Here is a 278,508-nt window from a genome sequence, read left to right as displayed (position 1 = left end):
AACAAAAAGACATCAGCGAAACTATTTCGCAAAACCTTTAAGATGAACAGAGTAAACCTGTGCAGTGATTCTTGTTTTGTACGTAACCTTCACTTATTTACACACATGCCTCATGAGCAAAACTTCAGAAAAATCAAGATAGATGTTGAACTGTACAGACTATTGAGTTCTAGCATCACTAGGATACAGCAAAATTTTTTTTTCAAGGCAGTGTTACCTAAAGGTGAACTACAGTAAAAAAACAAAAGGCAAATACAATAATAATATTTTAATTTATGTAGACTTCAGACAAGACATTTGATGTTGCCTCTGAGAATCTGAGATTTTTGACTTGCTTCCTCTCCTTCTTACCTCACTGATGGCTCAAATGCTCTCCAAGTTTGGAACAGTGAGACACAACTGGCTGAAAATACAGCTTCCACCATGAAATATCCGATGTGTTCCAGGATGTCACAAAGGAGAAGAACAGTGATGTCTAGTACCAATAATAAAAGATGCATTAGAGCAGTAGCTATGTGATAAGACTGGGAAACTAATTTACCGTCTTTCAAATTAACAAAAATATAGGCTTGTTTGTAGTTATTTTGGTTTGACCTGGATAAATGCCAGGTGCCCACAAAAACTGCTCTCTCACTCCCCCTCCTCCTGGACATGGGAGAGGAAATATGATGAAAGGCTCGAAGGTCAAGATAAGGACAGGGAGAGATCACTCACCAGTTACTGTCACGGACAAAATAGACTGAACTTGGTGAGAAAAGGAAGTTTAATTCATCGCCAATCAAATCAGAGTAGGGTAGTGAGAAATAAATCCAGATCTTAAAACACCTTCCCCCCACCTCTCCCTTCTTCCTGGGCTCAGCTTCACTCCCATTTCTCTACCTCCTCCCCCTGAGTGGCGCAGGGGGACAGGGAATGGGGGTTATGGTCAGTTCATCACACATTGTCGCTCCTTGTCCCTCAGGGGGAAGACTCTTCACGCTCTTCCCCTGCTCCAAAGTGAGGTCCCTCTCACGGGAAACAGTTCTCCACAAACTTCTCCAATGTAAGTCATTCCCACAGGCTGCAGCTCTTCACGAACTGCCCCAGCATGAGTCCCTCCCATGGGGTGCAGTCCTTCAGAAACAGGCTGCTGCAGCATGGGTCCACATGGCGTCGCAAGCCCTGCCAACAAACCTGCTGCAGTGTGGGCTCCTCTCTCCACGGGTCCACAGGTCCTGGCAGAAGCCTGCTCCAGCATGGGCTCCCCACGGTGTCACAGCTTTCTTCAGGCATCCACCTGCTCCAGCCTGGGGTCCCTTCCATGGGCTATACAGGTGCACATCTGCTCCACCGTGGACCTCCATGGATCGCAGGAGGACAACCTGCCTCACCTTGGTCTTCAGCACAAGTTGCAAGGGAAGACTCTCTGCTCTGGTATCTCGAGCACCTCCTCCCCCCTCCTTCATCACTGACCTTCGTGTCTACAGAGTTGTTTCTTTCACATTCTCTCACTCCTCTCTCCTCACTGCCGTTTTACCGCAGGTTTGTTTTCTTCCCCTTCTTAAATATGTTATCACAGAGGCGCTACCACTGTCACTGATTGGCTTGGCCTTGGGCAGCGGCAGGTCCATCTTAGAGCCGGCTGGCACTGGCTTGATCAGACATGGGGGAAGCTTCTTGCAGCTTCTCACAGAAGCCACCGCTACAGCTCCCCTGCTAACAAAACCTTGCCATGCAAACCCATAACAGTAGTTGAGGTGAAAAGTAAGAAATTCTGAGGAACATGAAATAATCATGCAGATCTATTAATATTGGCAGCCCTTGTTAGGCAACTTCTGACTTACAATGTTTCTTAGAACAGATATTTGTTTTAGGAAAAAGATATCAGATTCTGAAACATATTACTGCTTTCTGCTGTTACATAGAAACTATCCATCTGTTGTCAAGTTTGCCAGTAGTTTGAAATCTTGCTGTAATACTACCACAATGCACATAGTGGGTACAGCATATAGGAGCAGTTAGCATGACACTGGACATAAATTTTAGTGAGAGATACATAAGCCACCATGACCCCTTCACAAAAAGGCTAATACTAGTAAATACAGTCTACTTAAAGACTCCCTGAATGTAAGATGCATCATGCAATGCATTCCTTCTGCAATGCATTGTAGAATATTTCCAAAGCTTCTAGAGCTTTAAAGAGAGCTTTGGTTTATACTAAGATGATGATTAAGAGATTTAATGAAATGTTGTCCGGCGAAGACACTTACAAATGCCAGGCAGATAACAAGCAATGGGTCCTCAAGAGAAGTAAGAAGGAAATGTAAGAGAGTGTCAGAACTGTGCTATCATAGCTGAATCAATCAAAACCCTAAAGCTTCCTCTGGGAGTAAACTGCTGTGAGCTGACAGTAAAAGGTGAAATCAGAAAACTTTTTCTCCCAAAAAAAGCCCCAAACAAAAAAAAAAAACCCACAAGCTGGTATAACTACCAATCCACTCAAATCTTCAAATTATAAAGACTTCACATGAATGGTCAAATTAGTTTCTTTAAAAAGTCAACATACAATTCTAACAAAAGTTCTTCATGCGTCCTTTGATGTGTCATTTGAAGTTTCACATCAAATTGTGAAGAGAAAAAAACAAAGAGCTGCCTTTCTGTTGGTCAGACATTTGCACTTGCCTCTGAAATGAAAATGTGTGATATTATACACAGTTAAAATAAGGTTGAGCTTGGAAAGTGATTCTTCTGTCAACTAATAAAACAATGAAAGACACTGAGAACATTTCAGAGGGCTGTAAATACTGGTTTCTTGGCCCATGGGAACAAAATCCTAAGACTATTCTGAAGATTTCTGAATTCACATTGTAAATTTTCTTGAATATATTGATCTACTTATCCTATAACCAGAGCAGAAAACATATTCTTTTTACAGGGAAACTGGATCTGCCATTCTTTAATGAGCTAGTAATTCCTAAATCGTAAGGACCCTTTAGCTTCTTAGGACTTTGTTTATCTATTTTCTTGTTAATTTTGGTATCTAAGTCAATGGAGAAGACAGAACACAGGAAAACTCTCTGAAAGAAAATGAAGGGAAACTACTGTACATTTCAATATCAGTCACTACCTTACCTATAGATAACTCTTTGCCAGAAAAAAAGTAAGACAGAAATTCACAGATTTTGTTTGTGCGAGCGATATTTGGAACAAGGCCTCTAAAATTCCTCTTCAAGGACATATGATTGTAAGTGTCCTGTTCTTCACAACAGTTGCAATGGCTGTTGAGGGGCAAGATATTTAACCAAATATTTAACCAAATTAGATAACAGACTACAATTTGGTGCCTAACTTTGTAATTAAGCATCTGAACATTGCCGAAGGCTGAATTTCACAGACATTCAACTGTCATGACCATGTAATGTATTATTTCACAAGTTGATATAGAAGTAAATGGCAGTTTAAACTTGATAGTTCAATGGTTAGGCCAAAAATTGTCATCATTCTTTGGAAAAATATGCTTGAAAGTGGTTAAGACAGTCATGCTGATAAAGATCACATATTACACAGCAAGAGCACTGCGTACTGTGGGTTCCTTCACTTGCTGCTCCACGAAATACTTATCAATAATCTTTAAATATTTAGGTGGTGGCTAGGTCAATGCTGAGGACCACCCTGACCTTGCCTCTACTGCTCTTGTCCTGTCAGTGCCTTAGAGATTTCCTGGCTTTTGTCATGGATCCCTGTAATCCCTACTCAGAGATTTGGAAATAAATTTGCCATTGCTCTGCTTCTGCCTTTCTTCCAGTGCTGGGAGATCCTCTATTACAAGTATTATGGGATTGCCTCATCAGAGCTGGATTTCTAAATGGGATCCTGCATAGAAAGCACATCAAGAGTCTTGGCTGATATGACCTTCCACCCTCCCTAAAGGGTCCCATGTCAGTGTCCATTCCATGTGCGTGCTGCCAGGTCATCAGAAGGGCAGGAGAGGATCGCTTGGTGGAAGCTGTGAGTCCAGTCATCTCCAAAATGGCACCTCCAACATGCCAGGACAATGATCCGGATCTTGAAGGTACTGCTGGGGCATATTTACAGGACAGAATGAGCACACTAAGTGACATTCAGTGTTTAAACAGAGGTGCTTAGTGCTACTCAAGATGAAATACAGCACGATGTTACCTAGTGTATGTACACACAGCATGTAGGATGCCTGGCCTTGTCTTCAGTGCCAGAAGGATATGGGTCCCCAATAAAGCCAGGGTTACATCTTCTAGTCTTCTGTGGGTATCCCAGCCGCATATGGTACTGGATGCCAACCAGCAGTTAAAGGACTCTGACCTGCTGTTTCTAAAACACAGTTACTGGACCGGGACACAAGGGTAAACATGTAGCAAAAGTGGCAAGCAAGGGGAAAGCAGTGCTTTCACCAGGAAACAGAAGAAGTGAACAAGTCAACCTCCTGATTCCTACCGTGTCATATCTTATTTACTACTTACTTCTAGATACTCATCTCATTGTGCAGCAACGGCTTAAACTCTCATCACCAGTCTAATGAGGAGTGTGCAACTTAATGGAAAGCAGATTATGTGAAAGAGATTTGATATCTTTCTCTGACAAGTTTACAAATACGAATGACAACAGACACTGTACTGCTGATATAAAATAATTAGACTTTTGTAAGACTTCTGGCTTTATGCCTCTAACAATCAGATAAAAAAGTAAAACCAAGAGCACCAGGGAAAATGAGTGGCACATACTGAACTGAATTTTTCAAGTTGATAGTTTCACTGCAGTTACTATGGGTACATCAAATAATTGCAATTAGACTAGTAATATCCTATAAAGACTCACTCCTGTGCTTTTGTATAGCTATAATCTTCCTCTGCAAGGATTTCGAGATCTAATGATAGCACAAACAAACATTTATTCTTGGAAAGTTTTCAGATTATATTAATATTGGGATGTTAATAAACAAGAAAGCCAATGAGTAGTTCACAGAGCTGTGGAATGCTTGATGTGGCACACCTAGGCACTCTTTAATACACTAAAACACAATGTCATTCCTGCAGGAACAAAGAATCATATGCAGAGACTGGTCTCTGGACAGTGCTCCAGAAGCCACTGGCTCTGGACAGGCTGAAAATTTCTATAAGCAATTCCTTGAACACCACTGGGAAGGCTAACACAACATGTGGATTACTAGAGAACACTGAATAGAAATACAGCATTTCTTTGAGAGAAAGCATTGTAACACAACCTACATGTGTGCACTTCAAAACTGTTGGTAGTTCATATATGACTAGTCTAGAGAACAGGGCACAGAGACTGGAAGAACTCCAGTCTCCAACTAACCATATGAAGTTATAGGTGGTGTGATCAGACTCTGCTGAACTGATACCTATTAGATGGCTCTTTAACCTGTCAAGGACATCTGACATGTCCCTGTTACGATCCAGAAGTTTAAAGAAAGGAAAACAGGGAATAAAGTACAATTTCTAACATCAAGAGGATGTGGCCAAGGCATATGCTGTTTTACCTCTCATTTGATATCTTCAAGACAATAGGTATGGTCTTTCTAAAGATAGTTTGTAATTGTCACAAGTCAGTGGTCTTCTTGCAGGGAGCAGTGCATACAAACACATGGTGTATGCCATGCACAGAGCAGATTAGATGATCACAAAATTCATCTTGCATCTGTGAAATATATCCATTGGTATCTAACATGCTCCAGGTCATATATCATGTATTCTGTATTCAGCCTCTCCACACTTGATTCCCTAATAGCATGTAACTACTAGCTTTCCAAATCATCTAATCTTTTGATTAACACTCTGATTCCCCAGAAATTACATTTTTAAACAATATAATGAAACTAATTCAGCTTTTACTCTGCTTTATGCCCCTAGTAGAGATAAAGAGAACTAGAGATGTTCACAGAAGTTAATGAAATAACAAGGATGAAACAAAGTTCAAACTCCATACCTCTGGAAACAAACACACGTCTCTTTCCTTCTCGTCAAGATATCTGTGAGCATCAGATGTTGCTTCCTGTGAGTCTGTTTCCCACAGGATTCTTACAAAAGGCAGACTGATCTCTGTGCTATCCCTCAGGGACTACATACATATGTATTAAGTAGAATAAGTTGCTGTGGGGTTTTTTTTGTTTGTTTTGTCATTTTGAAAATACTGTTTTTCAATTCCAATTATCTTCTGAAGAGCAGATATCCTGCTGATCTCCTGGTTATATTTACTTTTTTTTTTCCTTTGAGAGCTGCAGAGCCAGGTCTGCTCTGTCTGTTTGGTATCACAAACGTTAGCTGAAGTGTTAATGAAGATCCATCTGCAGGGCCAGATGCTGGCCTTAGTAACAGCTGTACCCAGCTACTTCACTCTCTGCCATTGTATATACTGAAATTATGATTTTTCTGAAGATAAAACATTCATGTGATGTGTTATATATTATCTTTCCTATTGCACCTATCCACCAGCCACTGTAAACAGTCAGACTTTAACCAGAAATGGTGCTTTCTGGCAATAGAAAACACACTACTTTTTGCTTATATTAGGAACATGTGTGATCTGTTTTCAGTCAGACAGCAAACATGAGGTTCTTAAATCCTGCACTTACACCATTGGTTTTTAAAGTAAAATATGAGTTTAATCTGTCTTACTTGGAATAGGAAACCTTTTGACATGTCATTTGTCATTACACCACTTGCCCCACTGAGCAGTGGGCTCCTATTTTCCTTACCCTTCTTTTTGTGTCAGTCCACTTCTAGAAGCTTTGCAGTTGCTGTGATAACAGTCACTGGTTCCCACTGCAGCTCAGCTTCAGCTACACTACCTTGACCTCAGCACAGTCAAGTCAGGTCTCTATATTCTTTTCGAGCAGTCTATCACCACTTCCACTGTGTAACTCCTTTTTGCTTTTGAGCTTAGTCAAGAAATTGGTGCTTATTCATGTTGTTTTCTGCCATGCCTGTTTGACTTCCCGTGCTTTGGAATGGCACCTTCTTGTGTTTTAAGGAAGCTGTCCTTGAAAACCGATGGTCTGCCCTGGGTCTTTTGCCCTTCACTGCAGTAGTAAGTTGGGCAGAAGTTTCTAGGGAATGTGATTAGGATGTGGGTAAAACCAGCTGGGATATGGAGTGGTAATGAAACAGGTTAATGGTTGCTCCTTTGAAAGGCTGTACAATCACAAATACATAAATACTACCAACAGGAAACAGGAGGGATTTAGTATTTTACCCATGCAAGCTGAAATTTTTAATTACCTGGGTTTCCTCAAGGTCAGCATTTACTACTAACTCTTACAAACTAACCAGAAAGGATTATTCTACTTATAACGCCACTATCTGTATTCTTGTTTTATTCCTTTTCTGTGATTTAAAGCACAAAGGTCCATTTAGAAGCAAATAGGACATCTTCAGTCACCAGCTATTATGCGTTGTGTCCTTTGCTAATGACTGTATTAACTTCTTTCCCCAAAAGATCATAGCATTTTTTGTTTCTGACACTGTTACTTCTCATGTGTTGGTACATGACTCTCACATGTTCTATCTTCTGTCTTAATGACAGCCAAGTTTAAGGAAAGTTCTGAAAGATATTTCATAGCAAAATACCAGGATGCAAATGAAATTGATGGAAAAGGATAAGTAACGTCTACAAAAAAAAAAAAAACACCAAAAAAACCCAACACCTTCTGCAGACACAACTCTCCAAGCCGAAACTCTTTGGCTATAATAAGTTACTAATAAATATACTATGACAAATTACTAACAAAAAACTATTTTGACAATTCATATCTGCTGGTTACTTACCAGCTGGGTGCTTTGTTCGTTTAAGTTGCCAGAAGAACTATGACTTACCAGCCTCTGGCCTTCTCTTTCTTTCCCTTACTCAGTCTCCAGTTTATCAGAAGACCAGGTACCCCAGCTGTTAGCTCTGGCATTTATTTCAATGTAGCTCTGTAGGGGTGATTAACCTGAACAACATACATCTTTATGTTACGTACAGAAATATCTGAAGGAGCAAATGAAGTGAAACAAGGTAAAGGCAGAAAACCTCTGTACACCACCAGTCCCATGAGAAAATAGAAAAAGGAGCTCTTGCTGGTTGATGATACTGTTACGTCTCCATTAGGATCAGCTATGACAGGAACAGAGGAAAAACCCGCCCATAGTTCGGATCGATCAAAGTGAGGATGCTTCAAATGCTCCAATAAGTTTGTGGCATTCTACAACTTGCTCTGGTGCATTAAACATTTCCTTGTTATTTGATTGTGTGTCTTTTCATGCCTGCTATATAAAAAAAACCCCCACTTTAATCAGCAGAATCTAGCAAATGCATGCCGCTTTAAAGGAAGAGAGGCTAGCAGGGGAGATCAGCTTACATAAACGGGGAAAATTCAAACATGAAAAAAACACCACAGAAGTTTTTTTATATTAATTTCTGTTTACTTGTGTGTTAGTCTTTAGCCCTTTACTCTTCCAGTGTTCTTCATATTTCCTTTGTTTTCTTTGCTTACGTCCATTTTTTCCATCTATTCTCCTTTTCTAACACTCCTTCCTATATGGGACACCAGCTCACTATGAATTATTCTGATCACACCATCGCATTCAGAATAACGAAGTGCATATGAAGTTAAGCAACATAAGCTTGCCAGTCCCTTCCAAGTACAAGATAAATCTGCAGCGGGAAGCTGAAAGCATTAGATATTATCTTGTGATGCCTTGTGTGTCTGCATAAAACTGAATCCTTGGTACATCTTTTGCAATAACAAATCTATTCCAATGGCAAAGAACTTGACACCAACTTTAATAAATACCAGTTGTAGTTCTGGTTTACTCTCTGCTCCTCAGAGTTCAAGATTCACTCACTACTCCTTGGAGAAGACTGCATTTGTAAGTGAAGTAGTGGCCCATCCCATCCTAATGGAAGAATGTGTTGAAGAACGATTGTAGATAAGGTGGAAGAAGCAATTTGTATGAGATAGTGATTCTCTGCAAGGTACAGAATAAAGTCCCAGGGACAGCCCAGCGCATTTTGAGAAATTCAGATGGAAACTTCAGAGGAATGAAGAAACCTAAAAGCAGTGAGAAAAAACATGCCACCAAGACAATTTTGAGGGACAAGCCTGATGACTAGGCTGTGTACATTCCCTGGTGTACCTGCAATGTAGTGATAAAGCACAGGGATGTAATAACTCATTTCCTTTCTCAGCACTGAGAAGACCAAGTTCACTTTCTAGGACAAATCAGAAAATTTTCAAAAAACTTCTGTTTTATGCCTTCTGGTAGAAGTTTTTAAGGGATCTGAGTATGAGTTTGGGATTGGCAGAATACAGCAGTGTCCTACTCTTAGTATTCCCTACTAGCAGTAACTGGAAACAAATCTGCCTTGTACTTTGCAGAGATTTCCCCATGGCAGTGGTTCCTCTTTGCTCACCACAGGTTAGTAAAGCAGGCACTTTCCCAGTGTCTCCTTCAAACTCTGAAGGAGTCTCATACTAGAATCTTTCACTTGTCAAATGATCTTCACTTGTTGATGATGATCTGACCACTGACAAAGAAAGAATTTTCTTAGGGTTTTTTCACATGTATCAACTGCCACTGATACCACTGACCACAGGATAATATTCAACTGTTTGGACACGTGGGCAGGAGAGGCGGAGCTCCATTTTTCACTTGAGGAGAAGCTGAGCAACAACAGTCTATGAATACTTGTTTGTTTTTATGACAAACAAAGGGATCTCCACAGAGGTTTTCTGCCTCTATTATGTAATTTTTTCCCCTTCTAGCAATGCTTGGTCTGTTCCCTCAGGAGGAACCTACTGTCTTCAGATATTAGACACTCATCAAGTATGTTCATATCAAACCAAAACACGGCTATGCACTCCAAAAGCTTTCCAGGGTCCCTTACTCATTACGTTCTCCTCCAAGCCAGAACAGGATTGTAGCTGATGTGTACTGTACTGGATGGCAGTGGGGAGAGTGTTATGAACTTCACAGGGTTACTCTGTGCTTAATAGACTTCTACATTCTCTCTCTCCTCATGCAAGAATATGGAAGGTCCCCGAGGAGGGTTTCTGGACACACCGTGAGATTCACCAGCAACTGATAAAAGGAGTAGACAGGATCTGTAAGAAGACAGCTCTTTGCCCAAATCTGATTTCCTAGTGAGCTTTGATCTAATGGGACCTTTCATACTCCAAGATATCATGCATAGCTTTCTTACACCAGGAGGTATCATATACCAGTCCCAGGTGTCGTGAGTGACACTTGGCAAACTAGAAGAATACCTCTCCACAGCAGCCATCTTCCTAATCCTAAACTGTGCAAGTTCCTCTGTTTCTAAAAATTAGAGTTCAACACAGTGACTATATCACTTCCGGCATGACCTGATAGAAAGTAACAAGGTACATTCATTGTATTTGAAGATGAAAAGTTCCAGAAGTAGTGAAAGAACACACAATGTAAGTAGCAGACCTTTGGACATGCACCTACAAAAGAGAATGTTTCAGGCAGAAATCCTGTCTGAGAAATCCACAGTGTGGTTCACAAGGCAGATGAGAGGCAAAACAAGCATCCTTCAGGAGATGCTTCCCTGCCACAAGTTTTTGAAGCCACGTTCGTTGTGCTAAAAGGCTCTTTGAAATGTGATAACAACACAAACTGGGGGGAAACATATCACTGAAGTCAGTCATATTTCTAATGTTGTTAGTTACTACTTGGAATTTCTGCTGTTTGGCCAAATGGTGGTATTTTGTTTGTACCTACCTAGGTCTATACGGCATTAGCCCCAGAACAGGCTTTCTGGGTAAATTCTTCTACTATAACATAGCTACCACAGGTAATAATTACTGGTTTTGTCCAGTACAAAGGAAATGCAAATTTTTAAACCATTTTTCATTGTAATATAAAATTCATATAACAGTTACTTCTAGTTTAGACAGCTTTCTTATCTTGCCAGCTCCCTAAATGTTGATTGTGTGAAGCACTTCTGAAATATTCTGAAAAGCAGCATAATGTCTGGGCTGTTACCTTGATTTTAGATGGTGTGATCTAAGGTAAAAGGCAATGTACCCTGTAAGTCAGCTGTGTATTTTGGCCATTTCCTGCATCATTGTTTGCTGTTTTGTTCATATATTTCTTTATATCTTCCACTGTAAATTAATAAAACAAGAAGTTCAAATACACCTCAACATCTCTGTACTGTGTTCAGTACAATGAACTTCCATTAGGTTTTCCTAATTTCTAAACAGAAGACATGAAATTTTTGTAATATTTTTAATTACCTGCAGTTCCTTGGTCCATGTGTACTTCTGACTGATTTATATTCTCTCTGTTTCTGTAATATCCGTTTTATAACAAGCAGATGGTCATATCACACAGGATATCTCAAATGCAACATGTTCATAAACTTAGCAAATCCAAAGAAATATTATCAACTGATAAAAGGCTTGAAGGAAATTAAATGTGAGGAAAGAGAGTTAAAAATGTATAGCTTAGGGAGAAATAGATGAGGTGGTGAGATATAAGTCTACAAAAATCAAAAATGTGTCAACAACGAAGCAAGAAATAACAGAGGCACAGGGGTACAAAACTAAGCATGTGCACAGAATGACGTAAGGGAAGATGTAACCCAAATGCTAAGGAACTGTTGGGGTTTATTTACATATAGATCCCTGCAAATCCAAACATAATCTCCTTATAAAAGCACATTCTAAAATTGGTTATAGCAGGTTTTTTTAATGAATATTCTGGAGCAAAACTGAGAAACAGAGACCATGAAAGAGAACAATTGGTATTCTCGACCTTCTTGATCATTTGCCTGCTAATATCTTTTCTCTAACTGCAAATTATATTAGAAAAATATTAACAGGGAAGCACGTCAAATTTAAGAGGATGTGCTGTAGTTACTGAAATTAAAGAGCATTCCTAGTATCAAAATTCCAGGTTTAACCTCAACTTTGAATTTATCCAGCTGTACAAAGAAGGAAAGGTAGGAGTAAAGATTATGAAGTTTTACCTCTGCCTTAAAGTTACACCTTGTGTTGTAAGTATCACTTGTTAAATGGTTATCGTAATGCAAAGGAAGTTTGTTGTACCATCATATTTTTATCACCAGCAAGTATAGAATGTTTTTGAACAAGTTTGGTGTTGACCTCTCTGCATATGTTTTTGAACAAGAGCCCATGGCCTGACTGTTTAGCAGTAACCATGATATCAGCATAACTGACAACAGTATTTCAGTCGCATGAGAAACAATAACAGCCATAGGAACCACTAAAAAACACATTAAAGCAAGCCGCTTTTCCCAGGGACAGATGTTATTATTTTAGAAAACAAAACCTGCTGAAGGAAAATGGATTTTTGCCAGATTTGGTACTTAAAAAGAAAGCAAAAAAGAGAATAAAAGAAAAAATTAGAGCATTTGAAGATTAAGCAACTGTGCAAAATGAGAAAGCCTCCATTGCAGAATACTGAGGCAAGTGCCAAAAGAACTGGGCCAATATTAGCATATGTACTCAGTACGCTTCCGGAAGCAAGGAAATGTTTATAAAGATTCAAGTGTAACACCCGTCTTTCATACTAATGTAAATACAACAAAAAAAAATACAGGAAGGGTAACAGAGGACACTGTTAAGCCAAGATAGAACAGGCCAGCTGGACTGTTCTGATTTAATTAAGGAGAGTTTGACTCAGTGGAATTCTCACATGGCAGATTATTCTTATCAAAACTGACAGAATTTTTCACAGTGGTAACAAATATCACAGAGGGAGCTGTGGACATAATAGTGATTTGACACTGTACTGCGTATTGATAAATTAGGAAGTTAATGATTAGGGTATATACAGCATGAAAAACTTGCAAAAAGGAAAAAGATGGCTTTGAAATTAAATATATGATATCAAAAGATAAAGTTTTAATTTACTCAGTTTCAAATTTTATTTTACTCAGCTTCATCAAATTAAATGTATCTGCCTACTCCTAATATCTTTTTGTCAACTAATTGTAGAGGCATAATTTACCACTTTCAGCAAAACGTGAATTCCTATGTTTTGTGACCTCAAAATTGAATTTGTACCTAAAATGGAATAAATTGTACACTATCTAAATATAACCAATCCTTTCTTTGATTCTGGTCTTGTCTTTTCTTCCTGGGAGCCCACTGTCAAGCTGCTTTATCAGGAACCAGTTCTCCCATCATGAACAGAGCCACAGAACAGTTGGAGTTAGAAGGTACCGTTTGGAGATCATCTAGTTCAACATCCTCCCAAAGCTGGGTAGGTTAAGGCAGGTTTCTCAAGCTCTTGGCTGGTTGGCTTTTGGACACCTCTAGGAATGGAGACTCCATGACCGCTCAAGGTGATCTGTTCCAGAGGTCAACTATTCTTACAGTAAGAAAGATCTTTCTTAAGTTTAGAACAGTATGTATGTATGTATTTCCGTTCCTGCCCATTGTCTACTGTCCTGTCTGACAGTTTATCTCTGTCTGCTTTACTCCCTCCGATCAGGGATTTGATTGATAAAAATCCCCCCAATACTTCCCTAGGGTTAGCTCTACCAGTGTTCTGAGCATCTCCTCATAATGCTGACAGGTCTCCAGCTAAACTTCCTCTCTCTAGTCACAATCCTTTGAGCCTGGCAGTTTAGCCAGTTTTCAATCCACTGCAGTGTCCACTTGTCTAGGCCATACTTTATCAGCTTGTCAGTATGAATATTACCAGAAATAGCATTGAAAGCCTTATTAACATCAAGGTAAGCACCATCCACTGCTCTTCCCTCATCCAGTGATCTAGTCATTTCATTGTAGAAAGATTTCAGGTTGATCAAACGTGATTTCCCCTTCACAAATCCTTACTTACTACTCTCTATCACCTTCTTGTCCTTAATAATTTCAAAACGGTTTCCAGGCTTCTTTGCTCACCATCTTCCCAGAGACTGAGGTGAATCTGGTAGACTGTAGTTCTGTAGATCCTCCCTCTTGCCAGTCTTGAAGATACTAGTGATATTTACCTGCTTCCAGTTCTCGGGAACCTCCCTCAAACACTATGACTGTTCAAAGATTGAGTGGCCTTGCAGTGACATCAGCCAGCTCTCTCTGCACTTGTGGGTGCTTTCCGTCAGATGTCATGGACTTAAGTATATCCAGTTTGCTTAAATGTTCTCTAGCCAAATCCTTCTCCTCTAAGGGTAAGTCTTTATTGCTCCAGACTTTCCAAATGCCGTCAGAGACCAGGGATTCCTGAAGGCAAATCTTACTCATAAAGACCAAGGCAAAGAAGTCATCAAGTGCCTGCTTGTTCTTTGTCTTCTCCCTCGAGTCATTCAGCAGTGGGCCCACATTTTACTAGTGTTCCTTCTGCTGCTGATATACCTGTAAAAGCTTATTGCCTTTCCCACCCCTCTTCTTATTAAACTCTGAACGGGCTTTGGCTATCCTATGCCATTCTTGCATGCCTCTTGGACAGCATCTTTATATTCCTGTGGGGTCACTTGTGTATTCTTTCATCTTTTGTAAGCTTCCTTTTCATGTTTGAGTTGTGCCAGGGGCTCCTTGATCATCTATGCAGGCTTTCTGCCACCTTCATTGAATTTTCTACACATTGGAGTGGATCATCCTGGAGCTTGAAGAAGGTAAAACTTTGAAATCTCCTGAACTCTTCTCTCCAGGACCATAATCCATGGGATTCTTACAAGCAGGTCCCTGAACAGACCTAAGCCTACTCTACTGAAACCTAGGGTTGAGAGGCTGCTGTCTGCCCAGTTGCCTCCTCCTAGAATCCTTAACTCCACCATCGTGTTGTCCCTAAAACTAAGGCTTCCCCAGCCTTCACACCCCAGACAAATTCTTCCTTGTTAATAAGTATCAGGTCCAGAAAAGAACTTTCTCTGCTTGACTCCTCAGTCATCTGTATCAGGGAGCTATTATTAATGCACTCCAGAAACCTCCTGGCTTGCTTGTGTCCCACTCTGTTGCCCTTTCAGCAAATATCAGAGGGGATAGATACTCCGAAGAATCTGTGAGAACTTTGTGGCCATTGTTCCTTATGCTGCAGGCAAGTGCAGTAACTGTCCCAGCTAGGGACAAAGGATACACAACGATGCATAACTACACTGAGAATACACTGGTAGTTAATCAAGTGAGAACTATTTCTTCATTCAATCCCCAGCTAATGAAAAGCCTTTCTACTGCTTTATCTTTACAGTGCTGCTGTGTGTCATGAAGAGAAAATTGGTCAGCAGTTTCCATTTATTTTTTAATATGGTAAATATGTCAGAGCTTAACAGGAGGGAGCACACCCTATGTTCATCTGAATGCAAGGACATAATTATAACCTAAAAGACTCAGAACATTCTTATACAACCCTCTGGTTGAGGCTGTTGTACCACCCAGAAAGTAGTTCTAGAGGAACTCCAAGTCATTTCTTGTTGAAAAACATCCTTTGTGAATGCTCATCAGCTCTAAAACTTGTCTCCCTACTTGGCCTGAGAGAAAAATTTTAGTGACTTTGGCTCCAGAATTGTACTTTAGTTAAGACTGAAGTTATTTTTGCAAGTCCAACATGTTTCTAGCTAAAAACTCGTTAAGGTTGAAGGCAGTCACCCTAGATAATATCAATCAAATAACAAAAAATGTTAAAAGAATTACTCATTTATTTTACCAACAGTAGTGTTTACAGCAGCATAATCTGTTATGAAGATCATTTCAAAATAGGCTAATATTTGGAAGGAAATTAAATGCAGGCTTTGACAGATATCTGTTCTGAAGATCAGAGCTGGGCCACACATATTGATTCTCTGTAATAACATTCTGACTTCAGTTTGCAGACTCTCAGACCTCTCAGTTTGGCAGCAAGAAAGCAACACATTTATCTCTGTCGGGCTGATATTGTGGTCATTTCATAGACAGAAAGGAAGATAGTGGGCTCCTTACTAAGAAAATGTAATATGTACATAAGTTAAGTAGTGCTTGGAAAGTTTAGTTCTGTAGTTTCATATACGCTGTAATACTTTTTAAAACCCACTTTCTAGTGTGGCATTTAATTATATGCTTTATAGGGTACATATGTGAAAGCTGCATTGCATCACATAGCTGCATCATACAACCCCATGTCAGCATTTTCCTCCAGGAAGAAGATGCATAAATCCCGTTTTCCGGAGTGATCTATGGATGGAAGAAGCCAGAGGAGGAATGCTTCCACACCACGGTGCTGTGGTGCACTTCTATATCACAAATGCATCCAGCTGATGATTAGTCCTTTACTGTTGATGTGTATGAAAGTATGAGCTACTGCTCAACTGACCTGAAGGGGAGATTGTGGAGTACTGAGAAAAGGTCAAAAAGCAAATCCCACAACTGACTGGGGCTGAAGAGACCAAACTGGATATGCTTTCCTTTATAGCTACTAGTGACCACATAATCCAACCCACCTGTGGAACCTGTCAGTCTCAGCTGTATAGTTGCACTGGCTCACCAAACTTGAGACCTGGGCTCTGAAAGGAACTGTGGTTGGGGGAAGGGGTGTATTGGACATAGTATAACAGAAGAGGCAACTAGGTTGCCCACCTCAGGCCTAATCCCTAAAGAAAGCTTCATTTTGTGTCTGGGTACTGTAGTAGCTCTCAGTTCTGTTGGTATATCAGCATCTCTGAGCACTGTAAATGCTGTGCAAATCTGCCCCACTCAGTATCTTACTGTAAGCGCATGTTTTCTCAGAACTTCCTGGAGCATGGACTCAGACCGGTTAGCACTGGAATAGATTTCCAAGCCAGGCCAGAATTCCACTGGAGACCCAACTCAGGCTTCTCTTCAGGCGTATCAAATGAGTCAGCACTGGCCCATCCTAAAGTTGCACCATTTGATCTCTACTCGGAAGTACACAGCTCCTCAGAACTTCACTTTTTCTGGGTTCTCCCCTTTACTGCTCTTCATAACATTTGCATTGTGGCATATGTCATGGAGCCAAAACGCAGGTGTGAAAAAACATGTTTTGGTCTCTGACCACATCATTTCTCCTTGAACAGCCCCTCTTTTTCCTCAGATCTCATCTATTTGATACCCCTCCTAATGATATCTACCACAGCCTGTGCCCAGAAGAACAGCAGGAAAAAGCTTTCCACTTGTCTGATATGTCTTGATGCTGCAGTTGGACACCTAGAACATTTATAAAGCCATGTCCTTACTTTACTTAAAGAAGCTTGTGTGCTTTTGTGTATGTGACTAAAAAGCATGGACCTTTCTTACAGCTAGTCACTTATACACAGAGACTGAGTTTGTGCTAACTGGTGCCCCATAAAGCGGATAAGCACAACTTAAAGGTAGACCTCTGCGAGATGAAATTAAGATTCAGTTCTTTCAGCTTTTAAACACAATACACTACAGTGAAGCTTAAAAAGGAAGGAAGATGTAGGTTTCTTTAAATAAGAAGAAAATGCCCTTCAGCAACAGATCGATGCAGAGTGAAGGAAGCATCAGCAGAACAGAATGATTCACGCATGAGAGACATTGTGAACTGTCCAGTAAAAGCTGGTTATTGTGCACAGGGACATCCAATTGCGTTGGTATCAGTGGGCTTGGCTTACTCCACAGTGCTGTCCTCCTTGATCACTGGGAAGTTAAGTGACAGCATATGTACAGGCAAATCCCAAATTGCTCTGACACAGAAAGATGGCACATAAAGGAGGGACTTGTGTCATGAAATGTGGTTACCCAATAAGTATTCTGTCCTTTGTATAGAAATACAATTCCCAATATATCTTCTGCTGGCAATGATCCTATTTGGGCTTTTCACATTGACAGTTAGTAGAAAAAATGTGAAATCTAATACAGTGTCTTCAAGGGTTAAACTCCTTAAAATCTGCTTTAGCAAGCCAACTTTGAAAATGTCCATGCAAGTTTATGTTTGCAGTGTGCATAACCCATCTCAATTCTCATGATTGTTATGGTGAACAGCAGCTTTTTTGGAAAAGATAAACACGGATCTATCATCTCGTACTGCTCTTTCCCTTCATCTGGTTGTTCATCTGTCTTCCATGCTTTCAAATTCCTATTACAAATCCATTTGCATAGCACTGAGGTTTCTGGCCTGTTTTCTCTCTTCTTCTTGGGTGTTTTGCCCTGTCATCCAAACGGGAATTCTATCCATAAGCAAGAGTTGGAGTCTATTTCCCAAACACACTTTTGCTGCTTTTGCTCATAGCGTTTAGCAATTCTCCAAGAAGTCTTCTGGTAACATGATCATTTTACTTCCCACATTCATTGTCCTTTAAATCTGGTCCTTTCCTGACTAAAGAAAACTGCATCTCTTTTCATATTTACTTCCCAACCTATTCTGTCTGTGCTAACTCTCTGATAATATTTTTCCATTTCTCTTCCTCCAGGAAGTCTTTATGCATCTTTGTGTCTGGCCTTATGTTCTCTTTGTCCAGCCTGGTTTCTTTTCCTGATGCAATGTAGATCAGCTGCCACCTTTTAAAGACCTGTTACTCCATATCTGACCTCCTTCTTCTCCCCTCCTCAGCATTCAACTTGACACTAACTGTGTTTACTGTCAATCTGTGATGACATTTCATGTATACTCCTACAGGAATGTGTCTTGCATCCAAATCTACAAAACTGTTTTCTCGCACCTTGTATGCTACTGTAATGCACACAAAATCTTAGCTGATACCAAAATGGGACAAAGAAAAAGGGAAGGATTTTGGAATTCAGAAGAACCTTACAATTTGGGAGGGACGGTCTGAAACAAGACAAAATTTCACAATGACACATTCATAAAGGTACGGTCAGGAAGGTTAGAGCAAATACAACAGAGCAAAATGGGGAAATAAAGGAGTGAGCAGTACTGCAGAAAATATCTGGGGTTACAGCAGTTCACAGACTATGAGATCCCACTTTCAAAAAAATGGAAAATCTCATACTAGGGTATATTAGCGGAAGTGTTGTATGCAAGACAAGGGAGGTAATTATTCTGCTCTAGTTGTCACTAGTGAGAGCTTGGTTCCTGCTTAGGGCACAGCATTTAAAGAAGCATGGACACAGAGAACACCCAACAGAGAGTGAGAAAACTAAGGTTTTACAAAAAACACAATCTTTAAAGAAGAATTGTTTAGATGATAGAAAAGGAGGTTGAGGAAAAGGGAGAAGTGTCTTCCAGATTACCAAACATTATTACAAGAAAGACAGTGATCAATTGCTCTCAGTGTCCTCTGGAGGAGGGTAGGAAGTAATCTGCTTAATTTGCAGCAAAGAGGATTTAGGTTACACACTAGAAAAAACTTGCTACTATAAGGATAGTTAAGCTCTGGATCAAGCTATCTGGAGAGGTAGTATGATCCCTTCAAGAAGTTTTAAAAACAATTTTGGCTGATGTGTCAGGGATAGGAGCTGCATGTATTTAATGCTTCAAGTGAGGTAGAAGAACATTTGATTATCTCTTGTGTATTTGATATCTTACCATATTCTACATGTGCTGATACTGGATCAGACTGCGCAACTGACCTCACACTGATAAAAGTCTTGATTACAGAGTTAGCAGGAATTCTTGTGAAAGGTTTGCTGAATTGATTGGTAAATTATATCATTGAGTATATTCCAGCCATCTTTGATATAATTGGCTATTTACACACATGCTGACAAGGATCATTAGCAGCACTATTTCAGGGCAGTGTTTCATTATGAACCAGAAAAGAGTATGAAAGTAAACTATTACAGGGTAGATACTGCTAGAGCAGTCTATGACTTTGTCAACAGGTTGCTACAATATTTTTGACATCACAGTTCTCTAATTTCCAATTTTCTTGCGTGTGAAATAATACCCACAGAGAGTACATCATACTCACATTATGAAGTGCAAAGTCTTCACATTTGTGAATATCAACCTATTGATTTTTATCTATAAAGCTCAGTTGTTTGTGTCTTCTTTACCTTAGAAATCCTCTTTGTTCCCACGTGACACTAATTACATTCTTAGTTACTGAGCTGCTTTGACACATAACAACCTTTTCAAATGGGAGGAAACTGTTAGGCTGATATTTTCTTTTGGTGACCTCTATGTTGCATTCACCTCCTTCCTAGATATGACAAGAAGCAATGTTAGTCTCTCAACACATAATGTGGTTAGTGGGTTTTATTACACCGAGCTTACGAGGTTTTGACTCTACAAAGGAATAAAGAATTTTGTAGATTTGTAAGGATACTGTTTGCTGTATTTTCATGTGCCAAAAAAAACTATAAAAAAGTGCCTAGTGGTCCAGTCAAATGCTTTGAGGAAATTAAATTTACATAAACAGATAATTTGGTTATACTGAACTGTCATAATGACTTTGTCATCTTTAATTTTCTAATCTTCCACTTGACCCTTTGCAGGACTTTTATTATGTGATGCCAGTAGCAAGAAGAGTTGTTAGAATTTTAAAAATATATTACACATCTTCTTGCCCAAGAATTAATAACTCCTTCAAAACCCCAGTTCTCACTCTTGTGCATTATGGGTTCCTTATTTTAACAAGGAACCAGTGATGCACACAGCAAGGTGAGAGAAATGTACTTCCAACTAACACATGATCTTGAAATCACAAGACAAAAGTCAGGAGATAGTGGGCAACAAATAATGTCTGCTAAATATTATTACAATGGGATAGAGATGCAAGAGAAGACTGTCCACGCAGACTTTGTTAGATAGCTACTTATGATAAGACAGATATGTCATCTCCCCTCTGCCCCGGAACTACAAAGCAAAGCAACCTGAACAGCAAGTGTACAAGACATCCCAGAAGAACAGGCTGGCCTAAACAAAGGCCAACTCTATTGCTGCAGTAATTAATGACTGAGAAGCTGAGAAGTTTATATATTGAACTCTATTGTTTTAAGCTAGTGAAAAGAAGTCTATCCCATCAGGCGCTCTCAAAGACCTCTGATACCTAGTAGGAGCAAACTAAATCAAAGTGCTTTTTCCCTACAACTGTAATAAAAAAAACCCTGATAACACAAAGACCACCAGCAAATACAAGCTGGTTTTAATCAGTTTTGGGACTGTCTGTGCTTTGCTCTGGGTCTAAATAAGAAAGAATTCCTTTAAAATGCTAGACTAGTCAGTTAATCTACTGCCTATCCATTTATTACATCAAGGTACAACCACTTTGTACCAGTCCAAAAGTTTTCAGCTTTTGCTTAGTATTTGAAATTATCCATTCAGATAAAAACTGGCAGCAGCTCAGGAATAATAATGGGACAGGTTGGGGTGTGTGCTCTTTACTCTTTTCCATAAAAATTGGACAGAATTCCATTGCATTTGTACAGTGATAGGATCAGAAGTACACATTAAGGTCTGCAGAGGCCAGAAGGGCTCTATCTCATGAGTCTTGGGAAGGGCAGGCTGGTACACCAAACTTAGGTGCTAGAATTATTCAAAGAACCTGAAGGCACACTACTAGCCTGGTGACAGAGAGAGAAAGAAAAGTGGGCAGAAAATGTTCTCACAGTATTTGCAATCTTTCATTAGCTGTATGTTCATGCAATGTGTACCATAATTTTGATTTTAAGCCAAAGAGGACATATTGAATCATGTTCTCAAGTTGTAAAGCTGGCTGGGGAGTCAGTGATGGAGCTGGAATATATGCAAAAGGAGTGTAACATTTTTTCACTGTCAGCGGTGCACAGCTGGTGTAAACCCCCTGTGTTTACTCCACGCCTTTAATCTGTCTGCAGTCTGTAGAAGAATACTTCCCTAGAGTGTTTCCCAGTCCTTGAATTCTAGCAGCTGTCACTTTAGATTTTTTTCTTCCCTTGTCTGGAAGCTATTTTAGTGCAAATGCAAGCACTTGTGCTCTGAGCAAGGCTCCTAAGAGCAGCCAGCATGACAGATACACTCCTACTTATGTGTATTATCTTCTTTCAACAGGCAAGAAGCTGGTGGCAAATATTTTTTTCCTGTTAATTTATTTTTCATTAATCCATGGCCCGTTCCAGTGTTCCTTTTCCTCACTGGTTCCCAAATCATCCCCTATGGCATAAAGTGTTGGCCACAGCAGCTTAGTAGAGTTTGAGGTGGTACTCTGCTTACAGCAGTCAAAAGAACCTGGGGAAGGAGTTGCACAAGAACCTATGCTAGGGATCAGACCTATTACAGGTCTCCTCCACTGCAGTCTTTCATGTCTGTATCTCTTGAGCTTCAGCCTGTTCGGTCAGCAATGACTTTTCAGTCATGAGAAGAGGAAGTCTTAGGCTCTGGAGTCACACTGCCTCATTCGTGGCTTTCTCATTGCTCCCTGAATGCATTGTAGTTTCCTGCTTACCCTTATGGTGTGGAAAATTACCCCCACAACCACTTCTCCAGCACTGTTTCTTTCTGTACTTATTTGTCCTATCTTATGAGCTAATGACCCCAAGAAGAGCCTGAATTTAATTCTATTAGTCATTCTCTCCCTTTAACCAGTATAAATTGCATTGCCATCATACCTTGCTGCCCAGAATAACCTGTTAATCTTTTCATCAACATAGAAACCTGCATTCCTCCTACACTCAAACAATACTTTGATGGGATACAGAGTAGGGGAAGCTTCAAGGAGGAGGGAGGCTGAGAACACCAATTTAAGCAGGAAGGAAAGAATTTTGTGTAATACATTTACTGTGAACTTGCTCATGACTAATCAACATCCACATGACTCCAAAAAAAAGGTTGCTTGCAGAAGATTAGGAATAGCAAATGAGTCCTCTTAGTGGGATTTCTTACTCTGTCTAAAACAAGATTTCAGTAGCTTGCCCTGTGAAAAGACAGAAAAGGGAACTTCTGGTTAGACAAACTTCCAGGATCAGACATCTCTAATAGCCAAAGGGTGAGATTCCCTGTCAAAATGGAGATATTCGTGGTAAGACTGTCACCTGGGAGCTCATCGTCTGGGCTCTCTTTATAAAGAGACAGAAATAGGCCTTTCAAGGGTCACCTCATCACTCTTGAAGATAGGCCAAATGACTAGGATTTCAGAAGAGTTTATTTCCCTCCACTGAGTATGAAGAGACTCAAAGATTAGATCAGATGCAGATATCTATGTTGCAGACTTCACAGCTTAGGTGAGAGGAGTCCCACTAGCTTTTCTAAATCTTGCCCACACATTTCCCATTCTTCCTATGTAACATGAAATACATAAATATTATAGTATTAGCTATTAGATATTTGATTATTTCACTACTGAGAATAAAATTCCTTAGTATAACCCTTACCATGTTACAACTGAGTACTACTGTACTAATTAAGGAAGTAGAGACTGCTGTGATCAGAATATTTACAAGACATAAACAAGGGCAGCTTTAAACTCTAAAATCAACCTCACTTGTCTGATATTAACAATACACATAGACAATGTTGGTTGGTAATTATTATTCATAACCATCACCACATATTCAAATAAGTTATTTTAACAATGTTATTCTAAATTAGCTGTAAGTGTACAATACTGTGGAGATGGTGTTATGACCGAGTTAGGGCCAAGGCCTCCTACGCTTCATCTCAGTCCACATAGTGAAGGTGATTGGTTTTGAGAAAGGGGAAGCTGGAATCAAAGGGGAAAATTATTTCTTTATAAGCCCTAAATTCAATGTTTTCTCATTTTAGAATACATTTCTGTTTCTAGACAGTTCTTAGCCATTCACCGGTGCACTGCAGTATGCTGGAGGGTGTTTCTTCTCCCAGGCTGCTATAGGTGTCTTGGTCTCCGGCTTGCTTTGTATTTTGTGCTGGGGATTTTTTTAATTTTTCTTTTTTAATCTCCCAATGAGCTGCTGCTGTTGCTGGCACCCCCTCTTACAGCAAAGTAGTCTTTTCCCAGCTCTTCAGGATGTGCCTGTTTAATCACCAGTGGTCAACTCACTGCTGACTCATAGTTCCGGAGGCTCTGTTTCAACATATGCGCATATTTTCAAGGCCTTCACTGCTATCCTATGCTCAAATTGTGTATATAGCTAAAGACATTGGTTTAAACTTAAGTTCACACATGAAGTTCTTGTAACAAGCTATTAACAAACCTTAACAGGTAGGGCCTGGAGTGTGACAATTAATATAAAGCCTGAGACATGTTCCTAGCAAGGACAATACTACTTTTACTAGGACACCAGGTACAAAAATGTTTATACACTCCTTGGTAGTTGCACAATAATACTGTGCTTATGTTTGAATTCAAAACAAGCTGATATTGTTTATATCCTTCTTATTAAGCTCCGACTTCCAGGGGTGAGACAGGCCTCCGATTTCACTACTGCCATCTTCAAGCTCCAGGATTTTTGAAAGCTTTGTCTTCTCTAGAAAGAGCTATCAGTCTGAAGTGCCTTGTCCAAAAACACAAGCATTCATTACACTAACAAATAAACAGTAGCCTTATTTAAAATTTACTTCCTCTTTTAACCTGCTCTGTTTGAATTGGTGGTTTACTCTGTGTTTCAGTGAGACTGCTAAGTTTTCTTTTTTTACTGACATAAAAAGTAAGGGGTGATTTAAAAAAATATTACAGAATAGGAGAAAGAGACTAACCTGGAAAGTCTGAGAACAGCTAACTGTGGATATAGCAGTCTTCAAGACTGTAGTTTCATACCTATGATTTAGAGTAAAATTATTTAGAAGGATTTGCAACACTGGGGATTAAGTAAGTGGGCATATTTCACATGTTTATGAACAAGGAATTTTCATTTAGAATGCATATTCAGAAATAGAGAAGATTTCTTACCTGGTGCTGGTCAGAAAAAGAGCTCAAAAGGCAGCATTCAGACTCAAAACCAATGTCCAGCTGCTTGAGGTCCCATCTTGGAAAGGCCCTCCTGAAATTTTTCACAGTGAGGGAGATAAACTGATTTCTTGAATGAAATAACTTCTGCATAACGAGGACCATAACCAACACCAGATACTACTTGAAATGTTTTCATGCAGTACAGAGACGGTGTTCTGTTAGTATTAATTTCCTAGTTCTAATGCAACACAGAATTATCTACTTCATCTTGTGGCTTCACATAATTTCACAGCACTTCTCTGATTAGGTCTTCTAAAATGTATTTTCTTACATTCAGAACTTATTATCACTGTCTTGGAAGCAAGTGCCATTTTTTAAAACATCAAAAGCTATACAGAAAAGCCTTGTCCTGTGTCTCTCTTCCCTTTTTGGTATCTTCAGTAAATTTGTCAAAGCATCGGTGATCAGCACAACCTTATTTTAAACCGACAAATCTCATTCAGAATTTTAGCAGTTTCTTGAGACATTTATTGCATGACTTTAGCCAGTCAAGTAGTTGGTTGCTTGAGCTGAAGTAATCCTGCACACACAGGAAAGGGAAAAGAAAGAGGACTTTGATCCTTTAAAACAGAATAATGAGCATCTGCAAGTGATAATTCACTTCCAAAAGCTTAGAAGAGTTGCCCTCCAGGAATGCTGTTCTTTGTTAACTGTAGAAGCAGACCAGTCAAGTGGCTCTGAATAAACTTGTGGCAGTGAATAAACAAGAAGCAGTTTTGAATAAGTACTCCACATTAAGATGTCTACAATTGGAAAGAAGAAATCCAGGCTTTCACAAAGTCATACTTCTATAATTATTTTTAACTATAGGAACTACCAGAATGTTTTTAACTCCTTACCATACCTACCTAATATCTAGTCTCTTTTTGAGGCAGAAGTACTACCAGATATTGAGGCAACAATCAGTTTGAAGTTATACAGAAACACAAATCTCCCCTCTTTCTTTTTAAAGTTCACCTGTGGAAATTACAGACAGCTTGGCAGCTTCATTATTTTTAAAACCGAAGTTTCTCTTATTTCCACTTTCACCTCAGGCTCCTTGATACTATTTCGGGAAGGGAACAAGCAATTCTGTATCTTCTATTGGCTGAATCAAACCGGATGTTTCTTAGCCTAAAACTGAAACATTTTAACTAATTGGTATCTATTCAAAGCACATGTTGCTCAGCTGTTAATGCCGCTGTCTTTGTAGTTACCCTCCCAGTCCACGTGCTTTTTGATGTGAAGTGTTTTCTCTGCAATATTGCTATCAGACTTACGGGCAATAAGTAAAATCAGATGATTAATTTTCTTTAAATCTAAGATTCTCTAAGTTTAAGTGAGAGCACTTTCTTCTTTTTAATTCTGTCTTTTTTCCTGCTAGACAAAATACAGATTTCAAATGCAAAAATACCTCCTCCTTGTTGCCATCAAGAGCTGCTACTTGCCAAAAAGCAGAAGGAAAGATGGAGATAAACCTCCAGATCACTCATTGTCTCACAGTATGAAATACACAGACTTTTTAGGACCGAGGTCTGGTGACCTCATTTAGGACTGAGGTCCGGTGACAACAAGGTAAGGTCTAAGAGTGGCTGATGCTCTAGACACTGGCTCAGTCCGAACCTTTCCTGAAACCACTTCCTTCTCTGACACTGCCAGTCTGGAATGATAACTAGGGAATTGAATATTATGGGAAAAAATTTATTCTCTTCCTTCTCTCTCTTCCAAAGAGTGATTTTGGAACCTGAATGATTTCAAGCTCTTGTGTCTTATAAGAGGAGCAATCAAATTGCTGTGACTCATTTTTTTTACCGGAAAAATGGGAGAAGAGGAAGGAAGATATTTAAACATGTTCCTAATATTTAATACTACAGCACACACACCCCATCCCAACACTTAACAGTAAATTAGGCATTTAGCTTGTAGCACAACAAATAAAGAGGCAGGCTTACATGCACACAGGTTTAGTGAAAGGATCCACATCTGACAGCACTCATCAGCTCTAACAGAAAAAGTAATCACTGGGCAAAAGCGAACTAAAAAAAGGCAGAAAGAAAAAGAAAGTTCTCCTACAAGTGAAAGAGCATCGCCTCCAGTGCAACAATCAAACTCTAACTATTTTTCCAACTGTAACAATATGGATTCATCAGGCGCCATTCAGTCTTGTCATTTTCAGGCTAATAGTGTTGATTAGAGCAGGCTTTGATGAGGTGCAGATATTGCAGCCGTAATTACCCATTAGGCTTTGTGCTGCCCATCCCTGGGTAATGTTGATTAGTTGTTTAAATGACCGCTGACTCCTATTGTTATCTACTGAGCAATGCGGTCCCTAGACGCTTTAGACTAAAGCCACAAAGCAGGAGGTGGAAAACGAAAGCCAATTAACGCATCAGTGTCCCACCACAAATCCAACATATCAGACCTAACATATTTACAATGCACTAGTGCAAGGGCCTGAGGGTTAGAGGAGTTTGGGCGCAGAGGTGAAAGCCCTGTCCCAAGAGCCTGGCGGAGACTATAGGGCTGAAAGACAGACTGCAGCGATATAAAGGAAAGGCTTCAGAACTGCATATATCAGGAAGTTCACATTACAGAGGTGATCTCACTGTGAGAAAATCTTTGCTATCCTTGTCTATTGTGGAGGATATTGACATTTGAAGTTCAGCCTCTCACTAGTAGAACAACAAATAAGTATTTTGTGGCCCAAGACAGCCTTTCTCATTAGAGGATGTCTTATCTATTCACTCATCTTTCAATTTTTAAATGTTAGAACTAGATCTTCACAAGCCTGAAAAAATCATTCTCCCAGGATTCAAAATTCTAAAACGGGAGCTACAAACTCATAACCAAAAATATTGCTGTCCTACACAGAAATAACGAAATTTGAGCTATTAGGTAAATAAGTGGAACCTCCAAACAGTATTCAGTAAGAGTTTTCCTCTCTCTTTTTTGTGGCCAAATTATTCTTTTACATTTCTGTTAAAAGCATTTTTTCCACTTCCTCCATCCTCAGGATTTTAACATGGAGTAACCTTCTTTCCTAGTCTGAAATATATATTAAGCTGTGCATTAAAAGACATTCAGCTGCCCATTAAATGCCAAAATCTTCTGCAAAATAACGCATTATCTTTTCAAAAGAAGAAAAGTGCATTAGAGTTAAAGGATCAAATTTTAAAGTCACAAAATGAAGAAGCTATGTTAGTAAAATACAGATTTCTAATGGGAATCAAAATAATAAGCTCAGCTGAGCAATTCTTTTTCTCCCAATGGTATTCAATTGACAGATCAGCTGGTTTGGACAAAAAAAAAATAAAAAAAAAATTATAACATTAATTGTGTTTCATTGTTCAGGATGGGATCTTCCACACAATACACCCTGGCAATGTATGCTCAGTGGGACTACCAGGTATGTTCCAACCGTGCTGGATTTCTTAATCAGGTAACTACCTAAAATTTCCAGCACTGGACCATTTGTCTAACAGCAGTATGTCCATGCAGTTGTTCATGCACTCATTTCTTTGTAGGATCTGGTGTGGTCATTGCCCACAGCAGAAATGCGCAAAGAACAGGCACTTTGTTATTAACATTGCTCAGGTGGAAAAGAAAAAGTGCCTGTTAATACCTCGAGTCTACATGTACCTTTTCTTAGCCATATTCATAGCGAGTCACAATGTTCTTATATTAGCAGGAAAAAAAGCAGTGATACGATCACAGTGACCTTGCTAGACATGTTTGAGGAAGAAGACAATCCATGCAACAGTAGTAGAAAATGTCTTCTGCTAACTGAGAAAAGCAATGTATGTAATAATGCACTGTTTTCAAAACATACCAGTGAAGGTAAACCTGCCTGCAACTTTTATCATCACATGTTGCATTTCATTACTGTTAAAAGTTAGAGGCTGATGAAAGACCTTGTGCCATTTGGCCACTGCATGATTGAAATTTCTATTGTGTTTCTGTTATTTCATGCTTGTTCTTGTCATATAAAAGACAATCTTGACAGCATGTCTACATTTTGAAGGGGTTGTCTTAAGTTACCAGCCACCCAGAGAAATCCGAACTGCCATATCTCAAAGAGCTGAAAATGGTGACATTGAACATTCATAGTTCAAAAATTGATATCTTTAACTCTTTCAGTTCTCTTCATAGTTGCAGAAAAGCTTCTTTCCTACAACTCCCTCCCCCATCTTTTCATGTGTCCAAAGCTCTACTTCTTCTCTAACAATTTTTGACACTTTCTATGAGACTATTTTCCGAGAATAGGAAAATCAAGGCTCTTGAGAAATAAGGAAAAGTGAGCCATGTATGTGCTTTCATATTAAAGCAAACGGTTCAGAAGAACTGTACTGATTATGTGAGCAATTGAAACTGAAACTGCTCCAAAATTTCTTGTCTTTTGCACCAGGGACTGGGGAATGAGATACTTGAAAGTAGGATTTAGGACTTAGTTTGCAGCTGCATATACATGCCCTTGGCAATTAGATTTGTGACATTTACCTGCCTCCACTAAACTGCATTTGGCAGAGGCATTATACTGAATATCATACTTCAAAGTGGTCCAAGTAAAACATTTAATTAAATCCTAGCTTCCGTACACCCCACTGTCAATATAAGGGTAGCTTTTTATGAGGTAAGAAACAAGCCCTGAGAAGCTGTGAGAGCTTCATTTTACAGAGACTTGAAGGGGATGAGAACTGCTAGATAAGTATCTGCCAAAAATGACTAAGAAACGAGAATGTTTCTAGGCAGGCTTCTAATATGCATGGATTTTCACTAGCTGTTTTATTTTATTAAAGTATTAGCCCAGAAGCTTCACCTGAAATTGTTGTTCTGCTATGTTAAGTACAAAACAAAGCTCTGCTGTGATGACAGTCAAAACAGATAAAATACTATAAGGCGCAACAAACGAGCATCTGTTTACATGCGTTTACTTTCTTGCATGTGTAAGTGAACCTGTAGCTGATGGCAGGTGAGATGATAGAGATCTTCACTGAAGAACAATACAAGAATTGGCTCAGGTCGCCTCAGTGATGGATTATTTTAACATGTCTTGGAACTGCGGAGAGAGACCAGTGAAAGAGTTCACATGGGAAGAAGTAAAGATGTATATGGCAAAGGGCGTGAAATTTGTACCAGGAAAGATTAAGGAAAGACTGGTATGGTATACAAACAGCAAAGAATAAAACTATGGTTTTACGAAAAACTAGTGTTCTCAAATAAATGGAATCCAATTTTTAATGGATCATTAACCTGTTTTATAGAGAAAGCTGTGCTAACGAAAGAAATGATTGTGTGCAATTATGATTAGTTTTATACACCAGTGATCATACACAATCAAGCTGTAAACCAGCTACTGAATGTCTCACAACAGAATGCAGCAAGTAAGTGTAAATCTTTCTCTGGGATCTACCTGTGCACCTCCAGGAGATATCTTCTTCACCAAATGCTGCTAAATTAATAGTGTAGAAGAAAATACAAAACTATTTAAAGAAAAACATGCAGATGGCACATACTATTAGAACAGAAAAACGAGACACCTATGTCAGTTATACAGACTAATCTAAACTGGTTTGGAAGGTGAAGAGCAACTGAGACATATATACTTTACCACATCCAAAGGCATTATCTTATATGATCAAGAACTTTGGTCATGTTTGAGTAGAGGAATCATATCTGCAACAGCCACATATTGAAAAGGTTTTTGACTTGTCAGCAAACCAGTTCCACTGGGAGCTTATGCTCAATATGACAGCTAGGATTGTCCTTGGGTATATCAGTTCTGGCCGCGCATGCCACGGAAGGATTGGGACACTGATCAGCAGAGGCTGTGTACGTTTGCCTGCTTGGTCTCTGTCAGCCCTTGGCTATTCATCTTTACAAATATCTAAAATCCTGTGAGCCATCAGTTGGCAGGAAGGAAGGTACATGACTTTTCAAAACATCTAAAACAGTTTTCTGGAAACAGAGCTTTGGGTAGGTGAGTGGGAGAGCAGAAGCAAAGTCAACATGGTAGGCTTAGACAAGAAGCGTTTGGACAATCTCTTCATTTTGAAGGTGTGTCTGAATATGGGCATAAAAGCAGTCTTGCCAAACTTGCCCAGTTCTGCATTTTAAAACAAGTTTTCAGAGGAGGCTCAGGGAGCTGGACTAGGGCAGGAGGAGGTAGTGCATGGTTTTCACCACCAAATTCTTCTATTTGTTTTGACAGTGTACAGAAAATGCAGAAAGTTGTAGTCTCTCTCAAGCATTTAAGAGACGACATAGGACTTGTGGTTGAGCTAACATCAGAGGAGAGGAATGACAGCCCTGACCTCACCCAGCTGCACAGACATGAAGAGACCTTGGAGGGCTTCAGGATGGGCTCAAGCAAATTGCTATTTGCCATGTAGGTAGGTGAGCATAAGGGCATCTGTCCTGTTTGCCACCATAATCCCATCATTGATTGGCAACATGTATGGATTTTTTCGCCAGCCTTTGCACAGAGCAGGTACCATCAGCCCAGTGCCCACTGGCACTTACAGTCAACAAAATAGATATGTGTGGTGGAGCATACACATGTCCTTGCAGAGTGAGGAAGCACAAAGAGCCTCTGAGGTTAAAAGTTTTTGGTACAAACCTCTGTGTTGGGAAGAGACAAAACTTAGCATAAAATAGAAGTTTTCCATACTCTATCCCATGGGGTGTGCAGCTGTCCTATGTGTTTGTTGCACAGCATACCATATGGGCTGCACACGCTTACACCTGCACTGTACCTGTGACCTATTTATTATTTTATAGAGCCGCACGATTCTGGCAGGCACTGTGGCAGTGAGCTCTTCACCACAAAACTCGCTTGCTTTAGGGGTTTCACTTTGTAAGTTAGTCAATGCAGAACTAACTGCACCATCAACATTGATCAGGTTCTGAAGGTTTTGGCATTATAGCACTGCAATATCCTGTTACTTCCAGCTTGCTTTGCATTAGCATGTGTGCAGATTAAGGAATGTCAGCACCTACATGGTTTGGCTTGGCAGGTTCACAGGAGGAGCCTAGCAGTGCACAGTAAGGGCCTAAGCACAGATACTTAATAGGAATTTTAATTTTTCCGTAGGCACAAACAACGAGCAATATAACTCACAGGTCAGCAGTTCCTGCCATCAGCCAAACAGCACGTTTGACAGCTTTGCAGATGATATGACCTGTCCATTTGTGAGAGCTTGCTTGACCCAGGGGGCCATTAGCAAGATCACTGTGGCGGAATAGTCCCTCCCTCTGACTGAAAGCAAGTGCATTTAGTGCCCTGGGTTGACCTGTCACACTTTGAATCTCTGGTATCTTCTAATGTGGAAGAATTCACCTACGTAACAATCCCATCACTTTCTGGCTCATAAGTCTCCTTGCTTGTGCTGTAGCCAGAATTTTACCCTATGTGGCCAGCTGAGACCTCTTGTTGTGTGTGTGAAGGGTGCCCAAGGATAAAACAAAACTGCTTTCATCTTTTTGTGCCATTTAGACCCTGAGAACAGAGGGAGGTACTTGCACCTGTCAGTTCTCAGTGCAGTCACCTTTCAGGGTAAGACGCTTATCTTCAGGATTGCATTTATATTGCAGCTGCACTGAAATAGATTAACAGGAGACTTGGGTCACTCAGTTGTCTTGGGTGGCTGTGATTGATGTCTTGTAATAACTGTTATGTCTTGTCAGGCTTCTTGTGTGGTGCCATTCCCGTAATTAATGGGCAAGGACTTTCCAGTTCTCCTCAGTGCTGCTCAAGGGGAGCCAAGACACTTGAACCTTCTATAAAATATTACTGAAGGAGCTGGAAGAGGGCTGCCAGGGCCAGCTCGAAAGATTCCCCATCTCTTTGCTGAAGCCTGAAGTCAGGTGTAATGCCCCAGCACTGATGCAATACCCACTGCTGCATCCATAGGGCAGCCTTTCAGAGTCTCACATTTCGTAGGAGATCCAGGTATTACCCCTGCTGGAATGGTGCATTTGTAACATGGGTTTTCACCCTTTAGCTAACGCAAAGCCCTGTTGGTGTGCCCAACATCTGATCTATGTACCTTATTGCAATGGTATGCCTGTAGTGTAACATTTCCCACTCGACAACATATATGGGGTGACCTCTTCATGACATGCCCTACTCCCTGCCCTGCCCCCCACCTTCCCCATGGAGCCCATTATGTTGAACAACAAGTGAGTTGGGTGGCTGGAGAGACAGCAGACATATATTTGCTCTACTTTGTATGAAGGCCAGCTTAATACCTCCAACTCTGTGTCAGGGTCCTGCTTTTGAAATCTGGTTTTCAAGCCTAATATGTCTGTTTTGTAATGTGCTCCAGACATCAGTTCTTCAATGTGGATGAGTTACTTCCTGTCTTTATTCAAACAACAGTTACATAGCTTTGGGTGCCACTGGCAGGCAAACATTTTTAATATTTGCCAAGCTGTGTGGCTTCTGAGAGACTTTTACTTCACTGTATCTCTGTCATCTTTTGATGTTAAGACCTGTGTTGGAGTGATTGCATGGAGGCAGTCCTGGAATATGAAAGGGAATCCACAATGCACTGTAAGATATGCTCTTCTCACTGTGTAGTGGAAGCAGTTCTGTAGTACTTAATGCTGAAGCGTTCATTTCACTAGTTCTCTAAGCCAGCCAAAGGCACCTGAACACCATATATTCAGAAGTAGGTGCACAATGTCACCTTAATAGCATCACCTTAAAAAATCAGATGGATTTGCATAACAGGCTTTACCCAAACAGAACGACCACTAACAGTACATGTTGCACATACATATATATATATGCTTGCATATATATAGATATATTTACACACACCCCTATCTGCAAATGTAGAGCAGCATCGCTGGATCCTCTAGTAAGGGATGGAGGCCATAGAGAGGATAAAGAACTCAGGAGAGTAGGGAGTACAGTCTCCATACCAAGATCTTATGGAAAAAAAACTTATAAGCTAGCAATATTGATTTTCTAGTATGCTGGTTTAAGCTGCACAAGGCCATTAAAATGTCATAAAGCATTCATTTTGTTACAGCTATTCTATGCCCTCTTGGTGCGTCCAATTGTGTAAGTACCATGCAAAGTCAGCCAATCAGGGATGTGTGAGCATCATGCAGAACCTAATATACACCAGCCACCATATCAAGCCCTTTATATACACAATTTATTATTGCATTTCTTGTACTTCTTAGCCTGTTCTATACTTTCCAGGACATACATTTTCTTCATGCAGATTAAACTATGTGTGGTGATATCAAAACATTGCTCAGCTGTTCACTGATTTCTTCTTCAGACACATGAAGGAAGAAACCAAAGGACTTACTAAAGCCAAACTTTCGATCAAAGTGATACTTCTGCATATTTATAGGAGCATTAACAGGACCTGGGACTCCTGGCACTGTTTTAGAAAAGTGTCTGTGTTAAGGAACAGACACTAGTTTCCAAACAATTAAATAACAGCAAAACTGAGGAAACTACTTCTTCTTCAGGACTCAAATAAGCGTAATTCCTTCCTTAATACTTGTCTTACACAAGATCAGCAAAACTGCTGCTATGGGAGAACAGGATAAAGAAGAAAGATTGTACGTGGTTTATTTTACCCAGTTGTTGACATAAATATGGCTACAACCTGGATTATAGAGAGACCTATTGTGTAAAAGAAAGGCAGTAATTGACTTTACATTTGAAGAATGTAATTACCATTTGAGAACAGGTACTTTTAGAAACACAGAAGGCTCTAACTAAAGCGTTTGGTGGCATGAGGCAGGAAGAATCATGGATTCATTTTGTACCTAAACATGTCACCTGTAGTTCAGGGAGCTAACAAAATGAAGTTTCCCAGATGAAATATTATTTATTGTAACCTTGAGACTGTTAAGCTAGAATGGGTGGGTCTAAGTTTTTGACCAGCCAACATGAATGATGTATCTTACAGAAATTGTAGTCACTGTATCATATACTAATAAACACTGTTGTATGACAGTAGCTTACTCACGTTTCTCCTGGGGAGAAAGTCAAACAGTTTTTTCCAAAAATGGAAGTGGTTATTGAAACACATCAAATTAATGAAGAAGGGGAAATTAAAGTTGATCCTAAAAGATGTCAAAGCTGGATGCAATTAATTCCATAATAGATTTTCATATATGAAACTTGATAAATGCATTTTGGGTTCTATGTTCTTCCCCTTATGTAAGATCATCAGGAAACTTTAATTGGACCCCCACTTCTGTGATGTGCAATGACCCAAATACTGAGCAGAAAGAAACTCCACAAGACTAAGTCTTAGAAGCCTAAAGTAAAATGAGATATATTTTTAATGACAGGATGTAATTAATAGACAACATAACTCAGACTTCATTGTTACAGAAGTCCAATAGTTATGGCCACTGATTTTGTACAAGTAAAAAACAGAACTCCAAAGACAATATGGTCCCAGAAAATATATGGATTCTGAGAGAAATAAATTGTTCAGGTGGTAAAAAGCCCCCAAATTGTAATTTTTTCATTAGCAAATTCTGCAGTGTATTTTGTCTTGCTCATTTCATTGTCAGCAAGAGGACAAAAGAAGCTTTTGTTTCTTGATTCTTGTTGGTCTTGGCCACCTCTGAATCTCAATTCCCATTGTTGTGTGGTATTTACACAGTAACCCCCAAAACTGTGGCAGAAAGTGCAAATTCTGCCCCCGCCCTGGTCCTCCCAAAGTACTTCATGCCAAGGGTTTCTCCTCCTCCTGGATGCCCAAAATCAAGCATGTCAATGGTATAATTTGTGTACTAGTTTTGAAATAGCCAAATTTCACTGAAGACATATCAGCATTCCAGTTGTGCTAGGGGTTCAAATATGGAGAAGTCTTATAAAAATCTGGTGACATGCCTAATTCAGTCTTCTGAAAACACAGTGGATCTGAGTAATGTATATTCTACTACTGCAGTCCAGCCTCTTTTTAAAGTTACAGCAAGATCATCTTCTCTCCTCTGAGAGTTTTTTCTCTGTTCTGTTAGATCTCCATACTAAAATGCTTATCTTCAAATATTCTGCTTTTGCCTACCAAGTCTTGCAAGCACACAGTCCTCCTGCAGTAAGCCCCTGCAACAAAGCCAGCATTGGGAAATGTAATTTCATGTTAAAACAGGCAAATCAGAGACATACTGGAGCTCTTGGTTCATTATGATAGAAGCAAGCCTTGCAAAACCAGTTTGTATGGCCACTGATGAAAAATGAATGAATCAGATTGGCCTGTATAGAAGAAAATGCAAGCACTTGAAAGAAAAAAACAATAAATTTATATCTAAAACTAATCTGATGTTAAAAATTCCTGTAAGAATTTAATCTTTGTGCTGGATTTTTGCCAGAGACATTGAGAACTACTTTACGATGGGTACAAAACAACTGTATCCAACTGTGTGTTTAAGTTCCCACTGTAACTCCAGTTTACACACATTTTGGGAACTGTTGGATTAGTTACCAAATAAAACAATAAATCTAAATGTACTTGCATAGCACACTTGCATAAAAGAACAGCTCCCTCCCCAAATCTTAAGGTTTTTTCCTCTTGGCTAGCCTTTAAAACTGAGTTAAGGATTCTCTTTCTCTAGTAGCAACTTTTTCATTGCCAGTAAAACAAGACTGGTAGCAAAATAAAACTCTGAATAGACCACGAGGCTATTGGTAGTTCACGCTTTGAGATGTGAATTCTTTTATTAGACTTCTACCTTCTGTGATGTTTTAAGACTTGCTGCAGGTTCTTAAAAATAAATAGGAATTATCTTCTTTCGAACTGTCAGCAGTTTGGAAACTGAAAACATCCAGGACATGTCTCAAGAAATCCATTTTTTGTCTTTGATCCTAGATAACAGGGCCTGTCAGAAATTTTAGAGCTATGTAGTTTCTTACACAGTTCCAATTAATATGACACTTGAGCTTTATTCTGTGAATGTACAACAATGTAGAAAACTCATTAGAATTCCCTCATCAGCCATATTTCATTTAAAAATACATGTATTAGTTTTTTGTCAACATCCTCAACCATATTCAGTACTCCATTTATACCCTCAGGTTTAGTAATTCGCAGAGCTTTAGCTTCACAGATTGTTACCAATAAATCCAAAAATGCATGCATGGCTTGATTTAAGAAAGATATTTTACTTGTGTTTCATACACAAAAAACTGATAATCAACAGTGCCTTAAAAAATTAACACTACTCCACTTTTTCACAAGTGTACAAAAAAGAAATAATGAATTTACATTCAACGGTAAAGCTTGAAGTCCACTCTAATAATAGTTGCATTGACATTCACATACACAAGCACAGAATAAATATTTCAGGATTCTTATAAGAGCATACAGCATACATACAGTACTTGAATTTTACATAATGTGTGTTAGTAGGGTCAGAAATTCATAATCTCATAGAAAAGTAAAACTAAAATCAGAAAACGTTGTGTGGGAGGTAACACCAAGGTACTGCACAGAGCTAGCAGGTTAGTAAATCCATTTGTGTGAGGAATTTGCTTCTGCTTCTTCATATCAGGACAGTTTGTTTGCAAAGGTGTGTTCAAAGTGCAGATTAATGCAAAAAAAAAAAAAAAAAAGATAAGATATTCTTGTATTTCTTAATACATGCAAGAGGCAGCCCCCAAGTCACCCGACAGAATAAAGCTGTTATTGGCAAGTGGCCGATATAATATAGATGTTTCAGGCAATTTTTCTAAAGCACTTTAATAGCAGCAATTGTAATTTATAATGGCTCTAGGTTGACTTCTGTTTGGGTTAAAGGGCATCATATTTCTTTAACATTTACAGCTAAATTTCTTTATAAATAAATATCTCAAATAACAAATAGCATAGTTAACATTTCTTTTTTTGCTCTTTTGCATAAGTGTCGTGGAAAAACTCTGACCTTTTCAGAGACATAATGTGCAAAATAATGTTAGAGTGAAAACAGGGACACAGAGCATCACAGTCAGTTACATTCCTGGGATGTCAGCCCAGCCCTTCTTACACTCTGAGGGCTAGCCTTGCCAGGGTAATGCAGGGCTTTAAGGGACAATTTTCCCAATGGCTTCCTTGATAAGAGATAAAATTTATGGTATCTTAAAGAGCTGTAAATGTCAGGTTTTATTTGCAGGAGTGTGTACAATACGTCATGTATAGGACTCAGTATTTCCACACAGTGACTTCTCAAGATTTGAAAAGTCTGGTCATCTCCTTTCAGACATTTCCTCCCCAGCCTGAGCATCTTTGAACATTTGTATTCATTAGGTGTTTCCTCTGTTCCATATTTACCAGCTCTTCTTGCATTTTACAATCTGATCTCATATCACCTAGCTGACATCTGCACACAAATACTCCCAATCAGATAGAGGGCGCACAACATTAAAACTTTTAAACCTGTCCTGTAAGTGTCATCAAGACAGGAGCACAGGAACCACAGTGCAGAGTCCAACCTCTCACTGGCTGTACTGTGAAGATTCTCCCTTTCGGCGTAGGAGAAAGGAAACTTGTGTCTGCTTTTTAGATTCTGAAAACAAGCCAGAGTGGAGAAAAAGAGTTAACACCAGACTTAATAAAGCTTTTAAGACAAAACCTGTTAAGCAATATAGACAGACACTGTGAACTTCCTGCTGATTTTCTCAAGTCTGTACATACAGGAAATTTGTTAACAGTAGGAAGAAGCTGGGAGTTGCTACATAGGAGATATCTGCCATTATTACAAAAACTGGCTAAGTGGTTTCTTTCAGTATAAACCCCTCACTGGTCACTGTTCTCAGTGGTGCTGTTGCCCTTTTCTTTTTTATCCTGAGTCTTGTTTCCCTTCTTCTTTTTCTTCTTTTTCTTGGTCTCTTCCTTCTTGCCAAAGGTTATGAAGTCACTTTTGTCAATTTGGCTGTTTGGTGGCTCCTGCCGGATGGAGATGATTGCGGGAGATCCTGGGATAATGAATTTGTCTGGCAACTCACCAGGACCACCTTGTTTGGGATTGCCCGGTCCAAATTTAAAGGTCCAGCTGTTGCTGTTCACGCCAGCTCCTACTGGGGGGGACACCTCTCCTGCCTCTGGTTCTGAAAAAGTCAAAACAGCAAGAAAAGCTTAAAGCATCATTAAACACAAGCACTTAGTGAGTATCAGCTTCCTATTTGAAAGCTATGGCTGTAGCCTGGCTCTACATTGACTCTTCATTGCCAGGCTGCTCATTTGGTTGTTATTGACTGGTTCTTGTCAAGGCTGCTCAGTGCTAATATGCACTGACTCATTTCACATACTGCTGGGCCCGACGTGCTCTGGATCCCATGTTCTGCCTTGAAATACAATTGTTCTCTTTTTTCCTTTTGAATTTGAAGAACATAGAATAAGAGACCACTGTCATGCAGCCCACTGTAGTGTTTTATAATATGAAACACAAGCATGTGTTGCACAGCACAAGGGTAGGTTTGAGGGTGTCAGGTCTTTTGGGATAGGGTCAGGGGAATGTCCAGGGCAGAGGGAGTCAGCCTTGGCAGTATGCACATCCATGCTGATATCTGAGTACATAATCCTGTCAGCTGTGTCCAGGATTCCTCATGGAGGGAATGAGTTGGTGCATCCTAGAGAGGAACCTGAGAGCCCACTAGCATGTATGTATGTATGCAATGTGGCTGATCAGCAGACACAGCCCTAGAGCAAAAACAGGAGTAAATTGCCTGGGTAGAGATACCACTGGACTCCTTCAATCAGGGTGCAGAATCTGGTCATAGAAATATTCACAGTCTCCTTCAAGGCAAGGCTCTAGCAACCTGTTCCCTTTATCCAGGAAATGGGGTGACTCTTGTAAGAGAGTTGTAAAGTTCTTCTAAACTATGAACTTACAAGCAAAACAGGAAATCGGAAAGGGCTGGCGTCAAATTTGTAGTAAGCTGTCAAGAATGGTTCAGAAATAAGTAATACTGCAGTGAGTTCTCAAACCGGGAAAGTCCTCACTATTATGTCTCTTTTTTCTTATTGTAATATCACAACATAAAGGCTGAAAAACACCAGATTAGAAACTACCTCTTGGTTCTTTGAAATCAATAGGGTAGAATTGTAGATCACAATATTTTATACAGGCAATATAAAGTGAAGTTCTGTCCCCAGCTTTAGGCTTGCAGTATGAAGCAAGTTTTATTTCCATGCTTTTGACAAGATTCAGCTAATCAGATTGAAACGTTCATGTACGTTGCCATGACAAGGACAATTTTCTAGCATAATGAGATGCAACAAGAATTAATTTCTCCAATGAGAGAAAGTCTTAAAGCCTGTCTGTTTTATTTTTTCTCAAACTTTGAAAATCCTTTGTAATTTACATAACTCTCAGTTCTGAATGGGAAGAATATATCTATTTTGGTGTATCATTTTAAGTGTTTAAGGGATTGTGTTCAGGGGAAAGCTCAATGCTTATGCATTGATGCTAAAACCCTTAAATCTGATGAAAACGTTCTTACCTACACTCTGAAAGCGCAGCATCACAAACACAGGACCTGTCACACTTGTCATACTCCTAGTCACACAAAAATTCTTGCAGTACCACACAAACAATGCCAAATACCACTGATCTGATTAAGTCTCCACATCATGTATTCTGCATCAGAGCTGTCCAGTTGAATAGGTAAAGATGTTCGGGGTAAAGAAGGAGGTGGGATCTGCACTGCTACAAAGAAGGGTTGGAAAACCAGCAGAAAGAAACTCCATATCCCTTGGAAGAGGAGGCAAGAGCACAGAAAGGAAGATAAGAAACAGAGAAGTTCTAGGCGTCCTGCTGGTGAAACAGCACAGGAAGAGAAAATAAACTAGGCAATCTAGACTGAGATCTCCAATATCTTGCCAGACCAGAAGATACTATTCAGTAAACCTCAGCTATTGACTGCTCTGTACCCCTGCAGTAGTAATGAAGAATACTGCATTTCCTCAGACATCTCATGAAATGAACAGCATCTCCTGTACTTCTTACTCTTTTATAATTCTTCATCTTCAGTTATCTTTTATTCTATTTTGTGAAATAGGATGTATGAAATGCATGCAGATATAAGGCTTTCCTGGTTCAAAATCTAAAGAACACTTTCCGCTCCTTGACAATCTTTCTCCTATCTGGCAGCAAAATAACCACCACTGGAAAGCATCATTCCTTTTAAGCTTTTCCATACTTACACAGTACTTGCATGTTACAGAGCCAAAGAAATGGGTATACATGACACATCAGAACTGTCTCTGAGACCACCTGTGTAATAGGTTTCGCACATGGAATCTGTGTAAAGAAGATGATAGGACTGCTTTTACAATGTGATGTGTAATCCAGAATTAGAAGAGCCTGTACAATTCTTTTTCCCCTAAGACTGTATTTAATGATGAAGAAGACTTGACGTCGAGTTTATGTTCTTTCCAGGAACTGCTGAAGCTGTTAAGTGACCCTAACCTCCCTAGTCTCAAATATCTTTTTTGAAGTTATTAATGTGAAAGTTCCTCTATTTTATCAGTTATAGCTTTTCTGTAGATTTCCTATGGTCTTCACTATCAGCTTCAGCTTTTTGACATGTCTATTGTTGATAATAGCAATGTCCTACCAAGCCTTTTCATATTAAATGCATTCATATGAACCAGCTTTTATTTCTGCTAATAAAGTATTTTGGTCAGGTACCTTTTATATCGCTTTTGTTTCTTTGAGATGATAAATTATAAAGGTGAATGTTGTGTGTCTTGGCCTTTTTCCAAAATTATTAGTTGTCTTTCTCCAGCAATACAAAAATACGAGCTTTCATATTGTTCATAATAAATTAAGCCCTATTTGACAAATAAATCCTTTGTCCTTCCCAACAAGCGCATGCAACATTCATTCCAAATAACATCGTCCCAGCCTCAATGCTCTTTTTCTGTTCCTGGCAGGAAAAATACAGCTAAAGGTGACCTCAAATTATTTTGGAACCTTCCTTGCTGTGGCTGGGGAGAGCCCTGTAGCAGTGAATAATCCAAAATGTGCTTTGAAGTGTACAGGGTTACAACACTCTATGGCTCGCAGTGCCACCACAGCACAGCTGAAATAACACTGTGTGTGGTCACGCCATTTTGATGTGAGCATATTGGGCTGAAGACAGGACATGAGACAATGGCAGTGACTTTATTAGTCACTTTACCACACAAATACAGTAACGTGCAAGATGAGAGGGCATCCTTAAGGTACAGTAACTCTTTTTCCTTGCATGAAATCTCTTGCCAGTCTAAGGGGGTGTAGATTCACGTCTGCATTATTGAAATCTAATTCAGAACAGGATACTGAGCCTTTAATCTGGTTCTGCCTAGACAAATCCACTCACTAGATGAAGTCAGTAACATTTATCACAAAGCCATCTGACATAATATACCCAAACACAAGAAACCCATCATATCTACCCTGGAATCAGGATTCTGTGAAGCTAAAGACTAAGGGGGTTTGCTTGCATTTCTGTGTGCTTTTTTCCCAGTCCCTGAATATGTTTGTTGTCTGTACAAACTAAGCACTTTAATACTCCTTAATACTCACTAAGCCAAAGAAAACTAATTATCCTAACAGCTGTGTGGAAAGCTCATATACAAAAAGACAGACAGAACTTAATGAGTTAATAGACATAATTTCCTATGAGTGGGGCTTCAACTGCATCCTCAGGAAATTTCCCTTTGGCGTGATTTACCTGATAACGTGTGTTTATCTGTGTTGGCAGGCTGGAAGGTCACAGTTCAGCTGTACTAACAGTGTTGTATGTTTAGGCATTTCAGATCAAGGATAAATATCACTTACCACATAGTTTCCAAAGCTCCTTTAAACATCTCTTCTGTTTCTTATCATAAAGAATTAAACAACAAAAACTTCCCACTTAGATGCTATTTCACATTTAACAGGATTAGTTGTACTTCTTTTGCATTCAGATGCTTCAGAGTTGTTTATTAAACTTAGAGGAAAACCTAAATAAACCAAATCTGCCAGCTATATTTATACCATTTAATTTAAAGCATTATGATTCTCTTCTTCCTACAGCTACATAGGGGGCTTTGCCAGAGTTTCTACATAATAGTGCAGAGTCTGGCCATTTCCTGGTGTAACTCAAATTATTACTTTGAAGACTGCCCCTCCACCTTATTCTCAAGGAATACGGCAGCCTTCATATTCAATGACCAAAAGATCTATTTTTAATGAATGCATGCTGCAGAACCCAAAATCTAGGCTGCGCCTGCAGCTCCTGAAGCTTCTTCCCCTGTGTGTCTGCATGCTAAAATGGGAGATGAACTTTTCACCCCTTCCATTTGCTCCTACTCTCACCAAAATACAAGTGTCTCTGTAGACTTTAAATGGAACCTAGAGCAACAGAGACTCTGCAGGCAAGTAGATCATATATTTAGTTGGGAGGAAAGGACTTCTAGGCTGTCTCTCAAAATACTTCTTTTTCTATCAAATGACTATTGTCTGAAACTCACAGGCAGACTTGCATACAAAACCCCTCCACATCCTAAAATCACCTATTTGAAAGCTTGAAGCAGTAGGGTATGGTGCCTAGCTACTTTTTTTCTTCCACAGACATTTATGGGTCATATGCTGTAGCCCTCCACCTCTCACAGGACTTGAAAAACATACAACTCTCAGTCAATAGGCACTTCTTCATCAAGTCCTAATTGCTCTGAAAACACCTGATTTCCTACACACTGTCAGATAGAAAATGTCATGTGGATGTCAAAGGTTCCAAGATCCTAGAAAGGGAGCAGATTGCAGGTGAGCTGTGTCACCTTGCTGAGCACAGAGCTTCTCACTCGCATGCTCCAAGCAGTCCTGAGCTCAGCACACAGGTTTTTCAGAGGTACCTAACTCTCCCTGTGCTCTGTGTAGGGAGCCCAGGCACCTACTAGAAGGAACGTGGTCCCTAAAATTTAGCTTGTACAAGCTGTAGGCACCTAAATTTTTTTCCTTGGATGTCATCCACAGAGTGAGGTATTTCTTTTCTACAGTTAGCCACCAAAAAAGTAGGCATCCAGTCTAAACTGCCTAATTTAGTTCTTGCCACAGTCTATAAAGAGAGACAGGCACCCTCAGAAGGCAGTTCAACCCACCTAGCTTAAATGCCTGTTTTTAGATGCACTGAATTTTCTTTGCCCTTCTCCTCTCTCTGCTGGAGCTGTATTACCTTTTCTTCTTTAGCTACAGATAAAACCCGGACAGACAATTTAAATCAGACGGCTAGCTTTTGGGTGGCTAGTGCAAAAGGAGCTGAATTCCACCCTCAGGAGCAAGATAAGCAGCATCACGGCTTGAGGAATGTTTTACTACTGACCATGTCAGAGTATTTAAAAAATAAAAGAAGTGGCAGTGCAGTTCAGGTCTTGAGTGATGCCCTGCTGCAAGACTCCAACGTACAAGTCTGTCACTGAGATTTACAGTGCTGTCTTTTCAGATGCAGCATTTGCGAATTAGCTCAATTGAAGGGCTGGCTTTCATCAGTTTGTAAAACCATCTCAAGCTGATATGTAAGTGGAACAAAGCAGAAAGGCTGAGTGATGGGTACAAACAGTCCGAAATTGAGCTGTCTTCTAAATATGGGATAAAATGTCTGCTCACAGAACATGTCATGACTCTACCCACAAATGAATACCCGTCAGGTCTGGGCTAAGATTGCAGTTTCTATCTCAGTGACATTTTTCTCTCTTTTTGGGTGGCCACGTGTTTTTTTCCTGTCCTTATATAGCCCCACAGCTCCAATCTGGTGTTTACTAGGAACAGGTGGTGCTCACTTTCCATAATGTGAGCTGGCCATATATTCTGAGTGTCATGTACATCGTCTCTACCTCCTATGCCTCTGCTGCTTTTTTAAAGAACCTTTGTCAGAAGGTGGCTAACTCATGTTAGAACAGATGTGTCTCTGCTCAAGGGGGAGAAGAGGAAAGCATTTCTGTGCAGCTCTGTCTCCCTGCAGAGACATTTTCGACTGTGTGACATGCTCAGCCAAGACAGCAGCTTGCTTTCACTCTTTTCCACCCCTCCCCACTCACCGCTTCATCCCTGTCTTTAAAAATTTGGTGCCTCATGGACTCAGGAGATCATTTTGTTAGATAAAAGCTTTCAATCAAACCATCTATTATTATTAAGTTTAAAGGAAATCTTTTTTGATTTTTTTTCTAGACATCAGAACATGTGGACTAAAGCCACCTTGAGACTAGGAATACCTCATCATTAGTCACAGACCCTTCTGTCTGCAGGTCAGAGTAGCAAAACACATTAATTAAATGAATTTATTTAAAACTGAGATCAGGCAATAAGCAGGAAGCAAATCGCAGAGAAAGCTAGTCATTAACCTGATTTCTCTCTTCCCTGCCTCCTCCACTGATGCTGTACTGACTGCAGCTTCTGCCTCTGGCAGGCTTAATGAATATTCACTGTTATAAAGAGTTTGACATTCTGCACTGATTCAGAAACAGCACATTAAATGCAAACAGAGTGCACTGAAAAACCCTCTCTGTGTCGTTTGGAAGATCTCTGCGGGCATTCTGCCTTTACTGATCATCGCTAAGCCTTTTTGGGATTAAAATGCCCATTTAATCTTTTTTTTAAAAAAAAAACCCAAACCAAACAAAAAAAACCCAAAAGAAAACCACAACCAGTAGCACAACAAAGAAAATAAAGAAAAATCCATCATCAGCATGATAAAATGACAGATACTGAACTGGAAGACAGAGAAATGATTCAGTCATAACAAAGTTGAACCATTTTAACTATCAGTTTGCCGAACAATCCCAATCTTCTCTAAGGACTATGTTGATTTGGAGTCTTCAACAAAAAAAAAAATAAAAAAAATTCTTACTCTCTGCCCTTCCACCTGTTTGACCTCTTCTGCACCAATGATTCAGAGACGGGGGGAATGAAAAAAATGAAAACTTCTTCCCCCCAAGGAGTCTGTAGCTTTAATCCACTGCTTGGATTTAGAGTCAGTAACATTAAATGGGGTAATTATAGCACATATGTTGTGGGAGATCCGTAAGCCCCCACTACTCCAACATCCAGAAACAAAGCAGGGGGCGAGCACAGAGGTCACTTCCAGCTCAGTCTTGGGTTATCGTCCATGCTGACACTGAAATTGAATTTAAATAAAGATTATCTACCTTGTTATATGAAAACAATCTTACATGGCTGTGTATTAAAGCAATTGTCTCAGCTACCAAATAGCTCTGCCAGCATATTCTGAGGTATGTGAAAGCAAAAATTCATTTGCTTGCTACCACAGCCTGAGTGGCCAGAGAACAACATAGGCTAAATGGCTTCTTGAAGCTGAAGAAGCAAACAGAGCCTAGTGTCTGCAGCCCCAAGCTCCTCTCAGCCTCTTTTCACTAAAAGAGGCTCTTCCTCCCACAAAAACATCAACCTTCTCAGGTAACATCATTCTAGTTCTGTACTTGTGCCCAGTCCTGCTCCCACCCGTAGAATTTGTCTTGGGTAGCACTTGTTAGTGCTTGCTCAGCACAAGCTTGACTTTTTCCTCACCAATCTGAAGACTGCTCTGCTGCATGATGAAGACAGTATGTGCATGCATCCAGGATGCTCCATATGATCTTTCCAGCTCTAACCAGATGCTGGACTCTGGGGGATGCAGCGTACAGTGTGTTGCATGCAGAGGTTGTTAGGGAGAGACTACTCCTGCAATCTAAGGTAGATGGGTTTTTATTTGGGCATTTCAACATGTCTGCAAGCACACGGCAACCATTTTTATAGTCCATAGCTGAAAACAGACAAAAAAACCCAAACAACCCACTCAGATAATTTTCATCTTATAAATTCATTGTAAATGAAGTGTGGGCATCTAGAGCATCAGTCGTTCTGCCCTTGCGGTAATGCAAACAGTAAGATAACGGGCAGTGAACAGTGCAGGACAATTGGACTTCGTGTTGGGGGGACTGCTGTGGCCCTCAGTAACTGGGAAGGGAGAGGTGGTGTGGGCAGCAGCTGGGGACAATGTTCCGCTGAGGACCTGCAGTGCGTTGGCCTCGCTGTCACCCACCCCACCTCCCTCGAGGAAAGGTTTTTCTTTGCCTTCATGTCAAACCAGGTGCTATATAGTCTCCTTAAATGCCCTAAACTGAACGAATTGGGGTGGCAAACCACTACCCAGGCCTCTGCTGAGGGCTGATTTCAGGATTGCTAGGTGACACATGCCAAAATTGTGGACTTTGAGACAAATCTTTAAAAACCAAGATGTCTGATTAATGGCTCAAATCTCCCTCTGGATGTGACTGGGGAGAGGTGGCATTCTAACTGCTTTCAGCTGACTGGTGTTGTGTGTGGGTGCTGCCTCTATTGTATAGAAATATGACATACTGCAAAGAGAGCAAAAGTCACTGCGGAAGACAAAGCTCTGAATGTCAGGAGGGCGGGAACCGATCTGTACACTGCTTAGTCTCTATTATGGAAAGCCAATTCTCATTACTGTGTTCTGCCAAACTTAAATAAAAAATGATTTCATTCTTACATACAAGCTTACTTTTGTATGAAAGATAACAGGCTCGCAGGCCATCTTAAATCCTGCTGTGAAGGTGAAAAGGAGGAAGCATTTCCTGGCTGCTGCTGCAGCCTGTAGCAGCATTCTGCAGCCAGCCAGCCCCTCTCTGTGCTCTCTGCTAGATGAGCTATTGAACTCAGGCCAAGAGCACAGACGCGCTGTCTAGTCACCTCCTGCCACTGGAGGCCACTCTGCTACTATGGGGTGATCACAAGATCAGCAGCTTGGACTCCTGTCTACAGCAACCTTCTGGCTAAGCCTCCATCTTGACGGCTGGCTGTGACTGATTCCCCAAAGAATAAAAAATTCAGGTCGGGGATTTCAGGCTACCTGAAGGGAAGAGAGAAAGCAGGATTAGATGTTCTCCTAGTTTTGGATCTCCTGGACAGGACTAGCTTGTTTTAATGTGTTCACCTTGGAGAGTGAAGACTCCTAAGAGAAATCAGTTGAATTCAGTCCCTTCGACTTGCCCTCAACAAAACTGTTTATAAAGCACCACTTCTCTACAGCTGTGAAAACCTTCTGCAGGTAAACTTACCTCAGCAGTCCATATTACTGCTGGTGCATAAAGAGGAAAGACCCCAGCATTGCTGCCAAAGCCCTGCGCTGGTAGGCAAAAGAGAATTGCCACTTTTTAACTGAGCACAATTAATAGAAAGTAACTATGGCAACTCGAAGCATCAATTTTAGTCTTTCGAAGCAGAACTTAATTTTAAACAACTAACTGGAAGCTTGAAGTGGTAGTGAAAGAAAAAGGGACATATTTATTTCAGTGCTTTTAGAGGCATCTATTTTAAACATAAATGAATGCGTGAGCTTCACCACTTAGAAGGGATAGCATAGTAATAGATCATGGACATCTGAGAAATCGTCTTAAAAGATAACTTTTTTTTTCTTTCTTCATCATGTATGTCTAGCTTGCAGGCTTCAACCATTCCTCCCATATATGGCTCCTACCCAAGCAGCCCAAACCATTATATTCTCCAGGCCAGGTGACTACAGTGTGAAGCTTTCTGCTTGGATCTTCCTTTCAGAAAACAAACAAAGCTTCAGAGCGTGGAAAACACAGCACTTTGTCTTTCCGGGGTTGAAGGTGGCTCTGTGCTCTGAACTTCAGAGCCAGAACCTCTTCCCTGGCTGCTTAGGGCTCTGATCACAAATAAAGGGACTATTTTACTGGAATTTTATGGATGACAGCTGACATTGGCCTTTTTTCAGTCTGGATCATGAAGGGGAAGAAAGGGTACTACTCCTGTTTAGTTTGCTTTTGTTATCCTCAAGAGATATCTTAATTTTAAAAGTAAACTATACCATTCAGGTATATAAAGTCAATTTAGACCTCAAAAATCCTTTAGCTGACCTACTCTGACTAATTTATCACTGAACCTCTGCAAACTTCTCCTCCTCCAATAGCCAATTAACTAAATACTAACCACTGTTTATTTTGACTCTCACTGATACAGCTGTTAGCCAGCAACCTACCCTACAAGAGGTATGTTACTTTTAATACCTTCCACAGGAAGGGAATGTAAAACTGAAGACATTGCAGGCCTCAGACCAGACTCTGGCAGTCATAGCCCTCTTTCCCTTCCACAACATGTATGTCACGTTAGCAGCTTTCTGTCATCTCCTGTTAGGATCACATCCCATTATTATTCCTTTTTACTGACATGGGATGAATGGAGCTAATAATATTTCACATCAGCTAAAAAGGAATCTTAATTAAATGTGATAAGTAACCGCTAATACAATATGATAAGCCCTCTGGATAAGCACGCTACACAATTTCTCTATTTTTCAGAACCCTTTAAACATTCTCCAAGGAAAAAATGGAGATGACCTTGCGAAGATTCCCCACATCCATTCTCCTTCTGCAAATATAGCTTTGCTCTCTCAAGTGGTTGTGAGGTCCGCACTTGGAGGACTTTTGCTTAGGTTGTATGTAAATCCAGATATTATGATCACTTAGTGTCATCTGGGTCTTTAACCTTTTAAAGTAGATTATTCTGGTATTGATGAGATGAACCAGACTGACTGCCCTGGAAGTCTGGACCTACTGTATCACCGCTCCAAGCCTTCTACCTGTTTGTCCTTCCCTGCAGCTAAAGGTGTCCTCTCTTCATTCAGAGGACAGTACCTGCTTGAACCATATGATGAAAAATTTGCATTAGGTTTTCAACAGATGTTTATCTGTGTATTTTTGCTGAATTTAATAGATCTACATGAAGTTCTGCTCTGGCTGGCTGTCAAAAGCCAAGTTAAATGTGTTTGTGAACGTCCTAACTTGTTCAGTGCTTTATTCTACACGGTCACGTCAACTGAAATCACGAACTGCTAGGTGGTGTGCTGTAAACGTCATATACAGCTTAAAGAAAATAAATTTAACACAGAGATACTTGAGGTGGAATAATACACAGTTATGGAATATTAAGGTATGGTTACCTAAGTAAAGATGAGATCAAAGTTGGCAGTTGCTTGAAATGGATGGCACCACATTGCAACAGCGATTTTAACAAAGTTGCAGATGCCTTTTGTGTCTTGTCTTTAGGACTATACTTCCTTAAAGAATCATCAGATGGTAAGTATTACGTCTTGGAGGCTTAACACTTACTCAAAAAAGTGGGTAGAGCCATCTCTTAATTTTGGTCACTGTAACCTTTTCAGAATAGAGCCCTCAGTTTAAGAGTTAGTAATTGACCAACTTTATATTTCAATTATTTTTATTTTAGTTTTACAGCCCCAGTTATGCTTTAAGCCAAGAACTATTCCCTCAATGGAACAATTGGAGAAATGGATCAGGATTGTCCTTCCACGTAAAATGATCCTTTACATTATACTCAGGAACTGCTCATTTGCTAATGAACTCTCTTTCAAGAAAGGCATTGCTCAGACAGTTGTAGTAACAGATATCAGAAAGTTATTTGTATAATATGCCTGCCATTTCACTTCTCCGAAGGAAATACTAAAAATGGAAGAACTGGCTTGAAATGAACAGGAAGATCAAATCTGGGAAATTAATTACTACACATAAAGTGTAATGGATGTAAAATGGATGTCTGAGAGCAAAGTAAGGAACATTAACTTCATTTCTACTTTACTGCTTAATGAAGGCTGACTTTGGAAAAAATCCTATCCTAATTAAATTTTAGAAAATTCACGTTTCTTACAGCTGTGATTCCTTTAAATGAAAAGGCAGTGAGAAAATCAAGGACAGCCTGTATCTGGATTGATAGCATAGTTATTTTCCTTCCAGGAAATACGTCATATGCCCAGGTAACTAGGACAAGCAGTCAAAGAATAGAGACACTTAAAAGATCTTAGTGTTCATACAGGCTAAAAGGTGATGTTACTGCTTCTTGAATCCTCCACTTCAAAAGGAATTTTAAACTACCGTCTGGTGGGATTTACATGTAGAATATTTTAAAAATATTTTAAAGCCGAATTAAACTTAAAATTTTTCCCATTGTAACTGTGTGTATATACATACATGTTAATATACAATTGGTTCATTTGTTTTGAATTTCTGTGATTGCTGAGGAGGTGACTGGCTTCTTAATTATTACATATATGCTTTACATGTAAGTGCACTCAGAACGATGCAGAGAGCAACTCCTGAAAGCAACAGGGACCACTGAGTGTCAGCCTCATGTACACCAATCCATAATATGGACACTTCTCCGAACTGCAGCAGATGGGGGGCTGTGCAAAGCACTTCTTTAGCAGAAAGGAAACTGGTGATGGAGATGTGTGCATTGATATATTCTTTGCATAAATTGTGGCCTGCTAATACCCACAGTAGTCCTTGCACAGAGGTATGCATACATAATATAAAGACAATGTTTCTTCTAGAAACTGTAGGCCACATCAGATGCTTACACCTCCGTAACACTTTAAAGATTGATTTGAGTTGGAAATGTGAGGTGGAACCACACTATTTGCAATTCCATCAAAGCCATATGCAACCAGGACCTCATGAACCAGTCTTTGTGCTTCCCATTGCAGGCCAAGCCCTCTTCCACCTCAAAGAACACCCCGTTTCAGATTCAACTTTCCCAGCATCTTTCCTCAGTCACACCACAAGAAGGTCAGGTCATGGAAGAAAGAGCTTTTTACACTATCGACTGGAACAGTAGCTTAAAGGGCTTCATGTCCTCGTCCATTTTAATCCATACAGACCACTCAAGTTCACAGAATCACAGAATCACAGAATAGTAGGGGTTGGAAGGGACCTCTGTGGGTCATCTAGTCCAACCCTCCTGCCGAAGCAGGGTCACCTACAGCAAGCTGCACAGGACCTTGTCCAGGCGGGTCTTGAGTATCTCCAGAGAAGGAGACTCCACAACCTCCCTGGGCAGCCTGTTCCAGTGCTCCATCACCCTCAGAGGGAAGAAGTTCTTCCTCGTGTTCAGACGGAACTTCCTGTGCCTCAGTTTGTGCCCATTGCCCCTTGTCCTGTCACTGGGCACCACTGAAAAGAGCTTGGCCCCATCCTCCTGACACCCACCCTTCAGATATTTGTAAGCATTTATTAAAGCCCTCTCAATGAGCCCTGCCAGCTCGTGGCCAAGAATTCTTTTTCCCCTTTGAGATAGCTGAGTTCCACTTGTTGCCAGCAGGCCCGGTGCTGTGTACACCTCCCCGTGATCAAAGAAGCCAAAATTTGACCGATGGCACCAGTCCCTGAGCCACCTGTTAACCAGGTGAGTTTTCCTGCCCCTTTCAGTGCTGTTCCCTGCCACTGATGGGATGGAGAAAAACACCACCTGCGCCCCTGATCCCTCAACCAATCGCCCCAGTGCCCTGAAGTCCCTTTTGATGGCCTTGGGACTTCTTTCTGCGATCTCGTCCCCGCCAACCTGCATTACCAAGAGGGGGTAGTAATCAGAAGGCCGCACCAGACCAGGGAGTTTCTTCGCAACATCCCTAACCCGGGCCCCAGGGACGCAGCAGACTTCCCTGTGGGATGGGTCCGGTCGGCAGATCGGGCCCTCTGTTCCCCTCAGAAGGGAATCACCTATGACAATGACCCTCCTTTTTTTCTTAGTTGAGGCAGTTGTAATACGTGTGGCTGTCTGACTCGTTCTAAGCAACTCCCTGGATGGAGCCTCACCTTCACCCACATCCTCTGTGGCCAGTCCCTCACATTCCAGAGCCCCGTATCTGTTGCTTAAGGGCAACTGGGCCGGTGAGGGAGGCCGGGGGGAGATTCGCTTGCCCCCCCGAGCAGGGACCCGTTTCCATTCCCCCCCATCTTTTAGGCCCCCTCTTTCTGCTCGGTGGCAAGAGGGTAGGGGGTTCTCTGCTTTCTGTGGAGCTGCTTCCTGCTGCCTCGGCCTCAGGGAGGGCAGGGTGCGGCTCCACCAGTCGATCTCCCTCTCACACTCCCGGATGCTCCTCAGCCTCTCCACTTCCTCCTTCACCTCTGCCACCAGGCTGAGCAGGTCATTCACCTGCTCGCACCGAACACAGCCGTTGTCTCTGCTGTCCTCCGGTACGAGCGCCAGGCTCAGGCACTCCCTGCAGCCAGAGACCCGGACACCCGCGTTCTTGCGTGGGGCCTCCGTCTGGGTCCCCACACTCCTTCGAGCAACAGCTTTACCACGGGTGGTAACCATGGCTAGAATATCTCCTGGAAGAGCGATGCCCACTACTTGAGTTGCCAGAAGGGGCGGCTGTACCCTGCCAGTCGCCTTCCCCGCTCGCCCTGCCTGCGCGAACTGCCGCGAGAACTGCTGCGCCGCTCCCGGGCTGCTGCGCCGCCTCTGTTTGCCGGCTCTGTTCTCTCACGCTCCCTGGGGGCTGCTCTTATCCGTGAGGGGGTTTGGCCGCTGTCACACTCGACTCCGCCCCCGCTGAGTCAGAGCTGCCGCTCGTTGGCACTTCCCGCTTTCCCGCTCGCGGGGGAGGGCTGGGGTCTCCTCTCTCTCTCTCGGCGCTTTTTGCCGCCTCACCGCTGCGGTTTTGCCACCGGAGAAAGGGTCCCTCGGCGCGAGCCTCTGCTCCAGAACCCTTCACCTTCAGTAGCTTCCAGTTCAGAGATTCCAGATGTGTGGTGCAGCCCACATACTTCAGATCATATAATGATAAATGCATATTGCTTCTATACCAGGGAGTACTGTAAACCCCACTCAGGGATCCCCTGTGCCAGGCAAACCAACCCACTCACCAGCTCTCCAGATCCCTCAGCTGACTGCATTTGGTGTATGAGTTGACAGCTGTACCAATTCTTTGTTGCAAAGGTGTGAGACCAGCATGTGTCAGCAGGGGAGCACAAAGCCAAAAGAGCTTCATCCTCAGACAGTGAAACCTGACAGTTCCATAAAGGGGGATTTTTAGCAGCTATTTCAATATATTCCCTCACTGAAAATGGAAAAAAAAAAAAGGCAACTTCTGCAGGAAAAGGCCAGTTGCCTGGACAGCAGCAAGAGCAGTCATTCATTAACCTTGATACGTTTTGTGCCATTGAGCACCAGGTATAAATGGCTGCCATCCTGCTTCACAGCCTCCCTATGTCCACAACTGCAGCACTGAACCTCACTTAAACATATTCCCTTTACCCCAGACTTAAAGAAGAAATGGCTCGGGGTAGTCAGCAGAAATACAGATCATGACAACAAGGAGAAAAAAAAGCTCTATTTTTATCTCTTCCTGCTGACACGTGCAATAGCACACACTTCATTCAAGCATACACGCAGCTGTTCAGTGGCTGGAATTTCTGCAGTGGCTTAGAGACTGGAGGAAGAGCAGTCAAAGCACATATACTGTGTACCGAGGAGAACAGACAGCAAAAGGATGCTTTAAAATGCTGTGCTTGATCTAGTTCATTCTACTTACCCGAGGCACATAATTCTGAATCTTATATTCAAAAACATGCATGCATATTTACTGTAACTAGCACTAATGTTTAATACCACCCCTGTAAAAACAGTACAATCATGCATGCAGTTCTTCGACAAGGAGCTATTGACAATTTTTTCATCAGCAATTATCCAATTTGCTTCTCTAATGAAACAACTCAGTGAACAGGGAAACAGATTTTTATCTTTGTGGACAAGCAAATCTTAAGGTTGCTTAGAGCTGATGTGTCAGTCTTCAGGAGGGGACAATACCCAGATAGAGGACAAGTATTTAAGCTCAACAGCAAATACTGACATGTGCTATATAGCCTTGCCTATAATATCTGAGAGAAACAAAGAGCAGAAATGAATTATGATGGCTTTATTCTTCTTTTGCAGTGGCTAGAGTGTTCTCTTTGGCACATAAGTAATTTTTTAGTGATACAGACACAATTTTTAAAAAAATATGAGAGAGGGAAGCCAACAAAATGCTGATTGAACTACTGTTTTTAAACACTGAAAATAATCTGTGAATTGCCCAGCTGCTCTCTTTAGGGCCTCAGTCGTTCATCAAAGTATACCAAATGGTGCCAAGTGGGATGATTTTCCCCACATTGAAGAAGCTGAGATAAACTCCTTGATTCAAGGCCACACTGGGACACAAAGTCACTTGTTTGGACAACTATGTCTGCAACTGCATCCAAACCTGCAGAGCTTTCTTAAGGCAAAACCCACTATTTTCACCCTCTATAAATAACTTAGGAATCAGTTCATACTTCTCCCAAATATCTTTCCCTCTCCTGCCTCCAGCTTTGTTTTAGTGCTTGTCTTCAGAAGCCAAAGTACATCACCCATTTCCTCCCTCCTAACCCTATTTGCAGATTTTCTGCGGCTCTCCCAGGTAATTCTGCTTTGGGCTTAAAACAAAAGTCACATTAAAAAAAGAAAAATGCTGAGCAGGTGGCACTGCCATAGTCTAACACACATAGAATGGAATGAAGCTTGTTCTCGTGTGGCTGTTGTATTTTAACTACAATTAAATAATGAAAGAGCATAAACTGCAGCCTGAATTTTCTCATGTAGCTTTTTCTACCCATATGGGACTTTTGTGTCTTTAGTCTTTGCACTGTGGGATCATGTCATGCCTATTCATCCTGCCAGTTCTCAGAATATTTGTCACTTTACTTAAATATCAGTAGTTTTGTGCTTGTGTGAGAATGTCAGGTTTCCCAGGCAAAAAAAAAAAACAAAAACAACCTACTTTTGCATGCTAATGCACCAGAAAGCAAATAAAAGGAACTCATTCTTTGTCTTGGAAAAAAAAGTCATTATTTTTTAAAAAATATCTATTTGAGGATTAAGTTTTGAGTGTTTGCGATTGGCAGCATAGGACTGACCCAATGCAATTTCATGGTCTATTTATCCATCCTATTCTTTACACCATCATGCATTTAATAACAGGTGCTTTCCCTTACCCAGACATCTGTGACAAACAGAACACACCATGAATGCGTTACTGCTGCAGAGAAAGCAACCGCCTTCATAAATCTAATTCCAGTCAATAAAGAGCTGTGTCTGAGAGTCACAGACCTGAGTAATCAATAGTCATGGTCTGCAAGACAGAAAAACATCTTCCCATGGCTTCCTTCAAAGCTGTGCACTGTTTTCTGTATTCTTTTTTGGCATTCCATTATTATGCTGTTTCCCTAAAGGCTGTGTGGACCAATACTGTTCTCCTGCGTAACTGTATCTGGCACTTGACCTGAATATGTTTCTCCCGATTAGGCAGTGACATTCTCATCTGGAAACTCTGTTTGCACATTGAAACTGTTGTCTCAGCATAAAGGTATACCCGAGTTATTCTGAAAACCCAGCTGAATGTTTGCTAGGATGTACTGTCTGTATCTCAAAAAACTTCAGTGATTAGTATGATTTGGAAGCTTTCAATTCCAGATTCCAGAATCTGCTGTAACTTACACCTCCCAGCCTATGTGTTATGAAGTGATGGGTCTCTCTCGTCTGGTGGGAGGGAAAAACCTTCACATAGCAAATAACAATTACAACATCTTTTTCCCTAACTGCCAACTTCAGCAGAGAAATAAAAGAATGGTTAACACATAAAGAAAAAATAGCCAGTGGCTACTAGCCTTTATTCTTCCAGGTCAAAGATGAAACACAAGCAGATCTGCAAAGGAAGTAGAAATTTCTACCCAGCATCTCTCCCCCAGAATAAACTGAGACCTCACTGCCAGGTGCATCAATTTTCCCCCCTTCACAAATACTAAATTTATCTCAGCAACAAAACGTTCCCCTTACCTTAACCCATGTTACACTTATTTCATATTTACTACCAGAATTCCACTGTCTCAGACCACATGTTCTGCATGAAAAAAACCTGTAACTATTGCCTTTTTTTGGACAGAATAAAGGCCACTCAAAACCCAAACAATCCTCTCTTGTCTCCTCAGTTCCTCTGTGAAAGGAGAAGGAATCTGTACATAGCCCAGAAGGCCACAGACTTAGTATCTGGCAGAGCAGAAAGCAAGCTCTGCTCTGCAGGAATACCTATTCACCAGTTTCCAAAGTAACACTCTCAGCGTCTGAGCTGACCTTAACTAATAACCCAACAAATGAAGTGAGCAGTTGTGCATCCATAAATCAGCATCAAGCACATCTAAAACTTCACAGTTCATCAGCAGCATTGTATGTTGAACATTGGCTTGACTAGCATGCCAAAACTGTTGTAGAAAACTGTACTTATACGTTCACAAAAACTAATTCCATGGAATTAATACAGTTTCACTTTTTAGCAGTAGCTGCTCTGAAGTGCAAGGTGGCCATTTCTCTCACTTTGCACATGATACATGATGGCTGCTAGACTTTTTGAAGGCTTAAATGCTGCTCCAGCACTATATAATCTCAGAATGTAACAAAATCAAATCTATAATCCCTAAGGCTTTAGGAAAAGATGGGGGGGGGGGGGGGGAGGAGGAGGAAAAAAATGGATCATAACTCTGATGATGTAGAAAACACAAACAAGAAGTTTACATTTTTAAAATCAGATGATCGTTGGATGTTTGACTACTGAGCTCTGTGCATGGCACTGGTAATAATCAGCTTTCAAGTAACTTCTCAAATGTATATTCTGCACAGCTCAAAGGAGATGTTATTGCTGTGAAGCTGAACTGGTAGAGCAAATATTTAATTACTATTTTCTCCAATTCATAGCTTGTACCTCAAAAGTAGATGTACGACCAGTACGGTGCAATCTTGTCCACCTTCACCAGAATCCGTCAGCATATTACCCAAATCCCAGGCAGTAGTATCAAAGACTGTTGAATGTGGAACATTTCAAATGTTTGTAAAAAAAAATAGTTTGGCCTTCCAGGCGCTGTGTCATTAAGGGAAGACATCTACTAGACTGGGAAATCTATGTTCCATACATGTGCTAAATAAAATTTTAAAAGATACAGGTAATTAGAACCACAGAATCATAGAATCATTAAGGTTGGAAAAGACCTCTAAGATCATCAAGTCCAACCGTTAACCCAACACCACCATGCCTGCTAAACCATGTCCTGAACTGATATATCTACACTTTTTTTGAACACCTCCAGGGATGGTGATTCCACCACTTCCCTGGGCAGCCTGTTCCAATGTCTGACCACTCTTTCAGTAAAGAAATTTTTCCTAACATCAAAGCTAAACCTCCCCTGATGCAGCTTGAGGCCATTTCCTTTTGTCCTATCACTAGTTACTTAGGAGAAAAGACCAACACCTGCCTCACTACAACCTCCTTTCAGGCAGTTACAGACAGCAGTAAGGTCTTGCCTCAGCCTTCTCTTCCCCAGGCTGAACAACCCCAGTTCCCTCAGCCGCTCCTCATAGGACTTGCTCTACAGACCCTTCACCAGCCTCATTGCTCTTCTCTGGACATGCTCCAGCAACTCAATCTCCTTCTTGTAGCGAGGGGCCCAAAACTGAACACAGTGCTTGAGGTGCGGCCTCACCAGTACTGAGTATGGTGGCACGATCACTTCCTTACTCTTTCTGGCCACACTATTCCTGATACCAGCCAGGATGCCGTTGGCCTTCTTGGCCACCTGGGCACACTGTTGTCTCATGTTCAGCCGGCTGTCGAGCAGCACCCCCAAGTCCTTTCCAGCCACTCTTCGCCAAGCCTGTAGCTTTGCATGGGGTTGTTGTGACCGAAGTGCAGGACTTGGCACTTAGCCTTGTTGAACCTCATACAACTGACCTCTGCCCATAGATTCAGCCTGTGCAGATCCCTCTGCAAGACAACCCTCACCACAACCTCAGCATTTACTTCTTCAATAGGAACAGGTACAGGTAAGAAGATGACTCGTCAGCCCATGTAAGGAAAGAACAGCCACTTGCATGAGTAGTACAGAGCCTCACTTTCCAAAGAAAGCATGGGCCAAACACGCATGTAAGATTTTCACTCATTGCCAGGATTCAGAAGAAAACATGGGGCTTGTCCACAGCAAGAACTGGATAACCTGTTCGTTTCAGTAGAAACAGAAAACAATGAGATTTCACAGAAGTCCAGGTCTCACTGGTCTTGGTCTAGGACTACTGCTAGAGCATGAGATGCAGTGATAGTCTATGCGTTTCATGAATCTCAATGGTTCAAAGATACCATTCGGAAGGGCATGCCAATGGAAGGCTGAGATTCCTAGCCATGACTATAGCTATTCGTCTTTCCAGGGGAAACAAAGTCTCTGTCCTTGGAAAGGAATCCCCTAGGGCAACAAGAAGGCAACTACAGCTTGGGGAGGACAAGGAGCACAAGCTTTCTTTCAAAGACAACAAAATATCAATATCATGTTTCCTGCTCTCCACTCAGATCTTCTGTCCTCTCGTTCAAGCGAATGGTAAGGATGCTAAAAGAATAGCTCAGTGCACAAAAATAATCCTGATTACCTTAAAGAGAAATACAAATGCAAGAAAATAGCAGTGTCACTTCAACAGGATGGAGGAAAAAAAGAGAAAATTAGAGCAAGGTACCACACATATGTGGATCACAGAAAAAAATTACGGCCATGTAGATGGAGAATTCACTAGAAGTGAAGGTCAATGCACAAGGATCTCCTCTACACAGAGAAATCATCAGAAAACCTGTAGCTAAAAGGGTTAATAGTGTAGGAAGTAGACTGGATGCAGGCAGGAACTCTGAATGATGACTTCTTTTTACTCTTTCAAGAATCTGGTCTTGTTGCATTATTGCAAGTCAACAATCTGAAGGGCTTCTGGAATACTGTCAGAAAAGCACAGAATCTGGAAAGGAAATTGGTGACACTATAAACTGCTTACTCCCTTCCTGTCCTTTGGTCTGGGCTTGTCCATTCAGGCTCTCTGTCTCCTGTGGGCTACTGGAGTGTTCAGAAGCTAGCATTATTCAGATTTCTTCTGCCTTATTCATTTTCAGCATGTCTGCCTGGCCAAATTTTCCTGTCTTGGGGTAGGTTTCATCTCGCTTAGATACACTGTAAAGCTGAATCTGCAATTAAAGGGAGAGAGCTGGCTATATCCTTTCTACACTCAGTAGAAATAGGCATTTCTAGGGTATGATTTGGGGATTTTTCTCCAAGCTTCCTTTCTTTTCCACTAAAATGATGATTTAGTGCCAGTTCTCTAAATGGGTGCCATTCAGATGTCTTAAGAGTTCCTCTATTGTCTGCATATATCAATAGTAAAAATCTTTGAAGCCCTAATGCCCTTAAGCACACACTCCCAGAAATGTCTATCAAAAGCCAAGGCAAAGACAGTCAGCTAGTCTGATGAGTCCTCTCATTCTGTCTGGCAGAACATAGTCCTTGCACCACAGTCAGGAAAGACTGCCTTGGGCAGATCAGTTTGCCCTCAGATGGTGGAAATAGCTGATTTTTTTCCCCAATGAGTTGTTAATGTTGATTTTCAGTTTACCTGTAATTTTTAAAATAATTATTTGGCTGTGGATCCATTTTTCTGATTTTAGTGGACATAACAATTTCTTTTCTTCATGGACTCTGTTCTTTCTGCAGTGGTATTACTTCATCTGATAGTCACCTGCATTTCAGTAGTTCCATGGACTTCACAGTGGATTCTGTTTTAACTTCAGCTTCCTCTAAGAAATATCTCCTTGGAGGGCATAGGCAGGGCAGGAAGAACCCATGATGAGTTCTCCCTCTTCTCTTCTGGTGAATATGCTCATGCAACCCTTACAGCCATGTGCAAGGCTTACTCTACCTGCTACAATGAATTCCAAGCAATAGTGTCTCATGGATAGTGGCTTTCTTCTCAACAGACTGCAGCTGCCCACTAGCCATTAAATAGTTCTGTTAATACAAGCAAAGCATTGGTCATGTTCTCCAATCCATTATTGACACTTATCAGTACTGCTGATTATATTGCAGCTAGGAGCACAATCCATCTGAAATGAAATTGGTCATTGATCAAATAGAATGGCTGCACATATGGCAGCTGAATGCCTGGCAGCTCTTTGACTAATGTATCTACTGAGAATGTCTGGATCTGCTAAAATCATACCACAAGTCTCATCTTCATTGTAAGTTTCCACATCACCAGGCGCATGCTTGTACCTAGTTTTTATTAGGCTGGATGCCTACTGTATCCAGACTTCAGTAAATCTGTTTCCATACACAGTGTCACTGCTTGCCTTTCCCAGCACAGAGCAAAAGTCATAGCCTTAACCAAGAACACAGAAGTCACGTCTCTGTATTTTGGCATCCATCTACAACACAGATGTCAGCATTTCTGGTGGTCATGATAGGCTACACAAACAATAGTGAAAAAGGAACTTGGTGAACGTCATTCTGCTGATGTGTTTTAGCTACCTGTTCTAGGAAGTAACAAACTAAATGTAACACGTTGTTTCTCTCCACCTGAATTTGCTTGAACTCACAAGTTTGTGTAACCAACTGGGATGCTACTGTTTATACCACAGGCACGAAAGTTAAACCAAAAACCCACCTTCTGTTTCTTTCCTCATTCTTAGTTTTTTACATGTTGACCTGGTACACTTGTCTTGTGCTCACAGCAGTCAAATGTTGATCCATCTCCTAAAGACCTGAGTATTTCTCTGATGTTGTATCCAGGTTTTTCCTGCTTTTTTTTTTTTGTTTTTGTGGTTTTTTTGAGTGGCCCCAAAGCCAGATTCATTGACTGTTGCAGTGCTCATCCACACCTGAAACTCTGCATAAGCAAACCAGGGATCACAACTGGGAGAAACGTTCAGTATTTTTCCAAGTTCACTGCAGTATGGAAGAGCCATGCATGCTGAGCATAGCCTAACTTGCTGTTACAGCGTAGCTGTAACCCATCTCCAGCTCATCTCTAATTTCAGTCATCAGCATCTCCAGTGCTGGAGTTCTGTGTTCTTCATGCAGATATCTATTCAATATTCTACTTCATAAATACACTTCAAAAGTAACACACTTCAGAAGAATTAATTCTGTCAGGGGACTACTAAACTTCTCAAACCCCTTATCAAATGCTTCATTATTCTTGGACATAGTATTTCTTTCATTGTTTGTGTTCTTCTTATTCAGATAATGAAAGTTTTTATCTTCCTTTTCTCTTCATTTTCTGTTACAATCAGCTCTACAACAAGATCAGATCTTGTTTCCTCTTTCTGCCACCATGTTTTCACAAGGTTGATTCTCTTACAAGCACAGCAGTCCTTTGTTCTGAAGATGCAGTTCTACACTTTCAGTCTGTGGTTCCCCTACCCCTTTTTGTGCCAGTATTAATTCTCAGCAGCAGCTAATTGAGTTGAAAACTAAGTCTACACAAGCCTTTTCAGGCAGGTCAGCTCCCCGAACCAGCTAACTCTATTGTCAGAGAAGAAATGATGTTGATTTGAGAGAAGACTGGAATGCATGCAAAAACTAAAAGAAAAAGCAAAACCAAAAATACCAGACTCAGACTGGTGTAAGCTGATATGGAACTACATAAAGCCGATCTATTTAGTCCACGTAGCCTCCCTGAAATACAGGCAAGATCTTCCCTGCTACAAGCCTCGCTATCTTCCCTACCAGCTGCCTCCATGTTTCTTGGAATACAAGCTGGGTAAGAGCAGGGAAGTATCCCTGAATTTGACAACTAACTTTTTTTTTTTAAACTAAAATTATTTGCAGTAAGCCTGCAACACGGGCAGGGCTACAGACATTGGGACAGGTATCAGCTTCCTAGCGCTTCCTCCAGACTCTGCTTTGTGCAGCCTCTGTACTTCCTCCATCCTCCACAGCCTTGTTAAACAATCACCAAAAAAAACAACAAAACAAAGAATAGCAGGAAAAAATCCATCGTGCTTATTATATTGCTGTGCTTACAAAGTAGAGAGTTTTATTTTGGTGTCCTAGCAACTCTGCAGGCCAGCTTGGCAGTGATTTTGTAGTGACCACTAGTAAACACAGGGTTCTGGCAGCTCTTCTTAAAGAGATACTTTAGACTCTTTAACTGCCTCTTTCTCTCCTGTAATGCACAAGTGGAGAGCACTCTAAGGCTGCCTGGAAGATTAGTATGAAGCAGGAAGAAACACTTACATTTTACTTTCACCTACATTCCATCCTCTGATGATTTTTTTACTCCACAGGAGCTAACTGCGAAGAGCTCTTAAACTAGTACTTAATTCAAATTAACCAGGGGAAATGAACAAATGGAAAGGAGAATCTGCGGATTAAAGTGAAGTTATCATCAGAGATCTCCAGCCAGGGCTGACCTCACATCATAGTTATGAAGGACCTAGATGCAGTTTCTACAATGTCAGTTACAAACACTTGCCATCTGGGAATGGTAAAATGAGAAATACCAGGCAAGAATAAGAAGGTTAACTGTAAACCTTGATGAGGATCAAGGTTTTAAAATTATATTTGACATATGATTTGAAGAGTCATAAAAATGTATAAGAAATAAAGAATCATAACATCAGTATTCACAGCTGGGAATATATTTTCCAGTGAGAACGGTTGCAAAGTTGGCAGAAATGCTCCGAGCTTCCCACCATGCTGTCCAACCAACATGCCTCAGAAAAGATCAGAAGATGACCTGCATGAATCCCTGCTAGGGCGGCCAATTAGTTTCATTTGTGATAGTGTTTTCTCCAATGTGGCAAACTGCCTGTGGGAAACTGGGTTAAGATCACCAAATCATTTTGTCCAGAAGTAAATAGTTCTCTTTCCCATTAACAAGTCTCGTAGATAGGTTTAGCTGCAGTTTGAAAGTCTGTACACTGAGATGGATACACTGATTTACAGTGTGGAACAACAGAAATGTGCTTTGTTCTGTCTCCAGACTTCACTGATGAAAATAGTTTCACTATATACCTGCACCTGCACTCTCACAGGGGTAAAGACAAGGATCCAGAGTGGACCACAGAATGCGTGGTCCTTGTGAAACTCCACAAACTTTTCTTACCCCACAGGAAATACGTTCAATTAAAAGCAAAAGGCGATGTTGATCACTGTGCTTTGTTTCTTCCAACCGCAATGAAGTCTGGGAATAACGGAGGCAGACAAATGAATAACATTACTGTCAGATTACTTTAATTTTTCTGTTTCCAGCTACACATTGTGGGAGACTCTGCTACCCACTTAGTATAAATTTGCAGTAAGATAATCATCTTCCAAAAACAGATAATTTTTGCCATGAAGAGATGACACTATGCGTGATAGCTAGAGAGGACAAATCCCTTGGAAACCTAATGAGTAGTGTGGTGCTAGTACACTCCTGCTCTTACCACACTCCTGCTGATGGTCTACACATGCTGCAGTTGCAGGTTAATTCTTTGGGCCAGCTTATACTGACTGAATACATTTGACTCCAGGCATTTGGAAAGGACACCACTTACTATTACAGTCCGTCTGATTATACTGTCTGAGATGACAACAGGAGAAGTTTTAAATGGCATGGTGATCACTGAAGACAAAGTATTCAGTTACTGTAGTTATTAATTATGACCACTTAAACACCACTACAGGCATGCAAGTTGATTTACCTCTAAAACGACAGCCTCTTGCTCCTGGGAGCACACAGGATCAAGGAAAAGAAATACAGTATAAGATAGTGAAAAACTGAGAGCAGGAGGGAGGACAATGTAATTTGCAACTGCAAATCCTGAGATGTGTTTAATGTGGAACATTCCTTGGTAATGAAATATCCATTTTGGATTTTGTATCTTAAAAGCAGTGTCATAAGGTCTGCAGGCAGTGTTTGAAGGAAACCTGGGAGAACAATTGTTTCTTTGTACTTTTGCAGTATTATGATAATATTTTTAATACAGGTTTTGCCATTTTTCACTCACTGCCTTTGTTAAAACCCCTCTGATTTTATTCTAAGTCTTACAACGCTCTGTTCTTCCTTTAAGCTCAGCTATGATATTCAAGTGATTATGTGCAACAAAAATATCAGAAAATTGAATCAAGAGAACTAGAAGAAGTTCAGGACTTTGCTGATTGTTTTTTAGCTCAGTCCATGGTTTCTCGATTTCCAAGTGTGTGCAAATGTATTAAAAATCTGAATGTGAAAAACCTACTGAAATTACTTGAAGACCAGAGCTTACCTCTTGGAAATAACTAGGTATTTCTTTTTCAAGGTTTGAATAACCTAGCTAGAATAAGCAATCCATGCAACCAGCCACTAGGCCAAGGAGGTGTGATTACAGGATAAGCAGGTATAACCTGAAGCAAAATCCCTTGGCCAGCTCCAGTAACCCGAGGGACAAATGCAGAGAGGGAAGGGCAGAGGCCCTCTTTTGCCATTAATTGTTTAAGTGAACCTAAGCAGATTAGCTGCACAATTAGTTATTTAATCAGTGCCACTCCCAGCCCGGGCAGTAGCCTCTCTTGTGTGTGCTTCAGTATTCTATGTCTGAGATCTGACCATTACATAAAGACTGAATTCGCTTTGTAGGCCCTCAAACCCCACCCCACTCTATGCAACAGTATAGCGCACACCCTCCAAGAGAGCCTGTGAATCCATCAACACAGGATTTGCTTGTCAGTCATCAAATTTTACTTGCTTTTTCAACAGCTCCTTTTCTTAACAGTCAAAACACAAGTCATGGGAGGCAGGCACAAGACAGAACTGGACACTAACAAATGCAAATGAAGCACTTGCTCTTTTCCTAATAACAAACTCGATCAAAATATAAGCAATTTAATTTCGTCATGTTCAAACCACTACTGATGAATTCTGTTCTAGCTCCAGCCTCCTTGATAGCGTTTGTTGTGGGATGAACTGCTGTTGTTAACCATTTTGCTCTGGTTACTTCTTGGTACCTGATCCTGGCACTGCATGCTGAGCGGGAGGGTGAAAGGTTGCACCGAAGGCTGCACCAAGTCTCCCCTGCCTTCTCTGACTCTGTCCTCTCTACCTGTGCAAGTAGCAGCAGCACACTATTTTTCTTAGCATAAATACAGAGAAACAACTTCCACAAGACCATAAAGGGTTTGTGGGGTTTTTTTTCTTCTTAATCAACCCATTTATTTTGCTAGCTGTGTGTGCATGATAAGAGGGAATGCATTTAGGGATGGGTGACTGTAATTATACAAGACAAGAGCAGAGAAGCTGCACTCAAATTCATTCCCTCCAAAGCCAGAGCCTTGATTTTCTGAGAATTAAATCCCTGTAATGAAGGAGATGCCTTTGCATGCTGCTATTACTTTTTACATCTCTCGTTGCAGCCTCTGAGTGTACACAAGAAATAACCGAATGAGTTCAGGGTTTAGCTCTCGAAGTAAATTCAGCATCTCTAAGTCAACATTACATAAATAGTCAGAATATGTACTGGAAAAATATGCACTGTATTGCAGTATTGCTTTCTCTGCCTTGTGCAGCCCAGCTCTATTCTGGGAAAAGCAAAGATATGGCGAAGAGATCAGGGAGGTGCAAAAGAGAAACATAACGGCCAAGAGGAATGTGAAGCAGCCTCTGCCTGCCTCTTTAAAGCAGGGCTTGTGAGTTGCTAAAGGTCTGACGTTGCAGGAAAATGTCCTGTAAACACGGCAGTGAAACATGAAGTCTGAAACAATAACCACAGAGTGTTCAGGAGGCCCTGACCTAAGGGGCTCTCTATGGCTCAGCAGGCTGGAGAGGAGCAGGGAAGGATGCCCCGAAACATGCTCACAGCTCTCTTATTCTTTGTGCACCTCTGCTGCAGTGAAAGTATTCTGGGCTAGGTGGATGCTGATCCAGTCCTCAGCATTGCCACAGAGCACTCTGTGATAAGAATAATTTTACTTTTTTCTGCACCTTCTTTTTTTCTTTTAAAACAGGATAAGGTCACGTCCTTTCCCTTGTGTTCGCAGACATTGTCTGCCCTGCTCATGTAAGTGGTAAGTTCCTTAAGGCAAGGCTCATCTTTTGCTATTTTTATGGGCTCTGTGTAGTGCCTTCTGAACTGAGAGGCACTGCCACACTACAACATTAATAACAGACACTGAAGCAATGCCTGGTTACAAAAATAAACACATGAAAAATACATTCATGACCCTCACGTACACAGCAAAGTGCTGCACACAGGCAGACATCCATTAAGGGAATATGTAATATCACAGAGTGGTCTGTACTCCTTCACCATCTTTTCTTCTTCCATCACTTGCAATATGAATACATTCCAGATCAAAAATTTCTTAGGATTGCTTAGAACCTTCCTTATTTTATCCACCTATTTTCTATCAGGTAGTGAATTGTATATTTCAAGAGATAACGGGGTTGAAATTCCTCTGGGATCATGAGTATGATAGGTTGTTTTAACATACACTTACGTGTATTTTCTTTTAAGCAAATCTAAAAAGAATAAAATGAAGCCCACAGCAACAAAGAAATAGGAAAAAAGAAAACAAAACACACACACAAAAGGGAAGCACAACAGGGAGAAAATAAAGCAGCTGTAAGCTCATGTGGAAACAATTTGATTACCATCAATTCCCTGAAGTACTGACCAGATAAACCCTTGTTTAACTTATAAGTTCTGACAAGATCATAACCCAAGGTAGTACAGCTGCAAGTGAGCGATTTTTCTATTTGTTTATTGAAACCTCTGAAAAAATAACAGAAATGGGAATAAAAATCCATGTCTTCTGTACAGCTACAGAATATTACCAGTAGGCATGCAAGACAAACTCACTGGTATTGCTACCAAGCTCACAAAGAAGCACACGCCTACAGCAATGAACAAGTGAAAAAGTTCATTAGATTTGAAAATTGGACTTTATTTTATTTACAAAATAATTTTTTACCAGATGTCTGGGAACTAATCACATCATCTGGCAAACCTATTTTTTTGTAAGAAGTGTTCTCTGCGTGTGTGCCCCCTTTGCTGAGTTACAGCACCATTTGGGGTATGACTAACTTCTAGATAGCAGGTTAACCAGGGTGGCAAACCTGATAAATTAGCTTTAGTTTTTGGTGTTTGATTCAAAAGAGTTAACAAACTATTTGCCATTACAGACAATACAAATTTAACCATAATCAAAATCATGTACTTTTCAAGAGATTTTACTTTGTTCTTAAAACAAAGAGTGGAGTTGGTAACAGCTATCAAACGGGAAACATTTTTTAGGTGCAACTGTAACTTCCATTTTGAGGAAGCAAAGAGATTATTATAGGAAAAGATGAATTAAGTAGACAAGGAGCTTCGTCATTAAATTTCCTCCTAGCACCTATAGACATTATAGCCAGCTAGCCATCTAAACTGCTTGAGTAAAATCTCTTACTTCGTCACTACTTAAAATGACAAAGTTTTGAGCTGCAGCATCTTTAGTCCACAGTTTCGGAACACCTGCTTCATATTCTTCAGACACAGAAAACCACTAGCCTTTTGTTCTTGTTACTCTTATTTATTATTCCAGTTTTTAGAAATTTTGCAGGTTTCTTGTGTTATCAGTATCTCAGCTGGAGCTATCAGTCTTACACGAACCTTCAAAAAATCTGCATTGGAACAATCACCCCATGTGGAGATCAGAAGCTGGATGTGGTCATCTCCACTTTGGCAAATTGAACAACAGGCTTCAGTCAGGGACAAATGTGGCCCTAATCTCCACAGCAGTGTGGCGCATGGACAGAGACTTGACTAAATGACAATATGCAAAAATGCATTCTGCTTTGCCTGGGACTACCGAGTATGGCTAATTCCTCTCATAAATCTTTGCAGCAGGTGGAATCAAGAATTCTCCACAGCATATAAAGACAAACTCTTTGAAGACCATTCTCCTTCATAGTCAAAACAAAAACAAAGTCTTAGTCAAATATATCAAGACAAACAAACCATATAACTTTGAAATTTCCAGCATTCGCCTTTTTCAAATTCTGTCGAGCCCTTTTTTTCCTTACACTAAGTGTTCAAGGACTAAGGTAACATACACTATTAAATCTCTCATCCATGTCATCTAACTTACTTGGTACATTCCACTGAAACATAAAGGACCCTGTGATAAAGATCACAAATGCTATTTCAGGTCAGTCATGGGGTTTTTGGAGCTAAGAGAAAAAGAACAGAAAGTAAATTTAACAGTAGCTAAATCATGACTGCAGTGTGTATACATATATATATGTTATATATTCTATCTTCCCCGCCTTTCTTTGCCCATTCTGCTGAACAGAAATCTAAACTAGCCTATGCATTTACCTAGCCCTGGCTGCAAATACTGAAAGCTCAAACTGCTAGTTCAACTATAGTTTGCATGTGGTGAAGCATATGAGCTCCTGGTCAGAACAGTCATGAGCTTTTAAAAAATAATAATCAGTATGTCAAGCTGCATCTGCCATAAAAATATTTACATTTTTTGACATGTTATTTTGAAAAATATTTCTGATTTCAAAGTGCTTTTCTTCAGCCCAAGCAGCATCTAAAATTCTCAGCCCTCTCCATCTTCCATCAGGCTGTCAGAAATGCGAAGCATTTATCACAGAAAATTTTTAGTTCAGTGTGAAATATTGAAAAGGTGATGTGTGGCCAAGTCAGTGATGTACATTTCAGCATTCCTGGAATAACAATACAGAGGGGAGACACAGTGGACAGATGAGCAGGAAGAGACCAGAGTCGTCAGATGAAAGGAATAAACAAGTTTTGAAGAGAAACAGGGGAGAGGTACATACTTGGCAAACCAGATAAGTAACAGGAAAGAGGTGAAAATGGAAGAAACTGAAGTTCAAAGCCATAGAGCAGGAAGTATACAGGGAGTATCCTGGGAATAAAGCGTACTGGGAGTAGGGGCAAAACTGAAGACTATGCATCATGTTGCAGGTCTCAACGACTAGGTGGAATTAACGTGAGAATTCAATGACCAAGGTCAAAACATGAGATAAAAGAAAGGGATTTAGCCTTATATGGTCCTAGCAGATTATTTCTGTTTCAGTGTAGTGTCATTGCTCTGCATATAGATGAGAAAGCTGGCATGATTTCCTTCTCTGGACTCTACTGAGCTGGTAGAGATATTGCAGCTCTAAATAAAGATTTTAGTGTGCTTTAGGGTGAAGATTTTTTCCATGATTACAAGAGTCTGTGAACCAAGTCTTTATGATATTTGATTATGTAGGCTTAGGAACTAGTTAAACAGCTTATGACCTTCATTTTGGAGATATATTATATCACTGATTTGAAGACTAATTTTCACGACAAACATGAATTATTTGGCTGTTCTGTATTTTCCCTGTTTGCTCCTTTAAAAATATTACACATATTATCACAGTGGTTCTTAGACCACTTCGCTATGGTTCCTGGAGCTGGTGTTTTGATATGTAGGTATTTCTGGTTTTGCAAGTTGGAATTCTGAAATTTCATAGAAAACTGGCTATTAATTAAAATAAGTTTAGACAATACAGATGTGCACAGCTGCATTTTCTAGCACCTTTCATTTTAAACAGCTGCAACATTCTGCAACAAACCAAGATCCCAGTTTTGTAGTCTGGGTTGCTAAATATTTATTATCTTCTACAGCTTTAATCAATGAACTGCTAAAGCTAAACCAGACCAATATTCTGTACCATTATTTGTAAATTAACCTTTAACAGTCTCAAAGCAGCAGCACTTTCAGCCCCTGCACATTCTTCACAGCAACTGCTGGAGGAGACTTAATTAGCCTCTTTTTCTCTAGATAAGGAAGGTCATTTGAAGAAGGTGAATAGAAAGTCACCAACACTTAGGAAGAAATTGTTCTCCATTCACAACCACAGTGTAAAGCTGTATCATATGAAATGCATTATACCTCAGATCTTGTAACTCTCAGAGTTATTTTCTTAGGCTTTCTCTTTAAACTGAATTTTTAGTACAGTACTTCAGAGGCCAAGGGCCTTGTGATAGCACTGTGGCCCCCTGTGAACTTTTATTTGAGTGTTATGCCTGCTGAATTTCAAGAACTGTGTCTGTTCCAACAGAGAAAGAGTCAAACTTTTTAAAAATTTAATTAATCCCCTTCTGTGCTGATGTTAAATGGACTCAAAGATGCAGAGACAGCAAGTGACAATTCCATGAAAATAACAACTTCAGTGTGGCCCTCTGTTCCCCTTCATCACAGGCTATTACCCGGTCTTGGTGTGCCAATCTTCTTTCCAGTGACCTATGCTCAGTAGTCACTTCAGAGTCTACGCTGTGTCATTCCCAATGCTACCTGCCTCCTGTAGACCTCTTAGCATCCTTTTCCAATCATTTCCCTGTACCAGATCCTCTGTGCTCACCTTCCTGTTCCAAGACTTTTACTGGTGTTCCCCCTCATGTGCCTAGATTTCTCTGCTCAGATCTCTCCTATTTACACTAATGCCCCTCCTCTCATCCTGGCCCTTCTCACACAGTTCCGTTGGAATAAAGTGTCTCTTTCTGACAGAATGTTCTTATTCAAGTAGGATTTACTTGCCTGGCATACAGATTAGCTTGTGAAACACAGAAATGTGTAAACCAGAACTTACACCCGATAATTACAGCAATTTCTTCTCTTATCAAGGCATTCTTGGGCATTTTTATTAAAAACCACGCAAGCATCCCCTTTCCCTTTCTTCATAGCTTTCCGACAGTCATTCTGTTCACAACACTACCCCAAACCAGCAGTACAAAACTTACTAGGAAGACTGACTTTGCCTTTCAGATAATTTTGCTTATTTGCCATATTTATAGTTGCTCCTCATTTAATTTTCAGTATTCATTGCTTATTCTACAGCTCATGCGCTATCGATAGATCTCTTCTGCATTACAGCTGATCAGAGCAGGAACCATACTCCAAGAGCAACTAGTTCCCAGCATAAAACCTAAGAGTCTCTATAGTCTTTCAGGACAGTCTGAGAGTACATGGGCATGGAATATCCCTAGCTAGCACGGCATGTGTAAAACAATCAGGCAGGAGGAAAGGGACGGCAGGAAAAAATGAGTAAGAGAGGAAAGCTGTGATAGATACAAACTTCAGAGGACAAATGTTGAAAGAATCAGGCTTGCGGTGGTGGGACATAAAGAGCTATATGCATCTTTGTATAAAGATTGTATATATACACATACATTTATAATAGATGTACTTATATACTTCATACAGTCCTCTTCAGAACTAGAGTTGATCGCTGTGTTTCTTGGTTATAATATTCCCCTGCCTTTTCAAGTAGCTATGAAACCCACAGCTAGCCTGTCTCTCCTGTTTATTTTTCTCTTAAGGAATAGCAGCCAATATTACTACTGCTGTTTACTTGGCCAGTGCAAGAGATAAACATATGCACCATGAACGTCAAGCATGGACAACTGCCCATGTTGAAGTCAATTATATTCTCACAGAATATAATTGCTTTTTTCACAAGAGTGCTTTAAAAAACGAGGCTACCACCTTTCTTCCCCAGCTAATCACCTGGAAAAAGAAAACAAAATGACAGATATACTTAGAAGAATGTTACCACTGCAAAATCAGAAGCATAAAATTAGCGTATTTTAGGACTGCTTTTGCCTATGCAACCTTAAATAAGTCCCTTGTGCATATTCATAAAGCTAGACACATAAATTCTAGCTTGCTTGAAGTCAGTGGGCTGTTTGCCATGGACTCCAGCAATGTCAGTATTTCATCCATGGTCTTCACCTACATGCTTCCAAATTTCAGATGCAGATTTTTTCACGATGTCTTTTCTTCCTTTGTTTACAGCAATGTCTAAATGGAAGTATTTTTTTTCCCTCTGTACAGGTGGTGTGTGGCCCAGTGCCTTATTTACTGCACACATATAAAGCTTACATTGAACAGAAGATTTAAAATCCTCACGGCTGTTTTTCATCACAAAACCTTATCGTTCTCCTGAGTCTTCTATGTGCTATGAACACGTCTTTAGACTGTTTTGTGAAACATTTGCATTACCAGTTCCCAGTTCTGTTTTGTAGACTGAAACCAGGAGCACAGAGAAATACACAGAGATTTATCTAATGTCCACCAATTCTAAGCTTTGAATTATGCATAGTTCTGACTTATTCAGAAATCTTCAGTGTTATATGCTTAAAGCAAAGTTTCTGTTCATCTTAGTGTCTGTTACAAGCTCCCACCATTTCTGCAAATCAAGCTCAATTATTCCGAGTTAGGCATCCAGAAAATAAAGTTCACTCAGATTAGTGGTAATCTATAGAAAGTCTGATATAATCGCCAAATCAGTCAAAGGACACAGATCAGAAACCAGAAATCTATCTGCATTTCCTGGACTCACTATATAGTATGTGGGGGACAAATGAGATGCCCCAGAGAGCTAAACCCAATGCTGTCCTCTACCCAGAGGGAGTTTGAGCCTTCTTGGAAACATCCACACTACAAACCTACAGGCTATTGGACTGGTGCATGAGAAAATGCAAAGGCAATTAAAAATGCCGGATTAAGATTTACCGTCCCCTGCACGAGTGAAATACATGATAAAGTCAACAGGAGTGATGAGTTACACGAGGACCAGGTTTTCCTTGGGCAACATGTATTTGCTGAAACATCACATGATGTTTGAGTACAGCTATGCACTAGGAATTAAGGATTTACTGATTTAACACTTGACTTGTTCATCCTTCTTACAGTGTTCCTATGACATCATCTTTGAATGCTCTCATTGATTAACTCTCTGAATCTGTCTCTGTAAGGCATCTTATCCATGGCTTTTGTGGATTGTTAAATTTAAGAACTGATTTAGTGACAAACAGATTGGGATTAATCAATTGACTAAAACAAACTGCTTGGAGAATGTGTGCACAGAACAGGCTTGGAAGTGCTTTCCAGTAATCAGAAGTGGAGATCTGCAGCTGCCACTGTATGCTGATGGTAACACAGATAACAAATAGCTTATCTAGGAGTTTATCTGGACACAGGTGCACTCCATTCATATGGAAATGATATGTCAGGAGCAAATGCATTTGTTGACTCAATCGACTGCAATTGACCATAATGACTTGAGTTTCTCCTGAAAAGCATCAGTTGCGTATGTTAACCTGACGGAAAATATTACAGGTGTTGAATCTAAGCCAGAAAAAAGAAAGAAGCATTGGAATAGAGATTTGTGGGACACTGCAGATAGAAGTTTAAACCACTGTTAGTAAATTACTGAAAATGTGATGCATGATGATGTACTCAAACTATGAGAATTAACACAATAATTAATCCTGACTGAGATTTCTCTATGAATCGCCTGCTTGCTACTAAGGACCAGGGATTTCTGTAGCTTTTGCTTACAAAGAATGGAGAAGGATATTACATGAAACCCACTAACAAAAGGGCGAATTAATGTTATGTCAGGGTCAGTAATACCTTGGGAGTCAACAAGGACAAAACAAATGAGTCTTCATTGTGCAGGAAAAAATATTCATTTACAAGGAACCTGATTCACAAAAATCAGATTTAAAAGCAACTGTAACTGGCATAGATATTCTGTAATGCAATTTTAATTAGTCTGATTTTCCTGTATGGCAGAAAATTTTCCTGTTGCTGAAGGTATTTCTTACAACCTGTTTGAACATGTTATCGAGAGATAAAAACCGTAGAGAAACTATGATCAACAATGCTCAGTCCAAAGGCCAGAGTAAACAGGTTTGGCACTTGGACTGTCACCTCTCCAGCTGCCCAGCTCGATGGGGCCTCCTGCCAGTTTCTCCTCTCACTATACCTTGTAGTTTTCTCCACCCTTCATAGCCAACAACATACTAAGCAGTGTGTGACAGGGATGTATTTGTTGCAGAAGTGCCTCATTGCACAGTCATAGCGAGAAAAAGCAATAAGAGCCAAGGGTTACTGCTGCTCCCCAAATAAAGACATGTTCAGGTTTCTGAAGCGAGTCTAAAATGATGACTCAAAAAGAACAGTAGGGAGGAGTCCAGATAGTGTAACAGAGCTCTGGAACCCAAATACCAACGGACCTTCTCAGAAGACAGGACCATCCTACCTTTGCATTTACATTCAGGTACTTAGATATCTGCATGACCAGCAAACAAACATCTGGGTGAATATTTGCATCCATACTGAACTTGGTGTAAGTTAATACACTAAGCACTCAGTCAAGGATGATTAGTGCGGCTGAAAGCCTGAGGGAAAACCTTGTAAAGGTTAGAGTGTACTTGTGACATTTTCAAATGCAAACTCAACACTTACACACCCTTCACAACATGCACAAGCTGTGTCTTCCTGCAAAGCCTGCAACAGCAGGAAGAGCATACGAAAACCAGGTAGTTATAGTCTAGGGGCCCACTATGTATTATATTAATTTCCAAAAGTGTTTCTGCAGACAACCTTTCTGCAACACCAATGCAGGTTTTACTGGGCACCATTATTTCATGGATGTATTGTAACTGTAATTGAAAACCCTGAAGTTGTTCCTTAGTCCTTTATCCAGGTAAAATTCCCATTTAAACCAAGGGAAAGTTTTGCACCAAAAAAGGATAATTTAAAGCATCTCTTGCATCTTTTCTGCTGGAGACCCCACTTCTTGGCCTTTGACCTGCCTTTGTGATATGAGTGTCACTTGTCATTTGAGTTTCTGGAGGACTCGTAATGCTCATAGAGCTGTCACACAAGGCTCACAGACCTGCACAGGGCATCCACTAAGTTGACAGCTTAGTTTGGACATGACTGAAACCATTCATCATATCAGTGACTGGCTGCTCCACTACCTCTCTGTATTACAGCTGCTTCAACATAAAAAGTGATAATATATTTCTTGCCTGCACTGCAGAAGATTCAGGTGATTTTCTTTTCTTAACTCAATGAGGACCTTTTGCCTGTTCTTACTGACTGCTGTGAAGTCATCAATCAGTGACTGAGTAAATGAATCTACATTCTAAAGTGTATTTTAGGTCATTTATTTTAACAAGCAAATAACAGCTTAGTTTCCATCATTGTGTACTAGTGAATGAAAATAGCTAGCAAAAAAAAAAGTCTGATTTCACCACAGAAAATGAGAATAGACATTCAAAGACACTTACTGGGTTTGTAAAAATAACAAAGGGAGAACTGATAAAATTCTGTCCCACTTTTACTGTTCTTTGGAAATGGAGGGCAAATCAGCTCTAGACCCAAACATTTTGAACCTAAATACACACATCAGAACTGAAGCTCTTTCATTACATAAACCAATAACCTCTAAAGGCAGGGTGAAAGCTAGGATTAATGGCTCTTTGTCAAGTACTCATCTGACACTGAGTAAAGAATGAGGTGTATTCTATGCTTTATTATTCCACTCTAAATTCCACAGACTAATTTACAAGAACTTTACTCACAGAATCACAGAATATTCGGGGCTAGAAGAGACCTCTGTGGGTCATCTAGTCCTACTACCCTGCCAAAGCAGGGTCACCTACAGCAGGCTGCACAGGACCTTGTCCAGGCAGGTCTTCAATCCAGAGAAGGAGAATCCACAACCTCTCTGCGCAACCTGTTCCAGTGCTCCATCACCCTCAGAGTGATGAAGTTCTTCCTCATATTCAGCTGGAACTTCCTATGCTTCAGTTTGTGTCCATTGCCCCTTGTCCTGTTGCTGGGCACCACTGAAAAGAGTCTGGCCCTATCCTCTTGACACCCACCCTTCAGATATTTATAGGCATTTATAAGGTCCCCTCTCAGCCTTCTCTTCTTCAGGCTAAACAAGCCCAGCTCCCTCAGCCTTTCCTCACAGGAGACATGCTCCAGTCCCCTAATCATTCTCGAAGCCCTCCTCTGGACTCTCTCCAGTAGCTCCTCATCTTACTTGAACTGGGGAGCCCAGAACTGGATACAGGACTCCAGATGGGGCCTCCCTAGGGCAGAGTAGACGGGGAGGAGAACCTCCCTCGACCTGCTGGCCACACTCTTCTTAATACACCCCAGGAGATCATCGGCCTTTTTGGTAACCAGGGCACACTGCTGGCTCATGGTTAACTTGTCATCCACCAGCACATCTAGGTCCCTCTCCGCAGAGCTGCTGTCCAGCAGGTCCGGCCCCAGCCTGTACGGGTGCATGGGGTTGTTCCTCCCCAGATGCAGGACCCTGCACTTGCCCTTGTTGAATTTCATCAGCTTCCTCTTTGCTCAACTCTCCAGCCTGTCCAGGTCTCGCTGAATGGCAGCACAGCCTTCCAGTGTATCCACCACTCCTCCCAGTTTGGTGTCATCAGCAAACTTGCTGAGGGTACACTCTAACTCTTCATCCAGGTCATTGATTAATAAGTTGAATAAGACTGGGCCAAGTACTGACGCCTGAGGGACACCACTAGTTAGAGGCCTCCAACTAGACTCAGTGCCGCTGATGACACTCATTGACAGAAACAGAAGAAAAACTAAGACAGAAGCATTAGGAAGTCTACTTTAGTTAACATTAGTTTCTCACATATATTCTGGATTGTCACACCCTTACCTGGAGTAGCACTGGAGACTGTTGGCCACTGCTGATCAGGCCCTCCTGGTCCTCCACGTAGGATTCCTGCCTCCTCCATATGCACAGCACTGAACAAGGATATATTATAGTTAGATTATACAGTTCCCCTCTGCCTTGGGTTTTATAGCATTCTACTTTCTTGCTACTCTTCAAGAGCATAACTGTTTGTCACTGGGCAACTACTACTATAGTATTGCATGACGCAAACAAATTCTGCTGGAGCATCGGAGAACTAGCTATTTTGACTTGCAAAAGTCATCTGCGTTTATTTACTGAAACACACTTGTGGCACAACTTATAAAACAAGCATACCTGCGAGACACTTTGCTTTCATTAACTGGAAGTTGCTAACACGGAAGTTACACAGCTTCTTTGCCGTTATGATGTACTAACACTAAAGTAAATAATACAAAGTTGGTGGAGTTAGTTCTGAGCTTCTGTCATTATGCTGCTTTAGTAGATCCCACCTTCCTGGGTTACTGCATGCTTCTCATGAGCAATTCAGAAAAAGAAATACATTTTCTCAAATGCAGAAACTAATACAGTGAATTTTACAGTGTCAATTCTTGAGCACTTGCCCTTGAAAGCACCAATTTTGCTATTAGCCAGCACCTCAAATTGAAGGAAAAGAAAAAATCTGCTACTTTCAATCAAAACTAAGCATGTATTTGTGTGCAATTGCTTAGAGAAACATAATTCTGTGACTATGTCCCTGCTCTCTGCTCATCTGCTTCTCAGCTCCCTTCCACGCTCCCAGCTGAAATTAATGGGCAATTTCAACCAAATGTGACAGATGTCAAGGGTCCTATGGATACCAGTTATCTACCAGTTTTATTAAAAATTAGCATTTTATTAAAGTCATCAGGTGGTCAGGTTAAGGATGGGGGCTGCCAATGTAAGAGAACAGAGAAACTCATACAATTTCCCAGTAAGGCTACATTAGTTCCCCTGCTTGCGGGGTGAATTGCTTTAAACAACCTCTGACTTTTCATTAATTGTTCAAGTAATTTCAGGCAAGATCTTGAACTCCATATAGAAAGGGATGTGGATCCACAGGATCACTTTGGGAATACACATGAGCATGCCTGACTGAGGACTGGTAGATAAGATGCTCAGGTAGGCAGCAGAATTCCTGCTTCAGGATCCTGCTCCCCAGACTATACATTTTGCAGTAAGCAGTCAGGGATTAAGGAAAAGAAAGAACAGCAGGAACATAAAAGAAATAAACCAGTTTTCACAACAGGCCACAGAACCAAGCTTGCTCTTTCTTTCTTTCCTTATGGTCCCTGACGTTTAGGTTCCTTTTTACCCAGCAGCCCAAAGTCAGCTTGGAGAGGTACACTGTGCCCTCACCCACTTGAAGCACAGCCTCAGGGATGGGCAGTCTGAATCTGAGTTTTGGGGTTTAGCCTTATAAATACTCTTTAGTCCTGTGGATAATGGATAAAAGGTGATGACTAGAGTCCCATTGCAACAAAAAGTTTGGAAAAGCATACTGCATACTGCAAAGTGTCCTGCACTTTGTAGTGCCACTAGGAACGACTGCAGCCTTATAATGGCATCTGAACCTGTAAGCTAGACTTATTAATCATGTCAGATTACACCTGAATATAAAACCAGTTTTCTAATCTGCTCAGGAAGGGAGAGAAAAGATATTATTTTATTTAGGTGCCACAAAACCAACTTTATTATAATTCTTTTTTTCCAGGTGCAATGAGTAGCCAATTATAGCAGAGACAGCTTGCGATGTTAAGCAGAGGACTTTCAAAGATCTCTAAAAAGACTTGGACACAGCCTCACTTTTTCTTCTTTGAAAATCCATCTGCTATCTTCAAAATGTCCTTTAAACTGTGGTAATGGTCTTGATTGCACCACGTGGCTAATAAACCGACTGCAGGAGCAGAATACTTTTATGGGAAGGAGAGACAGGATGGAAAATCAATGCTGCAGACAGTCTGTTGAAATGTATCAGCACAGATGATTACAGGGCGCTTTAAAGTAAACACAAAGTGTATAATCACAGTTAAATAATTCAGTAATTGTAGCAATTATGCCTTGACAGTCAATGTATAAAAAGACAGCAGGTAAACACAAAAAAAGCACAGATCTATGGTAGTATAATAATTGCAAAAGGTGCAGTCAGACTGAATCTGTAACACTTGGAGATTGGAAGTGGCAGCAGCAGAAGTCAGGTGTTTTCCATCTCAGCATACAGAAATCATCATTCTAGGGCACCAGAGAAGCCATACAGCTTTGTTCTTTTCACAGAGAACAAAGACAGAATTCCCCTTCATGTGGGGAAACACCATACATACCTTTGCATTCCTGCCCTTAGGGATGCAGAGTAGCGCCAGTCAGGATTGGGGTGTTTTGGCTGTAGAAACAAAAATCCATGATAATATTATTAACATATGTTAGTAATGTAAACATGCTGAAGAACATGTGCATCTGGCTAATTTTGTCAGCAGAGTCTTCACGGAGCTACTTAATTTTGGGAACATTCAGAACTGCCAAATCCTTCTACACATCGAAAGAAACTTTCAAATGGACACACAGAGATTGTCTCTGTAACAATCTAGCCTTTGGCTAGAGATGCTCTCTGTGGAGCAACATTTAATGCTGGAAAAGAGTAGACAGTCATTTTGTACGTTCATCAACAACCTGGGCACAGGAAAACACCCCATCATAAATCCATAATGCCCACTGTTTACTTACCTGATAAGCCGAGGAAACTTGAGCTCCTGAATAGCATCTGCCTGAGGATGTATAGAATACAGCCCCCTGTGAAGGGCACATACCGGGTAGTCTGTTTGCTGTGAGGTTTCTGTTGGCACTCAGTGTACTGCAGAGGACTGCACTAGATTGTATCAGATTTGCAGACTGCAGCAAGTCTTTTATCAAAGGCAGAGGTGCTCTTTCACAATATCAAGAACTACTATATTCTCCATATTCATGAGAGGGCATAAGAAGTGGAAGGGGAAAATAGCCAGCAATACCCTGCAACCAACAAACCTCAGCATATGCTGACCTGCTGCAGCATGGCTTGCTAAATAAAGAGATAATTAAGAAATCCTCTGTTGATCAAAAATTACTCGAGACAATCTCTTTTGCATTGTCAGGGGACCATCATAATAATTTTCAACTACAGCAACAAATGCAAGCTCAGGTCCTTTAAAATTAGGCCCTAAGCACATAATAAGGTTATTTCTCAGGATTCTCAACACATTATTCTATAGCTGATATCACAGCCAATGCTGAAGTTCAGGCACTTGAATTCAAGAAGACAACTTCTGTCCAGAAACATAATGGACTACATTCATTCCTGGTGTATATTGTACAGTGCCAAACACACAAATAATATATGACAGTAATGGTTTAATTCTCTTCAAGCTATTGGAGGCAGATCAGAAATGAGTTTGGTCACATTACTTGAAAGAGAAAAATAAAGTGTTGAATATTCTGAATTATTTAAAGCCAACTCTTTCCTCTTGAGGTTGGGGTATGCTTTTCCCTGGATCAATAGGTTTTATTCAAACAAAAATGGAGCAATTACAACTTACACAAGCGTTCTATCACCATACTTCCCAGGTCAAGCATCAGTCAGGAGTGAGATGCTCTTGGATGATGCACATCCTAGTATTCTTTATGGCTTGAGTTGCACAAAAGGGAGGAGGCTGCTATTTGCAACCACACATTAAACATCTTTGCTAGTAATTTCCTTCCCATTTAGCCCCCAGTTCTCTGGCATACTCAGGTTCTGCTGAGTTTAGCAGAAACTGGCTTGACAAGGAGCCCATTATTCATGGTTCCAGAATTCTCTGATTCATTCCATTTTGGCCCAGTCCCAGTGATGTCAAAGCAACTCTGCAGTCAACCATGTAGTAACAGTCAATGAAATAGGATACAAAACAATACACACTGATCAGACCCTCTCCTCAGTTTGCCTTTCTTGATGTATGAAGGGTGATGACACTACAAGGTTTGGCTTTTCCTTTGCTAGGGATTTTCTTATAGCAGGGGAACTGCCATGTTGGGGGTGGGTGGGAAAGCCCCTTTGCTCTTTTTTGCAGTTGGAGGGGTGCAGGTTACTAATTTGTACAGGCTTACAGGAATTGTGAGGAGGAGGAATCTTACTTCAGTCCCAGGCAAACACAGATGGATTGAGATTACATCAAAGAGCTGGAAAAGTCTGACACAAGTTGGGGAGGAGTGAGGAAAGAGAAAAACAGCCATTCACTTACAGTATATAGATTTTTGCTTTTCAGCTGAGAGCTTTTCAGCTCTTGGCTAGAAGACAAAAATCTATGTTCTATTGCAGTGGGAACTTTCATACACCAGATCATAAATGGGTGATGATGGCAAGAGAAACTTGTCAGTTAGAAATTCATCATTCATTCACTCCACATGCGTGGACCAACATTCACCATGTCAATATAATAGGAACAGCAGCAATTAGGAGACTGTGGTATTTTCAAAGGTTACTATCCAGAACCTGTGGAATCTTCTAGTTACTCCCAAACAGTTCTCAATTTACTATTAATCTTTAGGCAGGTCTGTAGTGCTGCTCCCAGAGGGGCAGAAGAAGGAAGGAGGGGAGTGGATCAGGAAAATCGTCTGGAGACGAAAAGATCTATTGCCACAATTGACTTTCAGACATTTTCAGGTGCTGGTTTTTTGTTTTTAACTGTGAAAAACTCAATGTCTGGGACTTCTCTATTTTTTGAAGTCTTCACAGGAAGAACAGCAGGAGCACACAGTGTGGCCTTGTCCAGACTTATTCTCACACAGTTTTATGGCGTGCACGCTGCTTGACTGGGAACTTTCACACCTCAGCAAGCATGTTTGTCGCATACTTGTATTATCACAGCTCAACGTCCTGCAATCGGCAAAACTGGCAAAATTCCAACTTTGTCAGTATAACTGGCTTATCCTTTTGTCCTTAAGACTGAAATACTTAAAGATCATAAGAGAAAAGACGTTCCAATACACCTTTAAATGAGATTGGAAAATAGGAGCAAGAAAAGCAAGAAAACATGACTGATAACAGAAGTGACAGCATAGTAGAAGAAGCAAACCTGTTCGATAATATCTTTGCCCAGTCCAGATGCAGCAATGCTTCTTCTTATAGATCCATCAGGCATTCACACTCTGCTTGCTTGGGTTGGCTTATATCTCTGGCTAGGAACAGTACACCTTTACCAGACTAGCCACTGAAACCTGCCACTTTGACATGTGCTGTCACTGCATCATGACACGATATGGCCCATCTCAAAGTACAGCAGTGTCTTCAGCACAGTCCCAGGGGACAGAAGTCTGCACAGGAGCTGTCAGACTGCTCCTCTGCAAAGACCTGCCACAGACTTTGCAGTAAGAAGTGTAGCCGTGTCAGAAATCAGCACCACCAAAGACAAGGTACAGCTGGCCAAGAAGCATGAGTACAGAGAGGAAGCACAAAGAGGAACAGAGATTCTAAAATTGTCCAGATGCTTTCCAGTTGTATATCCCCACACTCTTATTATGTTATACAATGCTGATGAAGATATTATTGTTCCTTTCACCTTCTCAGCTCCCAACTCATTACAAGTCCCTGTTTATCACATGCCAGCCCATTCTACTAACCTAAAAGTAATCCTAGCTTGACATTTCCCTTGGAGATTTTTGGAGGTCATGTATCAAGTCCAGTGGTCCTGTCCTTACTATTCATTAGTGGAGGTGAGGGAAATCACACAATCCAGCACAGAAGTAATCAACCATTCCCTGTTTCTCCCACCACCTGCTTTTTCTGATTTACTAACAGCACACATTATCATAGTTGTGAGATGAGTCAAAATCTTTCCAGGTGCCTATAGGAGTGGTTGTCACTGCACTAGGTGAACACCTCATGCCAACAGTTTGCTCCTGCTGGTTTTTCCAGGCACCGGGGTTACATTCTGCCCACCACATAACCACAAGCATTAATGTGAAGTCATAAACAACAAACCCAATTTGAAAGTCTGGTAAACAAAGTAAATGTATAATATAAAATAGAGCCACTTTAGTAGCAAAAAAGCTTATGCAAAATTTCACACATTTGTTTTCAAATTGCACAGCACGGGTTAATTTATGAATCATTTGTTGGTTCATGGAGAATAAATTTAGTTGAAAATACTTTGTTACATTTTGCTCAGTTCTCCTTTTTAGCGAATACTTCAACACAGTAAGGATTTGTCCCTGGGACAGAAGGAATTTCTAAATTTTTTTAACGTTGTCCTGATCCTGTATTCACAAAAATCAAGGCAAATGCTACCATTCACTTCAGTGGGTGTTGGAACAGGGCCTACTTGAGGTAGAGAAGTGCGAATCAAACATTTACGAACAGTCACCCGATGATGAGTCTGCTAAAAACATCCCACTCCTTTTCTGTTTCCACATAAATGTACAACAGAATGACATAAGGTATATTTATCAAATAGATCTGCTTTGAAGCAATAACAAAAAGGCCTTTTAGAACCCTTGACCGCATACAGCTCTGCTAATTTTCCAGTGAGACAATGTTGACAGATGTGGGGAAACAGAGGCTTCTATTCCTCATTTCCTTCTGTAAATGTTTGGAATTAATTTGATGTGAAGAACAAACTATTTATAGACTGAACATGTGTTTATCATACAAGAAATCAGAATGCAAACTGGAAAAGGGTGTAATTCAGAAGCCCAACAATTTTCTTCCTGGCAGTGTTCATTTGCACTCCTAGCTCTGAGAAAACTAAGGTGAAGGGAACAGGCAAGTTCATCTGTAAAGTATATTTAACGAGTTCTAAGTGAAGGAGAACTCCACTGCTTAATACTGGATGCAAATTTCTGCTGGCACAGCAGTAAGCATCAAACCAAGAGTCTGACTGCCCTGAAACACAGAGCACTGTCCCTGCTTAGCAGAACAGGTTTGGATACTGCCACTAAACAAAAGAACAAACATTTATAGTTAACCTTTACAATGTCAGTGGGGCTGGAGAATTTCTTAAAGGCTTAAGTTCTTGAACTGAGATTGTAAGATATTCCACCATTAATACCTTTAAAGCCTCTGTGAGAAATCTCTTGGAAAGACTGCTCCAGACAATGCTGTGGGTTTAATAGATTTAGACACTTCAAAACATGCCTGCGTTTTACAGCAGTATCAAGATGTGTTCAACACAAGTGTTGTTTTGTTTTTTCCATGTGTTTAGCAAGCTGGATTTGAAGTGCAAAATACAGAGGAAGAGCCAGAAGCATACAAAGGTAAAAGTCCAATGAACCCCTGGGTCTTACCATCACTAACGTGCAGCTTCTGTTCTTTCTGAAAAAACACAAAAAAGGGTACTAGGAAATGTGTAATCAGAACAGCTAATATATATTTCTATCTAATATCTAGACTACCCATTCATCATTAGGAATGTGCCAGGCTTCCTTCTGGGTTAGAAAACTTCAGTTAAAATGTATGTTGGTTTGATTGTTATTCTCTACATTGAAGAGAAAAGGTTGTCATGAGACGCAAGCCGTAATCAATGAGCTTAACCACACAGAATGTTAAGAACAAGCGGGGAGAGATGAAAAGACAAACCAAGGACCAGACACTACCCAGACATCACTCAGCATCTTCACAAGCATATGAGGAAAGGGATTCCAGATTAAAGTACTGAAACCTTTCCTTAAAATGACAGATCATCACTGCAGCAGTGCCTGGTAGCAAAATCACATATTCACGCACTCCCTTCATAGCTGTGTGCACATCCCTTTCGAAAGGCAGGGATCCAGCCTGCCCAGAACCTCACACAGTGCCAGCAATTAAGCCATATTATTTTGCTGTCTCTATATTTTCCTACGCTGCCTGTCTGGTCACCCTGCAGTAGTTATTTAGCTGATGAGAGAGCGATAGCCATTAACCCCATGTTCTGATCCTTATCACCAGACCCCTACCAGCAATAACTTTCTAACATTTTCAGTGCAGCTGTGTTAGTACATTTCTTCTTTTACAAAACACACTTGGTGTGAGATCTTATAAATCTACAAAGCACCATATGGGCAAGCAGGGTGAATGCAGAACCATAGTCTGTCTTACAGAAATTAGCTCCCATTTCATCATCACAGCACTAGCAGTACAAGTCAGAATAGTCACACAGGAATCAGCACCTCAAGAGATACAAAGAATTCCCTACCTAACCTTAATACACTGCGGCTTCCCTTCTAAAGACCCAATGAACTCTGTCACAACTTAGTGTAAAGTAATTATTAACATCTTGGACCTTATTAGTAAATACCAAAAGGACTAAGATCTTCTTGCGTAGAGTGTTACTGAGATTAATCGCAAATAACTGAAATATTTTTCCTCTCACTGTATAAACAACATTTGTGAAATATTAGCCTTTGTGAAACTCTATGTACAGTATGTGTGCATAGAAAGCCTGTTCAGCTGGTCCCATTGTCATCACTGAACAACTAATAGATCTATTTCCAAAAACGGTAAAAAAAAAAAGGACTTGTTCACATTATCCAAAAGTAACACACACATCAGAGATCAACTTTGTAAATCAACGCAAGGACAATGATGCCTGTTGCTATGCTACACAGATGAAAGCATGGGATTTTAAAGACTGAAAAAAAATTCATTTTAACTAAAAAGAGAAACACAGTTCTCTGAAGATCTAGTAATACAAAGAACATTATCCTTAAAAAGTAGAATTCAGTGTTGCTAAGCAATGGATGGAATTTTCAGTGCATACGCTGAGCTTGAAACAAGGGAAAGACAAGATTTTACAGCATGCAATTAGCTAGCAACTAGTAATTAGTGAATGCCATTACATTCACCCATTTTCTCATGCACACCTGGCATTTATACATCTTATTAGTATATACTACCACAGGACAGTTTAAGAAGCAGAGACCTAAGAAAAAAACTTGTGACAAGTAGAACTTGCCAGAATTTCATCTCTGTTTAATTCATACAGAACTATTTGAGTAACTGATTCCTCATTTGGATCATAACTCCACACAGGCATTAGTTTTTTCCATACATCTCCCTATTTTTGTACTCCAAGTTTGGGCTGGCTTTGCTGACCATGCCTGATCTGCACCGGTGTTCAAAACTTGCTAATTCATTGCACTGAGTAATTCCCTAACATGTGACAGGAATCTGACTGTTAAACTAATTTCCTGCTGGTCTTGCATCCAAAGTAAATCCATTTTCAATTATTATTGCTCATTTTTTCTCCAAAATAATCAAATTTAAGGTGTATATTTCACACTCTGATTCTGCAGCATGCATGATTGTAGAGTATGTCTCATGTTTCCTCCTGTATCAAACAGATTCCAGGCATTTTGTTATACAAAAACAGCATACAAAAAAAAAAACTTGTCCCATACCCTGTCACTGTGATTTATTGAAAAACACTGCATTAATTTTAAATGGATTAGTTTTGAATGGATGATCGTTACTCTCTAAAAGGATTTTTATGAAAGACTTGCTAGTGCTTAAGATTTGTGCATCTTTGTGTAACCAAACAACGGTTGCAAAAGATGCTAATATCTTCATATGTGAATAAGGATAAAAAAATAAATTATATTTCTGTGGCAAGAACACACAAGTCAGGCCCCTTTCTATCCCACCTCAGTTACTCCCCTAGCTTTCCCACGTCTGGTGGTATAGCACACATTAATGCATGAACTGATCTTATGTCTGCCACAACTGTAGGAAATAGACAACACACAGTAATTGCAAAATTTTCCTTTTGTGAACCAGAATTAGACTCTCCTGTGAGTGCTTCTCAGTTTAGTTCCACTATGTGTAGGAAGGAAACCGTACAGAGCATACAAACTGCACACTACCTGCAGACTTCCTGTATGCTAGCATAAACCAACCATTAATTCTTCACTGTGGGAAAATACTGAACAGATTAATACACAGCTGGTCAAATCACAGGTACTAAACAATTTTCAGTAGCAACCCAGCAAGTTTGAAGTTGTCACACTGTAAAATAACGATGGTAACTTGCTGTAATTCTCTACAGAGATGTCACTGGATTGACACCATCCAGAAAGCATGAAATGCAGCATTGGCTAGAATAAACATTATCAAAGGAGGGACTGCAGTTTTCAGACAACTAAAATATGCACACATTAATAAGCAAAGCATATTATTGCAACGATCTAAATTTGACAGCTTTGCCTAGGGATGAAATCAATGAAATAGCAAACATCTATAACGGCTGTAAAGTAATGTATTGATATCCAGGCTAACAGCTTTTTTTGTTTTTTCCTCCAACATTATTTTTAACATTAAAACTTTCAGACCACACGTGTCATTCCCTAGCACTCTGTGGCAGCAGGTAATTTTAGATCTATAAGAGAAAAGGGAAGGAGGCAATGCTCTACACAGCATAGACTGCAATAACCAAGTGAATGCCAAACAAGACACATATACTGAACTTACCAAATGTACCCTGAAAGTCCCAATATTTATCTAGAAACAAAATGCATTGCACAGATTACATTCATTAGAACTATGTTTCATAGCCGTGTGTCAGTGAGCCCCAAAGAGAATACGTTGAATCTGGTTTTCCAGTTTGAACCTCTGCTTAAGTACAGATTTGCTCAGAGCACTGTGCTGACCATTTATCAATGTAGCCTCACCTCATTAGGAGTAATGGAGTCATTTTTAAGTATGATCAGGTTTTGTGCACTCTGCCCACTCTGTCCTGTCAGATGCCTCTCAGTCATCACTGCAGAGGGACCCGTAGTTCCTGCTGGGCCACAGGTATTGTAAAACATAAAAGTGTCACTTCCTGATCCTGCAGTTAGACAGGCCTTATAGCAGTAGGTCTTAGTGAGAGACCCATTGCCCCTTACTTCAATGAAATGGGGTTGTACTTTTAAACCATGGGGCAACCTAGCATCGATGTTGTTGTTGGCCTGCTTGTACAATTCAGCAGGGCACCGTTCTCTGACCCCACAGAACCCTGCACAGCAGGAGTCCCCATACAGACTGGATCTGTAGCACTTGATAACAGTAAGCCCAATGATTGTGAAAAGGAAAACGAAGGAGATGGCACTCAAAGCGATAATGAGATAAAGAGTGATCTCTGAGTAATTGCTTGGACTTTTAATGTGCCTTCTTGTATCAGGGATGATTTTGGAAACTCTGTCCACCACAGCAACAGTGATGGCTACTGTTGAGGACATCGGTGGCTCTCCATTGTCTCTCACCTCCACCGTCAGGTTGAAAGTAGGTGTGCTGTCCTCCCCCAGTTTGCGAGTAGTCCTAATCTCCCCAGTATGGAGCTCTACCCTGAACAAACCTGGATCTGAGGTTTGCACCAGGTGAAAGAACAGCCAGGCATTTTGTCCTGAGTCCCCATCAATGGCTATAATTTTCGTTACCAAATATCCAGCATATGCTGAGCGTGGGATCATCTCCAGGGCTGCTGAAGTGTTGGTTGAGGTAGGATACAGAATCTGTGGAGCATGGTCATTCTCATCCACCACATAGATGTAGACAGAGACAGTGCTGCTCAGTGGTGGGATCCCGGCATCATGAGCCTGGACAGCCACCTGGAACTCCCTTAGCGTCTCATAGTCAAAGGACCTAACAGCATACATGTTGCCGCTGTCGGATTTAATGGAGACATAGGAGGCAACAGGTAGCCCTTCAATCTCCCCATCTAGCAGAGAATAGGATACATAGGCATTTTCAGCAACATCTGGGTCAGTGGCTTTGATAGTGCACAGCAAGGCTCCAAGGGGGTTGTTCTCAGGTATGTAAACTGAGTACACAGGTTCCTCGAAGCGTGGAGGATTGTCATTGATGTCAGAGATGTCCACATGGATCACCTTCTGGGAGGAGAGAGGGGGGCTCCCAGAGTCGGTAGCTGTAACTGTTATATTGTAGGCTGCTGCTTTCTCGTGGTCCAGTTTGCCTTGGGTAATCAAGGTGTAGGAGTTCTTGAAAGAGTTGAGTGTGAAGGGGAGGCCAGGGGGAATACGCAGACTCACCTGCTTGTTCAGCCCTGAGTCCTGGTCAGTGACACTCATTAGGGCCACCACTGTTCCTACTTTTGCATCCTCTGGCACTGGACTGTACAGGGAGGTCAGGACCACTTCAGGAACATTATCGTTGGCATCCACAATGTTGACGAGCACCTTGCAGTGCCCAGCCATAGAGACAGGGCCCTGATCAGTGGCTTGCACATAGATCTCATAGGAGGACGCCTCTTCATAGTCCAAGGTACCATTAACCCGCACCTCCCCTGAGTGTGGGTCCACACTAAAGAGCTGCCTCACCTTCTGTGGGGTGTAGCTGCCAAAGGAGTAGATCACATCCCCATTGGAGCCCTCATCAGGGTCTGAGGCATTGAGTTTGACCACCAGCGTGCCAGGCAGGGCATTCTCCAGAAGGCTCACGGTGTAGGTGGAGCGGTCAAATGCAGGTGGGTTGTCATTGGTATCCACAACATGCACAGAGATCTGGGCCGTACCGGACCTGGGGGGGTCCCCACCGTCCACAGCAGTGAGCACCAGCTGCTGCAGGGCACTCTGCTCCCGGTCCAGCGGCTGCTGCAGCACCAGCTCCAGGAGCTTGCTGCCACTCTGGAAGCCTTTAAGGTCCAGGGCAAAGTGGCGGCTGGGGCTGAGCTGGTAGCTCTGCACAGAGTTGGTGCCCACATCAGGGTCCTGGGCACTCTCGATGTGGAAGCGGGCCCCGGGCACGGCGGACTCACTGATCTCCAGCCGGTAATCCTGGCGGGGGAAGCACGGTGCGTTGTCATTGATGTCCAGCACCTCCACCTCCACGTTGTGCACCTCGATGGGCTGCTCGATGACCAGCTCAAGGCTGAGGAAGCAGGCGGGGCTCAGCTCGCAGAGCACCTCGCGGTCCATGCGCTCCCGCACCAGCAGCGCCCCGCGGCCCAGCTCCAGCTCCAGGTACTGCCGGCCGCTGCCCGAGGTAAGCCGCGCTCCTCTCGCCGCCAGTCGCCGCGGATCCACGCCCAGGTCGCTCGCCACGCTGCCCACGAAGGCGCCGTGCGGCAGCTCCTCCCGCACCGAGTAGCGGAGCTGCCCGCCCGCCGCCCGCCCGGCGCACAGCCCCAGCAGCAGCAGCAGGCCCAGCACTACCTCCCCGCCGCGGCTCCGCCGAGGAGCCGCCGCCATGGCCGGCGGGGGTGGGTGGGGAGCTGCCGGAGCCCGGAGCCGCCTCGCCCGGCCCTGGCCCGGCCTCACTCCCCGCCGCCGCCGCACGGGCGCCTCATGCAAGCGGCGAGCAGCCGCCGGCCGCCTCCGGCCCCGCCACCGCCCGGCCCATGCTCGCCGGCTTCCCGAGACGGCGGCTCCGACCTCTCTCTCTCCGGCGGCTCTGGGGAGGAGGAGGAGGAGGAGGAAGAGAAGGAGGAGGAGGAAGGAGGAGGGACCGGGACTCGCCGGATCCGCTTTCTCCTGCTCCAGCTGCTGCGCGGGAGGAGGCGGGGGAGGACGCTTAAGCCGCGGCTGGCTCCGGTTCAGCACCTGGGCAGGGAACAGCGACACGGCTGCCGGCGGGAGCCGCCCCCGCGCCCGCTGCCTGCGGGACCTGCGCTGCCTGCGGGACCCGCGCTGCCGCCCCGCCGCCCCGTCCTCACCCACGTGTTGCGGCCCCGGGGTGAGCCGGGCCCCTCGCTCCCGGTGGCCGCGGGCTCTCGCCGCCGAGCCGGGAGGGGTGCGGCTCCCGCGCCGCCACCGCCCCTCGTCTCCGCCCCGGCTTCGCTGCTGAAGCTTCGGGGGCGCGGGGGGAAGGGCCGCAAACCGCCTGCACTTCTGGACTTGCTGCTGCAGTGCTAAAGTACATCCGCTTGAGAGGGTTAAATCAGCGCAGGGCTCCGAAAAAAAATGGGCCTCCAGCCAGGTCTGGTGCCTTCTGTGTGTCGCTGCAGTAGGTTTGACGACCGCTTTCTTGGAGACCTGCCCCGCTGCTCCCTTTGAGATTCATCCTTGCTGCAGCACCGTCCCTCTGCCCAGCCCCTGCGGGCCCCCTTGCCCCGCTTCCACCCTCTCCTGCTCAGCTCCCTCTCACCCTTGCTGCAGCCACCGTGCCCTGACAGCAGTTCGGATGGTAGAATTCTGCAAGTCACACCCACGAGTTACGAGCATTTAAGGTGGGCTTCAGTTTCTCATCCAATGCAACAGACAGGCTCAAGCTGATTAAGTGAAGATGGAGAAATGCAACACAATCTGTTTCCCAATTACAGTTTTTTCCTCCTCTACCCTTGTGATGGAGGGCTGATAAAAAACAGGGACACGAAACTGAACAAACACAGCAGTGGGGGTGAGGGTGCTGCAGCTACAGTGAGTTTTACCCCAATGCTACAAATTTCAACAAAGACAGTAAACCTAAGCATTCATTCATGCAATACCTAAGTCACTGACATTTAACTAGACAAACCACAGGACACAGTCCTCCAGGGGTGGAACTATATTGTACCTACTACCCAGTGTAGAAACTGCTTGTCTGCTGGGATTTCTCTTGCGGTTGTTTTTTTCCTTGCTTACCCCACAAAGTCTTTTGGAATGACCAATGAATCCTTTCTGGATTGGGCTGGTCTAGCAAGGGGAGGGAGTGACCTCAACATTCTGCTAAAACCTCTTTCATTGCCCTTTGTGGGCCTAGACGCTCTTCACCATGTGGGATGACTTGTGAGAGCACAACCTTACACTATAAATCCCAAAAGTTTTTACTATAATGTACCTGATGCACAAACCCCAGAGAACAATTGCACAAATTCTCACTGATCACTGCTAAGAATGATTACCAGTCTATCAGCTTTCATCAGTGGCCACCATTAGTAGAAAAGACAAAATTAAGAGAAGGATTACCCTATTTATCTTTTGGCTGATGGGTTCATTTACATCTTAGCCCATTCTGTGGCCCAAATAATTGCCCTCATACTTATTCTAATGTGCCCAGTACCCCATTGTCTGAAAATACTGCTGTGGACCACACAACCCTGCTTACCTTTTCAAGTAGGGCAAATGTAGGTCTGTGCATACCAAGAAGGGCAGATAGAGATGCCAAGTGCCTAGAACATGTGGAAACGTGCCCATTGCATCCAGTTGTCTAACCATGAGCCAAACACTTTTAAAAAAAATCAGCTTCAAATTTTTGGCTAGCTACCCACCTTCCAGATCACAATACTTGCAGATTCAGAACAAAATGCCCTGACAGACTCACAAAAAAAACCAACCCAAAACAAAAAAAAAAAAGCCAAACCAAAAAACATCCTGTTAAAAGCTATTTAAAAAGCTATAGCAGCACTAATAGGCATGGATTATGTGGCTGTGTGTCGAAACAACTTGCAGTCATCATATAAAACAGAAGCCTGAAGGGACATGCCCTCAGTTTTCCAGACAAATAGTGGTTTCATCCAGACAGTCCACAGATCACCTCTGCCCCACACCTTGCATGTGTACAGCCACAAAGTTCCCTAACAAACATACAGCACACCTATAACAGGCCAATAGCCACAGCAACATTGGCAACATCTAAGGTCCTGCCTTAGGGAACATGTTGGTACAGACTTCCTGGAAACGGACAACACCCATGCTAAGATGTGGTGGGAAAACAAAACACATCTCTGTAGGCAACGATTTTCTAGCCACAAGTTGATTTTACTTATAGTGTATGAATGAAACACACCAATCACACATGCAGGGTTTTTTAATACCAGCAAGAAATCTTTCACACTCTTCCTAGACCCCAATGAGTTACTTCTGATAGACATTCAGGCTCTGCTCTAGTGCATTCCAGCTGGGTCCTCCAGCAAGGAAGGGCTGATGAACGCTCAAATCCCAGCCCACCTCACTATTTACATATTATATTTACATGCTAGGTTCTTCTTTCCTCATGTCCTGTCTCTCTGTGGACAACTAAGTCTGCACACATCCAAAGTTTTGCAAGACACCACAGAACGTAAAACTGAGCTGAGATAACACACACACACAATTAACTGACACATTCTAGAACATATTCCATAACATCTTCATTCCCATCAAATATGTTTCTAAACCTCAGGTTCTTAGAAAATTTTTCTCCTAATTTCAGAATCGTAAGTCCTAGGATTGTCTGGCTTCTTGCCTTTTTGTAAGTTTTACAGCACCAATAAAAACACATACTCTGATTTTCATTTTACAAATTAATACTGTAGCTTGGCTTATATACAGTAGCATTGTACAAATGTAACAGTCTTTCTCAAAATGTTAGCTTTATACAGTTTATGCTGACTACACAGTTTATAAGACATTTACCGAAACATGTTTTGTTCTGATTAAAAGTTCCCCAAGTCCCTTTAAATCTATATAAAATTCATCGATGATCACAATAATTTTAGTTATTTCAATCAGCTTCAGTGGTGTTGCTGATTCAGACCAGCAGGCCTCAATTTTTAATTCCGGAAAAACTTCCATTGAGAAAATACTTCGGGATATGCTCTGTAGTAATATTGATTTTTCTAGTGAAAGGCAAAAATTGAAACACCGAAAATCATAATTTCAGTTTCAACTGCACTGAGGCTTAGGGGCTTTCTAATTTTCTTTTCCTCACAGTTTTGTTTACCAGTAATTTCTTGAAATCCCATTTAAGCACCAAATTTTGAAACAATTTCAAATCTCACTAAATAAACATGTATGCAGTGGGTTCAGATCAATCCACATGAGCAAGAGCATCAGAATCCATCCCTGCAGCAAAAAAAGTTCGATCAAAATATCCAGGCCCAGGTACCAGGACCAAATATCCGTTTACTGATAAACGTGATAACCCCTGAAGTGATTGGATAGTGACTGCATGCAGTATCTATATACACAGGCCCATTGGGCTTTGCTGACACAAAAATTCCACCACTTTAATTAGCTTGGTTAAATTAAATAGTACGAGTCCCTTAACGTGAGTGCAGACATATGGGTGTAGCAAAGAATACGGGGATTTTATCAAGTCCTGCAGAAGAAAATTAAGTATATACTGGGATAGTAATACATTGGCATATATCTGTGCTAGAGGTTGAAATAACACGACTATTATAGTGTGAAAGCTCCTCACATTCCTACGCAAGCCTTCCTTGAAACAGTTCTACATATAGATATGCCTGAATTAGTATCTGTGTAATGCAGCACCACAGAAATATTTCTGTGCAGATATTTCTCTTGGGAGTGTTACAATTATACATAGATATAGTTCTAGGTATTTAGGGCCTTGAAAAGGTCATCCATTTCAATTCACACCTGTACAAGGAATGTTTTTATATAACATTGTAACTAGAATCACCTAAATTTGTTTCAGCAGCAATATATCTGTTCTATTTGTTTCATTGCAGTACACCATGCAGAGTCCTTCCTCTGGCTATTTCTGAGTCTCACACAGCAAAAGGAGAGAGAAAAACATATTAGAAAAGATGAAGATGTGAAAGTACAACATGTTAACTGAAGAACTCCAAGGTATTTCAACATCTGAAAACACATTTTTCTTCTTTGTAAATAATTTCACCTTCAGTAAATCACATCCTGTAAACACGATACCCAAAAGCCCAATATCATGATGTAGCTCATTTCTGAACTGGTGGGAAGCCACCAGCTCCAAGGATCGGGCTCTAGATTTTTGCATGTAGTCTTGTCAGCATGTAGGTTTTTAGCAAGAATGAAATTACTTGCATACCATATAAACGCACACACAATTTCTGCCCTCTGATAAAAGTGTGCAAAAAAATATGGAGACAAATCTAGAGAATCCATATAGTTTAGCCATTAACAAGCAGCTAAGCTGTGTCATTCTCCAGAAAAAAAACTAGATTTTCTCTATGTGCCTGCTTGCATGTGGTGCCTACAATTTATCTGCCTTAGAATTAAATCAAGTCCAGAGGAAAGGAATATCCATCAGTCAATGGCCAGATTACATCAACCACAGTGGAAAACAATACCCACAAACTGCAAGAGAATGACTCAAATGTATGAAGTTTCCCATATACTTTTTTTTCCAGTGAGATGGTGGATTGTAGCACCATATTCTAGCCCACAGGTACTCATGAGATCTATGGAAAAAAACATCTTGATAATTTCAGGGGGTGCTCACACTACTTCTTCAGTCCAACCTCATCTTTCAATTCACGCTCTTGGGATTTCTGCATTCTTCTGTAACCTACTTGCTTCAGTCATGCCCACTTCTCCACTCTTATCTGAAGGAGAATATGTGTAGGATTGTTTCTGGTGACTTCCCATGTCTCAAGTACTATCTGATCAGGAAGATACTGCCTAGAGATGATAAGGCAATGTAAAGGCAGGATTGAAAGTGACTCATACCCTACAGTGGCTCTCTGACTGATAGGCCTCCATCAGTCTCCATTTAGCAATCTGAGCTCAGAGATCCCAAAATACAAGAGAGTAGGTTCTACAGGCAGAATGGAGCCACTGAACAACCCCTTAAACTGAGCCCTGCAGTTGAACCAGATCTCTTTCAGAATATGGTCTGCATATATCCCTGTGTGGGATTTTCTGTGGACATGGGATTCTCCTTATTCCTAAAAATACTGCAAAATGCCTCCCTGAGGTAAACTTGTTTCCGTGCCCAACTTCTTTGCTTCTACATTCAAGTCATCTTCCACATTTGAATTACTTGTTGACAAGTCATCTTTTCACATGCAACTTGCTTCTCCCTTGTTTGAAATATAGGTGTGGTGCCAAATTGCTCGCTTGGGTTGGCTCTGTTCTTTTGTATCTTTCCCTATAACAATTTTTCACACTAGCATGAATCTAACTTGTGAGAATTTTACTTTGTATCACAAACATCTGAAGCTAGACTATTTAAAACATTGCTGTTATGAGAACCAAGGCTGCTAAACAGCCAGAAAAAATCCTGTTTGTATTTAGGTCACAATTTCTTTGCAGTACTGTACTTGCTGTTACTACAGAAAATAGCATGCAAGCAAAAAAAGGTGGTGGGTTGGGGTATGGAGAGGGATCTGTGCTGTAAACCTGAATTCAGACAAACCACTTATAACAAAGATACATAGAAAATACCTTTATTTGCTTCTCCTGGTTGACAGCATACATTCAATTATTTCTCACATCTAGTCTAAATTTGAAGGATGGCTATCTCACTGACTCATTGTTTGTCTTCTGCTATATTGTTCTGATGACTTCAAAATCCTTTTAGTAATTTATTGACCATAATGTCACATACTGTACCATTCTAAATGGAAGGACATTAACAACCTGGACATTGACAAAATAACTTTGACCTTTCTAAAGTCACCACAAAGCTTGTAAGTGCTACTTCCATTGCCAAATATTTTCTTGGAGCTTTTGGTTGGGGTGATTTCTTTTATTACCATTGCCTCTCTGCAGAGCCAGAGTCTTTGTCCCTCTTCTATGCAGGCTGTGATTCTTCAGCTCAAGCTGTCACCACTAAATTTCAGCTCAGTGAACTGGTTGTGAGACACATTTTAGTCAAACGAACCTCTTCCAGATGATTTGTTTCCCTAGCTCTGGCTCCTGTCTCACCCTATGCTTCTCTTTACATGTGTTGCACGCCCCTCTACAGTTTGAGAATTGGGATAAAGTTACAAGGTAGCTGTCCCCCTCTTCAAGCTGTATATGAATGTGTTAGAGCAGTTGCCCAGAAACTGAAGACTCAGTTTCATTTTCTGCTTTAAGGAGTTCAAACTTCTTTCCTCATCTCCCTAGAAAGTGCCTCCATCACAAGCCACAGGATGTCCTATAACCCCTTATTGAAAGAAGGTGAAAATATATGCCATTCTAGGTCAAAGAGAACAGCAATATAAGAAGTATCATCCTGCATCCTAATACCTGAGGTACTCACTTGGAAAGGAGGGGGAGACGGTAGAAACTTGTTTATACTCCAAGAGGTTTTATTAACTTTATAGTAAACCAACTTGAAATATCATTCACAGTAGAACTAGTTCCAATATTTTATAGCTTTCGTGTTACTTCTTATACACACATCTGTGTTTGCTAGTGATGACAAACTATTTTCACAGCATGAGTCCTCCCATTTCACGCTCATTGTAACAGAAACCCGATGACACTGCCATAGTGCATAACCAGTATCATTACACGTGCAATGGTACCTTTTGTTCTTTGCTATGTTTTTGATCTTTTTTTTTTTAATACATAAATGTTGAGCTCTATGGCTGTAATTTAATTCAACTTACGTCACCTTTTTCCTACTCTATCCACAAAATTTTACTATTAGTCAAATAGCCCTTGACCTGTTTTTCAGGCAGCCCCATTCATACCTGCAGATGAAGAATTTCATACATATTACTCTCATATTCAGGCATATTAGTATTTTGTTAGCTTCCTATGAGAAGATCTCAAATCTGAAGTGTGTAGTTCTCCTGGAAGATTTTCCGATTTGCTCATTGGCACGCATATATCTGCCAGTAAATCATGTTTCTGAGGAATAGGTATCTTGTGGCACAAAGTTACTTCAAGGACTGCTTTATTTATCCTATTAAACAAGATCTTCTGCTAGACTTCGATGGTTCTATCAGTTCAGGTCTCTACTGATGACTCCTGAGCTCTCCTAAATGGACATCCAAGTTGGACTGGCAGCTCTAAATCTGCCAGTGTTGTCTTCTTACTCACAGTCTGACTATTAAAGCCATCCTTTTCTTCTTTTACTGTTTATCTATCCTCCTTCCTAAAAATTTGTTCCATATGTGGGTTTTTTCTATTACTAGGCATAGCTTAACTTCAGCTTTCCATTTTTTTATTAATACTATCCTCCGCCTTTTTTTATTTTGGTTTTTATACTTCTCTTTGTCTTGTCTCTTTCCACTGAATATTCTCCTCTTTCCTTTCCATCTTCTACCTCTAGTCCATTCAGTTATTTTCTACCCCACTTTCAGTTAGTTCTCCTCTCATTTTCACTTTTTCCTGGGTCATCCACTCACTTTCTTTATGTTGATTTTCCAGATTTCTTCCCCCTCAATGTCCTAGGACTTTTGCATTTGTCCTTCTGGATATACAAGACATTTACTGTGTTCCAAAATGATGCTGATAAGGGATGCTGATGTCTCCTTTTCCCTTCATTTTTGTCTACACAATTCAGATACAGGAGGAAGCTAAGCACCAAACAGTGGCATGGAACCAATGGAAAGAGAGACTTAGGTATAAAGATAGATAGTGAGAATCAAAAGTACAGATGAGGAGTAATATGAGGAGCAGTCACCTTCACTGATGAGAAAGACTGACAGCATTTTCTTTAGAGCCTGTCAAGTGCCTCTTTAATAGGCAAAAGAGGTCAGGTTTGCATTGTAAAAGACTATACAAATACTCAAGTTACATTTATTAACTGGGTTTCTACTCCCTGAGTACTCCTAAGTGTCTCTTAGAAGTTAACCACCTAAATCTGAAACTGCCTATTTTGGATCTGAAAAAGAACTGGCAATCATATAAGTTTGTCACTACACTGTTTTAATGATGGCCTAAGTTTGCCTTTGAGCATGCTAGAAGTATTGACTGTCAAGGCCCTAACTATAACATGTATACCTTGTGCTCGATTAGATTTTGCCTTTTGGAAGGTAGGTACTTTGTCCCTCTTCATTTGTACTTTTCTTTCTTGCTCTGTTGCTCACCTAATCACTTTTCCAGGTTTGCTGCATTTCCTAATAGCATCTCCATGAATTCTCTTAATCCGTGAAAGTACACTGGGTTAGAAAATGTTCAAATTATAAAAGCACATCTTAAGCTTTAATTTCAATATTTATTTTTTTTGAGCTCTGTATCGGGGCAATCATATTCAATTCAGAATCACAAAACTGCACAGAAGGACATTGTGAAGATCTCCTTTCCTCAGCAGAGTTACCCTGCTAAGGTACCAACGGGATTACCACTTGTACTGAATGGTTAACTCACATATTTGTTATTCAAAGATTCTTTTACTGCTACTTTATTTTACAAGTCTACCTAATCCATCCTTAACACATATTCAGGTTACCTAAAATGTTGCATATCTTCTGTTGACTAAATAAAAAAAAAATAAAAAAGAAAAAAAGAAAAAGCAGAGTCATTTTGCTCACACTCACTGCCACTCTGCATCCTGATATTTTCAAAAAAATGCACACCACCAGCTGAAGCATGCATTAACCTATCACACTGGGTTGCTAATACCAAGTGCATTTTCTCAGCAAAGCAGACCTACGTTTAACTTCAGTCCCATTTGACATCCCCAATGTGACTTAAGTGTTTTGTGTTTATTCCCTACACAGGAATGCATTCCAATATACATTCAGCACACCACCTGCAGCCACTCCAGACAGCCCAGACACAAGCAGAAGTCTAAGATACACAATGTGAAGATGGATAGATCATCCAACGGTTACAACTAAGCAGTCTTCAGGTTGCTCTAAATTTTTTCCAGCAGCTAAGAGTCACGGTTCTGTCCTTTCTTCCTGCCTGGCACATCTCCACTCCAAAGCTATTTGTGAGGTTAGCACTGAGCTACAAGTGTCTGTTCTAAACCACCATGATATTCTTACACAGCAGCAAGCTACAACCTGGTCCTGAAGCTATATATGTAAAGCAGCACAGAAACAACGGACAGATTTTCTCAATCTGATATCAGACCCAAAATGCTACTGTACTGAATTGAGCTGCCCTAAATTTCAGCAATTTCTCAAATTAATAGAAAAAATTATACTTGATCAGAGTTCAAAGTGTAGAGATGACTTTCCTTTTCAAGCTTACATTTTAGGATTAACTCCTTTATTGCTGTTTGTTTGATGTTGGAAAAAGTCAATGTCCAATTTGCCAAGAAACTCAATCATTACAGCTATGATTTTCATAACATAGAAGTGAGGCAAATCATCTCTTCTGCCTCTGGCTGTAGTACTGAGACACAATTCCCATGATTTTGGCAGCCAGAGGCTCAGCCACTACCATGGTCTTTTCCAGCCAGAGTAGTCAGAACTGTCTAGATATCGTGGATGTTCCTTGCTGCAGAATGGATGAGCAACCAAAGGAACAATGAAGATGTTGCTCTGGGCTTCCAGAGTTCACTACAAAAAACACAGGTTGGGTGCAGGTTGTCTTCATCATACCTGCCATAACAGAAGACCCAGATATGGTGTGGAGTGAACTATTTTAAAGAGCAGTTGAGAGCCATAAAAGAGGCAGCAGTAGATTAGAGCACAGGCCCCATAAAACATACTGAGTCTGTAAAGGTTTTTTTATGAGACCAGTATGCTGCTCCACAGCTTTCTATATTTCATGTGTCTGCACAGGAAGGGTTGAGCAGGGAAAGTAGGGCAGGAAAAATATTTTGGTTTGCCTGCTAATTCTCAGCAGGCATTTCTGAGCTTAGAAGATTTTAACCTCAAATCCTATTTAAAAAAATCCATCTGCCCAAACTGTGCTGTGCTTGGACTACTTTTCAATCTATAACCACATATATGATAGGCAAAATGTTAATACTGCAGATTCTGCTGGTAGTATCTGACCTAAGGACAAGTCCCACTGATTTTCTTACTCAGCAGAACTTGGAACAGCATTTGACCCTGACTTATACTCTCTGTCATTGATTTTGTTTTATATTTGCTTTTTTCCTTGGGATACTAGAGCACAGTGGGATCCCACACCCTCCTTGCCCCCCAACTCTCTCCTGAATAGACATGCAGAAACTTGTTCTTTTTTTCTCTCTTCACTTGCAATCTATGTTCCAGCCATTTTATGCCTTTTACTGTACTTCTGCAATCTGTCGTCTTTTCCCTTTAATAAGATTATCACAGCAGCACAGAGAATTGGATTCTAGCTGTGTACTTACCAATAGTACCTGATAATGTGCCAAAAGACTGCCTACCAATAACTCTATGCAAAAAAACAGCAACAATTATGCTCTCTCACTTCTTGTGAATACTGTATCAATAGTTTGAGTTCATTACCCATAACTAATCTGAGTTTTTTCCTTTCTGTAATCCACGGTATTTTACCTGCACCCATTATCTTTCCTTTTACAGTGTGGGCACATGTTAAAACACACAAAGAAAATACAGAATAAAGACAAACAGAAAAAGTAGGCTTTAATTGCTATAGAGCACCCTATATGGAGATTTAATCCAAATGAACAAAGAGAAAAATAATTACCTGAAATAAAGTGTCAGGAAGATGGAGAAGTGGAGCCTTAAAATACACAGATGAGGAAAACCAAAGACCTGTGAAAGTAAAGAATTTTACCTAAGACCTATAAGGTGAGACAAAATAATGATGCAAAAGATCCCAAAGAGCATCTATCCCTAAAGGGAATTAATGGCAAGTCCCAGATCAGTCTATTATCACCAATGACTGAGAACCTACAAGCTACAAGATAGCCAGTGCCCCTCATCTTCTGCACTGCGCATGCAGAAGGGATCCTGGTCACCAGTGACCACCAGGCACATGAGCTGATGCTTCTGAGTATGTGGGTGTGAAAGTGCGAGTGAGTAAAATCTATAAGAAAAAGAGCAAGAGTGGGAAACCTTACAGATTTTGCAGAAGAAAATCCATTTTCCCTTCCACAAGATCTTGCATTCAGTTCTGTTATACTAATTTCACACATAACAGTTCCAGATTCTTCTCTGTGAGACACCGTTTATACACCAAGTCAGATCCTGGGAGGGTAAGACTTCAGTCAGACAGGATAAGACATAGCAATAGCCTGAAGATACTGCGAGGAACCAAGAAAAAACAAAAGAAAACAACACTGTGTGGAAGGGCCCAGAGAAGGACACACAACAATAACTTTTGCAGCCCCGAGAGACTTTAAGAAAGGGTCAAGGGCACAGCTGTATTAACTTTCTGCTCCAGGTCCACTTCCCCACCTACATAAAGACAGCATCTGCTCCTGCAAACTCCTTCACAGTTCCTCACAGCCTCTAGCACTCACTGCTGCTTTGCTGCTGGAGAACAGGACTAGCTCCAGGTAGCTGGAGGGGTTGCAAGGAGCAGAGCAGAAGGGAGATGAGATGGGAGCAGTCAGCAGCATCTCTAAATTCACTGCCTGGATAGGAACAGCAACAGAGAATGAGGCAGTGGTGAACAGATCTCGAAAAAATACAAGAACTGTAATGCTGCACACAGTATTAAAAAAGGGTTTGGCAGCACGGCATGAAAAAAACATTCTGTATGGTACAGGCTGACAGACAGACCTCTGGGTGAAACAGTGGTCAAGTTATTAAGAAGATGACAGAGAGCCACTGACCACAGCTACCCAGTTCAGGGCCTGTATGCCCAGCCTCAGTACCAGTGATATAGCTCTGTTCAGATTCACCAGTGCAACAAGTTCACTTCTGATTCACAGCACGTAACAGCATTGAGACAGAGTACTTAGAAGAGGAAGCAAAGAAAACGAGAGATGCCACGTATGTGGTGGGGCAGATTATGACTGGAAGCCCAGAGGAAGGACTGAGACTCAATGGCTGTCATGTAGTAACAAGAAAGGCAAAAAATTTCACTCCATCTAAGTTGGTGCTTTTGAAAATGGGACAAGATGAAAGCAAGATGGTGACAGACACAGCTGATCATGCCATAAAAGCAGGAATTGAGGAGAACTGGATTCTGTTCACTGCCAAATCAAGGTCTTCATGACATTTGGCAAGTATCTTAATTGGTTCCTAAGATGTCAGTAATATCTGGGCTCAAGTGGCCACTGCAAGGTTAAAGCACTACTGTAAAGGATACTTGGATATTCTCAAGCAAGAAGGTAGATATACATATGTATAATTTATTATTTGTAATGGGTGTTGAAGGGAGAGAACTGCTTGGCTTTTTTTTTAAGTATACATTGAGCAAATCTGTTTTCAAACTTTCTTCAGGATTCTTAAACCTCTGCAACACAAAATGTTTATGTTTTGAGTTTAGTAAGAGTTCAATATTTCTTTCCTTGAGCACAAGAGTTCTTACTGAACAGGTCAGAGTGGTTGACCTAATACAATATTCTTTTAAAAGCTAGACTATATCCGGTTTTTAGCACTAGCTAGTACTCTAGTATTAATGCAGATTTACCTTGTGCATTTTGCATGGTTCATACACATGGCAAACTTCTTCAGTACTGAGAGAAACCCACACTGTATGTACCTGTTCCTGCAACAGCAAGCAATGGTTCTAAGATGCAGAGAGCAAGATATCCTGCTTGGTCCTCAGCAGCTCTTCCAGAAGGGCATATATCTCCCACAGGTCATATCTGCCAGCCTTACAGGGATACATCTTTTAGCCCTGGTATACCTCAAGTGACGCCAGACATCTAGCTTTTAAAGAGCTCAGCTGAGCTTAGTGTATTTCTCCCATCCTTGAACAGAGAAAATATAGCAGGACATGTGAGACTGAGTGATAAGCAGTGATGATGATATCAGATGTACCCACTGAAAAGAATTCCCCCTCCTTGTGCTAATCAAAACATTGGCCTCCACAACCAGATACACCTGCAATGTCTCAGTGTGATTCTTCTCATTTAATATTTTTTTTTAAACTGTCCGGTTTGGAGACAAATTTCAGGATTGAGCATTTGCAATACAAATTATTACTGGCCATATGGTTAGGAAAAAACTAAAATGATGTCCAGCAGCAGTGTTCCTCCTGGGTTTCTTTATCACACTGAACAGTGGTTGAAGACACAGCTTTTATTGGCTTTCAAGTCCTGTCCACTGAGGAGGCCATATCACCTCAAACCATTACCACACTGGTCAGGGGAGGCATTTCTGTGGAAACAGAGACGGTCTCCAGCCAACAAAGTCAAAATTTGCAAGATCAAAAAAGGTCCTGGAAAGGACACAGTAGGAACAGGAGACTGAGTCTGGTCCCTGTCTCATGGGTTTATCTATTTTAAATCAGAGTACCATCTGAAAATGTTTCTGGGAGTAGGAACTATATCTCAGGAGAAGGTGAGGAGAGGGGGACAAGCACTGGGGAGGACAAAATGAAAGCAGAAAGAGCCATAAAGAGGTTTGGAAAGACAGGGAGGCACAACCCAATCAGTATTCCTATCCTTTGAGTAGTTAGTCCTGCAGCCATGAACACCGTAGTTATCTTCCTGCTGTATGTACACTGGGAAAAATCTTGACATTGTATTTTCACCAAAGACTCCCAGTTCTTTCTTAGTCCTTTGTTCAAGAATTCTGGCATATAAAACCACCCACAATGGGAACTCTCCCAAATCTTAATACCGCCAAGTTATTTTCTGGGTTTTTTTTATACTGCTGCAATACAAAAGCCTTTACACTTTTCAGTCTTGCTAAAATTCTCTCTGAAACAAAGTATGCTCACTCCAGGTAGGAGTATTAAAAGAAAGAAGCTATTAGATTTCTGAGCTATCAAAAATTTTATCTATTATCTTCCATTGTGATACTTCTGTTGAATTACTATACTGTTGCACCACGCAATGACTTAGTTATGCTCTGTTTATTTATTCTCATCTTTGATAATTCTGATTTGTTCACTTCTCTATTCTTAGTTTCTTATACTCCTTTAATGTGTTTTTAGCAATACTGTGAAACTAGTCCCCCACATGAAGTTTCATACAGCCTATTTGTTCAAGAAGTAATGTCACATTTTTTATTGATGTATCTCCACTATGTGGTAACTGACCCTCAAGACTTACAAACCTCTAAAGTTTTGAGCCAAGATTCCTCCTAAGACAGAAAAAAAAAAAAAAAAGTCCTTGTCCAGCCAAAACACATATCCAATAGAGGACAATGGTGTACACCCATTGGAAAACTGCCAGTGGCAAACGCCCATTTCTACACCTTCTGCACTGAAATTAGGGACCCTCCCCTTCCCTGCACCCTAGTCCTGGACTGTGCATTACTTTTTCTTTGCTTCCAGTCTTCCTCTTCTCAGCTCCAGCCGCAACCGCAACTTTGGTCTGGGTCACAATCATACAACTGCAATTATAGGAAGGTCCCGCCAGCTCTTGGCTGAAGCAGGGCTCTGTGCTGGCAGGACTTGGAGGTAACTGAGCTTTCCAGCTCTTGCAAGTATCTGTCAAGTACAGTGAACAAGAATTTCTCAAAAGCCTGTAACTTAGCCAACCTCAGCAAATCTTAATGGCTATCAAACACGACACAAAGCCACTTTATAACAAATATCAAGTCCTTTTGCCAAAATACACTTCAGCAAGACTTTTAAAGGAAAGATCAAATACGTTTTTATTGTCAGCACAAAGAATATTTTTCACAGTCCTCAGTCTGATGAATGACCAAAATGTTCAGCTGAACTTCTCTAACAAGCAATCTCCAGTTCACATATATCACTACCGTAAGAGACTACAGGGTTTTTATAATTAATAGCATCAGACCAATTTTATAGTAAGCAGTGGTATGAAAACAGGCTGAAACACTGAAAGTTTTAAATTCATTCAATAATGGACAGAGCTGGAAATACAGAAGTCCATAGCGCCAAGATAACCAATTGCAATTGTACTCATTAAACAAAAAAGACTAATTTGGAAGTTGGTCACACTGTTGAATTTCATTCCATCTGTTACTGAGGTGGCACATTAGCCTATCCTTTGGTTTAAGCAAAACATCCCCCATAGAAACAATATAGGTTTGCTACTAGAGGCAAATTCAAGTTGAACACAAGATGCTACTAGATACAGTAATTATTACAGTCCAGTTTCTCTCCGTGAAAGTATTTTGAAAAACATTCCTTTTGGAAGAATTAATATTACATGAAAAATGCAGTATATTAAGTGACTCAAGACTACTTATAATAGTAAACAAAAACTGCGTTTCAGGCAGAACACTTTTTATATATAAAATTGTCCCAGCTTTACTGGAAGCAAACCAGGCTTGAGCACTAGCAGCAGCCAAATATATGCTTGGAACAGTCTACTTCTCAAGCAAAGTGGCTGATAAAAAGAGCAAATCTGCTACCTCTCTGGAGGTGGCTGGAAGCGGTATATTTGTTTGTGATTTTTTAATATGTTTTAAATAGACACAAGTTATGGAGATTTTCCAGAGTGCACAAGAAAAATGCTTATGCCAAGACTATGATTTATTTAGAGCCAATGCATTTTTTTTTGAAAAAGTGAGAAAAAATATGGCAACATTTTCAGGGGGGAAAAAAAAAAACAACCAAAAAACACAACAAAACCATAGCTATTGCAACTCCATTCTTCTGCTATTTCTGTTCTAACACATGACTTCTGTTCTACAGAACAGAATTAGGAGGGAATAGGGACATCTGAAGGTATCTTTGGCTTTTTCATTTTTTTGACTGCCATGAGATGGAATCCAAGACTCCCCAAAGTCCTCCAAGTCCAGAAGTAAATGCTGTCTCACCAAATAAAATACCATCTGCCTTCTCTAATGGGAGAATTGCATACATGCTAGTCCTGAAATTCTGCAAGCTGTCTAATCTTGAACACTAGATCCCCTGTAAAAGTTAAACTCCTGTGAGTCTTACAATAGTGTAATCTCAGATAAGAATCCCCTGTGAGGGGGAGAATAATAAGGCTGTAAAGTGAGGCGAAATATGGTTGCAGGTGCTCATATATTTTTTTCTTTCCCTCACATATACTTTGTACTACTGACCACAAGTTTGTTAAAGCACAATGAATGAATAAATGCTGGTAATATTAATTAGAATCTTGATTGCAAGTAGATAAGTAAGCCCTCAGCAGGTCACTATCAAGAAAATTTATGGATGGCATTATCATTTCATATTTTAAAGCACAGATTTACAAATTATTCCAAAAACCTTCTTGCTATCTGGTAGAAGGGAAAAGGAATTTAAAATTCCTTACAGGACTTGAGTTTGGAAGGATCCATGCAGTTGCTACTGTCACAGATAGCTAGCTCTCAGCTAGTATCAGTGATACCGTGCAGGCACAGGTCTAGGTAGGCACAGGTTCATTCTGCAGTATTAACAATGATTTCCAGTAAACTGAATTTTACATTACATCAGCATGATACTTAACGTAAATGCACAGGGAAAAAAAACCCCACACTTCTCTCTCGTTCTTTTATCTTACTGGTATTTCTAATCTGGCAGGTATCTTTACCCCATTAATTTGTCTACCTCTTTAGCGCTGCTTTCAACAGTTCACAAAATGTCATGCAGAAGAAACAAAAAATATTAGCACTATGTACCGTTACAAATCAAGCCGTATGTAGAAGAATAAATTATTCAGTATGTGTCATGTATAAAACCTGACATTTCCTTTAATCAGCTTCCTGATGACATTCATCATTACTTTCAAACAGTGAACCAGACTATGCTTGTGTATAATCCCTTTCCATTAACCTTCCTCGGGTGCTAGAGTTAGCAACAGGTTCAAGACAGAGTAACAGATCCTGTGAATTTCACAGCAGAAAAAGTAGAATCTCCTTGCAAAAGGTAATGTACGAGCTACAGATTCTTATATAATACACCACAGACTCATAGCTGCAGTAAAGCCATTTTCACAGCTTGTCACTGAATCAGGATACTACACCACAGAGTATCTCTCTTCTTCCCTGTTTACAGTTATCCTTGAACCCTGAGTGCACATGACCAACAGCTGTTTCCACTCTGTCACCAGACTCATTATTTATGTAGTGCTGTTTTACCTAAACAAATCTCATTTATTAAGGGGAGAGAGAGATAAGAAAACTAAAATATCAGTTATATGTAGCTGAGGATTATTAGCATAAATGCTTTCCAGAAAAGGAAAATAGATATTCTATTACAGCACAATATTCTTCCAGAAGAGAACTGAAGACTACAATTAAAAGTACAAAGCTGACTTCAGATACCAAGACTTCCCCCAAAGCTAGGTATTTGTGGTTTCAATCTCATGCTTGTGCAGCAAAGCAGAGTTTCCTAAACTTGCGTTACTCAGGTATGAGCATCACCGTAGTTGCAGCTGGAGACAGCTGGGTACAACCCAGCATTAGGATCCATGACAGGGGATGCCATCAGCTGTGCATCTGACAGTGAAGGAATTAATATGTTTTGGTATGATTTGCATATCCTTCATAGTGGAATTTGAGCATCCGTTAGGAAATATACAGTAGTTTCAGAACCGCTGTAAACACCTCACTACAGATTTTGAAAATGGAATACAGTATTAATTTTGGAAAGGCTATAACAACTTTTAAATATTCACATTTTAAGTTGCAAAGGACCTCAAGAAGTGTCTACTTCAACCTCCTACTCAAATGGAGGATGGTCAACTTGACAGGTAGATTAGGTTGCTCAAGACCTTTGTCCAGTCAAGCTTTGACTATTTCCAAGGATGGAGGTCCCAACACCTCTTCGGGTCCTGTCCCTGGGTTGTAACAACCTCACAAGAAACAATTTCTTCTTCATGTCAAGCAAGTAATTCCCTTGTTGCAATCTGTAACCATTTCCTCTCTTTCTGTCACTGCAATACCTGTTAGGTAGTGGAAAACTACCGTTAATTCCCTCCTCATGGCTTTTTGGTTTTTATTTTGGGGTTTGTCATCAGCAGCGCTGAGTCTAGTTGGAGGCCTCTAACTAGTGGTGTCCCCCAGGGGTCAGTACTCGGCCCAGTCTTATTCAACTTCTTCATCAATGACCTGGATGAAGAGTTTGAATGTACCCTCAGCAAGTTTGCTGATGACACAAAATTGGAAGGAGTGGTGGATACACCGGAAGGCTGTGCTGCCATGCAGCGAGACCTGGACAGGCTGGAGAGTTGAGCACAGAGGAACCTGATGAAATTCAACAAGGGCAAGTGCAGGGTCCTGCATCTGGGGAGGAACAACCCCATGCACCAGTACAGGCTTGGGGCAGGTCCTGTGCAGCCTGCTCTAGTTCACCCTGCTTCGGTAGAGGAGCTTGGACTAGATGACCTACAGAGGTCCCTCCCAACCCCGAACATTCTGTCATTCTGTGATTCTGTTTTTCTTTAGGTGGGGTTTTTTTTTTGGTGGCGGAAGGTTGTTTTTTGTTTGTTTTCAAATCAAGTTTTCCTCCAACATTGGCTGTTTTCCAAGTTTTCCAAGAACCTAAATTACCTACATTAAAGAACACTGGCCCCACATCCTAGATGATGACACAAATAATACAGAAGAGAACCACTTGGTGACGAACTCTTAATTCATACAATGGTGACTTAGAGCTCGAGGGCTCAATGGTTCAACTCAGGTTTTGTCCATAAACATCTGGGTCCTCTTTGAGCAGCCTGAGTGAAGAAAAGCTTTTTCATGAAATATAACATTGCAATAGTAAAGGGCCTGATCAGGTTGAGCGCTCCAAAATGATAATACTCTTCAGTGCAGATTTGTATTCTACAGCTACATTCTGACCATGATAAAATTGGCATCTTTCCATGTTCGGCATTAGCTCAGGTTAATGTTTCTTGTAGTTTTTCAAATAAGGTGAGATGCATTAAAGAGATTGAATGCCTTGTAGAGAAGCATGACATTGTAAAAGAGAAGACAGGAACTCGCTAATTCTAATCCCTAGACAAATACATAATAAGATTAAAACAAATATGAAAGTGCCAATAGCGGTCCTAAACCAACAACCAAAAACCCTTTAAAGGTATTCCAGCTGGCAACTCAGATTAGACAAGTAATTTGCTACGGTGATTTTACTTCACCAGCCCAACAACTGTGAGACAAGGTGGCAGCTATGTATCTCTTGTGACTGGAAGGAAGAAATCGCTTTCTTTTTCCACTAGATTTCCTTCCTACCAATATTATATTGAAAACTGAACTCTAAAGCTATTTGTCATCTTTTGGGCAATCATGATTGCCCAACCAAAAAAAAGAAAAAAGAACCAAAAACCCACCAAACTAAAAAACCCAAAATGAAAAATCCCACAACAACAAACCCAAACAAATGAAGGATTCACTTAGAGGAATATTTATAGACAATAGAACTGATATAGGCCATGCTCCATCACACTAGGATTATACAAAGAAGAAAACTGAGTCAGAAGGAAACTTGTTTACAACATCACATATTAATGATTCATGAGATACTACAGATTTTCTCATGCTGTAAATCTATTGGAGACAAATAGCAGGTTGACCTATAGAGCAGAATTAAGAATGTATTTGAATAAATTTGGCTAGAATTTCTTGTTCCTTTTTTAGGGTCTGGGGATGTGAGGGGTAAAGAAAAAATGGGTAATGCAAGCAAATGGGATTCTGGCTACAAATCTGAAAACCTTAAAAAAACCAACAGACAAAAAAACCCCCACCTCAGCCTGCATTGTTGCAAGGGTCTTTGAGTTTATAATACAAAAATATTGTCAGTCCTGTTTCAGAACCTTTAGCTTTCTTGTGCTCTTTGCAAGATCCATGCCCTTTCACAAGATTTAGTCACTGAATATTCAACTCCTCAATTACAGAATCACAGAATTACAGAATGTTCGGGGTTGGAAGGGACCTCTGTGGGTCATCTAGTCCTACTACCCTGCCAGAGCAGGGTCACATACAGCAGGCTGCACAGGACCGTGTCCAGGTGGGTCTTGAATATCTCCAGAGAAGGAGAATCCACAACCTCCCTGGGCAGACTGTTCCAGTGCTCTGTCACCCTCAGAGGGAAGAAATTCTTCCTCATGTTCAGACGGAACTTCCTGTGCTTCAGTTTGTGTCCATTGCCCCTTGTCCTGTCTCTGGGCACCACTGAAAAGAGTCTGGCCCCATCCTCCTGACATCCACCCTTGAGATATTTATAGGCATTTATTAGGTCCCCTCTCAGCCTTCTCTTCTTCAGGCTGAACAAGCCCAGCTCCCTCAGCTTTTCCTCATAGGACAGATGCTCCAGTCCCCTCACCATCCTTGTAGCCCTCCTCTGGACTCTCTCCTGTAGTTCCTCATCTTTCTTGAACTGGGGAGCTCAGAACTGGACACAATACTCCAGATGGGGCCTCCCTAGGGCAGAGTAGAGGGGAAGGAGAACCTCCCCCAACCTACTGGCCACACTCCTCCTAATGCACCCCAGGATCCCATTGGCCTTCTTGGCAACCAGGGCACACTGCTGGCTCATGGTCAACCTGTCGTCCACCAGGACTCCCAGGTCCCTCTTCACAGGGCTGCACTCCAGCAGGTCCTCCCCAGCCTTTACTGGTGCGTGGGGTTGTTCCTCCCCAGGTGCACGACCCTGCACTTGCCCTTGTTGAACCTCATCAGGTTCCTCTGTGCTCAGCTCTCCAGCATGTCCAGGTCTCGCTGCATGGCAGCACAGCCTTCCGGTGTATCCACCACTCCTCCCAATTTTGTGTCATCAGCAAACTTGCTGAGGGTACATTCTAACTCTTCATCCAGGTCACTGATGAAGAAGTTAACCTGAGTAGTACTTTTATTGGTGTTTATCAGTATTCCTAAATTTCCTAAATTTCCCATAATTTTCCCATAAACAAACCTCCTCACATTCTGCAGTTCTTTTAGGCTTAACTAAATGCCACATGTTTTAAGGTCCTGGTTTCTTTGGTGTCTTAAGAAAAGTGAAAATTAAAATCACAGAAAAGGTCTCCTTGAACAAACATGTAATTGAGAGTTTGGGTTTGTTTTTTTTTTTCTTTTCTGTCAAGAAAAAAAAGTTCCCCACTCTCACTGAAGTCTATGGAGTGTGATGTTTCAGATGGAAATTCCTCGGCACCACAGATCCTATGCATAGCTCATCCTCCCACAAAGTACCTAGGTGGTAAAAAAATTCTTTTACACCAAGCCCTTCTCCCCCCACCCCCAATCTCCACTGCACTAATTTTGACTGAGCAGTAAATTTCCAGGAACATTGCTTTTTATAGACCAGCACATCTGGTCCATGTTGTAGGCACAAACACAAAACCCAAGAGTTTTGCTAAATCTCATAACTTTAAAATGGCTTAATTTAGTTATCATCTCAATTACGATAAACCAAAGGCTTAAACTTGTTAAATCTAAAACAAGAGTCTGCAATCTCTCTACAGTCCTCAAGTGTTTACCCACACTTTAGCAACATCTATCTCACATTTGTAGCCCAGCACCACCCTCTCCCCTAGGAGCTGCCCAACAGTATTTTATCTAATGGAAACTTACTAAAGCATATACTTAGGATCCCAGAAGTTGCACCTTTTCTCCATCGTTATCACACAGCTCTGTAAGGCAGGGTACACCCAGCACTCTCCTCCATTAAGGACAACACAGAATCGCAGACTGATTGAGGTTGGAAGGTATCTCTGAAGATCATCTTGTCCAACCCCACTGCTCACGCAGGGCCAACTAAAGCAGGTTGTCTGGGACCATGTCCAGACGGCTTTTGAATATGTCCAAGGATGGAGACTCCACAACCTCCCTGGTCATTCTGTGCCAGTATTCAGCATCCTAACAGTAAAAATAAATAAATAATTGTTTCCTTATGCTTAGACAGAACTTCCTTTTTTCCTCTCACTGGGCACCACTGAAAAGTGCCTGTCTCAGTTCTTTACACCTTCTCTTCAGATATATACATATATTAATGAGATTTCCCCCTCCGACCCCTGTTCTGAGCCTTCATTTCTCTAGGCCAAACAGTCCTATCTCTCTCAGCCTTTCCTCATATGAGAGATGCTCCAGTACTTTAGTTATCTTAGTGGCCCTTTGCTGGACTGCCTCCAGCAGCTCCATATCTCTCTTGTACTGGGATTCGTAGAATCTCACGAAGTATAGAAGACTGAAACCATGCTTATATTGAAATGTCTTTATGTCTTAATACTATAGGTCTCATCAGAACCCTGTGAATTTAATACCATGCAATGAAAACTGCTTTAACCATAAGGATATTGCACCAATCTCCATACTGGCTAGAAAGCAGAACCTAATAGCTATCTAAAATACATGTAGGAAACAGCTATGTAGTTCAAGAGATGAAGAGCCCACTCAGCTGTAAGACTTCCTTGCTCAGCTTCTGCCCCCTACAGAGGAACTGGAAAAGGTTGAGGAACAACAGCACAGAACTTTCTGGAACCAATAGCCTCCGGTTTCGTGAACGAACATCATAAACTTTGATTTTGCAGACCAATCATGCAAAGATGTTTGACTTTGAGAAGGCAGATTTTGCAGAGTAAGAAAGAAATTCAAAGCCGCTAAATGAGGTGTCAGGACCTATCAGGCTTGGACAAGCCCATAGGGAGATCAAAGAAATAACAGATCAAAACATAAAAAACTCATTCCTTTAGAGAAGAAAAAATCCAAAGAACAAAAATATGTTCGTTATCCTTGGAGAGACTGCTCAAAGACTAGAGAGTACAACCCTTCTCTTTATTTCTTAATGTACTCTCTTTCTCTGATACTTATTTCCCACTTGCCACATTTGTCAAATTTGCTTTTATTCTCCAAATGCCTCTGATAGCATCATATCTTTGAGCTGTTGCCCTGCCCTTTTCTTTGCCTTTTACACGTATCAACAGAATACCTTAATTCCCATGTGTCAGCTTGCCTCCCTTTTCAGTTCTAGTGTTGGATTTTGTTGCTATTCTTTTGATTATTAGTCCTCAGCAAGTCACACTCTTAGCAGAATTCATCACATTGAAACAAGCTAACTGTATTCCTGAAACTACATAGCACGAGTACAGTTATATCGGGCCACACTAAAAGCCCATCAGCCTCTCTCCAACAAGATACAGAGGATACACAGGCCAACAGTACAAAAACATGATGCACATGGACCAGTCATCCCCTTGAGACACCATACCACCTTATGACAATAAATCTATATATTCCTCTATTTACAATATCTTGAGTGTGATGTTGACTATGAGACAAATTACTCTGAGGAAATGGGAACTGCTATCATCAAGGTAGAATTAAAATGCTGGAAGTTCAGCATCCTCAACGCCCCACTAACTCATTTCCATCACAGATTTCTAGATGAACTGACAAATAAAAGCATAGGATTGAGGAGGGTTTAATTTGGTTTTTTGTTTGTTTATTTGTTTTAAGATAGATCTGTCAAGTCTGGAGTAGAATAATGGGATTGGTAAAAAGCAGTTGCAGTACCACTTATTTAGAATGGTAAAATCCAGCCTATGTGATCACAAGCCCAGCACTCTGCCTGTTTGGATAAAAAATTTGAGGAAGAAATAAATGAGAAATTAAGGTACACTGAAAAGGAAGGAAAATTCTCACAGATGTATGAAAGGCAACTATTTGCTAGACTGGTCTCCAATTCTTGTCAATGAAAACACAAACTGACATTCATCTCATCTATTCTGATTTCTGTAAAACATTCAACATTGTCCTACATCAAAAAGTTTAACAGTGGCACAAGAAGTTGGGTTATTCTAACAACCGTTGTTGAAGAAAACCATATGGCATCATTCACTGCAGGAACAACTCAATATCCATCACAGAAATGGATGACATCTAATAACACAAAGTGCAGTCTCCCATAAGGTAATACTTATACCAACTAGTTTCAGTCATTTAGAAGTTGTGCATCTAGTCTCCGTGCTATATGTCTACACTGCCTAAACTCATGTTTAAGACAAACAGCTGCTCTCAGCTGGTGGCTACAATCTTTTAACATCTAAAGTTAGAACATCAAGCATTTAGATGGATGAAGTTAGACAGAAGAACCACCATCGTGGGAATCAACCTTCCCCCACCCACCTCTACTCCAAAGAAGTTCTGCAACAATACTTGTGTGACTGATCAATCAACATATTACAACTAAGAAGAAAGTAACTGCCATCCCAAGAAATATGAAGTGATGTATTCCCTGTCCTGTGGACCAGGAAATATTCCTATCACTGTGTAGTAAGCCCTTTGTCTGAAATATTATATATAATTCTAGTCACATTTTTTGCAAAAAATATATATCCACTAAGGAAGAACAGATGCAAAGAAGGGTATTAGCATGATCAGACAAGTGCAGAGGTGGCTGTAGAAAAAAGACTAGAAGAGACTGACTTGTTTAGCTTAGTCAAACAAAGCCTAAGAAAACACGTGGCTGCTTTTGAAGAAAGGAAGCCCCAAAGAGGGAAAAGAATTACTTCTACTAACAGGACATTACCGGCACAAGAACAAATGTCTACAGATTCACAGCAAATAAATGTTGACAAGGTGTCAAAAAAGGGTTTCAAAGACTTAGAGGAATAACTTCCCTATAGGAATAATGGACATAACTTAATGAATTTTTCAATTAAAATTTGTATTTTTAATACTAAAATTTAAATATTTTAATTTGAAGATTTAACATTAAATCGTGGCTGATATAAGAAAGGACTAGACTTGATCCAAATTGTTTTTCTTGTTCTGTGCTTTTGTACAAGTATTACTACTCACTTCAGCCCTCCCTAAGCCCAGGTCACCATCCAATCTCATCCTTCCCCGCTCATCATTGCCTTTGTCTTACGCATCTCCAAATACAGACACATTACTGTCTACATCCCTTCAAGCCCTTTGTCTCAAGCTACTCCTTCTGTTACTCTCCCTTCAACCACCTCTAAAAACAATACTCCAAGGCAAACATCAGACAAGCAAAGTTTCATCCCAGGCATTTGTAGCTTTTCCTGGACACATTGTTCTTTTGCTGACCATTGGAGCTGCACACTTCTTTGCAAAATGTAGTTGGAGTGGTCACGAAGAGGAAAATCTATAGCAGTTTCCCTCGCTGAATTTTCTTTGATCATTGCTCTTTCTAGGATTTTCTTGGCCTGACCCCAAGAGTAACTTCTGCAGCCAAGAAATCTGCCTGCACAACTGAATTCTTACATTGTGGGCATAAGACTGCTGGTTCTAGCAGGTTGCTGTCACCTCAGACAGAAAAAAAAAATTGGAAGGTGCTTCACCCTCATATTTGGCTATGTTTTGGGGCATGCTTCCATCAGTACGAGATGCAGGGAGGGCTTATTCATATTGCTGGTCTTTACCTGAGTGAGCAAGCCACTGATGCTTAGCCTGCAGCAGTTCAGCCTAGACTGCATGCCACCATCTCAATGTAAGTGCATCCATTTTTGTCACTGGAAATGCATGCCACGTTGCACAAAATTATTCCAGTTTAGTAAGAAATATTCTCCATTGCTAGGTTTGTGTCTATTTTTGGAAGTAACCTAAATATTATATGTCAAATCACAGAGAGGTCACTAGACTCTGAATGTAGAAATATCTCACAGGCCTTTTGCGTAGCACAATGGACAACACAAGTAAACAAAAGAACCGTACCAATCCATGGCCACATCACAATCCCAGAAATACTCAGTGAACTACCACTTACTTCAGCCATACCACTAGTGCCTTTGTGTCTAATACAGCACAGTAGCCTAGCAGTATAACATGCTTTTCACTTGGCTGTCACTTCTGCTACATTGCAGAAAGACACAGCAAAATAGTGAAAGAGATACAATTACAGTTTATGATACTGCTATTATGGCCATACGTAGTTCTGTTCTTAGCTCTAACCTAAATAGATGTAAAAGCACAAAAGCATCTCATGTGTCTGCATACGTAAAGATCATTCAAGCCTATCGTTTAATTCAGTAGCAAAAGACAACCAAGAACAAAGAAGCTAACCTAACTTTGAAAATACATTTAATTTAAGGAATTTTAATTAACTTCTGTAGACTTTTTTTTTCATCTTCCATGTACTAAAAACTGTAATTACCTCCCCTCAATTTAAAAAAAAACAAAACAAAAAACCAAAAAAAAAAACCAAACAGGGATATCTAAGTTCTGCTAAAATTGCCGTTTTGCAGTCATTTCCAGTGCCTGGAATTATAAGTATGGAGTTGTTCTCAGTGCCTTTCAAATATTTGATACTTTCTTTTCATTACATCTAAATTCTTAGGGAGCAATACAATGATCCCTCCTCAGAAGTTCAAAGGGTCACGTACATTTATATTTCTAACTCCAAATGAGTCAGCCTGGAAGCACTTCAAGACAAAACGTAATCAACACCTGAACTTCAGGGGTTTTTTTACTGAAGATTCTACTGGTAAACACTGAAAAATTATAATCGTCGCATTTTAACATAAAATCAGTAAAAACATTCCTCACTAACAAAGTGACTGTGATGTTTCTGCATTGAAATCATATTTAAGTGCACAGGGATTTGGACTAAGGACTAGTTTTCAAGAATTAATGAAGTTCTCTTTCCCACCTCAGATGACTGGAAATTATTTTCCGAGCATGTCTTTAGCATATTTATACTTCATTTTAAATATTGGTGAATCTAAAGCATGTACAGAAATTAAGGCACAGGAACTGCAGCTTCTGCCCTCTCCTGATTATTTGAATATGAATGTCTTTTTAATAACTTGCAAATTTTACAAGAAATATGTAAAATGTATATATACATGTGTGTGTATATATATATGTAGTAGATTCTCCAGTATACTAGCCACTTCAGCACCAAATTAATAATGACTGACATCCTTTCATTTCTAAGGGTAGGCAAGTTTTCAGAGTCTCTGCCTCTGCTCCCCTACTCTTCTGCTCAGTTCAGTTAGTGCATAGCCTTTGGACTTTCCATGTAGGTCACATCTATGGTTACCCATCTCTGTACATTAGGAGCTAAGAAAATAAAATTGCCAAAGGTGACACCTGGGATTTATTTGGGCCACTATAAACACGAAACAACTCTTTAGGAGCTTTTAGAATTTAAAAAATTCACCTGAATGGCTGAAATATTGACATGTAATGAGACACATTTTGGTTGTTCTCATTACAGAGATCAGAGACACTTTTATGTTTCTCTTTATTATTCAGTTTATTAATGTGTTGGCAACCAGAGTTTCGGGAACACAGGAATTAGTTGTGCCAGGGTTTGTGGATTTTTTTGATTTTTTTTTTAATATCATGTTTGTTACAGAAGTTTTGCAATTATGAACTACTGTCCAGCCAAGGATACACCCCCAAGACACTAGCAGGGTTCCTGCAGACACCTTCTGAGTTAAAAACCTTTTTGACAACCTCTTAACCCCGTTACAAGGGTTCTAAATCAGCCTTTTTTTCAGATCCTCAGAACAATCTATGATATTCCCAAAGTACACCAATGCATTAGGTACAAATTCTTCTTTACATACTGCCAACTGCTGTTTTCCTGGACTCTACAATTTCTTACTGAAAGACATTGACATTTCTGCTTTTGCAAGATTTATTCCACTGTACCTTTGCACAGTGAGAGACCCGTGACATGTGCAACCCTCTGCTACCACAGACAACAGAACCTGAAACTGATTATGACTGATCAGACACTAGGTAGACCATAATAGTAAATTAAACAACAAATTTTTGAGAAAATCTCATTCCCTGTCAGTAGGATTTATGTGGAAACAGTGTTCAGAAAACAGTGAGAAAGAAAAATAACAAAACCCAAACCAACCCACAAACCTACTTCACTTTGGCAACAGATAAATAAGAGAAGGCGTGAAAAATTAATTGCATAGTTAAAAGAAAATCGTGAATCTTTTCTAAAACAAAGGAAAACTTACTAAAAGTCACTGTTTGGAAATTCCAGAGTTATAAAAGGAAGTGCTTTTTCAGATGCTATATAGCTGAACATCTATTTGATTATCCAAAGAAGCTGCCGGAAGTTCCTGTTTGAACTTAATATCAAGGTTCAAAAAGGGGCTGGTCATTTACATGCATTTTAAGGTACAATAATTGTTTAAAAAATGAAAATAAACATCATAGTTACAGACTTTGGACAACCTCTAATAGTTGTAAATTAAAATAAAAACAACTACTAGAAGCAGATTATACCAAGTCTGTTTAACATGGGTTCTTACGTTTGCCTTAGAAACAGCTGGAACACGTCCTGCCACAGAATATTGGCCTGGATAGAGCAAACACTGGTTAGTTACTATTGCGCACACTAAGTAAATCTGTCAGCCTGCAGGCAAAACATCTCAAAACTTCACAGAAATATAAAGGTGGCTCACAACGACCTATCAAAAATAGAACGAGTGTTATTTTGTGTAAAAGGAAACTGAATCTTGGACACGTGACGCAGCAACACCCAGGAGATCAGACCTGCAGACGTCTCCCATCTTGTAGCCCTAAACTGTGATCACAGAAAGATGTTTACTCCTGCAAAGCCACCCCTCACACTACTGAGAAACAATCAGCTTGATCAGAGTCTCAGAAGATAACTGTTTTAGATTCACAAAACCTATGGATTTCTTTGAAAGAGAGATGAGCACTGCAAATTACATTTCCTAAAGAGATGTTGGATATTAAACTCCTGGTACTCATAGGCATTGTAAACCAACATCTTGGCTCAGCAGACTACTCACCCCTCAATTAAACGTCTCAGGAATTGGAGAGGGATAAATAATTTTAAAAACAGAAGTAATCACAGGCTGTATACAGTGTAGATTAGAACCACCTGTGGATTAGAAGTTTGCACGGACTCTTATCATGCCCCTGCTTAGCTATCTGAAGAAAATGGCTCAGCTTGCAAAGTACTTAGTTTCCACTTACATCTTCTTCACCTTTAGTTATGTCTGAAGGTCCTAAATGTTTGCGGGGGAGAGAGGGAATCTCTTTTGTCATCCCATGACCATGTTTCACCCAAAGAGATCTTGGCTTTAGGAAAGATAAAAAGGGACTGAAGTTTCCTCCAGGTGCCATGAAACAATGCCTGCTCTTCTTGCAAATACCCTCAGTACCTTCTTCCGCACTGACAGCAACCCAGCGTAAACACACGGCCATGTGCATGAGAGAAAAAAAGTGAAAGGCGGTACTTACCATGAGGACAGCACTCAGCTGATCACTTTGGACCTGCTGCGCTTGGATGCAAGGTCCTGGCATTTGTACCCTTGAGCCGCTGGGAATGTTCCCAGCATCACCATTTGGGATGGTGCAGTTACTAGGCCCAAGACCTACAGATGCCCTGTACAAGTAGGTATGGGTCAGTTTACCCACACCAGTGACTTCCAACATGTCCGGTGGGAGATGGGAGCTGGGAAGCATGTGTACACTATAGCAATACTTTTCATACTCATCAGCTGAGGAGCAGCAGCTGCTGCAGCAGCAAGTGCGGCAGTGGCACAGCTGCACAATGGCAAGAAAGAGGAGGAATGCCGCAAAGATGCAGGATACACAGGCCAGTGAAACGATCAAATAGATATTTGTAGCATTGAGCAGTGGTGGTGGTTCCCCACTGTCATCAAAATCCGGCAGTGCCTGGGGCAGGGTGTCAGCCAGCAGGATGCCCACTGTTACAGTGGAGGAGAGTGGTGGATCCCCATGGTCCCGCACCACCACAACAACCTTGTGCTTGAGGAAGTCAGTGGACCGCATGGAACGCGTGGTGCGCAGCTCACCAGAGTGTGGTGCCAAGCGGAACAGGGTGGAGTCAGACGAATGGGCGAGGTGATAAGAGAGCCAGGCATTCTGTGCATTGTCCTCATCATCTGCCACCACTTTGGTCACCAGGTAGTCCTCATCAGCCAGGCGGGGCACAACTTCCACAGCTATTGAGCCATTCTGGCTGGTGGGGTACAGGATGGCTGGGGCATTGTCATTCTGGTCTGAGATGTAAACATTCACAGTTATGGCAGCACTCAAGGCTGGTGACCCATTGTCCTTGGCTTCCACTTGGAAATAGAAGCTCTGAAGCTGCTCAAAGTCAAAGGCACATGTTGCATAGATACTCCCATTGGCCAAGCTCACAGATAAAAAGCTGGCTAGAGCACTGCCTGCAACTGTGGAATTCCTGAGCATGTAAGAGACCCGTCCATTCTCCCCCACATCAGGGTCAGATGCAGAGACCTGGTAGAGAAAAGCACCAAGTGGATTGTTCTCCTCCACAAACACATCAAATGTCTCAGCACTGAAGACAGGGGGGTTATCGTTCACATCAGAAATCTGCACCCAAAGGGTCTTCTGAGTGGTGATGGGTGGAGACCCCAAGTCTGTGGCAGTAATGGTGATGTTGTACCCACTGATCAGCTCTCGGTCCAGAAGCCCACTGGTGACCAGACTGTAGTAGTTTTTGAGGGAAGGCTTTAACTGGAAGGGAAGATTATCAGGGATCTGACAAGTTACTTTCCCATTCTCCCCAGGGTCCTTGTCCATAATACTCAGCAGAGCTATCGCTGTGCCAGGAACAGCATCCTCAGGAACGGGACTGGAAAGGGATGTAATTGTTATCTCTGGGCCATGATTGTTCACATCAGTGATTTCCACCAGCAGCTTAGCTGTGCTGGACATGCCAAATGCCCCATTATCCCTTGCCTCAATGAGCATCTCGAGGAGAGGTCTCTGAACAGCTAAAACGCCATTGACTGTCACCTCCCCTTTGTGCGGGTGAATTAAGAACATTCGCTGTAGATCAGCAGAAGTAGTATTGCTAAATGAGTACCTGATCTCTCCATTTGGACCTTCATCCAAGTCCGTGGCATGCACTTGCACTACTAAAGTGCCACTGGGGGAGTTTTCCAAGATACTTGCCCTGTAGACCGAGTGCTCAAATTCTGGTGCGTTATCATTGGTATCCAGCACAGTCACAATGACTGGGATATCACCAGACTTTGGAGGATCCCCACCATCTTTGGCTGTAAGGACAAGTCTGTGAGTAGCTTGCTGCTCCCTGTCTAAGGCTTTCTTCAGCACCAATTCAGGATATTTACTCCCATCTCCTCGTGTCTGCATTTCCAAATGGAAATGTTCCTCAGGGCTCAGAGTATAATTCTGGACACTGTTGGTACCTTCATCAAGATCTTGGGCATTGGTGAGTGTAAAGCGTGCTCCGGGTGACAGGAATTCAGGCACATTTATATGATATTCACTTAAGGGAAAGCTGGGGGAGTTGTCATTTATGTCCAAGACTTTAAATTCTATCCTATAAAGCTCTAGAGGGTTTTCTAACACGAGTTCATAATTCAGAAGACAGGTAGACTTTAATTCACAAAGCTCCTCTCTGTCTATGGGCTCATTAACAGACAAAGCCCCCGTACTTGCATTTATATTAAAATACTGCTTACTTGCACCGGTGATCATGCGCAATTTCCGAGCTGAAAGTGTAGCTGCATCTATTCCTAAATCCTTCGCAATGTTCCCAAAGGACACTCCACGCTCTGTTTCCTCGGCGATGGAATACACTACTTGCCCATTCGCGGTGCAGCAAATTAAGCAGAAGACCATTAAATAGACCCGCATTCTTCCTCCCCTGGCTCAGCTCCCCGCAGACCGGCTCCGCATGAACATAATCCAGAATTCCAGCAAACCCCCACGAAGTTCCCGGCGCGAAGCGAACGGGCACTGGGGCGCACCGGCGGCAATGCGAGCAGTCCGCTGCAGGCGTCCTGGCGGCTCCCCCGCCCCCGCGCCGCCGGCTGCCGTGCGGGGAAAGGAGGCAGCTCCGCCGCGCTGCGCCCGCCGCTCGCTGTGACCGGCGCGGCGGGACCCCGCACGCCTCTTACACGCGCGGCGGAGGCGGCGGTGGCGCCACCCAGAGGCCGCGGCGACACCTGCGCCGCAGGGGGAGGGTGCTGCGCTCCCCCGCCGCTGCCGCCCCGTCGGCATCTCCCCCCTTCCCCCCGCCTTTTTGGTTTTTTTTAACGACCCGACGGGGATCCGCGGGGGCTCCGGGTCCCCGACTCCGCGGCACGGATGTGGGTCCGTGGAGGAAAGATGCAGCGCAGAGCCCGCTCCCTCTGCTCCTTGGAGGAGGCGGGGAGAGAGCGCGCTGCCGCACGCTGTCAGAGTACCGCGGTGGAAGAGAAACGCGTATGAGAAGTGACAAGCATCGGCTAAACACGGGTCAGCAGCACAGTCCAGGAACGCTCCGGCAGAGCACATCATTTCTCAGAGGGGTTTTAAGAGCATGATTGAAGGAGGCCGTCGACTCTACCCCTGTCAAACTTTTTTTTTTTTTTTTTTTTTTTTAAGAGAAGGTAGAGAGAGGTAAGAAGAAAAAAGAAAAAGTCTCTTTCCTGCTTCGCCTTCTAGACAAGGTACATTAACCAGATTATGGGAGAGAAGAAGGATCTCTCCCCTCTGACAGTCCCCAGTCGGATCACCTGCAGCCACAGACCAGCTCCCATCCAGCCCGCCAAAGCAGGGTGGGGATGGCTCAGGTGGGCAGGGGAAAGTAGGAGGCTGCAACAGTCGAATTGCTTGTAGAGAAGTAAATATCGGTACCAGAGAGATCTTGCATTTAGGATATGCCCAGGAACTGTCTGGAGAGACGAACTGACATCACACACAGACAGCAGATTACGACTGAAACAACAAAAAAAGTTTTTTTTTAAATCAAAGCACTCTGCTCCCTTGACTTCCTGCACCGAAGGCACAGTTAGCAACTACCCTCTAGCGGGTGGGAGAAGACAGAAAGCAATTCAAAATACCTTCCTGGAATGACCTTCAGCAGCAATATACACAGATGGGCCTCAAGATGTGACAGCCCCTCCAGTCTCCTCTGTTTCCAGCTTCCTTCTGTGAAAGCTTATTATCACGAGATCCCAATCGATCAAAAGCAAGAGGCTATAAATGTGCAACAAGGACAAAGCTTAACCTTTCCTGTGTTCACTGTGTTTCTTTGCGCAACTGAGAATTTCCAGGCAAGTGAAAAAGAACATTTCAATTATACATAATATGAGGGCCTTTCAAAATAGGAGAAAATCGGGAGCACAGCCAAAAGTTGTACATTAAATTAAAAAATCGATACATCTGTTTGCATCCTCATAACTCGGCAAAACCTCCCACTCAGATTCCTACCCTGCCCACACTGGAGGAACCCTTGGTCAGCCCCAGCACAAATATCTGTGGATATTATTTCTTTTAACTCCAGGTGCCCCTGGCAGTACCTGAATGTTGCATTTTACTTCTACTGAATTGAGCTGCAGCACCCCTTTAGAGCTGGGGAGCGGGGGGTGGAGGGGGGGTGTTGAGTGCAGGAGCTGCAGAGCTGATGTGCATCCGCATTAATTCACAAACTATGCAAATTTATTCAATGGACTATTGCACACAGTCTACAATGCAAGTATTCACAATACACTGTTTACCTTGGTTTTTTTAGTGTTTTTTTCTTGATTGCTAACTGTAGAAATCCCCATTTCCCACCTAGTCACCATAAAATTGTCACCCAGACCTCCCCCACCCCAAACTTGCCCTAGACTCCTCTTCTGCCAAGTTATGATGTCATCTATAACACATGAAACAGTTTTTACTATGCTGTAATGATGCACAGTCATTCTAAACACCCTGAACCAATGCAAAAATACCTATTAAAGTCACGGGAAAGACTCCTAAATTTCCCTTAACATTGGCCTGCAGGAAAGATAAATCCATCTGTGCTGAAAGGCTAGGGCAGATGGGTGTTGGTGTCCCAGGTGCACACACACGTAAAACACATAGACGCTACTCACCTGGCTGTGACTGGGTTTGCAATGAAGAAACCAAAGAATTTCAGGCCCACGATCCTCCTGCTGAACAGACAAACCCATTCAAAGGCAGATTTTCTTTAAATCTTAATATTGGAATAGCAAGCTCTGGTTATGCATACCAGTGCCTGAAATACCAGCAGTGCTAGAAGAAAATGATTAATGAACAATGGCCCGAATCAGTCAAAGTATTTGTACATTTGCTTCTTCCCAAGATGTACTCACCTTTTGAGAAATATCTGGCAGCCTACACTAATTTTATCTTTAATTCACTCATTTACCACCAAAAGAACTTGTTCAGCTTTCTGCTACATCTCTTTAATTTTGCAGCATTGCCTAATAGTTTGTAATACCATTTACAGTGGTCTAAGGGAACCTGCCTTCAATTCTCCTCTTTTTTAACAACATTTTTAAAGCTTAAAACCCTGCTTTAGTATTTTGGCATCCCTTGCCCTATTGCCTTTTCCACACTTTGCTATAGATGGTGACGTCCCCAGCAGTCAGGCAGCTTCACTCATCGCAACATGCGTGTTGCCAGCACCACCTCAACACCCAGCTTCTACTGCACTGCCTTCCCAGTCCAGCCTGGATGAGTGCCTAATCCACCACTTAGGTAGACAGCTCTGGGCCATGGCCAAAATCCAGTGCCTCATAATATTAAATATCCAAGACCAGATACACCACAGCCACTCCTGTCATGAAGGGAGTAACACCATTGTGGCGTGGGGGCAGAATCCATTCTTGCCCTTTGTGCGAAGCCACTGCTCTGCTCATCAGAGTTCCATACCCGTTCCTCCCTCCCTGTTTGTGCTCTGTCTCCCACATCCAGCTGCCCCGGGAGTCTCAAGGGTGCCTTTGCACTCAGTTTGCCCACTCAGAGTCTTGTTTGACTACCCCTTCCGCACAATCCCTCTTTTCAGGGTCTCCAACCTCAATGATCTCTCCACCTCAAGTCACTTACCCTAATCACGTTATTTGCACATCAGTCGTATTAAACACCTTTAATGTAGACACTTCATTTGGTATCAGAGCGGGTAATGTAACCATTGTTTAAAACTCCTCGTCTTTGATCTGATGCTTGCCTTCAATTTGCCATCTCCGAACAGTTCCCTGTTCCCTTCCTTCAGCTTGACCCATTCTTAAAGTCGGTTTGACCCGACTTGCGGAGGAATTCATTTTTTTGCGATCCCAAGGGCACTGTCCGGGACCTCTGAGGTCTCACTTACTGCTACACAACCCCCCTCATCACGTCCCGCTCCTCGACGTTGCTCAAAGAGCGCTTCCTCCACGTCCCTCCGCCCGACAGCCGGTTGCTGTGCTGCATTTACACCGCCTCAGAGCCCCGAGAATCCCTTAAGTACTCTTTTTCCCCTCCCATCTTCTACTTTCAACCAGTCATCCCCTTTTCCAGCAATGAGACGTCATCAATGTATGTTGTGCTCGGAACAACGGTAGCGGCCAGAAGAAACCGTTAAGTGAGCAAAGGCAAAAAAAATAAAGGCAAATAGTAAAATCGGGTTATCTCGGAACTGTGGAGCACATGGCTGCTCCACACTCGTGTTTGAACATCATCATCTACGTCAGCGACGATTTTAAGGCGCCATTTCCGCGGGCAATGCATCAGAAGCAGCGCAGACGCGGAGCGGTGCCTTCGGCGGAGTTTGCAGAACACGTCCCGCTCGGTACTGAGGCTCGGGGATATCCCAGGGGTGCCCAACAGAACCGAGGGGCCTCGCTAGTGCTAAATTAGGACACGGCGCTTCAGCAGGAGACAGCAGAAGGGGCTGAATCCGTTCGGGGGAGCAGACGGAGCGAGAGCCCTACCGGTTCTCTTCCGAGGGGAATCGGTGAGCTCTCCGCGGCGGCAGCTGTCCCCGGACCGACCGACAGCCCCAGCCCTCATCTCCACCCGGGAAGAACCACGTGAAAAGCTCGTACGCTGACGGGAGCCCGACAGTAAATAGGATCTGGCTACTGGCTGAGGAAAACCGGACCCAGAAGCAGCGGCTCCTCCTCGGACCGAGCCCAAATCTCGAGCGCGGAGCCGCCAGCGGAGGTGCAGGGACCCCGCTGTCGCCTTTCGTGTGTGAGCTCCTCGAGACAGAGACGAACCAAGGACTGTGATACCCCCAGCGACTCGAAACACCAGCCCTCCCCCCCCGCCCCCGCTCGGGACCCGACGTGGTAGGTAGCCCGCGCTGTCCCCCGGTGGGAGCCCCCCCGCCCCGCGGGCTCGCTCTCAGCCGCGCCTTTCCCCGGCGAAAGGAGAGGGCAGAGCAGCTCTGCTCTTGGCCGCAGCACTGGGCTGATCCACGGTTGTTCCCGCAGCTTCCACCCCCGCACTCTCCGCGGGGGACAGCGGGCAGCCACGCCAGGATGCCCTTCAAAAAGCCACAAGAGTTCGCAGCTGCTACGTGGGGACAGAGGGAGCGGAGATGACTAGAAGAAGCCCGGGAGAACAGTCTCGAAGGCAGAGGATTTCTAGATTTCAGCGAACCCCACGAAAATCCTCGTTCCCCACATCAAGCCGCAGAAATACGGACTCACGACACGCAGTTCGCTGTATGCCCGGCAAGAACTCGCCTCTTGAACGCGAGGGCAGAGATTGGTTTATTCACCCCCAGTCAGAGACCACCGGGCTCAGCGAAAGATGCCGGGGGGACACCAGCGACAGCGGGTACGGGGAACCGGTCCCGCTCGTGCGACAGAGCAGCTCCGAACCGAGCACCCGGCGCCTCTCGCAGCTCCTCCGGCAGCCGTGCCGGGCATTTCCCCGCCTGGAAATCCCCCAGTTCTGAGGCTGCAAAACAGCCTCCGGCCAGCAGGGCGCTGCAGCCGCCGCTCCCGCCGCCCCCCGCCCCTTCCGCTCGCTGAGCCGCCCGCCCCGCCTCCGCGGCGGCTGCGCGCCCGATACCATCGCTGGTAATCAGCAACATTCTCCAAAACAGTACGAGGCGGGAGTGAGAGCCTGGGCTTGCAGCGATTGAAAGCCTTGCACCGAATTGTTCCCTTTTATTCTAGACACTGACCGGATATTGTAGTGCCTTCGCATAACGACTCCTACCCAGACTATGCTGCGAACTGAACGCATCCACGAGCTCTGTTTCCGAAGTTAAGACTGTTTTATGCTTCCAAAAGAAATACCGAAACATTTCCTGCTAATGTACGCCCATAATAAATCCCGTTCAGATCTTCACTTCATTACTGCATTCAGATAAACTAAGAGAAACCGTACAGAAGCCAAAGCCTCCCCTGCCCCAAACGATCGGCATTAAGAGACTCCACCATCGCCCTTAATCATATACCAAATTATGACAAAATTTACCAATTTTGACACAGGTGGACGGGCCACCTTTACTTAACTCGGAAAAGGAACATGTATAAATTATATATGTTCGATAAATAGCCCAAGGAAACGAGTTGCTCCCCACACCTGTGCGCTGGTTTTCCATTCTCTTCTACAGAATTAAACCTAATCTTACGGAGATCACGGTTTGCTGTTCCTGCCTGCTGTCACATCCATGTGAATTAAGAAAGTGACAGCTGTACAGCTGCCTTGTTACTCACAAGTGAAGGTAGTTCGCGCATAATTAAGAGGTGATGACCCACTCCCTTTAAGTACATCAGCTATCGGACGTGATCAAAGGAGACTAGAAACACGATCCCCAACAAATACACAAAGAACTGAAACGTTAAAGCCCTTACTGAGTAATATAAATAGATGAAGAAAGGAAACAGAAATTCGCAGGAGACGCTTACTTTTTTCTACAGATCAGCGGCAGATAACCCCCCCTTTTTTTTTTCAAGACCGACGTGACGTTTTCAACTTTCTTTACCGGATTTCGGTACCCCGTAAGCAACATTCTTGTCAATTTGGAACCAACAATCTGAGATTAATTTTTTTTTAGTCCACGTCCTTCGTGTAAAACACTTCTAGTACAAAACTCCACGAAATGTACGTTCTCAAAGGAAATACACCACGCTACAGTTACCGCTTTACCACAAAACTATAGTAAACATCCAAACGCGTGTCTTCGGTGAATTGAACGTGTAACGCGAAAAAGAACAACATAAAAGTACTGCTTGGTCTTGCCACCCCGACAACCTAGCAGACTTCGTTTTTACGCTATGACGAAAATTAAATGAGATATAAACCATCTTCACTTATCCCTGTAGGAGTCGTACCCAAGTGTTTAATGTCGAAAAAGGAACACTAAACATGACCCTAGCTTCTCATGCCAAGGAGTGCTTTGGAGGTGGTCTCGATGACAGAAGAGTGGATTCAGTGCCATCAATGCATGACCAGGATCAACTGCTTCGATAACGGTGTTAAATACAACCCAGTAATTAAGTAATCACTCTCCACACAGGGAAATCAACGCGCAAACCAGTATCGAAAAGTTCTTTCTAGCTGAACTTGTGTTTCCCTGCTGCTTCTGCTATACTGCTGGGAGAACCAAAAGTTTTCAACCTGCCATCCCTCGAATATTCAATACCGCATATAGACGCTTTCCCTTATACTTTTCCCTTAGCCAGTCTTCCTCCCTCTCTCGACTCCCACCAACTTTCGGCTCTACTGTCCAGTTTCTGGGGTGGATCAGGTAGAACAGACACCATAACTCTACGAAGAGAGTGGGATCAGATGGTGGGGAGAGGCGCACGGAGACCGGGTAGCACCCCCTCCCTCAAAGAATTCTCCACTTTTCCATGAAGCGTCCTGTATCTCACTCCACTTTCTTCCACATTTTCACCAGACTTCCAGAGACAGAACAGTATCCGCGATCCCCACCAAAATTTCTTCCCCCCACTGCACTCCATAGCTGTCCCTCCAGGTATTTCACCTCCTTAAATTTGGCAAAACTCACCAACCAGCGAGCTTCTGAATCAATAAAAACATGAGTGAGCCTTGTCACACGTGAACACAATATTCATCAAATCTAACCACACCTGCTTTCGAAGATAACTAGTACGCTAATTACAACCATTCCTGAGGGAGCCACCAAATCCCAGGGCACCTCCCGGGTGTTTTCACACGCTGAAAGACGCTAAAAAAAAACCGGGGGGAAAAAACTCTGCTAACACCTGCTACTACTATTTGAGGCCAAATAGCGTGTGTGTGAGGGAATCTGAGAAGGCCAAGAATGCGCTTAACCATAACGTCCTGCGCCAGGAAGAGGGGAAAAAAAAAAAAAAAAGAAAAAGAGACATTGAAATTTTGCGAGGCATTCAAACAACGAAATTTTAAAAAGTGAGCATGCATGTCTAACGCGGATCACAGTATATTAGTAATATAAGGCTAGGACTCGAAATGTAAAATTATCACCATATAAAAGGTGTTTTAATACACAACCGATTCATAAAATTTGACAGGGAAACAGAAGTAGACAACAGAAAACAGTATTTGCGAACACACTTACCACCCCCGAAGCAAACGGGGAGAGAGACGGCCCCTTCCCAGCAGAACCGTTATCTGCTGCGGCGCCGGGCGGCGGCGGGAAGTTGGGGCTGAACACCATCAGGTCGCTCTTGCCCGCGCCGTCCGCCACGCACAGGCTCCGGCTCTGGCGCTGCGAGTACGACCAGCTCCCCACTTCGCTGGCGCACACCAGCGTCGCCGGACCGGGACCCGACAGCACGGCCGCCCGCGGCGCCCACCGCGACGCCCCGTACAGCACCACCGCCAGCACGAACAGGCTCGACACCGCGCAGATGGCCACCACCAGCCACACGTTCGTCGCCGATGCCGCCGACGCCGAGCCGCCCTCCGAGCCCGCAGACGGACGCAGCCCCGACCCCGACGACGACGACGCGGACGAGCCCGCGGCCGCCAGCGCCGCCTCGGCGCCCTCCACCAGCGACACGCTCAGCGTCGCCGTGGCCGAGCGCGCCGGCTCCCCGTGGTCCCGCACCACGATCACCAGCCTCTGCCGCGGGCCGTCCGCCTCCTCCAGCGCCCGCGCCGTGCTCACCTCGCCGCTGTACAGCCCCACGCGGAACGCGCCCTTCCCCCGCGGCTCCAACAGCTCGTAGCGCAGCCACGCGTTGTAGCCCGAGTCCGCGTCCACCGCGCGGATCTTCGCCACCACCTGCCCCGCCGGCGCACCCCACGCCGCCCACGCCCACAGCGCCTCCGAACCCGACGACCCCGCACCCGACGACCCCACGACCGGCCCGCCGCCCACGCCCGACAGCAGCGATGGCGCGTTGTCGTTCTCGTCCACCACGAACAGCTGCACCGTGGCGTTGCCGCATAGCGGCGGCTCCCCCGCGTCCACTGCCCGCACCTCGAACTGCAGCACCTGCACCTCCTCGTAGTCCAGCGGCTGCAGCGCCCACAGCCGACCGCTCTCCGCGTCCACCGACACGTAGCTCGACGCCGACCGCCACCCCCCGCCCACAGACGCCACCCCGACGCCGCCCTCCCCCAACGAGTAGCTCACGCGCCCGTTGCCCGCCTCATCCGGGTCCCGCGCCCACAGACGCGCCAGCTCCGCGCCCGCCGCGTTGTTCTCCCGCGCCAGCACCGTGTACACGGCCTGCGCGAACGCCGGCGCGTTGTCGTTCACGTCCGACACCGGCACACGCAACCCGCGGCTGGCGCGCAGCGGCGGCGCCCCGCCGTCCTCCGCACGCACCTCCACCGCGTACTCCGACACGCGCTCCCGGTCCAGCGCCTCCCGCAGCACCAGCGAGTACGAGCCCGCGAACCTCGCCACCAGCCCGAACGGCGACGACGGCCACACCGCGCACCGCACCCGCCCGTTCGCCCCCGAGTCCCGGTCCGACACGCTCAGCAGCGCCACCACCGTCCCCACCGCCGCGTCCTCCGGCACCGGCACCGACAGCGACGTCACCCACACCTCCGGCGCGTTGTCGTTCACGTCCAGCACCTCCACCACCACCTTGCAGTGACCCGCTAACGCAGGGGTGCCTTTGTCTCTCGCTTCTATTGTAATCTCGTAACTGTCCATGTCTTCGTAGTCTAAATTGCCTTGAAGTCTGAGTTCTCCTTTGTTTTCGTCGAGAGTGAACATTTCTTTTACTTGAGCAGCGACACGCCTACTAAATAAATACATAACATCACCATTGATCCCTTCGTCCAAATCCGTGGCACTGAACTTGATCAACAGAGTCCCGCGCTCTGAACCCTCTAAGGCTTTCACTTTATACACCGACTGGTTGAACTGGGGCCCGTTGTCGTTGGCGTCCAGCACCGAGATCAACAGCTCCAGCGTGCCCGTCAGCGGCGGCCGGCCCCCGTCGCTCGCTGTCAGCAATAACCGGTGCACAGCCAGCGTCTCGCGGTCCAGCGCTTTCGTTAGAACAAGAGCTAAAGAAGCGCTCTGGTCATCATTCCCCTGATGATCGAGCCCGAAATGCTCGCTGGGGCTGAGGGTGTACGAGAGCTGCGCGTTGGCTCCGATATCTGCATCCGACGCGCCCTCCAGCGGGAAACGAGACCCCGGCAGCGACGACTCCGCGATTGTAAAGGCTTCTTCCTTCACGGGGAAGAGCGGGGCGTTGTCGTTGATGTCCGTGACCTCCAGCTCCACGTGGAAGACGCGCAGCGGCCGCTCCACCAGCACCTCCAGGCGCACGGCGCACGGCGCGCTCTTCCCGCACAGCTCCTCCCGGTCCAGCCGCGAACTCACCACCAGCGCCCCGCTCGCCCCGCTCACCTCCACGCTCGCCCGACGGCCCTGCGCCACCAGCCGCAGACGCCGCGCCTCCGCATCGCCCGCCTCCAGGCCCAGGTCCTGCCACAGACGGCCCACCACCGTCCCGGCCTTCGCTTCCTCCGGCACCGAGTACCGCACCTGCCCGCCGCCCAGCGCCCAGGACGCCTGCAGCACCAGCACCCGCAACACGGCTCCCCACCACGCGCACATCGCCGCCGCCGCTGCCACCCGCACGGGCCCCGCACGGCTCCCGGCCGCCGCCGCCGCTCGTCCCAGCCCGCCGCGTCCTGCCTGCCGCTGACGGCGGTCGTGACAGCGGCTCGGGGAGGAGGTGCCGCCCTCCGGAGGGCTCACGGCTCCTTCGCGGCCAACAGCGCCACCTGGCGTGCAACAGCGGCTCCTTCTGCGAGCAGTAGCCTCCTCACCTTCCTCTCGCGGCCTGCGGCGGCTTTCTGCTCGGGCAAGGACGCTCCGTTGCTGTTCGCTCGGCCGAAAGCTCCGCGGTTTCCCTTCGGAACGTTTCCCTTCATTTAACACGATAACAGGTCTCCTCTTCTCTTTTCTCTTCTCTTCTCTTCTCTTCTCTTCTCTTCTCTTCTCTTCTCTTCTCTTCTCTTCTCTTCTCTTCTCTTCTCTTCTCTTCTCTTCTCTTCTCTTCTCTTCTCTTCTCTTCTCTTCTCTTCTCTTCTCTTCTCTTCTCTTCTCTTCTCTTCTCCTTCTCCTTCTCCTTCTCCTTCTCCTTCTCCTTCTCTTCCCTTCCAGCACTTGAATTGATAAATACTTGCCAAAATATTCCCTTAAACACCTACATTAACCCAGGAATCACACCTGGTAAGGTGTTCACTGAAAAGAACCTATCCCACTTCTGATCTCCTGACATTGGCTTCTCTGCACGTTGTTGAGGAGGCATAACTCAGTTTCCTCATTTAGTTCTTTCTTTGCGAAGATAGTTCAGTTGTTTACAGAAGAAGACTGTGTCCTGATCTACCATCTATGGAAAGTACTTAGGTCTCCAGAAGACATAGATTCACATGGAATTTATTTGTGTCTAGTGCAGCAATGCTAAAAACAAGCAGAAATTTCTCACTTTTTAATAACTTTGTGATGGTGATGTAGCTGAGCAACCCCACACATTCTACTTGGTTTTGATACAGTAAACAATAGAGTGAGGACATCTTATTACAAAAATGTGTGTGTGTGTCTGTAACAGAATAGTTTTGCCTTTTGAAGTATAAGTCCAAGCTAAGAAGCCAGCAATGAGTGCAAATTCCAAAGACTTTCAACTCCATCAGTGACTCCCTTACTCTGTGTGTCAGTCTAAACATAACCCACAGCACAAATCCTATTGGAAGGGTGAAATAGCTCAGGGAACCTGAGCTCTCTAGTAGTATTTACATGTGTCAGTAAAGTATTTCCTGTCAGTTGTATTCCTCACTTGTAGTCGCACAATTAATCTCAAGTTCTTTACTCTCTTTTAAGGAAGGTGGGCACTCACAGTACAGAGAAACAATGTACCCATTACTGAACGAGATGAGCCGCTGCAGGATGTGGTACTCTCATCCACCCACCACATAACTTTGTTGAAGACAACACAAAAAGGTTGTGCCACTGCTTTGGCAAGGTACAGTTTGTCTTAGAACATGTTGCCAGGCTTCCACCTCATCCACTGACGTAACACACCGGGGCCCTTATCTGCACAACTACAGACACTTGTTGCTGTCCTGCCACGCAGGCCAGGCAGAATGAAACACATGATTTCACATGGTAGTGATTTGCTTGTTCTGCCGCAGAAGCATCAATGGTGCAACAGGAGATCAAACCAAAATGGATATACCAAATGCTGAAAAAAATCCAGGTAGGTCTATTGATAAATCATTTTTCACTACATCTGTTGCTCTTCTAACCGTTATCTTGACTTATTTCCAGGTCTCCATTGTCAGGGCCAAGTTCTAGGATCATTGTTCATCATTTCAATGAAACAGGGCTGGAAAAGCAATCAGGTTTTGTCCAGCCTCTCAAATCCCTGCTGTACTGTCAGTGTTTCTGTGCCCACTTCTATGAAGGCGGAAAGAGAAATCAAACTAGAAGTCTCATGGCATTCTCTCGAGGTAAACATCACCTTAAGAGACTACATGACAGTGAACACAGTGATGGTAAGAAGCACTAATTCTTAAATCGAACAGCCAGCACTGTTTAGCAGCATGCCTCTCACTCACAATTACTGACGAATCTCCTGAGCAAGGGAAGCTAAGCCACACTGTCTATCAGGAAAGCAGGAGTTTCAAGTGCTGTCCCAGTTCATACTCACATGATCATTATAAGGCATGCACACGAGACAAAATAACAGTTTATTTTAGAAAGTATTCTCAGAAAGTAGGAGGGGAAAAAAAAAAGCCTATCACACCAGAGTGCATGCACCTAGCAGAGTCAGGAACCATAGGTGAGCTGTATCTACAGATACATTTGCCCACCAAAAAAAAAGTCCTCTAGCAATACACGTTGCATAATGTAGCACTACTAGCTGCATGTTTTTCACACCTGCCTTGGTTTGTGCTCTTCTGCCACTAAGTAATTTGTATTAAAAAGCACTTATACATCATATTTGAAAAGGAGCAATGTAAATGCTTCTACTATCTTTTCCATGTCCATAGTAATTCTCTAGTATTTCACAAACTAAGATATGCCACACAGGTGAACAGAGAAGAACCTGGAGTATGAACTGTGGTCACCTCGCATGATCCGTGTTTCACAGGAGAACTAAAACGGAGATCAGATTTCTGATTAAGAAAAGACTGGAAACCAGCAATTGGCAGTAGCCAAAAGCAAGAAGTTATTTAAAACTGCCCTACCTGCAAGACAGAAAAACGTACACAAATTAAGACACTCCATAAAGAATGAAAGGCTGAAAGAGGCACTTAGAGCTGTGGTTAACTGCGCAGACAGCAGGAAAACCAAAACTGGTCACTTGAGCAAGATAATAAGGTCAACACTGAGGTCAGGCAGAGACCTTTGCCGGGATCTGTGCCATTTAATAGCTCATCAAGGGATCTCAAAAAGTCACGGAAAGCAAATTAGCAAAGATTACACAAGGTATTACCATACAGAGCAGAGTTAAAACACTGGTCTGCTGAGGAGAACTGCAGAAAGAGTTCAGGACCCTGGACACCTACATGAGAAAACAGCAAAAGATTTTCCATGCAGGACATCAAAAAACTGAGCAGAAGAGGAAAAAAAAAAAAGAGAGACTGTAACTGACTCTAAAACAGCTATGTAAGGTTATGAAATTACATCTTTGGCACAGCAGACAGTGATGTGGATATATCACCTCTGTTCTCAGTGCCAGTAAAAAAGGTAAGACTGAAGAGACCACAAAAAATCCCAAGAAATTTCATCCAGCTTTATGGAAAATTAAGGTTCACAAACAATTTGAGTAATTTATGGAAGTCCTGCCCTTCTTTATACTGTAAGAATAGAGGAGACCAGGAAGGGTTTCAGAGGCAGCAAGCAGGAAGACTAAAGATTTGGAGCAGCCTCTGATCGAGGAACATTTCCGCGTGTTCAAAAATAAAAGACTGAAAGGGAATACAAGAGAGGTCTTCAAAGCAGCAGGACCATGAAGAAGGACAGGGAGTAAAGACATGAAAAACTAGATTAGACAACACAGCAAGAAAACATGTCCAACTTCCAGATATCCACCTTTTAGGGCAGGTTTCAACAGGACATTTCCACACATACTTTCAATCCCGACTTTTGCTCTCGTTCTCCACATTCACGTCAGGCATATCCACCAAAAGACACGGGTTGCTACAGAAAACACCAGCCTTCCTTAATCACACCTCTAACAGAAAGAAAGGAGTAAACAATTACGAGAAGACACTAGCATTAAGGTCGTGACGCTATGGAAAATGACGGCAGAACAGCTCCAAGCAATTTCGATAAAAAAGAAGAGGAGACAGCGGGATTAAAAACCAAGCACCTATGTAACAGTGTAAAGAGAAAGAAGACACGAGGCATACTGCAGTCAGAGAGTAAGCACCCGCCAAGTACCCACCGCCACCAGGACACGGGGGCTCAGCCCGGCTACCAACGGTGCCTGACCACGGCTGGGACACAACGGCCACAAGCACCAAGGGGCGTCGGGGGAAGGGGCCAGAGGCCAGAAAGGGACGGCCACTCACCGTGTCCAGGACAGCGGGCGCCTCCGGCTGCGTCTCCTTCGCCGCGGCGCCGGGCGGCGGCGGGAAGTTGGGGCTGAACACCATCAGGTCGCTCTTGCCCGCGCCGTCCGCCACGCACAGGCTCCGGCTCTGGCGCTGCGAGTACGACCAGCTCCCCACTTCGCTGGCGCACACCAGCGTCGCCGGACCGGGACCCGACAGCACGGCCGCCCGCGGCGCCCACCGCGACGCCCCGTACAGCACCACCGCCAGCACGAACAGGCTCGACACCGCGCAGATGGCCACCACCAGCCACACGTTCGTCGCCGATGCCGCCGACGCCGAGCCGCCCTCCGCGCCCGCCGACGGACGCAGCCCCGACCCCGACGACGACGACGCGGACGAGCCCGCGGCCGCCAGCGCCGCCTCGGCGCCCTCCACCAGCGACACGCTCAGCGTCGCCGTGGCCGAGCGCGCCGGCTCCCCGTGGTCCCGCACCACGATCACCAGCCTCTGCCGCGGGCCGTCCGCCTCCTCCAGCGCCCGCGCCGTGCTCAACTCGCCGCTGTACAGCCCCACGCGGAACGCGCCCTTCCCCCGCGGCTCCAACAGCTCGTAGCGCAGCCACGCGTTGTAGCCCGAGTCCGCGTCCACCGCGCGGATCTTCGCCACCACCTGCCCCGCCGGCGCACCCCACGCCGCCCACGCCCACAGCGCCTCCGAACCCGACGACCCCGCACCCGACGACCCCACGACCGGCCCGCCGCCCACGCCCGACAGCAGCGACGGCGCGTTGTCGTTCTCGTCCACCACGAACAGCTGCACCGTGGCGTTGCCGCATAGCGGCGGCTCCCCCGCGTCCACTGCCCGCACCTCGAACTGCAGCACCTGCACCTCCTCGTAGTCCAGCGGCTGCAGCGCCCACAGCCGACCGCTCTCCGCGTCCACCGACACGTAGCTCGACGCCGACCGCCACCCCCCGCCCACAGACGCCACCCCGACGCCGCCCTCCCCCAACGAGTAGCTCACGCGCCCGTTGCCCGCCTCATCCGGGTCCCGCGCCCACAGACGCGCCAGCTCCGCGCCCGCCGCGTTGTTCTCCCGCGCCAGCACCGTGTACACGGCCTGCGCGAACGCCGGCGCGTTGTCGTTCACGTCCGACACCGGCACACGCAAGCCGCGGCTGGCGCGCAGCGGCGGCGCCCCGCCGTCCTCCGCACGCACCTCCACCGCGTACTCCGACACGCGCTCCCGGTCCAGCGCCTCCCGCAGCACCAGCGAGTACGAGCCCGCGAACCTCGCCACCAGCCCGAACGGCGACGACGGCCACACCGCGCACCGCACCCGCCCGTTCGCCCCCGAGTCCCGGTCCGACACGCTCAGCAGCGCCACCACCGTCCCCACCGCCGCGTCCTCCGGCACCGGCACCGACAGCGACGTCACCCACACCTCCGGCGCGTTGTCGTTCACGTCCAACACCTCCAGTTCTACGCTGCAGTGACCCGACAGCGGGGGCGTCCCCTTGTCTCTCGCTTCGATCTGCAGCTCGTGTAAACGGACATCTTCAAAGTCCAGGGAGCCCGTCAGTCTGATCACGCCCGTCTTCGGATCGATTGTAAACAGGTCACTGTTACCAGCAGGAACCGAACTGACGATGCTGTAAGAAAACTCCTGATTAAGACCCTCGTCCGGATCCGTGGCGTTCACCCTCAGCACCAGCGTCCCCTTCGCAGAGCTCTCCGGCAGCTGCACTTTATACACCGACTGGTTGAACTGGGGCGCGTTGTCGTTGGCGTCCAGCACCGAGATCAACAGCTCCAGCGTGCCCGTCAGCGGCGGCCGGCCACCGTCGCTCGCCGTCAGCAACAACCGGTGCACAGCCAGCGTCTCGCGGTCCAGAGATTTATCGAGTACCAGGAACAGAGATTTCCTGTTTTCATCAGAGGATTTCACATCGAGACTAAAGTGGTCGCTGGGGCTGAGGGTGTACGAGAGCTGCGCGTTGGCTCCGATATCTGCATCCGACGCGCCCTCCAGAGGGAAACGAGACCCCGGCAGCGACGACTCCGCGATGCTGAGGTTTCTCCGGGCGGCGGGGAAGAGCGGGACGTTGTCGTTGATGTCCGTGACCTCCAGCTCCACGTGGAAGACGCGCAGCGGCCGCTCCACCAGCACCTCCAGGCGCACGGCGCACGGCGCGCTCTTCCCGCACAGCTCCTCCCGGTCCAGCCGCGAGCTCACCACCAGCGCCCCGCTCGCCCCGCTCACCTCCACGCTCGCCCGACGGCCCTGCGCCACCAGCCGCAGACGCCGCGCCTCCGCATCGCCCGCCTCCAGGCCCAGGTCCTGCCACAGACGGCCCACCACCGTCCCGACCTTCGCTTCCTCCGGCACCGAGTACCGCACCTGCCCGCCGCCCAGCGCCCAGGACGCCTGCAGCACCAGCACCCGCAACACGGCTCTCCACCACGGGCACATCGTCGCCGCCGCCGACACCCACACGGGCCCCGCACGGCTCCCCGCCGCCGCCGCCGCCGCCCGGACGCACCGGCTCTCCTGCCCGCCCCGCGCCGCCCCCCCGCGCTCACAGCCGGGCTCTCCGCCGCACCGGGGCGGGGCCGCCTCGCCACTCCGCCGCCGTTTCTGAGCCTGCAGCGACACCGTGTGCTGCTCCGACGCCTCTCACGCTCCCCGCGCTCGCCCGCGACCCGGCCCCGCGCTCCTCGCTCGCCCCTGCCTTCCCTTCTCTTTATTTTTCTGCTCTGTTTCTCCTTAGCGCTTGCTCTTTGCTTGCACACATTCCTTCGTCCTCTTTCTTCTTCTCACGTCCTTCTTTAGTCTTTCTTCCTTCAGTTCTGTTTTGCATCTTTTCCTTTCTCTTTCTACCCTTTTTTTCTGCTCTTTTTCCTTTCGTCTTTTTCCTCCTTTTTTTTTTGCTCTTTAAACTTCTTCTCTTCCTTGTCCGTTTTGTTCTTTCGCTGCAGTGCCCTATCTGTTAAGCCCCTTTCCCTTTTCTTTCGATCCTACTCTTTACTCCCGCTGGCAGCTCCCCAATCGCCTCCAGCGCCGCGGCGGCGACCATCAAAGTCGGATCCATCAGCGCTAATGACGGGCAATTAGCGCGGTCCTCTGACCACGGGGAAGGCTGTGAGGGATCAAATTCTTTTAGCGTCTAGAAATAACGTTGTTGCTTTCCGGTAATCCCTTCCTTCCTTCCTTCCTTTCTTCCATCCTTCCTTTCTTCCTTTTCTTGTCTTTCTATCATTCTTCATCAGCTGCTTTTTCCTTCCATATAGTCTTTAATTTCTGTCTGCCTTTCTCTTTCATTTCTTCTGCTTTTTATTCCCGTCTTCCTTTCTCGTTTTTTCTCCTCCTTTTTCTTTCTTTCGTCTCTTCCTTTCTCTTTCATTTTTTTTCTTTCCTCCTTCTTTTCCTTCTCCTCCTTTTTTTTTTTGCCCTGCCCTGCCTTCTCCTTGCCTTCACTTTCTCTTCTGCTTCCATCCTTGTCCCTTTCTCTTCTTTATGCCCTTAACCAAAGTGTTTCCTACACGTCTACACCACGCTTGACATGAAGCACGGACAGGCCCTTTTGCAAGAGCTCTCATTCATCTTCCCTTCTGCCTTCCATCCGTCTAGACAGGGCATAGCCTTCCGCTTCCCTCTGGTCAGTGCAAGACAGAGAGACTGCCCCCTCACCTCCTCTTCCATTCTTGAAGAAGACCACACTCTTCAGCCTCCACTCCTCTCAAGGACCCTCCAAATAAGACAGCAAGGCAATCATACGAGTACTCGGATGTCCAATAAAACATGCTCCAAAGAGGCCAAACAAGGCAGAGGTGTCTTTCCTTCAGCAACTCCAACCCATCACAGCTGAGAATGTCAATGCTCTAAGAAGGCTGAAATACCATGGGGCAACCACAGATCCCAGGCACCCTATATGTACTTGGATGAAGAGCTGTTCTTCTGGCTTCATTTTCATCTCCACATTTGTCATAGTTTAACCCAGCACCTGTCAACTAAGCACTAGACAGCCGCTCGCTCACCCCTTTCATTATCCCCGCAGCGGAGTGGGGAGGAGAAAAGGACAAAAGATAAAACTTTTCCATTCAGATAAAGAGAGTTTAATGAGACAAGAAAGGGAATTACAGATACTACTAGTAATCATACTACTAATACTGAAAATAAAAAAGATAATAAGTAATATGTATGGGGAGGAGAAATATGCATTAAGTAAAACACCTGGGTTGACATAAAGACAGTTTAACAAGCTAAGCAGGGTTGGGCCCAGTTCGCACTTAGACGGAAGACCGCCTGGGAATACCCGGTGCTGTAGCCTTTCCCTCCCCCCTCCCCAACAACCCCATTCATAAACTTAACATGATGTCTACAGTATGGAATATGTCCATTGGCCAGCTTGGGCTATCTGTCTGGCTATGCTCCCTCTCAGCTCCTGCACACTGGATCATGAGAAACAGCAAAAACTCCCTGATTTCACAGCAGCAGCTCAAACCATCAGTGTTACCAACATTCTTCTCATACTACATCCAAAACACAGCAGCTACCGGGAGGAAAATTAATTCTTCCAAAACACAGCCACACAACATCCACAAGAGTAGCACTATGTCATTTTCACTGACAACATCCCCTTGATTCCCAGCAGATCCACTCCTCAAAACACACTGTGGTTCCTCCTTCAACCATTCCCGCTGCACCAAATCACGCTGTGCCTGGAAGTAGCAGGAAAGGAACGGGAGCAGGCAGTGGTGCTTTGCTGCTCCAAATCGACAGGCATTACAATCCAGGCAACATTTGCTCCATCCAACATGAAGATACCATGACTAAACAGGAACGAAGTACATCTGTCTGAACATATCTTCTTCAGGTATGAGCAACTTACTTGTAGCATCACTGGTTGCGTCTTCAGAAAAGAAACATTTTCAGGAGAGGAGATGTGGTTTTAAAGGACATTTTCACTCAGTGTTCTCAGAGATTTCTGGGGTTGCTGCACAGAAAATTACTCACTTTCTTCCAGAATTTTGAAGCTATTCTACAGCATGCTCCTTGAGCTCTGACAGGCTTTGTGCCATGACCACTTCCCTGGGGAGTCTATTCCAGTGATCGACCACCCTCCCAGTGAAGAACTTCTTACAAATGTCCAGCCTGAACTTCCCCTGATGCAGCTTCAGTCCAGTGCCATGTGTCCTGTCACTGGTCACCAACGAGAGGAGAGCACCACCTCCATCTCCGGTGCCCCTCTTGAGGCAGTTGTAGCCTGAGATCAGGTCTCCCCTCAGCCCTCTCCAAGCTGAGCAAACCAAGTGCCCTCAGCCACTTCTCAAAAGTCTTGCTCTCAAGATCTTTCACCATCTTGGTCACCCTGCTCTGGACACACTCTAATAGTCTGATGACCTTCTTGTATTGAGAAACCCAAAACTGCACACAGCCCTCGAGGTTGGGCCGCACCAGTGCGACACAGAGTGGGACAATAACTTCCCTTGACCGCATCAACTCAAAACCCCAGATCTCATTCCATGGCACTGCTCTCCAGCCTCTCGTTCCCAAATTTGTGTGTATAAAAAGCATTACCCTGTCTCAGGTGCAGAATCCTGTATTTGATCGTGTTAAATTTCATGTGGCTGGGGATCGCCCAGCTTTCTAGTCTATCCAGGTCTTTTAGTAAGGCCTCTCTACCTTCAAGGGAATCCACAGCTCCTCCAAATTTAGTATCATTGGCAAACTTACTTAATGGACATTCAACTCCTACCTCCAGATCATTTATAAAAATATTAAAAAGCACTGGCCCTAAAACCGAGCCCTGCAGAACCCCACCAGTCAGTGGCTGACAACCTGACATAACCCCATATACCACAACTCTTTGAGCTCAACCTTTCAGCCACTTGCTCGTGCAATATGTTACGGACTTGTCTAGCTGTGTGCTGGACATTTTATCCAGAAGGATACTGTGAGAGACAGTATCAAAAGCCTCGCTAAAATGCAAAAAAACCCCACATCAACTGGCTTCCCTTGCTCAGCTAGATGGGTGACCTTGTCATAAAAGGAAATTAAGTTAGTCAAGCAGGACTTTCCCCTCATCAATCCGTGCTGGCTATCACCAATGACTGCAGTGCCTCTGAGGTGTTTTGCAATAACTCCCAGAATGAACTTCCCCGCTATCTTACCAGGCACTGAAGTGAGACTGACAGGCCTATAATTAACAGCGTCTTCCTGCTTACCCTTCTTGAAAATGGAGACAACATTTGCCAGCTTCCAGTTGACTGGCACCTCTCCAGACTCCCAAGATCATAAAAAAGTAATGGTGAGAACAACCACAATAATATCAGCCGTCTCTTTGAGAACACTGAGATGACGCCCATTGGAGCAAGTCTCAAACAAGATCAGAGTTGACTGGGAGTTTATCATTCCCTCAGACACACTCTTCCAGCGCAGGGCTCCGGGGGTTCCAGGGCCAGTCCTCAGTGTTAAAGACAGAAGTGAAGAAGGCAGTAAACATCTCTGCTTTGTCTATTACCCTACTTGTGAGGTGGCTGAACTCATCAAGTAACAGACCGATGTTCTCTCTGATGCTACTTTTGCTGTTGACATATATTAAAAAGCTGGTTTTGTTGTCCTGCACAGGGCTGGCCAGCTTGAACTCTAATCAAGTTTTGGCTGCAAGAATTTTCTCTCTGTGGTCTTTCTGTGTCACCTATCCTTGCTTCCAACGTCTCTATGCTTTCCTTTTCCGACTACATTCTAGATGATCCCTGCTTAGCCAAGCCGGCCTCTACCCCGCTTCCTTGACTTCCGACACTTTGGAATTGCCTGCTTCTGCACTCTTCAGAAATGGCTCTTAAAAAGCGACCAGCATTCACAGACCCCTGCTCCTTCAGCAGCCCAAAGTCTGCTCTCCCCACACCCACGGTCAAAGTGTGCTGGGAGTGTTTCTCCTACTGACAACGGTCTGAAACTTGATTACTTCATGGTCACAGCTCTGGGATGGGGTCAAAGCTTCTAGCTCCTCTTTTTTATTCCTCATACTCCATGCATTAGTGGAGAGAGATATCCAACATTTTCCAGTGTATTCAGCATGTCATGGAGCAGACTGAGGGACTTCACTAGCACACCATCCCTCAAAAATTGGCGTGTCTCAAGACGAGCACATCATCTCCCATTCCTGCCTTCTTACGACATAGCCCATGGTCTTCCCAAGCATTTTTGCTTACCTCAGACAAGTCATCCCACTGCTCAAGTTCACCTCTCGTATCAGGAAACGGCCAAGCCCTACTCAGTGACACTGACACATTCATCTTCAACAACATGCCACGCTTTCCTTTGTCACCTCACGGCTCAACACAGCTTTTGCAGTCCCTTCCCAGCAAAGACAGCACCATAAGAAAACACACAGACGGTATGTATGTACATATGCACAGTGTCCAGCACAGTCTCTGCAGCTCAGCCTTCCCATCTGCCAATGCTTCAGCTGTCTCAGATGGAAATGTTACACCCTGGGGAGCAATAGTCTTTCTAAAGGTGATGTCAGGACAGCTCTAATGGCAATGGCATTGATTTCATTTTATGAGATAACAACCCACATTTTGATGAGTACAGCACTCTACTAGATGATACCTACAATGCTGGACAACTTGATATGGGTTTGGGGTGTTATTTGTTTGTTTTTTAATTAAACTGAAGATTTCTGACTCTTCTGTACAGTTGTGCCTGCTGATGCAAACATTGAAAGAACTCAAAAACACACCAGTGTACATCACGCTACTTCTCTGGCTAGGAGTACAAGCCTTTTTTGTCTCCTTTACCAACATTTTTTATAAATTACTACATCACACTCGACGTCAAGCATGGACATGCCCTTTGCCAAGAGTTCTCATTCCTCTTCTCTGACGCATTCCATCCCTCCAGGTGAGTAACAACCTTACAGCTTTCCTCCAGTCTATGAAAGACAGAGAGACTGCTCCTGCAGCTTCCCATCTCTTCCGCAAGAAGACCACACTCTTCAGCCTCCACTCCTCTCCAGGACCCACCAAATAACAGACCAAGGCAATCAAATGGCAAAGAACATCTCTGCTACATTGGAACAGAATCCACCACCCTTGGAAACACACGCCCAAGCCCCAGGTACTTTGACATCTGTGCAAACAGGCTCCAAACAGTCCAAACGCACCACAGCCAAGCATGACAATACCACAGCCCCCACGGAATACTTCTCCTTCATTACCATTACCCACGCACCACACAGCCAAACAAAAGCCACCAATGAAACACAACAACATTTTCACTGACAACATCTCCTCAATCCCCAACACATCCACTCAATAAAAGGCATTGGGGTCCCTCCCGCATCCATCCTTGCTGCCGCATGCTCGTGCTGTGCCTGGAAGCAGCAGGAAAGGAATGAGAGCAGGCAGTGATGCTTTGCTGCTCCAAGCCTACAGGCATTACAACCCTGGCAACATTTGGTTGATTCAACATGAAGATGCCACAACTGAAGAGGAACAAAAGCATCTCTGGCTCTCAGAACATACCTTCTTCAGGAATGAGGGACTTAACTGTAGAATCAATGGTTGCTTCTTCAGAATAAGAAATATTTTCAGCACAGGAGATATGGTTTTCAAGGATATTTTCCATTGACATTTTGGACTTGATGATCTTAGAGGTCTTTTCCAACCCTCATGATTCTATGATTCTATAACATTATCAGCATTCTGAAGAAGCTGGACAGGAAAAAAATGACACATGTTCTGCAAAACCTGGACCGTGCACGGTGCACCTTACACTTCTCTCACAAGGGGAAGCAGGAAGGAGGCCGGAAAGCTGAAGACATTCTCTCAATGTGAAACCTAGCTCAGGAGACCGGAAAAGACAGCTCTCCCCCCACTGATGCAAAATTGCCCAAACATCTGCCACCTGACAGCTGACAAAATTCAGCACTCTGCGTCTCATCCACTGTTACCAACACATTGCCAATGGGACAGAAAAAAACAAACAAGAGGGTGGGAGATTTTCCTCAGAGAAGAAAACCAAAGGATCCTATTCCGCTCTATTGAAATGCAAGTTTTCTCAAAATCTTGAACAGGGAGACCACTTCTTCCCCTCCATGGCAAGACTAAGAGCAGAGAGGTAACCAAGGAGAGCTTCAGAGAGGGCTGGCCATATCTCATCCAAATTTGGAAAGCTTCTCTTTCAGCAACAACATTCCACATAAAAAAACAAGAGGTTCAAGGTATACGTGCCAGATGTCATCACAAGCAGTAATACCACAAAGAACATCAGCGCCCTAAGATATACAGAACTTCTGGAGGTCATGCAAGGATCCCAGGCAAGCAGCACTGTGCACGAGGACACTTCTCAAGGTGTTCTACTGGAATCCTCTATCTTGAGACCTGGGAAAAGGGATCTCCACAGCTAAACAGACATGCTCCAGTTCTTCACCAAAGACACAAGCCGTGTTCTACCCAGCATCTCCATTTCCATCAGGCATGACTGTCCTCCACTCAGGGTCACCCTCCCTGTGACACAGGGCCCTACTCGGTGTCACCTGCAGGAACGCTGCCACAACACTCAGACACCACTCCACCACAACAACATGCTCCAGCTCTAAACCCCGCTCTGAGCACGATCCAGGCACATCCTCACCTTCGCTCATGATCGGCACAAAGACCATACGGAGGGATGCAAAGCCACACAGTGTCTGGCAGACACTTCCCAGGTGCATGAACTCCAGCCTCAACCCTTTCACCTTTTCAGCAATATCAGATAGAAACATCACAAAGCTCCATGTTAGACTTCTTCAAGATTCTGTGATCAGACCCGTGACAGCTCTGATCCCAGTCCACATGGAATTTCTCCTTTCAGAAAGCCACACCAAATGCTGAAGGGCAAGTACACACACGATATCAAATGGGTGGGAGAATTTCTACCATAGAAAAAAAAAGAGATGTGCTGCTGTGCAGGGTTTGGCATGCAGGTCCACATGTCTGTAGAAGTTCATAATGACAAGACACACCATTTCTACTGCAGCCACATGCACTAGATTACACCCACCCCCTCAAGTGTCCTTACAAATCTGATCAGGTTTTCCATCAGGGCAACACCAATGGCTGTGGAAGCTGCTATACATGCCCACCACTACACAAGGACAGCACATTGAAGTGCTACCCTCCAACAACATCTTTCCAAAACCAGCAGCAGACATGTTCATCAGAAAGTATGCAGCAGTCTGCATCTCACGCACTCTTACCAACACATTTCCAACACCAGTCAGGCAGCAGCACAAAGGACTGTCTCTGGTGGGAGATCTTCACAACCTCAAAAGATATTGCGGGCATCTCTATACCATGTGACTGTTTCAAGATCAGGAAGGCCTCCAACTCCAGACTCTTGGGAACATGGGAAAGGGTCCTGAGGACAAACACTCCGTGCCCATACGGCCTTATCCTTTCCTCTAGGCATCCTTCACTCCCCACCTGGGGATATGCGTTCTCAAGACAAATACATCATCTCCCATTCTTGTCTTAAGACATGGGCCATGGACTTCCCTAGGATTTCAAGTTCCCTCACAAGAGTCTTCCCACTGCCCAGTGCCACCCTTCACATCAGGAAATCATCAGGCCATACTCAGTGCCCCACTGCCACTGAGACATTCACCTCACAGTCTCCTGGAGATTCAGCAATCTCAGCTGTTGCACACCTGGGAGGAATGCTATTTATAGAGGTGCTGTCAGGACAACTCTAAAGGCAGCAGGCACTGAATTCATGCTGTGAGAGAACAACACAAATGTGATCGAACCAAACACTGTCACCAATGATATCTATTGCGTAGAAGAATTTGGTACTGGGTTCCTCGGGTCTTTGGGGGTTTGGGGCTTTTTCTTCCAGTAAGAGGATTTCCAGGGGTTTTGTAAGGGTGTGGCTGCTGATGAAAATATTCAAAGAACGTCACAACAGGCCAGCATAACTCACACCAATTCTCTGGCCAGGAATGCAAGTCCACAGCCTGGGAGACAGGGGGAGAAAGAACACAAAAAATCCCATTTCCTGCACCTACCTTGTGTAACACTCCTCTCCGTGAATACTTTATACCAGTCAGTACAGTTACAACATACTCAGGGAAAATAAAAAAAAAAAAAGGTGGCCGTACAGCTTTGCCTGCTTTCATGGCTCTCGTGAGCAAATAAAAATGGCAAAAATACAAAACGGGGAGAGAAAACTCTGAAGTTCCAACTGTGACCATGCATCATGTCTCTTACAGACGAGGATCAAAGAAGACGAGGATAGGACTTATAACAAGAAACCAAATCTGACAACAGCATGGTCAGCAAAGCTTAGAAAGGCAGTGCGTACTGCCAGGGGGACTGTCTTTCAGTTTCAGAGAACAGTTTTTCTCTTACTGACAACAACTTGAAACTTCATTACTTCATGGTCACAGTGACCAAAACAGACATCACGACTTTGCCCATATTTCCCTCTCTGTTTACAATCAACAAATCCAGGAGGGCACCTTTCCTAGTCAGCTCCCTTAGTAACTACACCAAGAAGTTCTCTTCAACGTGCTCCAGGAATTTCCTGGACCTGTTTCTGTCTGCTGTATGATATTCCCAGCTGACATCTGGGAAGTTGTAACCACCTGTAAGTAAAAGGACAGCTGATCTAGAGGCATTCCTTGATTCTTTGTAGAATAACTCATCAGTGTGATCATCCTGGCTGGGTGGTTGATAGTTGACTCCCACAGCAACATCTGCTTTATTTGCTTTTCCCTTAATCCTTACCCAGAGGGTCACAACTGTACTGTTGCCAGCTGAGTGCCACACAATCCAACCCCACCCTCATATACAGCACCACCCACCTGCCTCCTCTGCCCAGCCTATCCCTCAACAACAGCCTACAACTGTCCATCACAGCACACTTGTCACTGGACTCCTCTCACCAGATTACGCTTATGCCAATGGTGTTGTAGCTCTGGGACTGGGTCAAAGCTTCTAGCTCCTCTTGTTTATTCCTGAGAGGTGATGACAGCTGACGACAGGTCAGGAGAGGGGTTGCGGCACCTCTTATCGCTACTATGCATGCCCACCACTACATGAGGACAGCACATTGAAGTGCTATCCTCCCACTTCACCCTTCCCAACACAGCAGGGAAAAGGTTCATCAGACAGTACTCAGCAGTCTGCATCTCACCCCTTCTTTTCCAGCACATTCCCTACATGAGGCAGGCAGCAGCAGAACCTACTGACCCTGCTCGGAGAGTCTCAGAAACTCAGAAAACACTGTGGGCATATCAGTGTCATGGCACTATCAAGAAGGCCTCCAACCCCACCACTCAGTAGCCTGGGAATGAATCTTCGGAAGGAGCACACTGTTCCCATCCTGCCTAGCGTTTTCATACAAGGGGATGCTCAAGCCCTACTCGGTGCTACTGCAACATTCACTTCTGCAACATGTCATAGCTTGCTTTCTCATCTTAAGGCTCAGTCTCACTTTTCCTCACCCTGCCCTTCAATGAGAGCACCATAAAAAACACACAGAGGTATCATATACAGGCTGTCTGGATGCTGACCTTCCACGTTTGGCTATGCTTCAACTATTTCACATGGACATGTGGCAGACCTGGGAGCAATACTCTTTCTGCAGCTGATGTCACGACAGCTCTAAACAGCAATGGCATTGATGTCATGCTCTGATAGAAAAGCACAAAATGTTGAGGAGCATACCACAGCAACATATGATATCAAATGTGTAGGAGAATTTGATGTCTAGTTTTCTTGGCGAGGGGCAGTTCTTTATTGTCTGGGGTCTTCTTTGGTTGGTTGGTTGGTTTTTCTTCCGAGAAAAGAAGATTTCTAGGGCTCTAAAATGATGTGGCTGCTGATACAAATGCTAAAATTTCCTGTCAAAACAGGCCAGTGTATTTCATACTACTTCTCTGGCCAGGAACACAAGTCTTGCACTCCTTCAGCAAGCTCGGATGGAAATGCTACACACCAGCAAGCTGGAGCATCTCAAAAGCTGACGTCGGGGCATCTCTCATCACAATCAGCAGTGATTTTATTGAACGGGAGAACAACTCACGCCCAGAACAGCAACCCTCAGCTGCAAACGGAACAGCTGCAGGGTGCAGCACTACCTTTACTTTTCCCTCAAAGCAGGAACCACAGTCCTCGGGCAAGGACGTCAAGCAAGGTGCAAAGGGCCCATGAACATCCTGAAGCACCCGCCAAGACACCGCGACCAGGACAAGTGCGCTCAGCCCGCCTACCAACGGGGCCTGACGACGGCCGGGACACAACGGCCACAAGCACCAACGGGCGTCGGGGGAAGGGGCCAGAGGCCAGAGAGGGACGGCCACTCACCGTGTCCAGGACAGCGGGCGCCTCTGGCTGCGTTTCCTTCGCCGCGGCGCCGGGCGGCGGCGGGAAGTTGGGGCTGAACACCATCAGGTCGCTCTTGCCCGCGCCGTCCGCCACGCACAGGCTCCGGCTCTGGCGCTGCGAGTACGACCAGCTCCCCACTTCGCTGGCGCACACCAGCGTCGCCGGACCGGGACCCGACAGCACGGCCGCCCGCGGCGCCCACCGCGACGCCCCGTACAGCACCACCGCCAGCACGAACAGGCTCGACACCGCGCAGATGGCCACCACCAGCCACACGTTCGTCGCCGATGCCGCCGAGCCGCCCTCCGCGCCCGCCGACGGACGCAGCCCCGACCCCGATCCCGCCCCCGACGACGACGACGACGATGCGGACGAGCTCGCGGCCGCCAGCGCCGCCTCGGCACCCTCCACCAGAGACACGCTCAGCGTCGCCGTGGCCGAGCGCGCCGGCTCCCCGTGGTCCCGCACCACGATCACCAGCCTCTGCCGAGGGCCGTCCGCCTCCTCCAGCGCCCGCGCCGTGCTCACCTCGCCGCTGTACAGCCCCACGCGGAACGCGCCCTTCCCCCGCGGCTCCAACAGCTCGTAGCGCAGCCACGCATTGTAGCCCGAGTCCGCGTCCACCGCGCGGATCTTCGCCACCACCTGCCCCGCCGGCGCACCCCACGCCGCCCACGCCCACAGTGCCTCCGAGCGCGTACCAGACGACCCCGAACCCGACGACTGCGCACCCGACGACCCCACGACCGGCCCGCCGCCCACGCCCGACAGCAGCGACGGTGCGTTGTCATTCTCGTCCACCACGAACAGATGCACCGTGGCGTTGCCGCACAGCGGCGGCTCCCCCCCGTCCACTGCCCGCACCTCGAACTGCAGCACCTGCACCTCCTCGTAGTCCAGCGGCTGCAGCGCCCACAGCCGACCGCTCTCCGCGTCCACCGACACGTAGCTCGACGCCGACCGCCACCCCCCGCCCACAGACGCCACCCCGACGCCGCCCTCCCCCAACGAGTAGCTCACGCTCCCGTTGCCCGCCTCGTCCGGGTCCCGCGCCCACAGACGCGCCAGCTCCGCGCCCGCCGCGTTGTTCTCCCGCGCCAGCACCGTGTACACGGCCTGCGCGAACGCCGGCGCGTTGTCGTTCACGTCCGACACCGGCACACGCAACCCGCGGCTGGCGCGCAGCGGCGGCGCCCCGCCGTCCTCCGCACGCACCTCCACCGCGTACTCCGACACGCGCTCCCGGTCCAGCGCCTCCCGCAGCACCAGCGAGTACGAGCCCGCGAACCTCGCCACCAGCCCGAACGGCGACGACGGCCACACCGCGCACCGCACCCGCCCGTTCGCCCCCGAGTCCCGGTCCGACACGCTCAGCAGCGCCACCACCGTCCCCACCGCCGCGTCCTCCGGCACCGGCACCGACAGCGACGTCACCCACACCTCCGGCGCGTTGTCATTCACATCCAGCACCGCCAACACCATCTTGCAATGACCCGATAATGGAGGGGTGCCTTTGTCTCTCCCTTCAATTTGCAGTTCATGTAAACGGACGTCTTCAAAGTCCAGGGAGCCCGTCAGTCTGATCTCGCCCGTCTTCGGATCGATTGTAAACAGGTCACTGTTACCAGCAGGAACCGAACTGACGATGCTGTAAGAAAACTCCTGATTAAGACCCTCGTCCGGATCCGTGGCGTTCACCCTCAGCACAAGCGTCCCCTTCGCAGCGCTCTCCGGCAGCTGCACTTTATACACCGACTGGTTGAACTGGGGCGCGTTGTCGTTGGCGTCCAGCACCGAGATCAACAGCTCCAGCGTGCCCGTCAGCGGCGGCCGGCCACCGTCGCTCGCCGTCAGCAACAACCGGTGCACAGCCAGCGTCTCGCGGTCCAGCGCTTTCGTTAATACGAGGAACAGCGATTCCCGATATTCTTCGCCGCGCTGTACATCCAAAGCGAAATGCTCGCTAGGGCTGAGGGTGTACGAGAGCTGCGCGTTGGCTCCGATATCTGCATCCGACGCGCCCTCCAGCGGGAAACGAGACCCAGGAGGCGAGTTCTCCGATAGACTGAGGTTTCTCCGGGCGGCGGGGAAGAGAGGGACGTTGTCGTTGATGTCCGTGACCTCCAGCTCCACGTGGAAGACGCGCAGCGGCCGCTCCACCAGCACCTCCAGGCGCACGGCGCACGGCGCGCTCTTCCCGCACAGCTCCTCCCGGTCCAGCCGCGAGCTCACCACCAGCGCCCCGCTCGCCCCGCTCACCTCCACGCTCGCCCGACGGCCCTGCGCCACCAGCCGCAGACGCCGCGCCTCCGCATCGCCCGCCTCCAGGCCCAGGTCCTGCCACAGACGGCCCACCACCGTCCCGGCCTTCGCTTCCTCCGGCACCGAGTACCGCACCTGCCCGCCGCCCAGCGCCCAGGACGCCTGCAGCACCAGCACCCGCAACACGGCTCCCCACCACCCGCCCATCGCCGCTGCCGCCGCTGCCACCCGCACGGGCCCCGTACGGCTCCCCGCCGCCGCCCGGACGCACCGGCTCTCCTGCCCGCCCCGCGCCGCCCCCCCGCGCTCACAGCCGGGCTCTCCGCCGCACCGGGGCGGGGCCGCCTCGCCGCTCCGCCGCCGTTTCTGAGCCTGCAGCGACACCGTGTGCTGCTCCGACGCCTCTCACGCTCCCCGCGCTCGCCCGCGACTGCGGCCCCGCGTTCCTCGCCTCCTCGCTCGCCTCTGCCTTCCTCTCCCTTCTTTTTTATCCTTCTTTTTTCTTCTTCCTCTTTCTTCTTCTTCTTCCATCTCTTTCCTTCATTTCTTTTTCGTGCTTAATTTTCCTTATTACCACTGATTCCTTTCTTTCCTTCTTCCTCCTTCTTTTTCCTTTTCTGTTTCTTCCTTACTCCCATATCTTTCTTCGTTTCTCTCCTTCTCACGTTTCCCCCCCCCCCTTTCTAGTTTCTTCTCTTCCTTTTCTTTCGTGCCCTGCTGTGCCCTATCATTTAGTCCTCTTTCCCTTTTCATTCCATCCTCCTCTCTTCTTTATTCCTGCTGGCAGCTCCCCAGTCGCCTCCGGCGCTGCGGCGGACACCATCAAAGTCGCAGCCATCAGCGCTAATGACGGGGCATCAGCGCCGGAGCGCGGTGCTCTGATCAAGGGGGAGGCTGTTAGGGATCAACTCCGTTCAGCGACTACAGGTGAGGTTGCTGTGTGCTCGTAATCGCCTTCGCACTTTTTTTCTTTCTTTCTGTCTCCTATTTGTCGCCTTCCTTCCTTCTTTAATTACTTCCTTGCTTCATTCCTTCCTACAATCTCTCTTTCGATTTTCTTGCTCTTCTTTTTCTATTTCTTTCCTCGCATAAGAGTGCCAGTGCATGCTATTAAACTCGTTTATTGTTTCCTCCTTTTTCTCCCTTCTTTCTTTGTATTGCTTCCTTCGGTGTTCTTTGCTTCTCTTCCTCTGCGTTGCTCTTTCCTTCCTTCTCTTCTTCCCCCTTCTTCTCCTCATCTTCCATTCCCTGTCCTGTCTCCCCTCCCCTTCTTCTTCTGTCTTTGCCTTCGCTTTGTCTCCTTGAACAAACTGTTTTCTATACAATTTCATCAACTTCGTCATGGAGTACAAATGGGCCCTTTGGCAAGAACTCTCATTCCTTTTCCCTGCTGCCTTCCATCTCTCCAGATGACGAACAACTTCCCTGCCTTCCTACAGTCTACACAAGACACACAGACTCCCCCTGCACCTCCTCTTCCGTCCCCTTCCCGAGAAAGACCACACTGTTCAGCCCCTCTCCTCTCAAGGAAGAGAAGCTACCTCCCTAGGAAACACAAGCCCAAACCCCAGGTGCTTGGACATCTATGCAAAAAGGCTACAATGAGTCCAAACAGCCCAGGGGAATCTTTCATTCCAGAACTCAAATCCATCAGAGCCCAGCACCACAGTCCTCCAAGAAGGCAAAAAAAGCATGGGGCAACTGCAGCTTCCGACCACTCCTCATGTATCTCAATTCACAGCTGTTCCTCTGGACTCACTTCCACCTGCCAAGCTCTTGCTTCTCCTTTCAGGCAGGCACGCTCTGCCAGAACAACACAGCAAGAATCTTGGTACCCACAGGTAGCAGTCCCAACAGAACACTTCACATTCATGTAGCGTGAGCCACCCATCAAAAGCAACAAAGGCAACACCCAGTCACTGCCACTGAGAACATCCCCTCAACTCCCAACACACCCATTCCAAGAAAGGCATTAGTCCCTACTCCATTCAAGCTTGCTCTCACTTGCTCACACTGAGCCTGGAAGCAGCAAGAAAGGAATGAGAGCAGCCAGTGGTGCTGGTCCTATCATAGAATCGTCGAATATCTCCAGTTGGCTGGGACTCATAAGGATCATCGAGTCCTACTCCCAACCCAGTCAATGCTCAATCCAAGACCGAACAGGAGCAAAAGTACATCTGTCTCTCAAACACATCTCCTTTAGCTAGGAGTGACTTACCTGTACAATCACCGGGTGCTTCTCCATTAAACACAAACAAACAAACGAACGAAACTTTTTCAGGTGAGGTGAAATGGTTCTAAGGGACATTTTCCGTTAACATAATCAGAGATTTCTGGGGAAGATGGACAGAAAAAATGACGCACCTTCTGCAAAAGTCTTGAAATCACCAGACAGCGTGCAGTGCTCCCTTATGCACTTCTATCACAGCGGAAGCAGGAGGGACACCTGAAAGCTAAGGGCATTCTCTCAACAACAACCTTAGCTGAGGAGACTGGAAAAGCCATCCCCCACACTGATGGCCAACTGCCTGAACTCTGCCACCTGAAAGATGCCAAAATTCAGCAGTCTGCGTTTCATCCACTGTTACCAACATATTGCCAAGGTGAGAGAAGAAAAAAAGCTTCTTGAATACATACAGCACTCCCTAGAAAGACTAATAGCAGAAAGATAACCAAGGAGAGGTTCAGAGAGGGCTGGCCAAACTTGACTGAGATTTGGAAAAGCTTCCGTTTCACCAACACCGTTCCCCGTCAAAAACAAGTGATCAAAGCTGAGTATGGTAGATCTCTTCACATCTGGCTGGAACAGCACATGCAACACCAAGGCATGAGGATATGCAGGACTTCTGGAGCTCCTGACAGGATCCCAGGCAAGCATCCTGTGCACCCGGCATCTGCCCAAGGTTTTCTACTGGAATCCTCTATCCCAAGCCCTGGGAAATGAGACATTTCCTAAGCAGACTTTCTCCAGTTCTTTGCCAATGACACAGTGCATGTTCTATACAGCATCTCCTTTTTCAGACAGGAGATTCCTCCCCACTCGAAGTTGCCCTGCCTGTGATGGATACCCCAAACCATACTCCATGCTGCTCAGAGGATCGCTGCCACAACACCCAGACACTGCTCCACCACAACAGCATGCCTCAGCAATGAAACCCATTCTCGGTCCACACAGATTTTATTCTTTGAGAGGACCACTCGAAACGCTGAAGTGCAAGCGCACTCACAATATCACCTGGGTGGGAGAATTTCTACCATAGAAAAACAGAGCTGGCGTGCTGTGAAGGATTTGGCATGTATGTGCACATATCTCAGTTAACCATGATGAGGGGACTCAGCATCTCAGCTGAGGCTGACTGTGCAAGTGCACAATTACAGCAAGTCAAGCACACACAGATTACATCCTCCTCCTCATCACATCCACTCACAAATCCCACCCGAGGAGGAGCAAGTAACCATCATGGCAACATCAATGGCTGTGGAAACTCCTGGTAGATGCCCACCACTACACAAGGACAGCAGAATGAAGCACTACCCTCCCACAACACCCTTCTCAAAACAGGCAGGAAATGGTTTATCAGACAGTATTTCACAGTCTGCATCTCATCCCCTCTCACCAACACAGTTTCTACATCAATCAGGCAGCAGCACAAGTGAAGGTCTCTGGTGGGAGATTTGCATAACCTCAGAGGACATGGTGGACATTTCAATACCATGTAACTACCTCAAGATTCAGAAGGCTTCCAGCTCCGGACCCTTGGTGCCTGGGAAAAGAACCTGGGCAGGAGCACTCCATGCCCTTCCTGCCTCATGCGTGCCCCGAGGCATCCTCCACTCCCCACTCACTGGGAAATGCACTCTCAAGACAAGCAGATCACCTCCCATTCTTGGCTGAAGACATGGTCCATGGTTTTCCTAAGGATTTACAGCTCCCTCAGACAAATCTTCTCATTGCTCAAGGTCACCTTCACATCAGGACATGCCCAGCCCTACACAGTGCCACTGCCACATTCACCTCCATGAATATACCACAGTTTCTTTTCACCCCAGCTTTTGCAGACCCTTACATCAATGAGACCACCATGGAAAAACATACATATCCTATCGCCTGCCTGGTGTCCAGCAGACCCACTGCAGCTGACACTTCATGTTTGGCAATGCTTCAGCAATCTCAGATCAAAATGCTACACACTTGGGAGCAATACTATTTCCAAAGATGGTCATAAAATCATAGAAATATTTACGTTGGAAAAGACCCTCGAGACCATCGAGTCCAACCTTTCACTTCACACTGCCAAGTCCACCACTAAATCAATGTCCCTAAGCACTACATCTTTTAAATACCTCCAGGGATGTTGACTCAACCACTTCCCTGGGCAGCCTGTTCCAATGCTTGACAACCCTTCCCGTGAAGAAATGTTTCCTAATACGCAATCTAAAACTCCCCTGGAACAACTCCAGGCCATTTCCTCTCATCCGGTCACTTGCTGCTGTGGAAAAAAGACCAACACCCACCTCGTTCCAACCTCCTTTCACTTAATTTTAGAGAACTCCCTTCACCCTCCTTTTCTCCAGACAAAACAACCCTAGTTCCCTTAGCAGCTCCTCATAGGACTTGCACTCCAGACCCTTCACCAGCTTCGTCACCCTTCTTTCCTCATGCTCCAGCGCCTCCATGTCTTTCTTGCAGTGAGGGGCCCAAAACTGAACACAGTACTCGAGGTGCGGCCTCACCAGTGCTGAGTACAAAGGGGTGATCGCTCCCCTAGTTCTGCTGGCCACACTATTTCTGACACAAGCCAGCATGCTATTGGCCACTTTGGCCACCTGGGCACACTGCTGGCTCATATTCAACTGGCTGTCGACCAGCACCCCCAACTCCTTTTCCGATGGCCAGCTTTCCGGCCACTCTTCCCAAAGTCTGTAGCATTGCATGGGACTTTGTGACCCACACGCAGGACCCAGCACTTAGCCTTGTTGAATCTCATGCTGTCGGCCTCGGCCCGTCTATCCCACCTGTCCACACCCCTCAGAAGAGACTCTCTACCCTCAGACAGATCAATGCGCACTCGATCTCCTCATCCTCACCACTGATAAAGGCAGTAAACAGAAATGGCCCCGATCCTGAGCCCTGAATAGCACCATTGTGACTGGCCGCCAACTGGATTTAACTCCATTCACCACCACTCTGGGACCAGCCATCCAGCCAGAATTTCACCCTGCAAACAGTACACCTGTCCAAGTCAAGAGCAGCCAGTTTCTCCAGAAGAATGCTGTGGGAAAGGGTGACAAAAGCTTTACTGACACCCAGGTAAACAACATCCACAGCCTTTCCCTCATCCACTAAGCGGGTCATCTTCTCATAGAAGGAGACCAGCTTAGTCAAGCAGGACCTGCCCTTCATAAACCCATGGCGTCGGGACAGCTCTAGTGGCAATGGCCACTGATTTCATGCTGTGAGAGCGTAACCCAAATGCTGACGAGCACAGCACTGTAATGGATGATATCTAATTTGTAGGACAAATTCAGGAATTTGTTGTTGTTGTTGAAAAGAAGGTCAACAAGGATTCTTTAAGGTTGTCGCTGCTGATGGAAATAATGAAAGAACATCAGAACAGGCCAGTGTATCACATGGCACTTCACTGACAAGGAATGCAGTCCACAGCCTGGGGAAAAGGGGAAGTAAGAAAAGGAAATGACCATTTCTAACATGTACCTTGGGTCACACTCCACTGCCTCAACACTGTCTACTGTGAGCTACAGTTACAACATACTTGGAAAAAGAACATAGGAAAAGTCCATATTGCCATCCCTACTTTCATAGCGACTCTGGTGGGCCAACCACAACAGAGAAACTACATCACATGTAGAGAAATCCCTGAAGTCCCAATGGTACCTTTGCATCATGTCTCTTCTGGAGGAGAATCAAAGAGGACGAGGACAGAGTTTTAGACAAGAAATGCTCTGGACGCAAGAGTATCTCAAAAGCTCAGATCGTGGCACCTCTCCTCACAACTGGCATTAATTTTAGTCTCACAGAGATGTAGAATGCTTTGGGTTGGAAGGGACCTTTAGAGGTCATCTAGCCCAAACTCCCTGCAGTGAGCAGAGACATCTTTAACCAGAAGAGTTTACTCAGAGCTCCATCCAACCGCGCCTTGAATGCTTCCAGGGATGGGGACTGCACTACCTCTCTGGGCAACCCATTCCAGTGTTTCAATTCCCTTGCTGTAAAGCATTTTCTTATATCCAGTCTAAATCTACCCTCCCTGAGTTTAAAATCATTATTGCTCATCCTGTCACAACAGGCCTTGATAAATAGATTATCCCCATCTTTCCTGTAGGCTTCCTTTAAGTACTGAAAAGGTACAATAATGTCTCCCTGTAGCCTTCTCTTCTCCAGGCTGAACAATTCAAACTCTCTCAGTCTTTCCTCATAGAAGAGGAGCTCCTTCCCTGTGATCATTTTTGTGGCCCTCATCTATCCCGCTCCAACAGTACCACGTCCCTCTTGTGATGAGGGCTCCAGAGCTGGCAGCAGGACTCCAGGTGAGGTCTCACCAGAGCACAATAGAGCCTCAGAATCACCTCCCTCGACCTGCTGGCCATGCTACTTTTGATGCAGCCCAGAGTATGGTTGGCCTTCTGGGCTGCGAGAGCACGTTGTCAGCTCATGTCCAGCTTTTCATCCATCAGTACCCACAAGTCCCTCTCGGTAGGGCTGCGCTCCGTCCCTTCATCCCCCAGCCTGTATGATATTGGGAGTTTCCCCAAACAAGGTGCAGGACCCTGCATTTGGCCTTGTTGAACATCACAAGGTTCACACAGGTCCACCTCTCCAGCTTCTCCAGGTCCCTCTGCATGGCATCCCATCCTTCTGGTGTGTCAGCTGCATTGCTCAGTTTGATACAAGTTGCAAAGTTCTTGAGGGTGCACTCAATCCCACTCCCTGTGTCATTAATGAAGATATTTAACAGCTCCGCTGCCAGCACATACCCCTGGTGGACACCACTTGTCACTCGTGTTCATTTGGACAGCAAGATGTTGACCACTACCCTCTGGCTATGACCATCCAACCAATTCCTTATCCATTAAATAGTCTACCCACCAAATCCGTATCTCCCCAATTTAAAGAGAAGGATGTTGTGGGGGACCGTATTGAAGGCTTTACAGAAGTCCAGACAGATGACATCCACTGCTTTTCCCCTTCCTCCAATACAGTCACTCCATCATAGAAGGCCACTAGGTTGGTCAGACAGGACTTGCCCTTGGTGAAGCCATGCTGGTTCTATGGTGGAACAGCTCACAGCTGGAACAGCACACCTCAGCTGGGAAAACGGAGTACTGCCCGCTGTAGGGGAAGATCAGGTTGGAGCCCATCTAAGGAACTTGAATGTGCACAAGTCCATGGGACCTCATGAGAGCATCTGACAGACCTGTGGGAACCAGTAGATGAAGTTGCTAAGCCACTATCCATCATGTTTGACAAGTCGTGGCAGACTGCTCAAGTTCCCACTGACTGGAAAGGGGGAAAACTAACCTTCATTTCTAAAAGGGGACAAAAGGAACACCCACAGAACTACAGGCAAGTCAGTCTCACCTCTATGCCCAGCAAGATCATGGAGCAGATCCTCCTGGAAACTATCCTAAGGTACATGGAAAACAGCGACGTGACTGCTGACAGCCAACATGGCTTCACTAGCAGCAAATTGTGCCTGACAAATTTGGTGGCCTTCTATGACAGGATTACCACATTGGTGGATAAGGGAAGATGATTAACATCATGTAACTAGACTTCTGCAAAGCATTTGATAGTCTCGCACAACATCCTTGTCTCTAAAACAGAGAGGCATAGATTTGAGGGGTGCACCATTGGGTGGAAAAGGCATTGGCTGGATGGTTGCACTCAAAGAGTTGTGGTCAGTGGCTCGATGTCCAGGTGGAGATCAGTGATGAGTGCTGTCCCTCAGCGGTCTCACTGGGACCAGCACTATTTAACAACTTTGTCGGGACATGGGGCAATTGAGTGTACCTTCAGCAAGTTTGCAGATGATACCAAGCTCAGTGGTGCAGTTGATAGTCTAGAGGGAAGGGATGTCATTCACAGGGACCATGACAGGCTACAGAGGTGGGGCTGTGCAAACCTCATGAAGGTCAACAAGGCCAAGTGCAAGGATCTACACCTGAGTCAGGGCAATTCCAAACATGGATACAGGCTGGGCAATGAGTGGATAGAGAGTAGCCCTGTGGAGAAGGTATTTGGGGGTATTGGTGGATGAAACCTGAATATGAACAGGCAATGTCTGCTCACAGCCCAGAAAGCCAATCATCCTGGACTGCATCAAAAGAAGTGTGGCCAGCAGCTCGAGGGAGGGCCTTCTTCCCCTCTACTCTGCTCTTGTGACACCTCACCTGCAGCACTGTGTTCAGCTTTGGGGCACACAGAATAAGAAAGACATGGGCTTTCTTATGCGCATCCAGAGGAAAGCCACAAAGATGATCAGGGTGCTGGAGCACTTCCCCTATGAGGACAGCCTGAGAGAGCTTGGGTTCTTCAGTCTACAGAAGAGACGGCTCCGGAGAGAACCTTAGAGCAGCCTTCCACTACTTAAAGGGGGCCTACAGGAAAGATGAGCAGAGACTCTTTGTCAGGGAGTGTAGTGATAGGACGAGGGGTAACGATTTTAAATGAAAGAGGACAGTTTCGGTTTAGAAATAAGGAAGAAATTCTTTACTGTGATGGGGATGAGACACTAGGACAAGTTGCGCAGGGAAGTTCTGGATGCCCCATCCCTGGAAGTGTGAAAGGGCAGGCTGGATGGGGCTTTGAGAAACCTGATCTAGTGGAAGATGTCGCAGCTCATTGGAGGGGGGTTAGAACTAGAAGGTTTTAGTATCCCTTCCAACCCAAACCATTCTATGACTCTATGATCATGCCAGCATCAACAGCTGTGGAAGCTGCTAGAGAGGTCCACCACTACACAAGCACAGCACATTGCAGCACTGCTCTCCCACAATACCTTTCCCAACACAGGAGCAAAAAAGTTCATCAGACAGTATTCAGCAGTCTACATCTCACCCCCTCTTTACCAGCACATTCCCTACAGCAGGCAAGCAGCAGCACGAGCCATCTCTGGTGGGAGGTCTTCATAACCTCAAAAGACATTGTGGGCATTTCAACACTATCTCAACCTTGGGATGGTCTCCAAATCCAGACACCTTAGAGCCTGGGAGTGGACCCAGCAACAAAAAATCTGTGCTTATCCTGCCTCATGCTTTCCCCTAGGATTCCTCCATTCCAAACTCTGGGACATGCGTTCTCAAGACAAGCAGATCATCTCCTGTTTTTGTCTTATGACATCACCCATGGCCTTCCCAAGGATATCCGGCTCCCTCAGACAAGTCAAGGTCAAGCTCACCCTTCACATCAGGACATGTCTGGGCCCTACTCAGTGCCATTGCCACATTCACCTCTAACAGCTTGCCACACTTTCCTTTCCCACCTCAGGGCTCAACACAGATTTTGCAGACCCTTCCCAGCAATGACAGCACCATAAGGAAACACACAGGCTGTATGTATATACAGATACTCAGTGCCCAGCAGAGTCTCTGCAGCTGACACTTCATGTTTGGCAATCATTCATCTACCTCAGAAAAAAAACATGGCAGACCTGGGAGCGATACTCTTTCTAAAGATGACGTCAGGATAGCTCTAAAAGTTAATGCTATTCACTTCATACTCTGGGAGGGAAACCAAACTGTTGATGTGCACAGTACCCTCACGGATGATATTGACTGTGTAGAATTTGATGTGGGTTTTGTTGAGGAGGGGAGGTTCTTTATTTCCCGGGGTTTCTTTTGTTTGCTTCTCTGTCTTTTCCTTTCAGAAAAGAAGATTTATGCTGTCATCACCACAGCCTGCATGTCTTACACTATTTCAGGAAGTTTGGATGGAAATGCATTCTGCAGGAGAAAAACTCGCACTCAGAACAGCAACCCTCAGCTGCACACGGTAACTGATGATTTTCCTTTATTTTTTCCCCACAGAGCAAGAACCATGGTACTCTGGCAAGGATGCCAAGGCCGATGCAAAGGGCCCATGAACATCCTCAAGCACCCGCCAAGACACCCTCACCCCCACCAGGACACGGTGGCTCAGCCCGGCTACCAACAGTGCCTGACCATGGCCGGGACACAACGGCCACAAGCACCAAGGGTCGAGAGGACAGAAAGGGAAGGCCACTCACCTTGTCCAGGAGAGCAGGTGGCTCCAGCTGCGTCTCCTTCACCACAGCACCGGGTGGTGGCGGGACTTTGGGGCTGAACACCATCAGGTCGCTCTTGCCCGCACCATCTGCCACGCGCAGAGTCCGGCTCTGGCGCAGCAAGTAGGACCCGCTCTTTTCCAAAATATTCCCCACATCAGGCAGGCAGCAGCAGAACCTACTGACCCTGCTTGGAGATTCTCAGAAGCTCAAAAGACACTGTGGGTGTTTCAGTATCATGTAACTACCTCAAGATCACAAAGGCCTCCAACTCCAGACCCTGGGAGTGCACCTTGGGAAGGAACATATTGTTCCTATCTTGCATCATGTTTTCATATCAAGAGATGCCCAGGCCCTAGTCTGTGCCACTGCCACGCTCACCTCTGCAACACGCCACAGTTTCCTTTCCCATCTTAAGGCTCGGTCTCACTTTTCCTTACAAAACACACAGAGGTATCACATACATGGTCTCTGCCAGACTCTCTGCTGCTGACTCTCCATGTCTGGCAATGCTTCAGCTATCTCACACGGAAATGTAGCAGAACTGGGAGCAATACTCTTTCTGCTGCAGCTGATGTCAGGACAGATCGAAATGGCAATGGCATTGATTTCATGCTCTGAGAGAAAAAACAAAATGTTGATGAGCACAGCACCCTAACAGATGATACCAACTGTCTAGGAGAAGTGGATTTGGGTTTTGCTGGGGAGGGACAGCACTTTGTTTTCAAGGGGGTTTTTTTGTTGTTGTTTGCTTCTTTGTCTTTTCCTCTCAGAAAAAATTTCTAGGGCTTTGAAACAATGTGGCTGCTGATGCAAATTCTGAAAGAACATCTAAACAGGCCACTATGTTTCACGCTACTTCTGTGGACAAGAATGCAAATCCACATCCTGACAGACACAGGAGGCAGAAAAACAACAAGACAATTCCCATGTCTAAGACTTACCTTGGGTCACACTCCTCTCCTTGAACACTTTCTGCTAATAAGCACAGGAAAAAACATACATGAAAAAAGAACATATTGCAAGTCCACAATGTCTGCTCTGCTTTCTTAACGAGTCTGGCAGTACAAGCAGAGAAATTATCTCTCTATGGGGAGATAAAATCTTGAACACTCACTTGGCACTGGGCATCATATCGTTTGCAGAGAAGATTCAAGGACGAGGAGGACAGTTATTGATCAGAAAATACACCTAATACCAGAACGATCAGCAGCGAGCAAAAGTAATAAGGCGGGAAAGGGCACCTAGAGGACAGTCACTGCCACAGCTTGCATGCTTTGCACCCTTTCAGCAAGCTCGGATAGAAATACATTCTGCAGGAGAAAAACTCCCACACCCAGAACAGCAGCCCTCAGCTGTGGAAGGTAACTATTGCTTTTCCTTTATTTTTCCCTCAAAGCAAGAGCCGCGGTGCTCCGGCAAGGACGTCAAGCAAGGTGAAAAGGACCCATGAACAACCTGAAACACCCGCCAAGACACGCCCACACCGCGACCAGGACACGGGGGCTCAGCCCGGCTACCAACAGCGCCTGACCACGGCCGGGACACAACGGCCACAAGCACCAACGGGCGTCGGGGGAAGGGGCCAGAGGCCAGAGAGGGACGGCCACTCACCGTGTCCAGGACAGCGGGCGCCTCCGGCTGCGTCTCCTTCGCCGCGGCGCCGGGCGGCGGCGGGAGGTTGGGGCTGAACACCATCAGGTCGCTCTTGCCCGCGCCGTCCGCCACGCACAGGCTCCGGCTCTGGCGCTGCGAGTACGACCAGCTCCCCACTTCGCTGGCGCACACCAGCGTCGCCGGACCGGGACCCGACAGCACGGCCGCCCGCGGCGCCCACCGCGACGCCCCGTACAGCACCACCGCCAGCACGAACAGGCTCGACACCGCGCAGATGGCCACCACCAGCCACACGTTCGTCGCCGATGCCGCCGAGCCGCCCTCCGCGCCCGCCGCCGGACGCAGCCCCGACCCCGATCCCGCCACCGACGACGACGACGACGACGCGGACGAGCCCGCGGCCGCCAGCGCCGCCTCGGCGCCCTCCACCAGCGACACGCTCAGCGTCGCCGTGGCCGAGCGCGCCGGCTCCCCGTGGTCCCGCACCACGATCACCAGCCTCTGCCGAGGGCCGTCCGCCTCCTCCAGCGCCCGCGCCGTGCTCACCTCGCCGCTGTACAGCCCCACGCGGAACGCGCCCTTCCCCCGCGGCTCCAACAGCTCGTAGCGCAGCCACGCGTTGTAGCCCGAGTCCGCGTCCACCGCGCGGATCTTCGCCACCACCTGCCCCGCCGGCGCACCCCACGCCGCCCACGCCCACAGTGCCCCCGAACCCGACGAATCCGTACCCGAAGACCCCACGACCGGCCCGCCGCCCACGCCCGACAGCAGCAACGGCTCGTTGTCGTTCTCGTCCACCACGAACAGCTGCACCGTGGCGTTGCCGCATAGCGGCGGCTCCCCCGCGTCCACTGCCCGCACCTCGAACTGCAGCACCTGCACCTCCTCGTAGTCCAGCGGCTGCAGCGCCCACAGCCGACCGCTCTCCGCGTCCACCGACACGTAGCTCGACGCCGACCGCCACCCCCCGCCCACAGACGCCACCCCGACGCCGCCCTCCCCCAACGAGTAGCTCACGCGCCCGTTGCCCGCCTCGTCCGGGTCCCGCGCCCACAGACGCGCCAGCTCCGCGCCCGCCGCGTTGTTCTCCCGCGCCAGCACCGTGTACACGGCCTGCGCGAACGCCGGCGCGTTGTCGTTCACGTCCGACACCGGCACACGCAACCCGCGGCTGGCGCGCAGCGGCGGCGCCCCGCCGTCCTCCGCACGCACCTCCACCGCGTACTCCGACACGCGCTCCCGGTCCAGCGCCTCCCGCAGCACCAGCGAGTACGAGCCCGCGAACCTCGCCACCAGCCCGAACGGCGACGACGGCCACACCGCGCACTGCACCCGCCCGTTCGCCCCCGAGTCCCGGTCCGACACGCTCAGCAGCGCCACCACCGTCCCCACCGCCGCGTCCTCCGGCACCGGCACCGACAGCGACGTCACCCACACCTCCGGCGCGTTGTCATTCACGTCCAGCACCTCCATCTCCACGCTGCAGTGCCCCGACAGCGGGGGCGTCCCTCTGTCTTTCGCTGCGATCTCTAGGTCATACGACTGAACATCCTCGAAATCCAGTTCACCCGCAGTCCGTATTTCCCCGGAGTTTCTGTCGATAATGAAAAGGTCCTGAATACCGGTAGAAATCGTGTCGCTGAACGAATAATATATCTCCCGATTACTTCCCTCATCATTGTCTGTCGCACTTAACTTGAGAAAGACCGTTCCGGCGGCTGCACTCTCCGGCAGCTGCACTTTATACACCGACTGGTTAAACTGGGGCGCGTTGTCGTTGGCGTCCAGCACCGAGATCAACAGCTCCAGCGTGCCGGTCAGCGGCGGCCGACCACCGTCGCTCGCCGTCAGCAACAACCGGTGCACAGCCAGCGTCTCGCGGTCCAGTGCTTTCGTTAATACGAGGATCAGTGACATTTTATTGTCGTCTTTGGATTTCACTTCCAAAGCGAAATGCTCGCTAGGGCTGAGGGTGTACGAGAGCTGCGCGTTGGCTCCGATATCTGCATCCGACGCGCCCTCCAGCGGGAAACGAGACCCGGGAGGCGAGTTCTCCGATAGACTGAGGTTTCTCCGGGCGGCGGGGAAGAGAGGGACGTTGTCGTTGATGTCCGTGACCTCCAGCTCCACGTGGAAGACGCGCAGCGGCCGCTCCACCAGCACCTCCAGGCGCACGGCGCACGGCGCGCTCTTCCCGCACAGCTCCTCCCGGTCCAGCCGCGAGCTCACCACCAGCGCCCCGCTCGCCCCGCTCACCTCCACGCTCGCCCGACGGCCCTGCGCCACCAGCCGCAGACGCCGCGCCTCCGCATCGCCCGCCTCCAGGCCCAGGTCCTGCCACAGACGGCCCACCACCGTCCCGACCTTCGCTTCCTCCGGCACCGAGTACCGCACCTGCCCGCCGCCCAGCGCCCAGGACGCCTGCAGCACCAGCACCCGCAACACGGCTCCCCACCACGCGCACATCGCCGCTGCCGCCGCTGCCACCCGCACGGGCCCCGCACGGCTCCCCGCCGCCGCCGCCGACCGGACGCACCGGCTCTCCTGCCCGCCCCGCGCCGCCCCCCCCGCGCTCACAGCCGGGCTCTCCGCCGCACCGGGGCGGGGCCGCCTCGCCGCTCCGCCGCCGTTTCTGAGCCTGCAGCGACACCGTGTGCTGCTCCGACGCCTCTCACGCTCCCCGCGCTCGCCCGCGACCCGGCCCCGTGCTGCTCTCCGCCTTCCCTTCTCCTCTTTCTTTTTCTTCTTTATTCTGCCTTGGTGCTTGCTCTTTGCTTGCACACATTCCTTCGTCCTCTTTCTTCTTCTCACTTTCTTCTTTAGTCTTTCTTCCTTCAGTTCTGTTTTGCGTATTTTTCTTTTCCTTTCTCTTTCTAGCCTTTTTCTTCTCTTTCTCCTGTCTTCTTTTTCCTCCTCTTTTTGCTGTTTCATCTTCTTCTTGTCTTCCTTGTCCTTTTGGTTCTTTCGCTGCAGTGCCCTATCTGTTACGCCCCTTTCCCTTTTCTTTCGATCCTCCTCTTTACTCCCGCTGGCAGCTCCCCAGTCGCCTCCAGGGCCGCAGCGGCGACCATCAAAGTCGGATCCATCAGCGCTAATGACGGGCAATTAGCGCGGTCCTCTGACCACGGGAGAGCGTGTGAGGGATCAAATTCGTTTAGCGTCAAAAAATAACGTTGTTGCTTTCTGGTAATATCTTCCACCTTCCATCCTTCCTTCCTCTCTTTCTTTCTTCCTCGATTGCTTTTTCCTTCCATATAGTCTTTATTTCCTGTCTGCCTTTTTCTTTCATTCCTTCTGCTTTTTATTCCCGTCTTCCTTTCTCATTTTTTCTCTGTGTTCTTACTTTCATCTCTTCCTTTCTCTTTCTTTCATCTTTTGTCCTCTTTCCTTCTTCTTTTTCTTCTCTTCTTTTTCTTTGGCCCTGCCCTGCCTTCTCCTTGCCTTCACTTTCTCTTCTGCATCCATCCTTGTCCCTTTCTCTTCTTTTTGCCCTTTACCAAAGTGTTTCCTACACGTCTACACCACGCTTGACATGAAGCATGGACAGGCCCTTGTGCAAGAGCTCTCATTCATCTTCCCTTCTGCCTTCTATCCCTCTAGACAGGGAATAGCCTTCCTGCTTTCCTCTGGTCTGTGCAAGACAGAGAGAGTGATTCTTCACCTCCTCTTCCATTCTTGAAACAGACCACACTCTTCAGCCTCCACTCCTCTCAAGGACCCACCAGATAACAGACCAAGGCAATCATACAGCAAAGAACGTCTCTGCTACATTGAAACACAATCTGCCACCCTCTGAAACACAAGTCCAAGACCCAGGTACTCGGATGTCCAATAAAACAGGCTCCAAAGAGTCCAAACCAAGTAGAGGTGTCTTTCCTTCAGCAACTCCAACCCACCATAGCTGACAATGTCAGTCCTCTAAGAAGGCTGAAACAGCATGGGGCAACCACAGATCCCAAGCATCCTTTATGTACTTGGATGAAGAGTTCTTCTTCTGGCTTCATTTTCATCTCCACATTTTTCATAGTTTAACCCGGCAGCTGGCAACTAAGCACTAGAGAGCTGCTCGCTCACCCTTTCCATTCTCCCCGCAGCGGAGTGGGGAGGAGAAAAGGACAAAAGGTAAAACTTCTCCATTCAGATAAAGAGAGTTTAATGAGATAACAAAGGAAATTACAGATACTACTAGTAATCACACTACTAATATTGATAACAAAAAAGATAATATGTAATATGTATGGGGAGGAGAAATATGCATTAAGTAAAACTCCTGGGTTGACATAAAGACAGTTTAACAAGCTAAGCAGGGTTGGGCCCAGTTCGTACTTAGACGGAAGACCGCCTAGGAATACCCGGTGCTGTAGCCTTTCCCTCCCCCCTTCCAAACAACCCCATTCATAAACTTAACATGATGTCTACTGTATGGAATATTTCCATTGGCCAGCTTGGGCTATCTGTCTGGCTATGCTCCCTCTCAGCTCCTGCACACCGGATCATGAGAAACTGCAAAAACTCCCTGATTTCACAGCAGCAGCTCAAACCATCAGTGTTACCAACATTCTTCTCATACTAAATCCAAAACACAGCAGCTACTGGAAGGAAAAATAATTCTTCCATAACACAGCCACACAACATCCACGAGAGTAGCACTACGTCATTTTCACTGACAACATCCCCTTGATTCCCAGCAGATCCAGTCCCCAAAACACACTGTGGTTACTCCTTCAACCATTCCTGCTGCCACCCAATCACGTTGTGCCTGGAAGCAGCAGGAAAGGAATGAGAGCAGGCAGTGGTGCTTTGCTGCTCCAAATCGACAGGCATTACAATCCAGGCAACATTTGCTCCATCCAACATGAAGATACCATGACAAAACAGGAACGAAGTACATCTGTCTCAACGTATCTTCTTCAGGTATGAGCAACTTACTTGTAGCATCACTGGTTGCATCTTCAGAAAAGAAACATTTTCAGGAGAGGAGATGTGGTTTTAAAGGACATTTTCACTCAGTGTTCTCAGAGATTTCTGGGGTTGCTGCACAGAAAATTACTCACTTTCTTCCAGAATTTTGAAGCTATTCTACAGCATGCTCCTTGAGCTCTGGCAGGCTTTGTGCCATGACCACTTCCCTGGGGAGTCTATTCCAGTGATCGACCACCCTCCCAGTAAAGAACTTCTTACTAACATCCAGCCTGAACTTCCCCTGAGGCAGCTTCAGTCCATTGCCATGTGTCCTGTCACTGGTCACCAACGAGAGGAGAGCACCACCTCCATCTCCGCTGCCCCTCTTGAGGCAGTTGTAGCCTGAGATCAGGTCTCCCCTCAGCCCTCTCCAAGCTGAGCAAATCAAGTGCCCTCAGCCACTTCTCAAAAGTCTTGCTCTCAAGATCTTTCACCATCTTGGTCACCCTGCTCTGGACACACTCTAATAGTCTGATGACCTTCTTGTATTGAGACACCCAAAACTGCACACAGTCCTCGAGGTAGGGCTGCACCAGTGCCGTGTAGAGTGGGACAATCACTTCCCTTGACTGGCTAGCAATGCTGTGCTTGATGCACCCCAGAACATGGTTGGCCTTTTGGCTGCCATGGCACACTGTTGACTCCTCATGTCAACCCAAAACACCAGATCTCATTCCATGGCACTGCTCTCCAGCCTCTCGTTCCCAAATTTGTGTGTATAAAAAGCATTACCCTGTCTCAGGTGCAGAATCCAGTATTTGATCTTGTTAAATTTCATATGGCTGGGGATCGCCCAGCTTTCTAGTCTATCCAGGTCTTTTAGTAAGGCCTCTCTACCTTCAAGAGAATCCACAGCTCCTCCAAATTTAGTATCATTGGCAAACTTACTTAATGGACATTCAACTCCTACCTCCAGATCATTTATAGAAACATTAAAAAGCACTGGCCCTAAAACCGAGCCCTGCAGAACCCCACTAGTCAGTGGCTGACAACCTGACGTAACCCCATATACCACAACTCTTTGAGCTCAACCTTTCAGCCACTTGCTTGTGCAATATGTTACGGACTTGTCTAGCTGTGTGCTGGACATTTTATCCAGAAGGATACTGTGAGAGACAGTATCAAAAGCCTCGCTAAAATGCAAAAAAACCCCACATCAACTGGCTTCCCTTGCTCAGCTAGATGGGTGACCTTGTCATAAAAGGAAATTAAGTTAGTCAAGCAGGACTTTCCCCTCATCAATCCGTGCTGGCTATCACCAATGACTGCAGTGCCTCTGAGGTGTTTTGCAATAACTCCCAGAATGAACTTCCCCGCTGTCTTACCAGGCACTGAAGTGAGACTGACAGGCCTATAATTAACGGCGTCTTCCTGCTTACCCTTCTTGAAAATGGAGACAACATTTGCCAGCTTCCAGTTGACTAGGACCACTCCAGACTCCCAAGATCATCAAAAAGTAATGGTGAGAAGAACCACAATAATATCAGCCGGCTCTTTGAGAACACTGCGATGAATCTCATTGGGGCTCCATACACTGCTGTGCCTCCAGCTGGAGCAGCAAGTCTCAAACAAGATCAGAGTTGACTGGGAGATTATCATTCCCCCAGACACACTCTTCCAGCACAGGGCTCCGGGGGTTCCAGGGCCAGTCCTCAGTGTTAAAGACAGAGGTGAAGAAGGCATTAAACATCTCTGCTTTGTCAATTTCTCTACTTGTGAGGTGGCTGAACTCATCAAGTAACAGACCGATGTTCTCTCTGATGCTACTTTTGCTGTTGACATATATTAAAAAGCTGGTTTTGTTGTCCTGCACAGGGCTGGCCAGCTTGAACTCTAATCAAGCTTTGGCTGCATGAATTTTCTCCCTGCAGTGGCAAACAGCATCTCTGTGGTCTTTCTGTGTCACCTATCCTTGCTTCCAACGTCTCTATGCTTTCCTTTTCCGACTACATTCTAGACGATCCCTGCTCAGCCAAGCCGGCCTCTGCCCTGCTTCCTTGACTTCCGACACTTTGGAATTGCCTGCTTCTGCACTCTTCAGAAATGGCTCTTAAAAAGTGACCGGCATTCATGGACCCCTGCTCCTTCAGCAGCCCAAAGTCTGCTCTCCCCACACCCACGGTCAAAGTGTTGCTGGGAGTGTTTCTCCTACTGACAACGGTCTGAAACTTGATTACTTCATGGTCACAGCTCTGGGACGGGATCAAAGCTTCTAGCTCTTCTTGTTTATTCCTCATACTCCATGCATTAGTGGAGAGAGATATCCAACATTTTCCAGTGTATTCAGCATGTCATGGAGCAGACTGAGGGACTTCACTAGCAGACCGTCCCTCAAAAATTGGCGTGTCTCAAGACGAGCACATCATCTCCCATTCCTGCCTTCTTATGACATAGCCCATGGTCTTCCCAAGGATTTTTGCTTACCTCAGACAAGTCATCCCACTGCTCAAGTTCACCTCTCATATCAGGAAACGGCCAAGCCCTACTCAGTGACACTGACACATTCATCTCCAACAACATGCCATGCTTTCCTTTGTCACCTCACAGATCAACCCAGCTTTTGTAGTCCCTTCCCAGCAAAGACAGCACCATAAGAAAACACACAGACGGTACGTATGTAAATACGCACAGTGTCCAGCACAGTCTCTGCAGCTCAGCTTTCACATCTGCCAATGCTTCAGCTCTCTCAGATGGAAATGTTACACCCTGGGGAGCAATAGTCTTTCTAAAGGTGATGTCAGGACAGCTCTAATGGCAATGGCATTGATTTCATTTTATGAGATAACAACCCACATTTTGATGAGCACAGCACTCTACTAGATGATACCTACAATGCTAGACAACTTGATATGGGTTTGGGGTGTTATTTGTTTGTTTTTTAATTAAACTGAAGATTTCTGACTCTTCTGTACAGTTGTGCCTGCTGATGCAAACACTGAAAGAACACAAAAACAGGACAGTGTACATCACGCTACTTCTCTGGCTAGGAGTACAAGCCTTTTTTGTCTCCTTTACCAACATTTTTTATAAATTACTACATCACACTCGACGTCAAGCATGGACATGCCCTTTGCTAAGAGTTCTCATTCCTCTTCTCTGACACATTCCATCCCTCCAGGAGAGTAACAACCTTACAGCTTTCCTCCAGTCTATGAAAGACAGAGAGACTGCTCCTGCAGCTTCCCATCTCTTCCGCAAGAAGACCACACTCTTCAGCCTCCACTCCTCTCCAGGACCCACCAAATAACAGACCAAGGCAATCAAATGGCAAAGAACATCTCTGCTACATTGGAACAGAATCCACCACCCTTGGAAACACACGCCCAAGCCCCAGGTGCTTTGACATCTGTGCAAACAGGCTCCAAACAGTCCAAACGCACCACAGCCAAGCATGACAATACCACAACCCCATGGAATACCTCTCCTTCATTACCATTACCCATGCACCACACAGCCAAACAAAAGCCACCAATGAAACACAACAACATTTTCACTGACAACATCTCCTCAATGCCCAACACATCCACTCAATAAAAGGCATTGGGGTCCCTCCCGCATCCATCCTTGCTGCCGCCTGCTCATGCTGTGCCTGGAAGAAGCAGGAAAGGAACAAGGGGAGGCAGTGATGCTTTGCTGCTCCAAGCCTACAGGCATTACAACCCTGGCAACATTTGGTTGATTCAACATGAAGATGTCACAACCGAAGAGGAACAAAAGCATCTCTGGCTCTCAGAACATACCTTCTTCAGGAATGAGCGACTTAACTGTAGAATCAATGGTTGCTTCTTCAGAATAAGAAATATTTTCAGCACAGGAGATGTGGTTTTCAAGGATATTTTCCCTTGACATTTTGGATTTTATGATCTTAGAGGTCTTTTCCAACCCACATGATTCTATGATTCTATAACATTATCAGCATTCTGAAGAAGCTGGACAGGAAAAAAATGTCACATGTTCTGCAATAAATCGACTGTGCACGGTGCACCTTACACTTCTCTCACAAGGCGAAGCAGGAAGGAGGCCTGAAAGCTGAGGACATTCTCTCAATGTGAAACCTAGCTCAGGAGACCGGAAAAGACAGCTCTCCCCCCACTGATGCAAAATTGCCCAAACATCTGCCACCTGACAGCTGACAAAATTCAGCACTCTGCATCTCATCCACTGTTACCAACACATTGCCAATGGGACAGAAAAAAACAAACAAGAGGGTGGGAGATTTTCCTCAGAGAAGAAAACCAAAGGATCCTATTCCGCTCTATTGAAATGCAAGTTTTCTCAAAATCTTGAACAGGGAGACCACTTCTTTCCCTCCCTAGCAAGACTAAGAGCAGAGAGGTAACCAACGAGAGCTTCAGAGAGGGCTGGCCATATCTCATCCAAATTTGGAAAGCTTCTCTTTCAGCAACAACATTCCACATCAAAAAAAAGAGGTTCAAGGCATACGTGCCAGGTATCATCACAAGCAGTAATACCACAAAGAACATCAGTGCCCTAAGATATACAGAACTTCCGGAGGTCATGCAAGGATCCCAGGCAAGCAGCACTGTGCACGAGGACACTTCTCAAGGATTTCTGTGGGAATCCTCTGTCTTGAGACCTGGGAAAAGGGATCTCCACAGCTAAACAGACATGCTCCACTTCTTCACCAAAGACACAAGCCGTGTTCTACCCAGCATCTCCATTTCCATCAGGCATGACTGTCCTCCACTCATGGTCGCCCTCCCTGTGACACAGGGCCCTACTCGGTGTCACTTGCAGGAACGCTGCCGCAATACTCAGACACCACTCCACCACAACAACATGCTCCAGCTCTAAACCCCGCTCTGAGCACGATCCAGGCACATCCTCACCTTCGCTCATGATCGGCACAAAGACCACACGGAGGGATGCAAAGCCACACAGTGTCTGGCAGACACTTCCCAGGTGCATGAACTCCAGCCTCAACCCTTTCACCTTTTCAGCAATATCAGATAGAAACATCACAAAGCTCCATGTTAGACTTCTTCAAGATTCTGTGATCAGACCCGTGACAGCCCTGATCCCAGTCCACATGGAATTTATCTTTTCAGAAAGCCACACCAAATGCTGAAGGGCAAGTACACACACGATATCAAATGGGTGGGAGAATTTCTACCATAGAAAAAAAAAGAGTTCATCAGACAGTACTCAGCAGTCTGCATCTCACCCCCTCTTTTCCAACACGTTCCCTACATGAGGCAGGCAGCAGCAGAACCTACTGACCCTGCTCGGAGAGTCTCAGGAGCTTAGAAAACACTGTGGGCATATCAGTGCCATGTCACTATCAGGAAGGCCTCCAAACCCACCACCCAGCAGCGTGGGAATGGATCTTCGGAAGGAACAAACTGTTCCCATCCTGCCTCATGTTTTCATATCAGGAGATGCCGAAGCCCTACTCAGTGCTACTGCAACATTCACTTCTGCAACGTGTCATAGCTTGCTTTCTCATCTTAAGGCTCAGTCTCACTTTTCCTCACCCTGCCCTTCAATGAGAGCACCATAAAAAACACACAGAGCTATCACATACAGGCTGTCTGGATGCTGACCCTCCATGTTTGGCTATGCTTCAGCTACCTCACATGGACATGTGGCAGACCTGGGAGCAATATTCTTTCTGCAGCTGATGTCACACCAGCTCTAAACAGCAATGGCATTGATTTCATGCTCTCACAGAAAAAACAAAATGTTGAGGAGCACACCATGGCAACATATGATATCGACTGTGTAGGAGAATTTGAGATCGAATTTTGTTGGGAAGGGGCAGTTCTTTATTGTCTGGGGTTTTCTTTGTTTGGTTGGTTGGTTATTCTTTTCAGAAAACAAGATTTCTAGGGCTTTGAGGCTTTGAAATGATGTGGCTGCTGATACAAATCCTGAAATTTCCCACCAAAACAGGCCAGTGTATTTCAAACCACTTCTCTGGCCAACAACACAAGTCCAAAAACTGGCCAAAACGGGGAGCAGGAAAAGAAAAAGAACAAGACAATTCCCATTTCTAACACTTACCTTGACTCACACTCCTCTCCATGAACACTTTGTGCTACTAGGTAGAGTAACAACATACTTGCAAAAAAAAAAAAACAAACATAGCAAAAGTCCACAAAGTCTTCCCTACTTTTTTAATGACTCATGGTGGTGCAACCAGACAATTTTTCTCTCCACGGGTAGAGAAAACCTTGCAGCCCCGGTTGTCAACTGGCATCAGATCTTTTGCAAAGGAGATTCAAAGAGGACGGCTTTTTGATAAGAAACCATACCTAATACCAGCATGCTCAGCAAAGGTAATAAAGGCTGTAAATAGTGCCTGGGGGACTGTCACCACCACAGCCTGACTGTCTTGCACTCCTTCAGCAAGCTCGGATGGAAATGCTACACACCAGCAAGCTGGAGCATCTCAAAAGCTGATGCCGGGGCATCTATCGTCACAATCAGCAGTGATTATATTTGACAGGAGAACAACTCATGCCCACAACAGCAACCCTCAGCTGCGGATGGTAACTACTGCTTTTCCCTCATTTTTCCCATAAAGCAGGAGCCGCTCCGGCAAGGATGTAAAGCCAGGTGCAAAGGGCCCATGAACATCCTGAAGCACTCGCCAAGACACCCCTACCTGGGCATCTCTCATTAAAACCAGCAGTGATTTTATTTGACGGGAGAACTCATACCCAGAACAGCAACCCTCAGCTGCAAACGGGAACAGCTGCAGGGTGTGGCACTACCTTTACTTTTCCCTCAAAGCAGGAGCCGCGGTGCTCCGGCAAGGACGCCAAGCAAGGTGAGAAGGGCCCATAAAGCACCCGCCAAGACACCCGCACACCCACCAGGACACGGGGGCTCAGCCCGGCTACCAACAGCGCCTGACCACGGCCGGGGCACAACGGCCACAAGCACCAACGGGCGTCGGGGGAAGGGGCCAGAGGCCAGAAAGGGACGGCCACTCACCGTGTCCAGGACAGCGGGTGCCTCCGGTTGCGTCTCCTTCGCCGCGGCGCCGGGCGGCGGCGGGAAGTTGGGGCTGAACACCATCAGGTCGCTCTTGCCCGCGCCGTCCGCCACGCACAGGCTCCGGCTCTGGCGCTGCGAGTACGACCAGCTCCCCACTTCGCTGGCGCACACCAGCGTCGCCGGACCGGGACCCGACAGCACGGCCGCCCGCGGCGCCCACCGCGACGCCCCGTACAGCACCACCGCCAGCACGAACAGGCTCGACACCGCGCAGATGGCCACCACCAGCCACACGTTCGTCGCCGACGCCGAGCCGCCCTCCGCGCCCGCCGCCGGACGCAGCCCCGACCCCGATCCCGCCACCGACGACGACGACGACGACGCGGACGAGCCCGCGGCCGCCAGCGCCGCCTCGGCGCCCTCCACCAGCGACACGCTCAGCGTCGCCGTGGCCGAGCGCGCCGGCTCCCCGTGGTCCCGCACCACGATCACCAGCCTCTGCCGAGGGCCGTCCGCCTCCTCCAGCGCCCGCGCCGTGCTCACCTCGCCGCTGTACAGCCCCACGCGGAACGCGCCCTTCCCCCGCGGCTCCAACAGCTCGTAGCGCAGCCACGCGTTGTAGCCCGAGTCCGCGTCCACCGCGCGGATCTTCGCCACCACCTGCCCCGCCGGCGCACCCCACGCCGCCCACGCCCACAGTGCCCCCGAACCCGACGAATCCGCACCCGAAGAACCCACGACCGGCCCGCCGCCCACGCCCGACAGCAGCGACGGTGCGTTGTCGTTCTCGTCCACCACGAACAGCTGCACCGTGGCGTTGCCGCATAGCGGCGGCTCCCCCGCGTCCACTGCCCGCACCTCGAACTGCAGCACCTGCACCTCCTCGTAGTCCAGCGGCTGCAGCGCCCACAGCCGACCGCTCTCCGCGTCCACCGACACGTAGCTCGACGCCGACCGCCACCCCCCGCCCACAGACGCCACCCCGACGCCGCCCTCCCCCAACGAGTAGCTCACGCGCCCGTTGCCCGCCTCGTCCGGGTCCCGCGCCCACAGACGCGCCAGCTCCGCGCCCGCCGCGTTGTTCTCCCGCGCCAGCACCGTGTACACGGCCTGCGCGAACGCCGGCGCGTTGTCGTTCACGTCCGACACCGGCACACGCAACCCGCGGCTGGCGCGCAGCGGCGGCGCCCCGCCGTCCTCCGCACGCACCTCCACCGCGTACTCCGACACGCGCTCCCGGTCCAGCGCCTCCCGCAGCACCAGCGAGTACGAGCCCGCGAACCTCGCCACCAGCCCGAACGGCGACGACGGCCACACCGCGCACCGCACCCGCCCGTTCGCCCCCGAGTCCCGGTCCGACACGCTCAGCAGCGCCACCACCGTCCCCACCGCCGCGTCCTCCGGCACCGGCACCGACAGCGACGTCACCCACACCTCCGGCGCGTTGTCATTCACGTCCAGCACCTCCATTTCCACGCTGCAGTGACCCGAGAGCGGGGCCCAACCTTTGTCTCTCGCTTCGATCTGCAGCTCGTGTAAACGGACGTCTTCAAAGTCCAGGGAGCCCGTCAGTCTGATCACGCCCGTCTTCGGATCGATTGTAAACAGGTCACTGTTACCAGCAGGAACCGAACTGACGATGCTGTAAGAAAACTCCTGATTAAGACCCTCGTCCGGATCCGTGGCGTTCACCCTCAGCACCAGCGTCCCCTTCGCAGAGCTCTCCGGCAGCTGCACTTTATACACCGACTGGTTGAACTGGGGCGCGTTGTCGTTGGCGTCCAGCACCGAGATCAACAGCTCCAGCGTGCCCGTCAGCGGCGGCCGGCCACCGTCGCTCGCCGTCAGCAACAACCGGTGCACAGCCAGCGTCTCGCGGTCCAGAGATTTATCGAGTACCAGGAACAGAGATTTCCTGTTTTCATCAGAGGATTTCACATCGAGACTAAAGTGGTCGCTGGGGCTGAGGGTGTACGAGAGCTGCGCGTTGGCTCCGATATCTGCATCCGACGCGCCCTCCAGCGGGAAACGAGACCCCGGCACCGTTGTTAATTCAGCGATGCTGAGGTTTCTCCGGGCGGCGGGGAAGAGCGGGGCGTTGTCGTTGATGTCCGTGACCTCCAGCTCCACGTGGAAGACGCGCAGCGGCCGCTCCACCAGCACCTCCAGGCGCACGGCGCACGGCGCGCTCTTCCCGCACAGCTCCTCCCGGTCCAGCCGCGAGCTCACCACCAGCGCCCCGCTCGCCCCGCTCACCTCCACGCTCGCCCGACGGCCCTGCGCCACCAGCCGCAGACGCCGCGCCTCCGCATCGCCCGCCTCCAGGCCCAGGTCCTGCCACAGACGGCCCACCACCGTCCCGACTTTCGCTTCCTCCGGCACCGAGTACCGCACCTGCCCGCCGCCCAGCGCCCAGGACGCCTGCAGCACCAGCACCCGCAACACGGCTCTCCACCACGCGCACATCGTCGCTGCCGCCGACACCCGCACGGGCCCCGCACGGCTCCCCGCCGCCGCCGCCGCCGCCCGGACGCACCGGTTCTCCTGCCCGCCCCGCGCCGCCCCCCCGCGCTCACAGCCGGGCTCTCCGCCGCACCGGGGCGGGGCCGCCTCTCCGCTCCGCCGCCGTTTCTGAGCCTGCAGCGACACCGTGTGCTGCTCCGACGCCTCTCACGCTCCCCGCGCTCGCCCGCGACCCGGCCCCGCGCTCCTCGCCTCCTCGCTCGCCTCTGCCTTCGCTTCTCCTCTTTCTTTTTCTTCTTTATTCTGCCTTGGTGCTTGCTCTTTGCCTGCCCACATTCCTTCGTCCTCTTTCTTCTTCTCACTTTCCTCTTTAGTCTTTCTTTCTTCAGTTCTGTTTTGCATTTTTTTCTTTTCCTTTCTCTTTCTAGCCTTTTTCTTCTCTTTCTCCTTTCTTCTTTTTCCTCCTTCTCTTTTTGCTGTTTCGTCTTCTTCTTGTCTTCCTTGTCCTTTTGGTTCTTTCGCTGCAGTGCCTTATCTGTTAACGCCCCTTTCCCTTTTCTTTCGATCCTCCTCTTTACTCCCGCTGGCAGCTCCCCAGTCGCCTCCAGCGCCGCGGCGGCGACCATCAAAGTCGGAGCCATCAGCGCTAATGACGGGCAATCAGCGCGGTCCTCTGACCACGGGAGAGCGTGTGAGGGATCAAATTCGTTTAGCGTTTAGAAATAACGTTGTTGCTTTCTGGCAATTCCTTCTTTCCTTCCTTTTTCAGTTCCCTTTTCCTTCCATATAGTCTTTATTTCCTGTCTGCCTTTTTCTTTCATTCCTTCTGCTTTTTATTCCCGTCTTCCTTTCTCATTTTTTCTCTGTGTTCTTACTTTCATCTCTTCCTTTCTCCTTCTTTCATCTTTTGTCCTCTTTCCTTCTTCTTTTTCTTCTCTTCTTTTTCTTTGGCCCTGCCCTGCCTTCTCCTTGCCTTCACTTTCTCTTCTGCATCCATCCTTGTCCCTTTCTCTTGTTTTTGCCCTTTACCAAAGTGTTTCCTACACGTCTACACCACGCTTGACATGAAGCACAGACAGGCCCTTGTGCAAGAGCGCTCATTCATCTTCCCTTCTGCCTTCTATCCATCTAGACAGGGAATAGCCTTCCTGCTTTCCTCTGGTCTGTGCAAGACAGAGAGACTGCTTCTTCACCTCCTCTTCCGTTCTTGAAAAAGACCACACTCTTCAGCCTCCACTCCTCTCAAGGACCCACCAAATAACAGACCAAGGCAATCATACAGTAAAGAACATCTCTGCTACATTGCAACACAATCCGCCACCCTCTGAAACACAAGCCCGAGCCCCAGGTACTCGGATGTCCAATAAAACAGGCTCCAAAGAGTCCAAACCAAGTAGAGGTGTCTTTCCTTCAGCAACTCCAACCCACCACAGCTGAGAATGTCAATCCTCTAAGAAGGCTGAAAAATCATGGAGCAACCACAGATCCCAGGCACTCTTTATGTACTTGTATGAAGAGCTGTTCTTCTGACCTCATTTTCACCTGCACTTTTGTCATAGTTTAACCCAGCAGCTGTCAACTAAGCACTAGACAGACACTTGCTCATCCCTCCCCTTCCCCCCGCAGTGGAATGAGGACAAAAGTAAAACTTCTCCATTGCGATAAACAGAATTTAATAAGACAACAAAGGAAATTACAGATACTACTAGTACTCATACTACTAATATTGATAATAAAAAGATAATAATGGATAATGATAGGGATCGGAAATTAACAAAAAGTAAAACTCATGGGTTGAGATAAAGACAGTTTAACAAGATCAGTAGGGTTGGGCCCTGTTAGTACTTGGATGGGAGACTGCCTGGGAATACCAGGTGCTGTAGCCTTTCCCTGCTCTCTCAGCTGAGCAAACCAAGTGACCTCAGCCATTCCTCGTAAATCTTGCCCTCGAGACCTATCACCATCTTGGTCACCATGCTCTGGACACTTTCTAATAGTCTGATGTCCTTCTTACACAGATGCGCCCAATACTGCACACAATCCTCGACGTAGGGCCACACCGGTGTCGTGTAGAGTGGGACAGTCACTTCCATTGACCGGCTAGCAATGCTGTGCTTGATGCACCCCAGAACGCGATTGGCCCTTTTGGCTGCCAGGGCACACTGCTGACTCCTGTTCAACTTGCCATCAACCCAAACTCCAAGATCTCTTTCTGCAGTGCTGCTCTCCAGCCTCTCATGCCCCAATTTGTGTGTATAACCAGCATTACCCTGTCTCAGGTGCAGAATCCAGTATTTCTTCACGTTAAATTTCATACGGTTGGTGATCGCCCATCTTTCTAGTATATCCAGCTCTTTGGAGTCCACAGCTCCTCCAAATTTAGTATCATTGGCAAACTTAATGGACATTCAACTCCTACCTCCAGATCATTTCTAAAAACATTAAAGAGTACTGTCCCTAAAATGGAGCCTTGCAGAACCCCACTGGTGTCCGGCTGCCAACCTGACGTAACCCCATATACCACACCTCTTTGAGACCAACCTTTCAGCCAGTTGCTTGTGCAACAGGTTATGGACTCATCTAGCTGTGTGCTGGACATTTAATCCAGAAGGATACTGTGAGAGACTGGCTTCCCTTGCTTAACTAGATGTGTGACCTCATCATTAAAGGAAATTAAGTTAGTCAAGCAGGACATTCCCATCATTAACCCGTGCTGGCTATGGCCAATGACTGCAGTGCCTCTGCAGTGTTTTGCAATAACTCCCAGAATTAACTTCCCCACTGTCTTACCAGGCACGGAAGTGAGACTCACAGGCCTGTAATTAACAGCGTCTTCCTTTTTACACTTCTTGAAAATTGGAACAATATTTGCCAGCTCCCAGTTGACTGGGACCTCTCCAGACTCCCAAGATCATAAAAAAGTAACAGTGAGAAGTCCCAAAATAATATCAGCCAGCTCTTTCAGCACACTGCGGTGAATGGACCTAATAAATGCTTATAAATATCTGAAGGGTGGGTGTCAGGAGGATGGGGCCAAGCTCTTTTCAGTGGTACCCAGTGACAGGACAAGGGGCAATGGGCACAAACTGAGGCACAGGAAGTTCCATCTGAACATAAGGAAGAACTTCTTCCCTCTGAGGGTGACGGAGCTCTGGAACAGGCTGCCCAGGGAGGTTGTGGAGTCTCCTTCTCTGGAGATATTCAAGACCCACCTGGACAAGGTCCTGTGCAGCTTGCTGTAGGTGACTCTGCTTCGGCAGGAGGGTTGAACTAGATGACCCACAGACGTCCCTTCCAACCACTACTATTCTGTGATTCTGTGAATCTCATTGGGGCTCCATACACTGCTGTGCCTCCAGCTGGAGCAGCAAGTCTCAAACAAGTTCAGAGTTGGCTGGGAGATTATCATTCCCCCAGTCACGGTCTTCCAGTACAGGGCTCCAGGGGTCCCAGGGCCAATCCTTAGTGTTAAAGACAGAGGTGAAGAAGGCATTAAACATCCTTGCTTTGTCTATGCCCCTATTAGCAAGGTGGCCAACCTCATCCAGTAACAGACTGATGTTATCTCTGATGCTCCTTCTGCTGTTAACATATATTAAAAAGCTGGCTTTGTTCTCCTGCACAGGGCTGGCCAGCTTGAACTCTAATCAAGCTTTGGCCACATGAATTTTGCTCCCTACAGCAGCAAACAGCATCTCTGTGGTCTTTCTGTGTCACCTATCCTTGCTTTCAATGTCTGTACGCTTTTCTTTTCCGACTAAGTTCTAGATGATCCCTGCTCAGCCAAGCCGGCCTCTGCCCCGTTTGCTTGACTTCCGACGCTTTGGAATTGCCGGCTTCTGCACTCTTCAGAAATGGCTCTTAAAAAGTGACCAGCATTCACGGACCTCAATACCTTCAAAAACAGATTCCCAGGGGATCTGACTAACTAGATCCTTCAGCAGCCCAAAGTCTACTCTCCCCATACCCACAGTCAAAGTGTTGCTGGAGTTTCTCTCTTGGTGACAATGATCTAAAACTTCACTACTTGATAGTCTCTGTGACCAAAACAGATATCAACACTTTGCCCATGGGTCCCTCTGTTTACAAACAACAAATCCAGGAGGACACCTTTCCTAGTCAGCTCCCTTAGTAACTACACCAAGAAGTTCTCTTCAACGTGCTCCAGGAATTTCCTGGACCTGTTTCTGTCTGCTGTATGATATTCCCAGCTGACATCTGGGAAGTTGTAACCACCTGTAAGTAAAAGGACAGCTGATCTAGAGGCATCCCTTGATTCTTTGTAGAATAACTCCTCAGTGTGGTCATCCTGGCTGGGTGGTTGATAGTTGACTCCCACAACATCTGCTTTATTTGCTTTTCCCTTAATCCTTATCCAGAGGGTCACAACCATATTGTCGCCAGCTGAGTGCCACACAATCCAACCCCACCCTCATATACAGCACCACCCACCTGCCTCATCAGCCTTGCCTGTCCCTCTACAAGAGCCTACAACCGTCCATCACAGCACACTTCTCACTGGACTCCTTTAACAAGATTACGCTTATGCCAATGGTGTTGTAGCTATGAAACTGGGTCAAAGCTTCTAGCTCCTCTTGTTTATTCCTGAGAGGTGATGAGAGCTGAGGACAGGTCAGGAGAGGTGATGAGAGGGGGTTGCAGCACCTCTCATCGTTACTGTGCATGCCCACCACTACATGAGGACAGCTCATTGAAGTGCTACCCTCCCACCACACCGTTCCTCAAACATTGGCGTGTCTCAAGACGAGCACATCATCTCCCATTCCTGCCTTCTTATGACATAGCCCATGGTCTTCCCAAGGATTTTTGCTTACCTCAGACAAGTCATCCCACTGCTCAAGTTCACCTCTCATATCAGGAAACAGCCAAGCCCTACTCAGTGACACTGACACATTCATCTCCAGCAACATGCCATGCTTTCCCACCTCACAGATCAACCCAGCTTTTGCAGTCCCTTCCCAGCAAAGACAGCACCATAAGAAAACACACAGACGGTACGTATGTACATATGCACAGTGTCCAGCACAGTCTCTGCAGCTCAGCCTTCATGTCTGCCAATGCTTCAGCTCTCTCAGATGGAAATGTTACACCCTGGGGAGCAATAGTCTTTCTAAACGTGATGCTAGGACAGCTCTAATGGCAATGGCATTGATTTCATTTTATGAGATAACAACCCACATTTTGATGAGTACAGCTAGACGATATCTACAATGTTGGAAAACTTGATATGGGTTTGGGGTTTTATTTGTTTCTTTCTGAATCATACTGAGGATTTCTGAGTCTTTTGTACAGTTGTGCCTGCTGATGCAAACATTGAAAGAACTCAAAAACGCACCAGTGCACATCACGCTACTTCTCTGGCTAGGAGTACAAGCCATTTTTTCTCCTTTACCAACATTTTTTCTAAATGACTACATCACACTCGACATCAAGCAGAGACATGCCCTTTGCTAAGAGTTCTCACTCCCCTTCTCTGACCCCTTCCATCCCTCCAAGCGAGTAACAACCTTACAGCTTTCCTCCAGTTTATAAAAGACAGAGAGACTGCTCCTGCAGCTTCCCATCCCTTCCACAAGAAGACCACATTCTTCAGCCTCCACTCCTCTCCAGGACCCACCAAATAACAGACCAAGGCAATCAAATGTCAACTCTGCTGCACCAGAACAGAATCCACCATCCTTGGAAACACACGCCCAAGCCCCAGGTGCTTTGACATCTGTGCAAACAGGCTCCAAACAGTCCAAACGCACCACACCCACGCATGACAATACCACAGCCCCCATGGAATACCTCTCCTTCATTACCATTACCCATGCACCACACAGCCAAACAAAAGCCACCAATGAAACACAACAATATTTTCACTGACAACATCTCCTCAATGCCCAACACATCCACTCAATAAAAGGCATTAGGGTCCCTCCTGCATCCAACCTTGCTGCCGCCTGCTCGCGCTGTGCCTGGAAGAAGCGGGAAAGGAACAAGAGCAGGCAGTGGTGCTTTGCTGCTCCAAGCCTACAGGCATTACAACCCTGGCAACATTTGGTTGATTCATCATGAAGATGTCACAACCGAAGAGGAACAAAAGCATCTCTGGCTCTCAGAACGTACCTTCTTCAGGAATGAGTGACTTAACTGCAGAATCAATGGCTGCTTCTTCAGAATAAGAAATATTTTCAGCACAGGAGATGTGGTTTTCAAGGATATTTTCCCTTGACATTTTAGACTTGATGATCCTAGAGGTTTTTTCCAACCTCCATGATTCTATGATTCTATAACATTATCAACGTTTCTGAAGAAGCTGGACAGGAAAAAAATGTCACATGTTCTGCAATAAATGGACCGTGCACGGTGCACCTTACACTTCTCTCACAGGGGAAGCAGGAAGGAGGCCTGAAAGCTGAGGACATTCTCTCAATGTGAAACCTAGCTCAGGAGACCGGAAAAGACACCTCTCCCCCCACTGATGCAAAATTGCCCAAACATCTGCCACCTGACAGCTGACAAAATTCAGCACTCTGCGTCTCATCCACTGTTACCAACACATTACCAATGGGACAGAAAAAAACAAACAAGAGGGTGGGAGATTTTCCTCAGAGAAGAAAACCAAAGGATCCTATTCCGCTCTGTTGAAATGCAAGTTTTCACAAAATCTTGAACAGGGAGACCACTTCCTCCCCTCCTGGCAAGACTAAGAGCAGAGAGGTAACCAACGAGAGCTTCAGAGAGGGCTGGCCAAATCTCATCCAAATTTGGAAAGCTTCTCTTTCAGCAACAACATTGCACATCAAAAACAAGAGGTTCAAGGCATACGTGCCAGATGTCATCACAAGCAGTAATACCACAAAGAACATCAGCGCCCTAAGATATACAGAACTTCTGGAGGTCATGCAAGGATCCCAGGCAAGCAGCAATGTGTGCGAGGAGAAGGACACAAGCCGTGTTCTACCCAGCATCTCCATTTCAATCAGGCATGACTGTCCTCCACTCAAGGTCGCCCTCCCTGTGACACAAATCTAGGCCCTACGCAGTGCCACTTGCAGGAACACTGCCACAATACTCAGACACCACTCCACCAAAACAGCACGCTGCAGCTCTAAACCCTGCTCGATATCAACTGGGTGGGAGAATATCTACAATAGAAAACAACAGCTGTGCAGTGTTTGGTATGTAGGTCTACATGTCTGTAGAAGTTAATAATGACAAGATGACATATTACCTCTAACTGCAGCCACCTGCAGTAGATTACTCCCACCCCCTCACGTGTCCTTACAAATCTGATCAGATTTTTCCATCAGGGCAACACCAATGGCTGTGGAAGCTGCTATACATGCCCACCACTACACAAGGACAGCACATTCAATTGCTATCCTCCAACAACACCTTTGCAAAACCAGCAGCAAAAACGTTCATCAGAAAACATGCAGCAGTCTGCATCTCACCCACTCTTACCAACACATTTCCAACATTGATCAGGCAGCAGCACAAAGGACTGTCTCTGGTGGGAGATCTTCGCAACCTCAAAAGATATTGCGGGCATCTCTATACCATGTGACTGTCTCAAGATCAGGAAGGCCTCCAACTCCGGACTCTTGGGAACATGGCAAAGGATCCTGGGGACAAACACTCCGCACCCATACGGCCTTATCCTTTCCTCTAGGCATCCTTCACTCCCCACTTGGGGACATGCATTCTCAACACAAGCACATCATCTCTGACTCTGAAGACATGGGCCATGGTCCTCCCTAGGATTTCAGGTTCCCTCGTAGGAGTCTTCCCACTGCCCAGTGCCACCCTTCACATCAGGAAATCATCAGGCCATACTCAGTGCCCCACTGCCACTGAGACATTCACCTCACAGTCTCCTGGAGATTCAGCAATCTCAGCTGTTGCACACCTGGGAGGAATGCTATTTATAGAGGTGCTGTCAGGACAACTCTAAAGGCAGCAGGCACTGAATTCATGCTGTGAGAGAGCAACACAAATGTGATCGAACCAAACACTGTCACTGATGACATCTACTATGCAGAAGAATTTGGTACTGGGTTCTTTTTGGGGTTTTGCTTTTTTTCTTCCAATAAGAGGATTTCCAGGCGATTTGTAAGGGTGTGGCTGCTGATGAAAATATTCAAAGAATGTCACAACAGGCCAGCATAACTCACACCACTTTTCTGGCCAGGAATGCAAGTCCACAGCCTGGGAGACAGGGTGTGAAAGAACACAAAAAATTCCATTTCCAGCACCTACCTTGCATGACACTGCTCTTCGTGAATGCTTTATACCACTCAGTACAGTTACAAGATACTCGGGGGGGGGGGGGGGAAAGGTGGCTGTATAGCCTTCCCTGCTTTCATATTGACACTGGTCAGCAAATAAAAATCACAAAAATACAACACAGGGAGAGAACACAACTGTCACTATGCATCATGTGTCTTGCAGAGGACAACAAGAAACCAAATCTGACAAAAGCACAGTCAGCAAAGGTAAGAAAGGCAGTGTGTACTGCCAGGGGGACTGTCTTTCAGTTTCAGAGAACAGTTTTTCTCTTACTGACAACAACTTGAAACTTCATTACTTCTTGGTCACAGTGACCAAAACAGACATCACCACTTCGCCCACCGGTCCCTCTCTGTTTACAATCAACAAATCTAGGAGGGCACCTTTCCTAGTCAGCTCCCTTAGTAACTACACCAAGAAGTTCTCTTCAACGTGCTCCAGGAATTTCCTGGACCTGTTTCTGTCTGCTGTATGATATTCCCAGCTGACATCTGGGAAGTTGTAACCACCTGTAAGCACAAGGGCAGCTGATCTAGAGACATCCCTTGATTCTTTGTAGAATAACTCCTCAGTGTGGTCATCCTGGCTGGGTGGTTGATAGTTGACTCCCACAGCAACATCTGCTTTACTTGTTTTTCCCTTAAGCCTTACCCAGAGCATCCCAACCGTATTGTTGCCAGCTGAGAGTGCCACACAATCCAGCCTCACCCTCATATACAGCACCACCCACCTGCCTCCTCTGCCCTGCCTATCATTCTACAACAGCCTACAACCGTCCATCACAGCACACTTCTCACTGAACTCCTCTCAGCAGATTTTACTTATGCCAATGGTGTTGTAGCTCTGAAACTGGGTCAAAGCTTCTAGCTCCTCTTGTTTATTCCTGAGAGGTGATGACAGCTGACGACAGGTGATGAGAGGGGTGGTGGCACCTCTCATCGCTACTATGCATGCCCACCCCTACATGAGGGCAGCACATTGAAGTGCTACCCTCCCACAACACCCTTCCCAACACAGCAGGGAAAAGGTTCATCAGACAGTACTCAGCAGTCTGCATCTCACCCCCTCTTTTCCAACACGTTCCCTACATGAGGCAGGCAGCAGCAGAACCTACTGACCCTGCTCGGAGAGTCTCAGGAGCTTAGAAAACACTGTGGGCATATCAGTGCCATGTCACTATCAGGAAGGCCTCCAAACCCACCACCCAGCAGCGTGGGAATGGATCTTCGGAAGGAACAAACTGTTCCCATCCTGCCTCATGTTTTCATATCAGGAGATGCCGAAGCCCTACTCAGTGCTACTGCAACATTCACTTCTGCAACGTGTCATAGCTTGCTTTCTCATCTTAAGGCTCAGTCTCACTTTTCCTCACCCTGCCCTTCAATGAGAGCACCATAAAAAACACACAGAGCTATCACATACAGGCTGTCTGGATGCTGACCCTCCATGTTTGGCTATGCTTCAGCTACCTCACATGGACATGTGGCAGACCTGGGAGCAATATTCTTTCTGCAGCTGATGTCACACCAGCTCTAAACAGCAATGGCATTGATTTCATGCTCTCACAGAAAAAACAAAATGTTGAGGAGCACACCATGGCAACATATGATATCGACTGTGTAGGAGAATTTGAGATCGAATTTTGTTGGGAAGGGGCAGTTCTTTATTGTCTGGGGTTTTCTTTGTTTGGTTGGTTGGTTATTCTTTTCAGAAAACAAGATTTCTAGGGCTTTGAGGCTTTGAAATGATGTGGCTGCTGATACAAATCCTGAAATTTCCCACCAAAACAGGCCAGTGTATTTCAAACCACTTCTCTGGCCAACAACACAAGTCCAAAAACTGGCCAAAACGGGGAGCAGGAAAAGAAAAAGAACAAGACAATTCCCATTTCTAACACTTACCTTGACTCACACTCCTCTCCATGAACACTTTGTGCTACTAGGTAGAGTAACAACATACTTGCAAAAAAAAAAAAACAAACATAGCAAAAGTCCACAAAGTCTTCCCTACTTTTTTAATGACTCATGGTGGTGCAACCAGACAATTTTTCTCTCCACGGGTAGAGAAAACCTTGCAGCCCCGGTTGTCAACTGGCATCAGATCTTTTGCAAAGGAGATTCAAAGAGGACGGCTTTTTGATAAGAAACCATACCTAATACCAGCATGCTCAGCAAAGGTAATAAAGGCTGTAAATAGTGCCTGGGGGACTGTCACCACCACAGCCTGACTGTCTTGCACTCCTTCAGCAAGCTCGGATGGAAATGCTACACACCAGCAAGCTGGAGCATCTCAAAAGCTGATGCCGGGGCATCTATCGTCACAATCAGCAGTGATTATATTTGACAGGAGAACAACTCATGCCCACAACAGCAACCCTCAGCTGCGGATGGTAACTACTGCTTTTCCCTCATTTTTCCCATAAAGCAGGAGCCGCTCCGGCAAGGATGTAAAGCCAGGTGCAAAGGGCCCATGAACATCCTGAAGCACTCGCCAAGACACCCCTACCTGGGCATCTCTCATTAAAACCAGCAGTGATTTTATTTGACGGGAGAACTCATACCCAGAACAGCAACCCTCAGCTGCAAACGGGAACAGCTGCAGGGTGTGGCACTACCTTTACTTTTCCCTCAAAGCAGGAGCCGCGGTGCTCCGGCAAGGACGCCAAGCAAGGTGAGAAGGGCCCATAAAGCACCCGCCAAGACACCCGCACACCCACCAGGACACGGGGGCTCAGCCCGGCTACCAACAGCGCCTGACCACGGCCGGGGCACAACGGCCACAAGCACCAACGGGCGTCGGGGGAAGGGGCCAGAGGCCAGAAAGGGACGGCCACTCACCGTGTCCAGGACAGCGGGTGCCTCCGGTTGCGTCTCCTTCGCCGCGGCGCCGGGCGGCGGCGGGAAGTTGGGGCTGAACACCATCAGGTCGCTCTTGCCCGCGCCGTCCGCCACGCACAGGCTCCGGCTCTGGCGCTGCGAGTACGACCAGCTCCCCACTTCGCTGGCGCACACCAGCGTCGCCGGACCGGGACCCGACAGCACGGCCGCCCGCGGCGCCCACCGCGACGCCCCGTACAGCACCACCGCCAGCACGAACAGGCTCGACACCGCGCAGATGGCCACCACCAGCCACACGTTCGTCGCCGACGCCGAGCCGCCCTCCGCGCCCGCCGCCGGACGCAGCCCCGACCCCGATCCCGCCACCGACGACGACGACGACGACGCGGACGAGCCCGCGGCCGCCAGCGCCGCCTCGGCGCCCTCCACCAGCGACACGCTCAGCGTCGCCGTGGCCGAGCGCGCCGGCTCCCCGTGGTCCCGCACCACGATCACCAGCCTCTGCCGAGGGCCGTCCGCCTCCTCCAGCGCCCGCGCCGTGCTCACCTCGCCGCTGTACAGCCCCACGCGGAACGCGCCCTTCCCCCGCGGCTCCAACAGCTCGTAGCGCAGCCACGCGTTATAGCCCGAGTCCGCGTCCACCGCGCGGATCTTCGCCACCACCTGCCCCGCCGGCGCACCCCACGCCGCCCACGCCCACAGCGCCCCCGAACCCGCACCCGAGAAACCCGCACCCGACGACCCCACGACCGGCCCGCCGCCCACGCCCGACAGCAGCGACGGCTCGTTGTCGTTCTCGTCCACCACGAACAGCTGCACCGTGGCGTTGCCGCATAGCGGCAGCTCCCCTGCGTCCACCGCCCGCACCTCGAACTGCAGCACCTGCACCTCCTCGTAGTCCAGCGGCTGCAGCGCCCACAGCCGACCGCTCTCCGCGTCCACCGACACGTAGCTCGACGCCGACCGCCACCCCCCGCCCACAGACGCCACCCCGACGCCGCCCTCCCCCAACGAGTAGCTCACGCGCCCGTTGCCCGCCTCGTCCGGGTCCCGCGCCCACAGACGCGCCAGCTCCGCGCCCGCCGCGTTGTTCTCCCGCGCCAGCACCGTGTACACGGCCTGCGCGAACGCCGGCGCGTTGTCGTTCACGTCCGACACCGGCACACGCAACCCGCGGCTGGCGCGCAGCGGCGGCGCCCCGCCGTCCTCCGCACGCACCTCCACCGCGTACTCCGACACGCGCTCCCGGTCCAGCGCCTCCCGCAGCACCAGCGAGTACGAGCCCGCGAACCTCGCCACCAGCCCGAACGGCGACGACGGCCACACCGCGCACCGCACCCGCCCGTTCGCCCCCGAGTCCCGGTCCGACACGCTCAGCAGCGCCACCACCGTCCCCACCGCCGCGTCCTCCGGCACCGGCACCGACAGCGACGTCACCCACACCTCCGGCGCGTTGTCGTTCACGTCCAGCACCGCCACCACCATCTTGCAGTGACCCGACAGCGGGGGCGTCCCCTTGTCTGTCGCTTCGATATTTATCTCGTATGAAGGGACGTCTTCAAAGTCCAGGGAGCCCGTCAGTCTCACCTCTCCTGTCTTCGGATCTAAAATGAAAAGCTTTAATCCCTGTGGGGGAAAAGTATTGCTCGCAGTGAACGTTATTTCGCCATTACTTCCCTCGTCCGGATCCGTGGCGTTCACCCGCAGCACCAGCGTTCCCTCCACAGCGCTCTCCGGCAGCTGAACTTTATACACCGACTGGTTGAACTGGGGAGCGTTGTCGTTGGCGTCCAGCACCGAGATCAACAGCTCCAGTGTGCCCGTCAGCGGCGGCCGGCCACCGTCGCTCGCTGTCAGCAACAACCGGTGCACAGCCAGCGTCTCGCGATCCAGCGCTTTCGTGAGTACGAGAAAGAGCGAGTCCCGGTGTTGTTCAGCGCGCTGTAAATCCAAAGCGAAATGCTCGCTTGGGCTGAGGGTGTACGAGAGCTGCGCGTTGGCTCCGATATCTGCATCCGACGCGCCCTCCAGCGGGAAACGAGACCCCGGCACCGTTGTTAATTCAGCGATGCTGAGGTTTCTCTGGGCAACGGGGAAGAGCGGGGCGTTGTCGTTGATGTCCGTGACCTCCAGCTCCACGTGGAAGACGCGCAGCGGCCGCTCCACCAGCACCTCCAGGCGCACGGCGCACGGTGCGCTCTTCCCGCACAGCTCCTCCCGGTCCAGCCGCGAGCTCACCACCAGCGCCCCGCTCGCCCCGCTCACCTCCACGCTCGCCCGACGGCCCTGCGCCACCAGCCGCAGACGCCGCGCCTCCGCATCGCCCGCCTCCAGGCCCAGGTCCTGCCACAGACGGCCCACCACCGTCCCGGCCTTCGCTTCCTCCGGCACCGAGTACCGCACCTGCCCGCCGCCCAGCGCCCAGGACGCCTGCAGCACCAGCACCCGCAACACGGCTCCCCACCACGCGCACATCGCCGCTGCCGCCGCTGCCACCCGCACGGGCCCCGCACGGCTCCCCGCCGCCGCCGCCGCCGCCGCCCGGACGCACCGGCTCTCCTGCCCGCCCCGCGCCGCCCCCCCCGCGCTCACAGCCGGGCTCTCCGCCGCACTGGGGCGGGGCCGCCTCGCCGCTCCGCCGCCGTTTCTGAGCCTGCAGCGACACCGTGTGCTGCTCCGACGCCTCTCACGCTCCCCGCGCTCGCCCGCGACCTGGCCCCGCGCTCCTCGCCTTCTCGCTCGCCTCTGCCTTCCTCTCCCTTCTTCTTTCTCCTTCTTTTTTCTTCTTCCTCTTTCTTCTTCTTCTTCCATCTCTTTCCTTCATTTCTTTTTCGTGCTTAATTTTTCTTTATTTCCACTGCTTCCTTTCTTTCCTTCTTCCTCCTTCTTTTTCCTTTTCTGTTTCTTCCTTCCTTCAATTATCTTTCTTCTTTTCTGTCCTTCTCACTTATTTCCCCCCTTCTTTTTCTACTTTCTTCTCTTCCTTTTCGTTCGTGCCCTGCCGTGCCCTATCATTTAGTCCTCTTTCCCTTTTCATTCCATCCTCCTCTCTTCTTTATTCCTGCTGGCAGCTCCCCAGTCGCCTCCGGCGCTGCGGCGGACACCATCAAAGTCGCAGCCATCAGCGCTAATGACGGGGCATCAGCGCCGGAGCGCGGTGCTCTGATCAAGGGGGAGGCTGTTAGGGATCAGCTCCGTTCAGCGACTACAGGTGAGGTTGCTGTGTGCTCGTAATCGCCTTCGCACTTTTTTTCTTTCTTTCTGTCTCCTATTTGTCGCCTTCCTTCCTTCTTTAATTACTTCCTTGCTTCATTCCTTCCTACAATCTCTCTTTCGATTTTCTTGCTCTTCTTTTTCTATTTCTTTCCTCGCATAAGAGTGCCAGTGCATGCTATTAAACTCGTTTATTGTTTCCTCCTTTTTCTCCCTTCTTTCTTTGTATTGCTTCCTTCGGTGTTCTTTGCTTCTCTTCCTCTGCGTTGCTCTTTCCTTCCTTCTCTTCTTCCCCCTTCTTCTCCTCATCTTCCATTCCCTGTCCTGTCTCCCCTCCCCTTCTTCTTCTGTCTTTGCCTTTGCTTTGTCTCCTTGAACAAACTGTTTTCTATACAATTTCATCAACTTCGTCATGGAGTACAAATGGGCCCTCTGGCAAGAACTCTCATTCCTTTTCCCTGCTGCCTTCCATCTCTCCAGATGACGAACAACTTCCCTGCCTTCCTACAGTCTACACAAGACACACAGACTCCCCCTGCACCTCCTCTTCTGTCCCCTTCCCGAGAAAGACCACACTGTTCAGCCCCTCTCCTCTCAAGGAAGAGAAGCTACCTCCCTAGGAAACACAAGCCCAAACCCCAGGTGCTTGGACATCTATGCAAAAAGGCTACAATGAGTCCAAACAGCCCAGGGGAATCTTTCATTCCAGAACTCAAATCCATCAGAGCCCAGCACCACAGTCCTCCAAGAAGGCAAAAAAAGAATGGGGCAACTGCAGCTTCCGACCACTCCTCATGTATCTCAATTCACAGCTGTTCCTCTGGACTCACTTCCACCTGCCAAGCTCTTGCTTCTCCTTTCAGGCAGGCACGCTCTGCCAGAACAACACAGCAAGAATCTTGGTACCCACAGGTATTAGTCCCAACAGAACACTTCGCATTCATGTAGCGTGAGCCACCCATCAAAAGCAACAAAGGCAACACGCGGACATTTTCACTGAGAACATCCCCTCAACTCCCAACACACCCATTCCAAGAAATGCATTAAAGTCCCTCCTCCATTCAAGCTTGCTCTCACTTGCTCACACTGTGCCTGGAAGCAGCAAGAAAAGAATGAGAGCAGCCAGTGGTGCTTTGCTGGTCCTATCATAGAATCGTCGAATATCTCCAGTTGGCTGGGACCCATAAGGATCATCGAGTCCTACTCCCAACCCAGTCAACGCTCAATCCAAGACCGAACAGGAGCAAAAGTACATCTGTCTCTCAAACACATCTCCTTTAGCTAGGAGTGACTTACCTGTACAATCACCGGATGCTTCTCCATTAAACACAAACAAACGAAAAATTTTCAGGTGAGGTGAGATGGTTCTAAGGGACGTTTTCCCTTAACTTTATCAGAGATTTCTGGGGCAGATGGACAGAAAAAATGACGCACCTTCTGCAAAAGTCTTGAAATCACCAGACAGCGTGCAGTGCTCCCTTATGCACTTCTATCACAGTGGAAGCAGGAGGGACACCTGAAAGCTAAGGGCATTCTCTCAACAACAATCTTAGCTCAGGAGACTGGAAAAGCCATCCCCCACACTGACGGCCAACTGCCTGAACTCTGCCACCTGAAAGATGCCAAAATTCAGCAGTCTGCGTTTCATCCACTGTTACCAACATATTGCCAAGGAGAGAGAAGAAAAAAAGCTTCTTGAATACATACAGCACTCCCTAGAAAGACTAATAGCAGAAAGATAACCAAGGAGAGATTCAGAGAAGGCTGGCCAAACTTGACTGAGATTTGGAAAAGCTTCCATTTCACCAACACCGTTCCCCGTCAAAAACAAGTGATCAAAGCTGAGTATGGCAGATCTCTTCACATCTGGCTGGAATAGCACACGCAACACCAAGGCATGAGGATATGCAGGACTTCTGGAGCTCCTGACAGGATCCCAGGCAAGCATCCTGTGTACCCGGCATCTGCCCAAGGTTTTCTACTGGAATCCTCTATCCCAAGCCCTGGGAAATGAGACATTTCCTAAGCAGACTTTCTCCAGTTCTTCGCCAATGACACAGTTCATGTTCTACACGGCATCTCCTTTTTCAGACAGGAGATTCCTCCCCACTCGAAGTTGCCCTCCCTGTGATGGATGCCCCAAACCATACTCCATGCTGCTCAGAGGATCGCTGCCACAACACCCAGACACTGCTCCACCACAACAGCATGCCTCAGCAATGAAACCCATTCTCAGTCCACACAGATTTTATTCTTTGAGAGGACCACTCCAAACGCTGAAGTGCAAGCGCACTCACTGTATCAACTGGGTGGGAGAATTTCTACATAGAAAACCAGAGCTGGCTTGCTGTGAAGGATTTGGCATGTATGTGCACATATCTCAGTTAAGCATGACAAGGGGACTCAGCATCTGAACTGAGGCTGACTGTGCAAGTGCACAACTACAGCAAGTCAAGCACACACAGATTACATCCTCCTCCTCATCACATCCACTCACAAATCCCACCTGAGGAGGAGCAAGTAACCATCATGGCAACATCAACGGCTGTGGAAGCTCCTGGTAGATGCCCACCACTACACAAGGATAGCAGAATGAAGCATTGCCCTCCCACAACACCCTTCTCAAAACAGGCAGGAAATGGTTTATCAGACAGTATTTCACAGTCTGCATCTCATCCCCTCTCACCAACACAGTTTCTACATCAATCAGGCAGCAGCACAAGTGAAGGTCTCTGGTGGGAGATCTGCATAACCTCAAAGGACATGGTGGACATTTCAGTACCATGTAACTACCTCAAGATTCAGAAGGCTTCCAGCTCCGGACCCTTGGTGCCTGGGAAAAGAACCTGGGCAGGAGCACTCCATGCCCTTCCTGCCTCATGCTTGCCCCGAGGCATCCTCCACTCCCCACTCATTAGGAAATGCACTCTCAAGACAAGCAGATCACCTCCCACTCTTGGCTGAAGACATGGCCCGTGCTCTTCCTGAGGATTTCCAGCTCCCTCAGACAAATCTTCTCATTGCTCAAGGTCACCTTCATATCAGGACATGCCCAGCACTACTCAGTGCCACTGCCACATTCACCTCCATGAATATACCACTGTTTCTGTTCACCCCAGCTTTTGCAGACCCTTACATCAATGAGACCACCATGGAAAAACATACATATCCTATCGCCTGCCTGGTGTCCAGCAGACCCTCTGCAGCTGACACTTCATGTTTGGCAATGCTTCAGCAATCTCAGATCGAAATGCTACACACTTGGGAGCAATACTATTTCCAAAGATGGTCATAAAATCATAGAAATATTTACATTGGAAAAGACCCTCGAGACCATCGAGTCCAACCTTTCACTTCACACTGCCAAGTCCACCACTAAATCAATGTCCCTAAGCACTACATCTTTTAAATACCTCCAGGGATGTTGACTCAACCACTTCCCTGGGCAGCCTGTTCCAATGTTTGACAACCCTTCCCGTGAAGAAATGTTTCCTAATACGCAATCTAAAACTCCCCTGGAACAACTCCAGGCCATTTCCTCTCATCCGGTCACTTGCTACTGTGGAAAAAAGACCAACACCCACCTCGTTCCAACCTCCTTTCACTTAATTTTAGAGAACTCCCTTCACCCTCCTTTTCTCCAGACAAAACAACCCTAGTTCCCTCAGCAGCTCCTCATAGGACTTGCACTCCAGACCCTTCACCAGCTTCGTCACCCTTCTTTCCTCATGCTCCAGCGCCTCCATGTCTTTCTTGCAGTGAGGGGCCCAAAACTGAACACAGTACTCAAGGTGCGGCCTCACCAGTGCTGAGTACAAAGGGGTGATCACTTCCCTAGTCCTGCTGGCCACACTATTTCTGACACAAGCCAGCATACTATTGGCCACTTTGGCCACCTGGGCACACTGCTGCCTCATATTCAACTGGCTGTCGACCAGCACCCCCAAGTCCTTTTCCGATGGCCAGCTTTCCAGCCACTCTTCCCCAAGCCTGTAGCATTGCATGGGACTTTGTGACCCATGTGCAGGACCCAGCACTTAGCCTTGTTGAATCTTATGCAGTCAGCCTCAGCCCGTTGATCCCACCTGTCCACACCCCTCAGAAGAGACTCTCTACCCTCAGACAGATCAATGCGCACTCGATCTCCTCATCCTCACCACTGATAAAGGCAGTAAACAGAAATGGCTCCGATCCTGAGCCCTGGGTAACACCACTTGTGACCAGCTGCCAACTGGATTTAACTCCACCACCACTCTGGGACCAGCCATCCAGCCAGAATTTCACCCAGCAAACAGTACACCTGTCCAAGCCAGGAGCAGCCAGTTTCTCCAGAAGAACGCTGTGGAAAAGGGTGACAAAAGCTTTACTGACACCCAGGTAAACAACATCCACCGCCTTTCCCTCATTCACTAAGCGGGTCATCTTCTCATAGAAAGAGACCAGCTTAGTCAAGCAGGATATGCCCTTCATAAATCCAATGAGTTGGGACAGCTCTAATGCAAATGGCCGCTGATTTTATGTTGTGAGAGCATAACCCAAATGCTGACGAGCACAGCACTGTAATGGATGATATCTAATTTGTAAGACAAATTCAGGAATATGTTGCTGTTGTTGAAAAGAAGGTCAACAAGGATTCTTTAAGGTTGTCGCTGCTGATGGAAATATTGAAAGAACATCAGAACAGGCCAGTGTGTAACATGGCACTTCACTGACAAGGAATGCAGTCCACAGCCTGGGGAAAAGGGGAAGTAAGAAAAGGAAATGACCATTTCTAACACGTACCTTGGGTCAGACTCCGCTGCCTGAACACTTTCTACTGTGAGCTACAGTTACAACATACTTGGAAAAAGAACATAGGAAAAGTCCATATTGCCATCCCTACTTTCATAGTGACTCTGGTGGGCCAACCACAATGGAGAAACTACATCACATGTAGAGAAATCCCTGAAGTCCCAATGGTACCCTTGCATCATGTCTCTTCTGGAGGAGAATCAAAGAGGACGAGGACAGAGTTTTAGACAAGAAATGCTCTGGACGCAAGAGCATCTCAAAAGCTCAGATTGTGGCACCTCTCCTCACAATTGGCATTAATTTTAGTCTCACAGAGATGTAGAATGCTTTGGGTTGGAAGGGACCTTTAGAGGTCATCTAGCCCAAAGCCCCTGCCGTGAGCAGGGACATCTTTAAGCAGATCAGGTTATTCAGAGCCCCATCCAGCCTCGCCTTGAATGCTTCCAGGGATGGGGCCTGCACTACCTCTCTGGGCAACCCATTCCAGTGTTTCAATTTCCTTGCTGTGAAGCATTTCTTCCTTATATCCAGTCTAAATCTACCCTCCCTGAGTTTAAAATCCTTATTGTTCGTCCTGTCACAACAGGCCTTGATAAATAGATTATCCCCATCTTTCCTGTAGGCCCTCTTTAAGTACTGAAAAGCTACAATAATGTCTCCCTCCAGCCTTCTCTTCTCCAGGCTGAACAATCCCAACTCTCTCAGTCTTTCCTCATAGCAGATGAGCTCCATCCCTCTGATCATTTTTGTGGCCTTCCTCTGGCCCTCTCCAACAGTACCACGTCCTTCTTGTGATGAGGGCTCCAGAGCTGGCAGCAGGACTCCAGGTGAGGTCTCACCAGAGCACAATAGAGCCTCAGAATCACCTCCCTCGACCTGCTGGCCACGCTACTTTTGATGCAGCCCAGAGTACAGTTGGTGTTCTGGACTGCGAGAGCACGTTGTCAGCTCATGTCCGGCTTTTCATCCATCAGTACCCACAAGTCCTTCTCGGCAGGGCTGTGCTCCATCCCTTCATCCCCGAGCCTGTATGATACTGGGAGTTTCCCCAAACAAGGTGCAGGACCCTGCATTTGGCCTTGTTGAACATCACAAGGTTCACACAGGTCCACCTCTCCAGCTTCTCCAGGTCCCTCTGCATGGCATCCCATCCTTCTGGTGTGTCAACTGCATTGCTCAGTTTGGTACCAGTTGCAAAGTTCTTGAGGGTGCACTCAATCCCACTCCCTGTGTCATTAATGAAGATATTTAACAGCACCGCTGCCAGCACATACTCCTGGGGGACACCACTTGTCACTCATGTTCATTTGGACAGCAAGATGTTGACCACTGCCCTCTGGCTGTGACCATTCAACCAATTTCTATGCACTGAACAGTCTACCCACCAAATCTGTATCTCCCCAATTTAAAGAGAAGGATGTTGTGGGGGACTGTGTTGAAGGCTTTACAGAAGTCCAGACAGATGACATCCACTGCTTTTCCCCTTTCCACCGACACAGTCACTCCATCATAGAAGGCCACTAGGTTGGTCAGGCAGGACCTGCTCTTGGTGAAGCCATGCTGGTTCTATGGTGGAACAACTCACAGCTGGAACAGCACACCTCAGCTGGGAAAATGGAGTACCGCCCGCCGTAGGGGAAGATCAGGTTGGAGACCATCTAAGGAACCTGAATGTGCACAAGTCCATGGGACCTCATGAGAAGCATCTGAGGGCCCTGAGGGAACCAGTAGATGAAGTTGCTAAGCCACTATCCATCATCTTTGACAAGTCGTGGCAGACTGCTCAAGTTCCCACTGACTGGAAAAGGGGAAACCTAACCTTCTTGTTTAAAATGGGACACAAGGAACACCCACAGAACTACAGGCAAGTCAGTCTCACCTCTATGCCCAGCAAGATCATGGAGCAGATCCTCCTGGAAACTATCCTAAGGTACATGGAAAACAGAGACATGACTGCTGACAGCCAACATGGCTTCACTAGCAGCAAATTGTGCCTGACAAATTTGGTGGCCTTCTATGACAGGATTACCACATTGTTGGATAAGGGAAGATGATTAACATCATCTACTTAGACTTGTACAAAGCATTTTATAGTCTTGCACAACATCCTTGTCTCTAAAACAGAGAGGCATAGATTTGAGCGGTGCACCATTGGGTGGAAAAGGCACTGGCTGGATGGTTGCACTCAAAGAGTTGTGGTCAGTGGCTCGATGTCCAGGTGGACATCAGTGATGAGTGGTGTCCCTCAGCAGTCCTCACTGGGACCAGCACTATTTAACAACTTTGTCGGGACATGGGGGGGATTGAGTGTACCTTCAGCAAGTTTGCAGATGATACCAAGCTCATTGTAACCTGAGAAGACAGGTTACAATGACATGGGAAGGGATGTCATTCACAGGGACCATGACAGGCTACAGAGGTGGGGCTGTGCAAACCTCATGAAGGTCAACAAGGCCAAGTGCAAGGACCTACACCTGGGTCAGGGCAATTCCAAACATGGATACAGGCTGGGCAATGAGTGGATTGAGAGTAGCCCTGTGGAGAAGGTATTTGGGGGTATTGGTGGATGAAACCTGAATATGAACAGGCAATGTCTGCTCACAGCCCAGAAAGCAAATCATCCTGGACTGCATCAAAAGAAGTGTGGCCAGCAGCTCGAGGGAGGGCATTCTTCCCCTCTACTCTGCTCTTGTGACACCCCACCTGAAGCACTGTGTTCAGCTTTGGGGTACACAGAATAAGAAAGACATGGGCTTTCTTATGCGCATCCAGAGGAAAGCCACAAAGATGATCAGGGTGCTGGAGCACTTCCCCTATGAGGACAGCCTGAGAGAGCTTGGGTTCTTCAGTCTACAGAAGAGACGGCTCCGGAGAGAACCTTAGAGCGGCCTTCCACTACTTAAAGGGGGTCTACAGGAAAGATGAGCAGGGACTCTTTGTCAGGGAGTGTAGTGATAGGACGAGGGGTAACGATTTTAAATGAAATAGGACATTTTCAGTTTAGAAATTAGGAAGAAATTCTTTACTGTGATGGGGGTGAGACACTAGGACAAGTTACGCAGGGAAGTTCTGGATGCCCCATCCCTGGAAGTGTGAAAGGGCAGGCTGGATGGGGCTTTGAGAAACCTGATCTAGCGGAAGATGTCGCAGCTCATTGGAGGGCGGTTGGAGATAGATGATTTTAGGATCCCTTCCAATCCAAACCATCCTATGACTCTATGATCATGCCAGCATCAACAGCTGTGGAAGCTGCTAGAGAGGCCCACCACTACACAAGCACAGCACATTGCAGCACTACTCTCCCACAACACCTTTCCCAACACAGGAGCAAAAACGTTCATTAGACAGTATTCAGCAGTCTACATCTCACCCCCTCTTTAACAGCACATTCCCTACAGCAGGCAAGGACGCAAAGGCCGACGCAGAGGGCCTATGAACATCCTCAAGCGTCCACCAAGACACCCTCACCCCCACCAGGACACGGAGGCTCAGCCCGGCTAACAACAGCGCCTGACCACAGCCGGGACACAACGGCCACAAGCACCAAGGGTCGAGAGGCCAGAAAGGGATGGCCACTCACCTTGTCCAGGGGAGCAGGTGGCTCCAGCTGCATCTCCTTCACCACGGAGCCGGGCGGTGGCGGGACTTTGGGGCTGAACACCATCAGGTCGCTCTTGCCCGTGCCGTCCACCATACACAGGCTCCAGCTCTGGCGCTGTGAGTAGGACCGCTCATTTCCAAAACATTCCTATCAGGCAGGCAGCAGCAGAACCTACTGACCCTGCTCGGAGATTCTCAGAAGCTCAAAAGACACTGCGGGCATTTCAGTATCATGTAACTATCTCAAGATCACGAAGGCCTCCAACTCCAGACCCTGGGAGTGCACCTTGGGAAGGAACACACTGTTCCCATCCTGCATCATGTTTTCATATCAGGAGATGCCCAGGCCCTACTCTGTGCCACTGCCACGCTCACCTCTGCAACACGCCACAGTTTCCCATCTTAAGGCTCAGTCTCACTTTTCCTTACAAAACACACAGAGGTATCACATACATGGTCTCTGCCAGACTCTCTGCTGCTGACTCTCCATGTCTGGCAATGCTTCAGCTATCTTACACGGAAATGTGGCAGAACTGGGAGCAATACTCTTTCTGCTGCAGCTGATGTCAGGACAGCTCGAAATGGCAATGGCATTGATTTCAAGCTCTGAGAGAAAAAACAAAATGTTGATGAGCACAGCACCCTAACAGATGATACCAACTTTGCAGGAGAAGTGGATTTGGGTTTTGCTGGGGAGGGACAGCACTTGTTTTTCAGGGTTATTTTTTGGTTTTGATTCTTTGTCTTTTCCTCTCAGAAAAAATTTCTAGGGCTTTGAAACAATGTGGCTGCTGATGCAAATTCTGAAAGAACATCTAAACAGGCCACTATGTTTCACACTACTTCTGTGGACAAGAATGCAAATCCACATCCTGACGGACACAGGAGGCAGAAAAACAACAAGACAATTCCCATGTCTAAGACTTACCTTGGGTCACACTCCTCTCCTTGAACACTTTCTGCTAATAAGTACAGGAAAAAACATACTTGAAAAAAGAACATATCAGAAGTCCACAATGTCTGCTCTGCTTTCTTAAAGAGTCTGGGAGTACAAGCAGAGAATTTTTCTCTCTATGGGGAGACAAAATCTTGAACTCTCACCTGTCACTTGGCATCATATCGTTTGTAGAGAAGATTCAAGGTGGAGGAGGAGAGCTTTTGATCAGCAAATACTCCTAATACCAGCATGATCAGCAGTCAGCAGAAGTAATAAGGAGGGAAAGGGCGCCTAGGGGACAGTCACTGCCACAGCTTGCATGCCTTGAACCTTTTCAGCAAGCTCGAATGGAAATGCATACTGCAGGAGAAAAACTCCCACACCCAGAACAGCAGCCCTCAGCTGTGGAAGGTAACTACTGCTTTTCCTTTATTTTTCCCTCAAAGCAAGAGCTGCGGTGCTCCAGCAAAGACTCCAAGCCAGGTCTGCTGCTGTGCAGGGTTTGACATGTAGGTCCACATGTCTGTAGAAGTTCATAATGACAAGAAGACACATCATCTCTAACTGCAGCCACATGCAGTAGATTACACCCACCCTCTCACGTGTCCTTACACATCTGATCACGTTTTCCATCAGAGCAACACCAATGGCTGTGGAAGCTGCTATACATGCCCACCACTACACAAGGACAGCACATTCAAGTGCTACAGTCCAACAAAACCTTTCCAAAACCAGCAGCACACACGTTCATCAGAAAACATGCAGCAGTTTGCATCTCACCCCCTCTTACCAACACATTCCCAACATCAGTCAGGCAGCAGCACAAAGGACTGTCTCTGGTGGGAGATCTTCGCAACCTCAAAAGATATTGCGGGCATCTCTATACCATGTGACTGTCTCAAGATCAGGAAGGCCTCCAACTCCAGACTCTTGGGAACATGGCAAAGGATCCTGGGGACAAACACTCCGTGCCCATACGGCCTTATCCTTTCCTCTAGGCATCCTCCACTCCCCACCTGGGGACATGCATTCTCAAGACTAGCACATCATCTCCCACTCTGAAGACATGGGCCATGGTCCTCCCTAGGATTTCAGGTTCCCTCACAAGAGTCTTCCCACTGCCCAAACCACCCTTCACATCAGGAAATCATCAGGCCATACTCAGTGCCCCACTGCCACTGTGACATTCACCTCACAGTCTCCTGGAGATTCAGCAATCTCAGCTGTTGCACACCTGGGAGGAATGCTATTTTTAGAGATGATGTCAGGAGAACTCTAAAGGCAATAGGCACTGAATTCATGCTGCGAGAGAACAACACAAATCTTATCGAACCCACCACTGTCATCGATGACATATACTATGCAGAAGAATTTGGTACTGGGTTCTTTGTGTCTTTTGGGGTTTTGATCTTTTTCTTCCAATAGGAGGATTTCCAGGGGTTTTCTAAGGGTGTGGCTGCTGATGAAAATATTCAAACAACATCACAACAGGCCAGCAAAACTCACATCATTTCTCTGGCCAGGAATGCAATGGATCTTGGGAAACAACACTCTGTTCCCATCCTGCCTTGCATTTTCATATCAGGAGATGCTCAAGCCCTACTCGGTGCTACTGCAACATTCACCTCTGCAACATGTCATAGCTTGCTTTCCGATCTTAAGGTTCAGTCCCACTTTTCCTCACCCTGCCCTTCAATGAGAGCACCATAAAAAACTCACAGAGGTATCACGTACAGGCTGTCTGGATGCTGACCCTCCACGTTTGGCTATGCTTCGGCTGTCTCACATGGACATGTGGCAGACCTGGGAGCAATATTCTTTCTGCAGTTGATGTCACGACAGCTCTAAATGGCAAAAGCATTCATTTCATGCTTGGAGTGAAAAAAACAAATTGCTGAGGAGCACAACATGGCAACATATGATATTGACTGTGTAGGAGAATTTAATTTTGAGTTTTGTTGGGAAGGGGCAGTTCTTTGTTGTCTGGGGTTTTCTTACGTTGGTTGAGTGCTTTTTCTTTTCAGAAAAGAAGATTTCTAAGGCTTTCAAATGATGTCGCTGCTGATACAAATGCTGAAATTTCCCACCAAAACAGGCCAGTGTATTTCACACTACTTCTCTGGCCAGGAACACAAGTCCAAAATCTGGCCAAAGCGGGGAGCAGGAAAAGAAAAAGAACAAGACAATTCCCAATTCTAACACTTACCTTGAGTCATGCTCCTCTCCATGAACACTTTGTGCTACTAGGTAGAGTAACAACACACTTGCAAAAAAAACATAGCAAAAGTCCACAAAGTCTTCCCTACTTTTTTAATGACTCATGGTGGTGCAACCAGAGAAATGATCTCTCCATGGGTAGAGAAAACCTTGCAGTCCCAGTTGTCACCTGACATCAGACCTTTTGCAGAGAAGATTCAAAGAGGACGACTTTTTCATAGGAAACCCCACCTAATACCAGCACGCTCAGCAAAGGTAATAAAGGCGGTAAATAGTGCCTGGGGGACTGTCACCACCACAGCCTGACTGTCTTGCACTCCTTCAGCAAGCTCAGATGGAAATGGTACACACCAGCAAGCTGGAGTATCTCAAAAACTGATGCCGGGGCATCTATCAGCACAATCAGCAGTGATTTTATTTGACGGGAGAACAACTCATGCCCACAACAGCAACCCTCAGCCTTACTTTTCCATCAAAGCAGGAACCACGGTCCTCGGGCGAGGACGCCAAGCAAGGTGCAAAGGGCCCATGAACATCCTGAAGCACCCGCCAAGACACCTCTACCAAGACACGGGGGTTCAGCCCGGCTACCAACAGCGCCTGACCACGGCCGGGACACAAGCGCCACAAGCACCAAGGGGCGTCGGGGGGAGGGGCCAGAGGCCAGAAAGGGACGGCCACTCACCGTGTCCAGGACAGCGGGCGCCTCCGGCTGCGTCTCCTTCGCCGCGGCGCCGGGCGGCGGCGGGAGGTTGGGGCTGAACACCATCAGGTCGCTCTTGCCCGCGCCGTCCGCCACGCACAGGCTCCGGCTCTGGCGCTGCGAGTACGACCAGCTCCCCACTTCGCTGGCGCACACCAGCGTCGCCGGACCGGGACCCGACAGCACGGCCGCCCGCGGCGCCCACCGCGACGCCCCGTACAGCACCACCGCCAGCACGAACAGGCTCGACACCGCGCAGATGGCCACCACCAGCCACACGTTCGTAGCCGACGCTGCCGAGCCGCCCTCCGCGCCCGCCGCCGGACGCAGCCCCGACCCCGATCCCGACCCCGACGACGACGACGACGCGGACGAGCCCGCGGCCGCCAGCGCCGCCTCGGCGCCCTCCACCAGCGACACGCTCAGCGTCGCCGTGGCCGAGCGCGCCGGCTCCCCGTGGTCCCGCACCACGATCACCAGCCTCTGCCAAGGGCCGTCCGCCTCCTCCAGCGCCCGCGCCGTGCTCACCTCGCCGCTGTACAGCCCCACGCGGAACGCGCCCTTCCCCCGCGGCTCCAACAGCTCGTAGCGCAGCCACGCGTTGTAGCCCGAGTCCGCGTCCACCGCGCGGATCTTCGCCACCACCTGCCCCGCCGGCGCACCCCACGCCGCCCACGCCCACAGCGCCCCCGAACCCGCACCCGACGAACCCGCGCCCGAAGACCCCACGACCGGCCCACTGCCCACGCCCGACAGCAGCGACGGCTCGTTGTCGTTCTCGTCCACCACGAACAGCTGCACCGTGGCGTTGCCGCATAGCGGCGGCTCCCCTGCGTCCACCGCCCGCACCTCGAACTGCAGCACCTGCACCTCCTCGTAGTCCAGCGGCTGCAGCGCCCACAGCCGACCGCTCTCCGCGTCCACCGACACGTAGCTCGACGCCGACCGCCACCCCCCGCCCACAGACGCCACCCCGACGCCGCCCTCCCCCAACGAGTAGCTCACGCGCCCGTTGCCCGCCTCGTCCGGGTCCCGCGCCCACAGACGCGCCAGCTCCGCGCCCGCCGCGTTGTTCTCCCGCGCCAGCACCGTGTACACGGCCTGCGCGAACGCCGGCGCGTTGTCGTTCACGTCCGACACCGGCACACGCAACCCGCGGCTGGCGCGCAGCGGCGGCGCCCCGCCGTCCTCCGCACGCACCTCCACCGCGTACTCCGACACGCGCTCCCGGTCCAGCGTCTCCCGCAGCACCAGCGAGTACGAGCCCGCGAACCTCGCCACCAGCCCGAACGGCGACGACGGCCACACCGCGCACCGCACCCGCCCGTTCGCCCCCGAGTCCCGGTCCGACACGCTCAGCAGCGCCACCACCGTCCCCACCGCCGCGTCCTCCGGCACCGGCACCGACAGCGACGTCACCCACACCTCCGGCGCGTTGTCGTTCACGTCCAGCACCTCCACCACCACCTTGCAGTGCCCCGACAGCGGTGGGTTTCCCTTATCTGCTGCACCCACTTGCAGGCGATAGACACCAACATCCTCAAAGTCTAAGGCACCTCTTAGATAGATCGCCCCGCTGTTTCTGTCAATCCCGAAAACGTCTCTTACATCCTGAGGGAACAAGTGCTGGACAGAATACGATATATTCCTGTTCGTGCCCTCATCTAAATCCGTGGCGCTTACTCTCATCACTAAAGTACCGCGTTCAGTATTCTCCGGCAGCTGCACTTTATACACCGACTGGTTGAACTGGGGCGCGTTGTCGTTGGCGTCCAGCACCGAGATCAACAGCTCCAGCGTGCCCGTCAGCGGCGGCCGGCCACCGTCGATCGCCGTCAGCAATAACCGCTGCACAGCCAGCGTCTCGCGGTCCAGCGGCTTTCTCAGCACCAGGAATAAGGACTCACCGTCCTCCTCGGTTTTCTGCACATCCAGAGAGAAGTGGTCGCTGGGGCTGAGGGTGTACGAGAGCTGTGCGTTGGCTCCGATATCTGCATCCGACGCGCCCTCCAGCGGGAAACGAGACCCCGGCACCGTTGTTAATTCAGCGATGCTGAGGTTTTTCTGGGCGACGGGGAAGAGCGGGGCGTTGTCGTTGATGTCCGTGACCTCCAGCTCCACGTGGAAGACGCGCAGCGGCCGCTCCACCAGCACCTCCAGGCGCACGGCGCACGGCGCGCTCTTCCCGCACAGCTCCTCCCGGTCCAGCCGCGAGCTCACCACCAGCGCCCCGCTCGCCCCGCTCACCTCCACGCTCGCCCGACGGCCCTGCGCCACCAGCCGCAGACGCCGCGCCTCCGCATCGCCCGCCTCCAGGCCCAGGTCCTGCCACAGACGGCCCACCACCGTCCCGGCCTTCGCTTCCTCCGGCACCGAGTACCGCACCTGCCCGCCGCCCAGCGCCCAGGACGCCTGCAGCACCAGCACCCGCAACACGGCTCCCCACCACGCGCACATCGCCGCCGCCGCTGCCACCCGCACGGGCCCCACACGGCTCCCCGCTGCCGCCGCCGCCGCAAGAACGCACCGGCTCTCCTGCCCGCCCCGCGCCGCCCCCCCGCGCTCACAGCCGGGCTCTCCGCCGCACCGGGGCGGGGCCGCCTCGCCGCTCCGCCGCCGTTTCTGAGCCTGCAGCGACACCGTGTGCTGCTCCGACGCCTCTCACGCTCCCCGCGCTCGCCCGCGACCTGGCCCCGCGCTCCTCGCCTCCTCGCTCGCCTTGCCTTCCCTTCTCCTCTTTCTTTTTCTTCTTTATACCTCCTTGGTGCTTGCTCTTTGCCTGCCCACATTCCTTCGTCCTCTTTCTTCTTCTCACTTTCTTCTTTAGTCTTTCTTCCTTCAGTTCTGTTTTGCATCTTTTTCTTTTCCTTTCTCTTTCTAGCCTTTTTCTTCTCTTTCTCCTGTCTTCTTTTTCCTCCTTCTCTTTTTGCTGTTTCATCTTCTTCTTGTCTTCCTCGTTCGTTTGGTTCTTTCGCTGCAGTGCCCTATCTGTTACGCCCCTTTCCCTTTTCTTTCGATCCTCCTCTTTACTCCCGCTGGCAGCTCCCCAGTCGCCTCCAGCGCCGCGGCGGAGACCATCAAAGTCGGAGCCATCAGCGTTAATGACGGGCAATTAGCGCGGTCCTCTGACCACGGGAGAGCATGTGAGGGATCAAATTCGTTTAGCGTCTAAAAATAACGTTGTTGCTTTCTGGTAATATCTTCCTTCATTCCTTCCTTCCTTCCTTCCTAAGTTCCCTTTTCCTTCCATATAGTCTTTATTTTTTGTCTGCCTTTCTCTTTCTTTCCTTCTGCTTTTTATTCCCCTCTTCCTTTCTCGTTTTTTCTCCTTGTTCTTGCTTTCATCTCTTCCTTTCTCTTTCTTTCATCTTTTGTCCTCTTTTCTTCTTCTTTTCCTTCTCCTTCTTTTTTTGCCCTGCCCTGCCTTCTCCTTGCCTTCACTTTCTCTTCTGCATCCATCCTTGTCCCTTTCTCTTCTTTTTGCCCTTTACCAAAGTGTTTCCTACATGTCTACACCACGCTTGACATGAAGCATGGACAGGCCCTTGTGCAAGAACTCTCATTCATCTTCCCTTCTGCCTTCCATCTGTCTAGACAAGGAATAGCCTTCCTGCTTTCCTCCGGTCTTTGCAAGACAGAGAGACTGCTTCTTCACCTCCTCTTCCATTCCTGAAGAAGACGACACTCCTCAGCCTCCACTCCTCTCAAGGACCCACCGAATAACAGAGCAAGGCAATCATATGGCAAAGAACATCTCTGCTACCTTGCAACACAACCCACCACCCTCTGAACTACAAGCCCAAGCCCCAGGTACTCGGATGTCCAATAAAACAGGCTCCAAAGAGGCCAAACAAGGCAGAGGTGTCTTTCCTTCAGCAGCTCCGACCCGTCACAGCTGAGAATGTCAGTCCTCTAAGAAGGCTGAAAAATCATGGGGCAACCACAGAACCCAGGCACCCTATATGTACTTGGATGAAGAGCTGTTCTTCTGACCTCATTTTCACCTGCACTTTTGTCATAGTTTAACTCAGCAGCTGGCAACTAAGCACTAGACAGACGCTTGCTCATCCCTCCCCTTCCCCCCGCAGTGGAATGAGGACAAAACTAAAACTTCTCCATTGCGATAAACAGAATTTAATAAGACAACAAAGGAAATTACAGATACTACTAGTAATCATACTACTAATACTGATAATAAAAAGATAATAATGGATATTGATAGGGATGGGAAATTAACAAAAAGTAAAACTCATGGGTTGAGATAAAGACAGTTTAACAAGCTAAGCAGGGTTGGGCTCTGTTAGTACTTGGATGGGAGACTGCCTGGGAATACCAGGTGCTGTAGCCTTTCCCTGCTCTCTCAGCTGAGCAAACCAAGTGACCTCAGCCATTCCTCGTAAATCTTGCCCTCGAGACCTATCACCATCTTGGTCACCCTGTTCTGGACACTTTCTAATAGTCTGATGTCCTTCTTACACAGATGTGCCCAATACTGCACACAGTACTCAAGGTAGGGCCGCATCGGTGCCTTGTAGAGTGGGACAGTCACTTCCATTGACCGGCTAGCAATGCTGTGCTTGATGCACCCCAGAACACGGTTGGCCCTTTTGGCTGCCAGGGCACACTGCTGACTCCTGTTCAACTTGCCATCAACCCAGACTCCAAGATCTCTTTCCGCTGTGCTGCTCTCCAGCCTCTCATGCCCCAATTTGTGTGTATAACCAGCATTACCCTGTCTCAGGTGCAGAATCCAGTATTTGTTCCTGCTAAATTTCATACGGTTGGTGATCGCCCATCTTTCTAGTACATCCAGCTCTTTGGAGTCCACAGCTCTCCCAAATTTAGTATCATTGGCAAACTTACTTAGTGGACATTCAACTCCTACCTCCAGATCATTTCTAAAAACATTGAAGAGTACTGTCCCTAAAATGGAGCCCTGCAGAACCCCACTGGTGTCCGGCTACCAACCTGACGTAACCCCATATACCACAACTCTTTGAGCCCAACCTTTCAGCCAGTTGCTTGTGCAACAGGTTATGGAATCATCTAGCTGTGTGCTGGACATTTAATCCAGTAGGATACTGTGAGAGACTGGCTTCCCTTCCTTAACGAGATGCCTGACCTCATCATTAAAGGAAATTAAGTTAGTCAAGCAGGACATTCCCCTCACGAACCCGTGCTGGCTATGGCCAATGACTGCAGTGCCTCTGCAGTGTTTTGCAGTAACTCCCAGAATTAACTTCTCCACTGTCTTACCAGGCACGGAAGTGAGACTCACAGGCCTCTAATTAACAGCGTCTTCCTTCTTACCGTTCTTGAAAATTGGAACAATATTTGCCAGCTTCCAGTTGACTGGGACCTCTCCAGACTCCCAAGATCATAAAAAAGTAATGGTGAGAAGACCACAATAATATCACCCAGCTCTTTCAGCACACTGCGACGAATGGACCTAATAAATGGTTATAAATATCTGAAGGGTGGGTGTCAGGAGGATGGGGCCAAGCTCTTTTCAGTGGTACCCAGTGACAGGACAAGGGGCAATGGGCACAAACTGAGGCACAGGAAGTTCCGTCTGAACATGAGGAAGAACTTCTTCCCTCTGAGGGTGACGGAGCTCTGGAACAGGCTGCCCAGGGAGGTTGTGGAGTCTCCTTCTCTGGAGATATTCAAGACCCACCTAGACAAGGTCCTGTGCAGCCTGCTGTAGGTGACCCTGCTTCGGCAGGAGGGTTGGACTAGATGACCCACAGAGGTCCCTTCCAACCACTACTATTCTGTGATTCTGTGATTCTGTGAATCTCATTGGGGCTCCATACACTGCTGTGCCTCCAGCTGGAGCAGCAAGTCTCAAACAAGTTCAGAGTTGGCTGGGAGATTATCATTCCCCCAGTCACGGTCTTCCAGTACAGGGCTCCAGGGGTCCCAGGGCCAATCCTTAGTGTTAAAGACAGTGGAGAAGAAGGCATTAAACATCCTTGCTTTGTCTATGCCCCTACTAGCAAGGTGGCCAACCTCATCCAGTAACAGACTGATGTTATCTCTGATGCTCCTTCTGCTGTTAACATATATTAAAAAGCTGGCTTTTTTGTCCTGCACAGGGCTGGCCAGCTTGAACTCTAATCAAGCTTTGGCCACAGGAACTTTGCTCCCTACAGCACCAAACAGCATCTCAGTGGTCTTTCTGTGTCACCTATCCTTGCTTCCAACGTCTGTACACTTTTCCGACTAAGTTCTAGATGATCCCTGCTCAGTCAAGCCGGCCTCTGCCCCGCTTGCTTGACTTCTGACACTTTGGAATTGCCTGCTTCTGCACTCTTCAGAAATGGCTCTTAAAAAGTGACCAGCATTCACGGACCTCAATACCTTCAAAAACAGATTCCCAGGGGATCTGACTAACTTGCTCCTCCAGCAGCCCAAAGTCTGCTCTCCCCGTACCCATGGTCAAAGTGTTGCTGGAGTTTTTCTCTTGGTGACAACGATCTGAAACTTGACTACTTGATAGTCTCTGTGACCAAAACAGACATCATCACTTCGCCCATGGGTCCCTCTGTTTACAAACAACAAATCCAGGAGGGCACCTTTCCTAGTCAGCTCCCTTAGTAACTACACCAAGAAGTTCTCTTCAACATGCTCCAGGAATTTCCTGGACCTGTTTGTATCTGCTGTATGATATTCCCAGTTGATGTCTGCGAAGTTGCAATCATCTGTAAGTAAAAGGACAGCTGATCTAGAGGCATCCCTTGATTCTTTGTAGAATAACTCATCAGTGTGGTCATCCTGGCTGGGTGGTTGATAGTTGACTCCCACAGCAATATCTGCTTTATTTGCTTTTCCCTTAATCCTTATCCAGAGGGTCACAACTGTATTGTCGCCAGCTGAGTGCCACACAATCCAACCCCACCCTCATATACAGCACCACCCACCTGCCTCATCAGCCTTGCCTGTCCCTCTACAAGAGCCTACAACCGTCCATCACAGCACACTTGTCACTGGACTCCTGTCACCAGATTACGCTTATGCCAATGGTGTTGTAGCTCTGAAACTGGGTCAAAGCTTCTAGCTCCTCTTGTTTATTCCTGAGAGGTGATGAGAGCTAATAACAGGTGATCAGAGGTGATGAGAGGGGGTTGTGGCACCTCTCATCGCTACTATGCATGCCCACCACTACATGAGGATAGCTCATTGAAGTGCTACCCTCCCACCACACTGTTCCTCAAACATTGGTGTGTCTCAAGACGAGCACATCATCTCTTATTCTTGCCTTCTTATGACATAGCCCATGGTCTTCCCAAGGATTTTTGCTTACCTCACACAAGTCATCCCACTGCTCAAGGTCACCTTTCGTATCAGGAAACAGCCAAGCCCTACTCAGTGTCACTGACACATTCATCTCCAGCAACATGTCATGCTTTCCCACCTTACAGATCAACCCAGCTTTTGCAGTCCCTTCCCAGCAAAGACAGCACCATAAGAAAACACACAGACGGAATGTATATACATATGCACAGTGTCCAGCACAGTCTCTGCAGCTCAGCCTTCATGTCTGCCAATGCTTCAGCTCTCTCAGATGGAAACATTACACACTGAGGAACAACAGTCTTTCTAAACCTGATGCTAGGACAGCTCTAATGGCAATGGCATTGATTTCATTTTATGAGACAACAACCCACATTTTGATGAGTACAGCTAGACGATATCTACAATGCTGGACAACTTGATATGGGTTTGGGGTTTTATTTGTTTGTTTCTGAATCATACTGAGGATTTCTGACTCTTTTGTACAGTTGTGCCTGCTGATGCAAACATTGAAAGAACTCAAAAACGCACCAGTGTACATCATGCTACTTCTCTGGCTAGGAGTACAAGCCATTTTTTCTCCTTTACCAACATTTTTTCTAAATGACTACTTCACACTTGACATCAAGCACAGACATGCCCTTTGCCAAGAGTTCTCTTTCCCCTTCTCTGACCCCTTCCATCCCTCCAAGCGAGTAACAACCTTACAGCTTTCCTCCAGTTTATACAAGACAGAGAGACTGCTCTTGCAGCTTCCCATCCCTTCCACAAGAAGACCACATTCTTCAGCCTCCACTCCTCTCCAGGACCCACCAAATAACAGACCAAGGCAATCAAATGGCAACTCTGCTGCACCAGAACAGAATCCACCACCCTTGGAAACACACACCCAAGCCCCAGGTACTTTGACATCTGTGCAGACAGGCTCCAAAGAGTCCAAACCCACCACAGTCAAGCATGACAATACCACAGCCCCCATGGAATACCTCTCCTTCATTACCATTACCCATGCACCACACAGCCAAACAAAAGCCACCAATGAAACACAACAACATTTTCACTGACAACATCTCCTCAATCCCCAACACATCCACTCAATAAAAGGCATTGGGGTCCCTCCCGCATCCATCCTTGCTGCCGCCTGCTCATGCTGTGCCTGGAAGAAGCAGGAAAGGAACAAGAGCAGGCAGTGGTGCTTTGCTGCTCCAAGCCTACAGGCATTACAACCCTGGCAACATTTGGTTGATTCAACATGAAGATGCCACAACTGAAGAGGAACAAAAGTATCTCTGGCTCTCAGAACATACCTTCTTCAGGAATGAGCGACTTAACTGTAGAATCAATGGTTGCTTCTTCAGAATAAGAAATATTTTTAGCACAGGAGATGCGGTTTTCAAGGATATTTTCCCTTGACATTTTGGATTTTATGATCCTAGAGGTTTTTTCCAACCTCCATGATTCTATAACATTATCAGCATTTCTGAAGAAGATGGACAGAAAAAAAAGTCACATGTTCTGCAATAACTGGACCGTGCACGGTGCACCTTACACTTCTCTCACAAGGGGAAGCAGGAAGGAGGCCTGAAAGCTGAGGACATTCTCTCAATGTGAAACCTAGCTCAGGAGACCGGAAAAGACACCTCTCCCCCCACTGATGCAAAATTGCCCAAACATCTGCCACCTGACAGCTGACAAAATTCACCACTCTGCGTCTCATCCACTGTTACCAACACATTGCCAATGGGACAGAAAAAAACAAACAAGAGGGTGGGAGATTTTCCTCAGAGACGAAAACCAAAGGATCCTATTCCGCTCTATTGAAATGCAAGTTTTCTCAAAATCTTGAACAGGGCGACCACTTCCTCCCCTCCTAGCAAGACTAAGAGCAGAGGGGTAACCTAGGAGAGGTTCAGAGAGGGCTGGCCAAATCTCATCCAAATTTAGAAAGCTTCTCTTTCAGCAACAACATTGCACATCAAAAACAAGAGGTTCAAGGCATATGTGGCAGATGCCTTCACAAGCAGTAACACCACAAAGAACATCAGCGCCCTAAGATATACAGAACTTCTGGAGGTCATGCGAGGATCCCAGGCAAGCAGCACTGTGTGCGAGAAGAAGGACACAAGCCGTGTTCTACCCACCATCTCCATTTCAATCAGGCATGACTGTCCTCCACTCAAGGTCGCCCTCCCTGTCACACAAAGCCAGGCCCCACGCAGTGCCACTTGCAGGAACACTGCCACAATACTCAGACACCACTCCACCAAAACAACATGCTCCAGCTCTAAACCCTGCTCGATATCAACTGGGTGGGAGAATATCTACAATAGAAAACAACAGCTGTGCAGGGTTTGGTATGTAGGTCCACATGTCTGTAGAAGTTCATAATGACAAGATGACACATCACCTCTAACTAAAGCCACCTGCAGTAGATTACACCCACCCTCTCACGTGTCCTTACAAATCTGATCAGATTTTTCCATCAGGGCAACACCAATGGCTGTGGAAGCTGCTATACATGCCCACCACTACACAAGGACAGCATATTCAACTGCTATCCTCCAACAACACCTTTCCAAAACCAGCAGCAGAAATGTTCATCAGAAAACATGCAGCAGTCTGCATCTCACCCCCTCTTACCAACACATTTCCAACATCAGTCAGGCAGCAGCACAAAGGACTGTCTCTGGTGGGAGATCTTCGCAACCTCAAAAGATATTGCGGGCATCTCTATACCATGTGACTGTCTCAAGATCAGGAAGGCCTCCAACTCCAGACTCTTGGGAACATGGCAAAGGATCCTGGGGACAAACACTCCGTGCCCATACGGCCTTATCCTTTCCTCTAGGCATCCTTCACTCCCCACCTGGGGACATGCAGTCTCAACACAAGCACATCATCTCCCATTCTTGTCTTAAGACATGGGCCATGGTCCTCCTTAGGATTTCAGGTTCCCTCACAGGAGTCTTCCCACTGCCCAGTGCCACCCTTCACATCAGGAAATCATCAGGCCATACTCAGTGCCCCACTGCCACTGTGACATTCACCTCACAGTCTCCTGGAGATTCAGCAATCTCAGCTGTTGCACACCTGGGAGGAATGCTATTTATAGAGGTGCTGTCAGGACAACTCTAAAGGCAGCAGGCACTGTATTCATGCTGCGAGAGAGCAACACAAATGTGATCGAACCAAACACTGTCACTGATGACATCTGCTATGCAGAAGAATTTGATATTGGGTTCTTTGTGTCTTTTGGGATTTTGGTTTTTTTCTTCCAATAAGAGGATTTCCAGGGGTTTTGTAAGGTCGTGGCTGCTGATGAAAATATTCAAAGAATGTCACAACAGGCCCGCATAACCCACACCACTTCTCTGGCCGGGAATGCAAGTCCACAGTCTGGGAGACAGGGGGAGAAAGAACACAAAAAATCCCATTTCCAGCACCTACTTTGCCTGACACTTCTCTCCGTGAATACTTTATACCACTAAGTAGAGTTACAACATACTCGGGGGGGAAAAAAAAAAAAAAAGGTGGCCGAATAGCCTTCCCTGATTTCATATTGACACTGGTGAGCAAATAAAAATCACAAAAATACAACAAGGGGAGAGAACACAACTGTCACTATGCATCGTGTCTCTTGCAGAGGACAACAAGAAACCAAATCTGACAACAGCACAGTCAGCAAAGGTAAGAAAGGCAGTGTGTACTGCCAGGGGGACTGTCTTTCTGTTTCAGAGAACAGTTTTTCTCTTACTGACAACAAATTGAAATGTCATTACTTCATGGTCAGAGTGACCAAAACAGACATCACCACTTTGCCCATCGGTCCCTCTCTGTTTACAATCAACAAATCCAGGAGGGCTTCTTTCCTAGTCAGCACCCTTAGTAACTACACCAAGAAGTTCTCTTCAACGTGCTCCAGGAATTTCCTGGACCTGTTTCTGTCTGCTGTATGATATTCCCAGCTGACATCTGGGAAGTTGTAACCACCTGTAAGCACAAGGGCAGCTGATCTAGAGACATCCCTTGATTCTTTGTAGAATAACCCATCAGTGTGGTCATCTTGGCTGGGTGGTTGATAGTTGACTCCCACAGCAACATCTGCTTTATTTGCTTTTCCCTTAATCCTTATCCAGAGGGTCACAACTGTATTGTCGCCAGCTGAGAGTGCCACACAATCCAGCCTCACCCTCATATACAGCACCACCCACCTGCCTCCTCTGCCCTGCCTATCCTTCCACAACAGCCTAAAACTGTCCATCACAGCACACTTCTCACTGAACTCCTCTCACCAGATTTTGCTTATGCCAATGGTGTTGACCAATGGTTGGTCTGAAACTGGATCAAAGCTTCTAGCTCCTCTTGTTTATTCCTGAGAGGTGATGACAGCTGATGACAGGTCAGGAGAGGGGTTGTGGCACCTCTCATCGCTACTATGCATGCCCACCCCTACATGAGGACAGCACATTGAAGTGCTACCCTCCCACAACACCCTTCCCAACACAGCAGGGAAAAGGTTCATCAGACAGTACTCAGCAGTCTGCATCTCACCCCCTCTTTGCCAGCACGTTCCCTACATGAGGCAGGCAGCAGCAGAACCTACTGCCCCTGCTCGGAGAGTCTCAGAAGCTCAGAAAACACTGTGGGCATATCAGTGCCATGGCACTATCAGGAAGGCCTCCAACCCCACCACTCAGGAGCCTGGGAATGGATCTTCGAAAGGAGCAAACTGTTCCCATCCTGCCTAGCATTTTCATATCAGGAGATGCCTAAGCCATACTCGGTGCTACTGCAATATTCACCTCTGCAACATGTCATAGCTTGCTTTCCCATCTTAAGGCTCAGTCTCAATTTTCCTTACCCTGCCCTTCAATGAGAGCACCATAAAAAACACACAGAGCTATCACATACAGGCTGTCTGGATACTGACGTTTGGCTATACTTCAGCTACCTCACATGGACATGTGGCAGACCTGGGAGCAATACTCTTCTGCAGCTGATGTCGCGACAGCTCTAAACAGCAATGGCATTGATTTCATGCTCTCACAGAAAAACCAAAATGTTGACGAGAACACCACGGCAACGTATCATATCGACTGGTAGCAGAATTAGATCTTGACTTTTGTTGGGAACGGACAGTTCTTTATTGTCTGGGGTTTTCTTTGGTTGGTTGAGTGGTAGCTCAGCCTGGCTACCAACAGCGCCTGACCACGGCCGGAACACAAGCGCCACAAGCACCAAGGGGCGTCGGGGGGAGGGGCCAGAGGCCAGAAAGGGACGGTCACTCACCGTGTCCAGGACAGCGGGCGCCTCCGGCTGCGTCTCCTTCGCCGCGGCGCCGGGCGGCGGCGGGAGGTTGGGGCTGAACACCATCAGGTCGCTCTTGCCCGCGCCGTCCGCCACGCACAGGCTCCGGCTCTGGCGCTGCGAGTACGACCAGCTCCCCACTTCGCTGGCGCACACCAGCGTCGCCGGACCGGGACCCGACAGCACGGCCGCCCGCGGCGCCCACCGCGACGCCCCGTACAGCACCACCGCCAGCACGAACAGGCTCGACACCGCGCAGATGGCCACCACCAGCCACACGTTCGTCGCCGATGCCGCCGAGCCGCCCTCCGAGCCCGCAGACGGACGCAGCCCCGACCCCGATCCCGACCCCGACGACGACGACGACGCGGACGAGCCCGCGGCCGCCAGCGCCGCCTCGGCGCCCTCCACCAGCGACACGCTCAGCGTCGCCGTGGCCGAGCGCGCTGGCTCCCCGTGGTCCCGCACCACGATCACCAGCCTCTGCCAAGGGCCGTCCGCCTCCTCCAGCGCCCGCGCCGTGCTCACCTCGCCGCTGTACAGCCCCACGCGGAACGCGCCCTTCCCCCGCGGCTCCAACAGCTCGTAGCGCAGCCACGCGTTGTAGCCCGAGTCCGCGTCCACCGCGCGGATCTTCGCCACCACCTGCCCCGCCGGCGCACCCCACGCCGCCCACGCCCACAGCGCCTCCGAACCCGACGAACCCGCACCCGACGAACCCGCGCCCGAAGACCCCACGACCGGCCCACTGCCCACGCCCGACAGCAGCGACGGCGCGTTGTCGTTCTCGTCCACCACGAACAGCTGCACCGTGGCGTTGCCGCATAGCGGCGGCTCCCCTGCGTCCACCGCCCGCACCTCGAACTGCAGCACCTGCACCTCCTCGTAGTCCAGCGGCTGCAGCGCCCACAGCCGACCGCTCTCCGCGTCCACCGACACGTAGCTCGACGCCGACCGCCACCCCCCGCCCACAGACGCCACCCCGACGCCGCCCTCCCCCAACGAGTAGCTCACGCGCCCGTTGCCCGCCTCGTCCGGGTCCCGCGCCCACAGACGCGCCAGCTCCGCGCCCGCCGCGTTGTTCTCCCGCGCCAGCACCGTGTACACGGCCTGCGCGAACGCCGGCGCGTTGTCGTTCACGTCCGACACCGGCACACGCAACCCGCGGCTGGCGCGCAGCGGCGGCGCCCCGCCGTCCTCCGCACGCACCTCCACCGCGTACTCCGACACGCGCTCCCGGTCCAGCGCCTCCCGCAGCACCAGCGAGTACGAGCCCGCGAACCTCGCCACCAGCCCGAACGGCGACGACGGCCACACCGCGCACCTCACCCGCCCGTTCGCCCCCGAGTCCCGGTCCGACACGCTCAGCAGCGCCACCACCGTCCCCACCGCCGCGTCCTCCGGCACCGGCACCGACAGCGACGTCACCCACACCTCCGGCGCGTTGTCGTTCACGTCCAGCACCTCCACCACCACCTTGCAGTGCCCCGACAGCGGTGGGTTTCCCTTATCTGCTGCACCCACTTGCAGGCGATAGACACCAACATCCTCAAAGTCTAAGGCACCTCTTAGATAGACCGTCCCGCTGTTTCTATCGATCCCGAAAACATCCCTTGCGTCCAGAGGGAACAAGTGCTGGACAGAATACGAGATATTCTTGTTCGTGCCCTCATCTAAATCTGTGGCTCTTACTCTGATCACTGAAGTACCGCGTTCCGTATTCTCCGGCAGCTGCACTTTATATACTGACTGGTTGAACTGGGGCGCGTTGTCATTGTCGTCCAGCACCGAGATCAACAGCTCCAGCGTGCCCGTCAGTGGCGGCCGGCCACCGTCGCTCGCCGTCAGCAATAACCGGTGCACAGCCAGCGTCTCGCGGTCCAGCGGCTTTCTCAGCACCAGGAATAAGGACTCACCGTCCTCCTCGGTTTTCTGCAAATCCAGAGAGAAGTGGTCGCTGGGGCTGAGGGTGTACGAGAGCTGTGCGTTGGCTCCGATATCTGCATCCGACGCGCCCTCCAGCGGGAAACGAGACCCGGGAGGCGACGACTCCGCGATGCTGAGGTTTCTCCGGGCGGCGGGGAAGAGCGGGGCGTTGTCGTTGATGTCCGTGACCTCCAGCTCCACGTGGAAGACGCGCAGCGGCCGCTCCACCAGCACCTCCAGGCGCACGGCGCACGGCGCGCTCTTCCCGCACAGCTCCTCCCGGTCCAGCCGCGAGCTCACCACCAGCGCCCCGCTCGCCCCGCTCACCTCCACGCTCGCCCGACGGCCCTGCGCCACCAGCCGCAGACGCCGCGCCTCCGCATCGCCCGCCTCCAGGCCCAGGTCCTGCCACAGACGGCCCACCACTGTCCCGGCCTTCGCTTCCTCCGGCACCGAGTACCGCACCTGCCCGCCGCCCAGCGCCCAGGACGCCTGCAGCACCAGCACCCGCAACACGGTTCCGCACCACCCGCCCATCGCCGCCGCCGCTGACACCCGCACGGGCCCCGTACGGCTTCCCGCCGCCGCCGCCGCCCGGACGCACCGGCTCTCCTGCCCGCCCCGCGCCGCCCCCCCGCGCTCACAGCCGGGCTCTCCGCCGCACCGGGGCGGGGCTGCCTCGCCGCTCCGCCGCCGTTTCTGAGCCTGCAGCGACACCGTGTGCTGCTCCGACGCCTCTCACGCTCCCCGCGCTCGCCCGCGACCCGGCCCCGCGCTCCTCGCCTCCTCGCTCGCCTCTGCCTTCCTCTCCCTTCTTCTTTCTCCTTCTTTTTTCTTCTTCCTCTTTTTTCTTCTTCTTCCATCTCTTTCCATCATTTCTTTTTCGTGCTTATTTGTTCTTTATTTCCACTGATTCCTTTCTTTCCTTCCTCCTCCTTTTTTTCCCATTTCTGTTTCTTCCTTCCTTCCATTATCTTTCTTTTCTCTCCTTCTCACTTCTCTTCCTACTTTCTTCTCTTCCTTTTCCTTTTCGTTCGTGCCCTGCCGTGCCCTATCATTTAGTCCTCTTTCCCTTTTCATTCCATCCTCCTTTCTTCTTTATTCCCGCTGGCAGCTTCCCAGTTGCCTCCGGCGCTGCGGCGGACACCATCAAAGTCGCAGCCATCAGCGCTAATGACGGGGCATCAGCGCCGGAGCGCAGTGCTCTGATCAAGGGGGAGGCTGTCAGGGATCAGCTCCGTTCAGCGAGTACAGGTAAGGTTGCTGCGTGCTCGTAATCTCTTTCGCACTTTTTTTCTTTCTTTCTGTCTCCTATTTGTCGCCTTCCTTCCTTCTTTAATTACTTCCTTGCTTCATTCCTTCCTACAATCTCTCTTTCGATTTTCTTGCTCTTCTTTTTCTTTTTCTTTCCTCGCATAAGAGTGTCGGTGCGTCCTAGTAAACTCGTTTATTGTTTCCTCCTTTTTCTCCCTTCTTTCTTTGTATTGCTTCTTTCTGTGTCCTTTGCTTCTCTTCCTCTGCGTTGCTCTTTCCTTCCTTCTCTTCTTCCCCCTTCTTCTCCTCGTCTTCCATTCCCTGTCCTGTCTCCCCTCCCCTTCTTCTTCTGTCTTTGCCTTCGCTTTGTCTCCTTAAACAAACTGTTTTCTATACAATTTCATCAGTCTCCTCATGGAGTACACACGGGCCCTTTGGCAAGAACTCTCATTCCTCTTTCCTGCTGCCTTCCATCTCTCCAGATGACGAACAACTTCCCTGCCTTCCTACAGTCTATGCAAGACACATAGACTCCCCTGCACCTCCTCTTCCCTCCCGTTCCCGAGAAAGACCACACTGTTCAGCCCCTGTCCTCTCAAGGAAGAGAAGCTACCTCCCTAGGAAACACAGGCCCAAACCCCAGGTGCTTGGACATCTATGCAAAAAGGCTACAATGAGTCCAAACAACCCAGGGGAGTCTTTCATTCCAGAACTCAAATCCATCACAGCCCAGCACCACAATCCTCCAAGAAGGCAAAAAAAGCATGGGGCAACTGCAGCTTCCGACCACTCCTCATGCATCTCAATGAAGAGCTATTCCTCTGGACACATTTCCACCTGCACACTGAATGCCAAGCTCTTGCTTCTCCTTTCAGGCAGGCATGCTCTGCCAGAACAACACAGCAAGAATCTTGGTACCCACAGGTATTAGTCCCAACAGAACACTTCGCATTCATGTAGCATGAGCCACCCATCAAAAGCAACAAAGGCAACACGCGGACATTTTCACTGAGAACATCCCCTCAACTCCCAACACACCCATTCCAAGAAATGCATTAAAGTCCCTCCTCCATTCAAGCTTGCTCTCACTTGCTCACACTGTGCCTGGAAGCAGCAAGAAAGGAATGAGAGCAGCCAGTGGTGCTTTGCTGGTCCTATCATAGAATCGTCGAATATCTCCAGTTGGCTGGGACCCATAAGGATCATCGAGTCCTACTCCCAACCCAGTCAACGCTCAATCCAAGACCGAACAGGAGCAAAAGTACATCTGTCTCTCAAACACATCTCCTTTAGCTAGGAGTGACTTACCTGTACAACCACCGGATGCTTCTCCATTAAAAACAAACAAACAAAACATTTTCAGGTGAGGTGAAATGGTTCTAAGGGACATTTTCCCTTAACTTTATCAGAGATTTCTGGGGCAGATGGACAGAAAAAATGACGCACCTTCTGCAAAAGTCTTGAAATCACCAGACAGCGTGCAGTGCTCCCTTATGCACTTCTATCACAGTGGAAGCAGGAGGGACACCTGAAAGCTAAGGGCATTCTCTCAACAACAATCTTAGCTCAGGAGACTGGAAAAGCCATCCCCCACACTGACGGCCAACTGCCTGAACTCTGCCACCTGAAAGATGCCAAAATTCAGCAGTCTGCGTTTCATCCACTGTTACCAACATATTGCCAAGGAGAGAGAAGAAAAAAAGCTTCTTGAATACATACAGCACTCCCTAGAAAGACTAATAGCAGAAAGATAACCAAGGAGAGATTCAGAGAAGGCTGGCCAAACTTGACTGAGATTTGGAAAAGCTTCCATTTCACCAACACCGTTCCCCGTCAAAAACAAGTGATCAAAGCTGAGTATGGCAGATCTCTTCACATCTGGCTGGAATAGCACACGCAACACCAAGGCATGAGGATATGCAGGACTTCTGGAGCTCCTGACAGGATCCCAGGCAAGCATCCTGTGCACCCGGCATCTGCCCAAGGTTTTCTACTGGAATCCTCTATCCCAAGCCCTGGGAAATGAGACATTTCCTAAGCAGACTTTCTCCAGTTCTTCGCCAATGACACAGTTCATGTTCTACACGGCATCTCCTTTTTCAGACAGGAGATTCCTCCCCACTCGAAGTTGCCCTCCCTGTGATGGATGCCCCAAACCATACTCCATGCTGCTCAGAGGATCGCTGCCACAACACCCAGACACTGCTCCACCACAACAGCATGCCTCAGCAATGAAACCCATTCTCAGTCCACACAGATTTTATTCTTTGAGAGGACCACTCCAAACGCTGAAGTGCAAGCGCACTCACTGTATCAACTGGGTGGGAGAATTTCTACATAGAAAACCAGAGCTGGCATGCTGTGAAGGATTTGGCATGTATGTGCACATATCTCAGTTAAGCATGACAAGGGGACTCAGCATCTGAACTGAGGCTGACTGTGCAAGTGCACAATTACAGCAAGTCAAGCACACACAGATTACATCCTCCTCCTCATCACATCCACTCACAAATCCCACCTGAGGAGGAGCAAGTAACCATCATGGCAACATCAACGGCTGTGGAAGCTCCTGGTAGATGCCCAGCACTACACAAGGATAGCAGAATGAAGCATTGCCCTCCCACAACACCCTTCTCAAAACAGGCAGGAAATGGTTTATCAGACAGTATTTCACAGTCTGCATCTCATCCCCTCTCACCAACACAGTTTCTACATCAATCAGGCAGCAGCACAAGTGAAGGTCTCTGGTGGGAGATCTGCATAACCTCAAAGGACATGGTGGACATTTCAGTACCATGTAACTACCTCAAGATTCAGAAGGCTTCCAGCTCCGGACCCTTGGTGCCTGGGAAAAGAACCTGGGCAGGAGCACTCCATGCCCTTCCTGCCTCATGCTTGCCCCGAGGCATCCTCCACTCCCCACTCATTAGGAAATGCACTCTCAAGACAAGCAGATCACCTCCCACTCTTGGCTGAAGACATGGCCCGTGCTCTTCCTGAGGATTTCCAGCTCCCTCAGACAAATCTTCTCATTGCTCAAGGTCACCTTCATATCAGGACATGCTCAGCACTACTCAGTGCCACTGCCACATTCACCTCCATGAATATACCACTGTTTCTTTTCACCCCAGCTTTTGCAGACCCTTACATCAATGAGACCACCATGGAAAAACATACATATCCTATCGCCTGCCTGGTGTCCAGCAGACCCTCTGCAGCTGACACTTCATGTTTGGCAATGCTTCAGCAATCTCAGATCGAAATGCTACACGCTTGGGAGCAATACTATTTCCAAAGATGGTCATAAAATCATAGAAATATTTACGTTGGAAAAGACCCTCAAGACCATCGAGTCCAACCTTTCACTTCACACTGCCAAGTCCACCACTAAATCAATGTCCCTAAGCACTACATCTTTTAAATACCTCCAGGGATGTTGACTCAACCACTTCCCTGGGCAGCCTGTTCCAATGCTTGACAACCCTTCCCGTGAAGAAATGTTTCCTAATACGCAATCTAAAACTCCCCTGGAACAACTCCAGGCCATTTCCTCTCATCCGGTCACTTGCTGCTGTGGAAAAAAGACCAACACCCACCTCGTTCCAACCTCCTTTCACTTAATTTTAGAGAACTCCCTTCACCCTCCTTTTCTCCAGACAAAACAACCCTAGTTCCCTCAGCAGCTCCTCATAGGACTTGCACTCCAGACCCTTCACCAGCTTCGTCACCCTTCTTTCCTCATGCTCCAGCGCCTCCATGTCTTTCTTGCAGTGAGGGGCCCAAAACTGAACACAGTACTCAAGGTGCGGCCTCACCAGTGCTGAGTACAAAGGGGTGATCACTTCCCTAGTCCTGCTGGCCACACTATTTCTGACACAAGCCAGCATACTATTGGCCACTTTGGCCACCTGGGCACACTGCTGCCTCATATTCAGCTGGCTGTCGACCAGCACCCCCAAGTCCTTTTCCGATGGCCAGCTTTCCGGCCACTCTTCCCAAAGCCTGTAGCATTGCATGGGACTTTGTGACCCATGTGCAGGACCCAGCACTTAGCCTTGTTGAATCTTATGCAGTCGGCCTCGGCCCGTTGATCCCACCTGTCCACACCCCTCAGAAGAGACTCTCTACCCTCAAGCAGATCAATGCGCACTCGATCTACTCATCCTGATCACTGATAAAGGTAGTAAACAGAAATGGCCCTGATCCTGAGCCCTGAGTAACACCACTTGTGACCGGCCGCCAACTGGATTTAACTCCATTCAGCACCACTCTGGGACCAGCCATCCAGCCAGAATTTTACCCAGCAAACAGTACACCTGTCCAAGCCAGGAGCAGCCAGTTTCTCCAGAAGAATGCTGTGGGATAGGGTGACAAAGGCGTTACTGACACCCAGGTAAACAACATCCACAGCCTTTCCCTCATCCACTAAGCGGGTCATCTTCTCATAGAAAGAGACCAGCTTAGTCAAGCAGGATATGCCCTTCATAAACCCATGGCGTCGGGACAGCTCTAGTGGCAATGGCCATTGATTTCATGCTATAAGAGCATAACCCAAATGCTTACGAGCACAGCACTGTAATGGATGATATCTAATTTGTAGGACAAATTCAGGAATTTGTTGCTGTTGTTGAAAAGAAGGTCAACAAGGATTCTTTAAGGTTGTTGCTGCTGATGGAAATATTGAAAGAACATCAGAACAGGCCAGTGTATCACATGGCACTACACTGACAAGGAATGCAGTCCACAGCCTGGGGAAAAGGGGAAGTAAGAAAAGGAAATGACCATTTCTAACATGTACCTTGGGTCACACTCCGCTGCCTGAACACTTTCTACTGTGAGCTACAGTTACAACATACTTGGAAAAAGAACATAGGAAAAGTCCATATTGCCATCCCTACTTTCATAGCGACTCTGGTGGGCCAACCACAATGGAGAAACTACATCACATGTAGAGAAATCCCTGAAGTCCCAATGGTACCTTTGCATCATGTCTCTTCTGCAGGAGAATCAAAGAGGACGAGGACAGAGTTTTAGACAAGAAATGCTCTGGACGCAAGAGTATCTCAAAAGCTCAGATCGTGGCACCTCTCCTCACAACTGGCATTAATTTTAGTCTCACAGAGATGTAGAATGCTTTGGGTTGGAAGGGACCTTTAGAGGTCATCTAGCCCAAAGCCCCTGCCGTGAGCAGGGACATCTTTAACCAGAACAGTTTACTCAGAGCCCTGTAAAACCTGGCCTTGAATGCTTCCAGGGATGGGGCCTGCACTACCTCTCTGGGCAACCCGTTCCAGTGTTTCAATTCCCTTGCTGTAAAGCATTTCTTCCTTATATCCAGTCTAAATCTACCCTCCCTGAGTTTAAAATCCTTATTGCTTGTCCTGTCACAACAGGCCTTGATAAATAGATTATCCCCATCTTTTCTGTAGGCTCCCTTTAAGTACTGAAAAGCTACAATAATGTCTCCCTCCAGCCTTCTCTTCTCCAGGCTGAACAATCCCAACTCTCTCAGTCTTTCCTCATAGCAGATGAGCTCCATCCCTCTGATCATTTTTGTGGCCTTCCTCTGGCCCTCTCCAACAGTACCACGTCCTTCTTGTGATGAGGGCTCCAGAGCTGGCAGCAGGACTCCTGGTGAGGTCTCACCAGAGCACAATAGAGCCTCAGAATCACCTCCCTCGACCTGCTGGCCACGCTACTTTTGATGCAGCCCAGAGTACAGTTGGTGTTCTGGACTGCGAGAGCACGTTGTCAGCTCATGTCCGGCTTTTCATCCATCAGTACCCACAAGTCCTTCTCGGCAGGGCTGTGCTCCATCCCTTCATCCCCGAGCCTGTATGATACTGGGAGTTTCCCCAAACAAGGTGCAGGACCCTGCATTTGGCCTTGTTGAACATCACAAGGTTCACACAGGTCCACCTCTCCAGCTTCTCCAGGTCCCTCTGCATGGCATCCCATCCTTCTGGTGTGTCAACTGCATTGCTCAGTTTGGTACCAGTTGCAAAGTTCTTGAGGGTGCACTCAATCCCACTCCCTGTGTCATTAATGAAGATATTTAACAGCACCGCTGCCAGCACATACTCCTGGGGGACACCACTTGTCACTCATGTTCATTTGGACAGCAAGATGTTGACCACTGCCCTCTGGCTGTGACCATTCAACCAATTTCTATGCACTGAACAGTCTACCCACCAAATCTGTATCTCCCCAATTTAAAGAGAAGGATGTTGTGGGGGACTGTGTTGAAGGCTTTACAGAAGTCCAGACAGATGACATCCACTGCTTTTCCCCTTTCCACCGACACAGTCACTCCATCATAGAAGGCCACTAGGTTGGTCAGGCAGGACCTGCTCTTGGTGAAGCCATGCTGGTTCTATGGTGGAACAACTCACAGCTGGAACAGCACACCTCAGCTGGGAAAATGGAGTACCGCCCGCCGTAGGGGAAGATCAGGTTGGAGACCATCTAAGGAACCTGAATGTGCACAAGTCCATGGGACCTCATGAGAAGCATCTGAGGGCCCTGAGGGAACCAGTAGATGAAGTTGCTAAGCCACTATCCATCATCTTTGACAAGTCGTGGCAGACTGCTCAAGTTCCCACTGACTGGAAAAGGGGAAACCTAACCTTCTTGTTTAAAATGGGACACAAGGAACACCCACAGAACTACAGGCAAGTCAGTCTCACCTCTATGCCCAGCAAGATCATGGAGCAGATCCTCCTGGAAACTATCCTAAGGTACATGGAAAACAGAGACATGACTGCTGACAGCCAACATGGCTTCACTAGCAGCAAATTGTGCCTGACAAATTTGGTGGCCTTCTATGACAGGATTACCACATTGTTGGATAAGGGAAGATGATTAACATCATCTACTTAGACTTGTACAAAGCATTTTATAGTCTTGCACAACATCCTTGTCTCTAAAACAGAGAGGCATAGATTTGAGCGGTGCACCATTGGGTGGAAAAGGCACTGGCTGGATGGTTGCACTCAAAGAGTTGTGGTCAGTGGCTCGATGTCCAGGTGGACATCAGTGATGAGTGGTGTCCCTCAGCAGTCCTCACTGGGACCAGCACTATTTAACAACTTTGTCGGGACATGGGGGGGATTGAGTGTACCTTCAGCAAGTTTGCAGATGATACCAAGCTCATTGTAACCTGAGAAGACAGGTTACAATGACATGGGAAGGGATGTCATTCACAGGGACCATGACAGGCTACAGAGGTGGGGCTGTGCAAACCTCATGAAGGTCAACAAGGCCAAGTGCAAGGACCTACACCTGGGTCAGGGCAATTCCAAACATGGATACAGGCTGGGCAATGAGTGGATTGAGAGTAGCCCTGTGGAGAAGGTATTTGGGGGTATTGGTGGATGAAACCTGAATATGAACAGGCAATGTCTGCTCACAGCCCAGAAAGCAAATCATCCTGGACTGCATCAAAAGAAGTGTGGCCAGCAGCTCGAGGGAGGGCATTCTTCCCCTCTACTCTGCTCTTGTGACACCCCACCTGAAGCACTGTGTTCAGCTTTGGGGTACACAGAATAAGAAAGACATGGGCTTTCTTATGCGCATCCAGAGGAAAGCCACAAAGATGATCAGGGTGCTGGAGCACTTCCCCTATGAGGACAGCCTGAGAGAGCTTGGGTTCTTCAGTCTACAGAAGAGACGGCTCCGGAGAGAACCTTAGAGCGGCCTTCCACTACTTAAAGGGGGTCTACAGGAAAGATGAGCAGGGACTCTTTGTCAGGGAGTGTAGTGATAGGACGAGGGGTAACGATTTTAAATGAAAGAGGACAGTTTCAGTTTAGAAATTAGGAAGAAATTCTTTACTGTGATGGGGGTGAGACACTAGGACAAGTTACACAGGGAAGTTCTGGATGCCCCATCCCTGGAAGTGTGAAAGGGCAGGCTGGATGGGGCTTTGAGAAACCTGATCTAGCGGAAGATGTCGCAGCTCATTGGAGGGCGGTTGGAGATAGATGATTTTAGGATCCCTTCCAATCCAAACCATCCTATGACTCTATGATCATGCCAGCATCAACAGCTGTGGAAGCTGCTAGAGAGGCCCACCACTACACAAGCACAGCACATTGCAGCACTACTCTCCCACAACACCTTTCCCAACACAGGAGCAAAAACGTTCATTAGACAGTATTCAGCAGTCTACATCTCACCCCCTCTTTAACAGCACATTCCCTACAGCAGGCAAGGACGCAAAGGCCGACGCAGAGGGCCTATGAACATCCTCAAGTGTCCACCAAGACACCCTCACCCCCACCAGGACACGGAGGCTCAGCCCGGCTAACAACAGCGCCTGACCACAGCCGGGACACAACGGCCACAAGCACCAAGGGTCGAGAGGCCAGAAAGGGATGGCCACTCACCTTGTCCAGGGGAGCAGGTGGCTCCAGCTGCATCTCCTTCACCACGGAGCCGGGCGGTGGCGGGACTTTGGGGCTGAACACCATCAGGTCGCTCTTGCCCGTGCCGTCCACCATACATAGGCTCCAGCTCTGGCGCTGTGAGTAGGACCGCTCATTTCCAAAACATTCCTATCAGGCAGGCAGCAGCAGAACCTACTGACCCTGCTCGGAGATTCTCAGAAGCTCAAAAGACACTGCGGGCATTTCAGTATCATGTAACTATCTCAAGATCACGAAGGCCTCCAACTCCAGACCCTGGGAGTGCACCTTGGGAAGGAACACACTGTTCCCATCCTGCATCATGTTTTCATATCAGGAGATGCCCAGGCCCTACTCTGTGCCACTGCCACGCTCACCTCTGCAACACGCCACAGTTTCCCATCTTAAGGCTCAGTCTCACTTTTCCTTACAAAACACACAGAGGTATCACATACATGGTCTCTGCCAGACTCTCTGCTGCTGACTCTCCATGTCTGGCAATGCTTCAGCTATCTTACACGGAAATGTGGCAGAACTGGGAGCAATACTCTTTCTGCTGCAGCTGATGTCAGGACAGCTCGAAATGGCAATGGCATTGATTTCAAGCTCTGAGAGAAAAAACAAAATGTTGATGAGCACAGCACCCTAACAGATGATACCAACTTTGCAGGAGAAGTGGATTTGGGTTTTGCTGGGGAGGGACAGCACTTGTTTTTCAGGGTTATTTTTTGGTTTTGATTCTTTGTCTTTTCCTCTCAGAAAAAATTTCTAGGGCTTTGAAACAATGTGGCTGCTGATGCAAATTCTGAAAGAACATCTAAACAGGCCACTATGTTTCACGCTACTTCTGTGGACAAGAATGCAAATCCACATCCTGACGGACACAGGAGGCAGAAAAACAACAAGACAATTCCCATGTCTAAGACTTACCTTGGGTCACACTCCTCTCCTTGAACACTTTCTGCTAATAAGTACAGGAAAAAACATACTTGAAAAAAGAACATATCAGAAGTCCACAATGTCTGCTCTGCTTTCTTAAAGAGTCTGGGAGTACAAGCAGAGAATTTTTCTCTCTATGGGGAGACAAAATCTTGAACTCTCACCTGTCACTTGGCATCATATCGTTTGTAGAGAAGATTCAAGGTGGAGGAGGAGAGCTTTTGATCAGCAAATACTCCTAATACCAGCATGATCAGCAGTCAGCAGAAGTAATAAGGAGGGAAAGGGCGCCTAGGGGACAGTCACTGCCACAGCTTGCATGCCTTGAACCTTTTCAGCAAGCTCGAATGGAAATGCATACTGCAGGAGAAAAACTCCCACACCCAGAACAGCAGCCCTCAGCTGTGGAAGGTAACTACTGCTTTTCCTTTATTTTTCCCTCAAAGCAAGAGCTGCGGTGCTCCAGCAAGGACTCCAAGCCAGGTCTGCTGCTGTGCAGGGTTTGACATGTAGGTCCACATGTCTGTAGAAGTTCATAATGACAAGAAGACACATCATCTCTAACTGCAGCCACATGCAGTAGATTACACCCACCCTCTCACATGTCCTTACACATCTGATCACGTTTTCCATCAGAGCAACACCAATGGCTGTGGAAGCTGCTATACATGCCCACCACTACACAAGGACAGCACATTCAAGTGCTACAGTCCAACAAAACCTTTCCAAAACCAGCAGCACACACGTTCATCAGAAAACATGCAGCAGTTTGCATCTCACCCCCTCTTACCAACACATTCCCAACATCAGTCAGGCAGCAGCACAAAGGACTGTCTCTGGTGGGAGATCTTCGCAACCTCAAATGATATTGCGGGCATCTCTATACCATGTGACTGTCTCAAGATCAGGAAGGCCTCCAACTCCAGACTCTTGGGAACATGGCAAAGGATCCTGGGGACAAACACTCCGTGCCCATACGGCCTTATCCTTTCCTCTAGGCATCCTCCACTCCCCACCTGGGGACATGCATTCTCAAGACTAGCACATCATCTCCCACTCTGAAGACATGGGCCATGGTCCTCCCTAGGATTTCAGGTTCCCTCACAAGAGTCTTCCCACTGCCCAAACCACCCTTCACATCAGGAAATCATCAGGCCATACTCAGTGCCCCACTGCCACTGTGACATTCACCTCACAGTCTCCTGGAGATTCAGCAATCTCAGCTGTTGCACACCTGGGAGGAATGCTATTTTTAGAGATGATGTCAGGAGAACTCTAAAGGCAATAGGCACTGAATTCATGCTGCGAGAGAACAACACAAATCTTATCGAACCCACCACTGTCATCGATGACATATACTATGCAGAAGAATTTGGTACTGGGTTCTTTGTGTCTTTTGGGGTTTTGATCTTTTTCTTCCAATAGGAGGATTTCCAGGGGTTTTCTAAGGGTGTGGCTGCTGATGAAAATATTCAAACAACATCACAACAGGCCAGCAAAACTCACATCATTTCTCTGGCCAGGAATGCAATGGATCTTGGGAAACAACACTCTGTTCCCATCCTGCCTTGCATTTTCATATCAGGAGATGCTCAAGCCCTACTCGGTGCTACTGCAACATTCACCTCTGCAACATGTCATAGCTTGCTTTCCGATCTTAAGGTTCAGTCCCACTTTTCCTCACCCTGCCCTTCAATGAGAGCACCATAAAAAACTCACAGAGGTATCACGTACAGGCTGTCTGGATGCTGACCCTCCACGTTTGGCTATGCTTCGGCTATCTCACATGGACATGTGGCAGACCTGGGAGCAATATTCTTTCTGCAGTTGATGTCACGACAGCTCTAAATGGCAAAAGCATTCATTTCATGCTTGGAGTGAAAAAAACAAATTGCTGAGGAGCACAACATGGCAACATATGATATTGACTGTGTAGGAGAATTTAATTTTGAGTTTTGTTGGGAAGGGGCAGTTCTTTGTTGTCTGGGGTTTTCTTACGTTGGTTGAGTGCTTTTTCTTTTCAGAAAAGAAGATTTCTAAGGCTTTCAAATGATGTCGCTGCTGATACAAATGCTGAAATTTCCCACCAAAACAGGCCAGTGTATTTCACACTACTTCTCTGGCCAGGAACACAAGTCCAAAATCTGGCCAAAGCGGGGAGCAGGAAAAGAAAAAGAACAAGACAATTCCCATTTCTAACACTTACCTTGAGTCATGCTCCTCTCCATGAACACTTTGTGCTACTAGGTAGAGTAACAACACACTTGCAAAAAAAACATAGCAAAAGTCCACAAAGTCTTCCCTACTTTTTTAATGACTCATGGTGGTGCAACCAGAGAAATGATCTCTCCATGGGTAGAGAAAACCTTGCAGTCCCAGTTGTCACCTGACATCAGACCTTTTGCAGAGAAGATTCAAAGAGGACGACTTTTTCATAGGAAACCCCACCTAATACCAGCACGCTCAGCAAAGGTAATAAAGGCGGTAAATAGTGCCTGGGGGACTGTCACCACCACAGCCTGACTGTCTTGCACTCCTTCAGCAAGCTCAGATGGAAATGGTACACACCAGCAAGCTGGAGTATCTCAAAAACTGATGCCGGGGCATCTATCAGCACAATCAGCAGTGATTTTATTTGACGGGAGAACAACTCACGCCCACAACAGCAACCCTCAGCCTTACTTTTCCATCAAAGCAGGAACCACGGTCCTCGGGCGAGGACGCCAAGCAAGGTGCAAAGGGCCCATGAACATCCTGAAGCACCCGCCAAGACACCTCTACCAAGACACGGGGGCTCAGCCCGGCTACCAACAGCGCCTGACCACGGCCGGGACACAAGCGCCACAAGCACCAAGGGGCGTCGGGGGGAGGGGCCAGAGGCCAGAAAGGGACGGCCACTCACCGTGTCCAGGACAGCGGGTGCCTCCGGCTGCGTCTCCTTCGCCGCGGCGCCGGGCGGCGGCGGGAAGTTGGGGCTGAACACCATCAGGTCGCTCTTGCCCGCGCCGTCCGCCACGCACAGGCTCCGGCTCTGGCGCTGCGAGTACGACCAGCTCCCCACTTCGCTGGCGCACACCAGCGTCGCCGGACCGGGACCCGACAGCACGGCCGCCCGCGGCGCCCACCGCGACGCCCCGTACAGCACCACCGCCAGCACGAACAGGCTCGACACCGCGCAGATGGCCACCACCAGCCACACGTTCGTAGCCGACGCTGCCGAGCCGCCCTCCGCGCCCGCCGCCGGACGCAGCCCCGACCCCGATCCCGACCCCGACGACGACGACGACGCGGACGAGCCCGCGGCCGCCAGCGCCGCCTCGGCGCCCTCCACCAGCGACACGCTCAGCGTCGCCGTGGCCGAGCGCGCCGGCTCCCCGTGGTCCCGCACCACGATCACCAGCCTCTGCCAAGGGCCGTCCGCCTCCTCCAGCGCCCGCGCCGTGCTCACCTCGCCGCTGTACAGCCCCACGCGGAACGCGCCCTTCCCCTGCGGCTCCAACAGCTCGTAGCGCAGCCACGCGTTGTAGCCCGAGTCCGCGTCCACCGCGCGGATCTTCGCCACCACCTGCCCCGCCGGCGCACCCCACGCCGCCCACGCCCACAGCGCCTCCGAACCCGACGAACCCGCACCCGACGACCCCACGACCGGCCCGCCGCCCACGCCTGACAGCAGCGACGGCTCGTTGTCGTTCTCGTCCACCACGAACAGCTGCACCGTGGCGTTGCCGCACAGCGGCGGCTCCCCCGCGTCCACCGCCCGCACCTCGAACTGCAGCACCTGCACCTCCTCGTAGTCCAGCGGCTGCAGCGCCCACAGCCGACCGCTCTCCGCGTCCACCGACACGTAGCTCGACGCCGACCGCCACCCCCCGCCCACAGACGCCACCCCGACGCCGCCCTCCCCCAACGAGTAGCTCACGCGCCCGTTGCCCGCCTCGTCCGGGTCCCGCGCCCACAGACGCGCCAGCTCCGCGCCCGCCGCGTTGTTCTCCCGCGCCAGCACCGTGTACACGGCCTGCGCGAACGCCGGCGCGTTGTCGTTCATGTCCGACACCGGCACACGCAACCCGCGGCTGGCGCGCAGCGGCGGCGCCCCGCCGTCCTCCGCACGCACCTCCACCGCGTACTCCGACACGCGCTCCCGGTCCAGCGCCTCCCGCAGCACCAGCGAGTACGAGCCCGCGAACCTCGCCACCAGCCCGAACGGCGACGACGGCCACACCGCGCACCGCACCCGCCCGTTCGCCCCCGAGTCCCGGTCCGACACGCTCAGCAGCGCCACCACCGTCCCCACCGCCGCGTCCTCCGGCACCGGCACCGACAGCGATGTCACCCACACCTCCGGCGCGTTGTCGTTCACGTCCAGCACCTCCAGCTCCACGCTGCAGTGCCCCAACAGCGGGGGCGTCCCCTTGTCTCGCGCTTCAATGCGAAAATCAAATATACTGACTTCTTCAAAGTCCAGCGTGCCCGAGAGACGGATCTCGCCCGTCTTCGGATTGACGGTAATCACATCTCTTCCACTCACGGGAATAAAGTTGCTCGCCGTGTAGGTCACCTCGCTGTTGATTCCCTCGTCCGGATCCGTGGCGTTCACCCGCAGCACCAGCGTCCCCTTCGCAGCGCTCTCCGGCAGCTGCACTTTATACACTGACTGGTTGAACTGGGGAGCGTTGTCGTTGGCGTCCAGCACCGAGATCAACAGCTCCAGCGTGCCCGTCAGCGGCGGCCGGCCACCGTCGCTCGCTGTCAGCAACAACCGGTGCACAGCCAGCGTCTCGCGGTCCAGCGCTTTCGTTAAAACAAGATCGGGTACAACATTTCGCTCGTTCAATTTTTGTAAATCCAAAGCGAAATGCTCGCTGGGGCTGAGGGTGTACGAGAGCTGGGCGTTGGCTCCGATATCTGCATCCGAAGCGCCCTCCAGCGGGAAACGAGACCCCGGCACCGTTGTTAATTCAGCGATGCTGAGGTTTCTCCGGGCGGCGGGGAAGAGCGGGGCGTTGTCGTTGATGTCCGTGACCTCCAGCTCCACGTGGAAGACGCGCAGCGGCCGCTCCACCAGCACCTCCAGGCGCACGGCGCACGGCGCGCTCTTCCCGCACAGCTCCTCCCGGTCCAGCCGCGAGCTCACCACCAGCGCCCCGCTCGCCCCGCTCACCTCCACGCTCGCCCGACGGCCCTGCGCCACCAGCCGCAGACGCCGCGCCTCCGCATCGCCCGCCTCCAGGCCCAGGTCCTGCCACAGACGGCCCACCACCGTCCCGACCTTCGCTTCCTCCGGCACCGAGTACCGCACCTGCCCGCCGCCCAGCGCCCAGGACGCCTGCAGCACCAGCATCCGCAACACGGCTCCCCACCACGCGCACATCGCCGCTGCCGCCGCTGCCACCCGCACGGGCCCCGCACGGGCCCCGCACGGCTCCCGGCCGCCGCCGCCGCCCGGACGCACCGGCTCTCCTGCCCGCTCCGCGCCGCCCCCCCGCGCTCACAGCCGGGCTCTCCGCCGCACCGGGGCGGGGCCGCCTCGCCGCTCCGCCGCCGTTTCTGAGCCTGCAGCGACACCGTGTGCTGCTCCGACGCCTCTCACGCTCCCCGCGCTCGCCCGCGACTCGGCCCCGCGTTCCTCGCCTCCTCGCTCGCCTCTGCCTTCCTCTCCCTTCTTCTTTCTCCTTCTTTTTTCTTCTTCCTCTTTCTTCTTCTTCTTCCATCTCTTTCCTTCATTTCTTTTTCGTGCTTAATTTTTCTTTATTTCCACTGCTTCCTTTCTTTCCTTCTTCCTCCTTCTTTTTCCTTTTCTGTTTCTTCCTTCCTTCAATTATCTTTCTTCTTTTCTGTCCTTCTCACTTATTTCCCCCCCTTCTTTTTCTACTTTCTTCTCTTCCTTTTCGTTCGTGCCCTGCCGTGCCCTATCATTTAGTCCTCTTTCCCTTTTCATTCCATCCTCCTCTCTTCTTTATTCCTGCTGGCAGCTCCCCAGTCGCCTCCGGCGCTGCGGCGGACACCATCAAAGTCGCAGCCATCAGCGCTAATGACGGGGCATCAGCGCCGGAGCGCAGTGCTCTGATCAAGGGGGAGGCTGTTAGGGATCAGCTCCGTTCAGCGACTACAGGTGAGGTTGCTGTGTGCTCGTAATCGCCTTCGCACTTTTTTTCTTTCTTTCTGTCTCCTATTTGTCGCCTTCCTTCCTTCTTTAATTACTTCCTTGCTTCATTCCTTCCTACAATCTCTCTTTCGATTTTCTTGCTCTACTTTCCCTATTTCTTTCCTCGCATAAGAGTGCCAGTGCATGCTATTAAACTCGTTTATTGTTTCCTCCTTTTTCTCCCTTCTTTCTTTGTATTGCTTCCTTTGGTGTTCTTTGCTTCTCTTCCTCTGCGTTGCTCTTTCCTTCCTTCCCGTCTTCCCCCTTCTTCTCCTCGTCTTCCATTCCCTGTCCTGTCTCCCCTCCCCTTCTTCTTCTGTCTTTGCCTTCGCTTTGTCTCCTTAAACAAACTGTTTTCTATACAATTTCATCAATCTCCTCATGGAGTACACACGGGCCCTTTGGCAAGAACTCTCATTCCTCTTTCCTGCTGCCTTCCATCTCTCCAGATGACGAACAACTTCCCTGCCTTCCTACAGTCTATGCAAGACACATAGACTCCCCCTGCACCTCCTCTTCCCTCCCCTTCCAGAGGAAGACCACGCTGTTCAGCCCCTGTCCTCTCAAGGAAGAGAAGCTACCTCCCTAGGAAACACAAGCCCAAACCCCAGGTGCTTGGACATCCATGCAAAAAGGCTACAATGAGTCCAAACAACCCAGGGGAGTCTTTCGTTCCAGAACTCAAATCCATCACAGCCCAGCACCACAGTCCTCCAAGAAGGCAAAAAAAGCATGGGGCAACAGCAGCTTCCGACCACTCGTCGAGTATCTCAGTGAAGAGCTATTCCTCTGGACTCATTTCCACCTGCACACTGAATGCCAAGCTCTTGCTTCTCCTTTCAGGCAGGCATGCTCTGCCAGAACAACACAGCAAGAATCTTGGTACCCACAGGTATTAGTCCCAACAGAACACTTCGCATTCATGTAGCGTGAGCCACCCATCAAAAGCAACAAAGGCAACACGCGGACATTTTCACTGAGAACATCCCCTCAACTCCCAACACACCCATTCCAAGAAATGCATTAAAGTCCCTCCTCCATTCAAGCTTGCTCTCACTTGCTCACACTGTGCCTGGAAGCAGCAAGAAAGGAATGAGAGCAGCCAGTGGTGCTTTGCTGGTCCTATCATAGAATCGTCGAATATCTCCAGTTGGCTGGGACCCATAAGGATCATCGAGTCCTACTCCCAACCCAGTCAACGCTCAATCCAAGACCGAACAGGAGCAAAAGTACATCTGTCTCTCAAACACATCTCCTTTAGCTAGGAGTGACTTACCTGTACAATCACCGGATGCTTCTCCATTAAAAACAAACAAACAAAACATTTTCAGGTGAGGTGAAATGGTTCTAAGGGACATTTTCCCTTAACTTTATCAGAGATTTCTGGGGAAGATGGACAGAAAAAATGACGCACCTTCTGCAAAAGTCTTGAAATCACCAGACAGTGCGCAGTGCTCCCTTATGCACTTCTATCACAGCGGAAGCAGGAGGGACACCTGAAAGCTAAGGGCATTCTCTCAACAACAATCTTAGCTCAGGAGACTGGAAAAGCCATCCCCCACACTGACGGCCAACTGCCTGAACTCTGCCACCTGAAAGATGCCAAAATTCAGCAGTCTGCGTTTCATCCACCGTTACCAACATATTGCCAAGGTGAGAGAAGAAAAAAAGCTTCTTGAATACATACAGCACTCCCTAGAAAGACTAATAGCAGAAAGATAACCAAGGAGAGATTCAGAGAAGGCTGGCCAAACTTGACTGAGATTTGGAAAAGCTTCCGTTTCACCAACACCGTTCCCCGTCAAAAACAAGTGATCAAAGCTGAGTATGGCAGATCTCTTCACATCTGGCTGAATTAGCACACGCAACACAAAGGCATGAGGATATGCAGGACTTCTGGAGCTCCTGACAGGATCCCAGGCAAGCATCCTGTGTACCCCGGCATCTGCCCAAGGTTTTCTACTGGAATCCTCTATCCCAAGCCCTGGGAAATGAGACATTTCCTAAGCAGACTTTCTCCAGTTCTTCGCCAATGACACAGTTCATGTTAAATACAGCATCTCCTTTTTCAGACAGGAGATTCCTCCCCACTCGAAGTTGCCCTCCCTGTGATGGATGCCCCAAACCATACTCCATGCTGCTCAGAGGATCGCTGCCACAACACCCAGACACTGCTCCACCACAACAGCATGCCTCAGCAATGAAACCCATTCTCAGTCCACACAGATTTTATTCTTTGAGAGGACCACTCCAAACGCTGAAGTGCAAGCGCACTCACTGTATCAACTGGATGGGAGAATTTCTACATAGAAAACCAGAGCTGGCATGCTGTGAAGGATTTGGCATGTATGTGCACATATCTCAGTTAAGCATGACAAGGGGACTCAGCATCTGAACTGAGGCTGACTGTGCAAGTGCAAAATTACAGCAAGTCAAGCACACACAGATTACATCCTCCTCCTCATCACATCCACTCACAAATCCCACCCGAGAAGGAGCAAGTAACCATCATGGCAACATCAACGGCTGTGGAAGCTCCTGGTAGATGCCCACCACTACACAAGAACAGCAGAATGAAGCATTGCCCTCCCACAACACCCTTCTCAAAACAGGCAGGAAATGGTTTATCAGACAGTATTTCACAGTCTGCATCTCATCCCCTCTCACCAACACAGTTTCTACATCAATCAGGCAGCAGCACAAGTGAAGGTCTCTGGTGGGAGATCTGCATAACCTCAAAGGACATGGTGGACATTTCAGTACCATGTAACTACCTCAAGATTCAGAAGGCTTCCAGCTCCGGACCCTTGGTGCCTGGGAAAAGAACCTGGGCAGGAGCACTCCATGCCCTTCCTGCCTCATGCTTGCCCCGAGGCATCCTCCACTCCCCACTCACTGGGAAATGCACTCTCAAGACAAGCAGATCACCTCCCACTCTTGGCTGAAGACATGGCCCGTGCTCTTCCTGAGGATTTCCAGCTCCCTCAGACAAATCTTCTCACTGCTCAAGGTCACCTTCATATCAGGACATGCCCAGCACTACTCAGTGCCACTGCCACATTCACCTCCATGAATATACCACTGTTTCTTTTCACCCCAGCTTTTGCAGACCCTTACATCAATGAGACCACCATGGAAAAACATACATATCCGATCGCCTGCCTGGTGTCCAGCAGACCCTCTGCAGCTGACACTTCATGTTTGGCAATGCTTCAGCAATCTCAGATCAAAATGCTACACACTTGGGAGCAATACTATTTCCAAAGATGGTCATAAAATCATAGAAATATTTACGTTGGAAAAGACCCTCGAGACCATCGAGTCCAACCTTTCACTTCACACTGCCAAGTCCACCACTAAATCAATGTCCCTAAGCACTACATCTTTTAAATACCTCCAGGGATGTTGACTCAACCACTTCCCTGGGCAGCCTGTTCCAATGCTTGACAACCCTTCCCGTGAAGAAATGTTTCCTAATACGCAATCTAAAACTCCCCTGGAACAACTCCAGGCCATTTCCTCTCATCCGGTCACTTGCTGCTGTGGAAAAAAGACCAACACCCACCTCGTTCCAACCTCCTTTCACTTAATTTTAGAGAACTCCCTTCACCCTCCTTTTCTCCAGACAAAACAACCCTAGTTCCCTCAGCAGCTCCTCATAGGACTTGCACTCCAGACCCTTCACCAGCTTCGTCACCCTTCTTTCCTCATGCTCCAGCGCCTCCATGTCTTTCTTGCAGTGAGGGGCCCAAAACTGAACACAGTACTCAAGGTGCGGCCTCACCAGTGCTGAGTACAAAGGGGTGATCGCTTCCCTAGTTCTGCTGGCCACACTATTTCTGACACAAGCCAGCATACTATTGGCCACTTTGGCCACCTGGGCACACTGCTGCCTCATATTCAGCTGGCTGTCGACCAGCACCCCCAAGTCCTTTTCCAATGGCCAGCTTTCCGGCCACTCTTCCCAAAGCCTGTAGCATTGCATGGGACTTTCTGACCCATGTGCAGGACCCAGCACTTAGCCTTGTTCAATCTTATAGAGTCGGCCTCGGCCCATAGATCCCACCTGTCCACACCCCTCAGAAGAGACTCTCTACCCTCAAGCAGATCAATGTGCACTTGATCTCCTCATCCTGACCACTGATAAAGGTGAAATGGCCCCGATCCTGAGCCCTGAGTAACACCACTTGTGACCAGCTGCCAACTGGATTTAAGTCCATTCACCACCACTCTGGGACCAGCCATCCAGCCAGAATTTTACCCAGCAAACAGTACACCTGTCCAAGCCAGGAGCAGCCAGTTTCTCCAGAAGAATGCTGTGGGATAGGGTGACAAAGGCGTTACTGACACCCAGGTAAACAACATCCACAGCCTTTCCCTCATCCACTAAGCGGGTCATCTTCTCATAGAAAGAGACCAGCTTAGTCAAGCAGGATATGCCCTTCATAAACCCATGGCGTCGGGACAGCTCTAGTGGCAATGGCCATTGATTTCATGCTATAAGAGCATAACCCAAATGCTTACGAGCACAGCACTGTAATGGATGATATCTAATTTGTAAGACAAATTCAGGAATTTGTTGCTGTTGTTGAAAAGAAGGTCAACAAGGATTCTTTAAGGTTGTCGCTGCTGATGGAAATAATGAAAGAACATCAGAACAGGCCAGTGTATCACATGGCACTACACTGACAAGGAATGCAGTCCACAGCCTGGGGAAAAGGGGAAGTAAGAAAAGGAAATGACCATTTCTAACATGTACCTTGGGTCAGACTCCGCTGCCTGAACACTTTCTACTGTGAGCTACAGTTACAACATACTTGGAAAAACAACATAGGAAAAGTCCATATTGCCATCCCTACTTTCATAGCGACTCTGGTGGGCCAACCACAATGGAGAAACTGCATCACATGTAGAGAAATCCCTGAAGTCCCAATGGTACCTTTGCATCATGTCTCTTCTGCAGGAGAATCAAAGAGGACGAGGACAGAGTTTTAGACAAGAAATGCTCTGGAAGCAAGAGTATCTCAAAAGCTCAGATCGTGGCACCTCTCCTCACAATTGGCATTAATTTTAGTCTCACAGAGATGCAGAATGCTTTGGGTTGGAAGGGACCTTTAGAGGTCATCTAGCCCAAAGCCCCTGCAGTGAGCAGGGACATCTTTAACCAGAACAGTTTACTCAGAGCCCTGTAAAACCTGGCCTTGAATGCTTCCAGGGATGGGGCCTGCACTACCTCTCTGGGCAACCCATTCCAGTGTTTCAATTCCCTTGCTGTAAAGCATTTCTTCCTTATATCCAGTCTAAATCTACCCTCCCTGAGTTTAAAATCCTTATTGCTTGTCCTGTCACAACAGGCCTTGATAAATAGATTATCCCCATCTTTTCTGTAGGCTCCCTTTAAGTACTGAAAAGCTACAATAATGTCTCCCTCCAGCCTTCTCTTCTCCAGGCTGAACAATCCCAACTCTCTCAGTCTTTCCTCATAGCAGATGAGCTCTATCCCTCTGATCATTTTTGTGGCCTTCCTCTGACCCTCTCCAACAGTACCACGTCCTTCTTGTGATGAGGGCTCCAGAGCTGGCAGCAGGACTCCTGGTGAGGTCTCACCAGAGCACAATAGAGCCTCAGAATCACCTCCCTTGACCTGCTGGCCACGCTACTTTTGATGCAGCCCAGAGTACAGTTGGTGTTCTGGACTGCGAGAGTACGTTGTCAGCTCATGTCCGGCTTTTCATCCATCAGTACCCACAAGTCCTTCTCGGTAGGGCTGTGATCCATCCCTTCATCCCCGAGCCTGTATGATATTGGGAGTTTCCCCAAACAAGGTGCAGGACCCCGCATTTGGCCTTGTTGAACATCACAAGGTTCACACAGGTCCACCTCTCCAGCTTCTCCAGGTCCCTCTGCATGGCATCCCATCCTTCTGGTGTGTCAACTGTATTGCTCAGTTTGGTACCAGTTGCAAAGTTCTTGAGGGTACACTCAATCCCACTCCCTGTGTCATTAATGAAGATATTTAACAGCACCGCTGCCAGCACATACCCCTGGGGGACACCACTTGTCACTCGTATTCATTTGGACAGCAAGATGTTGACCACTGCCCTCTGGCTGTGACCATTCAACCAATTTCTATGCACTGAACAGTCTACCCACCAAATCTGTATCTCCCCAATTTAAAGAGAAGGATGTTGCGGGGGACTGTGTTGAAGGCTTTACAGAAGTCCAGACAGATGACATCCACTGCTTTTCCCCTTTCCACCGACACAGTCACTCCATCATAGAAGGCCACTAGGTTGGTCAGGCAGGACCTGCTCTTGGTGAAGCCATGCTGGTTCTATGGTGGAACAACTCACAGCTGGAACAGCACACCTCAGCTGGGAAAACGGAGTACCGCCCGCCGTAGGGGAAGATCAGGTTGGAGACCATCTAAGGAACCTGAATGTGCACAAGTCCATGGACCTCATGAGAAGCATCTGACGGCCCTGAGGGAACCAGTAGATGAAGTTGCTAAGCCACTATCCATCATCTTTGACAAGTCGTGGCAGACTGCTCAAGTTCCCACTGACTGAAAAAGGGGAAACCTAACCTTCATTTCTAAAAGGGGACACAAGGAACACCCACAGAACTACAGGCAAGTCAGTCTCACCTCTATGCCCAGCAAGATCATGGAGCAGATCCTCCTGGAAACTATCCTAAGGTACATGGAAAACAGCGACGTGACTGCTGACAGCCAACATGGCTTCACTAGCAGCAAATTGTGCCTGACAAATTTGGTGGCCTTCTATGACAGGATTATCACATTGTTGGATAAGGGAAGATGATTAACATCATGTAACTAGACTTCTGCAAAGCATTTGATAGTCTCGCACAACATCCTTGTCTCTAAAACAGAGAGGAATAGATTTGAGGGGTGCACCATTGGGTGGAAAAGGCATTGGCTGGATGGTTGCACTCAAAGAGTTGTGGTCAGTGGCTCGATGTCCAGGTGGAGATCAGTGATGAGTGGTGTCCCTCAGCAGTCCTCACTGGGACCAGCACGATTTAACAACTTTGTCGGGACATGGGGGGGATTGAGTGTACCTTCAGCAAGTTTGCAGATGATACCAAGCTCATTGTAACCTGAGAAGACAGGTTACAATGACATGGGAAGTGATGTCATTCACAGGGACCATGACAGGCTACAGAGGTGGGGCTGTGCAAACCTCATGAAGGTCAACAAGGCCAAGTGCAAGGACCTACACCTGGGTCAGGGCAATTCCAAACATGGATACAGGCTGGGCAATGAGTGGATTGAGAGTAGCCCTGTGGAGAAGGTATTTGGGGGTATTGGTGGATGAAACCTGAATATGAACAGGCAATGTCTGCTCACAGCCCAGAAAGCCAATCATCCTGGACTGCATCAAAAGAAGTGTGGCCAGCAGCTCGAGGGAGGGCATTCTTCCCCTCTACTCTGCTCTTGTGACACCCCACCTGAAGTACTGTGTTCAGCTTTGGGGTACACAGAATAAGAAAGACATGGGCTTTCTTATGCGCATCCAGAGGAAAGCCACAAAGATGATCAGGGTGCTGGAGCACTTCCCCTATGAGGACAGCCTGAGAGAGCTTGGGTTCTTCAGTCTACAGAAGAGACGGCTCCGGAGAGAACCTTAGAGCAGCCTTCCACTACTTAAAGGGGGTCTACAGGAAAGATGAGCAGAGACTCTTTGTCAGGGAGTGTAGTGATAGGACGAGGGGTAACGATTTTAAATGAAAGAGGACAGTTTCAGTTTAGAAATTAGGAAGAAATTCTTTACTGTGATGGGGGTGAGACACTAGGACAAGTTACGCAGGGAAGTTGTGGATGCCCCATCCCTGGAAGTGTGAAAGGGCAGGCTGGATGGGGCTTTGAGAAACCTGATCTAGTGGAAGATGTCGCAGCTCATTGGAGGGCGGTTGGAGCTAGATGATTTTAGGATCCCTTCCAATCCAAACCATCCTATGACTCTATGATCATGCCAGCATCAACAGCTGTGGAAGCTGCTAGAGAGGCCCACCACTACACAAGCGCAGCACACTGCAGCACTACTCTCCCACAACACTTTTCCCAACACAGGAGCAAAAACGTTCATCAGACAGTATTCAGCAGTCTACATCTCACCCCCTCTTTACCAGCACATTCCCTACAGCAGGCAAGCAGCAGCACGAGCGATTCTCTAGTGGGAGGTCTTCATAACCTCAAAAGACATTGTGGGCATTTCAACACTATCTCAACATTGGGAAGGCCTCTAAATCCAGACACCTTAGAGCCTGGGAGTGGATCCCAGCAACAAAAAATCTGTGCTCATCCTGCCTCATGCTTTCCTCTAGGATTCCTCCATTCCAAACTCTGGGACATGCGTTCCCAAGACAAGCAGATCATCTCCCGTTTTTGTCTTATGATATCGCCCATGGCCTTCCCAAGGATATCCGGCTCCCTCAGACAAGTCAAGCTCAAGCTCACCCTTCACATCAGGACATGTCTGGGCCCTACTCAGTGCCACTGCCACCTTCACCTCTAACAACTTGCCACACTTTCCTTTCCACCTCAGGGCTCAACCCAGATTTTGCAGACCCTTCCCAGCAATGACAGCACCATAAGAAAACACACAGGCTGTATGTATATACAGATACTCAGTGCCCAGCAGAGTCTCTGCAGCTGACACTTCATGTTTGGCAATCATTCATCTACCTCAGAAAAAAACATGGCAGACCTGGGAGTGATACTCTTTCTAAAGATGACGTCGGGATAGCTCTAAAAGTTAATGCTATTCACTTCATACTCTGAGAGGAAAACCAAACTGTTGATGAGCACAGTACCCTCACGGATGATACTGACTGTGTAGAATTTGATGTGGGTTTTGCTGAGGAGGGGAGGTTCTTTGTTTCCCAGGGTTCTTTTGTTTGCTTCTCTGTCTTTTCCTTTCAGAAAAGAAGATTTATGCTGTCACCACCACAGCTTGCATGTCTTGCACTCTTCCACCAAGCTCGGATGGAAATGTATTCTGCAGGAGAAAAACTCGCACTCAGAACAGTAACCCTCAGCTGCACACGGTAACTGATGATTTTCCTTTATTTTTTCCCCGCAGAGCAAGAACCATGGTACTCTGGCAAGGACGCCAAGGCCGATGCAAAGTGCCCATGAACATCCTCAAGCACCTGCCAAGACCCCCTCACCCCCACCAGGACACGGAGGCTCAGCCCGGCTAACAACAGCGCCTGACCACAGCCGGGACACAACGGCCACAAGCACCAAGGGTCGAGAGGCCAGAAAGGGAGAGCCGCTCACCATGTCCAGGAGAGCGGGTGACTCCAGCTGCATCTCCTTCACCACGGTGCCAGGCGGTGGTGGGACTTTGGGGCTGAACACCATCAAGTCTCTATTTCCCATGCCGTCCACCATACACAGGCTCAGGCTCTGGCGCTGCGAGTAGGACCCGCTCTTTTCCAGAACATTCCCCATATCAGGCAGGCAGCAGCAGAACCTACTGACCCTGCTCGGAGATTCTCAGAAGCTCAAAAGACACTGTGGGCGTTTCAGTATCATGTAACTATCTCAAGATCACAAAGGCTTCCAACTCCAGACCCTGGGAGTGCACCTTTGGAAGGAACACACTGTTCCCATCCTGCATCATGTTTTCATATCAGGAGGTGCCCAGGCCCTACTCTGTGCCACTGCCATGCTCACCTCTGCAACACGCCACAGTTTCCTTTCCCATCTTAAGGCTCAGTCTCACTTTTCCTTACAAAACACACAGAGGTATCACATACATGGTCTCTGCCAGACTCTCTGCTGCTGACTCTCCATGTCTGGCAATGCTTCAGCTATCTCACACGGAAATGTGGCAGAACTGGGAGCAATACTCTTTCTGCTGCAGCTGATGTCAGGACAGTTCGAAATGGCAATGGCATTGATTTCATGCTCTGAGAGAAAAAACAAAATGTTGATGAGCACAGCACCCTAACAGATGATACCAACTGTCTAGGAGAAGTGGATTTGGGTTTTGTTGGGGAGGGACAGCACTTTGTTTTCAAGGGGGTTTTTTTGTTGTTGTTTGCTTCTTTGTCTTTTCCTCTCAGAAAAAATTTCTAGGGCTTTGAAACAATGTGGCTGCTGATGCAAATTCTGAAAGAACATCTAAACAGGCCACTCTTTTTCACGCTACTTCTGTGGACAAGAATGCAAATCCACATCCTGATGGACACAGGAGGCAGAAAAAGAACAAGTCAATTCCCATGTCTAAGACTTACCTTGGGTCACACTCCTCTCCTTGAACACTTTCAGCTGATAAGTACAGGAAAAAACATACTTGAAAAAAGAACATATCAGAAGTCCACAATGTCTGCTCTGCTTTCTTAAAGAGTCTGGCAGTACAAGCAGAGAATTTTTCTCTCTATGGGGAGACAAAATCTTGAACTCTCACCTGTCACTTGGCATCATATCATTTGCAGAGAAGATTCAAGGCACAGGAGGAGAGTTTTTGATCAGAAAATACTCCTAATACCAGCATGATCAGCAGTCAGCAGAAGTAATAAGGAGGGAAAGGGCACCTAGAGGACAGTCACTGCCACAGCTTGCATGCTTTGCACTCTTTCAGCAAGGTCGGATGGAAATGCATTCTGCAGGAGAAAAACTCCCACACCCAGAACAGCAGCCCTCAACTGTGGAAGGTAACTACTGCTTTTCCTTTATTTTTCCCTCAAAGCAAGAGCCGCGGTGCTCCAGCAAGGACTCCAAGCCAGGTGTGCTGCTGTGCAGGGTTTGACATGTAGGTCCACATGTCTGTAGAAGTTAATAATGACAAGATGACACATCACCTCTAACTGCAGCCACCTGCAGTAGATTACACCCACCCCCTCAAGTGTCCTTACAAATCTGATCAGATTTTTCCATCAGGGCAACACCAATGGCTGTGGAAGCTGCTATACATGCCCACCACTACACAAGGACAGAACATTGAAGCACTACCCTCCAACAACACCTTTCCAAAACCAGCAGCACAAACGTTCATCAGAAAGTATGCAGCAGTCTGCATCTCACCCACTCTTACCAACACATTTCCAACATCAATCAGGCAGCAGCACAAAGGACTGTCTCTGGTGGGAGATCTTCGCAACCTCAAAAGATATTGCGGGCATCTCTATACCATGTGACTGTCTCAAGATCAGGAAGGCCTCCAACTCCAGACTCTTGGGAACATGGCAAAGGATTCTGGGGACAAACACTCCGTGCCCATACGGCCTTATCCTTTCCTCTAGGCATCCTCCACTCCCCACCTGGGGACATGTATTCTCAAGACAAGCACTCCATCTCCCACTCTGAAGACATGGGCCATGGTCCTCCCTAGGATTTCAGGTTCCCTCACAGGAGTCTTCCCACTGCCCAGTGCCACCCTTCACATCAGGAAATCATCAGGCCATACTCAGTGCACCACTGCCACTGAGACATTCACCTCACAGTCTCCTGGAGATTCAGCAATCTCAGCTGTTGCACACCTGGGAGGAATGCTATTTATAGAGGTGCTGTCAGGACAACTCTAAAGGCAACAGGCACTGAATTCATGCTGCGAGAGAACAACACAAATGTGATCGAACCAAACACTGTCACCAATGATATCTACTGCGCAGAAGAATTTGGTACTGGGTTCTTTGTGTCTTTTGGGGTTTTGGTTATTTTCTTCTAAAAAGAGGATTTCCAGGTGTTTTGTAAGGGCGTGGCTGCTGATGAAAATACTCAAACAACATCACAACAGGCCACCATAACTCACATCATTTCTCTGGCCAGGAATGCAATGGATCTTGGGAAACAACACTCTGTTGCATCCTGCTTCGCATTTTCATATCAGGAGATGCTCAAGCCCTACTCGGTGCTACTGCGACATTCACCTCTGCAACATGTCATAGCTTACTTTCCCATCTTAAGGCTCAGACTCATTTTTCCTCACCCTTCCCCTCAATGAGAGAACCATAAAAAACCCACAGAGGCATTGATTTCCTACTCTGACAGAAAAATACAAAATGTTGAGGAGCACACCATGGCAACATATGATATCGACTGTGTAGGAGAAATTGATATTAAGTTTTCTTGGGAAGGGGCAGTTCTTTGTTGTCTGGGGTTTTCTTTGGTTGGTTGGTTGGTTGCCTTTTTCTTTTCAGAAAATAAGATTTCTAGGGCTTTCAAATGATGTGGCTGCTGATACAAATGCTGAAATTTCCCACCAAAACAGGCCAGTGTATTTCACACTACTTCTCTGGCCAGGAACACAAGTCCAAAATCTGGCCAAAGAGCGAAGCAGGAAAAGAAAAAGAACAAGACAATTCCCATTCCTAACACTTACCTTGAGTCCTGCTCCTCTCCCTGAACACTTTGTGCTACTAGGTAGAGTAACAACACACTTGCAAAAAAAACATAGCAAAAGTCCACTAAGTCTTCCCTACTTTATTAATGACTCATGGTGGTGCAACCAGACAATTATTCTCTCCCCGGGTAGAGAAAACCTTGTAGCCCCAGTTGTCACCTGGCATCAGATCTTTTGCAGAGAAGATTCAAAGAGCACAACTTTTTCATAGGAAACCCCACCTAATACCAGCACACTCAGCAAAGGTAATAAAGGCTGTAAATAGTGCATGGGCGACTGTCACCACAACAGCCTGACTGTTTTGCACTCTTTCAGCAAGCTCGGATTGAAATGCTACACACCAGCAAGCTGGAGCATCTGAAAAGCTGATGCCGGGCCATCTCTCAGCACAATCAGCAGTGATTTTATTTGACGGGAGAACAACTCACGTCCACAACAGCAACCCTCAGCTGCGGATGGTAACTACTGCTTTTCCCTCATTTTTCCCATAAAGCAGGAGCCGCTCCGGCAAGGACGTAAAGCCAGGTGCAAAGGGCCCATGAACATCCTGAAGCACCCGCCAAGACACCCCTACCAGGACACGGGGGCTCAGCCCGGCTACCAACAGCGCCTGACCACGGCCGGGGCACAAGCGCCACAAGCACCAACGGGCGTCGGGGGAAGGGGCCAGAGGCCAGAAAGGGACGGCCACTCACCGTGTCCAGGACAGCGGGCGCCTCCGGCTGCGTCTCCTTCGCCGCGGCGCCGGGCGGCGGCGGGAGGTTGGGGCTGAACACCATCAGGTCGCTCTTGCCCGCGCCGTCCGCCACGCACAGGCTCCGGCTCTGGCGCTGCGAGTACGACCAGCTCCCCACTTCGCTGGCGCACACCAGCGTCGCCGGACCGGGACCCGACAGCACGGCCGCCCGCGGCGCCCACCGCGACGCCCCGTACAGCACCACCGCCAGCACGAACAGGCTCGACACCGCGCAGATGGCCACCACCAGCCACACGTTCGTCGCCGATGCCGCCGACGCCGAGCCGCCCTCCGCGCCCGCCGCCGGACGCAGCCCCGACCCCGATCCCGACGACGACGACGCGGACGAGCCCGCGGCCGCCAGCGCCGCCTCGGTGCCCTCCACTAGCGACACGCTCAGCGTCGCCGTGGCCGAGCGCGCCGGCTCCCCGTGGTCCCGCACCACGATCACCAGCCTCTGCCGAGGGCCGTCCGCCTCCTCCAGCGCCCGCGCCGTGCTCACCTCGCCGCTGTACAGCCCCACGCGGAACGCGCCCTTCCCCCGCGGCTCCAACAGCTCGTAGCGCAGCCACGCGTTGTAGCCCGAGTCCGCGTCCACCGCGCGGATCTTCGCCACCACCTGCCCCGCCGGCGCACCCCACGCCGCCCACGCCCACAGCGCCTCCGAACCCGACGAACCCGCACCCGACGACCCCACGACCGGCCCGCCGCCCACGCCTGACAGCAGCGACGGCTCGTTGTCGTTCTCGTCCACCACGAACAGCTGCACCGTGGCGTTGCCGCACAGCGGCGGCTCCCCCGCGTCCACCGCCCGCACCTCGAACTGCAGCACCTGCACCTCCTCGTAGTCCAGCGGCTGCAGTGCCCACAGCCGACCGCTCTCCGCGTCCACCGACACGTAGCTCGACGCCGACCGCCACCCCCCGCCCACAGACGCCACCCCGACGCCGCCCTCCCCCAACGAGTAGCTCACGCGCCCGTTGCCCGCCTCGTCCGGGTCCCGCGCCCACAGACGCGCCAGCTCCGCACCCGCCGCGTTGTTCTCCCGCGCCAGCACCGTGTACACGGCCTGCGCGAACGCCGGCGCGTTGTCGTTCACATCCGACACCGGCACACGCAACCCGCGGCTGGCGCGCAGCGGCGGCGCCCCGCCGTCCTCCGCACGCACCTCCACCGCGTACTCCGACACGCGCTCCCGGTCCAGCGCCTCCCGCAGCACCAGCGAGTACGAGCCCGCGAACCTCGCCACCAGCCCGAACGGCGACGACGGCCACACCGCGCACCGCACCCGCCCGTTCGCCCCCGAGTCCCGGTCCGACACGCTCAGCAGCGCCACCACCGTCCCCACCGCCGCGTCCTCCGGCACCGGCACCGACAGCGACGTCACCCACACCTCCGGCGCGTTGTCGTTCACGTCCAGCACCTCCAGCTCCACGCTGCAGTGCGCCAACAGCGGGGGCGTCCCCTTGTCTCGCGCTTCAATGCGAAAATGAAATATACTGACTTCTTCAAAGTCCAGCATGCCCGAGAGACGGATCTCGCCCGTCTTCGGATTGACAGTAATCACATCTCTTCCACTCACGGGAATAAAGTTGCTCGCCGTGTAGGTCACCTCGCTGTTGATTCCCTCGTCCGGATCCGTGGCGTTCACCCTCACCACCAGCGTCCCCTTCACAGCGCTCTCCGGCAGCTGCACTTTATACACCGACTGGTTGAACTGGGGCGCGTTGTCGTTGGCGTCCAGCACCGAGATCAACAGCTCCAGCGTGCCCGTCAGTGGCGGCCGGCCACCGTCGCTCGCCGTCAGCAACAACCAGTGCACAGGCAGGGTCTCGCGGTCCAGCGCTTTCGTTAAAACAAGATCGGGTACAACATTTCGCTGGTTCAATTTTTGTAAATCCAAAGCGAAATGCTCGCTGGGGCTGAGGGTGTACGAGAGCTGCGCGTTGGCTCCGATATCTGCATCCGACGCGCCCTCCAGCGGGAAATCAGACCCGGGAGGCGAGTTCTCCGATAGACTGAGGTTTTTCCGGGTGGCGGGGAAGAGCGGAGCGTTGTCGTTGACGTCCGTGACCTCCAGCTCCACGTGGAAGACGCGCAGCGGCCGCTCCACCAGCACCTCCAGGCGCACGGCGCACGGCGCGCTCTTCCCGCACAGCTCCTCCCGGTCCAGCCGCGAGCTCACCACCAGCGCCCCGCTCGCCTCGCTCACCTCCACGCTCGCCCGACGGCCCTGCGCCACCAGCCGCAGACGCCGTGCCTCCGCATCGCCCGCCTCCAGGCCCAGGTCCTGCCACAGACGGCCCACCACCGTCCCGACTTTCGCTTCCTCCGGCACCGAGTACCGCACCTGCCCGCCGCCCAGCGCCCAGGATGCCTGCAGCACCAGCACCCGCAACACGGCTCCCCACCACGCGCACATCGCCGCCGCCGCTGCCACCCGCAAGGGCCCCGCACGGCTCCCCGCCGCCGCCGCCGCCCGGACGCACCGGCTCTCCTGCCCGCCCCGCGCCGCCCCCCCGCGCTCACAGCCGGGCTCTCCGCCGCACCGGGGCGGGGCCGCCTCGCCGCTCCGCCGCCGTTTCTGAGCCTGCAGCGACACCGTGTGCTGCTCCGACGCCTCTCACGCTCCCCGCTCTCGCCCGCCACTCCGGCCCCGCGCTCCTCGCCTCCTCGCTCTCCTCTGCCTTCCTCTCCCTTCTTCTTTCTCCTTCTTTTTTCTTCTTCCTCTTTTTTCTTCTTCCTCCATCTCTTTCCTTCATTTCTTTTTCGTGCTTACTTGTTCTCTATTTCCACAGATTCCTTTCTTTCCTTCCTCCTCCTTCTTTTTGCTTTTCTGTTTTTTCCTTCCTTCCATTATCTTTCTTTTCTCTCCTTCTCACTTCTCTTCCTACTTTCTTCTCTTCCTTTTCCTTTTCTTTCGTGCCCTGCCGTCCCCTATCCTTTAGTCCTCTTTCCCTTTTCATTCCAGGCTCCTCTCTTCTTTATTCCTGCTGGCAGCACCCCAGTCGCCTCCGGCGCTGCGGCGGACACCATCAAAGTCGCAGCCATCAGCGCTAATGACGGGGCATCAGCGCCGGAGCGCGGTGTTGTGATCAAGCGGGAGGCTGTCAGATATCAGCTCCGTTCAGCGAGTACAGGTAAGGTTGCTGCGTGCTCGTAATCTCCTTCGCACTTTCTTTCTTTCTGTCTCCTATTTGTCGCCTTCCTTCCTTCTTTAATTACTTCCTTGCTTCATTCCTTCCTACAATCTCTCTTTCGATTTTCTTGCTCTTCTTTTTCTTTTTCTTTCCTCGCATAAGAGTGTCGGTGCGTCCTAGTAAACTCGTTTATTGTTTCCTCCTTTTTCTCCCTTTTTTTTGTATTGCTTCCTTCCGTGTTCTTTGCTTCTCTTCCTCTGCGTTGCTCTTTCCTTCCTTCTCTTCTTCCCCCTTCTTCTCCTCGTCTTCCATTCCCTGTCCTGTCTCCCCTCCCCTTCTTCTTCTGTCTTTGCCTTCGCTTTGTCTCCTTAAACAAACTGTTTTCTATACAATTTCATCAGTCTCCTCATGGAGTACACACGGGCCCTTTGGCAAGAACTCATTCCTCTTTCCTGCTGCCTTCCACCTCTCCAGATGACGAACAACTTCTCTGCCTTCCTACAGTCTATGCAAGACACATAGACTCCCCTGCACCTCCTCTTCCCTCCCGTTCCCGAGAAAGACCACACTGTTCAGCCCCTGTCCTCTCAAGGAAAAGAAGCTACCTCCCTAGGAAACACAAGCCCAAACCCCAGGTGCTTGGACATCTATGCAAAAAGGCTACAATGAGTCCAAACAACCCAGGGGAGTCTTTCATTCCAGAACTCAAATCCATCACAGCCCAGCACCACAATCCTCCAAGAAGGCAAAAAAGCCATGGGGCAACTGCAGCTTCCAACCACTCGTCAAGTATCTCAGTGAAGAGCTATTCCTCTGGACTCATTTCCACCTGCACACTGAATGCCAAGCTCTTGCTTCTCCTTTCAGGCAGGCATGCTCTGCCAGAACAACACAGCAAGAATCTTGGTACCCACGGGTATTAGTCCCAACAGAACACTTCACATTCATGTAGCATGAGCCACCCATCAAAAGCAACAAAGGCAACACGCGGACATTTTCACTGAGAACATCCCCTCAACTCCCAACACACCCATTCCAAGAAATGCATTAAAGTCCCTCCTCCATTCAAGCTTGCTCTCACTTGCTCACACTGTGCCTGGAAGCAGCAAGAAAGGAATGAGAGCAGCCAGTGGTGCTTTGCTGGTCCTATCATAGAATCGTCGAATATCTCCAGTTGGCTGGGACCCATAAGGATCATCGAGTCCTACTCCCAACCCAGTCAACGCTCAATCCAAGACCGAACAGGAGCAAAAGTACATCTGTCTCTCAAACACATCTCCTTTAGCTAGGAGTGACTTACCTGTACAATCACCGGATGCTTCTCCATTAAAAACAAAAAAACAAACAAATGAAACATTTTCAGGTGAGGTGAAATGGTTTTAACGGACATTTTCCCTTAACATAATCAGAGATTTCTGGGGAAGACGGACAGAAAAAATGACTCACCTTCTGCAAAAGTCTTGAAATCACCAGACAGTGCGCAGTGCTCCCTTATGCACTTCTATCACAGTGGAAGCAGGAGGGACACCTGAAAGCTAAGGGCATTCTCTCAACAACAACCTTAGCTCAGGAGACTGGAAAAACCATCCCCCACACTGATGGTCAACTGCCTGACACAGTTCATGTTCTACAAGGCATCTGCATTTTATAACAGCAGATTCCTCCCCACTCGAAGTTGCCCTCCCTGTGATGGATGCCCCAAACCATACTCCATGCTGCTCAGAGGATTTCTGCCACAACACCCAGACACTGCTCCACCACAACAGCATGCCTCAGCAATGAAACCCATTCTCAGTCCACACAGATTTTATTCTTTGAGAGGACCACTCCAAACGCTGAAGTGCAAGCGCACTCACTATATCAACTGGATGGGAGAATTTCTACATAGAAAACCAGAGCTGGCGTGCTGTGAAGGATTTGGCATGTATGTGCACATATCTCAGTTAAGCATGACGAGGGGACTCAGCATCTGAACTGAGGCTGACTGTGCAAGTGCACAACTACAGCAAGTCAAGCACACACAGATTACATCCTCCTCCTCATCACATCCACTCACAAATCCCACCTGAGGAGGAGCAAGTAACCATCATGGCAACATCAACGGCTGTGGAAGCTCCTGGTAGATGCCCACCACTACACAAGGATAGCAGAATGAAGCATTGCCCTCCCACAACACCCTTCTCAAAACAGGCAGGAAATGGTTTATCAGACAGTATTTCACAGTCTGCATCTCATCCCCTCTCACCAACACAGTTTCTACATCAATCAGGCAGCAGCACAAGTGAAGGTCTCTGGTGGGAGATCTGCATAACCTCAAAGGAAGGACATGGTAGACATTTCAGTACCATGTAACTACCTCAAGATTCAGAAGGCTTCCAGCTCCGGACCCTTGGTGCCTGGGAAAAGAACCTGGGCAGGAGCACTCCATGCCCTTCCTGCCTCATGCTTGCCCCGAGGCATCCTCCACTCCCCACTCATTAGGAAATGCACTCTCAAGACAAGCAGATCACCTCCCACTCTTGGCTGAAGACATGGCCCGTGCTCTTCCTAAGGATTTCCAGCTCCCTCAGACAAATCTTCTCATTGCTCAAGGTCACCTTCATATCAGGACATGCCCAGCACTACTCAGTGTCACTGCCACATTCACCTCCATGAACATACCACTGTTTCTTTTCACCCCAGCTTTTGCAGACCCTTACATCAATGAGACCACCATGGAAAAACATACATATCCTATCGCCTGCCTGGTGTCCAGCAGACCCTCTGCAGCTGACACTTCATGTTTGGCAATGCTTCAGCAATCTCAGATCGAAATGCTACACACTTGGGAGCAATACTATTTCCAAAGATGGTCATAAAATCATAGAAATATTTACGTTGGAAAAGACCCTCAAGACCATCGCGTCCAACCGTTCACACTGCCAAGTCCATCACTAAATCAATGTCCCTAAGCACTACATCTTTTAAATACCTCCAAGAATGTTGACTCAACCACTTCCCTAGGCAGCCCGTTCCAATGGTTGACAACCCTTTCCATGAAGAAATGTTTCCTAATACGCAATCTAAAACTCCCCTGGAACAACTCCAGGCCATTTCCTCTCATCCTGTCACTTGCTACTGTGGAAAAAAGACCAACACCCACCTCGTTCCAACTTCCTTTCACATAATTTTAGAGAACTCCCTTCACCCTCCTTTTCTCCAGACCAAACAACCCTAGTTCCCTCAGCTGCTCCTTATAGGACTTGCACTCCAGGCCCTTCACCAGCTTTGTCACCATTCTTTCCTCATGCTCCAGCGCCTCCATGTCTTTGTTGCCGTGAGTGGCCCAAAACTGAACACAGTACTCGAGGTGCGGCCTCACCAGTGCTGAGTACAAAGGGGTGATCACTTTCCTAGTCCTGCTGGCCACACTATTTCTGACACAAGCCAGCATACTATTGGCCACTTTGGCCACCTGGGCACACTGCTGCCTCATATTCAACTGGCTGTCGACCAGCACCCCCAAGTCCTTTTCCGATGGCCAGCTTTCTGGCCACTCTTCCCCAAGCCTGTAGCATTGCATGGGACTTTGTGACCCATGTGCAGGACCCAGCACTTAGCCTTGTTCAATCTCATGCAGTCAGCCTCAGCCCGTTGATCCCACCTGTCCACACCCCTCAGAAGAGACTCTCTACCCTCAAGCAGATCAATGCGCACTCGATCTCCTCATCCTGATCACTGATAAAAGTAGTAAACAGAAATGGCGCAGATCCTGAGCCCTGAGTAACACCACTTGTGACCGGCCGCCAACTGGATTTAAGTCCATTCAGCACCACTCTGGGACCAGCCATACAGCCAGCATTTTACCCAGCAAACAGTACACCTGTCCAAGCCAGGAGCAGCCAGTTTCTCCAGAAGAATGCTGTGGGATAGAGTGACAAAGGCGTTACTGACACCCAGGTAAACAACACCCACAGCCTTTCCCTCATCCACTAAGCGGGTCATCTTCTCATAGAAAGAGACCAGCTTAGTCAAGCAGGACCTGCCCTTCATAAACCCATGGAGTTGGGACAGCTCTAATGGCAATGGCCACTGATTTCATGCTATGAGAGCGTAACCCAAACGCTGACGAGCACAGCACTGTAATGGATGATATCTAATTTGTAGGACAAATTCAGGAATTTGTTGTTGTTGTTGAAAAGAAGGTCAACAAGGATTCTTTAAGGTTGTTGCTGCTGCTGATGGAAATATTGAAAGAATATCAGAACAGGCCAGTGTATCACACGGCACTTCACTGACAAGGAATGCAGTCCACAGCCTGGGGAAAAGGGGAAGTAAGAAAAGGAAATGACCATTTCTAACACGTACCTTGGGTCACACTCCGCTGCCTGAACACTTTCTACTGTGAGCTACAGTTACAACATACTTGGAAAAAGAACATAGGAAAAGTCCATATTGCCATCCCTACTTTCATAGCGACTCTGGTGGGCCAACCACAACAGAGAAACTACATCACATGTAGAGAAATCCCTGAAGTCCCAATGGTACCTTTGCATCATGTCTCTTCTGGAGGAGAATCAAAGAGGACGAGGACAGAGTTTTAGACAAGAAATGCTCTGGAAGCAAGAGCATCTCAAAAGCTCAGATCGTGGCACCACTCCTCACAATTGGCATTAATTTTAGTCTCACAGAGATGTAGAATGCTTTGGGTTGGAAGGGACCTTTAGAGGTCATCTAGCCCAAAGCCCCTGCAATGAGCAGGGACATCTTTAACCAGAACAGTTTACTCAGAGCCCTGTAAAACCTGGCCTTGAATGTTTCCAGGGATGGGGCCTGCACTACCTCTCTGGGCAACCCGTTCCAGTGTTTCATTTTCCTTGCTGTAAAGCATTTCTTCCTTATATCCAGTCTAAATCTACCCTCCCTGAGTTTAAAATCCTTATTGCTTGTCCTGTCACAACAGGCCTTGATAAATAGATTATCCCCATCTTTTCTGTAGGCTCCCTTTAAGTACTGAAAAGCTACAATAATGTCTCCCTCCAGCCTTCTCTTCTCCAGGCTGAACAATCCAAACTCTCTCAGTCTTTCCTCATAGGAGATGAGCTCCATCCCTCTGATCATTTTTGTGGCCTTCCTCTGGCCCTCTCCAACAGTACCACGTCCTTCTTGTGATGAGGGCTCCAGAGCTGGCAGCAGGACTCCTGGTGAGGTCTCACCAGAGCACAATAGAGCCTCAGAATCACCTCCCTCGACCTGCTGGCCACGCTACTTTTGATGCAGCCCGGAGTACAGTTGGTCTTCTGGACTGCGAGAGCACATTGTCAGCTCATGTCTGGCTTTTCATCCATCAGTACCCACAAGTCCTTCTCGGCAGGGCTGTGCTCCATCCCTTCATCCCCGAGCCTGTATGATACTGGGAGTTTCCCCAAACAAGGTGCAGGACCCTGCATTTGGCCTTGTTGAACATCACAAGGTTCACACAGGTCCACCTCTCCAGCTTCTCCAGGTCCCTCTGCATGGCATCCCATCCTTCTGGTGTGTCAACTGCATTGCTCAGTTTGGTACCAGTTGCAAAGTTCTTGAGGGTGCACTCAATCCCACTCCCTGTGTCATTAATGAAGATATTTAACAGCACCGCTGCCAGCACATACCCCTGGGGGACACCACTTGTCACTCATGTTCATTTGGACAGCAAGATGTTGACCACTGCCCTCTGGCTGTGACCATTCAACCAATTTCTATGCACTGAACAGTCTACCCACCAAATCCGTATCTCCCCAATTTAAAGAGAAGGATGTTGTGGGGGACTGTGTTGAAGGCTTTACAGAAGTCCAGACAGATGACATCCACTGCTTTTCCCCTTTCCACCGACACAGTCACTCCATCATAGAAGGCCACTAGGTTGGTCAGGCAGGACCTGCTCTTGGTGAAGCCATGCTGGTTCTATGGTGGAACAACTCACAGCTGGAACAGCACACCTCAGCTGGGAAAATGGAGTACCGCCCGCCGTAGGGGAAGATCAGGTTGGAGACCATCTAAGGAACCTGAATGTGCACAAGTCCATGGGACCTCATGAGAAGCATCTGAGGGCCCTGAGGGAACCAGTAGATGAAGTTGCTAAGCCACTATCCATCATCTTTGACAAGTCGTGGCAGACTGCTCAAGTTCCCACTGACTGGAAAAGGGGAAACCTAACCTTCTTGTTTAAAATGGGACACAAGGAACACCCACAGAACTACAGGCAAGTCAGTCTCACCTCTATGCCCAGCAAGATCATGGAGCAGATCCTCCTGGAAACTATCCTAAGGTACATGGAAAACAGAGACATGACTGCTGACAGCCAACATGGCTTCACTAGCAGCAAATTGTGCCTGACAAATTTGGTGGCCTTCTATGACAGGATTACCACATTGTTGGATAAGGGAAGATGATTAACATCATCTACTTAGACTTGTACAAAGCATTTTATAGTCTTGCACAACATCCTTGTCTCTAAAACAGAGAGGAATAGATTTGAGCGGTGCACCATTGGGTGGAAAAGGCACTGGCTGGATGGTTGCACTCAAAGAGTTGTGGTCAGTGGCTCGATGTCCAGGTGGACATCAGTGATGAGTGGTGTCCCTCAGCAGTCCTCACTGGGACCAGCACTATTTAACAACTTTGTCGGGACATGGGGGGGATTGAGTGTACCTTCAGTAAGTTTGCAGATGATACCAAGCTCATTGTAACCTGAGAAGACAGGTTACAATGACATGGGAAGGGATGTCATTCACAGGGACCATGACAGGCTACAGAGGTGGGGCTGTGCAAACCTCATGAAGGTCAACAAGGCCAAGTGCAAGGACCTACACCTGGGTCAGGGCAATTCCAAACATGGATACAGGCTGGGCAATGAGTGGATTGAGAGTAGCCTTGTGGAGAAGGTATTTGGGGGTATTGGTGGATGAAACCTGAATATGAACAGGCAATGTCTGCTCACAGCCCAGAAAGCAAATCATCCTGGACTGCATCAAAAGAAGTGTGGCCAGCAGCTCGAGGGAGGGCATTCTTCCCCTCTACTCTGCTCTTGTGACACCCCACCTGAAGCACTGTGTTCAGCTTTGGGGTACACAGAATAAGAAAGACATGGGCTTTCTTATGCGCATCCAGAGGAAAGCCACAAAGATGATCAGGGTGCTGGAGCACTTCCCCTATGAGGACAGCCTGAGAGAGCTTGGGTTCTTCAATCTACAGAAGAGACGGCTCCGGAGAGAACCTTAGAGCGGCCTTCCACTACTTAAAGGGGGTCTACAGGAAAGATGAGCAGGGACTCTTTGTCAGGGAGTGTAGTGATAGGACGAGGGGTAACGATTTTAAATGAAAGAGGACAGTTTCAGTTTAGAAATTAGGAAGAAATTCTTTACTGTGATGGGGGTGAGACACTAGGACAAGTTACGCAGGGAAGTTCTGGATGCCCCATCCCTGGAAGTGTGAAAGGGCAGGCTGGATGGGGCTTTGAGAAACCTGATCTAGCGGAAGATGTCGCAGCTCATTGGAGGGCGGCTGGAGCTAGATGATTTTAGGATCCCTTCCAATCCAAACCATCCTATGACTCTATGATCATGCCAGCATCAACAGCTGTGGAAGCTGCTAGAGAGGCCCACCACTACACAAGCACAGCACATTGCAGCACTACTCTCCCACAACACCTTTCCCAACACAGGAGCAAAAATGTTCATCAGACAGTATTCAGCAGTCTACATCTCACCCCCTCTTTAACAGCACATTCCCTACAGCAGGCAAGCAGCAGCACGAGGGATTCTCTAGTGGGAGGTCTTCATAACCTCAAAAGACATTGTGGGCATTTCAACACTATCTCAACATTGGGAAGGCCTCTAAATCCAGACACCTTAGAGCCTGGGAGTGGATCCCAGCAACAAAAAATCTGTGCTCATCCTGCCTCATGCTTTCCCCTAGGATTCCTCCGTTCCAAACTCTGGGACATGCGTTCTCAAGACAAGCAGATCATCTCCCGTTTTTGTCTTATGATATCGCCCATGGCCTTCCCAAGGATATCCGGCTCCCTCAGACAAGTCAAGGTCAAGCTCACCCTTCACATCAGGACATGTCTGGGCCCTACTCAGTGCCACTGCCACCTTCACCTCTAACAACTTGCCACACTTTCCTTTCCACCTCAGGGCTCAACCCAGATTTTGCAGACCCTTCCCAGCAATGACAGCACCATAAGGAAACACACAGGCTGTATGTATATACAGATACTCAGTGCCCAGCAGAGTCTCTGCAGCTGACACTTCATGTTTGGCAATCATTCATCTACCTCAGAAAAAAACATGGCAGACCTGGGAGTGATACTCTTTCTAAAGATGACGTCGGGATAGCTCTAAAAGTTAATGCTATTCACTTCATACTCTGAGAGGAAAACCAAAATGTTGATGAGCACAGTACCCTCACGGATGATACTGACTGTGTAGAATTTGATGTGGGTTTTGTTGAGGAGGGGAGGTTCTTTGTTTCCCAGGGTTCTTTTGTTTGCTTCTCTGTCTTTTCCTTTCAGAAAAGAAGATTTATGCTGTCACCACCACAGCCTGCATGTCTTGCACTCTTCCACCAAGCTCGGATGGAAATGTATTCTGCAGGAGAAAAACTCGCACTCAGAACAGTAACCCTCAGCTGCACACGGTAACTGATGATTTTCCTTTATTTTTTCCTCGCAGAGCAAGGACCATGGTACTCTGGCAAGGACGCCAAGGCCGATGCAAAGGGCCCATGAACATCCTCAAGCACCTGCCAAGACCCCCTCACTCCCACCAGGACACGGAGGCTCAGCCCGGCTAACAACAGCGCCTGACCACGGCCGGGCCACTACGGCGACAAGCACCAAGGGTCGAGAGGCCAGAAAGGGAGAGCCGCTCACCATGTCCAGGAGAGCGGGTGACTCCAGCTGCGTCTCCTTCACCACGGTGCTAGGCGGTGGTGGGACTTTGGGGCTGAACACCATCAGTTCTCTATTTCCCATGCCGTCCACCATACACAGGCTCAGGCTCTGGCGCTGCAAGTAGGACCCGCTCTTTTCCAAAACATTCCCCATATCAGGCAGGCAGCAGCAGAACCTACTGACCCTGCTCGGAGATTCTCAGAAGCTCAAAAGACACTGTGGGCGTTTCAGTATCATGTAACTATCTCAAGATCACAAAGGCCTCCAACTCCAGACCCTGGGAGTGCACCTTGGGAAGGAACACACTGTTCCCATCCTGCATCATGTTTTCATATCAGGAGATACCCAGGCCCTACTCTGTGCCACTGCCACGCTCACCTCTGCAACACGCCACAGTTTCCTTTCCCATCTTAAGGCTCAGTCTCACTTTTCCTTACAAAACACACAGAGGTATCACATACATGGTCTCTGCCAGACTCTCTGCTGCTGACTCTCCATGTCTGGCAATGCTTCAGCTATCTCACACAGAAATGTGGCAGAACTGGGAGCAATACTCTTTCTGCTGCAGCTGATGTCAGGACAGCTTGAAATGGCAATGGCATTGATTTCAAGCTCTGAGAGAAAAAAAAAAAAGTTGATGAGCACAGCACCCTAACAGATGATACCAACTGTCTAGGAGAAGTGGATTTGGGTTTTGTTGGGGAGGGACAGCACTTTGTTTTCAAGGGGTTTTTGTTGTTGTTGTTTGCTTCTTTGTCTTTTCCTCTCAGAAAAAATTTCTAGGGCTTTGAAACAATGTGGCTGCTGATGCAAATTCTGAAAGAACATCTAAACAGGCCACTATGTTTCACGCTACTTCTGTGGACAAGAATGCAAATCCACATCCTGACGGACACAGGAGGCAGAAAAACAACAAGTCAATTCCCATGTCTAAGACTTACCTTGGGTCACACTCCTCTCCTTGAACACTTTCAGCTGATAAGTACAGGAAAAAACATACTTGAAAAAAGAACATATCAGAAGTCCACAATGTCTGCTCTGCTTTCTTAAAGAGTCTGGCAGTACAAGCAGAGAATTTTTCTCTCTATGGGGAGACAAAATCTTGAACTCTCACCTGTCACTTGGCATCATATCATTTGCAGAGAAGATTCAAGGCAGAGGAGGAGAGTTTTTGATCAGAAAATACTCCTAATACCAGCATGATCAGCAGTCAGCAGAAGTAATAAGGAGGGTCACTGCCACAGCTTGCATGCTTTGCACTCTTTCAGCAAGGTCGGATGGAAATGCATTCTGCAGGAGAAAAACTCCCACACCCAGAACAGCAGCCCTCAGCTGTGGAAGGTAACTACTGCTTTTCCTTTATTTTTCTCTCAAAGGAAGAGCCGCGGTGCTCCAGCAAGGACTCCAAGCCAGGTGTGCTGCTGTGCAGGGTTTGACATGTAGGTCCACATGTCTGTAGAAGTTCATAATGACAAGATGACACATCACCTCTAACTGCAGCCACCTGCAGTAGATTACACCCACCCCCTCAAGTGTCCTTCAAATCTGATCAGATTTTTCCATCAGGGCAACACCAATGGCTGTGGAAGCTGCTATACATGCCCACCACTACACAAGGACAGCACATTGAAGCGCTACACTCCAACAACACCTTTCCAAAACCAGCAGCACAAACGTTCATCAGAAAGTATGCAGCAGTCTGCATCTCACCCACTCTTACCAACACATTTCCAACATCAATCAGGCAGCAGCACAAAGGACTGTCTCTGGTGGGAGATCTTCGCAACCTCAAAAGATATTGCGGGCATCTCTATACCATGTGACTGTCTCAAGATCAGGAAGGCCTCCAACTCCAGACTCTTGGGAACATGGCAAAGGATCCTGGGGACAAACACTCCGTGCCCATACGGCCTTATCCTTTCCTCTAGGCATCCTCTACTCCCCACCTGGGGACATGTATTCTCAAGACAAGCACTCCATCTCCCACTCTGAAGACATGGGCCATGGTCCTCCCTAGGATTTCAGGTTCCCTCACAGGAGTCTTCCCACTGCCCAGTGCCACCCTTCACATCAGGAAATCATCAGGCCATACTCAGTGCACCACTGCCACTGAGACATTCACCTCACAGTCTCCTGGAGATTCAGCAATCTCAGCTGTTGCACACCTGGGAGGAATGCTATTTATAGAGGTGCTGTCAGGACAACTCTAAAGGCAACAGGCACTGAATTCATGCTGCGAGAGAACAACACAAATGTGATCAAACCAAACACTGTCACCAATGATATCTACTGCGCAGAAGAATTTGGTACTGGGTTCTTTGTGTCTTTTGGGGTTTTGGTTATTTTCTTCTAATAAGAGGATTTCCAGGGGTTTTGTAAGGGCGTGGCTGCTAATGAAAATACTCAAACAACATCACAACAGGCCACCATAACTCACATCATTTCTCTGGCCAGGAATGCAATGGATCTTGGGAAACAACACTCTGTTGCATCCTGCTTCGCATTTTCATATCAGGAGATGCTCAAGCCCTACTCGGTGCTACTGCAACATTCACCTCTGCAACATGTCATAGCTTGCTTTTCCATCTTAAGGCTCAGACTCACTTTTCCTCACCCTTCCCCTCAATGAGAGTACCATAAAAAACCCACAGAGGCATTGATTTCCTACTCTGACAGAAAAATACAAAATGTTGAGAAGCACACCATGGCAACATATGATATCAACTGTGTAGGAGAAATTGATATTAAGTTTTCTTGGGAAGGGGCAGTTCTTTGTTGTCTGGGGTTTTCTTTGGTTGGTTGGTTGCCTTTTTCTTTTCAGAAAATAAGATTTCTAGGGCTTTCAAATGATGTGGCTGCTGATACAAATGCTGAAATTTCCCACCAAAACAGGCCAGTGTATTTCACACTACTTCTCTGGCCAGGAACACAAGTCCAAAATCTGGCCAAAGCCGGAAGCAGGAAAAGAAAAAGAACAAGACAATTCCCATTCCTAACACTTACCTTGAGTCCTGCTCCTCTCCCTGAACACTTTGTGCTACTAGGTAAAGTAACAACATACTTGCAAAAAAAAACATAGCAAAAGTCCACAAAGTCTTCCTTACTTTATTAATGACTCATGGTGGTGCAACCAGACAATTATTCTCTCCACGGGTAGAGAAAACCTTGTACCCCCAGTTGTCACCTGGCATCAGATCTTTTGCAGGAAGATTCAAAGAGGACAACTTTTTCATAGGAAACCCCACCTAATACCAGCATGCTCAGCAAAGGTAATAAAGGCTGTAAATAGTGCCTGGGGGACTGTCACCACCACAGCCTGACTGTCTTGCACTCCTTCAACAAGCTCGGATGGAAATGCTACACACCAGCAAGCTGGAGTATCTGAAAAGCTGATGCCGGGCCATCTCTCAGCACAATCAGCAGTGATTTTATTTGACGGGAGAACAACTCACGTCCACAACAGCAACCCTCAGCTGCGGATGGTAACTACTGCTTTTCCCTCATTTTTCCCATAAAGCAGGAGCCGCTCCGGCAAGGACGTAAAGCCAGGTGCAAAGGGCCCATGAACATCCTGAAGCACCCACCAAGACACCTCTACCAAGACACGGGGGCTCAGCCCGGCTACCAACGGCGCCTGACCACGGCCGGGACACAAGCGCCACAAGCACCAAGGGGCGTCGGGGAAAGGGGCCAGAGGCCAGAAAGGGACGGCCACTCACCGTGTCCAGGACAGCGGGCGCCTCCGGCTGCGTCTCCTTCGCCGCGGCGCCGGGCGGCGGCGGGAAGTTGGGGCTGAACACCATCAGGTCGCTCTTGCCCGCGCCGTCCGCCACGCACAGGCTCCGGCTCTGGCGCTGCGAGTACGACCAGCTCCCCACTTCGCTGGCGCACACCAGCGTCGCCGGACCGGGACCCGACAGCACGGCCGCCCGCGGCGCCCACCGCGACGCCCCGTACAGCACCACCGCCAGCACGAACAGGCTCGACACCGCGCAGATGGCCACCACCAGCCACACGTTCGTCGCCGATGCCGCCGAGCCGCCCTCCGAGCCCGCCGCCGGACGCAGCCCCGACCCCGATCCCGACCCCGACGACGACGACGCGGACGAGCCCGCGGCCGCCAGCGCCGCCTCGGCGCCCTCCACTAGCGACACGCTCAGCGTCGCTGTGGCCGAGCGCGCCGGCTCCCCGTGGTCCCGCACCACGATCACCAGCCTCTGCCGAGGGCCGTCCGCCTCCTCCAGCGCCCGCGCCGTGCTCACCTCGCCGCTGTACAGCCCCACGCGGAACGCGCCCTTCCCCCGCGGCTCCAACAGCTCGTAGCGCAGCCACGCGTTGTAGCCCGAGTCCGCGTCCACCGCGCGGATCTTCGCCACCACCTGCCCCGCCGGCGCACCCCACGTCGCCCACGCCCACAGCGCCCCCGAACCCGCACCCGACGAACCCGCGCCCAACGACCCCACGACCGGCCCGCCGCCAACGCCCGACAGCAGCGACGGCGCGTTGTCGTTCTCGTCCACCACGAACAGCTGCACCGTGGCGTTGCCGCATAGCGGCGGCTCCCCCGCGTCCACCGCCCGCACCTCGAACTGCAGCACCTGCACCTCCTCGTAGTCCAGCGGCTGCAGCGCCCACAGCCGACCGCTCTCCGCGTCCACCGACACGTAGCTCGACGCCGACCGCCACCCCCCGCCCACAGACGCCACCCCGACGCCGCCCTCCCCCAACGAGTAGCTCACGCACCCGTTGCCCGCCTCGTCCGGGTCCCGCGCCCACAGACGCGCCAGCTCCGCGCCCGCCGCGTTGTTCTCCCGCGCCAGCACCGTGTACACGGCCTGCGCGAACGCCGGCGCGTTGTCGTTCACATCCGACACCGGCACACGCAACCCGCGGCTGGCGCGCAGCGGCGGCGCCCCGCCGTCCTCCGCACGCACCTCCACCGCGTACTCCGACACGCGCTCCCGGTCCAGCGCCTCCCGCAGCACCAGCGAGTACGAGCCCGCGAACCTCGCCACCAGCCCGAACGGCGACGACGGCCACACCGCGCACCGCACCCGCCCGTTCGCCCCCGAGTCCCGGTCCGACACGCTCAGCAGCGCCACCACCGTCCCCACCGCCGCGTCCTCCGGCACCGGCACCGACAGCGACGTCACCCACACCTCCGGCGCGTTGTCGTTCACGTCCAGCACCTCCACCACCACCTTGCAGTGCCCCGACAGCGGTGGGTTTCCCTTATCTGCTGCACCCACTTGCAGGCGATAGACACCAACATCCTCAAAGTCTAAGGCACCTCTTAGATAGATCGCCCCGCTGTTTCTGTCAATCCCGAAAACGTCTCTTACATCCTGAGGGAACAAGTGCTGGACAGAATACGATATATTCCTGTTCGTGCCCTCATCTAAATCCGTGGCGCTTACTCTCATCACTAAAGTACCGCGTTCAGTATTCTCCGGCAGCTGCACTTTATACACCGACTGGTTGAACTGGGGCGCGTTGTCGTTGGCGTCCAGCACCGAGATCAACAGCTCCAGCGTGCCCGTCAGCGGCGGCCGGCCACCGTCGATCGCCGTCAGCAATAACCGCTGCACAGCCAGCGTCTCGCGGTCCAGCGGCTTTCTCAGCACCAGGAATAAGGACTCACCGTCCTCCTCGGTTTTCTGCACATCCAGAGAGAAGTGGTCGCTGGGGCTGAGGGTGTACGAGAGCTGTGCGTTGGCTCCGATATCTGCATCCGACGCGCCCTCCAGCGGGAAACGAGACCCCGGCACCGTTGTTAATTCAGCGATGCTGAGGTTTCTCCGGGCGGCGGGGAAGAGCGGGGCGTTGTCGTTGATGTCCGTGACCTCCAGCTCCACGTGGAAGACGCGCAGCGGCCGCTCCACCAGCACCTCCAGGCGCACGGCGCACGGCGCGCTCTTCCCGCACAGCTCCTCCCGGTCCAGCCGCGAGCTCACCACCAGCGCCCCGCTCGCCCCGCTCACCTCCACGTTCGCCCGACGGCCCTGCGCCACCAGCCGCAGACGCCGCGCCTCCGCATCGCCCGCCTCCAGGCCCAGGTCCTGCCACAGACGGCCCACCACCGTCCCGGCCTTCGCTTCCTCCGGCACCGAGTACCGCACCTGCCCGCCGCCCAGCGCCCAGGACGCCTGCAGCACCAGCACCCGCAACACGGCTCCCCAGCGCTGCTGCGGTGTTCCACAAACGCCCATCGCAGTCAGCGATTCCTTCTTCTCTCCACCGTGCCTTTTCGGATTTTTCTATCGAGACGGTTTTAGCTTTGGACCTTACTCAGGGGCTGCACATCCTTTCCTCTGCTCCTCATCTGCGGTTTTTTTTTTACGTGCACCGGAAGGTTTTCCCCGCCCTTCCCCCGCTGTTATCATACGTTAGGTCAGAGCGGCATCATGTGGCACTCAGCACGAATTGCCTCTTACGGTTCTCCGCAAATCGCGCTGGTTTGTTTTTTCTTTGCCATTTTTCATTCCATGCTTTGCTGCCGAACATTCATCCCCAGCATTTTCACTGTACTGCTTTAGGAGAAGTGCATATGGTTTTTCCGTGGCTTCTTCGTAGATCACCCTTCTCCCAGTTTGTCTGAAACACGGTGCTTTTCATTAATTGCAACTAATTTTGAGGCCTGTATTTTGAACTTGAGATAAAACAGGCAGAAAAATCCCCTCCACTTTATAATTCTTTTCAGAGACGCGCTTTTTTTTTTTTCGGATTGGTGTTTATTGCCACCTCTATTCATGTTGTTTTGTAGCAGTTGAAGTGGCCGAAAACTAGTTTTTCACACTTCTTCTCCTAGTGAAATGGTCTTCTCATAAATTATATTGAGCGTATTTTTACAGTTAATGGGATGGCTCCCAAGACGACCCTGATTGTGGTTCCTCTTTTAGAAACCCTGAGGTTTAATTGAAGTGTTTCCGAAAACATGCACGCTCCACACGCAGTTCTACACATTTCTTGCAACAAAATGTATCTAGAAGTGTTTTGTAACCAGGCCGTCGGGGTAATGGCGTTCACAGGCTAGTGCTGTGAGCAGGTCTTGTAACGAGTGAGCACGGAAGGGAAAAGGGAAAACCGGCAAACAGATCCCCTTCTCGCGGTCGCTGGGTTCCCCCCACAGCACCCCTCGGAGGGAACAGGAGAGTCAAACGGTTCGGCGATAACTCCTTCACAGGACATACTCCCTGTTACCCATCTGCTCTGCTGACAGCGCCAGTGACCACCCGGCTATGAAATGCTGAGCGGAAAGCGGACGCAGAAGGACAGCAGACACTGAGAAATGCAGGTTAATTCACATTTGCCTCTACTTGGAGCCGAGGGGGACACGGGAGGGCAGAAGTGAGAGGAGAGGCAGTCCACACGCATGGTGACTGCAGCCCCTTGGGAGGAAGCAGAAGAGACCCGCGTTACGGGCGAGATCCTTCCTTTAAACGAGACAGGGCTGAGCTTTGCAGCTGTCTGTGCTCTCTCCTCGTGCTCACCTTCAGCCGGAGGCTCGTCGGGTATCGCAGGATCTTGGAACAAACGCTACCGTGCTCCCCTCCCCCGCCCCAGCAAAGTCGGGTGCGCGGCTGTGGGAGGATTTTCGACCACCACGTAAAGCTTCAGGGCAAAATCCGCCGCCCGCCTACACACGTCTCGTTCGCATCCACCGTCACCTGCCCCGGACTCCCGCAGGCAGCCGGGCTGCGGCACATCGCCCCGCGGCCGCTGCACTTCCCGCAGCCGGACTAAGGATGAGAACCACTTCTGCTGTTACCTCTGCATCTCATGTACACAGACCACAGTTCAAAAGATTATTCAACACGATTGAGCCTACTGACCTTTTTGTATTCCTGCCCGACTGATCTCCAAAGTGTCGCCGGTTCATATGGAAATCCACCGGTGAAGTTAGTCAGGCTTTCTGTGGACAGCAATGTCATCTTCATTCCAGATCCGTCCCATGTCATTTTCGTATGGCATATGCCATCAAAACGCAAAGACGAACTCTTCTTCCTGCTGCATCTTTGCCACTTACCTGCATGTCCTTATCCGTGTTGTGACACCACGACACCAGTGACTGTTTTCTCCCAGAGGAAAGCGTTCAGACAGACGTTTCATACCCCAAATCCTTGTGGAAGTTCAGCCTTTGAAGATGAAGAGTGGAGCAGCCCACGGGAAACGTCAAAAGGGACCTCTGGCAGACACTGCTGCTGCTGGGGACTCGGACTTACCATTAGTACATCGCATTCCTAACGCCCATACAGGTTTTGTAATTCTCTTCCACTGTTCAGGTCTACACACCGATTTTTGCAGTCTCACACTGTCATGACCATAGACCACAGGTAAACAGACAGAGACCAGTCTACACTACCAAGTAGAGCAGCATTCGTTAACTTTTTCCAGATGTTATCTTTTTGATAACAGAGGAGTAACGAGCAAGATTCTACAAGGCACGATTTTTGCCAAGTTAATCTGGAGACATGTTCCCAACCTCTGAGTTTCCCGGAGTCTTCTGGCAGTTTGTTTTAATTCATGTAGCAAAGGGAAATACAGGTTTGGGTAGACATCACCATCGTGACTCATGGACAGGAAGAGATGCCAAGACAGATCTTCTATCAACAAATTCATCATGCTCACATGAGTCCAGGACGAGGTGTTTAAGCAGGATAGGCTTGATTTTGCTTTCCCCTACTTACCTGCTTGCTAAGCTACTTCACTTGCCTGGAATAAGTAGATATTCTCTGGAGAAATATTTCATGCAATATTCATAGGGATGAAAATATAATGCCGACGTCAGCAAAAGGAGCACCACTTTGTTTTCAAGTATATTAGAGCCATGCTAGAGTCGAAATTAAGCTTGCTGTAAAATGTAGTAGGATGTTTTAAATCAGTAAAACAGCTGTTAATGAGATGACAAGCACTGACGTGAAAGATAGAGGACACGGTGTCCCTTTTCCTGTGGTCTGAACACTTGTCTGGATCGTTTCTATGTCCACCAAGCAGCAGCTGGAACAAACGGTCCCACAGTGCCAGAGACCGAGGCTTAGGTAGGGTAAAGAGGTTTCTGTCTGCAAAGAAACAGTTATAGAATCCAGGATAATCTACACGTTGGAAGAGTTGTTTCTTGCTTACTCAAATCCAGTCCACGTGAAATTCTCACATTCTGATGAAATGCAGCTACTACTTGAGCAGCAGTAGATTACATGGGTAGCACTGGCAAAAGTATTGTAGCATTCCACTGCTATCACAAATGTACAACTACATTTCCTTTATACCACCTGTATCTATCATGAGAAGCCACGAAGGTCATAAGGAAAAGCTGAGAAGATCCTGCAAAAACCACTCGAGTCGGTGGAAGGCTTAGTTCAGCTACTCCAACTTTGGTCAGTCTCAGAGTATGCCCTGTGCCTCGTAACACGCAGCAAGACATGAGGAGTCGTTATCCACATCACGAAGGAATCTGTACAGAAAACTCAGTAAGAGCTACTCACCTTCAGACCCCGACAGCCCACCTAGTGCCAGGGCGTTACTGGGAATATCCTCCATTTGACAGGAAAGGGTGAAAGCGTAGTTAAACTGTCGCAAAAAATAACCACGAGTTTCGACATCCCGACTTCAATTCATCCATCGGAGGTCATGGAGTGAACGCTGGATTCTTAGAAAACCAAGTACAGCCCAACGACAAACACATATAGTAGCTCTAGCCATCTGAAAGGTTCGTCTCCCGTCGTTCTTTAGACTGTGGACAAACTTTTTCTAGGGATATCTGGAAAGCTCTAGTTCAACGCCCTCTGGACTCAAAGCATGACTTCAGTTCCACGTTGATACAAGAAAGGGAGAAACGCAGCAGCCCCGGCAGAATTGCTGCCGTGACACGGGACACTTCCATATTTACCACCCCTGAGAAGGAAAGTGCCGCACAGCAGCTCCCGATCAGCCGGCTCAGGACGACTGTCCCCGCCGTCGGGGATGGGGATAGAAGAGCCCGTCCCCTCCTGCAGGGCAGGCGAGCCCTGAGCTCACATTGTCGGATTCGTCTGCCTGCGTAAGCGGGTCCTTCACGCCTCTTTAACGCGGTTTAGCGGTTAGAGCACGGCACTGAATAGCCGAGGTCTGGTTTCAAAGCCTTCCAGAGACTGAAAGCGTTTAAAACGGCCTCTCCCACCATTCAGGAGTGCTCTAATCCCTGAGAAAGGGACCGCCTTCACCGGGGCATTCCGCCCTGGGCAATGCCAGCGGAGGGGGTGACCTGGTCGCTCAGCAGCCGGAGCTCTCTCGCCTCGGCGTTTGGTCCTCGCTGCTGCACCTCACCTTCCGCAACCACCGAATACAACGGGGGCAGGCCCGGGCAGCAGGGAACGGGCAACAAACCCGTCCCTTTCCGCCTGTGCCTTCAGGACACTGGCAGAGCCGGAGCCTTCCTCCCCTGGCGTCTCTCGGGAAGCTGCCGGCGATGCCCATTGCTGCGCACCCAGCCGCTGCCGGCGCCCAGCCCCTCACCCGGACGCTGACAGGGCCCGTCGCGCGGTCCCGCAAAAGCGCTCCCGCAGGCGCCCTGCTGCCGGCCCCAGGCCGCTCAGCTCTCCCCGACGAGCCCGGCTCCTGCAGCCTGGCGCCACTCGCCCGGGGAGAGGCCCAGCTCCTAGCTCGGCTGGGCTCCCCCGCCGCCATCCGCGGGAAGCGAACAGCGGTCCCGGTCGGAAAGCGCATTTAAAAAAAAAATTTAAAAAAATCAGCCATTCCCAACCCGCACCCAAGCCAGCGCGTCCCTCCGCGGGAGGTCACGCAGCCGCTGCTCCACCCCGGCCCGCTCGGCGGAGCGGCCGCAGCCCGGCCCCCGCTTCCTCCCCTCCGCCGGAAGTACCCGGCAGTCTTCGCTCCCGCCGCGGCCGGCACCGTGCAGGAGGTTGCGGCGGCGACCGGCGGCCGCTGCAGGGCTCGGTGCCCGTGTGGGGGCTGGCACCGGGTACTGTCCACCTCGAGCGGGTCTGGGCTCCCGCTGACCCCCCTGAAAGGGGGAAGCGGCGGGTTTGCCCGGCTCGCAGCCGCTGGGGCGGGGCCACGCCGACCTTTCTGCCTCCCTGTCCCGTCGCTGTGGGCTTCACCCTCAGCTGGCCTGTGTTTAGGCTGGAGTTCCTCCGAGCGGGGTTTGTGGGAGCCCGGGTTTCCTCACGTGTGAAGTGTTTTCGGGGGACGGTGCCGGATCCCGGGGTCTTCCCCTAAGCGAAGGCGTGTGTGCTAGCGCAGACCCGACCCGATCGCGGTCGGGCGGAGATACCCCCCACCAGTAACCATTTTGGCTATTCATCCTGCGGCGAGAGCTCATATGACAGCCTCTCCACGGCCCCAGCCTTCCCCAGGTAACGCCCCTGACGTCTGGGCGCTGGCAGCGTGTCTCACGTCCCCGTTTTCCCGGGGGACAGCAAGCACCGAGACCCGGTGGCGGACTGGAGGTTGGCTGCCCTGCCCGCAGCGCTGCGGGGCCGCGCCATGTAACACCCAGCCCGCTCCTTCGGCTGCCCGGCGCTGGGAGGAGCTGAGCTGGAAATCCTCGCCAGCTGCTCAGAGAAAACACATCAGGCACCGTTAGAGGTGGAGGAGAAGACGTGAAGAATAATATTTACGGGCGGCAATTAGCACTGATAGCACTCGCCGAGAGGAAAGGCGGGCGAGATCGGCTTCCCCACACGGGCGTGGGGACAATAAGGCAGCCCCTGGGAGCGCGGCTTTCCCTAACCCTGGACCCTTTGATTTCACAGAATCACAGAATGTTCGGGGTTGAAAGGGACCTCTGTGGGTCATCTAGTCCAACCCCCCTGCCGAAGCAGGGTCACCTACAGCAGGCTGCACAGGACCTTGTCCAGGCGGGTCTTGAATATCTCCAGAGAAGGAGACTCCACAACCTCCTTGGGCAGCCTGTTCCAGGGCTCCGTCACCCTCAGAGGGAAGAAGTTCTTCCTCGTGTTCAGATGGAACTTCCTGTGCTTCAGTTTGTGCCCATTGCCCCTTGTCCTGTTGCTGGGCATCACTGAAAAGAGGCTGGCCCTTAGGATATTTATAGGCGTTTATGAGGTCCCCTCTCAGCCTTCTCTTCTTCAGGCTGAACAAGCCCAGCTCCCTCAGCCTCTCCTCGTAGGAGAGATGCTCCAGTCCCCTCACCATCCTCATAGCCCTCCGCTGGACTCTCTCCAGTAGCTCCTCATCTTTCTTGAACTGGGGAGCCCAGCACTGGACAGAGTACTCCAGATGTGGCCTCCCTAGAGCAGAGTAGAGGGAGAGGAGAACCTCCCTTGACCTGCTGGCCACACTCTTCTTAATGCACCCCAGGATCCCATTAGCTTTCTTGGCAACCAGGGCACACTGCTGGCTCATGGTCAACTTGTTGTCCAGCAGGACACACAGGTGCCTCTCTGCAGAGCTGCTCTCCAGCAGGTCTGCCCCGAGCCTGTACTGGTGCATGGGGTTGTTCCTCCCCAGGTGCAGAACCCCGCACTTGCCCTTGTTGAACTTCATCAGGTTCCTCTGTGCCCAACTCTCCAGCCTGTCCAGGTCTCGCTGAATTTCTGGAAAGAATCCCAAAAGAGAGGGCTAGTTCCTTGAGAACTGGCCAAGCCTGCGAGACTGAACAAATGATGCCCCACGCTCAACCGGAATCCTAGTTCTCTGCGCATCCATGCAGGATCCTGTCTCGGGAGTGAGGGGGACCCTCCCATGTTGTTCCACCCTGAAAAAGCTGTGTGGAGACTAGGCACCCTGGGAGCCTGGCCAGCCGATCCCATTGCCTTTCATTTGCTAAATTCATTTCCCAGACACCATTAGAGCTACCACTTGGGAGCAGACGGTTTGCCTCCATCCCAAGGCTCATCCTGGACAGATTGCATACAATTTATTAATAACACAGCAGATGCTGGGGCACTTTCCAGCTCAGATTATATTTCCTGATTGCTCAAATCCCGGCGTGGGGGAGCTGCTCATTTATCTTCCGCTGCTCCTCTTTGTGCCTTACCAGCACCGACCTGATAAGGAGGGAAAGGGTGAAACTCGTGTTCCTCCTGCCCCGATCCTGTGTGTAAGTGTCCAGGAACCGAATCAGGTCTGATGCCAGCCATGGTTTGTCTCTCCCAGCCCCCATGTCCCAGGAAGAGCCACCACTGAGTGCTGCCGGGGCCGACCCCTCCCCGCGGGCACAGCACGGGCGAGCCGTTGGGGCCCTCTGGTGCTGCTTTCCGTGGCGAGGATGGAAGCCCAGGTGCCCGATTAGCAGCCCACCTCGCCTGTGCCTGGCAGGGAACGACATGTCTTGACTTCTAGTAAAACAGCAGCAGTCGGGACTTAAGCCCATTACTTCCCAGAGTTATGTTAAATGGGTCACGGAGAGCTGAGTTCCCCCCTCCCAGAGCTGCTTTACGAACTGTGGGGATCGCTGTATCGAGGTGAAATTAAAACAACCCTATGAAGAAAACTGATACTGTCCTTGACAGGAACTCCCCCAGCCTTTGGCAGTATGGGCAGCAAGACAGGCAGAGCTGAGGGCCAGTGACCGCATCTCCCTCCTGGTCTTAAGAGAGGAGGGGGATGTACAGCTTATGCCCTGCGAGACCCCTCTCAGAACTAGGTAAGATACTCTGAGCTCCAGAATAATAAAACACAGACCTTTCAGCAATGCTATGTTCAATTTTAATGTATAAAATGGGCTTTTCTTTGCTCTGTAGGGAGAAGCACAAAAGCAGCAGGTTGTTTATACTACTGAATAAACTAAATGCAGGTCTCTGAGGGATCTTATGCAAACCACTTACCTTGAAACACAACCCCACGGGAAAGTGAGCAATGGAGAGATGCATGGTGAATGTTTTACGTCTTCAGAGCAGCATCCAAGCGGCTGGCTCAGCACCAGTTATCATTAGGCATCACGGGAGGTAGGGGCTGTGTTTATAACTGATTGTAGAAGTCACTTGTAAGATACAAGTAGCAGAACATTTGGGGTTGAAGTTTAGTGGAGCATGATGTAGGAGTTAACCCCAAAGGCTGAGGGCTTAAATTAAGTCTTGAAGCTGAAGGTTAATTGTTAAAGTGAGAGTTTGAAGGGAAAGTGCATTTATTATCAGGATGCACACCATAGTGTAGTTTTAAAACAAAAGTAAGAAGCAAGGAAATCTTTTCTGCTCAGTGGCAGCTGGGCTCAGTAAAAGGCACTTCACTTTCTGTGAATGCAGGTGAGAGACACCCTCAGCAATAAAAGCAGAATATTAAAGTCTGTTACATTTTTCATAGCTCCTGACATTCGCAATATAATTCCACTTCCCTGCCTTCACCATGCTCCCCATGCCCCACATATTTAGTGCAGGGGTGAGTTTTCTTCATTTTAGCTTTTGTAAATAAGGTAAGAGAACTACTCAGTTGCAGGAAAAATAATTCCTTCCTCCTTACTCTACAGCAATAGGGAAGAACTGCATGAAATGGTGCCAGCCAGGCTGGCCACAGAAAGGAGAATCGGGATGTAAAAGCTGGGGATGTTGTGTTAAAATGGACAGTGAGCGTGATGTGAAGGGGGGTTGTGGGCTACAAGAGACTGAGCTCTTTGTGATTTCAGGTGGAAATTATATAATGCCCTGCACACTGCTTACATAGTAATTTTCTTTCATATCCATAGATTCTCTTGATACCACAGATTCCCTGAAATATCCAACAGAAAGGGAATGGAATGAAATTTCGACAATAGTATAGGGTTCCTGATCAGACAGTGGCTATTTTATCCATCTTTCAATGTGCTGTCCATCTTTCTTTCTTCTTTCTGTAACAAGTACAAATATTATCCCATGGTAGAAATTCTCATAGGCTGCTAAATCAGACAAATCTCCCACCGTATTTTTTTTCTTTCACTTTCCTTTGCTGCACACCAGCTGCGCAGTTCCTGAATGCTATCTCCTTTTTTCTCCCAAATACATACGTCCTCAACGAGTTTCCTAGGCCAGGTCACAGAATAAAGCAAAGAATTAGCAAAATCAGCAACAGCAACAAAAATATTTTCTGTGTTGATAAATGTTCTTCAATCACTCACTACTTTGTGCCTCTGACAAACTGTCACCACAATGAGTAAATCTTTTTAAATAACATACACATTTTAAAGGAATATAGAATTATGTGATCTGTTGATGATCTTTTGCTAATTTTTCAGTCCCAACCTCCTCATTGCTGAACTCAAAAAAGGGGAAATATGAGGCATATCCAAATAACAAAAGTTGCAAAGTAGAACCTTGTAACAAAACAAAAAAATACAAAAGTCAGAAGGATTCACTTCCTGCATTCCCCCCCCCCTTTTTTTTCATCACAATTGCCTTGAGAGTGAAAGGATCAGCCATACTCTTCATCACTTGGAGGACAGACTTCCCAATAAAGACATGATGGATGTGTGCTCTGACAATCAGCCAGCATATACATGCAAAAGAGAACTCATTGGGCAACTTCATCTCTCCCCAGAGCAAGGGCGTGTGGAAATGTTTGGGAAAGAGAGAAAGAGATGGGGAAGCAGGGTTGATGGGGAACCTATTAGAAGTAGGAAAAAATGCTTCATTACCTGCAGACTCTGCTTCTGCCTGTACAGATTTCTAAACAGGTACCAGTAGTCATGAGAGTGCAAGGTCAGGCCCTGGATGTTGTCCTTGTACAGTTTGATAGGAAGGCACAAGCCTCCCATCGCATGAATTTTCTCTGAGGTACAAGCCTCTGCCCACATTGCAGGCAGAAAGGACTGAATTGTCCCTGATTCCAGGGAAAACTGCTGGGACCAGCTGGTCCTCTTCCACCACTCCTAAATCACACCACAGTCTTAGCTGAAATCTTTTCTCAATGCCTTATATTCCCCGAATTTCCAATGTTTAAGCTTAGATGGATGATCCTGGACATTATCATGGAAAGACACTTGCTTCTGCTCAAGCTGTGCTGAAATTACAAGGTTGTCTGATGTTTGAGGTGGGAGGCCAAAAAGCCAGGGCAGTCAGCAGAACCTGGCTGGTATGCAACCAGTAGCAAGGCATGGCACAGGGTACAACCAGGCTTTGTGAGGCTCCTGGAAAGCTTGGCTCCAAATGAGAGAAACAGAAACTGGTTTGCTTGACAGCTATGCAGAATATTTAATTGGGCTATATGTTGTAAGCAAACGTGATGCAAATACGGAAATGTCTGAATTGTCTCCTTTATTGCTGTGACCACAGTAACATGTCAGTCTCTTTTGGGTTAAGTAAATGAAAAAGCTATGATCACAGAATCACAGAATAGTTGTGTTTGGAAGAGATTTCTGGACAACATCTTGTCCACTCCACTCTGCTCGAAGCAGGTTGCCTAGAATTGAGTCCAGTCAGTGATTTTCCTCTGCATGTTAGTTTCCTTGGGATCAGCTTTCAGTGTTTGGAAAGAAACAGTGGGTTTGTTTGAAGAGTTTTGCTTGGTTTGTTTCGTTAGAGATATGTCTGTTCATTCTTGTTTTGGACGTCTTTCTGTCTACATAAGCTTATAAATGTTCTCTGTCTTTGTCAAGCCTGCTGTTCTCTACTCATCTTTAAGGCAACCACCAGCTGTATGCATGCCAACAGATTTTACTGAAAAAAAACATAAAGCAGCAAGCAATCCAGTTAAGCCAATGAATGACAGCCCCACAACCCCAACCTAGAAAACACTGAAAGCTGCATCTAGATTAATCCTTAATTTACCACCCAAACAAATAAATAAATCAAGCCTTAAGCACCATGATGTTCATCAGGGAAACAAAAGCTAGTGGAGATTAGCAGCCTCCTCGCTTAGAACTGAGGGGAAAAAAAAAAAAAGAGAACTGAAGTCTGACTCAGTCTCAGCCCTTTTGACATATCCAGGTAACAAGGTGCACCAGATTTTGCAAACTGCAGGATACCATGGACTGCAAATTTCCATCAGCCACCCTAGTTAGACTTGCAGCATGGACATCTGTCCCTGGTCTGTAATTTTTTTTTGTCTTCCTAAACATTTTGATCTCTTTTGGGCAGAGGTGCAACGAGGCCCACTCCACATGAAAACACATGCTCATGAGATGGTCTGGTTCCCGCCCAAGGCCTTAGTTTGGCCAAAGAGTTCACTAGAAAGCTGTAGCTTGAGGGATTTGGCAGCTGCTTTATCTGTTCCCAAGGACATTGGGAAATGCTGCTCTCCCAGTTTTTCTCTAATACAGACTCCTTGTCAAGCTTAGTCCACTGCCTTGTTTACCGCTTCTTGGCTTTTCCACTGAATCCCAGAAAGAAACCAGACACACAATCCTAATGAAAATCTCGGCATGTAAAGGGAGAATTTATATTTCACTTCTTGCCTTTGCTATTGGTTTTACAAGTGATTGCTCATCAGAAACCAATTACCCCAGAAAGGCTTGGGTTTGGGTCCCTACTGATGTTAGCAGGATGAATAGCCTCATTTACAATCTCTCAACTGGAAAACAAAAAGTAATGATAATAAAAAATAAAGTCTTTTCTAATTCTCTCTGCCCCTGTTGTAATTCACAAGAAAAT

At 47.5% G+C, this 278,508-nt stretch overlaps 8 protein-coding genes across 12 annotated transcripts; all 8 read right to left on the bottom strand.

Annotated features, from left to right (window-relative positions):
* Positions 1 to 34,918: 34,918 nt before the first annotated feature.
* Positions 34,919 to 177,987, bottom strand: LOC104338664 (protocadherin alpha-C2). Of its 5 annotated transcripts, XM_075442238.1 has the most exons (5): positions 175,492 to 177,987; positions 79,260 to 79,318; positions 76,924 to 77,012; positions 38,705 to 38,806; positions 34,921 to 38,265 (listed from the first exon to the last, which is right to left on the bottom strand). In XM_075442238.1, the coding sequence occupies exons 1-5, from the start codon at positions 177,958 to 177,960 to the stop codon at positions 38,195 to 38,197; spliced, it is 2,790 nt and encodes a 929-aa protein (XP_075298353.1). In that variant the 5' UTR covers positions 177,961 to 177,987; the 3' UTR covers positions 34,921 to 38,194. The 5 variants fall into 5 exon arrangements, with proteins under 5 accessions (XP_075298352.1, XP_075298348.1, XP_075298353.1 ...); XM_075442237.1 differs by lacking the exon at positions 175,492 to 177,987 and adding an exon at positions 119,565 to 122,089 and having other exon boundaries at positions 34,919 to 38,806; XM_075442233.1 differs by lacking the exon at positions 175,492 to 177,987 and adding an exon at positions 87,583 to 90,542 and having other exon boundaries at positions 34,920 to 38,806.
* Positions 160,630 to 166,070, bottom strand: LOC104338666 (protocadherin alpha-2-like). The gene is made up of 6 exons (XM_075442160.1): positions 163,567 to 166,070; positions 162,897 to 162,930; positions 162,417 to 162,569; positions 162,201 to 162,270; positions 161,935 to 162,139; positions 160,630 to 160,707 (listed from the first exon to the last, which is right to left on the bottom strand). The coding sequence occupies exons 1-6, from the start codon at positions 166,033 to 166,035 to the stop codon at positions 160,630 to 160,632; spliced, it is 3,009 nt and encodes a 1,002-aa protein (XP_075298275.1). The 5' UTR covers positions 166,036 to 166,070.
* Positions 177,988 to 188,882: 10,895 nt separating the features above from the next.
* On the bottom strand, positions 188,883 to 191,598 carry LOC142363994 (protocadherin alpha-2-like). The gene has a single exon (XM_075441919.1). It carries the CDS (start codon positions 191,565 to 191,567, stop codon positions 188,883 to 188,885), a length of 2,685 nt encoding a protein of 894 aa, XP_075298034.1. The 5' UTR covers positions 191,568 to 191,598.
* An 8,875-nt stretch (positions 191,599 to 200,473) lies between these two features.
* On the bottom strand, positions 200,474 to 207,053 carry LOC142363993 (protocadherin alpha-6-like). Its single transcript, XM_075441918.1, has 14 exons — positions 204,536 to 207,053; positions 204,316 to 204,450; positions 204,144 to 204,208; positions 203,840 to 203,896; positions 203,368 to 203,477; positions 203,308 to 203,323; positions 202,830 to 202,935; positions 202,650 to 202,765; positions 202,458 to 202,584; positions 202,228 to 202,311; positions 201,625 to 201,658; positions 201,166 to 201,302; positions 200,677 to 200,844; positions 200,474 to 200,488 (listed from the first exon to the last, which is right to left on the bottom strand). The coding sequence occupies exons 1-14, from the start codon at positions 207,008 to 207,010 to the stop codon at positions 200,474 to 200,476; spliced, it is 3,645 nt and encodes a 1,214-aa protein (XP_075298033.1). The 5' UTR covers positions 207,011 to 207,053.
* Positions 207,054 to 216,324: 9,271 nt separating this feature from the next.
* LOC142363992 (protocadherin alpha-8-like) lies at positions 216,325 to 219,691 on the bottom strand. Its single transcript, XM_075441917.1, has 2 exons — positions 217,139 to 219,691; positions 216,325 to 216,342 (listed from the first exon to the last, which is right to left on the bottom strand). The coding sequence occupies exons 1-2, from the start codon at positions 219,617 to 219,619 to the stop codon at positions 216,325 to 216,327; spliced, it is 2,499 nt and encodes an 832-aa protein (XP_075298032.1). The 5' UTR covers positions 219,620 to 219,691.
* An 8,829-nt stretch (positions 219,692 to 228,520) lies between these two features.
* On the bottom strand, positions 228,521 to 235,051 carry LOC142363991 (protocadherin alpha-2-like). Its single transcript, XM_075441916.1, has 11 exons — positions 232,583 to 235,051; positions 232,067 to 232,128; positions 231,887 to 231,943; positions 230,877 to 230,982; positions 230,697 to 230,812; positions 230,505 to 230,631; positions 230,275 to 230,358; positions 229,672 to 229,705; positions 229,213 to 229,349; positions 228,724 to 228,891; positions 228,521 to 228,535 (listed from the first exon to the last, which is right to left on the bottom strand). Exons 1-11 carry the CDS (start codon positions 235,049 to 235,051, stop codon positions 228,521 to 228,523), a joined length of 3,375 nt encoding a protein of 1,124 aa, XP_075298031.1.
* A 10,340-nt stretch (positions 235,052 to 245,391) lies between these two features.
* Positions 245,392 to 252,833, bottom strand: LOC142363990 (protocadherin alpha-2-like). The gene is made up of 12 exons (XM_075441915.1): positions 252,756 to 252,833; positions 252,610 to 252,684; positions 248,815 to 251,525; positions 248,179 to 248,235; positions 248,060 to 248,116; positions 247,159 to 247,234; positions 246,926 to 247,030; positions 246,713 to 246,779; positions 246,092 to 246,149; positions 246,007 to 246,035; positions 245,628 to 245,764; positions 245,392 to 245,466 (listed from the first exon to the last, which is right to left on the bottom strand). Exons 1-12 carry the CDS (start codon positions 252,831 to 252,833, stop codon positions 245,392 to 245,394), a joined length of 3,525 nt encoding a protein of 1,174 aa, XP_075298030.1.
* An 11,544-nt stretch (positions 252,834 to 264,377) lies between these two features.
* LOC142364007 (protocadherin alpha-6-like) lies at positions 264,378 to 268,159 on the bottom strand. Its single transcript, XM_075442048.1, has one exon. The coding sequence runs from the start codon at positions 267,196 to 267,198 to the stop codon at positions 264,490 to 264,492; it is 2,709 nt and encodes a 902-aa protein (XP_075298163.1). The 5' UTR covers positions 267,199 to 268,159; the 3' UTR covers positions 264,378 to 264,489.
* Between the last annotated feature and the right edge of the window lie 10,349 nt (positions 268,160 to 278,508).

Source organism: Opisthocomus hoazin, chromosome 23 (genome assembly GCF_030867145.1).
Source record: "Opisthocomus hoazin isolate bOpiHoa1 chromosome 23, bOpiHoa1.hap1, whole genome shotgun sequence".
NCBI classification, from domain to species: Eukaryota; Metazoa; Chordata; class Aves; order Opisthocomiformes; family Opisthocomidae; genus Opisthocomus; species Opisthocomus hoazin.
The sequence above is the reverse complement of the archived record's forward strand: the minus strand, read 5'-3'. Positions and strand labels throughout refer to the sequence as shown.

What these genes read in the sequence shown, in the direction of transcription:
- LOC104338664 (XM_075442233.1), bottom strand. Translation starts at nt 90,099, where the DNA reads ATGGCGGCGGCTCCTCGGCGGAGCCGCGGCGGGGAGGTAGTGCTGGGC. An exon ending in CTAAGGGCAGGAATGCAAAG is followed by an intron (nt 77,013 to 79,259) that starts GTATGTATGGTG and finishes ATCCTTGTTCAG; the next exon opens with TGCTGTGCATATGGAGGAGG. An exon ending in AGTCTCCAGTGCTACTCCAG is followed by an intron (nt 38,807 to 76,923) that starts GTAAGGGTGTGA and finishes TGACTTTTTCAG; the next exon opens with AACCAGAGGCAGGAGAGGTG.
- LOC104338666 (XM_075442160.1), bottom strand. Translation starts at nt 166,035, where the DNA reads ATGTGCGCGTGGTGGGGAGCCGTGTTGCGGGTGCTGGTGCTGCAGGCG. An exon ending in GAGGCCTTTGTGATCTTGAG is followed by an intron (nt 162,140 to 162,200) that starts GTAGTTACATGA and finishes ATCTCCAAGCAG; the next exon opens with GGTCAGTAGGTTCTGCTGCT. An exon ending in CACCTGCTCTCCTGGACAAG is followed by an intron (nt 160,708 to 161,934) that starts GTGAGTGGCCTT and finishes GTGTTGGGAAAG; the next exon opens with GTATTGTGGGAGAGCAGTGC.
- LOC142363994 (XM_075441919.1), bottom strand. Translation starts at nt 191,567, where the DNA reads ATGTGCGCGTGGTGGGGAGCCGTGTTGCGGGTGCTGGTGCTGCAGGCG.
- LOC142363993 (XM_075441918.1), bottom strand. Translation starts at nt 207,010, where the DNA reads ATGTGCGCGTGGTGGGGAGCCGTGTTGCGGGTGCTGGTGCTGCAGGCG. An exon ending in CGCCCGCTGTCCTGGACACG is followed by an intron (nt 204,451 to 204,535) that starts GTGAGTGGCCGT and finishes GGCCGTGGTCAG; the next exon opens with GCGCTGTTGGTAGCCGGGCT. An exon ending in AAGACAGTCAGGCTGTGGTG is followed by an intron (nt 203,897 to 204,143) that starts GTGACAGTCCCC and finishes TTTTTTTGCAAG; the next exon opens with TGTGTTGTTACTCTACCTAG.
- LOC142363992 (XM_075441917.1), bottom strand. Translation starts at nt 219,619, where the DNA reads ATGGGCGGGTGGTGCGGAACCGTGTTGCGGGTGCTGGTGCTGCAGGCG.
- LOC142363991 (XM_075441916.1), bottom strand. Translation starts at nt 235,051, where the DNA reads ATGTGCGCGTGGTGGGGAGCCGTGTTGCGGATGCTGGTGCTGCAGGCG. An exon ending in TGCAAAAGGTCTGATGTCAG is followed by an intron (nt 231,944 to 232,066) that starts GTGACAACTGGG and finishes TTTTTTTGCAAG; the next exon opens with TGTGTTGTTACTCTACCTAG. An exon ending in GTGTAAGGACATGTGAGAGG is followed by an intron (nt 229,706 to 230,274) that starts GTGGGTGTAATC and finishes TGTACTTATTAG; the next exon opens with CAGAAAGTGTTCAAGGAGAG.
- LOC142363990 (XM_075441915.1), bottom strand. Translation starts at nt 252,833, where the DNA reads ATGGCTTTTTTGCCTTCTTGGAGGATTGTGGTGCTGGGCTGTGATGGA. An exon ending in AAATACACTGGCCTGTTTTG is followed by an intron (nt 247,235 to 248,059) that starts GTGGGAAATTTC and finishes CCTGATGTGAAG; the next exon opens with GGTGGCACTGGGCAGTGGGA. An exon ending in GGAGAGGAGTGTGACCCAAG is followed by an intron (nt 246,036 to 246,091) that starts GTAAGTCTTAGA and finishes TGTGTCCATCAG; the next exon opens with GATGTGGATTTGCATTCTTG.
- LOC142364007 (XM_075442048.1), bottom strand. Translation starts at nt 267,198, where the DNA reads ATGGGCGTTTGTGGAACACCGCAGCAGCGCTGGGGAGCCGTGTTGCGG.